This window comes from Chiloscyllium plagiosum, unplaced genomic scaffold (assembly GCF_037043375.1).
Source record: "Chiloscyllium plagiosum isolate Xiang-an unplaced genomic scaffold, Cpla_swu_hap1 HiC_scaffold_43, whole genome shotgun sequence".
Taxonomy (NCBI): domain Eukaryota; kingdom Metazoa; phylum Chordata; class Chondrichthyes; order Orectolobiformes; family Hemiscylliidae; genus Chiloscyllium; species Chiloscyllium plagiosum.
The window spans coordinates 31,515,449-31,803,806 of NW_028270181.1; the positions used below are offsets into that span (position 1 = coordinate 31,515,449).

A 288,358-nucleotide genomic window follows, 5' to 3' on the forward strand; every position below is an offset into this window, starting at 1 on the left:
TGGGGACACCTTCCACCTGGGGATGGCCATGCCTTTCACCAGGGGACGGGGACACATTTCATCTGAGGACGGGGGCACCTTTCACCTGGGGGGCGGGGACACCTTTTACCTGCGGACGGGGACACCTTTCACCTGGGGATAGGGACACATTCCACCTGGGGATGGGGGCACCTTTCACCTGGGGGCTGGGACACCTTTCACCTGGAGCTGGGACTATCACCTGGGGATGGGGACACCTTCCACCTGGGGATGGCCATGCCTTTCACCAGGGGACGGGGACACATTTCATCTGAGGACGGGGCACCTTTCACCTGGGGACGGGGACACATTTCACTTAGAGATGGGGGCACCTTTCACCTGGGGCTGGGACACCTTTCACCTGGGGATGCGACACCTTTCACCTGGGGCTGCGGGCACCTTGCACCTGGTGCTGGGACACCTTTCACCTGGGGATGGAGCCACCTTTCACCTGGGGCTGGGACACCTTTCACCTGGGGATGGGGACACATTTCACCTGGGGATAGGACACAATTCACCTTGGGATGGGCGACACCTTTCAGCTGGGGATGGGGGCACCTTTCACCTGGGGGTGGGTCACCTTTCACCTGGGGACAGGAACACCTTTCACCTGGGGATGGGGACACCTTTCACCTGGGGACGGGAATACCTTTCACCTGGGGACAGGGACACTTTTTACCTGGGGATGGGGGCACCTTTCACCTGGGGGCGGGGACACCTTTCATCTGGGAGTGGCAACACCTTTCACCTGGGGATGGGGACACCTTTCATCTGGGAGTGGCAACACCTTTCACCTGGGGATGGGACACTTTTCACCTGGGTGCGGGGACACCTTTCATCTGGGAGTGGCGACGCGTTTCACTTGGGAATGCGGACACATTTCACTTGGGGATGGGGGCACCTTTCACCTGGGGATGGGGACACCTTTCACCTGGAGATGGGGGACACCTTTCACCTGGGGATGGGGACACTTTTACCTGGGGACGGGGACACCTTTCACCTGGGGGCATGGACATCGTTCACCTGTGTCTGGGACACCTTTCACCTGGGGACGGGGGCACCTTTCACCTGGGGGCATGGACATCGTTCACCTGTGTCTGGGACACCTTTCACCTGGGGGACGGAACACGTTTCACCTGGGGGACGGGGACACATTTCACTTGGAGATGGGGCACCTTTCACCTGGGGATGGGGACAACTTTCACCTGGGGCTGGGCCACCATACACCAGGGGGGGCGGGGACACCTTTCACCTGGGGACATGGACACCGTTCACCTGTGTCTGGGACACCTTTCACCTGGGGGAGGGGACACCTTTCACCTGGGGACGGGGGCACCTTTCACCTGGGGGCATGGACATCGTTCACCTGTGTCTGGGACACCTTTCACCTGGGGGAGGGGACACCTTTCACCTGGGGACGGGGGCACCTTTCACCTGGGGGCATGGACATCGTTCACCTGTGTCTGGGACACCTTTCACCTGGGGGACAGAACACGTTTCACCTGGGGGACGGGGACACATTTCACTTGGAGATGGGGCACCTTTCACCTGGGGATGGGGACAACTTACACCTGGGGATGGGACACTTTTCACCTGGGGATGGGGGCACTTTTCACCTGGGGCTGGGACACCTGGTCCCCCGGGGATTGGGGCACCTATCACCTGGGGATGGGGGCACACATCACCTGGCGACAGGGACAACTCTCACCTGGGGATGAAGGCACTTTTCACCTGGGAGGCAGAGACATGTTTCACCTGGGGATGGGGACACCTTTCACCTGGGGATGGGACACCTATCACCTTGGGATGGGGGCACCTTTCACCTGGGGCTGGGACACCTTTCACCTGGCGACAGGGACACCTATCACATGGGGATGGGGACACAATTCACCTGGGGGTCGGGGACACATTTCATCTGAGGACAGGAGCACCATTCACCTGGGGACGGGGGACACATTTCACTTGGAGACGGGGGCACCTTTCACCTGGGGATGGGGACAACTTTCACCTGGCGATGGGAGGCACCTTTCACCTGGGGATGGGACACCTTTCACCTGGGGATGGAGCCATCTTTCACCTGGGGCTGCGGATACCTTTCACCTGGGGCTGGGACACCTTTCACCTGGGGATGGAGCCACATTTCACCTGGGGATTGGGACACCTATCACCTTGGGATGGGGGCACCTTTCACCTGGGGGCAGCGACAATTTTCTTCTGGGGATGGGACACAATTCATCTGGGGGTCGGGGACACCTTTGACCTGGGGACGGGGGCACCTTTCATCTGGGGATGGGGGCACCTGTCACCTGGGGACGGGGAAACATTTCACCTGGGGATGGGGACACCTGTCACCTGGGGTTGGGACACCTTTCACCTGGGACGGGGACACCTTTCACCTGGGGATGGGGCCACCTTTCACCTGGGGGCGAGGACACCTTTCACCTGGAGCTGGGACTATCACCTGGCGACGGGGACACGTATCACCTGGAGATGGGGACACAATTCACCTGGGGGTCGGGGACACCTTTCACCTGGGGACGGGACACGTTTCACCTGGAGTCGGGGACACCTTTCTCCTGGGGATGGGGACACCTGTCCCCTGGGGATTGGGGCACCTATCACCTGGGGATGGGGGCACACATCACCTGGGGACAGGGACACCTTTCACCTGGGAGGCAGGGACATGTTTCACCTGGGGATGGGGGCACTATTCACTTGGGGCTGGGACACCTTTCACCTGGGTCTGGGACACCTTTCTCCTGGGGGAGGGGACACCTTTCACGTGGGATGGGGACACCTATCCCCTGGGGCTGGGACACCTTTCATCTGGGGCACCTTTCACCTGGGGATGGGGGCACATTTCACCTGGAGGCAGGGAAACCTTTCACCTGGGGCGGGACACCTTTCACCTGGGGATTAGGACAACTTTCAACTGGGGTTGGGAGCATCTTTCACCTGGGGATGGGCGCACCTTTCACCTGGGGGCATGGACACCATTCACCTGTGTCTGGGACACCTTTCACCTGGGGGAGTGGACACCTTTCACCTGGGGACGGGGGCACCTTTCACCTGGGGGCATGGACATCGTTCACCTGTGTCTGGGACACCTTTCACCTGGGGGACGGAACACGTTTCACCTGGGGGACGGGGACACATTTCACTTGGAGATGGGGCACCTTTCACCTGGGGATGGGGACAACTTTCACCTGGGGATGGGACACTTTTCACCTGGGGTTTGGGGCACTTTTCACCTGGGGCTGGGACACTTGGTCCCCTGGGGATTGGGGCACCTATCACCTGGGGATGGGGGCACACATCACCTGGCGACAGGAACAACTCTCACCTGGGGATGAAGGCACTTTTCACCTGGGAGGCGGAGACACGTTTCACCTGGGGATGGGGACACCTTTCACCTGGGGCTGGGACACCTTTCACCTGGGTCTGGGACACCTTTCACCTGGGTCTGGGACACCTTTCTCCTGGGGGAGGGGACACCTTTCACCTGGGGCTGGGGACACCTATCTCCTGGGGCTGGGACACCTTTCACCTGGGGCCAGGGAAACCTCTCACCTGAGGTCGAGGGCACCTATCACCTGGGGGCGGGGACACCTTCCACCTGGGGTTGGGACACCTTTCACCTGGGGACGGCGACACCTTTCACTTGGGGATGGGGCCACCTTTCACCTGGGAATGGGGACACCTTTCACCTGGAGCTGGGACTATCACCTGGCGACGGGGACACGTATCACCTGGAGATGGGGACACAATTCACCTGGGGGTCGGGGACACCTTTTACCTGGGGATGGAGCCACCTTTCACCTGGGGCTGCGGATACCTTTCACCTGGGGCTGGGACACCTTTCACCTGGGGGCGAGGACACCTTTCACCTGGGGATGGAGCCACCTTTCACCTGGGGATGGGACACCTATCACCTTGGGATGGGGACATCTTTCACCTGGCGACGGGGACACCTATCACATGGGGATGGGGACACAATTCACCTGGGGATCGGGGACACATTTCATCTGAGGACTGGAGCACCTTTCACCTGGGGACGGGGACACATTTCACTTGGAGACGGGGGCACCTTTCACCTGGGGATGGGGACAACTTTCACCTGGGGATGGAGCCACCTTTCACCTGGGGCTGGGACACCTTTCACCTGGGGCTGCAGGCACCTTTCACCTGGGACTGGGACACCTTTCACCTGGGGCTGCGGGCACCTATCATTTGGGGGCGAGGACACCTTTCACCTGGGGATGGAGCCACCTTTCCCCTGGGGATAGGACACAATTCACCTTGGGATGGGCGAAACCTTTCACCTGGGGACGGGGGCACCTTTCACCTGGGGATGGGGACAACTTTCACCTGGGGATGGGACACTTTTCACCTGGGGATGGGGGCACTTTTCACCTGGGGCTGGGACACCTGGTCCCCTGGGGATTGGGGCACCTATCACCTGGGGATTGGGGCACACATCACCTGGCGACAGGGACAACTCTCACCTGGGGATGAAGGCACTTTTCACCTGGGAGGCGGAGACACGTTTCACCTGGGGATGGGGACACCTTTCACCTGGGGCTGGGACACCTTTCACCTGGGTCTGGGACACCTTTCTCCTGGGGGAGGGGACACCTTTCACCTGGGGCTGGGGACACCTATCTCCTGGGGCTGGGACACCTTTCACCTGGGGCCAGGGAAACCTCTCACCTGAGGTCGAGGGCACCTATCACCTGGGGGCGGGGACACCTTCCACCTGGGGTTGGGACACCTTTCACCTGGGGACGGCGACACCTTTCACTTGGGGATGGGGCCACCTTTCACCTGGGAATGGGGACACTTTCACCTGGAGCTGGGACTATCACCTGGCGACGGGGACACGTATCACCTGGAGATGGGGACACAATTCACCTGGGGGTCGGGGACACCTTTCACCTGGGGATGGAGCCACCTTTCACCTGGGGCTGCGGATACCTTTCACCTGGGGCTGGGACACCTTTCACCTGGGGGCGAGGACACCTTTCACCTGGGGATGGAGCCACCTTTCACCTGGGGATGGGACACCTATCACCTTGGGATGGGGACACCTTTCACCTGGGGCTGGGACACCTTTCACCTGGCGACGGGGACACCTATCACATGGGGATGGGGACACAATTCACCTGGGGGTCGGGGACACATTTCATCTGAGGACAGGAGCACCATTCACCTGGGGACGGGCACACATTTCACTTGGAGACGGGGGCACCTTTCACCTGGGGATGGGGACAACTTTCACCTGGGGATGGAGCCACCTTTCACCTGGGGCTGGGACACCTTTCACCTGGGGCTGCAGGCACCTTTCACCTGGGACTGGGACACCTTTCACCTGGGGCTGCGGGCACCTATCATTTGGGGGCGAGGACACCTTTCACCTGGGGATGGAGCCACCTTTCACCTGGGGATAGGACACAATTCACCTTGGGATGGGCGAAACCTTTCACCTGGGGACGGGGGCACCTTTCACCTGGGGATGGGTCACCTTTCACCTGGGGACGGGGTCACATTTCACCTGGGGATGGGGACAACGTTCACCTGGGGCTGGGACACCTTTCATCTGGGGCTGGGACACCTTTCACCTGGGGATGGGATACCTTTCACCTGGGGGCGAGGACACCTTTCACCTGGAGCTGGGACTATCACCTGGCGACGGTGACACCCATCACATGGGGATGGGGACACAATTCACCTGGGGGTCGTGGACACCATTCACCTGGGGACAGGACACCTTTCACCTGGGGATGGGAACACCTTCCACCTGGGGATGGAGCCACCTTTCACCTGGGGCTGCGGATACCTTTCACCTGGGGCTGGGACACCTTTCACCTGGGGGCGAGGACACCTTTCACCTGGGGCTGGGACACCTTTCACCTGGGGGCGAGGACACCTTTCACCTGGGAATGGAGCCACCTTTCACCTGGGGATGGGACACCTATCACCTTGGGATGGGGGCACCTTTCACCTGGGGCTGGGACACCTTTCACCTGGGGGCTGCGGATACCTTTCACCTGGGGCTGGGACACCTTTCACCTGGGGGCGAGGACACCTTTCACCTGGGAATGGAGCCACCTTTCACCTGGGGATGGGACACCTATCACCTTGGGATGGGGGCACCTTTCACCTGGGGCTGGGACACCTTTCACCTGGCGACGGGGACACCTATCACATGGGGATGGGGACACAATTCACCTGGGGGTCGGGGACACATTTCATCTGAGGACAGGAGCACCTTTCACCTGGGGACGGGCACACATTTCACTTGGAGACGGAGGCACCTTTCACCTGGGGATGGGGACACAATTCACCTGGGGGTCGGGGACACATTTCATCTGAGGACAGGATGGGAGGCACCTTTCACCTGGGGATGGGACACCTTTCACCTGGGGATGGAGCCACCTTTCACCTGGGGCTGGGACACCTATCACCTTGGGATGGGGGCACCTTTCACCTGGGGGCACCTTTCACCTGGGGGCATGGACATCGTTCACCTGTGTCTGGGACACCTTTCACCTGGGAGACGCAACACGTTTCACCTGGGGGACCGGGACACATTTCACTTGGAGATGGGGCACCTTTCACCTGGGGATGGGGACAACTTTCACCTGGGGCTGGGACACCTTTCATCTGGGGCTGGGACACCTTTCGCCTGGGGATGGGACACCTTTCACCTGGGGGCGAGGACACCTTTCACCTGGAGCTGGGACTATCACCTGGCGACGGTGACACCCATCACATGGGGATGGGGACACAATTCACCTGGGGGTCGTGGACACCATTCACCTGGGGACAGGACACCTTTCACCTGGGGATGGGAACACCTTCCACCTGGGGATGGAGCCACCTTTCACCTGGGGCTGCGGATACCTTTCACCTGGGGCTGGGACACCTTTCACCTGGGGGCGAGGACACCTTTCACCTGGGAATGGAGCCACCTTTCACCTGGGGATGGGACACCTATCACCTTGGGATGGGGGCACCTTTCACCTGGGGCTGGGACACCTTTCACCTGGCGACGGGGACACCTATCACATGGGGATGGGGACACAATTCACCTGGGGGTCGGGGACACATTTCATCTGAGGACAGGAGCACCTTTCACCTGGGGACGGGCACACATTTCACTTGGAGACGGAGGCACCTTTCACCTGGGGATGGGGACACAATTCACCTGGGGGTCGGGGACACATTTCATCTGAGGACAGGATGGGAGGCACCTTTCACCTGGGGATGGGACACCTTTCACCTGGGGATGGAGCCACCTTTCACCTGGGGCTGGGACACCTATCACCTTGGGATGGGGGCACCTTTCACCTGGGGGCACCTTTCACCTGGGGGCATGGACATCGTTCACCTGTGTCTGGGACACCTTTCACCTGGGAGACGCAACACGTTTCACCTGGGGGACCGGGACACATTTCACTTGGAGATGGGGCACCTTTCACCTGGGGATGGGGACAACTTACACCTGGGGATGGGACACTTTTCACCTGGGGATGGAGGCACTTTTCACCTGGGGCTGGGACACCTGGTCCCCTGGGGATTGGGGCACCTATCACCTGGGGATGGGGGCACACATCACCTGGCGACAGGGACAACTCTCACCTGGGGGTGAAGGCACTTTACACCTGGGAGGCGGGGACACGTTTCACCTGCGGATGGGGACACCTTTCACCTGGGGCTAGGACACCTTTCAACTGGGTCTGGGACACCTTTCTCCTGGGGGAGGGGACACCTTTCACCTGGGGCTGGGGACACCTTTCTCCTGGGGGAGGGGCACCTATCTCCTGGGGCTGGGACACCTTTCACCTGGGGCCAGAGAAACCTCTCACCTGAGGTCGAGGGCACCTATCACCTGGGGGCGGGGACACCTTCCACCTGGGGTTGGGACACCTTTCACCTGGGGACGGCGACACCTTTCACCTGGGGACGGGGCCACCTTTCACCTGGGGACGGGGACACCTATACCTGAGGATGGGAGCAACTTTCACCTGGGGGCTGTGACACCTTTCACCTGGAGCTGGGACTATCACCTGGGGATGGGGACACCTTTCACCTGGGGATGGGGACACCTTTCACCTGAGGATGGGAGCAACTTTCACCTGGGGGCTGTGACACCTTTCACCTGGAGCTGGGACTATCACCTGGGGATGGGGACACCTTCCTCCTGGGGATGGCTGTGCCTTTCACAGGTGGACGGGGACACATTTCATCGGGGTACGGGACACCTTTCACCTGGGGACGGGGGCACCTTTCAACTGGGGATGGGGGCACCTTTCACCTGGGGACGGGGACACCTTTCACCTGGGGGTGTGACAACTTTCACCTGGGACTGGGACACCTATCACCTGGGGATGGGGACACAATTCATCAGGGGCTCGGGGACACCTTTCACCTGGGGATGGAGCCACCTTTCACCTGGGGATGGGACACCTATCACCTTGGGATGGGGGCACCTTCCACCTGGGGATGGGAACACCTTTCACCTGGGGGAGTTGACACCTTTCACCTGGGCGGTCGACACCTTTCACCTGGGGATAGGACACATTTCACCTGGGAATGGGGGCACCTTTCACCTGGTGGTGGGGACACCTTCCACCTGGGAATGGGGACACATTTCACCTGGGGACAGGAACACATTGCATCTGGGGATGGGACACCTTTCACCTGGGGATGGGGACATCTTTCACCTGGGTCTGGGACACCTTATCCCCTGGGGGAGGGGACGCCTTTCACCTGGGGCTGGGACACCTTTCACCTGGGGATGGGGACACATTTCACCTGGGGATGGGACACCTTTCACCTGGTGCTGGACACCTTTCACCTGGGGATGGGGTCTTCTTTCACCTGGGTCTGGGACACCTTATTCCCTGGGGGAGGGAACACCTTTCACCTGGGGCTGGGACACCTTTCACCTGGGGCTGGGACACCTTTCATCTGGGGCACCTTTCACCTGGGGATGGGGACACATTTCACCTGAAGGCAGGGACACCTTTCACCTGGGGCGGGACACCTTCCACCTGGGAATGGGGACACATTTCACCTGGGGACAGGAACACATTGCATCTGGGGATGGGACAACTTTCACCTGGTGCTGGACACCTTTCACCTGGGGATGGGGACATCTTTCACCTGGGTCTGGGACACCTTATCCCCTGGGGGAGGGGACGCCTTTCACCTGGGGCTGAGACACCTTTCACCTGGGGATGGGAACACATTTCACCTGGGGATGGGGACACATTTCACCTGGGGATGGGGACACATTTCACCTGGTGCTGGACACCTTTCACCTGGGTCTGGGACACCTTATCCCCTGGGGGATGGAACACCTTTCACCTGGGGCTGAGACACCTTTCACCTGGGGATGGGAACACATTTCACCTGGGGATGGGGACACATTTCACCTGGGGATGGGGACACATTTCACCTGGGGCTGGGACACCTTTCACCTGGGGCTGGGACACCTTTCACTTGAAGGCAGGGACACCTTTCACCTGGGGCGGGACACCTTTCAGCTGGGGATTGGGACAACTTTCAGCTGGGGTTGGGAGCATCTTTCACCTGGGGATGGGGACACCTTTCACCTGGGGCTGGGCCACCATTCACCAAGGGGGGCGGGGACACCTTTCACCTGGGGGCATGGACACCGTTCACCTGTGTCTGGGACACCTTTCACCTGGGGGAGGAGATACCTTTCACCTGGGGACGGGGGCACCTTTCACCTGGGGGCATGGACATTGTTCACCTGTGTCTGGGACACCTTTCACCTGGGGGACGGAACACGTTTCACCTGGGGGACGGGGACACATTTCACTTGGAGATGGGGCACCTTTCACCTGGGGATGGGAGCAACTTTCACCTGGGGGCTGTGACACCTTTCACCTGGAGCTGGGACTATCACCTGGGGATGGGGACACCTTCCTCCTGGGGATGGCTGTGCCTTTCACAGGTGGACGGGGACACATTTCATCGGGGTACGGGACACCTTTCACCTGGGGACGGGGGCACCTTTCAACTGGGGATGGGGGCACCTTTCACCTGGGGACGGGGACACCTTTCACCTGTGGGTGTGACAACTTTCACCTGGGACTGGGACACCTATCACCTGGGGATGGGGACACAATTCATCAGGGGCTCGGGGACACCTTTCACCTGGGGATGGAGCCACCTTTCACCTGGGGATGGGACACCTATCACCTTGGGATGGGGGCACCTTCCACCTGGGGATGGGAACACCTTTCACCTGGGGGAGTTGACACCTTTCACCTGGGCGGTCGACACCTTTCACCTGGGGATAGGACACATTTCACCTGGGAATGGGGGCACCTTTCACCTGGTGGTGGGGACACCTTCCACCTGGGAATGGGGACATATTTCACCTGGGGACAGGAACACATTGCATCTGGGGATGGGACACCTTTCACCTGGGGATGGGGACATCTTTCACCTGGGTCTGGGACACCTTATCCCCTGGGGGAGGGGACGCCTTTCACCTGGGGCTGGGACACCTTTCACCTGGGGATGGGGACACAATTCATCAGGGGCTCGGGGACACCTTTCACCTGGGGATGGCGCCACCTTTCACCTGGGGCGAGGACACCTTTCACCTGGGGATGGAGCCACCTTTCACCTGGGGATGGGACACCTATCACCTTGGGATGGGGGCACCTTTCACCTGGGGGCAGCGACAATTTTCTCCTGGGGATGGGACACAATTCACCTGGGGGTCGGGGACACCTTTGACCTGGGGACGGGGGCACCTGTCACCTGGGGACGGGGAAACATTTCACCTGGGGATGGGGACAACTTTCACCTGGGGCTGGGACACCTGTCACCTGGTGCTGTGACACCTTTCACCTGGGGACGGGGACACCTTTCACCTGGGGATGGGACTATCACCTGGCGATGGGGACACGTATCACCTGGAGATGGGGACACAATTCACCTGGGGGTCGGGGACACCTTTCACCTGGGGATGGCCATGCCTTTCACCGGGGGACAGGGACATATTTCATCGGGGGACGGGGGCACTTTTCACCTGGAGGCGGGGACACCTTTCTCCTGGGGATGGGGACACCTGTCCCCTGGGGATTGGGGCACCTATCACCTGGGGATGGGGGCACACATCACCTGGGGACAGGGACACCTTTCACCTGGGAGGCAGGGACATGTTTCACCTGGGGATGAGGGCACTATTCACTTGGGGCTGGGACACCTTTCACCTGGGTCTGGGAACCTTTCTCCTGGGGGAGGGGACACCATTCACGTGGGATGGGGACACCTATCTCCTGGGGCTGGGACACCTTTCATCTGGGGCACCTTTCACCTGGGGATGGGGGCACATTTCACCTGGAGGCAGGGACACCTTTCACCTGGGGACGGGGACACATTTCACTTGGAGACAGGGACACCTTTCACCTGGGGATGGGGACACAATTCACCTGGGGGTCGGGGACACATTTCATCTGAGGACAGGAGCACCTTTTACCTGGGGACGGGGACACATTTCACTTGGAGACGGGGGCACCTTTCACCTGGGGATGGGGACAACTTTCACCTGGGGATGGGACACCTTTCACCTGAGGATGGAGCCACCTTTCACCTGGGGCTGCGGATACCTTTCACCTGGGGCTGGGACACCTTTCACCTGGGGGCGAGAACACCTTTCACCTGGGGATGGAGCCACCTTTCACCTGGGGACGGGGACACCTTTCACCTGAGGATATGGGCAACTTTCACCTTGGGACGGGACAACTTTCACCTGGGGATGGTACACATCTCACCTGGGAATGGGGGCACCTTTCACCTGGGGATGGGACTATCACCTGGCGACGGGGACACGTATCACCTGGAGATGGGGACACAATTCACCAGGGGGTCGGGGACACCTTTCACCTGGGGATGGCCATGCCTTTCACCTGGGGACAGGGACATATTTCATCGGGGGACGGGGGCACTTTTCACCTGGAGGCAGGGACACCTTTCTCCTGGGGATGGGGACACCTGTCCCCTGGGGATTGGGGCACCTATCACCTGGGGATGGGGGCACACATCACCTGGGGATGGGGGCACACATCACCTGGGGACAGGGACACCTTTCACCTGGGAGGCAGGGACATGTTTCACCTGGGGATGGGGACACTATTCACTTGGGGCTGGGACACCTTTCACCTGGGTCTGGGACACCTTTCTCCTGGGGCAGGGGACACCTTTCACGTGGGATGGGGACACCTATCTCCTGGGGCTGGGTCACATTTCATCTGGGGCACCTTTCACCTGGGGATGGGGGCACATTTCACCTGGAGGCAGGGACACCTTTCACCTGGGGCGGGACACCTTTCACCTGGGGACGGGGACACATTTCACTTGGAGACGGGGGCACCTTTCACCTGGGGATGGTACACATTTCACCTGGGAATGGGGGCACCTTTCACCTGGGGATGGGACTATCACCTGGCGACGGGGACACGTATCACCTGGAGATGGGGACACAATTCACCTGGGGGTCGGGGACACCTTTCACCTGGGGATTGGGACAACTTTCAACTGGGGTTGGGAGCATCTTTCACCTGGGGATGGGCGCACCTTTCACCTGGGGCTGGGCCACCATTCACCAGGGGGGCGGGGACACCTTTCACCTGGGGGCATCGACACCGTTCACCTGTGTCTGGGACACCTTTCACCTGGGGGAGGGGACACCTTTCACCTGGGGACGGGGGCACCTTTCACCTGGGGGCATGGACATCGTTCACCTGTGTCTGGGATACTTTTCACCTGGGGGAGGGGACACACCTTTCACCTGGGGACGGGGGCACCTTTCACCTGGGGGCATGGACATCGTTCACCTGTGTCTGGGACACCTTTCACCTGGGGGACGGGGACACATTTCACTTGGAGATGGGGCACCTTTCACCTGGGGATGGGGACAACTTTCACCTGGGGATGGGACACTTTTCACCTGGGGATGGGGGCACTTTTCACCTGGGGCTGGGACACCTGGTCCCCTGGGGATTGGGGCACCTATCACCTGGGGATGGGGGCACACATCACCTGGCGACAGGGACAACTCTCACCTGGGGATGAAGGCACTTTTCACCTGGGAGGCGGGGACACGTTTCACCTGGGGATGGGGACACCTTTCACCTGGGGCTGGGACACCTTTCACCTGGGTCTGGGACACCTTTCTCCTGGGGGAGGGGACACCTTTCACCTGGGGCTGGGGACACCTTTCTCCTGGGGGAGGGGCACCTATCTCCTGGGGCTGGGACACCTTTCACCTGGGGCCAGGGAAACCTCTCACCTGAGGTCGAGGGCACCTATCACCTGGGGGCGGGGACACCTTTCACCTGGGGATGGCGACACCTTTCACTTGGGGATGGGGCCACCTTTCACCTGGGGATGTGGGCACCTTTCACCTGGGGACGGGGACACCTTTCACCTGGGGACGGGGCCACCTTTCACCTGGGGACGGGGACACCTTTCACCCGAGCGGCCAGTGTAAAATTCCATCTGGGCTGGGGTGAACACGGACGGGATCCCACCGCACACCTGAGCATCCTCCAACTGGTGCTCTACGTCGGGTCCGAGCACCGCCGTTTTAAGGCGTTGGATGGCGGTGGCCACGTACCAGATGTCTACCACTGCCCTGCTCGCTATGTCCTGCGGCAGCATCCAGCCCAGGCCCCCGGCACCCAGCACGTCCCCGACCCTGGTCACCCTCGCCGCCACAGCCTTCCCCTCCGAAAGCGACTCGAACCCGCGAGTACGGAAGTACGGATTCCTGAGCAACGGCTCCCTGATGACAGCCGCTACTCCAGCCAGAGGGTAGGCGCGACGCGATTCGACCATGTTCCAGACAGTGATCGGGTCCTGGTAAAAGACAGGCAGCGTCTTGAGGGAGACCTCCAAGCCATCACTGTCGATTTTTATTTTAAAAATAAAGGTGAATTCAAACAATCCAGCAAGAGCAGTCATTTTAAATTAGATTACTTACAGTGTGGAAACAGGCCCTTCAGCCCAACAAGTCCACACCGACCTGCTGAAGCGCAACCCACCAGACCCATTCCCCTACATTTACCCCTTCACCTAACACTGCGGGCAATTTAGCATGGCCAATTCACCTAACCTGCACAGTTTTGGAGTGTGGGAGGAAACCAGAGCACCCGGAGGAAACCCACGCAGTCATGGGGAGAATGTGCAAACTGTGTGCAGTTCTGGTCGCCTCATTTTAGGAAAGCTGTGGAAGCTTTGGAGAGGGTGCAGAGAAGATTCACCAGGATGTTGCCTGGAATGGAGAATAGGTCGTACGAGGATAGGTTGAGAGTGCTAGGCCTTTTCTCATTGGAACGGCGAAGGATGAGGGATGACTTGATAGAGGTTTATAAGATGATCAGGGGAATAGATAGAGTAGACAGTCAGAGACTTTTTGCCCAGGTACAACAGAGTGTTACAAGGGGACATAAATTTAAGGTGAAGGTTGGAAGGTATAGGGGGGATGTCAGGGGTAGGTTCTTTACCCAGAGAGTGGTGGGGAATGCGGTGCCTGTGGGAGTGGCAGAGTCAGAATCATTGGTGACCTTTAAGCGGCAATTGGATAGGTACATGGATAGGTGCTTAAGCTAGGACAAATGTTCGGCACAACATCATGGGCCGAAGGGCCTGTTCTGCGCTGTATTGTTCTATGTCTATCTATGTCCACACAGAGAGTCGCCTGAGGCGGGAATCAAAGCCAGGACCCTGGTGCTGTGAGGCTGCAGTGCTAACCAACGAGCCACCATGCCACCCCAAAGACCAATGCCTCCCCAAAGACGTATTTTATCCTGTATCAGAAAGGTGTGCAGCTTGTTTAGTAAACAGAGTCTGGCTGGTCAAGGCATTGCTATGGAGAATGCACCAGTTTGATGGTGACGAACAGTAGATAGCCAAGCTTGTTCAATGCTTTCTTTTCTCAGAGCCAGCTCTCACAGTGAACAGAATCCCTGTCACTCCTGGGTTTTTTTCCTCCTGTTTATTTTTTTCTGTTTTTTCTTTTTTTCTTTTACCCCCCACAGTACCGCCTAACTGCGGTAGTGCTTATTTTTAAGCTTGTTTAATTGTTTTTTGTGTGCAGGTGGGAGACACAGTGAGAGACAAAAGGTGTACGAATCTTTATTCAATTTCCACCACCAGGAAGATAGGAAAACACCCGCGTGGCCAGTGACAAGCACTGCCCTTCACAAAAGGGCCACACTCCTTTTTTTTTTCTCTTACCCCCACACTACCTCCTAACTGCGGTAGTGCTTATTTTTAGCTTGTTTAATGTTAAACCAGGCAGGTTGACTCTGATTGGTGAGGAAACATGGTGAGGACAGTGCAGGAGAGAGAGAGAGACAGAGAGACAGAGAACATGCACAGTTACTGCCTTTGGTTTGAATTCATGTGTCGCTGGACATCGGAGTGCATCTGGGAAAATTAACAAACAGTGAATTTCACAACTAATCTTGGAGGAACCGGTTTGGGTGAAATACACACCACAGAACCAGATAAGTTAATTGTTGTTTTAAGTCTGTCCAAGAGAAAGGCTGTATTAGTGAGTACAGGGGGTTCTTTCTTGATTATATGTTTTTGGAGATAAATCTCTTGATTAAAGCCATAGCTCTTAATTTAACCTGGTGCAGTGTTTTGTAGAGGAATAAGACGGTGTTATTTTCTGGGTCTGTAGATTGTGAAGGAGCAAAAATGGCCTTTGCAGTGATATGTACTTCTTGTCAGAGTATAAGAGAGTTTAAGGGTTACTGCGGATTATATCTGCCATAAGTGCTGTTGGATCCGAATCTTATCAGATCGAGTGGAACGGTTGGAGAGACAGATAGAAGTGATGAGGAATTTGCAACATCAACAGTATATGATGGATGGCAATTATAGGAAGGGGGGAAGTCTCAGATACAGTCACATAGATGGGTTAACTCCAGGAAGGGTAAGAGAGGTCGGTAGCTAGTGCAGGAGTCTTTTGTGGATATACCCATTTCAAACAGGTATGCTGTTTTGGAAAATGTAGGGGGTGATGGATTCTCAGGGGAACATAGCACGAACAGCCAAGTTTCTGGTATTGAGACTGGCTCTAATGCAACGAGGGGTACGTCGGCTGCCAAGAGATCAATTGTGTTAGGGGATTCTGTAGTCAGAGGTACAGACAGATGTTTCTGTGGCCAGCAGAGAAAAAGCAGAATGGTGTGTTGTTTCCCTGGTGCCAGGATCAAGGATATCTGAGAGGGTGCAGAATGTTCTCACGGGGGAGAGGAGCCAGCATGAGGTCATTGTCCACATTGGAACCAACAATATAGGAAGGGAAAAGGTTGAGATTCTAAAGGGAGATTACAGAGAGTTAGGCAGAAATTTAAAAAGGAGGTCCTCAAGGGTAGTAATATCTGGATTACTCCCAGTGCTACGAGCTAGTGAGGGCAGGAATAGGAGGATAGAGCAGATGAGTGCATGGCTGAGGAGCTGGTGTATGGGAGAAGGATTCACATTTTTGGATCATTGGAATCTCTCTTAGGGTAGAAGTGACCTGTACAAGAAGGATGGATTGCACCTAAATTGGAAGGGGACTAATATACTGGCAGGGAAATTTGCTCGAACTGCTGGGAGGATTTAAACTAGTAAGGTGGGGGGGCGAGGGTGGGACCCAGGGAGATAGTGAGGAAAGAGATCAATCTGAGACTGGTACAGCTGAGAACAGAAGAGAGTCAAACAGTCAGGGCAGGCAGGGACAAGGTAGGACTAATAAATTAAACTGCATTTATTTCAATGCAAGGGGCCTAACAGGGAAGGCAGATGAACTCAGGGCATGGTTAGGAACATGGGACTGGGATATCATAGCAATTACGGAAACATGGCTCAGGGATGGGCAGGATTGGCAGCTTAATGTTCCAGGATACAAATGCTACAGGAAGGATAGAAAGGGAGGGAGGAGAGGAGGGGGAGTGGCATTTTTAATAAGGGATAGCATTACAGCTGTGCTGAGGGAGGATATTCCCGAAATACATCCAGGTAAGTTATTTGGGTGGAACTGAGAAATAAGAAAGGGATGATCACCTTATTGGGATTGTATTATAGATCCCCTAATAGTCAGAGGGAAATTGAGAAACAAACTTGTAAGGAGATCTCAGCTATCTGTAAGAATAGTAGGGTAGTTATGGTCGGGGATTTTAACTTTCCAAACATCGACTGGGACTGCCATAGTGTTAAAGGTTTAGATGGAGAGGAATTTCTTAAGTGCGTACAAGACAATTTTCTGATTCAGTATGTGGGTGTACCTACTAGAGAAGGTGCAAAACTTGACCTACTCTTGGGAAATAAGGCAGGGCAGGTGACTGAGGTGTCAGTGGGGGAGCACTTTGGGGCCAGCGACCATAATTCTATTCGTTTTAAAATCGTGATGGAAAAGGATAGACCAGATCTAAAAGTTGAAGTTCTAAATTGGAGAAAGGCCAATTTTGACGGTATTACGCAAGAACTTTCGAAAGCTGATTGGAGGCAGGCGGCTGGGAAATGGAAAGCCTTCAGAAATGAGATAACAAGAATCCAGAGAAAGTATATTCCTGTCAGGGTGAAAGGGAAGGCTGGTAGATATAGGGAATGCTGGATGACTAAAGAAATTGAGGGTTTGGTTAAGAAAAAGAAGGAAACATATGTCTGGTATAGACGGATAGATCGAGTGAATCCTGAGAAGAGTATAAAGGAAGTAGGAGTATACTTAAGAGGGAAATCAGGAGGGCAAAACGGGGACATGAGATAGCTTTGGCAAATAGAATTAAGGAGAATCCAAAGGATTTTTACAAATATATTAAGGACAAAAGGGTAACTAGGGAGAGAATAGGGCCCCTCAAAGATCAGCAAGGCAGCCTTTGTGTGGAGCCACAGAATATGGGGGAGATACTAAATGAATATTTTGCATCAATATTTACAGTGGAAAAGGATATGGAAGATACAGACTGTAGGGAAATAGATGGTGACATCTTGCAAAATGTCCAGATTACAGAGGAGGAAGTGCTGGATGTCTTGAAATGGGTAAAGGTGGATAAATCCCCAGGACCTGATCAGGTGTACCCGAGAACTCCGTGGGAAGCCAGAGAAGTGATTGCTGGGCCTCTTGCTGAGATATTTGTATCATCGATAGTCATAGGAGAGGTGCCGAAAGACTGGAGGTTGCAAACGTGGGCGGTAAAGACAAGCCAGGGAACTATAGACCGGTGAGCCTGGCTCAGTGGTGGGCAAGTTGTTGGAGGGAATCCTGAGGGACAGGATGTACATGTATTTGGAAAGGCAAGGACTGATTAGGGACACCACCCACGCCCTCCACCTCCTCCATGATTTTCGCTTCCCTGGTCCCCAATGCCTTATCTTCACCATGGACACCCAGTCCCTATACACCTCCATCCCCCATCATGAAGGCCTTCAAGCCCTCCACTTCTTCCTCTCCCACCACCCCAACCAGTACCCTTCCACTGACACCCTCCTCCGACTGACTGAACTGGTCCTCATCTGAACAACTTCTCCTTCCAATCCTCCCACTTCCTCCAAACCAAAGGAGTAGCCATGGGCACCCGCATGGTCCCCAGCTATGCCTGCCTCTTTGTCGGATATGTGGAACAGTCCATCTTCCGCAGCTACACTGGCACCACACCCCACCTTTTCCTCCGCTACATCGATGACTGTATCGGCGCTACCTCATGCTCCCACGAGGAGGTTGAACAGTTCATCCACTTTACTAACACCTTCCACCCCAACCTCAAATTCACCTGGACCATCTCAGACTCCTCCCTCCCCTTCCTAGACCTCTCCATTTCTGTTTCGGGCGACTGACTCAACACAGACATTTACTACAAACCGACCGACTCCCACAGCTACCTAGATTACACCTCCTCCCACCCTGCCCCCTGTAAAAACACCATCCCGTATTCCTAATACCTTCGCCTCCGCCGCATCTGCTCCCAGGAGGACCAATACCAATACCGAACAACCCAGATGGCCTCCTCCTTCAAAGACCGCAATTTCCCCTCTGACATGGTCGACGATGCTCTCGACTGCATCTCCTCCACTTCCCGCTCCTCCGCCCCTCCAATCGCCACCAGGACAGAACCCCATTGGTCCTCACCTTCCACCCCACCAACCTCCAGATATATCGTATCATCCACCGTCATTTCCGCCACCTCCAAACAGACCCCACCACCAGGGATATATTTCCCTCCCCTCCCCTATCAGCATTCCGGAGAGACCACTCTCTCCGCGACTCCCTCATCAGGTCCACACCTCCCACCAACCTAACCTCCACTCCCGGCACCTTCCCCTGCAACTGTAAGAAGTGCAAAACTTGCGCCCACACCTCCCCCCTCACCTCTCTCCAAGGCCCCAAGGGATCCTTCCATATCCATCTCAAATTCACCTGCACCTCCACACACATCATTTACTGCATCCGCTGCACCCGATGTGGTCTCCTCTACATTGGGAGACAGGCCGCCTACTTGCGGAATGTTTCAGGGAACACCTCTGGGACACCCGCACCAACCAACCCAACTGCCCCGTGGCTGAACACTTTAACTCCCCCTCCCACTCCGCCAAGGACATGCAGGTCCTTGGCCTCCTCCATCACCAGACCCTGACCACACGACACCTGGAGGAAGAGCGCCTCATCTTCCGCCTAGGAACCTCCAACCACACGGGCTGAATGTAGATTTCTCCAGCTTCCTCATTTCCCCTCCCCCCCACCTTATCTCAGTCCCAATCCCTGGAATCAGCACCGCCTTCTTGACCCGCAATCTTCTTCCCGACCTCTCCGCCCCTACCTTCTCTCCGGCCTATCACCCTCACTCTCACCTCCTTCCACCTATCATATTCCCAGCGCCCCTCCCCCAAATTCCCTCCCCCCTACCCTTTATCTCAGCCCGCTTGGCACACCAGCTTCATTCCTGAAGAAGGGCTTATGCCCAAAACGTCGATTCTCCTGCTCCTCGGATGCTGCCTGGCCTGCTGTGTTTTTCCAGCATTTTGGGAAAGCAAATCTTAGCAGGACTTTTACACTTAATGGTAAGGTCCTAGGGAGTGATGCTGAACAAAGAGACCTTAGACTGCAGGTTCATAGCTCCTTGAAAGTGGAGTTGCAGGTAGATAGGATAGTGAAGAAGGTGTTTGGTTTGCTTTCCTTTATTGGTCAGAGTATTGAGTACAGGAGTTGGGAGGTCATGTTGCGGCTGTACAGGACATTGGTTAGGCCACTGTTGGAATATTGCATGCAATTCTGGTCTCTTTCCTATCGGAAAGATGTTGCGAAACTTGAAAGGGTTCAGAAAAGATTTACAAGGATGTTGCCAGCGTTGGAGGATTTGAGCGAGAGGGAGAGACTGAACAGGCTGGGGCTGTTTTCCCTGCAGTGTCGGAGGCTGAGGGGTGACCTTATAGAGGTTTACAAAATTATGAGGGGCATGGATAGGATAAATAGACAAAGTCTTTTCCTTGGGGTTGGGGAGTCTAGAACTAGAGGATATAGGTTTAGGGTGAGAGGGGAAAGATATAAAAGAGACCTAAGGAGCAACTTTTTCACGCAGAGGGTGGTACGTGTATGGAATGAGCTGCCAGAGGAAGTGGTGGAGGCTGGTACAATTGCAACATTTAAGAGGCATTTGGATGGGTATATGAATAGGAAGGGTTTGGAGGGAAATGGGCCGAGTGCTGGCAGGTGGGACTAGATTGGGTTGGGATATCTGGTCGGCGTGGACGGGTTGGTCCGAAGGGTCTGTTTCCATGCTGTACATCTCTATGACTCTATTAGATCAAAGGACCAAAGCTTTAACAAAGAAGCACATTTTATGCAATGTTATAAAGGAAGCAAGCAAACTAGAGAGATTGAGAGGTGTAGGGAGAGGTTTTAGGGTCCAGGCTGCTGAAGGCACAGCCACCAATGGTGGACAATTAAAATTTTGAATGCATAAAATGAGAGGAGTGCAGATATCTCAGGCGACTGGAATTGGAGCAGATTGAAGAAGTAGAAGGGGTAATGGCACGGAGGGATTTAACACCAAGAATAGCAATTTTAAAATGAGATATTACTTGACAGAAAACCAATATAGGCCAGTAAGGATTGGATTATGGGTAAGGGACTTAGTGTGAGTTATGGCAAGAGGCATTTGAGGTTTAAATGCCCAAATTTATGGGGAGTAGAATATGGGACGCTATGGTGAAGCATGGTGAAATAGTCAAGTTTGCAAGAAACAAAGGCCTGGATGAAGGTTTCAGCAGCAGAAGAACTGAGAAAGAGGCAAAGTCAGGCCACATTACAGAGGTGGAAATAGATTTTCAGAGGTGAATATTATTTTGCATTTACTTTTACATTTACAATTGCTTTTATCTAATATCTTTGACATTCTTAGAACATCCCAATGTGCTTTATAGACATTGAAGTAGCAAAAACAGCTTGTATTTATACAGCAATTTTAATGTAATAAAATTTCCAAAGCACTGCAAAATGCAGACAAATTAAACCTTGACTCAGCTAGGTCAGATTGTCAAAAAGTCTGACGGCATGTCTTAGAGGAGGAGAAAGAAACAGGAGGCAAAAGAGGTTTAGGGAGGGAATTTCAGAATGTGAAACAGAGGCGATTGAAGATACAACCACCAGTGATTGAAATGAGTAAACTGGTCAAGTCCCAGAGGGCTACATGGCTGAACTTGCATTGGAGATAAACTGATTTGTGCTGAGTTTAACCAGACCGCAGGCAAGGCAAAGATTGGACCTCAGCTGGGGATGCAGGAATTGAACCCATGCTGTCAACAATTTTCTACATCACTAATCAGCGATCCAACCAACTGAGCTAAGTGATCTCCAAAAGGATGCCCAGGAGGTATGATTTACATGAGCGGGCAGATATTGTGGTTGGTTGTGGATCTGGAAAAGAATACAGCAATGGGGAGGGAGTGAGATAATGAACAATGGTGAGAAATTAGAATTTAAATTTTGAGCTGTAGACATTATTGCAGTGGGAGGAACATGGCAGTCATGGCTCCAATCATGCCCATAGAATCTGTTCTACTAATACTGGATTGAGAGATAAATATTAGCCTGACATTTACTGCTCCTCTTCAAATAGTCACATGGATAATTTTATATCTAGCCAAAGAAATCCCACACCACCTACCAAACCCCATTGCCAGAATGCAGCATTGCTTCACTGGAGAGTGAATTAAAAAACAAGTAAATAAATACATTTTAAACAAAATGAACCAACACAGGCCTTTGTATCCAATTCAACAAATTACCTTGCCATTTGGTTATGCAATTGCTATCTGTAAATTCTGGAAGGAAGCAGGGATTTTTGTTTTGTCAAACTAAACTAGAGGGAAGTGTCAGGTCATCAGGTCAAGACAGGAATAGTATAAACAATGCTAGCATATTTTCTCAAGAATTCTTACTGAAATTTGCTTGCGCAATAGCTGTAATACATTGCTGATCATCTTTCCCATTAACCATTTCCTATTGCTGCATTTACATTTTATAATTTCAATGAATGAAAACGATAAACATGTCAATGAAGGTTTCTGAACAATTTCTGTCAGGAGGAGAAGGTTGCCTTTACCAAGATAGGTGAGAGGAAGTAGAGAGTCTGCCTTGAAATATAAACAGGTGGGTGGTAAAAGTTTGGCAGATGGAATATATTGTGGAGAAATGAGAATTTGCCCTTTTAGGTAGAAATAAGTAAAAATTATTATTTAAACGGAGAGAAATTGCAGAATCTATAAGTACAGAGGGATCTGAAAGGGTTCCAGGAGTCACAAAAACTTTGCATGTACATCAAATAATTTGGAAGGTAAGTGGTAAGTTATTCCTAGAGAACTGGACTACTACATGAGGGCACGGAGATCTGGTGAGGTCACATTTGGTGTAGTCTCTGTACTGAAAAAAAGATGTAATTATAGTCAAAGCCGTTCAGAGAAAGTTCAATTGACTCTTTTCTGAGATGAAGAGATTATCTTGTGAAGAAAGGATGAACAAATTTGACCTATAGCTATTGGCTATTACCTTTACCCATAGGTTGACTGTGGATGTAATGGCTGCCTGCAGAGAGAGAGTGAATCTGGAGCGTCATGCCTAGCGAGGTATCAAAAATGCCTAAGAAGATGCACTACAAACTGGCTTTTAATCGCTTGGGAACATTTCAGATTGTGAACATGATGGTAAAAGTAAGACAGCAATCTTAGGTGAGAGACCTATTTGGATTTTTCCCTTTTCAAGAATGCACAGGGTCAAGGATTAAAATTGAGTATGAAACTAGGCCTGTGTGTGTTAGCTAGGCAAAAGTGAAGACAGCAGATGCTGGAAACCAGAGTTTAGATCAGAGTGGTGCTGGAAAAGCACAGCAGGTCAGGCAGCATCCGAGGAGCAGGAAAATTGATGGTTTGGGCAAAAGCCCTTCATCAGGTCGTCCACCACTCTGATCCAAACTGTGTGTGTTAGCTGCCTGGTGCCCGCGTGTGAGCACTAGTATGCTGCAAGGTGCATAGCTCTGAGAACAGCCATTTAAACACACGTGCAATAAAGGTAAAGAAAGAAAAACTCTTCACTCTGAGTGTTACCAGTCAGGCAGTGCTGAAAGGAATCAGGATAAAAGAATTTTAATCAGCTTACACAGCCAAGTATCTCAAATTGATTGTTCAACTGCTCATATCAATATAACCGGTAATAAGCAAAGTGACAGCTGCACCATTTAACTATCTGCTCTCACAGACAATTCAGAAATGAATTTGTATATATTTTCTAACTTTCATCTTGTGTTTTGTAATTAATAACGTTTTTCTTTGCTAATTCAAGAAAGTTTGCTTTTATTGGCTCCTTTCAAATCATAAGTTAAGTTGGGTCTCAGAGAAAGGTATGTGCAAGGGAAAATTAGAATATATTAGATTACTTACAGTGTGGAAACAGGCCCTTCGGCCCAACAAGTCCACACCAACCCGCCGAAGCGCAACCCACCCATTCCCCTACATTTACCCCTTTACCTAACACTACGGGCAATTTAGCATGGCCAATTTACCTGACCTGCACATTTTTTGGACTGTGGGAGGAAACCGGAGCACCCGAAGGAAACCCTCACTGACACGGGGAGAACGTGCAAACTCCACACAGTCAGTCACCTGAGTCGGGAATTGAACCCGGGTCTCTGGCGCTGTGAGGCAGCAGTGCTAACCACTGTGCCACCGTGCCGCCCACTGAGGTCCTTTTCAAATTAACCTTGTTGCAACTAACCATGGAATCAGGTGAACAGCCAAGGGGAGCCAGTTCACCCCTCCCCTTTGTCATCTCACACTCACTGCTCATTCTCGAGAGGGCCCTTTTAACAATAGTTAAAGTACCTCTGTCCCTTTTTGCATCAAATGCCCAATTCAATCAGCCTTTCTCCCACCCAGCTGGAGTTGTACCCTGACTGTGCTCCTTACAAACATTGGGCTTGTTGATGCCAGGTGTTTTGATTCAAGTAAAGCAGTTTTTTTTTGTCCTGTGTCCCAACTCCACCGAACCTTCTTAGCTGTGGGATTCTATAGAAATTCACACTCTAATGACAAATTGGGCAAGAGCTCCGAGGGGTAGCTCACAAATCTAACAAATCGTTACAATGTTTTAATATCTGTTGGTTGCTGTATCTCGCTGCAATCCCCTGCCTTGTCATGATTCAAGTGAAGTCCTTTTGTTCTCAGTACATATTCCATGTACCTGACTCAAGTCAGAGTCATAGAGATGTACAGCATGGAAACAGACTCTTTGGTCCAACCCATTCATGCCGACCAGATATTCCAACCCAATCTAGTTCCACCTGCCAGCACCCAGCCCATATCCCTCCAAACCCTTCCTAAGTCATCCTCAATAATCTCATTTTCCTCTTGTTCCATTCTTTTTCTCTTATCATGCTTTCTCTTTTGCTGTTCTGTGATGACTGCCTTTTTTACTTTCACTTGCTATCATTGGTTACTGTCTCCTCAAAGAATGATTTATTCATCTTCTTGCCTTTCTTTCCATTTATTAGGATTTCCACAGTTGGCTTGGCTGCGAGCTCCTCTGTCTTGCCTTTCAGGTTGTATTTTCAGGCAATTCTGGAACATCCTCAGCAGATGTTGAGTTGTCTCACACTCTCATCTACTTTGAGATACTAGTCACCAGAAGATATTCAAGATTCCTAAAAACATTATTGGAATCTTCAAGGATCTGCTGAGCACTCTATGTCTTAGTATGAAATACTGTACATGGCACATTCAGAGCTTCCAATCCAATCTTTAGACTTCATTGTGTGGAGATGAATGGATTTTGCGAAATGTCTACTATCCAATTGCATTGGGCTCTTAGGTTCATTTGTCTTTTTGGGATATGTACTGTTCCATCATATGGCCTCAATCTTACTTTTAGGTATTCATTATTTGGTAACAGTTGTGCAAAACTATGATTTTGCAAGATCACCACATTCACGTGCTGCTTTCCTTCTTTTAGCACCATTGCGAGTCACAAACCATTTATCACCTTTAATCCTGACAATGACACTGACAACCTGTTATACATTATTACGTGATTTATCAGAATAATCAATTGGCATCTCTCCAGCAGCCTCCGTTATGTGCCAGCGAAACACTGATGTGCAAAGTGGTTTGAGCAGTTTGAGCACTGATTTTCTCTCATTGGACATGTTTCTTTATTTTGCTTTTTTTATTTATAACTACATCCTGCTTTCTGGCTTTGTCTTGTTTGCTGGCTCTACTACAATTTTTTTTTCTAATATGCTGTTCTCATTTGGCTTAGAATCTCTCTCAGCATAATGCAAAACTTCATCCATTCGCCATTCGGTGATAAGCAATAATCTCAGAGCTTCTGCACATTGATAGTTTGTTTAAAAGTACATTTTTCTTTTCTCAGTAGACATACTCTCATGATAGGGTCTGTAATTTTTAAGACAATATCATCTGATAAGATCATGTTTCAGTTTTACAAATTAATAGGATTCAGTGACATGTGTTCCTCAGATCACAGGTTAATCATTATTTTCCCTCTTTCTGAGCTCCTGTGTTGAACATGTACTGTTCACAAATAACATTAGTATGGGGTTCAAAGTATGTCTTCAAAACCTTCATAACCTTTACTGTTTGGTGTCCTACTCAGTGAGATTTAGTGGCAATACATTTTGCAGTACGCTATCCCCAGTATTGATAGCAGGATAACAATGCTTATTTGCTTAGTCTATTTATTCAGTTCTATAGCTACTTCATTGTTTTTCCACAGAGATTGGAATAAGAATGCAATTCTGTTTCATAACTCCATTAATCTCAATCTTTGAATGGAGTGGAAAAGTTACAGTCCTGACTGCCTTAGCACTTCAAAGATGCAGACCACAGTTTTAATTATTCTTGTAGCTGGCACTTTAACAGCTCTAAAAAAAAATCTTCCAACCTCAACTTCACACTTTCCTCACTATGTTTCATTTAATTTGTTCTCATGGCAGTTGTTGTCTGAGCCTGTCAGTTCACAACAATGTAAGAATTGCTGCTCATGAAGAATGTTTGTGTCGTAATGATTTGGAGATGCCGATGTTGGACTGGGATGTACAAAGTTTAAAATCACACAACACCAGGTTATAGTCCAACAGACTCAACAGACAATCGAGGTATTTTTCAATGTACAATTTCAGTTACATCACACTGTAAACTTTTGCTATAAATTCTGTGCCTGACACTTGTGTCCTCCACAACCACCTGATGAAGGAGCGGCGCTCCGAAAGCTAGTGTGCTTCCAATTAAACCTGTTGGACTACAACCTGGTGAAATGTTTATGTAAACAGCTTTTTAAAATGTAGAAAACTGCAGGATCAGTTTAGTTTAGTGAGGTAGAGGAAACCCACTTTCTGGTCTAAATAGAGGAATCCCTTGCAGTTAACAAGATATTGTTTATTTCATGTTAGCAACTCGTTACAGTTTACAATGATACAATAGATCTGGTTCCAGAGAGTTTGAAGAGGACCAAATGTTGGTTGAGGAGTCTTGAACCAGGGAGCATCAACTAAAAACTGAAGCCAGAACTTTCAGGCTTGGAATTAGGAACTATTTCTGCAAGCAAAGTCTGTGTGCGAAAATTTTGAAAACCTCTTCCCCAATAATGACTGATGTTTTTGAGACTAAGTTTGGTAGATTTCTGTAATGCAAAGTAATGGGGCAAAGATACATAAATGCAGTTGGGCCACAGATCATTGATGATCTCATTCAATGGCAGCTCAAGTTTGTGGAGCGAGACAATCTAATTTTGTTCTTAAGTTCCTCTGTTCAAATGTTTGCCAACTTTTTGCTCCTTAACCGAAGTGAAAGATTAGATTAGATTAATTACAGTGTGGAAACAAGCCCTTCGGCCTGACAAGTCCACACCGACCCGCCGAAGCGCAACCCACCCAGACCCATTCCCCTACATTTACCTCTTCACCTAACACTATGGGCAATTTAGCATGGTCAATTCACCTAACCTGCACATCTTTGTGACTGTGGGAGGAAACCGGAGCACCTGGAGGAAACCCACACAGTCACGGGGAGAATGTGCAAACTCCACACAGAGAGGCAGGAATTGAAACCCGGGTCTCTGGCGCTGTGAGGCAGCAGTGCTGACTACTGTGCCACCATGCCGCCCATATCTTTACAAGCCTGAAAAATGTGCCTGAAACAGCATAAAAATTATCTCAACTGGAATCTCAATTATTCATTCTCCTGAATTTTACTTCAGTTTCAAATCAACTTATAAAGGTCAATTTTCCTGGGGGCTATGTTGTGGCATGGGGAACTCACCATATTGTGCTTTACCAGGAACATGACTGTTGACTTTAAAGACTTGTGTCTTTAATAGTTCAATGTTTCTGTGCAAAAACCAATCAAGAGTCAGCCAAAGAGCTTGTAATTTAGGAATTTGGAGGAAAAGAATCTTCATTGTGGGAAAACTGGAGTGTGTCTGCACAGTTGTTTCTGTTAGTAGGTTTATACTGAAGGTGCTAAGTAGCAGCTGATCTAACATATTGTGCAATAAGGGACTGTTTGTTTAAAGTCAAGCCATTTTAGTGATGATGATTGAGCAATTGTTTTAGGAAGTTGATAAAGGAATGACGTCCTGTTTACCTGCCATGGAATAAAACTCCCACAATTGCAGCTTTTGTAACTCCAAAAGGAGTGTCTGAGGGTTTCAGTTACAGGATATGTATAGATTGTAGAAAAAAATGACCTCATCAAGAACTGCGGACCTGCTTAGAAAAACAAACACAATGTAATAACTTCTTTTTATTGAAACACCAATATTCATTTTTATCGGGACTCTTCTTCTCTGTGTAATGTCTGCAGCCTCTGTACTTTCTCTCTCTGATATTGCAACCTCCCCCCAGTTGAAACTGCAAATATAGTTCCTCTTGCCCCACCAGTTGGCAGTAGATAGTATGCTCAAGGGCCTTACTGAAGCACAAAATCCCTTCCAGACAAAAAAGCACCATGCCTTGATAATGCAAACCACACCTCCAAAATCCCAGCACTTCCAGTAATTCTGCAACAGCAATTAAATGGATAAACAGCACCTCACCTGGAGGGTAGGCAGCAAAGTTTTTAAAATGTCCGAGCTGGGGGAATCCCTCACCCAGCTGAACACAGGTTAGCTTAGGACACTTAGGACACAGAATTTACAGGAGTAGTCCAAGTTGGCAGCTCAGGTGCCAAATCAGCAATAATTGGGCTGACACGGGTCACAATTTGCCTCCTCCCATGTCAGCAAGGTGTGCCAACATGATGACTCTCCACAGCACGGCGATTCACACAGAGGGCATCAGCAACAGGTACTCCATCCTTCTTTACCCACAGTAGGTAAACCAGTGCTGCAAACCTGGGGTTTGCACCCCTAAAGCTTCATGTATATAGCATAACTTTCAGGCTTCTTGAAATGAGGCTTAGCAAAGAGAATTCAGAGGAAACAAAATTAAGATAATAATGATAATAAAGATAATAATTTTCTTCCCGTGTCTGCATGGGTTTCCTCCGGGTGCTCCGGTTTCCTCCCATAATCCACAGGTGTGCAGGTTAGGTAAGTTGGCCATGTTAAATTGCCCGTAGTGTTAGGCGAAGGGGTAAATGTAGGGGAATGGGTCTGGGTGGGTTGTGCTTTTGTGGGTCGGTGTTGACTTGTTGGGCCGAAGGGCCTGTTTCCACACTGTAAGTAATCTAAAATGAATCTAAACAAGTTACATTAGTGACATGGACAAAAGAGAAATGTGATTTAATTTTTTGCTATAAGCAAAGGTGATTTCTAATTATTTGTTCTTACTTATTTTTTTCTTTTGTTCCCTTTGGGAATAGATTGTGTTGTGTTACCATCACCCCCACTCCCCCATAATCAACACTCACCACTCTTTGTTTGTGAATCCAGTTCTTAAATGACCTGCAATAAAATCTCTTTAGGTTAAAACAAAAGTATGATTTATTCATGCATTCCAAAACTAGGACATAATTGTTGAAACACATATACATACAAATACAAACATACAAAGAAGAAAATACAGAAAAAAATTAAAAAAGAGGTTGCAACTCGGAATAGATTAAAAATCAAAAGTTATGAATGTTACTTCATGTGAAGCAGAGTCCAGTAAGTCAGTGTCCAGTGAATGTTTCTTGCAGTTGTCTGATCTGATCTGGCAGACTACCTGAACTCAGGTACAAGTGGATGCTGTTGGAGACTTTTGAAAGCTGGGAATTAGTTCACTTTGCAGAGCAATGGGACTTGGAATTTAATCCTGATAAGTACGAGGTGATGCATCTTGGATGGTCTAATAAAGGAAGGATATACAGAATGAATGGTAGGATCCTAGGGAGTAGTCATAGAGTCATTCAACATGGAAACAGAGCCTTCGGTCCAACCAGTCCATGCCAAACTGAACTAATCCTATCTGTCTGGCCCATATCCCTCCAAACCTTTCCTGTTCATGTACTTATCCAAATGTCTTTTACACATTGTAAACTGAGGAACAAAGGAACCTTGGTGTTCAAGTCCATAGATCCCTAAAGGTGCGAGCACAGGTAAAGCTCCTGTCGTAAAGAAGGCATATGGGATACTTGCTGAAAGGGGATCTGATTGAGATAAAAGATAAATAGGAAAGACATAGGCAGAATAAATCATGAGAATTTCTTCTCCATGGCAGAGATGTCTCAGACCAGAAGGTGCAAGTTTAAGGTGAGGGGTAAGTGGTTTAGAGAGGATCTGAGGAAAAATAATGTCACTATTGAATGTGCTATCTGAGAGGATGATGGATGCAGATACCCTTGCAACATTTAAAAAGCATCTGGATGAGCATTAAAAATGCCAAGGCATTGTAGGATTGTTTTCTTCCGAAGAGGTGGTTGAGGGGTGGTCTTAATTGAGATAAATAATGAGTGGCTTCAACATAGTGGACAAGGAAGACCTGTTTCTCCTGGTGGAGAGGTTAATGGTCAAAGGCACAGATTTAAGTTGAATGGTAAAAGAATTAGACACAACATGAAGAGTAACAGTCACTCAGAGAGTGGTGGGTGTCAGTAATTTGTGGCCCAGTTTAGTGGGTTGAGGTGGAAACCTTGATATCGGTTACAAGAAACTGGATCTGCAAGTGCACAGCTATGTGTCCCATAGCTGTGCAGTGTGAACTGCACAGCTATGGGCCACACACACACCCCACACAGTCACACCCATGCTCTCACACTCTCACAGGCATATACACCATCACACTCATGCATATACTCTGTCAAGCATACATACATACACCCACACTCTCTCTCTCTCTCTCCCTCCCTCACATGCATGCACACACCCATCTAAGTCTATGGGATGAATTTGCATTTGCAGAATTATATTTGCAGATACATCCTATTTTGTTCAAAAAGCACACAGTCTGTAGGCAATCAATCCATTTGACATTTTATAAATTCCTACTTTGGAAATAGAACCAGTCTGACTCAAGATTGGGATACAGACAGACTCTAACCTCACACCTTTAATGCATTGTCTGAGCTGAGATGTCACCTTTTTTTTATAAAACCTTAAGTTATCTCGGGAATGTGACTTGAAAGAAGTTCTAGGGTTTACATATTAATAAATTGAAACCTGCAACCCGTTCTAAAAGATGAAAGACTTAACAGCAATCTAGGTTTGTTCAATATATCGCATGACACTATGATCTTCTGCTATAAATTCTGTGTTTGATGATCCTGCTACACTAGCTACCCGACGAAGGAACAGCGCTCTGAAAGCTAGTACTTCCAAATAAACTGTTGGACTATAACCTGGTGTTGTATGACTTTTAACTTTGTGCACCCCAGTCCAACACTGGCATCTCCACAGTACTTTGGAAAGTACTGTTTAAGGAGCCTCGATGAATTTCTAAATTGTTGATGGTACACACTGCAACTGAATGTCGGTGGTGAAGGGAGTAGATGTCTGTGGATGTGGTGCCAGTCAAGCAGGATGTTTTATCCCAGGTAATGTCAAGTTTCTTGACTGTTGTTAGGATTGCACTCATCCAGACAAGTGGATTCCATTATACTACTGACTAGTGCCTTGTAAACAAGCAATGTGGAGAATGGTAGTGCATTACACAATAGTGAATTCCTAGTCTCTGGCTGCTTTCTCAATTGCAAAATATGCTTTATTCATAACAAAGTTGTCTATAAGTACATACAAACAAAGGGCTCTCAAATGTTCTGTATAGTCTCTGCAGAGCAAGAAAAGAAACACAATTGGAGTTTACATTCCACAGAGTTACTGTGCATTTTTCCCTCATGCAGGAAAAATATCTACATAAATTTGGAGGCACTCTCGGGTCTAAGAATGTGTATACTCTTGGGTCTTGGCAAAAATTCCTTAGATGGTGGTCTTTCCTCACTGTATATTGGTGACAATTGCTCTAAGCTTTAATTCATCCCTCAGCACATAATCCTGGACCTTGGAATGTGCAAGTCTGCAACACTTGGCCGTTGTCAACTCTTTGCACTGAAAGCCCAACAAGGTTTGGGCAGACCAAAAAGCATCTTTCCTCGGTTTGCATCCCAGGGAACAGCCTGTAGAACACAGTCCCATGTCACGAATCTGCTTGCAACAGACCCCACAAAAATCCCTGCATTACTCCCAGACCTTCTTTTCAAAGGTACATTTCAGCAAGAGATGTCTGGCAGTCTCTTCACTCCCATAGCTACTTTGGAAATAGAACCAGTCTGACTCAAGATTGGAATATTGGTGTTGAGTGATTTTAACTTTTTCCAAACTCATGACCGCTTCAAAGAACAACAGTAGGAGATACATGGGAATGCATCACCTGCAAGTTCACTTCCAAGCGACTTGCCATCGTGATTTGGAAATGTACAGCCATTCCTTTGGTGTCACTAAGTCAAAATCCTGGAACTTCCTTCCTAAAATGACTGTGGGTCTGCTTGCAGCACATGGACTGTAGCAGTTTAAGAAAGCAACTCACCACCATCACCTTCTCAAGTGCAATTGGGGACAGGCAATAAACGGTGGTTCAGCTAACAACTCGCACATTCCATGGTCTAATTAAAAATAATTCAGTAGCATTACCTTTGCCACTCCCTGGGGTAGAGAGTTTCAAGTACTCATGACCCTTGGAGTGAGAAACATCTCTAACGTCTGCCTTTCTACTATTTATAATTGGAATCACAAGGGGGTAATAGCTTAGGATCTACTGTGTGGTCAGGTTCAGTCATGCCAATATTCACTGTTCCAGTGTTTACATCGTTTCTTTATCAGAAAACTGAAACCCTCAGAACAATTAGGAAGTATTTATATGTGCACTTTACAACACTATGGGCTAAGTGCTGAAAATTGTAATTGGAATAGTTAGGTGTTTTTTTTCTGATTGACACATTACTCGAAGGGCCTTTCACTGAGCTATAGACTATATGAGTCTGTGAAACCCTCAATCCAAAGGATCAGTCCAGTGAACCTTTCTGCATTTCCAAAGGCCCTTACCCTCCCATTGGCCCCGCCCCCGTCTCACTAGCTCCGCCCCCAGCAGGTAGCACCGCCCCAAGTGCTGATTGCCACGCCCCCGGTGATATGGCCCCGCCCCGGTGACGCGGCCCCGCCGCCAGTAATATCATGGCCCCGCCCACAGCGATATGGCCCTGCCCATGGCCTGCTTTCCCCGCCCCAATACTGTTGGCCCCGCCCTTGGGCTTTAATGGTCCCGCCCGTTGGTTGAATCTCATTGTCCCGCCCCTGGCGCTGATCGCCTGGCCCACAACCGGCCGTTGGTCCACCCCCGGGCTGGTTAAACCCAACCTTACCCCTGAGGGTCATGGCCTCGTCTATTGACGCTTCCGTTGCACGTAAAACCTGGCGCTGCAGACCTCGCCCATTGTCGCGTGGACCCGTCCCTCACGCAATTGGCCGCGCCCACCGAGTCATTTGAGCCCGCCCACGGTGCCGCGTGACCCCGCCCCCTGAAGCTCGTGGCTCCGCCCCGGCGCGCTCACCCCGCCCTCTCCCAACGCTGCGGCGTGCTCCGTGGAGCCGCCGATGACGTGGCGCTGCCGGAACGGCGGGCTGGTGGCGCGCGCCCCCTGAGGCCGAGCAGTGCGAGGCGGGGCCGGAGCCTGTGAGTGCGGTGAGCACCCGGCGACAGCGGCGCTCGGAGCCAGAGCCCACACGACATGGCCCCCTGCAAACTCCTACTGTTGGCCTGTGTCGGCCTCACCATCGGCATCCTGAGGGCCCGAGCCGACGAACACGATCATACGGTAAGCGGTGAGGGGGAGGGTGAGGAAAATACCGGCGGGCGGGCGTCCCAGAGCCGAGGGTGAGGGCCCGTGTCTCCCATCTGGGTGCGGGCCCTGATTAGGCGGGTTCCGGTGTTGGTGGCGGCCGAGGGCCCGGATCGTGTACCGCAGCAGCGGCGGCCGGCCTCGACCAGGCCCCGGCCTGGAGTTAATGCCTGGGCCCGTGTTGATGGATTCCCCTTCCCGGCGCTGACCTTGCACCGGCTGCCTCTCGCTCCCCAGCCGGACTTGGCCTGCGGCCTGGGCCTCGCGTGTGACAACGGGCCGGGGATCTATGTTGTGTAGTTGTGGCAAGAGTCTGAACGCTTTGAGATTGTGCTTTAACAGTGAGGCAGTAATGTTACTGATAACAACAACCTTTTAATTTCCTTGCTCCGGCTTCCAGTATTAATCTGTGTTGTAAAGTGTGAAATAATTGACTTTTGGGTGTGCTTGGTTGACTGTTATCGCTATTTCTGTTAGTAGTTCAGACAGATGGAGCCTTATTCCTGATTCTCTGAACTGTACATAAGGACAGGATGGAATTGTGTTCACATTGGTTGTGACAGCTGCAAGTAACCAAACACATTTATTTTTATTAGTTGTTCTTGTGCTTATCGTGATAGCATTTGAAATAACTTTATGAACATGCTTTCTCTTTGTAAGAAAATCCAGTCTAAGCATTCATGGCCAGGCTTGACAGGTCCCAAGGTATGAGCAAGTAGGAGATGAAAGTTATAATCTGATTTGTAATGAAAAGGTTCTGAAATACAGCAATGATCTTCCAAGTATTACAGATCATGAAATTCCATGTTTAATGCAGATTTCAGTCCTTGTGGGTTATAAGAGGGAGATTAACCCCTGCTCTGAGTCTTTGTTCCTATCCATTACCTCCTGTTGAGATATTTGGGAGGATAAAGTTCTATGAATCTTTGTGTTTCTTTCAAGTTGAATATGTTATTAATAGTTGTTTGCCTCAATTCCGTTGCAAAAAAATTCTGCAAAGTCTGAGAACCGTTGCTTAATTGCAATCTTAAACAGAAAAAAAAATTAGAGATAGCACAGGACCTGATTGATAGATGATGAATAGTGAGCAGTGAATTTATCAACCTGATCTCAAGTAAAGAAGCAATGAACAGAGACTGTCCTGCCATTGAAATATATGGTTATACTCTCCACATTCAATATAAATCACTATTCCAAATTGATCACTATCCAGTAATAGCAGTCTGTAAAACTTCCAGTAAATTAAGTTTTGATGTACAAGATAAATCTTTTGCACTCAATGCCTTATTCTGTTTTTGAAATCGCAGGATGTGAAATTCTGACAGCAACATGAACAATTTTGTGTACTTTGTCCTCGTACTAAATGACATTAACAAACGTCTGTTTTGGCACTCACTGTTGCCTTTCAGCTCTGCCAGGTCAAGTTACTGCAGAGTACTGCTCCCTTCCATTTCATCCCAACTTCAAAGTATCACTTTGCTTCATTGCAATATTCTTTCATATCTAAGCCGATCCTGTGGCCAAGTGCGATTGCTGATTTAGTACTGAGGTGTAAGTTTGTCCTGTAGAACAATATCCTCAGGAAATTGGATAGGTGTTTTCCCAAATGCGTTTTAATTAGAAACCTTTCAACTAGAAAACAGCAAACTTGCTTTCTATCCATTTGGGCTGAGCTTCAAACTCGATAATACACCTGATGGTGCAAAATTGGAATCAGGTTCATCCTTCTGTAACCATTGCAGTCTAATACCTGAGCCAGACAGGTTCACTGTATTCCAGAACACTGAGCAGCAAGTCATTGGAACTTGAGGTAAAGAGACTTATTGTGTTGTGGTCTTGGGATTCTTTCAATATTAAAGAGAGCACTATCATGTTGTATTATATTTTAAGTTAGTGGCAGTGATAGTTCAAGTTGTTGTGCCTTGAACATGTAATGGGTAGATTACAAGTAAAATATAATGCTAAAATCTACGTTGAATCAAGAGAGAAAAGGGTATTTCACAGTTGTGCTGCCAAATGTTCATCGGATGTCTGGTTTTATTTGGAAGTTGTACTTTTATCTGCAATCTTTTATAAAATGCTTCTGGGAAGATTACACACTCTCAGCAGTAACTAATTATAGTTGTCCAGTCCCACTATATTATTGTTTTTATTATGTGTGAAATAATTCCACTGTGTACTAATCATGGAATATTTCGGTTTATATTACTACTTTATTTATTTCTTGGTTTTTGTACCAGAGCTCAGAAATGTTTGGTAATATATAAAATAGCAAGTTAGATCTGGAGCTAGAACTGAGCTGGTGCTAATGAACTACCAGAGTTGTTTATCAGTGGTAATTGATAATGCATCCAGAACCTTGAAATGTCTGTTTACTTGTCATTCCTGTTCTATTTACATTGAAGGTATTCGATAAACTGTTACATTTTGTCTTGCAAATTATATGTTTAGAAGCAATTTATTTTAAACAACCAGGCACTGTTTAGTAGGGGTGCTGTGCTGGTGATAAGATATTTTGATAACCTAAAAAGCAGAGCAGTAATCTTTGTAATAGCTGTATGGTGTATTGTAGAATTATCTTGTAATCAAGGTAAATAGTGTCAAATTCAGCACAAATAAATGGATGGAATGTGAAAAAGAGGGAGTTCTTTTGAGCTAGTATGTACATAGTTTAGGACATTAGGCTGAGGAAATGTGCTTAAAAGACCAGGTAAATCAGAATTGCTTTTAGGTGATGTTAAGCTTAAACTTGAGCTGTGTAAGGTTATTAAAGTTGGGCAAGAGAGTTTCATAATTTGCGGTCCTTGACTGAAAAAATCACAGTAGTTGCTTTTAATTTGCATTATAGTCTGGATGGATTTCATTTTTTGGAGATTGGTGAAAATAAAATGTGTGACCTGAGTATGAGACTGCTTGGAATGCAGCTGTTTTAAGTGAACCTTAATTTCAAGAAGAGATTCTGAGGGGTAGCGTGGTGGCTCAGTGTTTAGCACCCCTGGCTCACAGCTCCAGGGAGCTGGGTTCGATTCGCCTCAGGCAACTGTCTATGTGGAGTCTGCACATTCTATCTGTGTCTGCGTGGCTTTCCTCCCACAATTCAAAGATGACCAGGTTACGTGAATTGCCCATTGTGTTCAGGAATGTATCAGTTAGATGTATTAGTCAGGGGTAAATGTAGTCAGGGGAATGAGTCTGGGTGGGCTACTCTTTGGAGGGTCAGTGTGGAGTTATTAGGCCAAATGGCCTGTTTCCACACTGTAGGGATACTATGAATATCTTCCAGAAGCCTCAAAAGTCTGACGATAAAGAAAGAAAGCAAAACTCAATTTCAAGAAAAAGATTACTGTGTCCCAAATGTTCAAACATTTGTCAGTTTTATGCCGGTATATACAACACTATCGTTTTGAACACAAGATGTCCTGCAAATAAGTACTTGCGAGTTGGTCTCTACTGTGTCAACTCTGAGTAGATCAAGCAGCATCTCTTGAAAACATAGAAGTAAATGTTTCAGATATAACTCATGAGTAGAAGATATTACAATGAAGAGCTTCTAGGAAAAACTAGAGCAAGGGAAGAGAATTGTGTAGACCATTGCTTTTTCAAAAAATGTACAATGGGGGTAGGAATCATGGTATAAGAAATTTTGTTTTTTCAGATTTCAAGTAGCTGTGCTATTTATGATGGAGATGAATATTGGTTTGAAGAGTATCCTGCTTTTAGTAGGGCTGTGAAATTTTTAAAATCAATTTGCACCAGTGGAACAGCAGATAGTCTTTGGTTGAACATTGTCTTCAGTAAAACACTTCTAACAACTCCCTGAGTACTCTTGCAGTTTCAGTTTGAATTATGCAGAGGAGGGAAGAAATGAGCAAAATCAGATTTGATTTCCAAATAATCTAATGATCTACTCAGCACAGCAGTTGCTTTTAATTTGCATTATAGTCTGGATGGATTTCATTTTTTGGAGATTGGTGAAAATAAAATGTGTGACCTGAGTATGAGACTGCTTGGAATGCAGCTGTTTTAAGGAGAGGTGGAATGCAACCTGTTTATAGAACAAATAATTTCTAAAAGTTGAACAAGAGTGTATCTTGGAGCAGAATATTTAAACTCGTCCATAGGAAGCAACTGAACAATTTGTCCTTTTAATTTTATTCACTCTATTTTTTTCCTGCTTAAAATGTTGTGGGACTGGAGGTTTAGATGGGCTTGTTTTGACTGTGTGACATTGGTGAATTTAAAAAGTCAATCCACAGCCTTAATTCTGTTAATATGCAAATTTAAGGTGGTAATTCATTGAGCATTGACTTTAAGTTCATTGATCCTGACATTGAGTATGGGATATTTTTCGAGCCCCCACCTCCAGTGAGTTGTTTAATTGTCCACCACCATTGATGACAGGAAGAAGAGTTATACCCAAAACATGGACAACTTCACCTCCTGATACTGCCTGGCTTACTTTGCTCTTCCAACCTCAAGGATGTGACAGGACAGCAGGACCTAATATGATGCATTGTTTGTGAGATCACTTAGCCATGCCTGTTGCAAGCTGCTTCTGTTTTGCATGCAAGCAGTCTTGTGTTCTAGCTTTACAAAGTAGTTGCCTTGTTTTTAGATACACCTGACGCTGCGCTCTTCATTGAACTAGAGTTCAACACCTGGCTTGATGATCATGGTAGATTGTGGAGATATGCAAGCCATGAGATTATAAAATGTGGTTCTACTGCTGTTGATGGATGTCCCCTCCCTTCCATTCCTCTCATTGACCCTTCTTGCCACCAACCAGGTTCATTGCTACCATCGACCGACCAAGTCATACCCTCTACCTGTGTTGACCTATCCCCACTTCACCAGTCTGCACCCCACTCTATCTGTGGCTCCCCTTACACCTGATCCTAGTCCTGAAGAAGGTTTATATTTGAAACGTTGACTTCTCTACCTCCTGGTGCAGCCTGACTTGCTATGTTCTTCCAGCTTCCTGCTTGTCGGGTCTACTGCTGCTGATGGCATGCAATGCCTCATAGATATGGTGTTTTATGTTGCTAGATCTATTCAAAATCTGTCCTATTTAACATTGTGTTAGTGCCACACTGCACAATGCAGGATATGCATAATATATTATCTCTGCATTCTGACCAAACTGTCATGGACAGGTGCATCAGTGATAGAATACTGGGGCCAAGGTCAAATGTTTGCTCTCTTGTTGGGTGGAGGATCATAGACTAGGTGATACTCAGTAGGATGTTTTCTTGCCTATATTTGACCTGATGCTATGAGACTTTGTGGGGTTCTGAGTTAATGTTGAGTATCATCCTCCTAAACTATAAACAACTGAGCGAACACCTCTAGGGCAGGTGAAGACCAGGAATTGTGGTGTTTAGGACATTGAGATATGATTCAGTGAGTGTGACTGTCAGGCTGTTGCTTGACTAATCTGTGGGACAACTCCCAATTTTTATGCAAGCTCTCAGATGTTAGTAAGGACGACTTTGCAGGATCAACAGGGCCGAGATCAATGCGGTGGTCTGTCTGATTTTCATTCCTTTCTTTAGACTTTGCAGCAGTTTTGGCAACTCAGTGAATGGCGAGGGCAGTTAAGAGTCAGCCACATTACTAGATCTGGAATCAAAAGTAGGCCAGTTAAGGTAAAAATGGTAGATTTCCTACCCTTAGAAATTAGTGAACCAGATGGGTTTTAAATCACTCAGCAGTGTTTACATGATAATTTCATAATCAGAAGTGTTAGAATTTGACTCATATCCTCAACATTAGCCTCGGTTTCTGGACTATCCTCACCACCTCCACGCAAGTTGTGGGGATTGTCTGAAAGAATTCAGTTTAATGAGCTGAAGGCTCAAGTTAGTTCCAATGCTCTGGTTTGCTCCCAACAGCATTGTTTTTTTTTCAGATAGATGCTCAAGTTCATTTTTAAAGTTATGAATGGATTTATTTCTGCTCTTTTAGACAGTGCATTTCATATCACATCAGTTCATTGTAAAATTGTTACTCCTAATTTTCATACTTGTTCTTCTGTTACAGACCAATGTGCCCTTTGTGCTATTGATATAAATCTCCTAACTTTCAACAGTATTGAACGCCCCATTTAAGTCTCTCTTCTGCTATATTGAGAGCAAATCCAGCTTCTCTGTTCATTTGGGTAGCTAAACTTCCTCATGACTGATACCACTAAGGCAATGAACCTTCTCAAATGAATGGCGTCCAGAATTGTACACTTTACTCTGAAGCATAAGCAGTGATGTACAGAAATTTACAAGACTAGTTTACATTTGCAAAGCACCTTATACTCCTAAGATGTCCCAAGGTACATTATCAAACAAAATTTGAGGCTGAGCCATTTGGGATATAAAAGCACGTGACTAACGTCTTGAATAAAGGTGTAATTCTGTTTGTACAATGCATCTTACAAGGAGGAGAGTGAGAGAGAGGCAGCAAGATGCAATATTTTCTTGCCTTTGTGTTTGCTGCCTGAGGATTCTGTTTGCTGTTTCAGCAGCCTCACTAGCTTATCCCGCTGCTGTCAAACCTGTGTATGTGAGCCTCCAGCTCTCATTTAAAATTGTACCATTTAGTTTTGAAAGGCAAACCTTTCTGTAGGCACTTTGGATACAGTGAGGCCTAACACAGCTGGAGCCACTAAAACACTTCATAGTTAAAACATGTTACTGAAATACAAAACTATGATAAATGGGTCAAAATGTATTTTTCAAAATCTATTTCTTGCAGTTTAATCAACTTTGTATAGACCTTAACAATGCAGGGTTTCACGGGGCAAATGGTCATTGATTTCAAATCATCAAGTAGAACTGAAGCTCTGTGATCAGAGCACCCAAGAAACTTGAGAGCAAATTCAAACTCCTGTGTGAATAACGATTAATTCATGGTATTAGTTAATCAGTATAGGGGATTGTTAAAGCAGCACCTGACCTGTGCAGTTTGTGACATGGATCTGCTCTGCTGGCATGCTTTTCCCCAATATTGACATCTGCTTGTGATCTGATGACAATTTCTCATTTTAAATCGAGAGGGAAATGAGCAATTTTCCTTTGTTATGACATAGGACTGATAGCCGTGGTACAAGTGCCAAAGAATGAAAGTCAAGAGTTTAGTTAATCTGAATTGGGAACTTGAGTAGGCCATTCAGCCTCTTGAGACTGTTCCACTATTCAGTAAATTGTTAACTGATCTGATCACTTCACATTTCTGTCTACCCCAATGGACATTCTGTCTTACTCATCAAGAATTTATCTATCTATTCCTTAAAAATATTCGTAGACTCTGCTTTCAGAGCCTTTCAAGGAAGAAAGTTCCAAAGTCCTTCAATTCTTTGTGAGAAAATACTTAGTCTAATCTCTTGATTTGAATAGGTATAATTTATTGTTAAACGGTGTAAAGTTTGTTTATTTTTCTGTATTTTTGATTATGTGGTAAAATTGCATGAACTGGTTTAGAAGCCAAGGATTGTTGAAAGATTTTTAAAAAACAGGTTTCCTGATATTCATTGTAAGTGCTGTTTACACAATTGCTTGTTTAAGCAGTGAGAGAAGGTCGAGTTGCAGATTAGCTGGAGCCAAGAGGTGTGTACAAATCAAAGTTTGGCTGACAACGAGTAGCTGATTGGTCTGTGGGCTAGAGACCAGTCATCAAGACAAACTGTAATTGGTTCCCAGGTAGCTGAATAGCTTATGGTGTGAATGTTCGGAAATTATTTGAACTCTGGAAGAGGAAGGAAGCTGTTATTGCTCTGCAATAAAAAGCATCTCAAGCCTGAAGACAGCCTGTTTGTTTCCCCTCATCGGTTGTTGTAACCTTTCAATTAATATATCAGAGAGTTTTATAAGTGTGAACCAGTCATCCTGTGCTTCCTGCAAACAAATGAAAATAATGGAAGCAGGAAGATTGAGAAGAAGATTTCTGGTTGACAAAAGGACAAACTCTGTGGACAGGCACCATGTAAATGCTTTCCCGGCATTTTACTCTGCCCATAACGGCAATTTCTTCAGTCTGTGTGTGTGTTTCGAGGTGGAATTAAGTGAGACTGGGGGGGGGGGTTAGATTTTTAACTGATACAGTTATATGTTGGTGATTTATAAATTGTTTTACCTTCAGATAGAATCTAGTTCTTTGAAATATGTAGTAACTCTGTAAACGGAGACTTTGCCTTCACTTTTATTCATGTTCTTCTTGCCAGAGTGCTTTGCCATACATTTACACAGTTATTTTCCTTCTGTTGAAACTATCCCATTAGAATAATGAAATTTCTCCATTAGCACTTCTCTAATCCTGTAATTTCGTGCAGATTTACTCTTCTGTCTCTTTCCCACTATGGTGGCTATCACCCAGAAGTGAAATGGTTCATCTATTTTAACCAATAGATTCTGTCTTGGTATGCCAGAGTATGTGATCCCTACCAGTGCTGTAACAGCTCCTTCTACAGAAAGTGCCAAGTCTCCCATCTTTTACTTCTTTCCTTCCTTGCCTTTCCTGAATACTTTGTCAGGAAAGTCCGTTCACAATCATCTCCTCCTAATTTGAGCCAGGGCTTCATTTGTGTTGCTACATCTCCATTCCAGTGTGTCTGCACTGTAGCAACTTATTACCATGTTGAATGTGCTTAAGCAGATTGAATCCAAACCTTAGTTAGCTTTGCATTTTTTCCCTAATACACAAACATTGGCCCTCAACAATGTATAAAGCTCCACTGTAATACTGACTCGCTGAAATTATGCCTATTTTGTGCGTGATGCCATTGCTGTCCAGTGCCAGCTTCATACAGACCAACAGCATGTGCACCTTAATGACATATTTGTGAACAACATTTTACAACTTCAATGGACAGATGCCTCCAGAACAGGAAGCAGACAATTTAAAAATTGGTTTGAGGTACTCTATATAGTGTGACATGGTGTCTGATTGTTACCTGGAATAAGTTAAAAATCATACAACACCAGATAATAGTCCAACAGGTTTATTTGGAAGCACCAGCTTTCGGAGCGCTGTTTCTTCGTGTGGTTGTGAAGCAGGACCATAACACACAGATTTGTTAAATGCATCATTTTGCTTGCATGACACTGTTTTACGGTCCTGCTTCACAACCACCTGATGAAGAAATAGTGCTCTGAAAGCTAGTGTTTCCAAATAAACCTGTTGGACTAAACCTGGCGTTGTGTGATTTTTACTTTGTTCCTCCCCCGCCCCTGTCCAACACCGGCTCTTTCACATCATGGTTACCTGGAACAGACAGTGACTCTGGACACTTACACCATGAGTATCGTTATCATGAGTAAGCAGTGGTTCTGCACAGTTATGCAGTGAATGACCCTAACAGGAGCAAGTTGCCGTCTGATTCAAAATATATCGCTGTTTCTTCAGTGTTGTTTAGTCAAAATTCTTGAATACCTTTCCCAACGACATTATGGGTTTACTTAGATCACATGGAATGCAGCAGTTCAGAAAGGTTGCTCTTCACCAGTACAACAGCGATTCTTAATTCGAGAACTCCCACGTTGAGGGATAGATACGAACGTACAAATAAGGGGGCTGAAGGGTACTGAACTGTGTCATAATGTCCTATGTTCTAAGGAACAAGAGTTAGGCAACCACTCTACGAGCCCTATGAGTCTGCTTTGCCATTCATAAGATCACAGCTGATTTGATTTTAACTTCAGTTCTACATTCCTGCATATGCCTAATATTCTTTCATTCCCTTGGTAGTCAAGAATCTATCTACTTCTGCTGTAGATATATTTAAAAATTCTCCATCTGTTGCCTTTTGAGGAAGGGATTTTCAAAGACTCTTAACTCTTAAAATTAAATGATTCCCCACCCCACTTGTTTTTAAGCTGTGACCCCCTAGTTCTACGTCATCCCACAAAAGGACCCATGCTTTCAATATCCAGGAGAAAGTGAGGACTGCAGATGCTGGAGATCAGAGCTGAAAATGTGTTGCTGGAAAAGCGCAGCAGGTCAGGCAGCATCCAAGGAGCAGGAGAATCAACGTTTCAGGCATGAACCCGTCTTCAGGAATGAGAAAAGTGTGCCAAGCAGGCTAAGATAAAATGTAGGGAGGAGGGACTTGGGGGAGGGGCGTTGGAAATGCGATAGGTGGAAGGAGGTTAAGATGAGGGTGATTAAGTTGAGGGTGATAGGCCGGAGTGGGGCTGGGGGCGGAAAGGTCAGGAAGAACATTGCAGGTTAGGAAGGTGGTGCTGAGTTCGAGGGTTGGGACTGAGACAAGGTGGGGGTAGGGGAAATGAGGAAACTAGAGAAATCTGAGTCCATCCCTTGTGGTTGGAGGGTTCCTAGGTGGAAGATGAGGCGCTCTTCCTCCAGCCGTCGTGTTGCTATGGTCTGGCGATGGAGCAGTCCAAGGACCTGCATGTTCTTGGTGGAGTGGGAGGGGGAGTTGATGTGTTGAGCCACGGGGTGGTTGGGTTGGTTGGTCCGGATATCCCAGAGGTGTTCTCTGAAACATTCCGCAAGTAGGCAGCCTGTCTCCCCAATATAGAGGAGGCCACATCGGGAGCAGCGCATGCAGTAAATGATGTGTGTGGAGGTGCAGGTGAAGTTGTGGCGGATATGGAAGGATCCCTTGGGTCCTTGGAGGGAAGTAAGGGGGGAGAGGTGTGGGTGCATGTTTTGCATTTCTTGCGGTTACAGGGGAAGGTGCCAGGAGTGGAGGTTAGGTAGGTGTGGACCTGATGAGGGAGTCACGGAGGGAGTGGTCTTTTCGGAACGCTGATTGGGGAGGGGAATATATCCCTGGTGGTTGGGTCCGTTTGGATGTGGCGGAAATGACGACGTATATGGATACATCTGATATGATGTATATGGAGGTTGGTGGGGTGGGAGGTGAGGACCAGTGGGGTTCTGTCCTGGTGGTGATTGGAGGGGCAGGGCTCAAGGGCAGAGGAGCGGGAAGTGGAGGAGATGCGGTGGAGAACATCGTTGACCACGTCTGGGGGGAAATTGCGGTCTTTGTAGAAGGAGGCCATCTGGGTTGTTCGGATTGGAACTGGTCCTCCTGTGAGCAGATGCGGCGGAGACGAAGGAATATGGGATGGCGTTTTTACAGGGGGCAGGGTGGGAGGAGGTGTAGTCGAGGTAGCTGTGGGAGTCGGTCAGTTTATAGTAAATGTCCGTGTTGATTCGGTCGCTCGAGATGGAAATGGAGAGGTCTAGGAAGGGTAGGGAGGAGTCTGAGACGGTCCAGGTAAATTTGAGGTCGGGGTGGAAGGTGTTAGTCAACATCCACCCAATCAAGTTTCCTCGTGATCTTAAATATTTCAATTAATTCACCCTCTGACTGCTAAACTCCAGAGGATAGAGGCTGTCTAATCTTTCCTCCTAAGTCAATCCGCTCATTCCAACTATTAGTCTAGTAAACCTTGTCTGAACTGCCTCCGATGCATTAACATCCTTCTGTAAATATAGTCACCATTACCGTGCACAGTACTCCAGTTGTGGTCTGACTAATGCCTTCTATAACTGAAACATGGCCTCCCTATTCTGGTATTCAGTTTCCCCTTGCAATAAAGCATAACATCCTATTAGCTTTCCTGGTTATTTGCATTCTTGCTATGTAACATGTTAAAACCATCAGGGTTTTATGTTTCAATTAAGTAGTCTCTCTCTTTCCTGAACTCACTATTCAAATTTTCACCATAAGATAAATCACCCATTCCAGGTATTTTTGTGAATCACTGAAATGCTTTCATTGCACTTACATCCTTCCTTAAATAAGGGCACTAATGTTGTACACATACCTCAGATGAGGTCTCACCAGTACCCTGTGGAGGTGAAACATGACCTTACTAATTTTGTATTCAGTTCCCCTTGTAATTAACAGTATATTCTACTAGGTTACCTCATTAGTTGTTGTACATGCATACCAACCTTTTGCAACCTTTCCATGAGGATATATTTGAACCTCCAATCTCTGCATATTTCGCAATTTAGATGGTGCACTTTTTTTACTTTTTCTACTAAAGTGGTCAGTTTCATATTTTCTGACATTATATTCCATCTGGATGCTTTCCTGCTCAACCTATGTAAATACCTTTTTAGCTTCTTTATCTCTTCTTCACAAATAACTTTCCCATTTAGAGTCAGAGTTATATGGTCCCTCAGCACAAAAAAGGCCCTTGGACCCATCAAATTGCACGAACGATATCCACCACTAAAGGTGCACTAATTCCAATTTTCTGCACTTATACCATATCATTGAATGTTATGATATTTCAAGTGCTCATCCAGATATTTTTTAAAAGGTTGTAGTAGTAATAGACATTTTTTGTTACATGTATTTATGCAGTTACAGTAAAATGTATAGAAGCTGCCATAATTCACTGCCACTTTGGTTACATACATTATAACAAAAATTTAGGGCCAATTACATTATTTTGTTCTATACATGGCTCTTCATTTCCTAAGTAGTTACTGGGATGCTGCCACACTCTGCAGCAGCCAAGCCATTGCTTGAGGATGCAACAGCAAGGAGAAGCACACTGAAGCAGCCCTGCTGACCAGACCTGGAATATCACTGCTGCCAACGCCACCTCATCACCACCAATACTCCAGCTGCTGCAACAGCCAGGTGACTGACCCCCAGTCTGGTGGACCAGGCCCCATTTCAGCTTCCAAGAATCGATTGACTATACAAGTTAACTCCTGATGACTAAGAGATCACTCACTCTGCACCAGTTACAGGCACCACCACAATGTCGTCATACATTTGTAAAGTTTCCAGTCTCCACTACCTTTCCAGGCAGTGCATTCCAGATTCCCACCAAAATCTGAGTGAAAAGTTTTTTTTTTCTCAAATCCCCTCTGAATCTCCTGTCCCTTACCCTAAAATTACAACCCCTCTGTGATTGACCCCTGTCCTAATAACCTTCTACACTTCAATCGTTTCCTCCTTCAGCCTTTTCTGCTCTAAAGAAGACGATCCAAGTCTGTCTCTTATATCTCAATTGCTCCATCCCGGCAACTTTCTGATGAGCCTTCTCTGTATATCTCTCGAGTGCTACATCGTTCCTGTAGTGGGGTGTCCAGACTGCACACAGTACTCCAGCTGTGGCCTAACCAACGCTCTGTACAATGACATTACCTCCTTGCTGTTATACTCTATGCCATAACTGATGAAAGAAAGTGTCCCATTTGCCGCCTTAACTATCCTATTCACATGTATAGGGGTAATTATTCACAGACTTCAGGGATCTGTGAATAATTACCCCAAGATCCCTCTGTTCCTCTGAGCAATCCAGTGACCTGCCATTTATTAAATACTCCCTCATCTTGTGTTTCTTCCCAAGTGTGTCACCTTCCACTTAACAGCGTTATATACCATATGCCACTGCTCTGCCCATCTGACCAACCCATCTATATATTCCTATAATCTACAACCATCGTCTTCACTAATAACCATCCTACCATCCTTGGTGTCATGTGCAAACTTGCTTAACATTCCCTCTACATTTTCATCTGTATCATTTATATACAGGTTGTTCTACTGTAAAATGTGTTTTGTTAATGCAAATTTGCTGTAATGTGATTGACAAATTGTGGACACTGTTTCTAAAGCACAAACCTTTTTAAAATGTGTTGTTTTGGCTGTAAAACTCAAACTTTTAAAATGTGTGTTGGCTGTCAAGCAGTTCCATCACCAACTTTAAGCGCTGTTTCTAAAGTGTGATTTTTCTATAATGTGGGTTTGCAAAGAATGCAACCATGCATTACAGAACAAACGGTAAGTCCCAGTACTCATTCTTGTGGTACGCTACTGGACACTGGTCTCCAGTCACTTAAACAACCTTCTAATACTACCCTTTACGTCCTATTACTAAGCCAGCTTCTGCTCCCTCTTGCCAAGTTTTCCTGAACTCTGTTTGCTTTCAGCTTCTTGATCAGTGTCCTATGTGGTACCTTGTCAAAAGCTTTGCTAAAATCTATATAAACAACATCAACTGAAATTCCCCAAGCAACACACTTGATCAGATTTTTGAAAAATTCTAACAAATTTGTTCGGTATGACCTCCCTCTGCCAAAGCCATGCTGACTATCCCTAATTAACCCATGTTTCGCAAGTAGATATTAATTCTGTCCTTAAGAATTTTCTCCAGTAGTTTCCTTACTGCTGACGTGAGACTGACCAGTCTATAATTTCCTGGTTCATCTCTACCACCTTTGTTGAAAACTAGAACCACATTAGACATCTTCCAGTCCTCTGGCGGCACCCGCCCCCTCTCCCCCCCCCCACCCATGGGCAGAGAGGAGAGAAAAATTTGTGTTAATGCCCCTGCAATTTCCTGCTTCACCTTCCATAGCACCCTGGGATACAATTTGTCCAGGCTAGGGGATTTGTCCATTTTTAAGCCTGTAATAACATCTGGTGCCTCCCCACTTCCTATGTCAAAATGTGCAAGTTCTTCACAGTGCCTTTTCCTGAATGCCATACTTCAGTTTTCACTCTGGAAAAGGAGAACCGAAGAGAAATATTCATTTAACATCCTTCCGATATCCTGCGGTTCACACACCGATTGCCTCTTGGTCCCAAATGGGCACTATCCTTTCACTGGTTAACCTCTTCCCTTTAATATAAAGTATCTTAGGATTCTCCCTAAGTTTGTTCACAAGTCCTTTTTCATGCCCCCTTTTTTTGTTCTTCTAATTGCTTTCTTAAGTTCCTTCTTACACTTCCTATTTTCTTGTTGGGCTGCAACTGAATTGCTCCCTTTGAACTCACTGAAAGCATTTTTGTTCTTCCCAGCCAGTCCGGTATTGTCTAGAAGTCTAAGGTTCTCTGAGTTTATTGCTCCAATATTTTACCATAAAGGGTTCATGTTGGACTTGTATTTGTCCTGTGCCAATGACAGATTCAACAACCATGCATTCAGTCCCTTCATCAAAGATACTTATTTTTGGAGGCCTGCACGCTACCCCTAAAAATGACTTCTTGCCTTTAGTAACTATCCTTCATACCCAAATTGATTTACGCCTTGATTTCCTGAATTTGTCATCCTCTCTACTGTGCAAATACAATAATTAATTATCAGAACTACCCTTCAATCTTTTTCTACCTCAGTCTTTCCCAAATGTTATATCAATGTGTCATCCTGCAGCTATGTCTTTGTAATGGCTATATGACCCGATATGTATTTCTATTTTTGTTATTAGTTTATCTGTTCAGAATGCTTCATACGTTCAGACGCAGAGGCTTTAATTTTGTTCTTCAATAGACAATAGGTGCAGGAGTAGGCCATTCTGCCCTTCGAGTCTGCACCACCATTCAATATGATCATGGCTGATCATCCTTAATCAGTATCCTGTTCCAGCCTTATCTCCTTAACCCTTGATTCCACAATCCTTGAGAGCTCTATCCAACTCTTTCTTAAATGAATCCAGAGACTGGGCCTCCACTGCCCTCTGGGGCAGAGCATTCCACACAGCCACCACTCCCTGGGGGAAGAAGTTTCTCCTCATCTCTGTCCTTAAAAACCCCGTATTTTTAAGCTGTGTCCTCTGGTTCGGCACTCACCCATCAGCGGAAACATGTTTCCTGCCTCCAGAGTGTTCAATCCTTTAATAATCTTACATGTCTCAATCAGATCCCCTCTCAGTCTTCTAAACTCAAGGGTATACAAGCCCAGTCGCTCCAGTCTTTCAGTGTAAGGTAATCCCGCCATTCACGAGGAATTGACCTCGTGAACCGACGTTGCACTCCCTCAATAGCCAGAATGTCTTTCCTCAAATTTGGAGATCATAACTGCACACACTACTCCAGCTGTGGTCTCACTAGGGCCCTGTACAGCTGCAGAAGAACCTCTGCTTCTATACTCAATCCCTCTTGTTATGAAGGCCAGCATGCTATTAGCCTTCTTCACTACCTGCTGTACCTGCATGCTTACCTTCATTGACTGGTGTACAAGAACACCCAGATCTCTTTGTACTGCCCCTTTACCTAAATTGATTCCATTTAGGTAGTAATCTGCCTTCCTGTTCTTGCCACCAAAGTGGATAACCATACATTTATCCACATTAAACTGCATCTGCCATGCATCTAACCACTCACCTAACTTGTCCAGGTCACCCTGTAATCTTCTAACATCCTCATCACATTTCACCCTGCCACCCAGCTTAGTATCATCAGCAAATTTGCTAATGTTATTACTAATTATTATTATAATTCCTTCCGGTCATGGCATTATTATTTCCCAATTTAAACACTTCTGTTTTGCCCTTTCTGTACTTTTTGATTTGCCCCATCTTCCCAAACATAATCACTTGGCCCCATTATTTAGTTTAAAACACTCTCTAGTTCCCTGGTTCTGCAGTTTGCAAGAGCACCTGTCCCAGCCTTGTTCAGATGTAGACTATCTCAACAGCATAGATTCCACTTTGTCTATTTCTACTGCCCTACAAACTGGAACCCACTTCTGCACCAGCCTTTGTGTCACTCATTAACTTCACTGATCTTATTTGCCCTCTGCCGACTTTCGTGTGGCTAAGGGAATAATTCAAATCTATTACCCTTTGAGCTCTGCTTTATTTGATACTTTATTTCTCATACTGATTGTGAAGTACCTTTCTTCCTTGTGTTGTCTAAATTGACCTCCCTCGCTGCCTATGTTCCTCTTAGCCTTGAACGTGCTTCACAAATCTTGGTATGAGGCAAGCAGTACAACCTTCTGAATTCTTGCTCTTCTCTGCAGGGAACAGCATCAATCCCCTGCAGATTACTATCTTCCTCTAATACCACTGCATTCCTTTTTGCAAAACTCACTTAAGTGGGTTCCTGTGCTCATCAGTGCCATAGTTGGGTATCTCAACCACCCAGCAGTCCCCCTCACGCACCCAACAAACCAAAAGAATGCCAAACCTGTTGAACAATTGCTGAGGTGCTCCCATCTCCTGCTTTCTGGGTCCCAATAACTGCCTCAACTGCACCCACAGTTCTTTAGCCCTGACCACTGATCAGATCAGAAAATACTAAGTAGTGTGACCACCTCCAGTAAGAAAACATGCAGAGACACAATATTCAGAATTAACATGGTAAATATGGATAATATGCTGTGATTGTACACTCCCACACTACACATCAAAAAGCTAATGAACTCAGGACGGATTTCACACATTTCTCAGTAAATCCCCCCTAGCTGTTAATAACAGTGGGTTATCAATCTCATGAAATTTCATAAGGAACTGCAGTTCTTCATTTTTGCTGATACTGTCTTTAAACTCACTCTTAAAAACCATTCTATATGAGTTAATTGGATGAATGCTCCTGTTCCTGTATGCTCCCCTTGATCACAGTCCAGTACTTCTACACAAACACAACTCCACCTTTTTGCTAGATCTGTCGCTGGGTCTTCTGAGTTCCACTTTGGCTCAGTTGTATGAGGCAACTACTGCTTGTGGCATTTTAAATGCCACTTTCTTAGCTGCACTGTCATGTTAATTCAAGTTGGTTTAAAAGCCCCACATGGCATTCCCTATTATGGAGGCAGCAACTTTCCCACTTCTTAGCTCCCCAGGATGACTTCTGAGTTCTCACTCAAATTCATTAGCTGTCTACTGAACTCGTAGGACTTACTTCTGAGTTCATTCTAGCAGCATAGTGCCATATATGGCATATACTACCCCTAGTTCTCTCTTTCTCCAGCTGCCTGTGTCCCCTAAACTGTCCCCAATTACCTATTGAAGAACTTACAATAGTCCTTACAATAGTCACAGGGCAGAATTAAGAACTGACTGTGCTCTGAATGTTGCATTCTCCGAAAATGCATGCTTCTCTGATACAATTGGATACACAAGAAATGGATTTTATCACACGTTCCCACCAATTCCTGCACAGTTGAACCTTAGAAATACAGTCTGTTCAGCTATAATGTCGTAGTTGTGTCCTCATGCGACTTTGTGTTGTAGAAGATTGCACAATAGAAATAATGGGAACAACGGGAATTAAACACCTCGAGTGGACTTAAGGTAACTGGGAATGAAATCATGTAATAGCTCACGAGTTCACATTTTTTAAAAAAATTGTTCACCAATTCACCAATCGCGTTACGCCCAAATCATGTTGATGAAATGCGAGTTAAAGGGGAATGCCCTGTATATAGGGGGCCTGGCAGTAGAGATATTTATTGACCATCTGGAGGCAGAGTTCATTGAATGTGTTAGGGACTGTTTCTTGGAGCAGTGTGTTATGGAACAAACTATGGTGCAGGCTACTCTGGATTTGGTATTGTGTAATGGGAAACTTTGAAACATAAACAAAAGGATACTAACCATTAATAAAAAGAAATAAGATATATTATGAAAGAAAACTAACAAAATTCATGGTGGAGTTTTCACACAGTTTTCATGGTGGAGGACAACAGTACCATTCCTATTGGAACAGGCAAGTCAGAGGTCGAACTTAGAACGAGCAACATTGATAGGGATAAAATACTCAGCAAGATATTAGGATTGAGGGCAGACATGTCCTCAATAGAGGAATAGAACATAAAGGTAAGGAAGTATTGTTGCAACTATACAAGGAATTGGTATATTGTACACAGTTTTGGTCCCCTTATTTGAGGAAAGATGGAATAGCATTGGAGGCAGTTCAGAGGAGATTCACTAGATTGATCCTAGAGATAAGGGGTTTGTTGTTTGAAGAGAGATTGAACAGTTTAGGCCTATACTCTCTGGACTTTGAAAGAATGAGGGGAGATCAAATTGAGGTATTTAAGATGATATTCAGTATGGCTAAAATATACGTGGAGCAGATCCTCTTGTGAGGCATTCTCGGTTATATCTTTAGGATGAGGGGTAGCAAATTTAAAACGGTTGAGGAAGCTACTTCTCCCAAAGGGTTGTGAATCCGTGGAATTTGCTACCCCAAAGTGCGATGGATACTGGAACAGTGAGTAGTAAATTTAAAGAAGAATGAGACAGATTTTTAATTGGTAATAGGTTGAAGGGTTATGGGGAGAGGGCAGGAAAATGGGAATGAAGAGCATATCAGCCATGAAGGAATGGTGGAGCAGACTCAATGGGCTGAATGGCCTAATTCTGCACCTGTGCCTTATTAACTTACCTAGACACCATTTTAGGTCATCAAAGTTGATTTTGCAGGACTTCTGCCTGAATCTTTGTAGAGGTCAGAAACATTTGTAAGTCAGTTCACTTGTTAAACTTGGACCTACAGGTATTGTTGAAATTTCCCCAGCATTCTTATCTGTGACTCTTGCATAAATTCTCACCCTGAACATTGGCAAGGCAAAGGACCTCCAACCTGGCCTGGTGTGGAGTGAAACCCCAATCATCAAGGTCCCCAGCGTGCCCTTATCAAACATTGACTGTTTCTAGTACCTTGGGAGTGTTCTGTCGGCAAAACCAGATATTCATGAAGAGGTCCAGCCCCCCCCCCCCCCCGCGAGCACAGCTTTTGGTTGCCTGAGGAAAAGGTTGTTTGAGGACAACAACATCAGATTCGTCACCAAGATCATGGTCTACAGAGCTGAGCTTGTTCCCGCCTTCCTATACGGCTCTGAGATGTGGGCTGTCTCCAGCAGACAGCTCAGGCGCTGGAGCAGTACCATCAACACTGGGGCGGCATGGTGGCTCAGTAGTTAGAAGCATGAAGGACCCAATTCAATTCCACCCTCTGGCAACTGTCTGAGTGGAGTCTGCGTGGATTTCCTCCGGGTGCTCCAGTTTTCTCCCACAATCCAAAGGTGCGCAGTTGGCCATGCTAAATTGCTCAGTGTTCAGGGATGTATAGGTTGGGTGCATTAGTCATGGGAAATAGTAGAGGAATGGGTCTGGGTGGGATCCTGTCTGGAGGGTTGGTGTGGACTTGTTGGGCCAACTGGCCTGTTTCCACATTGTAGGGATTCCATGATTATAATGCTGCCTGCACAACGTCTTGCAAATTCGTTGGGAAGAAAAATGCAATACCAGCAGGCCAACATCTCAGCATTGAGGTACTGACCACCTTTGAGCAACTACGATGAGCTGGATCATGTCGTCCACATGACCAACACAAGACTCCCCAAGCAGGTGCTCTACTCACAGCTTTGAAATGGCAGACGAGGCCTAGGTGAACAGAGGAAGGACTTTAGTGATACACGACGCCTCACTAGTGAATTGCAGCATTCCCACGGACACCTAGGAATCACTGACCATAGACTGTCCAAAGTGGAGGAGGAGCACGCAGTAAAGCTGCAAACTCCTTGATGCTTGCCGTTAGGAAAAAACTAAGGACCGGTGAAAACAACAAAAGGAGAGTGCTGCCATGCCAATGTCTCAGCCATTCTTTCCCACGGCTGCCACCTGCCCAGATGTAACAGAGCCTGCGGAAGCTGCATCAGACTATCCAGCCACCTTACGGACCCATCCTGAGTGTGGAAGAGAGTCATCCTCCTCTGCAAAAGACTGCCACTGACGATGAAGTCTCACTGCAATGCAGGAGTTTGGGAACGACAACTGACATCACTGCATAACCAACTGCATAGCTCAGAGATGATCAAGTGCACTAATCAAGCAACTTACTGGTTGCTCATGAGCAGTGTCCCCTTTTAAAATGTAAGCGGAATTGCTAAACTTGAAGGAAAGTGGAATGCAACAGCCAGTGCTGGAAGGAGACACATTAGAGAGAGCATGGTTGACAACTGCCCTGTACAATTGGACTTTTGCTAACTTAGAGGATAGTTAAAATCTTGCCGATACAGTTTGTTGAAGGTTGACATGATCAGTTGATCAATAACAAGTGGGAGCGGAATAGGCATTCAGCTCATCGAGTCTGCACTACCATTTAATGAGATCATAATTGATCTGATACTCAACTGCACTTTCCTGCCTTTTCCCCATAAACTTCAATTCCCTTACTGATGAAAATCAGTCTCTGTCTTCACGGTCTCTTGAGAGAGATGGGTTCTTAGCTATGGGAAATGCTCAATATCATCCAGAGCAGATCGGCTGAGTTTTCTATAACAAACAGAGAATGCTGGAGAAACTAGCCAGCATCTGTGGAGAAAGGAACAAAGTCTGATACACTGCTTCTTCAGAATGAGTTTTCTAATGCAAGAGTGAAGAGATCAAATCTGGTGCAGAGTGAACAACACTGCAATCACTGCAAACTGGCTCAAGGGGGAGTATTGAAAAAGCTGGCAGTGAAAATAAAGGGATTTTTTTTATCAGCACTAATGGATACTGAACAAACTTGGTCCAAGTGTCTATATTACTCAAGTTGCCGACTAAACAACAGTCATCAACACAATTACATTGCAATCTTAAGGTTTTATAAAATCTAAACTTGACCCTTCTCAACCTGTTAGAATAGGAGTATCAGATTAGTCCTATGCTACTTTTGCATTGTGGGGCAATTAAAGATTAAAGAATGAATACAGCAGTATAGGTGGACTATCTGGCCCATTAAGTTTGTATAGGCACTCTACAACAGCAAATCATCTAATCACAAGTCCTGCCTGTAGATCTTGTTATTTTCATGTACTTGTCTAATTATCTATTATTGGGGGCGGCACGGTGGTTCAGTGGTTAGCACTGCTGCCTCACAGTACCAGGGACCCAAGTTCAATTCCAGCCTCGGGCGACTGCCTGTGTGGAGTTTGCACATTCTCCCCGTGTCTGCGTGGGTTTCCTCCTGGTGCTCCGGTTTCCTCCCACAGTCCAAAGATGTGCAGGTCAGGTGAATTGGTCATGGTAAATTTCCCCATAGTGTTAGGTGCATTAGTCAGAGGGAAAGGGGTCTGGGTGGGTTACTCTTCGGAGGGTCGGTGTGGACGTGTTGGGCCGAAGGGCCTGTTTCCACACTGTAGGTAATCTAATCTAATCTTCTGAAAAGCATGAATCTGTCTTCACCATTCTCTAAAGCTCTAGATTCTGAACAGGTGGTGCACAAAAGTTTTGTTATGTCGTCACACATTCTTTTGTTCACCTTAAATCAGTGTCTTCTGGTTTATGTCTCTTAGCAATTTTAATCTCTTTTTACTGTGTTCTGATCCCCTCATGATTTTCAACACTTTTGTCAAATTTCCTTTTTGACCAGGTCAGCGAGAATAGCCCCAACTTGTCCATTCAGTTGGTGTAATTGAAGTCTGCCTTCCTGGCAACTTGCTCATTGATCTTTTCAACACCTTCTCTGCAATGCTTTGAGATATGTCTAGTACTTTGGTCAAAACTGGATATACTTCTGCAGTTCAGGCTGAACCAGAATTTTATAAGTGGTCAATATAATTTTCTTTCTTTTGCAGTCTTCTAACTGCTTTCTTTATGCCTCATACAGCCATTTCTACATCTCCTTTAGAGTTGTGTTCTTTTATTTTGCATAACCTTTGTGTTTTTCCTATCAAACTGTATTGCTTTGTAGTTTCCTGTATTAAATTTCATCTGCCGCTTCTCCACACCCTCTTGAAGTCTCCACCAGCCTCTCATTTCACTGTACTCCGAAGTTTTCTATCACCCACAGATTTTGAAATCTTTACATTCCAGTTTAGATCGTAATCTAGGTTAAGAAAGAGTAATCCAAATACTTGTTTCCCTGGGCATCCTTCTACACCTTTCTCCAGTGTGAAAAACAATTGTTTGCCGTTACTCTGTAGCCTGTCACTCTATCAACTTTCTATCAACTTTCTATCAGAGCTGCCACTGTTCCTGATATTTTGTGGATTTCAACTTTACTGACACACCTGTTGTTTGGCATTGTATCAAATGCGTTTTGGGAGTCCATAATCCACCTCTTTTACTGTATTTCTCTTGAACTTGTCTCATTCAAAACATATCAAATTTTATGAAAAAAAATTGGTTTGCGATGAATATAAAAAGTGCCTCTGCAATTTCCATGCCTACTTCCCTTAGCATCCTCAGGTGCATCTGATATGGTCATGGTGACCTATTAATATATAATTCAGCCAGCCTTCATAATGCCTCCTTTTTGTTAATTTTTAACTTATTTAGTGGCTCACTTATCTTTCTCATTGCAACTTTAGTCGCATCATTGTCAGAATAGACAACATTTAGTACCTCTGCCTCTCTGTGGAACCTTTCTTGTGGATCCTTCATTGCCCTAACTCCTCCTCTTAACAAGCATTTACTGCTTGTATCCCTCTGGTTCCATTTTATGTTAACAGCCAGTTTTGTCTCCCTTTTTTGGTTCCCTTTGTATTTTTACACTTCTCCGATCTTTTTAGTTGGATTCTCATTTGTGTTATCAACCAGACATTTGTTATGAATCCTTTTTTACTTTGGAACAGAATCCCTGTAGTGCAGATAGAAATCATGTGGTCCATTTGAGTCTGCATCCCATCTTCTCTTCTCCACCTTCTTTCTCTCCCCCCCCCCCCGCCCCCGACAAATCCCTGTAACCCTGCATTTACCATGACTTATCCACCTAGCCTGCACATCTCTGGAACAGTCCATCTTCCGCAGCTACACTGGCACCACACCCTACCTTTTCCTCCACTACATTGATGACTGTATCGGCGCTACCTCGTGTTCCCACGAGGAGGTTGAACAGTTCATCCATTTTACTAACACCTTCCACCCCGACCTCAAATTTACCTGGACCGTCTCAGACTCCTCCCTCCCCTTCCAAGACCTCTCCATCTCTATCTCGAATGACCGACTCAACACTGACGTATACTATAAACCGACTGACTCCCACAGCTATCTAGATTACACCTCTTCCCACCCTGCCCCTTGTAAAAACGCCATCCCATATTCCCAATTCCTTCGCCTTCGCCGCATCTGCTCCCAGGAGGACCAATACCAATACCGAACAACCCAGATGGCCTCCTCCTTTAAAGACCGCAATTTCCTCTCAGACGTGGTTGACGATGCTCTCCACTGCATCTCCTCCACTTCCCGCTCCTCCGCCCCTCTAATCGCCACCAGGACATATCCCCACTAGTCCTCACCTACCACCCACCAACCTCCAGATACATCGGATCATCCTTCGTCATTTCCGCCACCTCCAAACGGACCCCACCACCAAGGATATATTTCCCTCCCCACCCCTATCAGCGTTCCGGAAAGACCACTCCCTCCGCAACTCCCTTGTCAGATCCGCACCCCCCACCAACCCAACCTCCACTCCCAGCACCTTCCCCTGCAACCGCAAAAAATGCAAAACTTGCGCCCACACCTCCCCCCTCACTTCCCTCCAAGGCCCCAAGGGATCCTTCAATATCCGTCAGTAATTCACCTGCACCTCCACACACATCATTTACTGCATCCGCTGCACCCGATGTGGCCTCCTATACATTGGGGAGACAGGCCACCTACTTGCGGAACGTTTCAGAGAACACCTCTGGGACACCTGGACCAACCAACCCAACCGCCCCGTGGCTGAACACTTTAACTCCCCCTCCCACTCCGCCAAGGACATGCAGGTCCTTTGTCTCCTCCATCGCCAGACCATGGCAACACGATGCCTGGAGGAAGAGCGACTCATCTTCCGCCTAGGAACCCTCCAGCCACGGGATGAATGCGCATTCTTCCAGCTTCCTCATTTTCCCCTCCCCCCACCTTTTCTCAGTTCCAGCCCTCAGACTTAGCACCGCCTTCTTGACCTGCAATCTTCTTCCTGACCTCTCCGCCCCCACCCCCTCTCCTGCCTATCACCCTCACCTTAACCTCCTTCCACCTATCGCATTCCCAACGCCCCTCCCCCAAGTCCCTCCTCCCTACCTTTTATCTTAGCCTGCTTGGCACACCCCCCCCTCATTCCTGAAGAAGGGCTTATGCCCGAAACATCGATTCTCCTTCTCCTTGGATGCTGCCTGACCTGCTGCGCTTTTCCAGCAACACATTTTAAGCTCTGATCTCCAGCATCTGCAGTCCTCACTTTCTCCTAAAAAAAAGCACCTGGATGAAACACACACAAACACTGGGAGAATATGCAAATTCCACAATCTTCAATCCAATTTATTTTTCATTAACTGCTTCTATACTAATACAAACTTCTTTTAGTTTTCATTCGTTGTGTCACATATTTGGGAAATTTTCTGTACCTTCATCTGTGATTCCACGCCAGAGACAGAACAGTGATATAGTTCAAAGTTAGAATAGTGTGTGACATGGAGGGGAATGAATTAGAATAATTGGGACATAACATATTGGTTAGTTATCTATCTGACCAGTATTCCTAGTGTTTTTGCATACATGCACAAGAGGTAGGCAACTTGGAGCATTGTAGGAAGTTTGAACGCAAGGATTAAGTACCCAGTAAACTAGAAAAGAAATTACCCTTTCCAATATTCTGGAATTATATTTTTGCAACAGGTTAACATCACCAGAAGCCTAGTCTCTAGAGGCGTATACCAAGCCACCTAAAAATTAGTGTATGTGTACTACCCGCCAAACTGATTAGCAGTTGAAGATTTAGAATCCAGGTGTATAGGGAAAAAATACTTGCATAACTAAACAGGTTTGTCAGAAGTAAAGAAGCAGCATAATGGATAATGCGATATAGAGCCCAACTTATAGCACAAATGTAGATGGGAACTTCCTATGGCACTTCATTCTACATATAAACCACCCTCTGTGTGGAAAAAGCTGCACCTCGGATGCCTTTTAAAATGATAGCACTGACAAGGTGACAATATCCACAACTGAAGCAGACTTGGGACAAGTTCGGTTAAGATATCTGGTTGGAATGGACAAGTTGGATTAAAGGGTCTGTTTCCATGCTGTACATGTCTATGACTCCATGACTCATGGTCCAGCGGCAGCCTGGCGTAGTAGTGGAGCCAGGGACTCTTGAGTTCAGTGGCATCACCAAAGTGGACCAAGCGGTGAAGAGATGGTGGGTGCAGTGGATGCCTCCCCTGAGGTTAGGTGCTGGCATGGACTGGGTCAGAGAGAGTCAAACTGTGAACTTTTCATATGTTTATTTTTCTAATTTATTCCTATGGTCTCTAATGCTGGACTATTTCTTTCTTTATTTATTTATATTTCTAATTTTTGTTTGTTTCTTATGCATTTGATTTTAAGATGTGATCTTCTGCCCATAGTGTTCAGGGATGTGTAGGTTAGGTGCATTAGTCAGGGGTAAATATCAGGTAGGGTAGGGGAATGGGTCTGGGTGGGTTACTCATTGGAGGGTTGCTGTGGACTTGTTGGGCAGAAGGGCCTGTTTCCACACTGTAGGGATTCTATGAGGCCTTGCTGAAGTCCATTTAGACAACATCTATCACTCTCCCCTCATCTATTTTCTTGCTCATATCCCAAAAAAACTTGATTAAGTTTGAGAGATGCAATTTCCCAAGAAGTTGTTGCTTCTCCAAATCCATGTAGATCTGTCTCTCCGATTCCCTCTGATAATTTACCCACCGCTGATGTCAGACTCACTGGTCTTCCGCATATGATTCGTACTTTTGAGAATAAAATGAAACCAGACTGAAAACTGCAAAATGTACACATGTGCGACCTGAAATAAATAATGCTGTTTGTTATTCAGTGATTCTGTCTCAGTCTGAAATTGTTACTAGGTCCAGATGAAGATTTGCTATATGCAGCTCAAACCCCTTTGTTTTCAGGGACTCAAAACAATGGAACTTAAATTCTTCTCTGCTAAGTCTCTCCCTTTATAAATTTTAGCCTTTCAAACAACAGACATGTCTGATCACTTTGCAGCTTTGAAGAAAGTGCTGAGAATTGGGCAATAAAAATCTTAATTCTTGTAATCAAATAGTTTTGTTCCATATTTAATTGAAATTTACTACTTAAAATTAAAATTTTATGCAGGCTTAAGCATGGATATACAAAGTGGTGAGCAGTTTTATTTTACTCATTCGCAGGATGAGGGTGTTGCTGGATGACCAGCATTTATTGCCCATACCAGAGGGCAGTTAAGAATCAACCACATTGCTGTGGGTCTGGAGTCACATATAGGCCAGACCAGATAAGGACAGCAGTTTCCTTCCCTAAAAGACATGAGTGAACCAATTGGGTTCTTCCAACAATCGACGATGGATTCCTGGTCATCACAGACTCTTGATTCAAGATATTTATTGAATTCAAATTCCACCATCTATCGTGACAGGATTCGAACCCTGGTCTCCAGAACATTCTCTGGGTTAAGAGTTCAGTGATTAAGCCACTCAGCCATTGCCTCCCTGTTTAAGTTAATAAATTAAGGAAACTAATTTAAGCTGGTTTTCTGCACATAGAGCTGAGCTAACTCGGCAAATCAACCCAGACAGGGTATTTGTGGTGCTGTGGGTAGTGTCCTACTTTTGAGCCCGGGGGCTCAGGTTCAAGTCCCACTTGCTCCAGGGATCTGTCATAACATCTCTGAACTGGTTGATTAGAAAATACCTATAAACTCAGTGCCCCACTGCAACTAAATGCGATAGAGTTGGGCAAGCAAGGGGAAAAAGGTGCTCCAACAGCAAGAAATGCTGGAGATCACAGCAGGTCTGACAGCATCCATGGAGAAAGAGCAAGATGACATTTCAGGTCGAGTTGACTCTTCATCAAAGTTGAAGTGAAGTCTGGAGGAGACAGCAATTAGGCTGTAGTTTGGTAGGTGAGGTTGGAGGTGGTGTGGAGGTCGTGTGTGTGGGGTGCTGGTGCAGAAAAGATATTGATAGTTCTGATTAAGTGATCAGAATGTGAGAATAGCAGAACAATAATGTCTCCTGTCAGACTTGAAAGGACAGTAACTGGGATGGGGAAGGGAGGACATGGTAACAAGCTAAGAGAAACAAAAGAAATACACGGTAGTTCACAATTAAATGGTGTTGAACTTGATATCAAGTCCAGAAGGCTATGAAGTGTCTATCCTGAAGATGATTCACTTGAACACTGCAACATGCCAAGAACAGACACGTGGGTATACAAGCAGGACACTGTGTTAAAATGACTTGTCTGTCACCCTGCAATGACCACAGTACATTGCTAAAAAGGAAACTTTTGAGGACGGAAGAATCAAGATCTGCCAATTAGTGTATTATACAATAACCTGCACATCCACCAATATCATTTATTGTATCCGTTGCTCCCGATGCGGTCTCCTCTACATCGGGGGGACTGGACGCCTCCTAGCAGAGCGCTTTAGGGAACATCTCCGGGACACCCCACCGCCTCGTGGCCCAACATTTCAACTCCCCCTCCCACTCTGCCGAGCACATGGAGGTCCTGGGCCTCCTTCACCGCCGCTCCCTCACCACCAGGCGCCTGGAGGAAGAACGCCTCATCTTCCACCTTGGAACACTTCAACCCCATGGCATCAATGTGGACTTCAACAGTTTCCTCATTTCCCCTTCCCCACCTCACCCTAGTTCCAAACTACCAGCTCAGCACTGTCCCCATGACTTGTACTACCTGCCTATCTTCTTTTCCACCTATCCACTCCACCCTCCTCCCTGACCTATCACCTTCATCCCCTCCCCCACTTACCTATTGCACTCTATGCTACTTTCTCCCCACCCCCACCCTCCTCTAGCTTATCTCTCCACGCTTAAGGCTCTCTGCCTTTATTCCTGATGAAGGGCTTTTGCCCGAAACGTCGATTTTACTGCTCCTCGGATGCTGCCTGAAGTGCTGTGCTCTTCCAGCACCACTAATCCAGAATACTATACAATACTGCCAAGTCTATTATGAGGACAAATTAAAATAAGTCAAGAAATGAAAATATGGAGTCTGTGGAAAGCTAACATGCAACTTAACCAGTCTTCTAAACTTCAAAGCATTGCAAGGGTTAAATCAGTGATCCAGCATTTTTTTGTTCAGCAAACACTGGTAATAGATCAGATTAGATTCCCTACAGTGTGGAAACAGGCCCTTCAGCCCAACAAGTCCACACTGACTCTCTGAAGAGTAACCCACCCCCTTCTGACTAATGCACCTAACAACTATGGACAATGTAGCATGGCCATTTCACCTGATCTGCACGTCTTTGGAATGTGCGTGGAAACCGGAGCACCCGGAGAAAACCCACGCAGACACTGGGAGAATGTACAAACTCCACACACAGTCGCACAAGGCTGGAATAGAACCTGGGACCCTGGTGCTGTGAGGCAGCAGTGCTAACCACTCAGCCACCAGTTAGACTTAGAATCGCTACAGTGTGGAAACAGGCCCATCAGCCCAATATGTCCACACCAACCCTCCGAGCAATAACCCACCTAGACCCAGTCCTCTACCCTATATTTGCCCTTGACTACTTCACCTAACCTACACTTCCCTGAACATTATGGACAATTTAGCTAGGCCAATTCACCTAACCTCATCTTTGGATTGTGGGACGAAACCAGAACACCCGGAGGAAACCCACTCAGACACGGAGAATGTACAAATGCCACGCAGAAAATTGCTTGAGGCTGGAACGAACCTGGGTTCCTGGCGCTGAAAGGTAGCAGGGCTAACCACTGAGCCACCGTGCCGCCCGATATTCTGTCTCAAGCATAGGTCTTTTTTCTAGGATGGAGGAGTCTAAAACTAGATTTCTTAGATTTAAGGTGAAAGGGAAAAGATTTTAAAAGCATCTGAGCAGTAACTTTTTCGCAGAGAAGATGGTGCATGTTGGAACAAGCTGCCAGAGGAAGAGGTGGAGATAGGTACAATTACAAAATTTAAAAGACATCTGGATGGATGTATCAACAGAAAGGGTTTAGAGGCATATGTTCCAAATGCTGACAAATGGGACTAGATCAGTATTAGACGTCTGGTCAGTGTGGACGAGTTGGACCAAAGTTTTTGTTTGAGCTGTATGACTTTGAGAATGTAATGTATTTACCAAGAGTCAATCACATTTCAGTAATCATGATTTGGAGATGCCGGTGTTGGACTGGGGTGTACAAAGTTAAAAATCACACAACACCAGGTTATAGTCCAACAGGTTTAATTGGAAGCACTAGCTTTCGGAACGATGCTCCTTCATCAGGTGATTGTGGAGGGCTCGATTGTAACACAGAATTTATAGCAAAAATTTGCAGTGTGATGTAACTGAAATTATACATTGAAAAATTGATTGTCTGTTAAGCCTTTCATCTGTTAGAATACAGTGATGTTTCACTTCTTTTATGTGTAAATCACAAAACCCTTTTTTTTAAGTTGCATTCTCGGGTTAGCTGTTAACAATGGTGATAGCTAGACAATGTGATGAAGGTGTTAGCCCCCTGTGTTCTCTGTCCATGACCTGATGTTTAGATTGGTTCTAATCTAATTTCAGTTACATCACACTGCAAATTTTTGCTATAAATTCTGTGTTACGATCGAGCCCTCCACAATCACCTGATGAAGGAGCGTTGCTCCGAAAGCTAGTGTGCTTCCAATTAAACCTGTTGGACTATAACCTGGTGTTGTGATTTTCAACATTTCAGTAACTTTGCTATATTAAAGTATTGGATGAATCCCTGGTCACAATTCAGCTTCACTTGGAATGTGCTTCTGTAAATAATCTCTGATCAAGTGGTAAACAAAGTTCACATAGGTAATCTTAATGAAGTATATAAGATCCTGAAGAGACTTGAAAGGGCGGATGCTCTGAGGATGGGAAGTTAGAATTAAGGTAGGGGCATAGTTAAAATAAGGGCATTCCCATCAAAGATATTTGTGCCACATAGTGAGATATTAGGGAAAAAGGCTAATGTTTGGTAACAGGCTTGATTTAAGGAATACTGTCAAGGAGGAAAGCGATATGGAAAAGCAAATAGACCTAGCACTTGCACCAGAAGTCTGAAGAGATTTATTAAAATGTCTAAAAGATTTGCCCCAAGCAACTGAAGTATGACCAGCAATGACTTAATCGAAACTAAGAATGTAGTATTAGAAAAGTGCAGGTAGCTGAGGGTTTGGGATCTACAGTAGAGTGAGGAGATAGGATGGAACAATGCCATAGGTAACTTTGGAAATTGAAGCATAACTCAACCAGAAACCAGTGTAGGTTAGCAAATGTGGGGGTGATAGATGAACAAGACTTGGTGTGAGTCAGGACATGGGTGTGTGTGTTAAAATATGAAAGTATGTTGAAGTGGTTGAAAAGCAATAAACCCACGGGAGGTGAGGAGTTTCCGCAACAGTCCTTTGAGTATAAAAGTTGGGGAAAAGTCAAGGTATGATGCTGGAAAAGCACAGCAAGTCAGGCAGCATCCGAGGAGGAGGAGAGTTGATGTTTCAGGCAAAAGCCCTTCAGGAATGTGAAAGGCTGAGAGATAAATGGGGGGAGTGGGGCTGGGGGCACAGGTGGATGCAGGTGGGAGGTAATTGTGATAGATCCGTGGGGAGAATGGAGCGGATAGGTGGGAACGAAGATGGACAGGTCAAGAGGGCAGTGCAGAGTTGGAGAGTTAGATCTGGGATGAGTTGAGGAGAGGGGAGACTTGGAAACTGGTGAAAGTTGATGTTGATGCCGTGTGTTTGGAGGGCCCCAAGGCGGATGATGAGGCATTCTTCCTCCAATTGGCGGGTGAGTTTGGTTTGGTGGTGGAGGTGGCCCAGGACTTGCATGTCCTTGGGGGAGTGGGAAAGGGGAGTTGCAGTGGTTGGTCACAGGGCAGTGGGCTTTAGTGTGTGTGTCACTCAGAGAGACACAGTATCTTTTTACCTCCTTCTTCTTTATTCTGGGCCCTGGACAGAGAGAACAATTGCCATGTGCAGAGAGACATGAGTTCACAGTCTTCTCTGAAATAGCAGTTTCTTAATGAGTTTATAGTCATTTTATGGAGAGATGCATCCAGATAAAGCAACATTTCATATTGATTGGGTGACCGTTACAATCAGCGAGTATCAATAGTATAGATTAAATTATCTGGTGTTACACAATGAATGTACTTAACCTTAACTGGCTTCACATAATGAATACTTTTCACCTTGTTAAACTGACCTGACATACTGAGTGCTTTTCCACATTGTTAACTGCAAGTTCTTATCTGATCTGTGTCATGCTCAGCTGAACCTCTTTTTTCACAAAACTCAAACTTAACTTTTTCCCTACCTGCACATACCCGATATTCATTCTCATTCCCTCCTTTTATCATTACCAGATTTCATAAGACTCTGACAGTCAGTATTTAAGTAAGTTATTGATACATAGCATATGATGATTATAACAAAAATTAATAGACCGTTACAGTAATTAGAGTTTGAAGAATCCTCTGATGTGGAAAAGAGATCACCAGTAAAGTTCTTAAATTCACATGCCTTAGTGACCACACCATTCCCTCCATGTTGAGTGGAAACAAGCCAGTTCTCCGAAATCTCCTTCAGTAAAGTCCAACCTGAAACCACAATCCAGTCTGTCCTTGCACACCACTCCACGGAGAAATCTGATTTCTTTGATAAGGGCTTCACAAAACTGATGAGACTTCCATCCTTCCGGAGATGCTTTAGATGGACACATCTGAGTGTGCAGTGCAGCAGTTGCAGCTGCAGCAGCAGGCCAGGCAAACTCAGCATTCTTTGCTGCTTCTGCTCCCAATCTGTGTTAAATGTACCAAAGCCAAGTGGCTGTTGTGATGTTGGCTTGATCAGTGAACCTTCATATCCCTCAAATGATTGAAAGAGAAGGTAAAACTTACGTAGTTTAATGTCCATAGGAAGGCCACTGACAAAAGGTGTACCGACCTCCTCTTCACTGTTGTTAGCTTGTTCACTTTTTGTGCTCATGACTGGGGAGTTGATTGAATCTGTTGGATTAGGTTGTGGAGGGGCGGGTAGTGGTCCGAAGGCGTGCTTTACCTGTGAATGGAGAAACTCCAGAGACAATGTTGGCTGCTGAAAGTATCTTTGCATTTCCTCTCTCATTCCTTCCTTGCCAAGGTGGTTTACAATATGAAGACAGTCACACATTTAACTACACTATTTCAATATTCTCAGTTGTCTTGAAATCTATTATTGTGTTCACTATTTATGACATTATGGATTGTACAAAACTTGATAAACGTCTAAATTGTACTGCCTAAACAATTCACTCAAATTATAAACAACAATCAATGGTCCTAAAATCAAATCCTCAGGGGACCCCATTCAGGTTATTCAAAAATCATTTTTCTTTAACAAATTCATCCTTGGCTAATGTGAAAGCTGTCAGGAAAATTATTTCAGAAGTCTGGAACAAAGAAAACAACCAAAATGTTTCGTGTGCTCTCGCCATTTATGAGGCAGTTTCAGTTCAGATTTACATCTCAAATATTCGTGGGAAACAAATGCAGAATATATTAAAATATGTTCTCCAAATAAAGAAGTTGGAATTACAGTGGCAACTTTGGTAGAGATCAGTATTCTTTGAGTTTTCAATATGAAGGTCTTAACAATAATTAACAGAACTGAAACAGCTCAGTCTCAAGTTCTAATATTCTTTAAAATCTGAACAAAACATTAAAATTAAAATGCACTCTTTTTATGAGCACCCTGCATTTAAAATACCGCAGCAAAGAATTTTTAATACCATACTCTCATCTGGCTAAAGCACGACCATAGACCCAAGTTTTCTTTAAACTGGCATTGTAGAATTTCAAACAAATCAGGGGCTCAAGGCACTCAATCAATTTGCTTTGAAGGTTACAAGTTTCATAATTTTAAAAAGGACATAATGTTGTACAATTTCAATGTAAAAACAAAGTCTGCCCTATTACATTGCCCACAAAACACATTGAATTGAAATCCTGATTCAAACAAGGCAAAACAGTTACTTAAAGGGATTTGCTGATCCAATATTTTAACAAACCAAAATATTTAACATTAAACACTCAGAGCATGGGCATAATTTACATTGAAACTGCCTTTTCTGACCCAAGTATTAGTACAACCTTAATTTCAGCATTTCTCTTTTTTTGTATCTTCTCGATGAAATGACACTTCTAAAAAGAGAGCGGCCTCGCAGCAGACCACATGGCGCCGCAGTCTATGACACTCAGTCAAGCCACAATACAAATACCCGGACAAAGCTTCCCCGGCAGTCAATGCACTTTATTGTCTGGATCTGAGCAGACCGGGTCCACTTTCTCTTCCTTTTCCCAGTGATGTCATGTTGTCCTAAATGTACTTCTAAGGAGAGGTGTGAGGGATAAAGAAGATAAGTTTAAGAAGCATCAAATTTTGTTTTGATATTTTTCTTTGAAGTTCCTGGTTTCTGACTTTTTCAGCCTCTTTTCATTTGGGGGACTTTAACTCACTTTTTTCAGGGGTCTTTAACCTCCAAATTCCCAGTAACTTATGGTTCAGAAAGCAAACTCATTGGCATGCAAGTGCATAGGTTACCTCAGAGATCCTGTCATCAGAGTCCTAGGGGACGAGGGGTCGACTGAGTGGTAAGTTAAGCTCAAGGTAACTCTTGCACCCATCTATCTCTCACAACCGGCACTCAGGCGATCACTTATTCAGTCCACATGGAAGCTCCATGAATGTTGGAATCCCACTTCTGCCACCAAATGTCACGTCCTTTTACTCCTGAGGTTCTTACACACTTGATGCAACTGCAGCACACCAACTTTTGTGAACAAGCAACCAAAGTTATTAAACACAGTATAGTACAGGCTTTCTGGAGGAACCTTTAACACACACCTCGCAGAGCTTACGGGGTCATGGCAAAAAGCTCTTTCTGAACAAAGGAAACAGTTAATGTTTATTAAAGCTTGTACAAGCAGGGTGACACTCTTTTCCCCTTGCAGGCATGTGAGGTTGAGTCAAAGTGAGGCACTTAAAAAGAAAGCACATCCCCTTTTTACAGGTCAGTTGGCCTACAGATGCTCTGGCCGCTCCCCCACACTCGCATGCCAGTCAAGACAACCCCTGTCACTCAGTCACATGTTACCCCAGATACAGTGGCAGAATAAAGATGAAGGAGGTAAAGCTAGATTGTATTTCTGAGCGTTTTGCTTCGACTGAGGCGGGAACGAAAAGTCTGCTTCCATGCTTTATGACTCTGACTGTATAAATTGAGGCAGGGATTGAGTTCTCATCTGTTGCCAGTATTATAATCCTAGCTTGTGCTATTACTGGACAGGTCGAATCCCGGACTGAAATCTGGTTTGATAGATTATAATTTTTTGTTTTGGTTTTAATGGCATGATCTCTCACTGAAACAATAAACATGCAATGTTGCAATTTTGATTTTCACTGTAAAACAAGTTTATTTCACAAAATAAAACAGATTCAACCCAAACTACATGTATACATAACAAAAGTATTTCTGAACAGTACCGAAAAGCACCATTGTACCTTTGTCGAATGCCTCAATATGTTTAATTTCACTGTGTCTACAACTCCCACTTTGGAAAGTTTAATTGCCTATCTCTGGAGCTCTCCTATGCCTGCCTTTAAACGTTCTTTGTTTCAGATAACCTCTTCAGAGTTTTATTCAGTCATAGTCCTTGACTGCAGTATTATTAAACTTCATGCTCGAAGGTAGTCTTTTTTTCACTATCTTTTCCCTTTTCATGATCACTGTTATACACATCCATTTTCATTCAAGAACTTACGTGGAGCTGCCTCCAGCTGAAACTGTAAAAAGCCGTTAATTTCAAGTTGTGGGTGTTTTTCCTGATCTGTAAAAGAATTACTCCAATAATTTCCAAAAGAAATTCTGATCCGTTCTTTCCGTTGGCTGTCATAAGTTATCCTACTGTAGATAAAAACCCATTTGTTCTGAAATCTACCTCTCTATTGGGTCATTGTAAAAGAAATTATAATGGCTGTAGAAATACTTACGAGTCAACTATTAAACCTTTCAGATGCAGAAAAATCCATGTGCCACTAATTCAAAATTCAAACGTAATAAATTATGTTAATGTATGTAAATACATAGATTTGATGGACTTGATGAGCTAGACAACTTCTTTTGCAGCAGAGCTGAAGAAAATTGCTTTATTGGAGTAAGTTTCTGTTCATCTCGTATTGGAAGGATGTTGTGAAACTTGAAAGGGTTCAGAACAGATTTACAAGGATGTTGCCAGGCTGAATTAAAGGAACAGCATAAGAAGGGAGAGAACCATTAATTATGTGAAATACCGTGGGAACGAGAAGATGATGTTGGATGGTTAGTCATTTGAGAATAGGGTCAAGAGAACAGAATGAGACTTTGAAATCTAAAAGGATATGAGGGGAGATGGGAAAAAACTACAGAAAGATGCAAGTTCTAGGTTTAGCTGGGAGGAACCTTTGGAGGGACATTTTGCCTGATGGGCTAGGGTGAGGGAAGGGAGTGATAGTGGCAGCTGATTTAATCCTAATAAAATTGAGAGCTGGGGGTTAAAAATAGTGTGGATATGATGGGAACACATTTTAGGATAGTTTTATTTTATTTGTTTACAGATCATGAGGGGTCATGTGATACGCAGAATTTTTTATCCATTTCCAATTGCTCCTTGAGAAGATGGGCTCCTGCTTTGAATTGCCGCAGTCCATAGCAGTGTTGGAACACTCATGGTGCCATTAGCATGGCAAATCCAAGATTTTGACAGTGAACAAATGGCAATATAGTTCACGCAGAATGGTGTGTGACTTGAATGTGAACTTGCAGGCGATGGTGTTCCTGTGCATCCACTGCCATTGCCCTTTTAGATGATATAGAATGACAGTTTGGAATGTACAGTCAAAGGAGCCTTGGTGAGTTGTTGCAGTCCACCTTGTAGATGATATACATGACTGCCCTTGTGCATCAGTGGTCGAAGCAGTAAATTTTGAAGAATAGGCTGGGCGCATTGTCGGCATGACCGACATGAGACTCCCCAAGCAGGTGCTGTGCACTAGCTTCAAAACAGCAAGTCCTAGGTAGACAGAGGAAGCACATCAGTGAATTAAGGCCTCACTGACAAAATGTAGCACAGACGTCTGGGAATTGTTGACCCAAGACTGTCCAAAATGGAGGAGGAACACCTGGGAAGGCAGTGAACGCTTTGTGACTTGCTGTGGGTTGGTGGGGGAGAAAGCAGAAGCCAGACAAAAACAAAAAAAGAGCTCACAGCCACACCAGTGCCCCATCCATGTCTTCCCGTGACCACCTTCTACCCTGCAAATGCTGTATCGGTCTGTGCAGCCACCTACAGACTCACCCCGAGAGTGAGAGAGAGTCATCCTCATCTGCAAGGGACCACCAATGATGATGAGTATTTTATCACCGTTCTGGTTTGCTGGACAGGCACTGGGGAGTCAGGAGGTGAGTTACTTGTTGCAGAGTAATTGAAACATGCATCGTGTGACTCTGGGCTAATCGCATTAGCAATGAGACTGTGACAGATGTATTCCTGAAATGAGTACAAGATTTGTTTTGTTTAAGATCTGTAAGCTGAGGAACCACCTGGGGAACAAACTATCTCAGATTTGGTGTTGCTCAATGAGAAGGGGTTAATTAATAATTTTGTTGTGTTGAATCCTTTAGGGAAGAGTGACCATCACCAATCAGAACTTTTCATTGATTGGATGGTTTATTTTAATATATAATGAATGAGGCAACAAAAGACTTTCAGAGATTTCCAAAGTTTTTTAAAATAAATCTATAGTTTAGCACAAACACCAGTGTGTCTTGCACGCAAAAAGCAGGAAAAATCCAACCCAGCCAGTTACCACTCCATCAGTCTACTCTTGATCTTCAGTAAAGTGATGGAAGGAGTTACCAGCAGTGCTATCAAGCAACACCTGCTCAGCAATAATCTGCTCAGTAATGCCCAGTTTGTGTTCTGCCAGGGCTACTCAGCTCCTGACCTCATTACAGCCTTGGTTCAAACATGGACAAAAGAGTTGAATACGAAAAGTGAGGTGAGAATGACAGCCCTTTACACCATGGCCACATTCAACCAAACGTGGCATCAAGGAGCCCTAGTAAAACTGGAATCAATGGGAATCACTGGACAAACTATTGACTGGGTGGAGCCATACCTGGCACATAGGAAGATGGTTGTAGTTTGTAGAGGCAGTCACCTCAGCTATAAGACATCTCTGCAGGAGCTTCTCCAGGTAGTATCCTAGGCCCAACCATCTTCACCGGCTTCATCAATGACCTTTCCTTCATCATAAGGTCAAAAGTAGGGATATTCGCTGATCATCGCTTAATATTCAGCACCATTTACGACTCAGATACTAAGCAGTGCATTTTCAAATGCAACAAGATCAGGACAATATTCAGGCTTTGGTGACATTCATCGTGCACAAATGCCAGGCAATGACTATTTCCAGTAGGAGATAATCTCTATTGTGTTAGCACCCCCAAATATTTAAGGGTGTTGTCATTTATATTTGCAAATTTTGAGAAGTTATGTAGCTCAGGTTGAGGTTCTGGATGTAAGTTTGCTCACTGAGCTGGAAGGTTCATTTTCAGATGTTTTGTCACCATACTAGGTAACACCAGGGAGCCTCTGGATGAAGCACTGGTGGCATGGCCTGCTTTCTTATTTGTGTTTAGGTTTCCTTAGGTTGGTGATGTCATTTCCTGTGGTGGCATCATTTCCTATGGTGATGTCATTTCCTGTTTCCTCAGGGGATGATAAATGGGATCCAAGTCAATGTGTTTGTTGATAGTTTGGTTGGAATACCATCCTTCTAGGAATTCTTGTACGTGTCTGTTTGGCTTGTCCTAAGATGGATGTCTGGTCCCAGTTGAAGTAGTGTCCTTCCTCATCTGGATGTGGAGATTACATGAGGATCAGTAGTCGGCACAACATCGTGGGCTGAAGGGCCTGTTCTGTGCTGTATTGTTCTATGTTCTATGTCTATATTCTATGCTAGTGAGAGTGGGTCATGTCTTTTTGTGGCTAGTTGATCATGTATATGAACATTCATATGTTGTTTATATGACTGGTCTAGTTCAGTTAAAATTTCCAGATTGTACTTGGGCGATCAATTGAAATTAGGATCTTTCCTGAGAAATGGCAGTGCTTGAGGGAAGGCCTGTAGATGTTATACACATGGACTTCAGTAAGACGTTTGATAACGTCCCCATGGTAGGCTGATGGAGAAAGTGAAGTCACATGGGGTCCAAGGTATACTAGCTAGATGGATAGAGAATTAGCTGGTCAGCAGGAGACAGTAAGTAGTAGTGGAAGGGAGTTTCTCAAAATGGAGAACTGTGACCAGTGGTGTTCCATAGGGATCTGTGTTGGGACCAATGTTGATTTTGATGTACGTAAATGATCTGGAGGATTAATATTATTTTAATTAGAAAGACTGAGGTTGAGGGGGACCCCTGATAGGGGTCTACCAAATTATGACGTATAGACAAGATGGATAGCAAGAAACCTTTTCCCCCAGAGTTGGGGACTCGATTGCTTGGGGTCACTAGTTTAGGGTGAGAGGTGGAAAGTTTAGGGGAGATATGCATGGAAAGGTGGTGGATGCCTGGAATGCGTTGCCAACAGAGGTGGTAGAGGGAAGCATGATATCGTCACTTAAGATGTATAGAACATAGAACATAGAAGAATACAGCGCAGTACAGGCCCTTGGGCCCTCGATGTTGCGCCGATCCAAGCCCACCTAAACTACACTAACCCACTATCCTCCATATACCTATCCAATGCCCTCTTAAATGCCCATAAAGAGGGAGAGTCCACCACTGTTACTGGCAGGGCATTCCATGAACTAACGACTCGCTGAGTGAGTCTAGACAGATACATAAATGGGCAGGGAGCAGAGGGTGCAGATCCTTAGAAAATATCCGACAAGAATGAAGGACCTGTTCCTGTGCTATAATTGTTTTTGATGGAACAATGAGATGCTCAGAGCAAAGAAATGACAACTGGTGGTTGGATAAAAATATGACTGACTTCAGGGCAGGCGGATTGGTAAGGCTTGGTAATGTACTTGTTGATATTTTGGTCAGGCTTTCAACAAAGTCCCTCATGGTAGGCTCATCCAGAAGATTAAGATGCATAGGATCCATGGTGACTTAGCTGCATGAATTCAGAATTGGCTTGCCCATGCAAGACAGAGGGTAGTGCTGGAAGGTTGTTTTTCAGGCTGGAGGTCCGTCACTAGTGGCATTCCACAGGGATCTGTACTTGGACTTCTGCTGTTTGTGACGTATATAACTAACTGACTTGGGTGAAAATGTAGATAAGTGGGTTAGTAAGTTTGCAGACGGTACTGTGTGGACTTTGCACGTTCTCCCTGTGTCTGAGTTTCCACTGGGTACTCCGGTTTCCTCCCACAGTCCAAAGATGTGCAGGTTAGGTGAATTGGCCATGCTAAACTGCCCATAGTGTTCAGGGATGTGTAGGTTAGGGGTGATATAGAATTATAGTTAGGGGGATGGGTCTGGGTGTGCGAATGTGTATTGGGTATGAGCAGGTAGGGAAAGAGTTAAGTTCTGAGTTTTATGAAACAAGAGGTTCAGTTGAGCATGACTCACATCAGGTAAGAACTTGTAGTTGACAGTGGGGTGCTGGAGGCAAAGGTAATGGGTTAACAAGGTGGAAAAGCATTAATTACGTTGAACTATTTAACCATATTGGAAACATTCAGTATGAATATTGCCTTATCTGGATGCTCTTCCCTGTAAAATGACGATATAATTCTTTAAGAAACTGCTGTTTGAGAGAGAAGACAGAGAACTCATATTTTGTGCACATGGGCAATCGTTCTCTTTCTGTACAGGGCCTGGAATAAAGATGGAGTAGGTAAAACTATCCTGAGTTGAAGCAAAATGCTCAGAGACAGAGGGGTGAAACGGGACAACAGGTCGGTGTGGATTTGTTGGACCACATGGCCTGTTTCCACACTGTAGGGATACACAGCTTGGTGGAGTTGTGATTTGTGTAGAAGGTGTTCAAAGGATACAACGGAATGTAGACCAGTTGCAGATATGGGCGGAGAAATGGCGGTTTAACCCAGGTAAGTGTGAGATGCAGCACCTAGGGAGAGCAAATGTTAGGGAAAAGTATACAGTCAATGGCAGGACTCTGCACATCAATGCTGTTCAGAGCAATCTTGGGGTTCAAGTCTTAGCTTTCTGAAAGTGGCCACAGAAGTAGATGGGGTGACAAAGAAGGTGTATGACATGCTTGCCCTTATTCGTCAGCAAATTGAATAAGAATCAGAAGCCATGTTGCAGCTTTATAAGACTTTGGTTAGGTCACATCTAGAGTATTGCATTCAGTTCTTGTTGCCGTGTTGCAAGAAGAATATGGAGGCTTTGGAGAGGGCGCAGAAAAGGTTTACCACGATACTGCCTCAACGAGAGCAAAGAGGAGAAGCTCAACAAAACGAGGTTTGTTTTCTCTGGAGCGGCGGGGCTGAGGGGAGACTCGATAGCATTCTGTAAAATTGTGAAATACATAGATATGCTCAGAATCTTTTCCCAGAGTTAAAACGTTCAAAACTAGTGGGCATGCATGTAAGGTGAGAGAGGGGAAATGATCAAAGGAGATGTGAGGGGGAAATCTTTTTACACAGAGGAATGTGCTGCCAGGGGTAGTGGCGAAGGCAGATACAATAGAGATATTTAAGAGACTTTTAGGTAAGTACATGAATGTGCAAGGAACAGGGGGATGTGGACCAAGGCAGGCGAAGGGATTTAATTTGATGTCACATTCGACGCCACGTCATGGGCTGAAGGACCCGTTCCTGTGCTCTACAGTTCTATTTTCTGTATATTTTGACATTAGAAGCTGTTTGATATATTTGTGTAAATATTGGAAAGTTGTATTCTGAGATGATAGTAATTGAATCGAATGGGAGATCGTAAAGTTTTGCTTCTGAATTAATACTCTATACCAGTGATTCTCACCCTTTTCTTTGGCCGCTGTCCCAAGGAGCTCTTCTCTGGTTCCATGGCCCTTCTTTCAAACAGGGATACAACGTGCACAGATAGACAGAAAATCATTTACTATTAAACACCAAGAAAATTTGTATGTTCTGACACACTGGACAAAACTTAAAAAAGACTGTGTGAAATTAAACATCTATCAGGCCAAATGCGATTCTTGAACTTGCTCATGCAGTTCAAACACACAGGCAAAGATGGGTTTTGCGGGGATGTGATGAAACTATACAATAAGTATTCCACTGAATGCTGCAGACGTTTTTTTTTGCCAAGGAACTCGTGGATAGAATTATTTCTGAAAATAGTAAAAATACTAATGAGGCACTTCTTGCAAGGAAAATAATGAACAAATGAACTCTGATTTTTACAAAAAAGGCCTATCAAGCCTCACTGATCTTCGGATAATGAAGTATGGCGATAATAGATGCGAGAACACTTGATTGAACATGTTGACCCGGTGCAGTCTGATTCGCAACTGACTCTGAAGTGAGGGTGTGGCACGAGCATAAGCAATTAACTTACCAGGTGCACCGAATTCAAACTGTGTTGGAAAGATATTACAAATTGGAGGGAACTATTGACTCCAATGAAGGTTGTTGCTTAGGTGTTTTGTCAGTTCAGTTACTATGGCCCCCATCAGCCCTTGGGACTCCCCTTCTCTCAGTTTTCAGTCTGTGGCCCCTTTCAAATGTGCCAGGACCCCTAAGGGGGCCATATTTTGCAAATGCCATCCCTAAAGGACCTTCCTTTGAAAGTGGTTAGTTTACCTTCCACCACTGGATGGCACTTTTATGAGGAATTTTATTTTTCAAAATTTCCTGCAGTGTTTACTCAAAATGTCCACTGAGTAATTTAATATTTGTTGAATTGTACAATCTATTTGTTTAATTAGTCTACAGTACAGCTGAACAGTTGGTAAGTGTAATCTTCTGATTTTATTTCTTTCAGTATGCAGATAAAGAGGAAGTAGTCTTATGGATGAACACTGTTGGACCCTACCATAATCGACAAGAAACATACAAGTACTTTTCCCTACCTTTTTGTGCAGGGAAAAAAAAGACTATTAACCATTACCATGAAACATTAGGAGAAGCTCTACAAGGAGTAGAGCTGGAATTCAGTGGTCTTGATATTAAATTTAAAGGTAAAACTATGAACTCGCTCCTCTTTAACATCATGTATGCTGGTAAGATACTAGCTATATTGTTTATGACACGAAGAGTGTGTGATTATGTACTTAATCATGATACTGGAATGTTCTGGGTGAGGCTGAAACCTGCGGAGGATTCATGAATAAGTTGTAGTTCTGTATCTCACCTTGCCAAATGGGTGGAGGAAATACCAGTAATAGAAGGCCTCATAACTGATGGAATTCTGAGTACAGTCACACCAATCAGGAGGAGGAATGGTTGACAATTTGTGTTTTCAGGGTACAGGCCTGTGACCAGGAACCCATTATCAGCTAAGTCTTTCACATTATTAATTCACTGACCTTTTACACGTCTCTTAGCATAGTAAGCATCTCTTTTAAACCTCTCAGTTGCATCACTATGTCTGTAGCTTTTCTGGTGTGGAGGATTCAGCATTCTCAAATGTTTGTGAAGAATTGTCTTGGTGTAAAAATCTTCCTCCACTCTCCTAACCTTCTACTTCAACTTTACATCTACTTTCCCTAGTTATTCACCCCTCTACTAATGGAAAAAAGTGCCTTCCTATCCAACCTGTCCATGCTCCTCAATCTTATGCACTTTTATCAGGTCCCTCTCAGCCTTTGCTGCTCCAAGGGAAACATCCTCAGATTATCTAACAGTTCCGTGGATCTCAAAACCTCCAGCTCAGACATCATCCTGATAAATGTCCTCTGTACTCCCTCCAGTGTAATCACCTTCTTCTATAATGTGGTGACCAGATTTGCTCTCACTCCTCTGGTTGTGGCCCAACCAGAGTTTTTCAGTTTCAGCATAAAATCCCTACTCTTGTATTCTGTGTCTTAGCTAATAAAGGCAAATATTCCAGCTGCCTTAACCATCTTATCTACTTGCCCTGCTATTGTCAGGGATCTGTGGATATGCACCCTCAGGTCCCCTCCTGATCCTCAGTACTTGCCAAGGTTATAGCAGTAGTGTAAGCCTTTCTCTTGTTAGTTGTCCCAAGACCATTATTTCACACTTCTTAAGTTGAATTCCATTTGCTGCTCTTCAGCCCTGCTGACCAATCCATTGATATCTTTCTATAGCTATCCTTTTTAATATTTAATATTAATTTTTATTTATTTGCAAACTTCTTGACTGTGTCCCCGCATTTAAATCTGAATCATGAATATGCACCACAAACAGGAAGGGGCCTAGCCCAAAGTCCTGTGGAATGCCACTGGAAACTAACTACCTGTCAGAGAATTGTTCCTCTGCCATCGCCCTGTTTACTGCCCGTCAGCCAATTTTAGATCCGTCATGAATATTTTGTGACTTTTTTTTCTTACAGCTCTAATTTTTGCTCACATTCTTTGACCTTGTATTTGCTATTGCTTTGTGTTTGATATTGATTCCAGCCGTGATTGCATTCATTCAGTAATTCCTCCTTAGCGTTCCAGGGTAGTGTACTTGACTTGTAATCCACTTATTGAAAAGATTCCACTTTGACCTGCAAATTTACATCGTAATAGTTTCTTCCACCCTGCATCTGTTGCTTTATCAGTTCAAAATAACCACCTGAACATTGATTCCAAATGTCATAAAGAAACAGGATTTATGTGGTGTATTTAATTGCCTTCAAGATGATGCAAAACACTTTACACTGCTGCAGTATTTTTGAAATGTAGTCATGATAGTAATGCAGGGACCAACTGAAGCAGGAAGTTAAGGATTTAAATAATTTGTTTTTAATCCTATTGATTGTGGAATAAATATTTACCAGAATGCTGGAGATATCCCTCTGTTCACACTGAAAATAATGCAATGAGATCCTTCTATCCACCTGAGAGAGCAGGTGTGGCTTCAGCATTCACTCAAAAGACTATGCGGGATTTCTAAGTACCGAAATGGAGTCTAATCCTAAACATTTTGAGATTAATTCTCCGGAGTGCTACTTGAAAGCTAAACCATCATTTTTTTTTTCAGAAACAGGTTATTTTAAGGGGTAAGTGTGCAAATTGAGTGTGTGGAGTGAATGAGTTGCTAATGAGTATAGAATGGAAGACTCTTAATTCTTGGCAGGTAAGCTGTTGTTTCCATTTGTGGAACAGTGGGAGTGTCACTAAACTAGTAATCTAGAGACCAGGCCACTACTATGGGGACAGAAGTTCAAATCCCACCATGGCAGCTGCTAAAATTTAATTTCAATCAATTAATTTGGAATATAAAGGGATGGTAGGGTGAAGGAACTTTGGATGACAAGAGGTGTGTAACATCTAGTCAAGATTAAGAAGGAAGCTTGCTTAAGGTTGAGGATGTAAGGACCAGACAGGGCTCTAGAGGGTAGCAAGAAAGGACCTAAAGAATGGACTGAGGAGTGCTAGAAGGGGGCACAAAAAGCCTTGGCAGGTAGGATTAAGGAAAACCCCCAAGGTCTTCTAAACTTATGTGAGGAACAACTGGATTGCCAGAGTGAGGGTAGGGCCAATCGGGGATAGTGGAGGGAACTTGTGCCTGAAGTCGGAGGAGGTGGGGAGGTCCTTAATGAATACTTTACTTAGTATTCACTAGTGAGAGGGACCTTATCATTTGTGAGGACAGCGTGAAAAAGGCTGATATGCTTGAGCAGGTTGATGTTGAGGATGTGCTGCAAAGTTTGAAAAAGGTGAGGATAGATAAGTCCCCTGGGCCAGACGGGATATACCCTAGGTTACGACAGGAAGCAAGGGAAGAGATTGCTGCGGCTTTGGCAATGATCTTGGCATCATCACCGTCTACTGGAGTAGTATCAGATGATTGGAGGGTGGCAAATGTTCTTCCCTTGTTCAGGAAAGGGAATAGGAATTACAGACCAGTCAGTCTTACATCGGTGGTGTGCAAAGTATTGAAGAGGATTCTGAGAGACAGGATTTATGATTATTAGGAAAAGCATTGTTTGATTAGAGATAGTCAACATGGCTTTGTGAGGGCAGGTCATGCCACACAAGCCTCATTGAATTCTTTGAGGATGTGACAGAATACATTGAAAGTAGACCAGTGGATGTGGTATACATGGATTTTAGCAAGGTATTTGATAAGGTTCCCCATGTTAGGCTCATTCAGAAATTAAGAGCTGAAAATGTGTTGCTGGAAAAGCGCAGCATCCAAGGAGCAGGAGAATCGATGTTTCGGGCATGAGCCCTTCTTCAGGAACGGCTCTGATCTCCAGCATCTGCAGTCCTTATTCAGAAATTAAGGAGGCATGGGCCACAAGGAAATTTGGGTGTCTGGATACAGAATTGGCTGGCCCATAAAAGACACAGGGTGGTACTAGATGGAAAGTATTCAGTCTGGAGCTCAGTGCCCAGTGCTGTTCTGCAGAGATCTCTTCGGGACCTCTGCTCTTTGTGACTTTTATAAATGACTTGGATGAGGAAGTGGAAGGGTGGGTTAGTAAGTTTGACAATGACACGAAGATTGGAATTGTGGATAGTGTGGAGGGTTGTTGGAGATTGCAAGGGGATATTGAAAGGATGCAGAGCTGGGCTGAGAAGTGGCAAATGGATTTCATTTTGGAAGATTGAATTTGAATGCAGGTTACAGGGTTAAAAGTAGGATTTGGGCAGTGTGGAGGAACAGAGAGATATTTGGGTTCACATCCATAGATCCTTCAAAGTTGCCAACCAAGTTGACAGAGTTGTTAAGAAGGCATATGGTGTGTTGGCTTTCATTAGCAGGAGGATTGAGTTTAAGAGCCGTAAGGTTATGCTGCCATTCTATAGAGTCCTGGTTAGACCACACTTGGAATATTGTGTTCAGTTCTAGTCACCTCATTACAGGAAAGATGTGGGAGCTTTAGAGAGAGTACAGAGGAGATTTACCAAGATGCTGTTTGGACTGGAGGGCATGTCTTGTGAAGAAAGGTTGAGGGAGCTAGGGCTTTTCTCATTGGAGTGAATAAGAATGAGAGGTGATTAGATAGAGCTGTACAAGATGATGAGAGACATAGATAAAGTGGATAGTCAGACTTTTTCCCAGTGCAGAAATGGCTATCACGAGGGCGGATAATTTTAAGGTGACTGGAGGAAGTTTTTGCGGAGATGTCAGAGCTGCTGGCAGTGCATTCCATGCACCGCCCACTCTGTGTAGAGTCAGATACATTTAGGACGTTTACGACTCTTAGATAGGCATGTGGATGATCATGAAATGAAGGGTATTTAGGTTAGTTTGATCTTAGAGTAGGATAAAAGGTCAGCACAACATCGAGGGCCGAAGGGCCTGTATTGAGCTGTACTGCTTTATGTTCTATAATGGTAATCTTAATACTGGTGACCAAGGAATTCGTTACCAAGTCTGGCCGACATGTGATTCCAGACGCACAGCAATTTAGGTGTCTCTTAACTGCACTTTGAAATGTCCCTGTCAAATCATTCAGTTCAAGGACAACTAAGGATGAGCAACAAATCCTGACTTTTCCTGAAATGCCCATACACTATGAAGGCATAAAGAAAAATTGTTGCGTCTTCCTAGTTACCTAGATAGATGGTAGAGCTGTGTCATCTTGAACTGCTGTAATTATTATAATGGTTCTGAGGTGATAGATGAATGATAATGAGGTACATTCGTGGGACCTCCCCATACTAGCTGATCTGTGAAGGAGGACTGAAAAAGTTTTCAAATGTAAAATGGAGTGTCTAGCAATAGATTATGGTGAAAGTACATTTGGAATACCAAACTGTGAAACTGGAAGAGGAAGGCAGAGATCCCCAAATTCAAATTAATGGCAAATTTTAAGGGGTATTGGCAATTTTTTCATACCAAGCTAAATTGAATAGATGCAGTTCTAAATTCATGATTTTTCAAAGCAAACTGCCAGTTTAGCATTACTTTCATGCAGTATATTTACAAACCTACTGGCATTATGCATTAAACTCTGATCAAATTTGTAGAAGAATCTTCATCTTGGTGCTGCCAAACTGCCCCTTGACATACTGCTGAAGTCCCTACTGTCACTATCCTTGATCAGTGCAGAGAGGCCATTGATATATGCACATTGCTGTTTGAATCGGATTTAAGATTAATCAGATCAGCACTTTAACTGGAGAGTAGATAAGTGGCTTTCAAAAGAGGAAAGGCAATGGTGGTCTTCAGGCAGTATTTGGGAGTGTAGACGTTGATAGTTTTCGTGAGCTGAATCATCGGTTGCTGAAGGAATGAACTTGGAAGATTCTAGCAAAAAATCTGCCGATTCTCACATACTGGAATGGTGGCAGAAGGCTGGAGGGTTGCATATTCAACCATTGCTCTAAAAGGGGAGAAGGATAAACGTCATAATTACAGATCAGTCAGTTTAACATAAGACGGTAAAAAGTTTAGAAACATTCCAAGCGAGCATTAACAAATTGCTAGGATTCCATTTCCTTTGGCTGCTAGTTGCTGAGACTGAATCCAGTAGTATGTAACCTTGATTTTCCTGATCAGTGTTGCTCAGGGCTTAAAACCATGTCCATACAAACACTAAAGCACCCTACTCCGTCCCAAAACATTCTTCTTCTCTGTTTTTTTTGTGATTGCTGCAAATCTAATCCAGTGTGCAACTACCCCTACAATCAATCCTGAATGAGTGCTAAAAGGCTGTTGCCCTTACACTGCAATTCCTTTCTAAGATCTTCTGGCTTTTATCCTATCCTAACTTTGAAGACTACCCTTAAATTCCATCATCTTGAAAATCTTATGGCAATCTTTCTTCGTATTCAATATTCCTGCCCAAGTCCAAGCAACCCTAGTTGTTGAACAACATTGGTGTCATCACTGAAAGCATTTGTATTTTTGTTCTGCTGTCGATGTTTATTTTGGAGCATAGAGTTTTATAAATGAAGGTTTTCATCTAAGATGGATGTGAAATTCAGGTGCCAGAAGTGAAAAAAACTGATCAATTGCAACCAGTTCTTGATCTTTAGCATCAAAATATTGCAGTGCTGGCAATCTGAAATAAAAGAAATAAATGCTGGAACAAATCAGATCATGCAGCATCTATTGAGGGAGAAACAGTTAATGTTCATTTATGTGACCTTCCAAGTTCTGAGGAAAGAGATCATGGTCTCAGAATGAGAGGTCAGGCTTTTAGGATTATGATAAGTTTGATTCTATTTCGTGATCAATAAAACTTGTATTTGGAACCATGGAGAAACCTGTTATATCCAGAATGTTTAAACTTACGAAAATGAAGCACTGCTATTATAAAGATAGCAGAGATAAAAACAAATAAAGTGCGACAAGTACATAAAATCATCCAATTTAATATTTATATCCTGGTGTAATTGTGGTAGTATTTAATATTGCATTGTTTTCTATCTAGAGGATGTTATGCAGAGTACTTACTGTGAAATTGATCTGGACAAGCCAAAACGGGATGCTTTTGTTTATGCCATCAAGAACCACTATTGGTACCAGATGTACATTGATGATTTACCAATTTGGGGTAAGTGCTTATTGGAGTTGAGTTTAATAAATGATGTTCACAAGGCAAGCTAAAGATTGATTGATTTATTTTTCAGTTTTCCTCCCCCATTGTTCATGACTTACCTTCGACTTCAATCCCACCTTCTATATTCATTTAATCTTGTATTTCTGGTTTGTTGTTCTTAACCCATCAATTACTGGAAAGAGACTGTGTTAAATTTTGTCCCATCCTTGTAGAATTTTTAACACTTCCATAGCATTAACTCTATTTTCTACATTATTCATGTGAAATAAATAACCCATCTTTCAAGCCTATATTTTCTCATACTGGGGAGCTCTTGTGGATCCACATTGTATTCTCTCAAATCTTTCTCTATAATATGGAATATGATCTCTAACTGAGGTGAGGTCATCTATAGATTTGAGTCTCATTTTTCATACCCTGAATGATTTAAACCTAGAACTCAATTTTTTAATATAAATTTTATAATGTATTTAATATTCAATTAAACTGGGCCTCATAACCTGTTTTTCCACAGGATGACAGTTTTAATCAAAATGGATTACATTGTAACTAATGGTATTGTTTTTCATTCCTCACACTTGAGTTCATCCCCCTATTCTAGTGATAATCCATTGGAGATTCCTTTGATTTTTATTAAAAAAAATTATAGCAAGCAGCGTATTAACCATACTCTACCGTTCCCTGTTTGCAAAGCTCTGAATATAATGTCTAATATTACATGATACTAAAATGGATAGCACTTAAGAAACAATTCTGATTGTGCAATCCTCAACAAACATCCACAATGTTCAGTAACAATTGTCACTCCTCCAATGTTGAAACATTCCATGTTCAAATGCAACTCAACCTCAACAATAACCAGGTTTGAGCTGAAAAGTGGTAAGTAATGTTCATGTCACATGAATACTGGGCAATGACCGTGTTCAGTAAGATGCAATATAAACACAGCTCCTTGGGTAACCACTGACCAGAGATGCAATTGGATTTGCCATATAAACATAGGGCTACAAGAGCAGGTCAGAGGCTAGGAATATGTGGCGAATAACTTACCACCTGAGTCTCCAAGGAATATTGCAACAATGAACTCATCTCCTGACTCACCAAAGCCTATGGGCTATCAATAAGGTACAAATCAGAAGTGTGATGGAATGCTCCCCACTTGCTGGGTGAGTGCGGCTCCAAAAACACTCAAGAAGCTTAACACCATCTAGGACAAAGCAACTTGTACTATATCTATAAGTATTCAATCCCTCCATCACTGACAATCAGGATCAGCAGTGCGTATCATCTACAAAATGTGCTGCAGAAATTCAGCAACTTACCTTAGCATCTTCCAAACCCACTTCCATCTAGAAGGACAATGGCAGCAGATACATAGGGACATCTCCACTTGCAAGTTTCCCTCTAGGCAACTCACCAGCCTGGTTTAGAAGTATATCGCTGTTCCTTCACTGGCTGGGTCAAAATCCTGGAGCTCCTTCCCCCATGGCATTGTCTACCTATGATTCTACTCAGAGCACATGGGCTGCAGCAGTCCAAGAAAACCGCTCACCACCACCTTCTCAAGGGCGACTTGTCCCATGAATGAATAAAAGTACTACTAATGACACTACAGTGTGGCTCACTGATGTTTGCTCAAAGCAACTTTATATATATTCGCAAGCAGAAAGAACATGTTCATGCATTGTGCCTAAGAAAAAGGAAAACTATTCTTTGGTGCGTTCCACATGGCAAATCTTGACTCATCAGATTTGATTTCGAGCAAAGGTTTGTGGGTAAGCTGTGATGTAATTAATGATGTAACATTTAAAAGGCATCTGGATGGGTGTTTGAATAGGAAGAATTTCGAGGAATGTGAATCCAAATGCTGGCAAATGGGACGAGGTCCAATTGAGCTGTCCTTTTGGTGCGGACAAGTTGGACTGAAAGGTCTGTTTCCATGCTGTATGACTCTATGATGCATTGATGCATTTTCCATAGTAACATCTCTGCCAATCAGAGTCCACTTGTCAACCAATCAATACCCTTCCTCTGATTGTAAATTGTTGTTCCATTTGAGAAGTGGATAGTGAAGAAGGCATTTGGTATGCTTTCCTTTATTGGTCAGAGTATTGAGTACGGAGTTGGGAGGTCATGTGACTGTACAAGACATTGGTTAGGCCTCTGTTGGAATATTGCATGCAATTCTGGTCTCCTTCCTACTGGAAAGATGTTGTGGAACTTGAAAGGGTTCCGAAAAGATTTACAAGGATGTTGAAAGGGTTGGAGGATTTGAGCTATAGTTGAATAGGCTAGGGCTATTTTCCTTGGAGCATCGGAGGCTGAGGGGTGACCTTAGAGGTTTATAAAATCATGGGGGGCGGGGGGGCGCATGGATATGGTAAATAGACAAGATCCTTGCCCTGGAGTGGGGGAGTCCAGAACTAGAGGGCATAGGTTTAGGGTGAGAGGAGAAAGATATAAAAGAGACCTAAGGGGCAGCTTTTTCCACACAGCCGCTGGTACGTGTATGGAATGAGCTGCCAGGGGAAGTGGTGGAGGCTAGTAGAAATGCAACATTTAAGAGGCATTTGGATGGGTATATGAATAGGAAGGGTTTGGAGGGATATGGGCCAGGTGCTGGCAGGTGGGACTAGATTGGGTTGGGATATTTGGTCGACATGGACGAGTTGGGCTGAAGATTCTGTTTCAGTGCTGTACATCTCTATGACTCTGTCTCTGATATTCTTGGGAGCGTGTCTTAGTGAAGACGGTGAAAAGGTTTGACAATGTCACCTTTTTCTCGTAATACCTAACGATAACTTACCTTGTCAACCAATTTTGACTCTATCCACTCAGCCTATATCCAGTAAATTACTCAATGAACACAGTGACTATAGATTTGAACATTGATGGACAGCATTTCCAACTATTCTGAAACTTTATCCCTGACACTTCACACCAGTTCTTAATTGTTGGCTCCCCTCTTTATAAATTCTCTATTTTGTAACTTTATCCAATAATCTCCATATTTGTCAAAGATTTTTCTAAAGTCCAGGTATACTTCATCCTCTGCTTTCACCCCATTTATCGTGTTCATGTTACCTCTTCAAGGAATTGTGTAACATTCATGGAGCGTGTATGTATGGTATTTCAATTAATTAAGTAGATTGTGCGAGTTGACCCAGGATATGATGAATGACAGTCAACTGAGAGAATGATTCACTCTCATTGGGAAAGGTAGTCTGTTGACTGTGCCTTTGCGGTTGTGTGGTAATTTCACATGCTGCCTCCTGACACATTATTAATTATCAGAAATCTCAAATATTCGGACCATAGCGTCTCATCTTTCTCAACATTTCAGTGATTGAAGGACAATAATTTTGTGAACGCCATTTTGCACAAAATAAAGAATGTAATTAATTGATTTATGTTACTGATGTCAGCTTTATCTTTCCTTGATTAAGACATTTTTTGTTGTGAACATAACATTAATTAGAAATGTTAACATTGGAGTGCAGAAGAATCATGGGATAAGTGTACACAAATGCACCATTCTTCTGCAATCTATTAAAGTGTTGCTGCAGTTAGGTTCACCCATGTGCATTTTTAGACAATGAGTATTGCCGAGCTTTTAATTCATAGTTAAGTGCAGCCTGATGTTCACTTATCATCCACTTTTACTGCTGGCTAGCAAGTAGGGGTGGAACTTTGGCTGAATTTTGTTTGCTTTTTCTAACCATTGCCCATTGTAATGATGCCATTTCTGGTTATCCAACTGCTGTTTGCACTCAGATCAGTTACTGCAACATACGCTGCTGGACTTTGTATTTACTGGTCTGAAGATTTACTGTTGTTATTGGAGGTCCCCTTACTCATTTGATATTATGAATTATTTACACTTTAGAAAGCACTATTAGGCGTTCAAGAAATTTCAAATTCTCCAAAGAAGAAAGTGCTTGTTTTCTAACTTATATAATACTATTTTTTTTGTTGCATGCAGGGATCGTAGGGGAAGCCGATGAAAATGGAGAGGATCATTTCCTCTGGACTTACAAAAAACTTGAGATTGGCTACAATGGCAATCGAATCGTGGATGTGAACTTGACCAGTGAGGGAAAGGTCAAGCTGGTACCAAACACAAAAATCGCAATGTCATATTCTGTAAGTATTGTTTATTGTAAGAAAATTATTTTCACAATTTCAGCTAGAAAATGCTGAGAATACAATGAACTCGGAAAGCATGTTAACACTTCAGGTGGAAATCATTGGTTAACTCTGATCATTCATGTTATGTTTTTTTGACTGTGGATTTCCAGAATGCAATTTCTCTTTTTTGTTTTTTCAGAGTGAAATAAAACACACACAATGCTTTATTTTGTAATTTATGATTTTTACAGAAGTTAATCACGGTACTCTGAAATAAAAACAGGCGGCTAAATCATTCAAAGAATATGCCAGCATTGTCTTGTGTATGAGTTATCTACTACTATCCCATTTTATCACTGCTTTTAATCATTTTAATAACTCTCTTATTCCATTAACATCTTAATCTCCCTTAACCTTTATTGTTATTGCTTCAATCATAGTCAAATCTGAGAAATTCACATTCTAAGGACTTTTTTAAAAATCATCTTAAAGGCATTGGGTAGTTGTAGTGTTCTTATAAACTCTCAGATGAAAGCCATCTGGTTCTGAGAATTTGTCAGTGTTTAGAACTGGTATTTTATGTTCTACTGTTGATATGCTTGCATTAATTTTGCTAGTTCTCTTTCACTGGTTTATTATTAATTTCCTTGATGACAACATGCTGCTTTCCTCTTCCCCAAATGTAAGTGCTAATGTTATTACTTTACATGTATGTCACCTCGTTTTCATTTGATTAGGTTCCCTACAGCATAGAAACAGGCCCTTCGGCCCAACAAATCCACACTGACCCTCCGAAGACCAACTCGCCCTCCCCACCCTGTATTTATCCCTGACTAATGCGCCTGCTAATGCACCCTGACTAATGCACACTATGAACAATTTAGCATGGCCAATCTAACCTGCACAGGTTTGGATTGTGGGAGGAAATGCAGACATGGGGAGAATGTGCAACCTCCACACAGACAGTTGCCTGAGGTGGGAATCGAACCTGGGACCCTGGCACTGTGAGGCAGCAGTGCTAACCGCTGAGCCACCGTGCCACTCTATAATTTGTAAGATCATCATTCACAGTTTTAAACTGTCCACATTGATCTTAATAAATTTGTCCCTGCAAACTGATGTTCACAACTCTTTTAGAGCACAAAATACATGTAGTCAGTAGGCAAATTGGCTCCCAAAAAGTACCAAAATGCCCAGAGTAAGCTACAATGTGTGCACATGGGAAGATAAGTCACCTTCTTAAAGGAAGAGTAGGCGGAATGTGTGGGGAGGTTCTCCTCCATCACAGGCTGGTTCTCTTCTGTGCTTGCTGATAAATTGTTCTTGCCAAAACAGTGACAGTGAGGTAATCACCAGGGAACTGGAGTCATCTTCTGGTCCCAAAGTCTTGTATTTACTCCCCAGATCTCTGCATGCCTCTACCACTGTTTCCTTCTTCAAGATGAATTTTAACACACATTATTGGGCCAGTATTTATTGCCCATCCCTAGTTGCCCCTGAGGAGACGGTGATGTGCTACTACCTTGAATTGCTGCAGTCAATTTTGTGCAGGTACACCATTCGGGAAGGAGTTCCAGGATTTTGATCCAACAACAGTGTATTTCCATGCCTAAATAGTGAGTGCAAAGGTGGGAGAGCTTGCCTTTGTTCTTCTAGATGGTAGTGGCCTTAGGTTTGGATGGTGCTGTCCAAGGTAACTTGTTGACTTTCTGTAGTGCATCTTACGAATGTCATTCACTGCTACTGAGCGTTGTAGTTGAGGGTGTTAATGTTTGAGGGTATTACGCCAATCAAGTGGCAGCTGCTTTGTCCCTGGTGTTGTCAATCTGAAGTGTTTCTTGGAGTTGCTGTCTTCGAGAAAACTGGGGAGTATCCTATCACATTCTTGGCATGCGCTTTTAGGTGGTGGACTAGCTTTGGGAATTAAGGTGAGGAGTTGCTGCAGAATTCAGAGCTTCTGACATGCTCCTGTTGCTATGGTTTTTATAAGGCTAGTCCAGTTGAGTTTCTAGTCTGTGGTAACCCCCAGGATGTTGACAGTTGGGAATTCAGTGGTATTGCTGTTGAATGTCAAGGCACGATGGTTAGATTGTCTCTTAATGGAGATGGTCATTGCTTTGCATATGTGTGGCCTGATGCATCTTGTCACTTCTCAGCCCAAATGTGCACATTGTCTAGGTCTTGCTGAATTGGACATATTTCAGCATCTGTGCAATTAGCAATTGTGCTGAACATTTGCATTGGTTTCAGTAATCATCCTACCTGGTCATAGAGTCATAGAGATGTACAGCATGGAAACAGACCATTTGGCCCGACTCGTCCATGTTGACCAGATATCCCAACCTAATCTTGTCCCATTTGCCAGCACTTGGCCCATATCCCTCTAAACCCTTCCTATTTATATATCTATCCAGGTGCCTTATAAATATTGTAATTGTACCAGCCTCCACCACTTCCTCTGGCAGCTCTTTGCATACACGTACCACCCTCTGTGTGAAAAGGTTGCCCCTGAAGTCCTTTTTATATCTTTCCCCTCTCACCCTAAACCTATGCCCTCTAGTTTTTCCCCCACTCCAGGGAAAAGACTTTGTCTATTTATCCTATCTATGCCACTCATGATTTTATAAACCTCTATAAGGTAACCACTCAGCTTCCAACGCTCCAGGGAAAACAGCCCCAGCCTATTCAGCCTCTCCCCATAGCTCCCCAGCTTATTCAGCCTCTCCCCATCCTCCTACCCTGGCAACATCCTTGTAAATCTTTTCTGAACCCTTTCAAGTTTCACAACATCCTTCCGATAGGAAGGAGACCAGAATTTTCCTGTAAAGCCACAACATGACCTCCCAACTCCTATACTCAATACTCTGACCAATAAAGGAATGCAGACCAATGCTGCCTTCACTATCCTACCAACCTGCACCTCTACATTCAAGGAGCTATGAACCTGCAGTCCAAGGTGTCTCCGTTCAGCAACAACACCCCCTAGGACCTTACCATTAAGTATATAAGTCCTGCTGAGACTTCCTTTTCCAAAATGCAGCACCCAACATTTATCTAAATTAAACTCCATTTGCCAGTCCTCAGCCCATTGGCCCATCTGATCAAGATCCCGTTGTACTCTGAGCTAGCCTTCACTGTCCACTATACCTCCAATTTTGGTGTGATTAGATTAGACTAGAGTCCCTACAGTGTGGAAACAGGCCCTTCAGCCTAACCAGTCCACACCGACCCTCTGAAGAGTAACCCACCCAGATCCATTTCCCTCTGGCTAATGCACCTAACACTATGGGTAATTTAGCATGGCCAATTCACCTGCACATCTTTGGACTGTGGGAGGAAACCGGAGCACCCAGAGGAAACCCATGCAGACACGGGGAGAATGTGCAAACTCCACACAGACAATCGCCCGAGGCTGGAATCGAACCTGGGACCCTGGTGCTGTGAGGCAGCAGTGCTAACCACTGAGCCACCGTGCTGCCCCATTATCTGCAAACTTACTAACTATATCTCCTATGTTCATATCCAAATCATTTATATAAATGACGAAAAGTAGTGGACCCAGCACAGATACTTGTGGCACTCCACTAGTCACAGGCCTCTAGCCTGAAAGGCAACCCTCCACACCACCTTCTGTCTTCTTACCTTTGAGCCAGTTCTTTATCCAAATGGCTAGCTCTCCCTGGATTCCATGAGATCTAACCTTGCTAATCAGTCTACCTTGGGGAACCTTGTTAAACACCTTACTGAAGTCCATATAGGTCACATCTACCGCTCTGACCTCATGATTCCTCTTTGTTACTTCTGGCATTGTTTTGATAGGAAGGTCATTGATGAGCAGTTGAAAATGATTGATTGGATCTTGTTCTACAGCTTCACCAGGTTAATGCCAAGGTTGCTGCTCCTGCACTCTTCAATGAAGCATAGTTGATCCTGTGACTTGATGGTGATGGTAATGTTAGTGTGAGTGTTATGCTGTGCCATGAGATTGCAGATTGTTTTAGAGTACAATGCTGCTACTGATTTAGATTAGATTAGATTCCGTATAGTATGGAAACAGGCCCTTTAGTCCAACAACTCCACACTGACCCTCTGAAGAGTAACCCACCCAGACCCATTTCCCTCTTACTTATGTACCTAACACTATGGGCAATTTAGTTTGGTCAATTCTCCTGACCTGCACAGCTTTGGACTGTGGGAGGAAACCGGAGCACCCGGAGAAAACCCATGCAGACACTACCCCGAGGTTGGAATCGAACCTGGGTCCCTGGCGCTGTGAGTTAGCACTGCTAGCCACCGTGCTGCCCCGATGGCCCACATTGCCTAGTGGATGTCCAGTATTAAGTTGCTAGAACTGTTTTGAAGTCTAATCCATTCAGCATAGTGATAGTACCACAAAATACGTATGAAAGTATCCTTCATGTGACTTTGTCCCCATAAGGACTGTGTGGCAGTCACCCTTACTGGTACAGATGCGATTGGGAGAATGCAGATTGTAGAGGATGAGGGAAAGTATATTTTTCTCTCAGCACCTCCCGTAAACCCAGTCTAGCGGCTGTGTCCTTTAGTATTAGACCAGCTTGATCATTAGTGCTGCCGTTAAGCCACTATTGCTGATAGACATTGAAATGCACCATCCAGTGTGTATCTGCAATAGTGTTGCCTGCTCGTGCATTCTTCGTTTGTTGTTCTATCCATTCATCAGCTGAGGGGGCAAGTGGAAGCATGATAATCAGCAGGTATTTCATTGCCCATGTTTGACCTGATGCCATGAGAATTGATGGAGTCTGGAATCAATGTTGAGACTCTCAGAGACTGAATGTATACCACCCTGCTGCCACTCTGCTTGGTCTGTCCTACTGATTGGACAGGAAATAGTTAACTTTTTATGTTAGTTCCACTGAGTGGAACTAGAGTGGGTGTCATGAAGCAAACTATTACAGGAATTTTAGAGAATGATTTCCTCATGCGTTTTCACTGACATTTTATACTTCAATGGCACTAATTTATGTGAACTTAATGTGTTTGGCCACTGAATAAATTACCTTTACTCAAGAGGATTGCAGTTCAGAATCACCGAATCATGCAGTATAGAAAAGGTCCTTTGCCCCTCGAGTCTACTGCCAAAAGTACACTAAATCTATATTGTCCAACTTTCCAGCATGAGGTCTGTAGCTTTGAATGTTGTGACAGTTCAGGTGCTTTTTTAAAGGTTGTGAGGTTACCTATCTCATCGGCCCTTCCAGGCAGAGCATTCCAAACCACCACCGCTTCTGGGTGAAAAACAAATTCCTCAAATCTCCTTTAAACCATCTGCCTTTCACTTTAAACGTTTGCCCCCTTGTTATTGACCCATCAACCCAAGTAGGGGGGCTACTACTTTATATCCACCCTGTCCATGCCACTCATAATCATATGCACCTCTATCAGGTTGCCCCTCAACCTTCTCTGCTCTGGAGAAGACAAGCCAAGCTTATCCAGTCTTTCTTCATAACTAAGATGCTTTGTCCCAGGCAATGTCATGGTGATTCTCCTCTGTACCCATTCAAGTGCAATCAGATTGTTCTTATGTGGTAACCAGAACTGTGCACATTACCCAACCAAAGACCTGTATAGCTCCAAAATAACCTGTGTTTTTATGATCTACATCTCAGTAGATAAAGGCTCGTGTCCATATGCCACTTTAATTACCATGTTAACCTACTCTGCCACCTTCAGGGATCTGTGGACATGCACCCCAGGATCCTCCCATTTTGAAATCTTGAAACAATTATGGCTAAGTAACAAGGCTGTGTTTGGTGGTGACGGTGATGTGTTGCTCACTGGAACTCCCCACAAACTCGAGTTGCTGGTTTACCCATTATTAGATGATTGTGTTGCTCTGATTGAAAGATTTGGATTTCAAGAGTTGCATGGACAGCTGTAAAGATTAAGAAGGTTGTATACTTTGCCCCAATAACCCTAAATGTTCTAATCGATTTTTGGCTAAAATTCCTAGCTGCATTCAATCTAAATCTGCCAATTAACCAAGCGAGCATGTCATTCGAGGGGAAAAATGTCATGAAGTTATCTTTTGACAATGCAGCAGCATTTAAAATGTTATAAAACTATTCCATTTAAGATTTATATGTACATGCAATTTTAGTTAATCCATATTGTAAAACCTCATGACCAGATAAATCAAATTATACAGTCATGCTCAAACAAAGCTTTTCTCCTTTCTCATAATATTTCTGCCAATTGAACCTTGTGTGCCACAGTGTATTGTTTGCAAGTCAATTGCTCTTTTCTGTTTTCCTTAATTTATCTTTTCTGCTTTTTAGATGAAATGGAAGAAATCAGATGTGAAGTTTGAGGATCGCTTTGATAAATATCTTGACCCATCCTTCTTCCAGCACAGAGTATGTTGCATTTTTAAAATTACTATATTCTAACTTTCTATGGATTATAATTTGAATCTGATGATATGACATATGTTGTGCTGTATCATGCTTTTAACCAATTGAATGACTAGACTGTTAAGAGTTGTCGTCGATTTTCTGCACATGGCCTTAGTATAAGTCTTAATGATCATTCGTCTTTCACAGCATTGTTTGCAATGAGCTCGAGGCTGTGGTTGAAGGACTTTTACTGTGGCATAGCACTCTTCACGTCCCCAGAGCATCGCAAATTACTTGGCAGGCAATGATTTTTTTTTCATAGTGTTGGAAATACAACAATTTTTGTATTTTTACACAGCAAGTTTCCACCAACAGCAATGTAAAAGTTAGCAATTGTCAACTTGTGGCACTTGAGGGATAAAAATTGGGCTGGACACTCATCTACCCTTTTACAAAGTAGTGCAAGGGATCTTTTAGGTTCATCCGAGGAAGTAGACAGTGCCTCAGCTTAGTCACTCATTTTTGAGACAGCATCTTGAACGGGTGCATCCTGCCTGTACGGCAGTGGAATGCCCGTTTCGATTTCTTTTTTTGAACAAATCTAAGACACAAGACTCAGCAACAGTGTGACTGAGGTGAGAGTGCTGCTAACTGTGAACCACAGCTGACACAATTATGCAGTGTGGGATCAGTGGATAATAGCTTGGTTGACAGAATTCATTCTGCTGGGACATTATAATGCAGGCAATAATATAATGCTGTTCACAACTTTGAATGTACTTTTACTCTTCTGTGGGGTTTCTTGCAGTTAATTGAAGAGATATGTTTGGCAGCGAAAGATTGAATCACTAAACAGATACTTAATAAAAAATAAAACGTATTTTGAGTGTTGACATATGTTAGAAGCACTATAAGCATATTGTGGGCCTTCTTTTTTTCCCCATCTAATACCCAGGAAGCTATAAACAGTGAGAGACTGGAAAAAATTGCATTACAAAATAAAATTGGTACATTAGTTCTCAGTTAACATTTATTGTCCAGCATAAACTTTATTACATATTAAGTATCTTTTATTTCCTCTGATACTTGGTAAACATTTGTCCAGTTGCCACAGCGCACTATGAATCATGTCATTGGTTCATATTTATTTAGATAAAGTAAACTTATTTAATAGCTAGGTTAGCTCAAATTTCTGGTATTAATTGTAAATCAGCAAAATACTGTGTAACAATTTTTGTTAGTCTTCTAATGTCTTTGTTAATGTTTCCATTTTCCTCTCCTGAAGCTGTTGATTTCCAGCCAGATTGACTGAAGGTTGGTTGTCCTCATCTCTTGTGTGTCCAGTGTTTGGGTATTGCCATAGTTTTTAATAATGATAGTTGATACTGCTGTGCCTACCCCAGAATAATCTATGTCCAGGAGCACATTTTATAGGTGCCACAGATGATTTTACTTTGCTGAGTTGAACTTCACACAGGCTAAAAGTTTAATTTGGAATCTTTGGTCAATTATTTAGCCTGGTAGCTCCAAGCCACTGCAACGAGTGATTCTATAAATGTTTACCTTATTGAACAGTGTTTTGAGTTGTAAAATTCACCTTTGCAAATTAACTCTTCTATGGAGTTCCTCTGTTAGTTGAAGAGTACATTGAAGCTGGGAGTAAAAGACTTGAATCACTAAAGCATTTAGATTCTATCAGTTTTGAAAAGTGAAATTAACATTACAAGTTCTTAAGATGTCACCTTTCTTGTGCTGACAGATTCACTGGTTTTCTATCTTCAATTCTTTCATGATGGTCATTTTCCTGGTTGGATTGGTCTCCATGATTTTAATGCGCACGTTACGAAAGGATTACGCTAGGTATAGTAAGGAAGAAGAAATGGATGACATGGTAAGGACTTTCAATGATGGTCATTTTGACGATTATCTTTCACACTGATGATTGATCTGATCTCTTAGGAAATGGGAATAGCTTGAGGCTTGAAAGAATTGTGAAGCTGTTCTGCCTTGTATTGTTCTGATAACTATTCCTTTAGATAGCACATGATAACCAAATTTTAAAAAGTATCTGCATGGTTTCTGCCTGTGTGGTTTCATGTTATGAGGTTTGTCCTCATAAGCGATCTGCATTTTGCTGGTCACTGGGAGTCTTTACATCTTGGAAAATCAAATGTTATGCCTCATGATGATGATTTAGTAACTTTTCAAATGGACTGGGAGTTACTCCTTTCTGCAAGCTCTTTTTGAAATGAATAATCCAAATCTTCCCAGTTGGACTGAAAATATTTGTGTGCCCTCGCTGTTCATACTGAGAGCAGAAGATGTTATTTGAACAACAATTTATCATAAATCCACAAACTTTCATTTTGTACTTGAAAAATAGTGCATATTTTATTTTGCCAAAGCACTTGTTTGTTGTTTTTTAAAACAATCAGTAGTTTAATACTAATGTTTAGTTGTGATGTTGTAATAACTGAAGAGATGCTACAGCATAAATTTGACTGTAGTTTCTGTAGGTTTCATGTGGTACTGATCATTTTACTCAGTAAGGTTAATTAAAAGCCTTTCAAAGGCATGATTACCTAGAAGAGCCCACAAATCAATAGAGAAGAATAACGAAAAGACTAAAATTATTAAGGAAGCCAAAAATAGGTTATGTCAAAAGCATTTTTAGCTTTGAATAGGTGTGCACACTAGTCATAGAGATGTATAGCATGGAAACAGACACTTCGGTCCAACCCATCCATGCTGACCAGATATCCCAACCCAATCTAGTCCCACCCGCTAGCACCCGGCCCATATCCCTCCAAGCCCTTCCTATTCATATACCCATCCAAATGCCTCTTGAATGTTGCAATTGTACCAGCCTCCACCACTTCCTCTGATAGCTCATTCCATACACGTACCACCCTTTGTGTGAAAAGTTTGCCCGTTAGGCCTCCAGGGAAAACAGCCCCAGCCTGTTCAGCCTCTCTCTCTATAGCTCAAATCCTCCAACCCTGGCAACATCCTTTGTAAATCTTTTCAAGTTTCACAACATCTTTCCGATAGGAAGGAGACCAGAATTGCACGCAATATTCCAACAGTGGCCTAACCAATGTCCTGTACAGCCACAACATGACCTTCCAACTCCTGTACTCAATACTCTGACCAGTAAATGTAGTGGACTTGTTATTGAACTGGAAATCCAGGGATCTTGATGAATAAATATTGACATGATAGGAACTGAATTTAAATGCATTCGCTACTTTTATTTTTGCTTGGATATCGGTATTGCTGGCAAGACAAGTATTTGTTATCCATCCTTAATTGCCTTTGAGCTGAGTGATTTACTCGACCATATCAGAGGGTGTTTGAGTCCTCCACATTGCTGAGAGTCTGATCAACTGAGTTAAAGGACATTAATGAATCAGATGGGTCTCTACGACAATCAGTGCTGGTTCTATGGGCACCATGACTGAATGTGGTTTCCAATTGCAGTTTTTTTTCTGAATGTAAGTTCAATTCTTTACCAATTCATTGAATCCCAACAGTGTGGATGTCGGCCGTTCGACCCATCAAATTCACACTGACCCTCTAAAGAACGTGCCATCCAGACCCTGTCCCTGTAACCCTGCATTTCCCATGGGTAATCCACCTAGCCTGTATATCCCAGGGGACTATGGACAATTTATCAGTGCTAATCCACCTAACCTGAACATCCTTGTTGAACCCAAATGTTTGAGTAGGATTCTGAAGTACTCTAAAACAATGAGATTATTACCTGGTTATGTTTCCTGTTTTCAAAATTCTGGAATTCAACAGCTGGTTTTGTGAGAGTGGCTGTGATATTTCTACATTAGTGAATCAGATAGGTTTTACAATAATGTTCCTTAGGTTAGGAAATTTGCATTCTTATCCTTGTGTGATCTATCTGCTATTGCAGGCTGTGGACTTGAACTATCCTCTGAAGTACAGTAGTCTAATAAGCCTCCAGTTATGTCAAAGAACTACAGAAAAGCCTGATATGAATAAAACTATAATGACCCTCTTGTATTTGATCCCAGTACACCCAACCCAACAACACTGTGTAGTTCCCCTGATTAAGATCAGTAGACTTGTCATCCCAGAGGGTAGTTGAATAGCAATCTGATATTGTCATGGTCTCAGGATCGCACCTTTCCTGCCAGTGTCCCACACTCTTCCACTCACCATTAATGCATATGCCTTGTTCATTGGAAACTGAAGCATGAGGGTTGACAGCGCAATGATAGTCAGAAGCGAATAAAGCCTTAGTTACACAGCATGGAAACCAATTCTTAGGTCCAATTATCCGCACCAATCTCGACTGATCTAGACTCATTTGTTAGCATTTCACCAATATCCCTCTAAACCCTTCCTATTCGTGTACCTGTCCAGATGCTGCCTTTATTGTTGTTATGTACCAGGCCAGACCCCCTCAAAACATTTCAACAAAGTAGCGCAGATCCTAACTTTGTTTTATGCAGGTGTTACACATATTCTGGTGGATGGAGCTGGTCAAGCCACTTGTTTTTAAACAAAACAGTTTATTTACTGGATTACCAAATGAAACACACAGAGAACAGAATACAGAATAACTTAACCTATCCAGAAACTCAACAGATTATGCAGACTTAATGATGCTCTTCTAAATACTTGCAACAATCCCCATAAACACCACTTGGTGCTAAAGGTAAAATTAAACACATGGTCTTACAGGAGAGATGTCAGAGAGAGAGGAGGGTCAGCACTGACCTGTTTCTTTGGGTCCAGCAGCTTTAAGACTGCCTGACTGCTTTCAGTGAGTAGCCAGAATGCCAAAAGCCAAACCAAATCAGAGAAAAGCTGAGTTGGGAGAACTGGCCACTCCCCGTTCATTGTGCAAGTGAGTTTTTAAAACTTTAAAGCCTGGGGCAGTATCTCTTAGCTACAATCAAATTTGCCCTAAAACCCTTCAAACAGACTGTGTCTTTTATGACCTCTCTGAAAAAAAATGCCAAGGATGCCTTATTAAAGTAGCAGTATCATCACAATATGTTCTAATTATACCTGCCTCCACCTCTGGGCAACTTGTTCCATACGCACACACCATCTTCTGTGTGAAAAAGTTGCCCCTCAGGTTCCTTTTAAATCTTTCCTCTCTCACCATAAACCTCTGCCTTCCAGTTTTAGACTCCTGTACCCTGGGTAAAAGACCTTGACTATCATGCCCCTCCTGATTGCATAAACCTCTTTTAGATCATTCTTAGTCTCTGGCACTTCAGAGAAACAAGTCCCACCCTATTCAGCCCCTTTCTATAGCTCAGTCCCTCCATTCCTAGCAATATCCTTGTAAAGCTTTTCTGAATCCTTTCATGTTTCATAGAAACCATAGAATACTTACACTGTGGAAGCAAGTCCTTTGGCCTGTTGAGTCCACATCAATCCTCAGAAGAGCATCCCACCTCCCTCCCTCGTCCCTGTAACCCTGCATTTCTCATGGCTAGTCCACCCATCCCTGGATGCTATGGGCAATTGAGCATGGCCAGTCCACCTAAGCTGCACAGCTTTGGACTGTGGGAGGAAACTCACGCAGACACAGGGAGAATTGTGCAAACTCGACGCAGGTGGTCGCCCAAGCGTAGAATTAGATAGAGGTCCCGGGCACTGAGAAGCAGCGGTATTAATCACTGAGTCAACGTGCTGCCCTCGTCTTTCTTATAGCAGGGAGACCAGAATTGTGGACGTTTCCTTCTCTGGGTTAATTTGGATAACTTTCTACTTCACTGCACGCATCCACTCTTCACTACTACCCAACCCACTGCACTCCTAAACAGCCTGCCAGAGAGAGAGAGAGAGCGCGTGTTCTGAGGAATTCCCAACAGTGCTGTGGTTGTGGGTATGTTCGCCGAACTAGGAAGTTTAGATTAGATTAGATTACAGTGTGGAAACAAGTCCACACCGACCCGCCGAAGCGAAACCCACCCATACCCCTACATTTACCCCTTACCTAACACTACAGGCAATTTAGTATGGCCAATTCACCTGACCCTGCACATCTTTGGATGGTGGGAGGAAACCGGAGCACCCGGAGGAAACCCACGCAGACACGGGGAGAACGTGCAAACTCCACACAGTCAGTCGCCTGAGGCGGGAATTGAACCCGGGTCTCTGGCGCTGTGAGGCAGCAGTGCTAACCACTGTGCCACCGTGCCGCCCACGGTTGACTTGCAAACGTTTCGTCCCTTGTCTCGGTAACATCTTCAGTGCTTTCGGGCCTCCTATGAAGTGCTGTTGGACTGTCTCTTCTGGAATTTATTTGTATCCATTCCTGCTGCTTCCGTTTGTCGGTTCCAGTAGTTCGTTGTACTGGCCAGTAAATTGGGTCTAGGTCTATGTGTTTGATTGATGAGTGCCATGCTTCTAAAATTCTCTGTCTGTACTCTGTTTAGCTTGTTCTATTATTGTTGTGATGTCCCATTCGAATTTATGGTCCTTGTCACCTGTTTGTATAGCTACTAGGGACAGCTGGTCATGGTGTTTAGTCACTAGTTGGTGTTCGTGGATGCAGATGGCTAGTTCTATGCCAGTTTGTCTTATGTGGTGTCATGCAGTCTCTGCATGGAATCTTGTAAATTAGATTAGTCTTGTACATGATGGGTATAGGGTCTTTTGTTTTGGTGAGCTGTTGTCTGAGCATGGCTGTTGGTTTATGTGCTGTCATGAATCCGAGTAGTTGAAGTCTAGCTGTTAGGTCTGAGACATTTTTGATATCAGGTAGTGTGGCTAGTGTGTTGGGTCGTGGCAGGTCCTTGTCGCGTTGTTTGTCTGCTCATACCTGCAGATGAAGTTGTGGGAGTATCCACAACCCACATACCCACAATCACTGTAACCAGCACTCGAGCTGCAAATCTTTATGCAAACTTTGAGTTCTAACATAGACATCAGATCTCATATATCACATCGAGCATAAGCAAGGAAATCTGCTTGCCACCTACCTCTTCTTTCTTAGTTAATAACTGAGCACTCTTGCATGTGAACACTGGCTAGAAGTAGTACTGAGAATAGCAAGAGCAAGAATGTTGGGATGCTTCAATGCAGATCATCAAGGGTAGTTTAGTAGCACTTTGTGACCATGCTGGCCAGGTCCTAAATTTGGCATATCTACCAAATTGAGCCTGTTACAGGTTGGTGAGAAAACTGATGTGTGGGGAAAACCCACTTAGTTTTGCCTTTAACAGTTTACCTATAGTAGAAGCATCTTGTCTATCACAGTACCAGTGAGAGTGACCACCAATCAATAGTTATGAAGATGTAGTCTCATCTTTGGCAAACTGCTCAGCTACATCACATGAACAAAATTAGAGGTAAATCCAAATCAACCCATGTCCCAAAATCTGATGCTGATCTTGGAAAGAGAGCTTAATGAAATGGGTCAATGGGCTAAAAAATGGCATTGGAGTTCAAACTAGATAAATGCGAGGTATTGCATTTTAGTACAACAAACGAGTAAGGATTATACAACTAAGGGTACAGTGTTGGGTAGTGTTATAGAACAGAGGAACCTAAGGGTTCAGGTACATAATTCTTTGAATTTTGCATCACATATAAGCAGGGTAGTTAAAAAGATGTTTGGCACGCTTGCTCAGTCCCTTGAGTGTCGGAATTGGGAAGTTATGTTGAGGTGGTACAAGATATTGGTGAGGCCACTTCTGGAATACTGTATCCAGTTATAGGAAGGATATTGTTTAGCTGGAGAGGATTCAGAAGAGAGTTACCAGGATGTTGCCAGATATAGAAGGTCTGAGTTATAATGGAAGGCTGGAGAAGCTGGGATTTTTTTTCACTGGAGTGTAGGAGGTTGGGATGCAACCTTACAGCCATTTATAAAATAATGAGGGATATGGATAGAGTTGGTGGCAGTTATATTTCCACGAGGATGGGGGTATTTCAAGACTAGGGGACACAATTTTAAGGTGAGGTGAGAAAGATTTAAAAACATAAAGGTAATTTCTTTTAACACTGAGTGGTTCATGTAAGGAGTGAACTTCCTGAGGAAGTGGTGGATTTGGGTGAGGATGTGAATATGGAAGGTTTGGAGGGATACAGGTCAGGAGCTGGCAGATAGGACTTGTTTAATTTGGGATTGTTCCCATACTACATGACTGAGTGCTTGACTCCAGACCTTAAAGCCTGCCTACCAGCTACAGAGTCTGGTGGAATATCTCCATTTAGATGGGTATATGTCACTCCAAAAGCAGCATTCAAATGCCATCTGGGACAACGCATTCTACCTGATTATAACCTCATCCATCACATTCAGTGCACTGATTACCATCTATAAGATGCATGAGACAGACTCGGCAAGATGGCAGCGATTCTGTAGAACAGCTATTGACAGTTCTGCCTAACGGCCAAGGCATACTGGTGTTTTTTGCCATCCCTAGCCAACTTATGTGGTGGAATTATTAGTTTAAAACGTTACAGAACACATATTTGTTAATATTTGGGAATGGGAAGGATGCCAAAGAGAAAAGGAGCGAGCAAACAGCAGCAGGGAGGACACTCCCCTGAGCACCCACCACACCAGAGACTGCAGCAACCCCCGGGGACCTGATAGACTCAGGAATTGGCTGCGGCGATGGAGAGACATACCTTGAAAGTTGGGGCTGCGATTGAGGAGATACATGGGGAGATTCGTGCCCAGGTCCAACCTATTGCATCCATGCTGCAGAAGCATGAGCAGGAGGTCCAGGGCCTCGGGGAGAGGCTGGAGGAGGTTGAGGGTCGAACTAAGGCCTCGGAAACTGCGATGGAGTCATCATCCAGTCAGATCCAGGTTTTGGAGCGAGAGGTGCGGGCCTTGCGAGCCCATATCGATGACCTTGAAAAACGAGGTCGGAGGATAAATCTCCGAATTGCCGAGCTCCCTGAAGATGAGCAGCCAGTCAGCTTCTTTGGAAGCTGGCTGCTGAAGATTTGGGCTTTCATAAGCTGCAGATTGAAAGGGCTTATCGGGTTACACTGCACAGGTCAGGCCCAGTGCAGCGCCCCGCTTGGTCCTAGTGCACTTCCACTCATATAAGGACAAGCAAAACGTCATAGAAGCTTCCAGATCCCTCGGGAAAAGATCCGCAGGCACTGCTGTACAAGGGGTCAAAAATCATGTTTTTCCAGGATTTCTCAGCAACTGTAATTTGAAAGGGGAAGTCCTTCGATGAAGTTAAAAAGAGGCTGAGGAACCTGGGCATCCAGTACTCCATGAGATACCCTGCAGTGCTTCGTTTCTGCCACGAGGACTCAGTTTATACATTGACTAAGCGGATAAAGCTAAAACCTTTGTGGACGCTTTAAAATAGATGGATTGGCTTGAAGAATATGATTAATGCTTGTTCTTTTTTCTATCTTTCCCCATGTTTTCTTTTTTTTTAATAACTGGATTTTCTGATGGGAAATGTTGTGGATGTCCTTTCTTGTCTTTCCCCCTTTTGTTTGTTCTGTTTCTCTTTTAGTCACAAGTAGGGGTGACATGAAGCCAGGGATGGGTGGAGTGCTCATCCTGACTTTGTCTTTTTTCTGTTGATTTAAGGATCGTCGTCTTGTTTTTTTTTCTGGCCTAAGGCTAGTGCACAGTCTGGGTTTGAAGGAGCTGTGAAGGAGGGAATTGGTAGGGTGAGTGCCCCCTATGGGCAGGGGGAAGAGTCTTCCATTCAAGGTTTTATAGTTTTTTTTTGGTAGTAATAGTTGTTTATAGTTATGATAGAGTAGTTTTTGTATATATAGTTCTTCGACTCTGAGTCTTTATTTACTTATGCTCGGCGCTTTGTAAGCCGGGTTCTCCCTCTGAGGTGTTCAAGAGTCTCTGAAAGGGGATATGGCTAGTGTCTTATTAGTGCACCTGCAACATTAAGGGAAGTCATTCACCTGTTAAAAAGAAAAAAGTGCTTTCTAGCCTTGAGGGAAAGGGTTGAAATTGCTTTGTTGCAGGAAACCCATCTTGATGGGGAACAGCTGAAATTACAACAGAAGGGTTATAACAGAGTATTCTTTTCATCCTTTATTACTAAAAGTAGGGGAGTGGCGATACTTATCCAGAAAAATCTTCCGTTCACATTAGAGCAGATGAAAGATGAGCAGGGACGGTTTGTGATACTTAAAGCCTTGATATATGGGGAGGAATATGGAATTTTAAATGTCTACGTCCTCCGGCTCATCCCTTCAAATTTTTGATTAGTGCTTTCTCTAAGTTGAGTGCGTTTAGGGGGGATTATAGGGGGATTTTAATTGTCTTTTGGATCTGACAGTAGACAGGATGCCTTGCGGGTTCCCAACTATTTCTTTGCAGGCCAAGCAGGTGGTTGGCTTATGCGAGGAGTTGGGGCTGGTGGATATTTGGAGATGTCTTCACACTACTGTCAGGGACTTCACCTTTTTTTCAAACCCACATAAATGTCACATGAGGATTGACCTCTTTCTGGCTCCCTCAGCCCTTCTGGATTTGATTATGGGTTGTAAAATTAGGAATTAAGCTGTCACTGATCACTTGGCAGTATATTTGGAGGTTAAGGCCAAGAGTGAAGGGCTAGGTCCAAACGCCAGTGCCGCAAACCCTTTTCTCCTTAAGGATTCCAAATTTGTGGAATAAGTTTTGAAGGAGTTTCAGGAATTCTTGACTATCAACTCAGGCACGGCAAGTAGTCCGTCTAGGCTATGGGAGATTGCTGAGACCTTTGCTAGGGGATTAGCTATTTCCTATTCGGCTAGCCGGAAACGACAGAAGGGGAAACAGCAGCATCTACTTGAGACGCGGTTGAAAGCTGCTGAGGCGGTACATTTTACGCGGCCTTCGGTGACTAAGCTACAACGGATCACAGCCCTCTGGGCTGCCTTGAATTCAATACTGACACAAAATACAAAGAAAGAATTTGCTTTTGCTAGACAAAGGCTTTTCGAATATGGGGATAGGCCAGGGAAATATTTAGCGTATCTGACTAGGAAAAAGCATGCTCCCCAATCCATTACTGCAATCAAAAACAGCGCCGGGGTCCTTACATATGATGCTAAAAAGATTAATGAGGCTTTTCAGAGCTTTTAGTCTGAATTGTATCGGTCTGAAGGTTGCAAGGACAAGAGAGCTAAAATGGTGACTTTTTTAAGAACTTGGACCTCCAGGGGAACAGGCCTCTCTCCTTCATGCCCCTTTGGCAGTTCAGGAAATACAGGAGGCAGCTGGGCAACTTCAGAGTGGGAAAACGCCTGGCCCTAATGGTCTTCTGGGTGAGTTTTATAAAGAGTTTATAGAGATTCTGTCAGGGCTGATGTTGGAGATGTACAATCACTCCTATATGCGTGAGTGCCTCCCACCATCTTTGAGAGAAGCTAATATTTCCTTAATTCTTAAGAAGGGGAAGGTTCCTGAGGATTGTGCCTCATACAGGCCCATCTTTCTACTAAATTCAGATTTCAAGATTCTGTCCAAGATCCTGGTGCTGAGATTGGAAAGTGTGTTGCCCCATATTATTAAAGAGGACCAGACAGGCTTTATAAGGGGCTGTAGGTCCTCTAATAATATTAGAAGGTTGCTGAATATGGTCCAAGTTTGTCAGCAATGATCGATTCAGGGGTTGGTGATTTCCTTAGATGCAGGGAAAGCATTTGACCGGGTGGAATGGCCATATCTTTTTTATGTCTTAGAACAGTTTGGGATGGGTGGAGGTTTTATATTGCCGCCCTCTGGTCATCACCAGCTAGGTGAAGTGTGGGAATTTTAGGATTGGGGTAGTCTACAAGGCTGCCCCCTCTCACCTTTGTTGTTTGTGTTGGTGATAGAGCTGCTGGCAGAGGCCATTCATCAGAACATCCACATAACCGCTCTGGCAGTGGGATCGAGGGCACACAAGATTACACTGTATGCGGATGATGTCCTTCTGTTTTTATCGAACCCGATGACCTCCATCCCCCATTTGATACAATGTATCAATTCATTTGGTGCTATTTCAGGATATAAGATTAACTTTGCAAAATGGGAGTCTATGCCTTTGGGGAACCTTCAGGATGTGCCAGAAGTTGAAGGTGGCCCTGAGTTCCCTTTTAAGTGGTCACGGGCAGGGTTCTGATACCTAGGCATTTTTATTACCCCCAAGTTTGATCTGTTGTTTCAGGCTAACTTTGCCCACTTGCTCGACAATATTCGGCGAGATCTCCAGAGATGGGAGGCTCTTCCAGTTTCATGGCTGGGCTGTATATCTCTCATTAAGATGAATTTTCTTCCTCGTTTGCTTTATCCCATGCGTATGCTCTCTATAATGTTTCCAGGTCAACGCTGCGGAAGCTTATGGGGTGGTTTGGTTCCTTTGTCTGGCATCGTGGGTGGCCCCTCATCAAACTTACTAAATTGCAGTTGCCTCATGGAGGGGGAGGAGTTGATTTCCCAGACATCAGGAGGTATCAGTTGAGTTCCCTGATGTCCTTTGTCTGCGATTGGGTAGGTAACAATCCAAACTCAATATGGCTGGATATCGAGGCCTTCCAGGCAAAGTGCCCTCTTATTAACCTGTTATTCATGGGTAAGATGAGGACAGTTATGGACCACTGCCGGAACCCCATTGTCATTAGTTTGGTCAAGGCATGGAGGGCAATGCGTCAGAGTGAGGGTTGTTTATCCAAGACTTCACCACTTACACCTATAGTTGGCATGCCAGGGTTCCGACCAGGGATGATGGACTCAGGGTTCAAACTATGGGCAGCAAGAGGAGTTTCTAGTTTGGGAGACTTGTTTGAGGGGGAGGTAATGATGTCTTTTGAGCAACTGAGCCGCAAATACGGGTTTGCAGAGATCTTTTCCGATTTTTTCAGGTTAGGGAATTCATCCAGAAGAAGAGAGGTTGTTGCTATGTTCCACAAGCATCCTTTCGGTTAGTACCCTCTATCGCCTGCTGGGTGGCAGGGCCTGGCAGGATATTAACCGGTTATGTGAGGTCTGTGAGCAAGAGCTAGGAGTGGAGATCTCTTCTGAAACATGGGAGAATACTCGAAAGATCTCAATCTGTAATAGGACATGCGCTACGCAGTTAAAAGTTCTGCACAGGGCTCATCTGGCACCAAACCATCTGGCGAAGTTTAAAAAAGGGGGCATCTTCAGTCTGCCCCAAATGTAAATAAGTGTAGGTACTCTTACCCATTGCTTCTGGACATGCCACAGGCTCAGTGTTTATTGGAGCGCTGTGGCGGGAGAGATAGGGAGGGTATTAAGAACTGAAGTCAAAGTAGACCCGATATCTCTCCTCTTGGGTCTATCAAATTTACTATCTTCAGATGGGCATGGGAAGAAACTATTTAATATTTTTGTATGCTGTGCATGGAAGAATATTCTGATGAATCAGGTGTCTGAGAACCCGCTGGGTTTGCTGGGCTGGCAGAAATTAATTATGGAGCACATTCCCTTGGACATTTTTTACAAACATGGTGCACCACACAACAGGCTATTTTTATAAGACATGGCAGCCCTACTTGAGTTATTTGGATATAGATTTGTCAGTTATCTTAACTATGGCATTTGTTTAACCAGGATGGTTAGATTTGTCAAGCCCTGGGCCCTGGAGGGGATCTCCTGAGTTAATACAGGTATATATACAATGCTCCCATTCCTTTGTTTGGGAGCTTTGCGCCGAGCATAGCGGTTTTGTATTTTGTGGATTTTTTTGCTTTGGTGTTGCTTTGCACAGTGTTGGGGTTTGTTTGGTATCATAGGGTAGGTTAAGTAGACAGTAGTTATATTGTAACTTGTTTTTTTTTATTATACTGACATTTGTTATTGTATTTTCAATAATTTTATATGTTTGTAAAGTTAAAAAATTTGCTAATAAATATATTTACAAAAAAAATGCATGAGATAAATTGTCAATTTTTTTCACAATACACTTGGAGCCCACAAACTGTACTGCCCAAAAGGCCATGCACAGCAGGTGCAGAGAAATATTAGCCATGTTTCCCTCTGGTCCACATACATTTGAACAAGAAAGTACATTACTGTGCTTCATAATGTTGCTGGGTCAAATTTTTAGAACTCACTCCACAACAGCATTTTAGGTGTACCATATGGACTGCAGTAGTTCACTGTCTTCTCAAGAACTTTTAAAGAACCTGGTAATAAATGCCTGCATCCCAAGAACATTTTTTTATCTTTCAGAATGATTTTGCATTGTGTTGTCAGCATAGAGCTGCTTGAGGCCTTCAGCCATAGTACATGCCAGCCAATGCTTGCCGAATAGATATTGAACTTTGATGTCTAATAGTTAATGACAAAAAAAACGCAGATGTTGAAATCCAAGGTAGGCAGGGGGAACAACACAGCAAGCCAGGCAGCATTAGCAGGTGCAGAAGTTTCTGATTTAACCTTTCTTCAGGACTGGAGGTAGATATAGGGGGAGCTGCAGATAAAGGGGATGGCAGGGGCAGGATGATGAAATGGGGATAGATGCAGACAGGCAGAGGGAAGATGAATCTGGTATGTGTCTGGGAGGAGTGGTAGGGAGGGGGAGGAGCTGGGGAGGGAATTGGGGGATGGGAGGGGAGGTTATTTGAAATTGGAGAACTCAGTGTTGAGCCCTCCGGGCTGTAGGCTGCCCAGGTGGAAGATGAGGTGGTGTCTAACTTTACTGCACCACCTGCACCTGGAAGGACTGTTTGGGGCACTGAATGGAGGTGAGGGGGATGGTACACAGTTAGGTGAGACAGGTTCACCTGCCTCTCTTCCAACCTAGTTTCCTGTACCAGGTGCTCCCATTGTAGTCTTCTCTACATTGGGGAGACCAAATGTAAACTTAGGGAACGGTTTGCTGAGCATCTCAGACGAACCCACAGGGGTTGACTGGACTTCCCAGTCACCGCCCATTGTAATTCCACTTTTCACTCCCTTTCTGACATGACCATCCTTGGCCTCCTCCATTGCCACAATGAACGAAATTGCGAATTGGATGAACAACACCTCATCTGCCGCCTGGGCAGGCACAACCCGGAAGCCTCAACATTGAGTTCTCCAATTTCAGATAACCTCCCTTCCCATCTCCTGACTCCCTTCACAGACCCTGTCCCTCCCTTTCTCTCCTTCCATCCACCTACTGGATTCCTTCCTCTCACTGACCAAACAGGTCACCTATCCCTGTCTCTTCTTCCCTGCCCCCAACCCCTACACCCATCTCCAGTTTTGAAGAAGGGTTACACTCAAAATGTTGACTTCTCCACCATTTGGTGCTGCCTGGCTCAGTGTTTAGATTAGATTAGAATACTTAGATTAGAAAACAGGCCCTTCGGCCCAACAAGTCCACACCGACCCGCCGAAGTGCACCCACCCAGACCCATTCCCCTACAATTACCCCTGTACCTAATACTACGGGCAATTTAGCATGGCCAATTCACCTAACCTGCACGTTTTGGACTGTGGAGGAAACTGGAGACACGGGGAGAATGTGCAAACTCCACAGTCAGCCGCCTGAGGTGGGAATTGAACCCGGGTCTCTTGTGTTCTTCCACGTGTTCTTCCAGCTTTCTGCCTGTCTTAGAGTTAATGGCTGCCAAACCCATCTCCAGATGTGCAGTTGCACATCATGCCAACATAACACTAAATTCTAAACTGGTTGTAAGATCTGGGGAAATGTAGCAATGATTATAATCCATCTGTAAATCTGTTTTGCACTTCTAGTGAAGGTTAAATAGCTAGATGTGCGTAATGTTAAAATGATAACTCTGGTTGTTTTTGATTGGCTAACTTGCACTTGGCATTTTCTTTGGAGTGAATGAGGATATCATACAGTTGCTGTTTATTGTATGTTTTATTTTGTCCTTTTCTTACTTCAGCTGAGAATCTAGTGCCTGGGAGATGCTACTGTGGTTTTTTTTGGATTAGTATAAAATTCAAATACTCTTAAGCACTTACTTAAATTGCAGCATTTATGGTATCCCAGTTTCGCACTTCGAATTATTACTATCTTGAAGATCAAAATGTTCTTATTGTGGCTGGTCAAATCCTATTTACTGCTGCAGTATTTAGATGTAATCTATATCAAAGAAAAGGCTTTATGGTTTACATCAAAAAGGCCATTTAAGCTGTAGTACTATAGGAGGGACAAACACAAACAAGTCATACTGTAAGTCTTTACAAAGTAATCTTGAAAATGGCTCACACCGCTCTCCAGTTTTGATATTGGATCTTTAATGTTTCTCATAATACTTTTACTTTTGCCCAGCTTATTGAGATAGAGATCTAATCCATTGTGAAATTATATTTTATAGGACAGAGACCTGGGAGATGAGTATGGCTGGAAACAAGTTCATGGTGATGTATTCAGACCATCTAGCCATCCGCTAATATTTTCATCACTGATAGGATCTGGTTGCCAGATATTCTTTGTGTCCTTCATTGTTATTGTTGTGGCAATGGTTGAAGACCTATACACAGAGTAAGTATGTATCTCATTTGTTGTTTTAATTATTAGTATTTTTGAAAGTGTGTAGCGTTTCCTCCGATATGAAAAATGTGGCAGCTCGGAGGGGATAAGTTCATTTTTTAAGATGCTGAGTGGCTTTATCGCTTTCTTCTTCTGGCTGAGTAGGTGATTATATTGTCTTGTGTGATACATTACCTCTCCGGTAAGGACTTCTAAGCAATGAACTTTCCCAGGCTACTGTTTTAGGACCCATTCTAAGTTGGTGTGGGAAAATGAGCTTTTGCTCCTCACTGACCCATCGTACAAACAAATTGTAAGCAAAAGTTGGCCATTTAGCTCTGTGAGCCGCCTCCACCAGGATCATGGCTGGTCTGTTTTTGTTTTGAGTTCCACGTTCTTACCTATTCTCAATAACTTTTGATTGCCTGCCTCACGAGAATCTATCTAGAGCTACCTTAAAAAATTAAATGATCTCAGTGATACTGTCTTCTGTGATAGAGTTCCAAAGTTCGACAACATTAGGGAAAAAAAATCTCTTCATCTCTGTCCTAAAGGGGCAAACCCTAATTTTTAAAATGTCTCTTAGTTCTGCACTCACAAGATGCAACATTCTTTCCATGTCTACTTTATCAAGACCCTTCAGGGTTTTGTATACTTCAATGTGAAATCACCGTTTACTCTTCTAAACTCCAGTGAAAAAGTGACAATCTATTCGACCTTACTTCGTAAGGCAGCTGCTCATTTGGAGTATCAATTGCATAAATGACATTACCTCTGAACTGCCTCAAATGCACATACATCTTCCTTCACAGCATATTTGAGATGTAGACTCACCAGTGCCATGCAAGACTGAAATATAGCGTCCTTAATTTTATGTTCAATTTCATCCCCCACTCAGAGAATGTACATACATTTGAGCACAACAGTAACAAACCCAATGTGCAAAGATGAGCAGACTGAAAATTTAAATAACCATAGCCTGAAGAAATTTTGTATAGTTTTCTGCATGCCCCTTGATTCAGTTTTAAGCTGCTATGTTCTTTTGTGTTAGCAGAAATCTGATACTTTCACCCATTTGTCTTTGAATTGAAATGACCTCTGCACCTCACTTTCTGCGCAAGTAGTATTACTGCCAAAAGCAACCTTCTTCAGTGGGCATTAAATGACTTAACCTTCATTGAATCCTCCACTGTTGACATCTCTGGATTTGCCATTAACCAGAAACTAAACTGGACTAACAATATAAATACTGTGGCTACGAGAGAAGGTGAAAAACTGGAAACTGCGTCAAATACTTCACCACCTGACTTCCTAAATGCTACCTACCTTACACAAGTAGGGAGTCTGATTCTCCACTTGCATGGATGACCACAACTCCAGCAACACTCAAGCTTAATTGTTCATCACAAAGCAGTTCACTTGATTGGCACTGATCCCTCATCTTTGTTTACTACTTCCATTTTTGACACAGCAGTGTGTGCCATTTATAAATTACACTGCTACAACTCACCAAGCTTCCTTCAACAGCACCTTCCAAACCAATTATCTGGGTCAAAGTCATGTGGGAATGCCATCAGCGCTTGAAAACTTTCCACTGAGCCTCATTTGGGCATTTTTCACTACCTTTATTTCCGATTCAAAGTATTGGGGTTCTCTCACAGTACTAAAGGTCTGCCTACGCAAGATGGGCTGCAGCATTTCAAAAAGGAAATTCACAACTATCACTTTCCCTGGGGCAATTAAGGATGGACCACTAGCAATGTATGACTTTTTTTTATATAAAACTTCAGATTAAATAAAAGGATTTAGGGCTGATGTGAGGAAGTTCTTTACTTCAGAAAAGGTTTTCAAGGATGTTGCCAGGGTTGGATAATTTGAGCGATAGGGAAAGGCTGAATAGGCTGGGACTGTTTTCCCTGGAGCGTCAAAAGCTGAGGGGTGACCTCATAGAGGCTTTTAAAATCATGAGCGGAATGGATAGGATGAATAGATAGTTATTTCCCTGGGGTGGGGGAGTCCAGAACTAGAGGGCACAGTTTAGGGTGAGAGGGGAAAGATATGAAAGAGAGCTAAGGGGCAATGTTTTCACACAGAGGGTAGTGTGTGTATGGAATGAACTGCCAGAGGAAGTGGTGGAGGCTGGTACAATTGCAACATTTAAAAAGTATCTGGATGGGTATATGAATAGGAAGGGTTTAGAGGGATATGGGCCAAGTGCTGGCAAATGGGATTAGATTGGGTTGGGATATCTGGTCGGCATGGACGAGTTGGACGGAAGGGTCTGTTTCCATGCTGTACACATCTCTGACTCTGTGACATAAGCACTTTGGATAGACTGTTAGAGTAAAATCCATTGTTATTTAAGAGAGCATTGAAAGCTATCTTCAAAAGGGATGTAGACAAAAGATAGGGAATTATAGACCAGTTAGCTTAACGTCTGCAGTGGGGCAAATGCTCGAGTCTGGTATCAAAGAAGAAATAGCAAGGCATCGAGATAGAAATTGTGTCATTGGGCAGATGCAGAATGGTTTCGTGAAGGACAGGTCATGCTTAAGTAATCTTTTAGAATTTTATGAAGACATTACGAACACAGCGTACAACGAGTACTCAGTAGATATCGTGTATCTAGATTTCCAAAAGGCATTCGACAAGGTGCTGCACAAAAGGATGCTGCATAAGATAAAGATAGAAGGCATTAGGGGCAATGTATTAGCATGGATAGAGGATTAGTTAACCAACCAGAAGCAAAGAGTGAGAATAAATGAGTGTTATTCTGGTTGGCAATCAGTGACTAGTGGTGTACCTCGGGGACTAGTATTGGGAATGCAATTATTCACAATTTAGATGGATGATTTGGAGTTGGGGACCACATGTCGTATCTTGAAGTTTGTGGATGGCACTCTGATGAGTGGTAGAGCAAAGTGTGCAGAGGACTGTGAAACTTTTCAAAGAGACGTAGTTTGTGAGTGGGCAAATGTCTGGCAGGTGGAGTACGATGTTGATAAATGTGAAGTCATCTATTTTGGTAGGAATAACAGTAAGAAGGACTATTACTTGAATGTTAAGAAGTTGCAGCATGCTGTGCAGAGGAAACTGGATGTCCTTGTGCATGAATCACAGAAGGTTGGTCTGCAGATGTAACAGGTAATTAAGAAGGCAAATGGAATTTTGTCCTTCGTTGCTAAAGGGAGTGAGTTTAAAAGCAGAGAGGTTATGTTGCAACTATATAGGGTGTTGGTGAGGCCACACCTGGAGTGCTGCATGCAGTTTTGGTCTCCTTAACTTGAGAAGGGATGTACTGTCACTAGAAGGGGTGCAGAGGAGATTCACTAGGTTGATTCCGGAGTTGAGGGGGTTGGCTTATGAAGAAAGACTGAGTAGACTGGGATTATATTCATTGGAATTTAGAAGAATGAGGGGGAATCTTACAGGAACATATAAAATGATGAAGGGAATAGAAAAGATAAAAGCAGAGAGGATGTTTCCACTGGTGGGTGAAACTAGGACAAGAGGGCACAGCCTCAAAATTAAGGGTAGCGGATTTAGGACTGCATTGAGAAGGAACTTCTTCACCCAGAGGGTTGTGAATCTGTTGATTTCCCTGCCCAGTGAAATGGTTGAAGCTTCCTCAGTTAATGTTTTGAAAGCTAAGTTAACTTTTTGAAGAGTAAAGGAATTAAGCGTTCCAGTAAGAGGGCGGGTAAGTGGAACTGAGACCACAAAATGACCAGCCATGAGCTTATTGAATGGCGGAGCAGGGCTCAAAGTGCCAGATGGCCTGCTCTTGCTTCTAGTTATGTTCATGAATCAATGAGGGAACAGGCTATTCTGAATTTGGATTTGTTTAATGAGGTGGGATCAGTTAATGATCTCGTTGTAACTGAGCGATGTTTAAGGAGATACTCAATTGCTCCCAACTAAAATGTATTTCAGAAAAGAAGAAAAAATGAGGGGCTAAACAAGAAGGCTAAAGATAATATAAAGACAAAAGTTAAGGCATACCATATTGCAAAGGGTGATTGGCAACACTTTAAAATTCAACAAATGTTACTAAAAAGCGTAATAAAGAGCACAAGTAAATTATGAAGCAAAACAAATGCAAAATACAGAGCAAAAGCTCCTACAAATATGTAAAGGGAACAGAGTAGCTAAAAGTGAATGTTGGTCCCTTTGAGGATGAGACTACGGAATTAATAGTGCGGTACTCACAAAATCAATATTTTTCTTTTACTTTTTGTGGAGGACTATCGTAATAGTAACAGGTAATGCAGAGGTGAGAGAAAGGGAGGAATCATCATCACTAGGGCAAAAAGTACTGAGCATGCTTTTGAGATTGAAGGCAGACTATTTCTCAGGGCTTGATGGACTATATCCTAGGATCTTAAAAGAAGTGACAGCAGAGATTGTGGATCCATTGGTTTTACTATATGAAATTAGCCTGAATGTGAGAGGTTCCAGTGAATTGAAAGATTAAAGTTCACAACATTTTGAGAGAAGTAATTTCTCCTCACATCTGTTTTAAAACTGCCACCCCTTATCCTAAAACTATGATCTCTTGTTCTACACTGCCCCATAACAGGAAACATCTGCTTTACTTCTATTTCATCAACCTCCGTGGCCATCGTATAAACCTCCAATTAGATCTCCTCTCTTCTTCTAAACTCGTGGCAAGTATCGGTCTAAACTGCTCAACCTCGCTTCATAAGACAAATCCGCTCAAGTCTGGAATAAACCTCCTGAATCTCCTCCAGTTCAAGTCCATCTCTGTTCAAGCAAGGGGACCAAAATTGTATACAATACTCCAGGTGCTGTCTCACTAATGCCTTGTGGAGTTGCAGCAACACTTAACTGCTTTTACCTTTAGCAATAAATACCAAAATTCTAATCTTTCCAATCATTGGAACCTCTCACATCCAGGCTATTTCCATATATTACAACCACTATACAAGGCATTAGTGAGACTGCACCTGGAGTGTTATGAACAACTTTGCTCCCTTTGCTTGAGGAGAGGTGTAGTTGCGCGACGTTGAGCAGTTTAGGCCGATACTTGCTAAGAGTTTAGAAGAAGAGAGGAGATCTAATTGAGGTTTATACAATGGCCAAAGAGGTTGACGAAATAGAAGTAGAGAGGATGTTTCCTGTTATGGAGAAAGTGAGGTCTGCAGATGCTGGAGATCAGAGCTGGAAATGTGTTGCTGGAAAAGCGCAGCAGGTCAGGCAGCATCCAGGGAACAGGACAATCGACTTTTCGGGCATAAGCCTGAAGAAGGGCTTATGCCCGAAACGTCGATTCTCCTGTTCCCTGGATGCTGCCTGGCTTGCTGCGCTTTTCCAGCAACACATTTCCAGCTGTTTCCTGTTATGAGGCAGTTTAGAACAAGAGATCATAGTTTTAGGATAAGGGGTGGCAGTTTTTAAACAAATGTGAGGAGAAATTACTTCTCTCCAAATGTTGAGCCCATGATGGTTTCTGGGACATTGAGTAGATTTAAAGAGATTATAGATTTTTAAATTGGTGACTGGTTGAAGGGTTAATGAGAGTGAGCAAGAAAATGGAATTGAGGCCAAGTGAGATTTACCGTGATGGTATTAACTGATGGAGCAGGTTCGAGTGTCTGAATTGTCTGCTCTGTTGTTACACACTGTCAGCTTTCACAATTTTGCCTCTGACTTTTTTGTGCAAACTTCCACACTCTACCTCCCACCTCACTTTTGTGTGGACATGAAGGCTGGTGAGATGTAATTTCACTTTCCTGGTGTCAAGCTGCATTTTTAACAAGTTTCTCAGGAACAATATTAGAGGTTATTTGTTCTCCAATATTGCTACTGGTATCCTCCAACAGAGGGCAACATTAGCACATATGAATACAACTGAACCTTGTATTCCGATCAATCTTCAGGTTGTATCAAATAGCATCAGTCCTCTGGCTTGGAGAACTAAAATTTTGGCCAGGATTACTGTCCTTGATTACTATCTACTATCTGCATAAGCGCACACTTTCAAACAAGCACATTAGGTGAGAATGTGATCCGGCTTAGTTGTAATAGCACGTGTACCTCACCAACCTGCAACACTCATTCTAAGCCTTTTCAGGTGAGAAATATTTTCTTGAGTGAGGTGTTCCTAGTATCATCAGAAAGATATGGAGAAACTAAATTTTTAAAAAATTTCAACTGTGGAAGTAACTGAGACACAGTTTTCAGACTGTCTTTAAGGTTGCACTTAAGGCCACCTGCTTAACATGTTCCATAGGGATCTGTGCTGGGACCGTTGCTGTTTGATCCAAGTCGTTTATATATATGACAAAGTGCAGATGGGTGGATTAGTAAATTTGCAGACGATACAATAATTGTTAGAGTTGTGGACAGTCTGGAAGGTTGTTAAAGGATACAGTGGGATATAGATCAGTTGCAGATACGGCCAGAGAACTGGCAGATGGAGTTTAATCTGGGTATGTTGAGGTGCTGCACTTTGGGAGATCAAGCATTTGTTACAGACCCGGTCAGATCCCTCAAAACATTTCAAGAAGGTAGCCCAGACCCTAACTTTACTGGTTGTTTTAAGCAGGTGTAAAGTGGATATTCCAGGACAGAATCAGCTGGTCAAGCTACTTTTTTTTAAAAAAAACAGAATTTATTTACAGGATTACTGAATGAAACACAAAACAGAAATCCAGAATGCCAAATAATTTATCCTATCCGAAAACCCAGCAGACTATCTAAATTTAATGATGCTGTTCCAACTACTTGCAACAATCCCCATAAACACCCTTTGGCATAAAAGGTAAAACAAACACAAGTTCTTACAGGAAAGAAGTCAGAGAGAGTACCAGCTTGGACCTGCTTCTGTGGATCTAGCAGCATTTCTACACACAACAGGTAACCCCTGCTATCTGAAAGTAAAGCGTTCCTATGAAACCTTTCGTAAGCCAAAATAGTGTACAGCGAAGAAGCAATTACCATTAATTTATATGGGAAAACATTTTGAGCGTTCCCAGATCCAAAAACTAACCTACCAAATAACACAAACATACGTTAAAAGCAGGAATGGTATGATAAATACACAGACTATATAAAGTAGAAATAATGTATGTACAATGCTGTTTCACTGACCAGAATCGGGAAGACAGCGAGCACTCTGAAGGCTAAGAAGTGGTGGTGATGGTATGTTAAGCTGAGTTGTTGTTGGTGAGACATACAGGAGACTGGGATGTTGGAGAGCGAGGAAGAGGGTCATCTATATTAACAATTCTGGAAAAGGAGCTTGGCAGCGCCACTCTCACTGCTCAGGGTGCGCGCTGCCTCTATAATGGTTCGCTGCAAAACAAATGCTGAACACCGTTTTCACTTCTTGTCTTTCTTCGTAAAAGCGAAAATACTCTTTAGATTTCTTTTGGTTAGCGAAACCAAGGACTAATGTGGGTCTTTCGTAAAAGCGAAATGGCATAAAGCAAACTTGCGAAAAGCGGGGGAATACCTGTACTGCTAAAAAGCAAAGCCAAACAAGAGAAAAGCTGAGCTGGGAGAACAGGCCACACCCCTTTTGTTGTGCATGTGTTTTTTATAAACTTGAAAGCCTTCTGCCTGAGGCAGGCTTTGTTAGGTATTATCAACTTGGCCCTAAAACCCTCCACCTCCAGACCTTTCAGAGTCTGCGTCGTTTACGACCTCTCAAAAAAAGAAGCCAAGGACTGCATAACCTTGTTAAAGGAGCAACTTTGTCACACATTAAGGAAAACATACAGTTAATAGCAGAACCCTGAACAGCATTGAAGTGCAAACGAATCTTGGGTTCAAGTCCATACCCCCCTGAAAGTGGCCACAAAAGTAGACAGGGTAATAAAGAAGACATATGTCAAGCTTGCCGTAATTGTTCAGGGAATTGAGTACAGGAGTCAGGATGTCATGTTGCAGCTTTATAAGATTTTGGTTAGGCTATACTTAGAGTATTTAATTCAGTTCTGAATGAAAGGTGTTGAGGCTTTGGGGAGGGCAGAAGAGTTGCTGCCTGGATTAGAGGCTATGAGCTATAATGAGAGGCTAGAAAAACTCGTGTTGTTTTCTCTAGAGTGGCAGAGGCTGAGGGGAGACTTGAAAGAAGTCTGTAAAATTAAGGTGCATGGATAGGGTTTATGGTAAGAATCTTTTTTCCAGAGTTGGAATGTCCAAAACTAGGGACATGCATTTAAGGTGAGAAGGGCAAATGTGAGATATGAGGAGATGTGTACCCAGAGAGAGATAGAAGTCTGGAATGCACTGACAGGGGTGGTGGTGGTGGCAGATACGATAGGAGTGTTTAAGCGACTTTTAGATAAGTACATGAATAAGCAAGGAATAGAGAGATATAGACCAAGGGCAAGCAAAAGGGATTAGTTTAATTTTGTGTGATGTTTGGTACAACATAAAGCATTACAGCGCAATATAGGCCTTTCAGCCCTCTGTTGAGCTGGCCTGTGCAACCAATCTGAAGACTATTTATCCTACACTGTTCCATTCTTATCCATATGTTTATCCAATGACCATTTAAATGCCCTTAAAGTTGGTGAGTCTACTACTGTTGCAGGCAGTGCATTCCACGCCCCTTCTACTCTCTGCATAAATAAACTACCTCTGACATCTGTCCGATGTCTGTCAGCCCTCAATTTATAGCTATGCCCCCTCATGCTAATCATCAACATCAGAGGAGAAAGGCTCTCACTGTCCACCCTATCAAACCCTCTGATTATCTTATGTGTCAATTAACGTTCTTCTCTCTAATGGAAACAGCCTCAAGTCCCCTGGCCTTTCCTCATAAGACCTTCCCTCCATACCAGGCAACATCCTGGTGGCACGGTGGCTCAGTGGTTAGCACTGCTGCCTCATAGCACCAGGGTCCCAGGTTCAATTCCAGCCTCGGGCGACTGTCTGTGTGGAGTTTGCACATTCTTCCCATGTCTGCGTGGGTTTCCTCTGGGTGCTCCGGTTGCCTCCCACAGTCCAAAGATGTGCAGGTTAGGTGAATTGGCCACCAAAGGGCCTGTTTCCACACTGTAGGGAATCTAATCTAAATTTCCTCTGAACCCTTTCCAAAGCTTCCACATCCTTCCTATAATGTGGTGATCAGAACTGTACGAAATACTCTTAGTGCAGCTGGACCAGAGTTGTATACAGCTGCTGCATGGCCACATTGCTCCAAAATTCTACCAGTAGAAGCTAACACACTGTATGCTGCCTTAACAACCCTATCAACCTGGGTGGCAACTTTCAGGGATCTATGTACATGGACACCAAGATCTCTGTTCATCTACACTAGCAAGAATCGTACCATTAGCCAGTACTCTCTATTCCTGTTCATCCTTCCAAAGTGAATCACCTCTCACTTTTCCACATTAAACTCCATTTCCACCTGTCAGCCCAGCTCTGCAGCTTATCTATGACCCTCTGTAACCCACAACATCCTTCAGCACTATCCACAACTCCACCAACCTTAGTGTCATCCACAAATTTACTAACCCATCCTTCTACGCCCTCATCAAAGTCATATATAAAAATTTCAAACTGCAGTGGCCCCAAAACAGATCCTTGTGGTACACCATTAGTAACTGAATTCCAGGATGAACATTTCCCATCAACGACCATCCTCTGTCTTCTTTCAGCTAGCCAATTTCTGATCCAAACCACTAAATCACCCTCAATCCCATGCCTCAGTATTTTATGCAATAGCCCACCGTGGGGAACCTTATCAAACGCTTTACTGGAATCCATATACACCACATCAACCGCTTTACCCTCATCCACCTGTTTGGTTCTTAAAGAACTAATAAGGTTTGTGTCATCATTGATACACTTAGCAGCAAGTCATGGCATTTTAATATTTGCTAAAGCCATGACCTCACATCTTATGTGATTTGTGTTGCCTACTTTGTCACAAACTAATGTTTCTGTTAGGAATTCAGATTTGCTGAGTTTAATCACAAAGATTTCCTATGGTATACTGTTTAAAGTAAGTTGGACTACTTGTTTCTGTAGAACTGGACTATTTTGGCTTCAAGCAAGAGAGAAATTCTCAGTTTCTGTATTGAGTGTCTATGAACTACCTATGAAAGTGCTATTGAATTTTTAGGCATGACCTTCTTTCTGTTTTCCTCTTTTTCCAGGAGAGGATCTATGCTAAGTACGGCCATATTTGTGTTTGCGGCGACATCTCCACTAAATGGTTACTTTGGAGGGAGCCTCTATGCACGACAAGGAGGTATTTTGTGCATTTCATTGTGTATTTTGTACTTTGATTTCTTGCGGTAGGGTTCAGTGTAATAGCTGATTTGTCATGTTCTGGGTGTTTTGCCAGTGTGCAGAATTGATCTATGAAACTGACTGCTGAATGTCACAGTGCTCTATGACCTTGGGGAACGGCATGAAATGGTGATGTGATGTGTGAGAAGGGAATATAGCAAAGGGAGACAGATGACCATTGATCAGCTGGCAGGGTTTATTGGAAAGCAGCAGAAGATTAACCTTTCTGTTCAGTATCTTTAGGGTGCACAGGCCAACCACAGTGATGTAGTCAGCTGCATTTGTATGCATTCCAATATTAAACTAAAGGAATTAACTAGAATAAATAATTCATCTATAATACATACAGTAAAGCAGAAATATGTGACAGTTGACAGATTGCTTCTCAATGTCAGCCACAGTCAAACTAATCTTACTGGGCTGTGGAAATCAGTGTTTCCTTCCAAGTTGGTTTCTTGTCCCAGTCCTGCTGAGTGCATTAGGAAAAGCTTCAACTTTGTGTTGCTTTTTAGCTGGGTTTAAGTGTCTTCTGAACCCTCCTGACCCTCATCAGGTCCTTCCTTGAATTAGCAACCAGAACTGGATGCAATTCTTTAGCTTAATGAATGTCCAACAGAACTTCCCTGCTTTTGTATTCAGGTCCTCAATTGGCATCATCCTCACTGTTTGTCACACCTCCAACTTTGATATCATCAGAATGTTTTGAAATTTTTCTCTAATTCAATGGCTAAATCCGTTTTATTCAAACCTGGTGATTTACAGAGTGCCAGGAGGGAGCGTTAATGCTGAAGAGAGAGAGATTAGTAAATGCATGAAGAATTGAGTGAAATAGCTGGGTGTAACAGTGACAGAAAATAAATATTTAGGTACATAAATATTCCATAGCTTGTTGAAATAACTGAGTGAAGTTATTAGGAATTAGGAAGATTAGGAATTCTTGATAGTCAACATTCTACGTTGACCCCTCTAGAACATAGTTAAGAGTCGCACAATACCAAGTTATAGCTCAACAGGTTTGTTTGGAAGCACTAGCTTTCCGAGTGCTCCTCTTTTATCAGATGGTTGTGGAGTATAAGATCATAAGACACAGAATTTGTAACAAAAGATTAGTGTCATACAGTGATTACAGTGAACAAACCTGGATTGTTAAGCCTTTCATTTTTTAGAATGCAGGTTTCAGCTCATTAATATGTAAATCTCAGAACGTCTTTTAAGTCACCTTCTCGTGATAACTTAAGGTTAGCAATTTTTGAGAAGATTTGTAGCTCAGGTTGTTAAGTATGTAAATTAGCTTGCTGAGCATACTTATACCTTAAGGCTTTATAACAAAAGGTGACTTCTCAGCTCAGACACTGCATTAAAGGTCTGAGGTCAGAGTCTGTCTGTACCCAATCTTGAGTCAGACTGGTTCTATTTCCAAAGTGGAATTTACTAAATATTACATGTATTGACAGCCTGCGAATTGAGTTGAGAGTATGGTGTTGGAAAAGCACAGCAGGACAGGCATCATCCGAGGAGTAGGAGAATCTAAGTTTTAGGCATAAGCTCTTCAATAGGAATCCTCCTCACTTTGTCCTGTCTGCAGATTGAGCATTTTTTGAGCAAATATAATTCTGCAGATACAAATTTGCCCCATAGACTTGAAAGTGTGTGTGTATGCACATGAGAGAGAGAGTGTGAAAGCTTGGTAAAGTGTGTGTGTGGTCCCCATGAGGGTGGCCTCAACCAGGATCTTGTGTTCATGTCACAACAACAGGTGACCCCATTACGCTATACACGCTGTCACGCACGCGCACACATTCACACACGCGCGCACACACCCTACATATGTGCACACGTACGCAGACTCTCTCTCATACACACACCCCACACTTTCACTTATGCAGACACCCTCTCACAGGCCTATACTCCACCACACCCTCTCCCACACTTTACCAAGCGTTCACACAAGCAAACACACACACACACTCATGCACTCACGTGCGCACATTCACGTGCTGTCTCTTGTGTGCGCTCTCGCTCTCTCTCTCTCTCGCGCTCTCGCTCTCGCTCTCGCTCTCGCTCTCGCTCTCGCTCTCGCTCTCGCTCTCGCTCTCTCTCTTTCTCTGTCTGTCTGTCTCTCACATACCCACAAACACATACAGGTCTATGGGAAGAATTTGTATTTGCAGAACGTTCTATTTTTGCTCAAAAAACACTCAATCTGTTGGCAGTCAATCCATGTAATATTTTGTAAATTCCACTTTGGAAATAGAACCAGTCTGACTCAAGATTGGAATGCAGACAGATTCTGACCTCGCACCTTTCATGCATCGTCTGAGCTGAGATGTCACCCTTTGTTATAATACCTTAAGTCATCTCGGGAAGGTGGGATTTACATATTAATGAACTGAAACCTGCATTCGAAAAGATGAAAGGAGGCTTACATAAGGTTGAGGAAACAGGATTCAGACAGAGCAGTGGAGGGATACAGGATAGCCAGAAGGGACCTGAAGAAAGGGATTAGGAGAGCTAAGAGAGGGCATGAAAAATCGTTGGCGGATAGGATCAAGGATAACCCCAAGGCATTTCATGCGTATGTGAGAAACCTGAGAATGACGAGAACGAGGGTAGGTCCGATCAAGGACAGTAGTGGGAGACTGTGTATTGAGTCGGAAGAGATAGGAGAGGTCTTGAACAAGTACAGGATTTACCCGACTTTTACAAGTGGAGTTCCGCAGGGATCAGTTCTGGGTCCTCTGCTGTTTGTAATTTTTATTAATGACTTAGATGAGGGAGTCGAAGGGTGGGTCAGTAAATTTGCAGATGATACGAAGATAGGTGGAGTTGTGGACAGTGAGGAGGGCTGTTGTCGGCTGCAGAGGGACTTAGATATGATGCAGAGCTGGGCTGAGGAGTGGCAGATGGAGTTCAACCCTGCCAAGTGTGAGGTTGTCCATTTTGGAAGAACAAATAAGAATGCGGAATACAGGGTTAATGGTAGGGTTCTTAGTCAGGTGGAGGAACAGAGGGATCTTGGGGTCTATGTACATAGATCTTTGAAGGTTGCCACTCAGGTGGATAGAGTTTGTAAGAAGGCCTATGGAGTATTATCGTTCATTAGCAGAGGGATTGAATTCAAGAGTCGTGAAGTGATGTTGCAGCTGTACAGGACTTTGGTTAGGCCACAGTTGGAGTACTGTGTGCAGTTCTGGTCGCCTCACTTTAGGAAAGATGTGGAAGCTTTGGAGAGGGTGCAGAGAAGATTTACCAGGATGTTGCCTGGAATGGAGAGGAAGTCATACGAGGATAGGTTGAGAGTTCTCCGCCTTTTCTCGTTGGAACGGCGAAGGATGAGGGGTGACTTGATAGAGGTTTATAAGATGATCAGAGGAATAGATAGAGTAGACAGTCAGAAACTTTTTCCCCGGGTACAACAGAGTGTTACAAGGGGACATAAATTTAAGGTGAAGGGTGGAAGGTATAGGGGAGATGTCAGGGGTGGATTCTTTACCCAGAGAGTGGTGGGGGCATGGAATGCGCTGCCCGTGGGAGTGGTAGAGTCGGAATCATTGGCGACCTTTAAGCGGCATTTGGATAGGTACATGGATGGGTACTTAATCTAGGTTAGAAGTTTGGCACAACATCGTGGGCCGAAGGGCCTGTTCTGTGCTGTATTGTTCTATGTTCTATGTTCTATGAAAGACTTCTATCACTGTAACCTTTTGCTATAATTTCTGTGTCTTGTGATCTTGGACTCCACAACCACCTGACGAAGGAGCGGCGCTCCGAAAGCTAGTGCTTCCAAATAAACCTGTTGGACTATAATATGGAGCTGTGATTCTTAACTTTGTACACCCCAGTCCAATACTGGCTCATCCACATCATGGCCTGTAGAACATGACTCATGAGATAAACAGAGCTAAACAATTGTGAGCAAAAGATTAGTATGTGAATTAAGCAATGTATCTGGTTTTGGTTAATAGCACCATCAAGATATATTTGCATTTTGATACCAATGAGGAAATATATTTGATCTTGTTGACTGGAAGATTGGTCTCAGGGTCAAGCCAATCAAATGTAAGACAATTCCAGAGAGTATCTCTCACAGTGATCAGCAAATGGATGGATTGTTGGGGATCTCAGATTAAAACTCTGGAACCATTCATGAAGCTGTTGAATGCATTAATTGAATTGGAAAGTTTTTATTTGTTGCATGAGTCGGGGAGGCCTCAGGCTGCAGCTGTCTTGTGGATTTTTACTCTTAGGATAGCTTTGATTTTCTTCTTGGTTTTGGTGCAATATACATGTTTAGAGAAGCTGATGATAAGCACAATTCCATTCTTGGAGTCCTGAATTAAGAATAAATTCTTGGAATAGGTTAATCCATAGTTAATTAAAAACAGGAAAATTTTGAGATGGCCAAATGGATATTTTTAAGATTGAAAAGAATTAACATAATTAAGCCAAGCAAACTTATAAAAGCAAAGGTTGAAGAGCCAAGAGAATAAGTTTAACTCTCAAGGAACTAGGGACTAATCTATAATGCTGTTGTGGAATGGAGAGGAGTTATGGATTAAATCTCATAGGAAAACAATCAAAAGGGACAGCATAAACGGGTTAAAGAGAGAATTTGTGGTGAAAAAGGAAGCTTGTTCACTAAACAGCAAGGAGAAAGTGAGGACTGCAGATGCTGGAGATCAGAGCTGAAAATGTGTGGCTGCAAAAGTGCAGCAGGTCAGGCAGCATCCAAGGAGCAGGAGAATCGACGTTTCAGGCATGAGCCCTTCTTCAGGAATGAAGCCCTTCCTGAAGAAGGGCTCGTGCCTGAAACGTCAATTCTCCTGCTCCTTGGATGCTGCCTGACCTGCTGCGCTTTTCCACTAAACAACAAGGCTGGGTCTGTTCATCCAAATGGCTTTTTACTGTTGCTAATTTTGTTAGCACCATATGGTATTCCATTATAAAGTGTAATGATCACTGTGGTAAGATAATCTGTGGACAACTGGATTTTGGTAGTATGGGACCTGCTTACATTTTACTGCATGCAGCAGCTGAACTGGTGTTTGTGGTGTTAGTCGAACACTGAAATATTCTGGGTATTTTAAAAATTAATACCGATGACTCATCTTCTCTGGAGGAAAAAAATAATAAAGTTTTAAAGCAAACATCCATCTGCCCAACTTGTTTGGATAACTTACTGGAAGTTTTTCGTAGCTTATTTTAAAATTTACCATTATAATTATGCTGTGGAATTTCATCTACTCTTTGATTTACCTAGCAAAGCTCCCTGGCTGTTCATCACCTTAATTGACCTTCTATGGAAGGTCCCTAAAATAAAACAAAGAATTGCAGATGCCGGGAATCTGAAATGAACAAAACGGAACTTAGTTCAGAAACTCAGCAGGTCAGGCAGTATCTGTGAAGAGAAATCACTTAACATTTCGAATATTAGAAGAAGGGTTCCTGGACTAGACATGCTGGCTCTATTTTCTCTCCACAGATGCTGTCAGACCTGCCGAGATTCTCCAATTTGTTTTTGTATCATGAGAAGTCATTCTGATTGAAAAGCTCAGTCATAAACAAAGGTTGTAGTTGAACTGAATATTGTAAAAATTGATTTTCTAGTTGCTGTTGTGAATCAGAGCTAAAACATCTGTAACCGTATTTTTAAGTCCTCCCTCGCGTTTTGTACTTGCGATAAGCATATTAAAGACAGAAGAACCCTCATGGAGCTTCAACAATGCTCACTCATCCACCACACAGTGCAAATAACACCCTCCCAATCAACACTTGGTCTTTTTATCCATGATGTAAAAATATTGTGTCATTGTTTCATAGGAATTCCTTTGTGATGGTTAGTATTTTCGATTGCATGTAAATGTCTAGGAGCTACTGCAATACTGCTTTGGGGCAGCCACAAACATAAAGGAAAATTAGTGAAGAATAGGTAGAAATAAATTTAACAGATTACACGTTACAGGGGTAGAGGAGGAGATTAGGTCTGGGTGGAATGCTGTTTGGTGGGTTGGTGTGGACTTGTTGGGCTGAATGTTTCCACACTGTGAAAAATCTATTTTTAAAAAATTGAGTGCCTTCTAAACTCCCTGAAATTCTTTCCACTGACTTGCCAGGCAAGGTAATGAAGACCAGAATGTCAGTTTAGGATGCAGTTAGAAATTCAGGATGTTAAGAGATGAGCTTCGTGAGCTTGAATCTCTGATTTTGACTTATACTTGAGTTTGAAACTAGACCAGAAAATGATTGGCCATTCAACTGCAGAAGATTTTGCATGACATTCTGTCCAATACTATCCGAGAGATTTCCCTGGCTAACTTAGCAGTTCCATGAATTATGGTTGGCTTTTTTTCTTTTCATTCCTGAATCAAATTGCAACTCATCTGTCGCCTTAGCTGAGATGCAGAGTGATCTGGTTAGTTCGCGCAAGTGTGAGAATCTTGAAGGTAATTGAATCACACATTTGCTATGTTTTCACATCCTCCCAATAATAGGCTTCTATTACTGCTGGAAAACTGAGGAATGGAAACTGCCCTTTGGTTCCCTTCCATTGCTATTTAAACAGCACCACTTGTTTCACACTGTCTTAAATAGAGTTTATGTAACCTCTAGGAATAGCTGACCCCCGGCGTACTTTTATGTGAGGAATGCCAAGCACTCATGAAGTTTCTATTTGGCTCCTATTTGGTCTGCAGTGTTGCTTATGCTTGCATGATCCTGTCACTTCCATTGCTCCTTTGCTGCTTTTGTTATTTACAGTTACGCTACCATCTCAAATTCGGCACCACAATTTTTTGTGATACACAGAAATAAAGTAAATAAATATTGAGCCTTGTCTTCAATATCCTGTCTCCTCCCATCATCAGTTTCTAAGGAACTGATTTTTGACTGGGTATTGTCAGGATCATGATCTACTTTCCCAAGCTTCACACCATCTCTAAGTATTATAACGCTTCTCCCTGCACCCAAGTCCAGATCATTTACAAGAGTTACAGGACCAAAGCTAATGCTTTGGGAGCACCACAACAAACCAGCTTACTGCCAAAAACGTCCACATAACATCAACCCTTTGCTTCCTGTCAGAGTATCAATTATGCATTCAAATTACCACATTGTCCTCAATTAAATGGGCTTCCGTCTTAAACTGCCTTTGCAACACTTCATTGAATGCCTTCTAAAAGTTATGAAAGACAATATTTACTTCAATACGTTGATCACCCTTTTCTGTCACCTTGTTTGAGAGGCAACCTTATAGAAGTTAATAAAATAATGAGTTTAGATTAGATTCCCTACAGTGAGGAAACAGGCCCTTTGGCCCAATCAGTCCACACCGACCCTCCGAAGAGTAACCACCCAGACCCATTTCCCTCTGACTAGTACACCTAACACTTTGGGCAGTTTAGCATGGCCAATTCACCTGACCTGCACATCTTTGGATTGTGGGAGGAAACTGGAGCACCTGGAGGAAACCCACACAGACACTGGGAGAATGTGCAAACTCCACCCAGACAGTCAACCGAGACTGGAATCGAACCTGGGACCCTGGTGCTGTGAGGCAACAGTGCTAACCACTGAGCCCCTATGGATAGTTATCTTTTCCCTAGTATGGCGGAATTTCAAGACTATGGGACACATTTTTAAGGTGAGAGGAGAAAGGTTTAAAAAAGATATAAGGGGTGATGTGGGTACAATTACAACATTTAAAAGACATTTGGATAAGTACAAAAATAGGAGAGGTTTTGAGGGATATGGGCTGTGACCAAGTAGGTGGGAGTATGTTCGGCTTGGACTGGTTCAATGCTTTATGACTGTCATTAAAGTTAGATTGGTGCAGTTTGCCTTTAACAAGTCCGAGAAATGGAATAAAAATGAACAAGAGTAGGCCCATTTGGCTCTTCAAGCCTTCGGGGCCTTTGATATGATCATGGCTGATCAGCTCCCTCGGTACCTATTCCCGCTGTCTTCCCTTTGATCCCTGCAAACTATATCTAATTAATTCTTGAAAACATTATGTTTTGTTTGGAATTGCTTTCTGTGACAAAGAATTCCACATGCCCACCAGTCATTAAATGAATACATTTCTCCTTGTTTCAGTCCTCAGTGGCCTAGTTTGTATCCTTAGACTGTGACTCCTTGCTCTGGACTCCCTGTCAGTTTTCTCTCTCGTTTTTTCTGCATGTTTCTTTAAATATGGAATTTAACTTGGACTTTCAGAAAGCTTTTGATAAAGTTCCACGTAAGAGTTGAGTATGTAAAATTAAAGCATGTAGGATTAAGGTAGTGTCCTGGCATGGTTAGAGGCCTGGTTGGCATGCAGGAAACAAAAAAACAATTTTTCCAATTCTCTTCCCGCATAGCAACTCCACTAGTTACATCCTCTCAAAGTTCCAGTAGATTTGGAAAGTATGATTTCCCACGCAAAATCCATGCTGACTATGTCTGATCTTGTCACTGTTTTCCAAATACTCTGCTATTAAATCTTTTATAATGACCTCCAACATTTTCCCCACGACCAATTCTAGCTAACCCCAGTTCTAGTGGGGTTATATTAGCTATCTTCCACTCCATAGGAAATGTTCCAGAGTCCATAGAATCTTGAAAGATGACCACTATTTCCAGAGCACTTATATACTCCAGGATGTAAATTATCAGGCACTGATATTTTTCAGCATTTGATCACACCATTTTCTCCAATGCCACTTTCCTACTAATAATATTCTCCAATTCACCAGCTCGTTAGGTCCTGTGTTCCCCAACATTTTTGGGGCAATATTTGAACTATTATTGTGAAGACAGACCAAAATCTGTATTTAATTGGGCTGCTATTTCTTTGTTCCTCATTATAAGCTGCCCCACTCCTCACTGTAATATTTGTCTTCACTATTCTTTTTGTCTTCACATATCTATCGAAGCATTTACCATGAGTTTGCATGCCTCCCCACAAGCATATTCTCGTACTCTATATTTCTGTCAGAATCAATCCCTTTGTCCCCTTTACTGAAATCTAAACAGCTTCATATCATCAGCTCTGCTTTTTAAGCCAGATTGTATTAATGTTTATTTGTTTACTTACTTACCTGTTTGTGCTGTTAATTTATCCACACGGACTTGTGTAAATGTTCTGCACATTAAGACACCTGGCCTTAAGATTTGTCTTTTTCACGTTTTTAATCCCATTTGTATTATTTTGTGCTATAATCCTGTTTGATTCTTGACCTTGAATCACTTTTCTCATTTCCCATTCTGTCTTTTGTTTTTGCCCTTATTTCCTTCAATTCTGTCTCCCTGCATAAGTTCCCACCCCCCTGCCAGCTAGACTCTCTCAAGCCCATGCCAGCTGCTCTCTTTTATTAACACATGTCTTTCTTAAATGACAATAGATTCTAGTAACATCCCCACCATCAATGTTACACTGCCGGTTCTGTAATTTCCTGGTTTCTCCTCACTTCATGTAGAGCAGAGTGAGTGCAGTGTACTAAATTTAAAGAATTGCGAGCACGTTATTGTTTACCTGGACCCCTGAATAAAGTTACGTAGTCACAGACAAAAGGGGTGAGGCAGTGGACCTGAGTATGACCAAAACAAGGAATGTTCCAAGTATCTCTCAAAAAAAACACACACGGGACCTGTGCAGGTTTCCATGACAACGTCCTGCATTGGGACAAGTAAATTGAGACAAAGGAGAAATTGTTCCATGTGAGAACCAGTTCAAGTGGTGTGGGGTGGAGTGTGACTGGGTTTCCGGTCAAAAGAGAAATGATAGCATTGGAGCCTTCCCGCTCGAGAATAGATGTGCCGAGAAAATTCGTCAATTTCAATTAGGAAACAGTTTAGTGACCGATTGGTATTGAAAGAGTCACAAGGGGGTGGGTAGAGACTAGACAAGGTGCGAAAAAATTAGTTCTGAGTGATACAAGTTAGAGTACACAGAACAGGTTGAAACAGTGGCCTCATGGAGCTGTCCTGTTTGAGGATCCAATAAAGGAGGCAGAAATCAGTAGATTTGTGGACTGTGCTTAGAGGTGCTTGCCAGTGGCAATCTTTGAAACAAAGGCTTGATGTTCACTGGTGGTTATGTTCAAGGTGTAGGTATCCAGGAGTTGGTGGTGTTCTACCTCGGCCAGGCAGAGGTCAATTTGCCACGCACGCACAGCAACACATTTTGGTGTCAGGTTTGGGGAACTTGAGAGAATGAAACATTTGCTGCACATCGGGAGGAATATAATTTATTAACTGGAAAGTCATTTGAGTTTCCTTGGCCTGTGAAAGATGTTATGTAAATGCAGTTCCTTGCTTTCTCTGTGAATAGGTGAAGTTGTTTGAAATGAGCTTTAATTTTGCTTTCTACTTTTTATTTATAAACAGGCAGAAGGTGGATAAAGCAGATGTTCATTGGAGCATTCTTGATCCCAGCCATGGTGTGCGGAACTGCATTCTTCATAAATTTCATTGCAATGTATTATCATGCTTCACGAGCTATTCCTTTTGGAACAATGGTAAGCATGTTAGGTAGTCTTCACAAAAATGAGTGTAAATACACAAAGTAGTTTATCTTATCCACCCATAGATGGCTGTTCCCGACACCAAAGATTTACTGACTTGTAGTAGATTTGACTGGCATTCGATACATTTGATATTCTTTCAGTATTGAATGATGTTATATGCAGGCTTCTTCCTTACCATTAGGCTGAGTTTAGTCTTGAACTAATTTCAGCTTGCTCACTGGTATTTTGTGTATCTCTTAAATAATTTTAAAGCTAAAGTATCAAGACTTTGCTCTCAGTATTCACTCTCAGTAGTATTCTCTACCATTAAGGGTTATCCCTGTAATCCGAAATAGACCATTTGGTCCAACTCATCCATGCTGACCAGATATCCTAACCTAATCTAGTCCCATTTGTCAGCACTTGGCCCATATCCCTCTAAGATTAGAGTGGTGCTGGAAAGCACAGCAGGTCAAGCAGCATCCGAGGAGCAGGAAAATTGATGTTTCGGGCAGGAGCCCTTCATCAAGAATGGCTCCTGCCTGAAAGGCTGATTTTCCTGCTCCTTGGATGCTGCCTGACCTGCTGTGCTTTTCCAGCACCATTCTAATCTTGAGTCTGATCTCCAGCATCTGCAGTCCTCACTTTCGCCATATCCCTCTAAACCCTGCCTATTCATATACCTATCCACATGCCTTTTAAATGCTGCAATTGTACCAGCCTCCACCACTTCCTCTGGCAGCTCATTCCATGCAAGTACCACCCTCTGTGTGAAAATGTTGCCCCCTTAAGTCCCTTTTCTATCTTTCCCCTCTCACCGGAAACCTATGCCCTCTAGTTCTGGACTCCCCAACTCCAGGCAAAAGATCTTGTCTATTTATCCTATCCATGCTACTCATGAATTTATAAACCTTTATAAGGTCACCCCTCAGCCTCTGACGCTCCAGGGAAACAGCCCTAGCCTATTCAGCCTCTCCCTCTAGCTCAAATTCTCCAACTCTGGCAACATCCTTGTAAATCTTTTCTGAACCCTTTCAAATTTCACAACATCCTTCCTATAGCAGGGAGACCTGAATTGCACACAATATTTCAAAACCGGCCTAACCAATGTTCTGTACAGCAGCAACATGACCTCCCAACCCCTATACTCAATGCTCTGAGCAATAAATGAAAGCACACCAAGTGCTACCTTCACTATCCTATCTATCTGCAACTCTCCTTTTAAGGATCTATGAACCTGCACTCCAAGGTCTCTCTGTTCAGCAACACTTCCTTAGACCTTACCATTAAGTGTATAAGTCCTGCTCTGATTTGCTGTTCCATAATGCAGCACTTTGCTGACTCAGTTTCTAAAACTGAATGGAGCACTCAATGTGACTTGAGCAATGTAAAGTTTCAGTTCAGCAAGATAGCCTTCATTTTATCTGATTTTTATGATAAAAGTGATATATTCCTTTACCTTTAATAATGGATGTTCAACTTCAATTGTCGTCTGGTATCATTCTCAGATTGTCCAGCCTCTCTCTAACTAGATCAGTGGCACATGAATTAATGCTTCTAATACTTTCTCCTAGCATTCAGCATCTCATGCATATTGAAATTCATCAAATGCAGCTTGGCTTTTTTTTAAATATAAAATCCCTACAGTGTGGACACAAGCCACCTGGCCCAACAGGTCCAAACTGACCCTCCGAAGAGCATCACACACCCCCTCCCTGCATCTCCCATGACCAGTGCACCCCACCTACACATCCCTGAACACTATGGGTAATTTAGCATTGCCAGTCCACCAAATTTGCACATCTTTGGATTGTGGGAAGAAACCTGAGCATCTGGAGGAAACCCATGCAGACACGAGCACCTGCAGGTGGTCACCCCAGGATGGAATCAAACCTGGGTCACTGGTGCTGTGAGGCAGCAGTGCTAACCACTGAACCAATAATTCAGGGTATTGTCTACCAGGACTATTTGTTTGAATCTGAAGCTTTTTATCAGGAGGGAGGTCCAGCCATTCTTGGGGTGTTCTCCTCAGCAAATCACCCCAAGGTAATAACATTCCCTGAGGAGAAAGTGAGGTCTGCAGATGCTGGAGATCAGAGCTGAAAATGTGTTGCTGGAAAAGCGCAGCAGGTCAGGCAGCATCCAGGGAACAGGAGAATCGACGTTTCGGGCATAAGCCCTTCTTCAGGAATGGCTGAAGAAGGGCTTATGCCCGAAACGTCGATTCTCCTGTTCCCTGAATGCTGCCTGACCTGCTGCGCTTTTCCAGCAACACATTTTCAGCTCTAATAACATTCCCTTGCTGGTGGGCAGCATGGTGGCTCAGCCTTAATCTCTGGATGACTAGATTAGTGACATAACTAATATGTCATCACCTGCCTTTCTAAGTGCATCAAAAGGAATAAATTGGGCTTATATTGGGCCTTTCAGAATATCCCAAAGTACTTCATAGCTGAGAAATTACTTGGGAAGTGTGATTGCCTGTATTTTAGACATGCAAAGCAGCTGAGGTCACAAAACAAGGAGATGAATGGCCAGTGTGAAAGATGCTGTTGGTTGAGAGAAAAAATGTTGATCAGGATATCACATGCTTTCATTGCTTTTCAGTGAAGCATTTTGCGTCTTCTACTGCAGTCAGTTTGGTTTAGTGTCCCTTGGAATATATCACCTCCATTGCTGCGCTGAAGTGTCAGGTTAAGTTATATCCTCCTGGAATGGGGCCTGAACTGTCATATAAGAATGCTGCCTGTAAGCCAGACCAGCATTTATGAGTTACCACCCGACACCTGGAGGAAGAACACCTCAGATCCCATACAATTATATGGACTAAATGTGGATTTCAACAGCTTCCTCATTTCCCCACCCCCCACATTATCCCAATCCCAAGGCTCCAACTCGGCACGGCCCTCCTGACCTGTCCGTCACCTTTCCCATCCATCTATTTCACTCCCCCCTCTGACATATCACCTTCTCCCTCACCTTCATCCACCTATTGCTTTCTCAGCTACCTTCCCCTCCACCTCCCTCTCATTTATCTCTCAGCCCTCAGTCCACAAGCCTCATTCTGATGAAGGGGTATGCCCTAAACATTGACTCACCTCCTCGGATGCTGCCTGACCTGCTGTGCTTTTCCAGCAACACACGCTCGACAACATTCATGATAGGCTTCCCATCAGAAAGGACCATTTCTTACTGAAACCAATTTGACTGCCATTTATTAGTCTACTTAAACACTGGGTAATTTTTAATTTGTTCCTTGTGATCAATTTTATTGGTAGTCTAATACGGTTGCAATATTCTAGTTTGCTGGGTTGCCATTTTGAAACACTGGTTACCGTTTTGCCTTTTCCCAAGTCACTGCACATATGTATTGGAAGCAGAAGAAGGTCATTTGCCCCCTCAATAAACTCCAGTACATATAGATTAGATTAGATTAGAGTGTGGAAACAGGCCCTTCGGCCCAACAAGTCCACACCGACCCGCCGAAGCGAAACCCACCCATACCCCTACATTTACCCCTTACCTAACACTACGGGCAATTTAGTATGGCCAATTCACCTAACCTGCACATCTTTGGACTGTGGGAGGAAACCGGAGCACCCGGAGGAAACCCACGCAGACACGGGGAGAACGTGCAAACTCCACACAGTCAGTCGCCTGAGTCGGGAATTGAACCCGGGTCTCTGGCGCTGCGAGGCAGCAGTGCTAGCCACTGTGCCACTGTGCCACCGTGCCGCCCACTATGGACTCAAACTTTCCTGATAAGGTAACCCCTCATCTCAGGAACAATCCTCTGAACCTTTGTTTTGGTCTTCTTACCAGTTCAATAGATGTGGTCATCTCAATGTGGTCTCGTTAATGCCGTGCAGCAGTGGAAAAATATCTCTGCTTTTATCTTTATTGCCAAAAGAATGGAGTATAACATTAGGGAAGTGTTATTGCAACTGTACAAGGTACTAGTGAGACTGCATCTGGAGTATGCGTGCAGTTTTGGTCCCCTTACTTGAGGAAGGATTTAATTGTATTGGAGGTAGTTCAAAGGAAGTTCATGAGATTAATTCCAGAGATGAGAGGCTTGACTTGTGAAGAGAGTTTGAACAAAGTAAATGTAGAGAGGATGTTATCCACTTGTGGGGCAATTTACAATGACAAGTTTTAGGCCGAGGGATGGTCGATTTTAAAAAAGTGATGAGGAAGAATTACTCTCTCAAACTGTCATGAATCTGTAGTATGGTGGATGCCTGGACACTGAGTATATTTGAGGAGGAGATGGACAGATTTTTATTTTAGTAATGGGTTAAAGGGTTATTGGGAGTGGGCAAGAAATTGTAGTTGAGGCCGCGCTGAATTTGGCTGTGACTGTATAGAAAGGTAGAAGAAGCTTGAAGGGCTGAATGGCTTACTCCTGCTCCTACTTATTATGTTCAATTCCCCTTGCAATAAACAGCAACGTTTCACTTTTCCTAATCACTGGCTGTGTCCGCCTGCTGCCTTTTTGTGACTCTTTGACCAAGACTCGGAGGTTGAGTTCTGCAGCCTTTTTTCTATTTATTTAATAAGCTGTTTTTCTGTTTTTCCTGTCAAGTTGATCATGTACTTAGTCTCTAGGTCCAGCTAATTGTAAAGATTATGAATACACTGTGGTTGAAGCCCCAGCACTGATGCCTCTGGACTTTGCTGGCTGCATCTTGCCAAATTGCCAATGACCTATTTATGCATACTTTTGCTTATTATTTACCCAATTATTTGTTACCACCCCCACCACCCTCATGGTTCCCTCAATGCCTTCCATTGTACAATATCCATAATTGTGACTAAAGGTATGAACAGTCTAGGCTGATTCATACCTCAAACACTATTGTCATTTATTCTTTGCTTCAAAATCCTCTTAATAATCCAAAACCATCCTCACATTCAGTTGGATGGTTTTAGTTTTGAGCTGGTGAAATCATAATCTCATTGCGCCCAACATAAGTAAAAGGGTGTAGATGGTAACAGGAGTTAGGTTACAATGGAGAAGTGTGAGGACATGCAAGAGTATCAAAAACCGAAACAAAGCATTGATTTATCAGTTTCAGAAGATGGAGATCTTTAAAGGCTTGAGGAATTTAGGGAGTAGTGGTCTAGTGTTTGGAGATTCTAAGTAAAAAATGAACTGAAGTTTTGTGCATCAGGATATAACTGGTGTGCCAAGAACTAGTAGACTTGATTTGTCTTGGGGTTCTCTTTGAGCGCATTGCATCCCTGCCATGTTCCAGACAATGAGACTCCGTTAATAGCACTCGTCTGAATCAAAAGGTTGTGTTATCAAGTCCCATTTCAAGACTTCAGCAAAACAATCTCGGCTCATACTTCAGTGTAATTCTGAGGGCTGTTGCACTGTCAGAGGTGCCATCATTCAAGTACAACATTAAACCAAGGTCTTGTTTGTCCTTTTGGGTAGAAATGGTTTGATGCTTCTCGGCATTAGTTTAAGAAGTGCAGGTGAGTTAACTCGAGGGGTCCTCTTGTGGCACCGTGGTAGTGTCCCCAACCCTGGACTAGGAGGCCTGGGTTTACATTGATTAGGAAAAAAGGATTTTTTTTTTTTAAAACACTGTTCTGAGATGTTATCACACACCTCTGGTGCAGGTGGGATTTGAATCTGGGTGTCTCAGTCCAGGGGTTAGGGACGTTACTACTGCACCCCAAGAGGGCCCACTGAACAAGTTGATTTTATTTTGAATCCACACAGACCCCTTCATCTGTGTAGCCCCTTTGTTCAGTTGGTTGCAGTTTATTAGTAACAGCATTTCGCTAATCTTTTAGATATTTTCTAATCAACCTGCCCAGAGACATTATTACACACCATTGGAACAGGTGGGACTCAGGTTTCTTGGTTCAGCGTTCGGGATGCTAACTCTCTACCACAAGAGCCCTCTCAACATATTGATTTGAAAAAAGGTTAAAAGAAACAAGTATTCTGGCCAATTTTTGGATTGTAAGAGCTAACTTTGTACAAATTGGTGATATTTCCTACATCTTAATAGTGATTGCATATAAAAAATAGTTTTTTGACTTGGCATGAATCGGGCATGTCGTACAGCAGGGGAAAGGTTCTTGGCCCAACGAGTCGGCACCTACGTAACTGCTACTAAAAGTGTAATCCCAGCTTCCTGCACTTGTCCCATATCCTTGAATGTTATGACATTTGAAATGCTCATCCAAATTTTTTTTTTAAAGATTGTGAGGTTTCTAGGCAGTGCATTCCAGATCCCCTCCACCCTTTGAGTGAGCAAGTTTGTTTTCCCCTGAATCCCATCTGAATCCCTTGTCCCTTACTGTAAAAACATGTCCTCATGATTGACCCCTCAACCAAGAGGAGCACCAGCTATCTATTCACCCTGTCCATACCCTCATAATGTTAATCATGTCCTCCCACACCCCTGCCGTCTCTGCTCTAAAATAAACATTCCAAGCCTATCTAGTCTGTCCTTATAGCTCAATCTTTCCACCCAGGCTGCATTCAGGTGAACCTCTTCTGTACTTATTCTAGTGCTATCATAACCTTCCTGTAATGAGGTGACCAGAACTGCACACATTACTCCGGTTGAGGCATGACCAGCGTTCTGTACAGTTCCAACATTACCTCTTTTTTATACTGTATGTTACAACTGATTAAAGCAAGTATCCCACATACCACCTTAACCATTCTATTCAGACACTCGGCTGACTTCAGGGATCTGTGAATAATTTTCGCACGTCCCTCTGTTACCCAGTGTCCTGCCATTCATTAAATACTCCCAACGTCTTGTCTTTTCCTCCAAAGTGCGTTAGCTCAAACTTAACGGTGGTAAATACCATCTGCCATTGGTCTGCCCGTCTGACCAACACAGCTATGTCTTCCTGTAACCTACAACCATTTTCTTCACTATTAATCACTCCAGCAATCAATCTCTCTTCCCCTTCGTTCTGTTCCCCACCCACCACCCATTTCATTGTTACATGTACGTTTATAAAAGGCAATTAACGTCCCAGTACTGATCCTTGTGGTACATTGCTGGATGCCAACCTCCAATCACCGAAACAGCCTTCTACCCACTACCCTTTGTCCTATTACTAAGCCAGTTTCCAATCCATCTCACCAAGTTTCCCTGAATTCCATGTGCTTAAACCTTCTCAATCAGTCTTCAGTGTGAGACCTTGTCAAAAGCTTTGCTTAAATCCATACAAACTATATCAACTGAATTTCCATCATCCACACACTTGATCACATTTTCAAGAAATTCTAACAAATGTCAAAGGAAGATCATGTTGAACACAAAACCATGCCTTTCCAAGTCAGTATTAATTTGCTCCTTCAGAACTTTCTCCAGTAGTTTCCCTACCAGTGACGTGAGACTCAACGGTAACTTCCTGGTTCGTCTCTACCATCTCTCTTAAAAGGTGGAACTACATTAGCTATACTCCACTCTCTGGCACTTCCCCTATAAACAGAGAGGAATTAAAAATTTGTGTCACAGCCTCTGCAAATTCCCACAGCAGTCTGGGATGCAGTTCATCAGGCCAGGAGATTTCAGTTTTTAAGCCCTTTTTGTTTTATTTGATGATCATAAAAGATGTGACAGAAAAGCAAGTTTTGCTTTTGCTTGGTGTCATTGAGTCAGAGTTATACAGCAAGGAAACAGCCTCTTTGTTTCAAATCGTCCATGCCGAACATATTCCAAAACTGATCCAGAACAATAGTCATATAGAACAGAAAACAGACCCTTCGGTTCAACTCATCCATGCCGATCAGATATCCTAAATTAATCAAGGACAAAGCAACCTGTTTGATTGGCACCACATCTAGAAATACTATTCCCTCCACCACTGGTGTTCAGTAGCAGCAGTGTGTACTATCTACAAGATGCACTGCAGAAATTCAGCAAAGATCTTTAGACAATACCTTCGAAAGCCATGACCACTTCCATCTAGAAGAACAAGGACAGCAGGTACTTGGGAAGTTCCCCTCCAAGCCATGCACCACCCTGATTTCGATATATACCGCCGTTCCTTTACAGTCGTTGGTCAAACTCCTGGAATTTTCTCCCTACCAGCATTGTTGGTCAACCCACAGCAATGAATTGCATCAATTCAAAAAGGCAGCTCACCACCATCACCACCTCAAGGGCAAACAGGAATTGGCTATCAATGCTGGCCAGCCAGCGACGCTCAAGTCCCACAAATACATTTTTAAAACTCCAGTCCCATTAGCCAGCATTTGGCTCATTTCTTTCTGGCACTGCTGCCTCACAGCACCAGGGTCCCAGGTTCGATTCCAGCCTCGGGCGACTGTCTGTGTGGAGTTTGCACATTCTCCCCGTGTCTGCGTAGTGTTAGGTGCATTAGTCGGAGCGAAATGGGTCTGGGTGGGTTACTCTTCAGACAGTCGGTGTGGACCAGTAGGGCCGAAGGGCTTGTTTCCACACTGTAGGGAATCTAATCTAATCATAATGTTCAGTCTTCACTCCAGAGAGAACAGCCCCAGCCAATTCAGCATCTCCTTATAACCCAAACCCTCCAATGCTGGCAACACTCCTGTAAATTTTTTCTGAACTCTTTCAAGTTTAACAACTTCTCTCCTATTGTAGGGAGACCAGAATTGAACACAGTATTCTAAAAATGATCTCATCAGTGTCTTGTACAGCTGCAACGTGACATCCCAACTCCTACACTCAATGCACTGACCAATGAAGAAGGCAAGCGTGCCAAGCACCACTTTCATCACCCTGTCTACCTGTGACTCCACTTTCAAGGAACTATGCACCTGGATCCTCGGTCTCTTTGTTCGGCAGCACTCCCCAGGTCCCGACCATTAACTGTATAAGTCCTACACTGGTTTGCCTTAGCAAAATGCAACACTTCACAGTTATCCAAATTAAACTTTGTTGGCCATTCCTTAGCCCATTGACCCATCTGATCTGTTGTACTTTGAGATAGTCACCTTCACTGTCCACTTGACCACCAATTTTGGTATCAAACTTACTATCCATACTTCCTATATTCATATCCAAATCAATGCCATAAATGACAAAACGCAATGGACCCAGCAACGATCCTTGCAGCACACCACTGGTCACAGGCTTCCTGTTAGAAAAACAACCCTCTACCACCTTCCTCTGTCTTCTATCTTCATGCCAATTTTGTGTCTAATTGGCAGCTTTCTGATTGCATGTAATCTAACCTTGCTAACCTGTCTATCATGCAGAACCTTGTTGAATACTTTGCTGAAATCCATATAGACAGCTTCTACCACTCTTCCTTCATCAATTTTCTTTGTCATCTGCTCAAAAAACTCGGTCAAGTTAATGAGTCATGATTTCGCATCCCAAAGCCAAGTTGACTATCCCTAATCAGCCCTTGCCTTTCTAAATACTGGAATCATTTCCCTCAGAATCCCCGTCAACAACCTACCCACCAGTGACATCCGGCTCACTGGTCTGTTGTTGCCTGACTTTCCTTTACCACCTTTCTGAAATAATTAGCCATCCTCCAGTCTTCTAGCATCTCATTGTTGACTGTCAATGATGCTTCCAAAGCGCTCAATCTCCTCCCAACTGTACTCCTCTGAATTGAGAACTGAATACTGGGCCCACCGATTAAGATAAATATGAGATAACCACATCGATACATAAACAACAGAGAAAAAGTGCCAGTATAAAGTTCCCCTTGCTGCCTTAAGAACCTGTGCTGTGTTCTTGAGTGCTGCTTATGAATGCCAATGCCTCAAACTGCCTCTGGATGGCGCATGTACACTGTCTTTCTAATGGTGGACAGAGGATCTCAAGTTGGATAAATGAATTAACCAGGGATATCTAATTGAAAATTCCTTTTTCTTTTCCGTTCACTGTTTAGGCTCAGTGAAATGGATGTAGGTTATTGCATTTTGTCAGGATGGCCATGTCATTCCAATCTAGAATGCACTTGTGTTATTTTAAATGGTTTTATTAATCTAAATATACCTGGGCAGCTCCTGTTGAATTGTATGTGAATAAGCAGTGATGTTTCAAGCTTGTTTTGTGAGCTGGGGAGAAGAATAATAAAGGACAAAAACCTGAGGCCAGAGATTTTTAAAAATAGCAATTGGTTCAACTTTTCCTTACTTTAAAATACAAGAATGACAGACTCGTGGCCAACATTGCTGTCTATAGCAAGAGATCACTTGTTTTCAAGAGCTGCTCAGTGATCAGGAATAGACATTGCAGATCAGTTGTATGCTTTGTGATGGCAGGATTTTCTAGCTATGTTCATATCTTAATACGTCTGTTTTTCCATTTGAATTTTCCCATCTTACTGGATCCAGTGTGTCCATTAATCATTCCTATGTTGTACAAGTAAATTCAGAATAATCTCCATTTTTATGGATTGAGCTCACTTTTTATAAAGACTGTGCAGCACTGGCAGTTACATGTATATGATCGCAGTGGGTGCTGTTCACACTGATGTGAGTTTATATTGATTTGGATTTACAAATTATCAAAATGTTTCCAATGTACAATATAAGCAAAGTTTGAAGTCAAGTTGAGTTGATTTTTTGAATGTACCTTTTCTTCTCAAAGGTTGCTGTGTGCTGCATCTGCTTTTTTGTCATCCTTCCACTGAACTTGGTGGGCACTATTCTTGGTCGGAACATGTCGGGACAGCCCAACTTTCCTTGTCGTGTTAATGCAGTACCACGCCCAATTCCAGAAAAGAAGTGGTAAGTACACAGGACAACATTAAATATTGCGATATGGATGATTTGTTCTTCAAAAGTTAAATATGTAAATTGCTTTTTACATGTTTCAGATCTGTTAAAACTTCAGTTTTGCATGTGTGCAGCTAAACGTTATGGAGGAGGTCTGAACAGGTTGCAGTTTCATTTGTTTTGTTGAAATGACATTGGACACCTTGAATTTTTTTTTATTCTTGCATGGGGAATGGAATCACTGGTGCGGTCAACCTTTGTTGCCCATCCCTAATCGCCCTTGAACTGAATGACTTGTTGGATCATTAGAGAGGGTAGTTCAGATTCAACCACATTGCTGAAGACTTGGAGGCACATGTAGGCCAGGCAAGGTAAGGTGGTAGATTGTGTTCCATAAAGGACATTAGTGAACCAGGCAGGTCTTTACAACAATCGACAACGGTTACATGATCACCATTAGACTAGCTTTAAGTTTCAGATTTTAATTTCAAATTTTAACCATCTGCTACGGAAGGATTTGAGCTCTGACCGCAGAATATTAAAACAAAGTGCTGCAGAAACTGGGTCTGACAACATGGGTGGAGAGAGAAACAAAGTTCAAGTTTCAACCTCCATAAAACTCTTCAGTATTGCCCAGATTATTAGCCTAGCACTCTGGGTTGCTAGTACAGTGACATAACCTCTATGCCACTGCTTCTTCTCCTTCATGACATCAGCTGTACTGTTAAGAATCAACCTTATCTATACTGTGGAATGTAGTCAGGTTGTCTTTGGGACCAGTCTAGGGCACATAGTACTGAGTACATGAGCAGATGTTCAAACTATTGATGAACAGTAAACAGACGAACAAGTATCAAACAGAATACAACACTTGAGAATTACTTAGGGCAGATGGCTAAAAGTCTGTTTAAAGAGGCAGGTTTTAAGAAATATTTTGGAAGAGAAAGAGAGAGAGATGTTTCTGAAGAAAATTTTAGAGCTTATGATTGAGGCAGGTGGGGGTGCAATTGCTAGTCTTGGAGGAGTTAGAATCATTAGAGTCAGGGAAGGGATAACAAAGGCTAGAATTGGCCAGGTGCAATCATCTCTGAAGGTCGGAGGGCTGGAGATCCGAGATGGTGATGGTGGAAGTCAGAAAGATTTGAAAATGGGGATGGGAATCTTTAAATGATTGTTTTAATCAGGACCCAGTATGGGTCACTGATAGGTAAACAGCAGATGGAGTATGTTAGGACATTAGCAGCTGAGTTTGGGGGAGTTCAAGACTATGGATGTTAGGAGGCAGTCTTCGTGATGGAGAAGATAACAAAAGCTCCACAGTGTGTCAGTACAGAGGAACCTCGATTATCCAAGCGAGATGGATGGGAACTATTTCAATCAGATGATTGATTATTCAGTTAATCGATTCAGTGCCTCACCTCTGGGGCTCTGAGTTTTTTTTGAAGTTTCCTTTTCCCTCATTCTGCCCGCCTTGCTCCCCCTCTCTGTCTCAGGGTTTGTTTCTGAGCAGACACACACAGGTGCAAGGAACCTGCAGTATTGCTGAAGCCCTCCTGCACCCCCCCCCCCCCCCCCCCATACACACACATCAGTAGAAAGGGGTTGACACAGCGAGCACTCGTTAAGTCTGCTCCCCGTTCGGAAGACTAGGCATCAACACATTGTGCATGAGCCCCCACCCCACCCCACCCCCCAAAGCCTGCTCTTGTCCGACTCCCCTAACCCTGCTCCCACCCCCACCCCACCCCCCAACCCCCCACCTTGCCCCTGTCCGAGCCCCACCCCTGTCCGACCTCCCCAAAAGCCGGCCCATCCGACATCCCCTCCGACTCTCTCCCCCCCCCCCTACGTGTGAAGGTGTACTGGTTGCTTGTTTTCAAAAGCTGGGTATAGAACATAGCAGCAAGCAATTCTTATTACGACTTCATTAAAAAAATGGTTAAGGCTGCTGTCAGAATACTACATGTAGTTCTGTTCGCCATGCTATTGGAAGGATGTGATTGCGCTGGAGAGGGTGCAAAGATGATTCACCAGGATGTTACCTGTAATGGAAAGTCTGTAATGAGGAGAGTCTGGATAGGCTGGATTTGTTTTGCTTAGAGCAGAGGAGACTGAGGTGTGTGATCTGATTGAGGTATGCAAAAGATATGAGAAACTTGGATAAGGTAGACCATGAGAATCTTTTCCCCAAGGCAGACATGTCTAACACTAGAGGCTACAAGTTTAAAGTGAGGAGTAACTAAGGAACATTTTTCATTCAGACGGTGGTAGAAATGTGGAAAACATTGCCTGAGAGGCTGTTGGAAGCATATATTCTTGCAACATTTAAGCATCTGGGTGAACACTTAAGATGCAAGGGCATCGTAGGCAGTTGTCCAGAAGCAGGTAAATTGGATTAGTGTAGCTTGGTGTTTGTTGGTTAGTAAAGATTTGATTTGATTTATTATTTTCACATGTACAGTGAAAAGTTTGCTAACCAGACAAATCATACCTTACATACGTTCATCAGGGTGATGTAACACTACACACAGTATTATGTTCTAACTACAGAGAGGATGCAGAGAAAGATCAACTATAATGTTGATCAGTTCATAAACCTGATAACAGCAGGAAGAAGCTGTTCTTGAAGCCGTTTGAATCTGCTGCCTGTTTTTAACATTTTGTATCTTCTACGTGATGGAAAAGGGTGAAAGTGAATATAACCGGAGTGGGAGGGAGCTTTGATTATATTGGCAGCTTTCCCGAGGCAGTGGTAAGTGTCAATGGAGTCAATGGAAAGAAGGCTGGTTTTTGCAATGGACTGGGCTGTGTTCACTTCTCTGTATTTTCTTGCAGTGTTGGGCAGAACAGTCGTCATACCAAGCTGTGATGCACCCAGATAGGATGCTTCCTGTGGTGCACCTGTAAAAATTGTCAAGAGTCATTGTGGACATACTGAATTTCTTTAGCTTTCTGAGGAAGTAGAGGCATTGGTGTCCTTTATTGACTGTAGTATTGACGTGGATGGACCAGAGTACATGGGTGATATTTATCCCTTGAACTTGAAGCTCTCTACCATCTCCACCTCAGCATCATTGGTACAGTCAGTTCTGCTATAATGTGGTAGTTCTGTTCTCTTGCAATCCAATGTTATTAGAAAATCGTGTGGTAGCAGCACCATTGAAACTAATGGGGCTAGAATCGCATTATAACCAATGCATGCTTTTAAACTTTGCGCTTTGGAAACCGTGTCCCCATCCAATTCGTCAATCATGTTATAGTGAATTTATGTTAACGAATCGCGTGTTATAGCAGAACGACCTATACAGACAGGGGCGTATCTTCCACTCTGCTTCCTGAAGTCGATGATCAAGCTCCTTCATTTTGCTGGCATTGAAGGAGAGATTGGTGTCTCTACACCATGCCACTAAGCTGTCTATCTCTTTTCTGTATTCTGTCTCTTTGAGATCCAACCCACTACAGTGGTGTCATCAGCAAATTTGTAAATAGAGTTCGAGTTGAATTTGGCCACACAGTATATAAGGAGTGCAGTAAGGGGCTTTGTATGCAGCCCTGCAGGGCACCGGTATTGAGGATTATTGTGGGCGTGGTGTTGTCACCTATCCTTGCTGATTTTGATCTGCAGGTAAGGAAGTTGAGGATCCAGTTGCAGAGGGGAGCAGAATCCTAGGTTTGCTTAGAATTATGGTGTTGACGTCCCAGCTAAAGTCAATAAATGGGAGTCTGGCATTGTCCAGTTGTGCCAGGGATGGCGTCTGCCATTGAACTTTTGCACCAGTAAGTGAATTGTAGTGGATTGAGGCAGTCTGGGGGCTAGAGTTGATGTGAGGCACTTCATAATGATGGATGTCAGAGCCACCAGGAGATAGTCATTAAGACACATTGCCTGATTTTTCTGTGTCACAGTATGATAGTGGTCGTCTTGAAGCAGGTAGGAACCTCCTATAGTAAGGAGAGGTTAAAGATGTTGGCAAATGATCCTGCCAGCTGGTCTGTGCAGGATCTGGGTGTACAGCGGTGACTGCCCCTTACTACACTCCTTATATACTCTCTCTGGCCAAATTCAACTCAAACTCTCAAGAAGGCCGATCTGACGGCTGTGGCTGTGACTGTGGGTACAGGTCCAAGGCTATTGGGGCAGGTGACATCATTTCACTAACCTGTTCAAAATGAGCATAAAGTAAATTGAGCCCATCAGGGAAGGATGCGTTGTTGTCAGCAACTCTACTTCACTTTGCCTTGTAGTCCATAATATGGTGTATGTCTTGCCGCAGTCAGTGTGTGTTTGTGTAGTTAGTCTAGGACCCTGATTTAGTCTGGTATTGTCTCTGAGTTCTTGATGGCTTTGTGAAGACAACTTGGGTTGAAGGACCTGTATCTATGCTGTGACTCTGACATGTCTCCAGGGAAAATCCGTGGCAGTTTTTAGTAGCTGCTGGAGACAGTGTCCTAGTCTTCCAAATATTTAGTTGCAAGACACAACTGCTTATTCAGTTCTGGATGCCAGGCGAGTAACATGACAAACCAAAGGCACTGAAGTAGTCGAGATAGATAGTGATGGGATAGAGTTGTTTTGTCAGCGTATATGTAGAATCTGGCATGTTATTGGCTAATGTGACCAAAGATTCTGTAGGTGAGCAATAGAGCATTATGGGTAGAGGATGCCAGAGCTCATCGTGTAATAGCTGTTAGATAAACCATTGCATGTAATTGTCTGGCTCTGATTAAAAAGACAGGAATGGAGCAGGCTTGGTAGCCAAGCTGGTGAATGGATGATGTCAGTGTCAAAATGGATGACGAAGGATGGTTTATCATGATCAGTCACAAAAGTATATCGGGCACATGTATTTTGTGACTTCGAGCATCATTGCAGTGCTGTGACAGCACAGTAACTTTTTTGAAGGTACGTAACCCAAGTATTTTCATTGTCTTGTTGATTGAAGCTATATGATAAAATAAGGCCCTTGAGGAATATAAAAGGAGAAAAGAACTTAAATAAAAATTAGGAAGGCCAGAAGGACCATAATATGTCCTTGGCAAGTAGAATTAAGGTGAATACATATAATAAGAACAAGAGACTAGCTGAGAAAGGGCAGGTCCGCTCAAGGACAAAGGAGAGAACTTGTATGGAGCAAGTGGTTGAGATCCTTAATGGGTACTGTGTATCAGTATTCACCCAAGGAGAAGGATGTTAATGATGGTAAGATTTAAGGTATGCTGATATTTTGGGTCATGTCAATATTAAGAAGGAAGAGATCTTGCGTGTCTTGAAAACATTAAAATAGATAAATCCCCAGGGTCTGATGGAAGCAAGGGAGGAAATTGCTGGGGCCATGACAGAGATCTTTGTAGCTTCTTTAGCTACAGCCGAGGTCCCAGAGACTGAAGCATAACCAATGTTCTTCCTTTACGAAGAGCAACAAAGATATTGCAGGAAATTATAGACAAGTGATAGGGAAATCATTGGAGAATGTTCTTAGGGACAGGATTTACTCATTTGGAGAAGAACAAATTTATTAGGGATAGTCCGCGTGGCTTAATGCAAGGGAGAGCTAGTCTCTCAAATTTAGTTGTGTTTTGTGAGGAAGATGCTGAACAAAGTGACCTTAGATTGAAATTCATAGTTCCTTGAAAGTGGATTTGCAGATAGTTATGATAGTGAAGAAGGTGTTTGGTATGCTTTGCATTATTGGTCAGAGCATTGAGTATAAGAGTTGTGAGGTCATGTTGCAGTTGTATAGGACATTGGTTAGGCCAGTTTTGGAATATTGTGTGCAATTCTGGTCTCCCTGCTTTAGGATGTTGTGAAAGCTGAAAGAATTCAGAGAAGATTTACAAGGATGATGCCAGGGTTGGAGGGCTTGAGCTATAGGGAGAGGCTGAATAGGCTGAGGCTATTTACTCTGGAACATCAGAGCCTGAGGGGTGACCTTATAAAGGTTAATAAAATCACGAGGGGCATGGATAGGGTAAATAGACAAGGTTTTTCCTTGGGGTGGGTGAGTCCAGAGCTAGAGAGCATAGGTTTATTGTGAGAGTGGAAAGATTTAAAAGGGGCCTAAGGGGCAACCTTTTCACGAAGAGGGTGGTGCATACATGGAATGAGTTGCCAGAGGGAGTGGTGGAGGATGATACAATTACAACATTTAAAAGGCATCTGGATGGGTATGTGAATAGGAAGGGTTTAGAGGCATATGGGCCAAGTTCTGGCAAAAATCAGACTAGATTAATGTAGGATATCTGGTCGGCATGGATGAGTTGGACCAAAGAGTCTGTTTCTGTGCTGTACATTTCCATGACTCTGTAATTGAGGCGGTAGGGCAGTGGATGTTGTCTACGTGGACTTTAGTAAAGTATTTGAGAATGGGAGTTGAGATGTTATGTTAAGGACGTACAGGACATTGATGAGACCTCTTCTGGAGTACTGTGTGCAATTCTGATTGCCCAGCTCGAGGAAGAATGTTAGGAAATTGGAGAGGGTTCAGAAAAGATTTATGAGGGTGTTGTTGGGAATGGAGGGCTTGTGTTGTCAGGAGATGCTGGATAGACTTCTTTCACTGGAGCGTAGGAGGTTGATAGGTGACCTTATAAAGGTTTATAAAATCATGAGTGGCATAGATAAGGTGAACAGTAAGGGTCTTTTCCCTAGGGTGGGGGAGTTCAAAACTTGTTTTATTTTCATGGTGAGAAGGGAACATTTTAAAAAGGACATGAAGAGGAACCTTTTTTAAAACACTGTGATTCATGTGTGGAATGAACTGCCCGAAGCAGTGGTAGTTGCAGGTACAGTTACAACATTTAAAAGACATGAGGATAAGTGCGTGAATAGGAAAGGTTTAGAGGGATACGGGCCAAATGCAGGCAAGTGGGACTAATTTAGTTCGGGAATGTGGTTAGTCTGGACGAAGGGTCTGTTTCCATGCTATATGACTCTATGTAACAAGGTCCGTCTTGGTAGGCTGATCGAGAAGATTAAACTTCATGCCATCCATAGTAAATTGACAAATTGGATACAAAACTGGCTTGGTCATAGAAGACAGAGTGTAATTGTGGGAGGGTGTTTTTCTGACTGGACTCTGTAGCCAGTGAAGATCTGCAAGGCTTGGTGCTGCGACATCTGTTGTTTTATAATATATAAATGAATTGGATGAACATGAGTGATCTGATTAAGTCTGCAGACAACACAAAAATTGGTGGAGTTATGGATTTGTCAAAGGATACAGCAGGATATAGATCAGTTGAAAAGTTGGGCAGAGAAATGGCAAATGGCAGACTAGTGTAAGGTAATTCAAAGTTTGTGAGAAGATTTGTAGCTCGGGTGCTCATTGTTGTCGTTCTGTGCGCCAAGCTGGGAATTTGTCCAACGGAACGAGGACATGCCGCAACCCAAAGGACGAGCCACACTGCCATATATCAAGAGCATTTCCGAACTGACAGCCAGACTACTGCGACCACTAGGACTCATAACAGCACACAAACCAACAGCCACTCTCAGACAACTCACCAGAATGAAGGACCTGATACCCAGCATGAGCAAAACCAATGTAGTGTACAAAATCCCATGCAAGGACTGCACAAAACACTACATAGGACAAACAGGAAGACAGCTAACTATCCGCATCCATGAACACCATCTAGCGACGAAATGACACGACCAGCTATCCTTAGTAGCCACACACACAGATGACAAGCAACATGAATTCAACTGGGACAACACTGCTATTATAGGACAAGCCAAACAGAGAACAGCCAGGGAATTCCTAGAGGCATGGCACTCATCCACAGATTCAATCAATATGCACATCGACCTGGACCCAATATACCGGCCACTGCAACGGACAGCTGGAACTGACAACCGGAAGCGGCAGATTCAAACCACTATAAATGCCGGAGGAAAGATCACAGAAGTGCTTCACAGGAGGCTCCCAAGCACTGAGGATGTCACCTAGACACGGGATGAAACGTCTGCAACACAAATTCCCAGTTCGGCAAACAGAACCACAACAGTGTAAGGTCAAATTTTAGGAGGTCAAATACAAGAGAAAAGTGTACAGTACATGGCAGGACCTTTAGAAGCATTGATAAACAGCAATCTTGGGGTGCAAGTCCTGAAAGTTGGTAAAGAAGGCATATGGCATACTTCATCAGTTGAGGCATTGAATATAAAAGTTGGCGAGTCATGTTGCAGCTATATATAATTTCAGTTAAGTCACGTTTGGAATATAATATGCAGTTTTGATCACTATAGGAAGAATGTAGAGGCTTTGGAGAGGATGCAGAACAGATTTACCAGGATTTTGCCTGGATTGGAGAATATTAGCTGTAAGGAGAAATTGACAAACTTGGGGTTTTTTTGCTAGAGGCTGAGGGGGTGGGCTGATAGAAGTAGACAAAATCGAGTGTCATTGATAGTCGGAGTTTCTTCCTAAGGTAGAAATACCAACTAGTGGGGACATAGGCTTAAGATAAGATGGGGAAAATTTAAAGGAGATGTGCAAGTCAAGTTTTTTTTTATACAGGGGGTGGTAGATGGCTGGAACACATTGCTAGGGGAGGTAGTAGAAGCAAAGACAATGAAAGTGGCACTTAGAGGGCGAGACTAAACACACATGAACAGTGTGCAGGCAGGATTAATTTGGAATGGCATCAGACATGGTGGGCAAGAGGGTCTGTTCCTATGCTATATTGTTCCATGTTCTATGATTGATTGTGCACGAAGCTAGCAACACTAATTTGTGTTGCAATATTACGTATCTAAGAGTAGAAAGTCATGTTTGCAGCACGGGGAGGTCCCAGAGGACTGGAGAATTGCTAATGTTGTCACCTTGTTTAAAAAAAGTAGAAGAGATAATCCAGGTAATTACAGACCTGTGAGCCTGACATCAGTGGTAGGGAAGCTGTTGGCGAAGATATTGAGGAATAGGGTATATACCCATTTGGAAGAAAATGGGCTTATCAGTGAGAGGCAGCATGATTTGTGCAGGGAAGGTCATGTTTTACAAACCTAATCGAATTCTTTGACTGATGAGGGAAAGGATGTAGATGCCATATACATGTACTTCATTAAGACATTTGATAAGATTCCCCATGGAAGGTTGATGGAGAAGATAAAGTCGCATGGGATCCATGGTGTTCTGGCTAGATGGATAGTGAACTGGCTGGGCAAAAGGAGACGGAGAGTAGTAGTGGAAGGGAGCGTCTCAAAATGGAGACCTGTGATCAGTGGTGTCCCACAGGGATCCGTGCTGGGACCACTGTTGTTTGTGATATACAGAAATGATCTGGAGGAAGGTGTAGGTTACCTTGTTAGCAAGTTTGCAGGTGACACTATGATTGGTGGAGTAGCAGATAATGAAGGGAACTGTCAGAGAATACATCAGAGTATAGATAGATTGGAGAGTTGGGCAGAGAAATGGCAGATGGGGTTTTACCCGGACGGATGCGAGGTGATGCAGTTTGGAAGATGCAATTCAAGAGCAAACTGTACAGTAAATTGAAAAGTCCTGTGGAAAATTGAGGTACAGAGAGATCTGGGTGTTCAGGTTCGTTGTTCCCTGAAGGTGGCAACACAGGTCAGTAGAGGTGGTCAAGAAGGCATACAACATGCTTTCCTTCATCGCACAGGGTTTTGAGTACAAGAGTCGGCTGGTAATGTTACAGTTGTACAGGACTTTGGTTCAGCCACATTTGGAATGCCACGTACCGTTCTGGTCACCACATTACCAAAAGGATGTGGATGCTTTGGAGAGGGTGCAGAGGAGGTTCACCAGCATGTTGCTTGGTTTGGAGGGTGAGCTATGAGGAGAGGTTGAATAGATTAGGATTATTTTCATTGGAAAGATGGGGGTTGAGGGGGGACCTGATTGAGGGCTACAAAATGGTGAGAGGTGTAGACAGGATGGATAGCAAGAAACGTTTTCCTACAGCAGAGGATTCAATTACAAGGGGTGATGAGGGGAAGAGTTTAGGAGAGATATACATGGAAAGTTCTTCACGCAGAGGGTGGTAGGTGCCTGGAATGCGTTTCCAGTGGAGGTGGTCGGGGCAGGAACGATAGCATCATTTGGTTTAGATAGAGGATATGGATTGGCGCAGGCTTGGAGGGCCGAAGAGCCTGTTCCTGTGCTGTAATTTTCTTCTTTGAAAATGATCAGTTGTGCAAATTTCATTGACTTTTTCCTGTTGGGGCTGTGTAGACATGAGTCACACTTCATTGCTTAGCATAAGTTGTTATATTATGTATTTAAAAAAAGGAATACACAGTTGGACCGTCAACATGTGTACCTGGAACGTGTCAACCAAAGATCCCACCCCAAAGACTTGAGCAAGTAAAATAGACTGACACTTCCATTGGCGTATTAAAGGAAGTGCATTAACTGTCTGTAACACCTTACAAAGGAAATACTAAATAGAGTATCAGTCATTGTATCATATGGATGTAAAAAGTTTAATAGCACTATTAAGACCTATGTTCCAGGTGATATTTATCCATCAAAAAGCATGGTTTCCAGAATCACAGAACTGTTAAAGTACGGAAGGAGGCCATTTGACCCTTCATGTCTGCAGACGTTCTCCAACTGAGGGGGAAAAAAAAGCACCATTTCCCTGTCACTTCTTCCCTCTACATTCTTCTCTTCCTTTGATATCCTTCTCAGATAATCCAATTCCCCTTAAATACCTGATTGAAACTGCCTTCATATACATCTGCTGCACCCCCTTTTGGAATTGTAACTTTCAGTTGCCTCTCTTTGTTCTCCCTACCAAATCACTTCATACTTTGCATTTCATTTCGTCTGCCACTTGTATGCCCATTTCACCACCTTGCCCAATGCCTTTTTGAAGTTCACAAATGCAAGTTTTGAAATTGTGATCATTTTGCTATGGTGTATTTCTGTAGCAGATTATTTGGTTGTTTAAAAAGTGCTGTTTGTGGGAATTTACTGTAGAGAAATAAATTGAAGTAGACACTGTCTCATGCAGATTGCCATTCTGCCCTTTTTTTAAAATCTAAGACAGGAGCTCTACATTTCTAAACAGATTTGCCTTGGTGCAGAGCCATATTTCCATTCTGACCGTTTCTTTGTAGTGCAGAATTGTCAAAGGCAAACTGTACCCTCTTTTCACAGCTTTCAGGTGCCCTATTTTGAAATTTAAAGATCCTAGCACCAGCTTTGACAGCTGAAGTAAGATGGTAAGTGCATAACTAAGTGTGATGTTAGGGCATTGGAAGAATAGTTTGCCAGATTGGTAATGGGATAGGGTGCCAGCTGGTGATGGAACAGGATGCCAGGTTACCAGGATGTCAGATGGGATAAGGGTAGGGTGTAAGGTGGCAATGTACGTTTAGGCCAGGTTGAGTGGGTGGGAGAATTCTGGCCCAGAGCAGTGGATGGAAAGGGTAGATGTCAGATCTGGCGGCAGATTTGGGTCTGGCAGTTGTGGTGTAGGATGTTTGATCAGGGTCTGGGGGCCCTAAGGGAATTGGAGCTGGTGTAGTTGAGGATGTGAGAGATAAGGTGCCAGTTTAATAGTTACTTGGGTATTTAGTAGTCTAACTTTTCCTGAGTAACTATTTTCCTTAATTATATTGACAACATCCAACAACTCCAATTTGAACTGAGATTTTCTAATGATTCCAGGTGTAGAGCAATTGCCCAGCAGAAAATTCAATTTCCTGGGCATTTAGAGGGTCTTCACAGGGTTCCCATGCTTATGTCTGATCAACATTGGCATTATGACTTTCTGACTAGCAGAAAATATGAGCCAAAATACTTGGTAAGTTGAAGCGGGTTGGAATGTCCTGAAGTTGTGAAAGATATTTATTAAATACTAGTCCTTCTGTTTTTAGGAAGGGATAGTTATTGTTTGAATTTACACCCATATAAAGTTGAATAATTGTACTACATCCTTGTGATGTGGTCAGGGCTGCATTTATTGTTTATTGTGGTTTTACTACTGACTTGTCAGGCCACTTCAGAGGATGTTGAGAGGCAATTTATCAAATTCAGATTCACAATTTGCCATGACTTGAACTTATGACCCCTGTCTTGCTTGTTCAGAAACTGAAGTAGCATACCCTTTAAAATAAGAGAGGTAGAAAACCAGAAGAAAGAAGCCAAGAGTTCTGAATATGAACTGTCACAACATCGTTCGATGTTAACAATTTAGGATTATTTTATATGAACGGATTTTGAGAAAGATGAATTGCTGCGTGACTGAGAAATTATCTCAAGCAGAGAAAATGCGAGATTTAGCCGGCTCCAAAAAGGGAGTGAAAAATAAATGGCCGCAGGCCTCTTGTTTTAGGAACTTTAACCATTTCCGATCTGATTGATTCTTCTCTACCACCAACCCACCCCCATCCTCACCACCAATGTTTCAGCCTGACTTATTCATCAGCTCCATTCTGTAGAAGATATGATAATATAATTGCAGCTGTCACATAAATTGATTTCATAAATTTAATTTTGCTTATAGTCCTCACGAGCGTTTAACAGGGTACTTAAACTTGTAATTTAACCTTTTTAATAGACTTGACTTAATGATGAATGAATTGTAGAATACTATGTTTATTCAGCTTTACTTCAGTGCTCTCATGAGGGTCAAGAGAAAATTCAGTTTTCTTCATTGGCGTGAAAAAGAGTCCTTCCTCTGTTGGTAAAAATGTGTAGAAGTTGTGAACATTCTAACCTTGTGCCAAAGTATCTGGAACACAGCCAAAAGAGAGAGTTTCTCCATAGTAGGAATTTCTTCTGGAAAATACCAGAACAACAAATGCATGGACAAATAAATGGTTAGGAAAGGTTTAGAAAGATATAAGTGAAGTAGGGGGAAATGGGGTGACAGTTTTGGTCAGCATGGACCAATTCAGACTGAAGGGCCTGTCTCCATGCTATAGGATTCTGTGACTCTTATACCAATTGCACTTCTGACATCATACATTAAATTGACTATTACTAATTTTTGTCTTGTATTATAGGTTCATGGAGCCAGCTGTTATTGTTTGCCTGGGTGGAATCCTGCCTTTTGGATCCATTTTTATTGAAATGTAAGTTTCTTTATACTTTGGAATACTCATGGTCCTTCAGTGCTCGCACATTGTGTTGTCACTTCAATGCTGAATTCATAACTTACATTGATGCTGCATGATATATTGAATGTTATATTCATATGAAATATTGGCATCAATGGTTAAAATGGCGTCAGGATGAAAAATGGAGACAGTTGACATTTTTGAAATGCTAAATTTATAATACTAAATGAATGTTAACTAACTTTGAATAGTTGCTTGGATCAAAATTTTTAGAAGAAAAATCCATTTTGTTGGCTACAATAAAATAAATATGGCAGATGCTAGAAATTCTTAGAGTTTTATTGGGACTTCATATATTGCTGCAAATAGCGAGTTTTGAGAAAGTTTGTAGCTCAGGTTGAGGTTCTGGATGTAGGTTTGCTTGCTGATCTGGAAGGTTTGTTTTCAGACGTTTTATCACCATACTAAGTAACATAATCAGTGAGCCTTTGGATAAAGCACAGGTGGCATGGCCCACTTTCTATTTATGTGTTTAGGTTTCCTTAGGTTGGTGATGTCATTTCCCGTGAAGTCATTTCCAGTTCTTTTTCTCAGGGGTTGGTAAGTGAGATCCAAGTCAATGTGTTTGTCAATAGAGTTCCGCTTGGAATGCCATGCTTCTAGAAATTCTCGTCTGCATCTGTTTGGCTTGTGCTAGGACGGATGTGTTATCCCAGTCGAAGTGGTGACTGAAATGTCTGAAAACAAACCTTCCAGCAAATATACTAGAAGGCAATATTGCACTGCAATCTGTACATTTCACTTAATTCATTGTCACATAGGATTGTCATACCTACACTGACAGTTTTAACAATCTAGTAACCACCTGCATTTACAGATCCAAGTTCTTGTCCAGAAATAACTTTTTGTCCAGATTTAAATTCACTTGTTACCATTGAAGTGGAAATTTCATTCAGCCACCTTTTGTTGAGACAATTAAAATTTTTAATTCACAGCGCATTAGGGAAATTTAACATGGAAGCATTTGTAAAATTGTAAACTCAACATATTGTTTCATTATTTGAAGATGTGTTGTCAGATTACAACTTGTTTTATATCCTTTCTGTTTAAACTTGTGTTCAATCAAGGTTCAGCCTTGGGGCAAAAAGTCCAAGCCAAATCTAGTTCTTGATGTAGTTTAACTGTAGTAATTCCCATTCTACCTTTAATGAAATTGAGTGCCTACATCTCGAAACTATCCCTACCTTATGCCTGAACTTGTGCTTCAGTGATCAAAGAAAGGGCACAGCAAGATCCTGCCTGGATGTGAAATAAATACAATTGGAGACATTTTGCTTTGTGAAAAGAGAGTTTTAATAAATTGTTTTCGGTTTGCTTTCTGTCCTGAAGTTGCTGACTCTTCCTGGGATTTAGTTCTGAGACTACTAGTCAGTGGGAATTAGAGAAACAAATATGCAGGGAGATTGGGGAGACTTGCAGGAGCAATAGGATTGTCACAGTAGGGGATTTTAATTTTCTTTCCACCAGTTAGTGAAGGTAAGACTAGAAGGATATGACAGATGAATGCGTGGCTGAAGAATTGGTGCTGGGGGCAGGGATTCAGATTCTTAGTTTGTTGGGATCTTTTCTGGGGTAGAGGTGACCTGTTCAAGAGGGACAGGTTGCACCTGAACTGGAGAGGGACCAATATCCTGACTAGTAGATTTGCTACTGCTACAAGGGAGGGTTCAAACTGGATTGGCAAGGGGGTGGAATCCTCAATAGCAAGGAGACAAGTGCAAAGCTGGAAGGAGATACATACAGTAATCAGAAACCGCAAGTTCAAGAGAGAGAGGTCAGGCTGCAACACGACAGGGAGGGAGGAATGCCTGTTGGATTAAATTACATCTATTTCAATACAAGAGGGCTGACAGGTAAGGCCAATGAAGTCAAGATGTGGACAGGTGCGTGGGTCTGTGATATTATAGCCATTACTAAAACATGGCTAAGGGAGGGACAGGGCTGGCAGCTTAATGTGCCAGGGTACAGGTGCTTTAGGCAGGAAGTGGAGGAAGAGGGGAGAGGGAGTTTCATTTTTGATTGGGGGGAGTGTCACAGCAGTCGTCAGAGATTAAATAACTGAGGAATCATCCAGTGAGATTTTGTGGGTGGAGCTAAGAAATAAGGGGATGATCAGGCCCCCAAGTAGTCATGGGGAATTAAAGGAACAAATACAAAGGGACATTGGAGAGACTTCAGGAGCAATAGAGTGGTCATTGAGGATATTAATTTTCCAAACATAGACTGGGACTGCCAATGTGTTAAGGACTTAGATGGGGTGGATTTAAGTGCGTTCAGGAAAGTTTCTTCAAGCAGTATATAGAGGACCCTACTTGGGAAGAGGCAAAACTCTTGGGGAAATAGGGTAGGACAAGTGACTGAGGTGACAGTGGGGGAGCACTTTGGGACCAGTGACCATACTTCTATTAATTTTAAAGTAGTTATGGAGCGGGACAAAACTGGTCCATAGATTCAAGTTCTAAATTGGGGCAAGGTGAATTTTGATGAGTTAGACAGGAGCTTGCAGGGCTTGATTGGAGTAGTTTGTTGCAGGCAAACGGGTCTCTGGCAAGTGGGAGGTCTTTAAAAGTGAGATAGCTAGAGTTCAAGATCTGTGTGTTCCACTGAACGTGAAGGGCAAATTTGGCAGGAGTAGGAAACCCTGGATGACCAGACAAAATGAGGCGTAGCTCAGGTTCAGACAGATGGAATCAAGGGAATTCCTGGAGGTGTATAGGGAATACAGCAGTTTACTGAAGAAGAAAATCAGGAGGGTGAGAAGGGAGCATGAGATAGCTTTGGCTGAGAAGATTTAGGGTGAATCCAAAGAGATTCTTTAAGTATATTAAAGGAAAAAGAATAACTATACCAAAGTGGACATGTATGTGTGAAACTGCAGGAGGTGGTCATGGTCCTTGACAAATATTTCTCCTCTATCTACTGTGGCGAAAGCCATGAAGACTTGGGAACTTGGGGAAGTTAGTGGCAATATCTTGGGAACAGTTTATATCACAGTAAAGGAGGTTTGAACATATTAGAATGTATGAAGGTGGATAAATCTCCTGGGTCCTGACCCGATATCCAAGAACAATGCAAGAGGCTCGAGAAGAAATTGCAGAGGCCCTGCCTGACACATTTTCATCATTGTTAGCCACAGTTAAGGTCTCTGAAGACTGAAGGGTAGCAAGAGGATTTCATTAGGTGTAGTCCGCATGGCTTTGTGAGTGGGAGATCCTGCCTCACAGATTTATTAGAGGACAAGGTTCCCCATGAGAGACTGGTTAGCAAGGTTAGATCTCGTGGAATTATAGGGAGAACTAGCCATTTGGATACAGAACTGGCTCGAAAGTAGAAGACAGAGGGAGGTGGTGGAGGGTTGTTTTTCAGTCTGGAGGCCTGTGACCGGTGGAGTACCACAAGGATCAATGCTGGGTCCACTACTTTTTGTTATTTATATAAATGATTTGGATGTGAGCATAAGAGGCATAGTTAGTAAGTTTGCAGATGACACCAAAATTGGAGGTGTAGTGGACAGCAAAGAAGGTTACCTCAGAGTACAATGGGATTTTGATCAGATGGGCCAATGGGCTGAGGGGTGGCAGATGGAGTTTAATTTAAATAAATGCAAGGTGCTGCATTTTGGAAAAACAAATCAGAGCAGGACTTATACACTTAATGGTAAGGTCCTAAGGAGTATTGCTGAATGCAGGATCGTAGCTCCTTGAAAGCAGAGTCGCAGGTAGATAGGATAGTGAAGGCATTTGGTATGCTTTCGTTTATTAGTCAGAGTATTGAGTATTGGAGTTGGGAGGTCATGTGGCTGTACAGGACATTGGTTGGGCCACTTTTGGAATATTGTGTGCAAGTTTGGTCTCCTTTCAATCGGAAGGATGTTGTGAAACTTGAAAGCGTTCAGAAAAGATTTACAAGGATGTTGCAGGGGTTGGAGGATTTGAGCTATAGGAAGGGGCTAAATAGGCTGGCGCTGTTTTCCCCTGAGCTTCGGAGGCTGAGGTGTGACCTAATAGAGATTTATAAAATCATGAGGGGCATGGATGGGGTAAATAGACAAAGTCTTTTCCCTGGGGTGGGGGAGTCTACAACTAGAGGGCACAGGTTTAGAGTGAGAGGGGAAAGATATAAAAGAGATCTAAAGGGCAACTTTTTCACACAGAGGATGGTGCATGTATGGAATGAGCTGCCAGAGGAAGTGGTGGAGGCTGGTACAATTGCAACATTTAAAAGGTCTCTGAATGGGCATATGAACAAGAAGGGTTTGGAGGGATATGGGCTGGGTGCTGGCAAATGGGACTAGATTAGGTTTGCCTATCTGGTTGGCATGGCGAGTCACAGATAGGTAGAGCAGTGACAAAGCCTTTTGGCACACTGGCCTTCATCAGTCAGGGTACTGAGTATAGAAGTTGGGAAGTTATGTTGCAGTTGTGCAGGACTTTGGGGCAGTACTTGGGAGTTTTGTGTTCAATTTTGATCACCTTATTTTAGGAAGGTTGTTATTAAACTGGAAAGAGTGCAGAAGAAATTTACAAGGATGTTGCCAGGACACAACGGCATGAGTTATAGGGAGAGAGGTTGGACAAGCTAGAATTTTTTTCCTTCGAGCGTAGGAGACTGAGGGGGATCTCATAGGGGAATCTCATAGAAGTGTATAAGATCATGAGAGGCATGGATAGGGTGAATGCACTCAGTCTTTTTCCCAGGGTTGGGGAATCGAGGACTAGAGGGCATCAGTTTAAGGTTAGCGGGTAAAGAATAAATGGGAACCTGAGGGGCAACTTGTTTACACAGAGGGTGGTATGTATATGGAATGGGCTGCCAGTGGAAATGGTTGAGGCAGGTACATTAACAATATTTAAAAGGCATTTGGACAAATACATGGATAGGAAAGGTTTAGTAGGATATGGGCCATGTGCAGGGAAATGGGGTTAGCAGAGTTGGGCCTTTTGGCCCAAAGGGCCTGTCCCAGTGCTGTAGGACTCTGTGACTACTGTTTCCTCATCAAAGTGCCCATTTTTGGTGTTAGCCAGTTATTTAACTTCTGTAGGCATCACACCTAGCTCCAATCCCGTTTCACAAAAATCACAGAATAAAAAGCAGCAATAAGACCGTAGTGAAATAGTTTCTTTCCTCCTGAGGCCAATTAGAACATCAGTAGCTGTTCTGACAGATGTGTGGGCATGTGTTGGCAAATCTTCTGTTTCTGTCCTATTTTTCATTGTGTTTTCTCCTTGCAAGTTAATGCAGTGGCTCGAAATGCACCTTGTGCTCTTGATTTCTAAGTTGATCCATCTCCTCTGATCATTATTGGGAATACTGTTGGATGCACCATTCTATCAATATGCATTTTTGAAACTTCGGAAAGTTTGAAAATGTGCTTGAGACAGTTTTTGCTTGGATAACCTGATGTAGGGTAACAAAACCAGTGTTACTTGACTCTTGTATTGAAATAGCAGGATGCAGCATTTTCACTTGTACTTCAGTTGAAACATAACAGTCAATGTGGAAAATCGATAATTAGATATTTTGTTCTGTAACAATTTGAACCAGAGGAGGGAGGAGCAGTTTCAACATGCAGTTTTCACTCATCCAGTGTTGTCATTGTTTTAAACTACGTGACTCAAGATTTTGTTTTACTTATACAGTGGGCTAGGAGGATACTGACAAGGTTAGTATTTATTGTCTACCTTATGCCTTCTGACTCGTCCTGTAGATGGTGGACAGGCATCGGTGAGTCACTAGACGCATATTGCCCAGCTTCTGACCTATTCTAGCTGTTGCCTTCATAGGTCTGGTCTGGTACAGTTTACTTTTTGGACAATGCTGCTCCCCAGGAAGATGGTGAATTTAGCAGTGCTGATGCTGAGTTGGTTTACCTCTGCTTTGTTGGAGATGGCCATTGTCTTGCACTTGTGAGCTGCAAATGTTTCTTATCTCAATGCTGTTTAAGTCTTGCTGCATTGGAGCACAGGTAGCTTTGGTATGAGGCATTACAAATGGGCTTGAACATTGCAGTGATCAATGGATGTTTCCACTGAGGATAAAATGTCATTTGCTGTAGAAACTGGAGATGATTGGACCAAGTACACATCACAGAGGAATTCTGGGGCTAATGTACTTGATGTCCAACAGCCACAACAACTTCCTATGTGTTAGAAATGATTCTATTGTTATGATCCTAGCTGACTTTTCTACTGGAAAAGTCAGATGCCAGATTGAAATTTGCTTAATGGATCATATTTTTGTTCAAGTCTTCATTCACTGAAACGTAAGCAGATTTTATTTGACGATTTATGTTATCATAACAATAATAACAATAAGAGTGTTATACAAAATAAGCCAAGATATAGAACATAGAACAGTACAGCACAGAACAGGCCCTTAAGCGCACGATGTTGTGCTGACCACTGATCCTCATGTATGCACCCTCAAATTTCTGTGACCTTATGTATGTCGAGGAGTCTCTTAAATGTCCCCAATGACCCTGCCTCCACAACTGCTGCTGGCAACGCATTCCATGCTCTCACAACTCTGTGTAAAGAACCCGCCTCTGACATCCCCTCTATACTTTCCTCCAACCAGCTTAAAACTATGACCCCTCGTGTTAGTCATTTCTATCTCAATATAAAAGTTTGTTTTGTTGTGTGTTTTAAGATCTCTCGAAACCTCATCTATTTCCCAACATGATCGCCTTACAGCATTTCAAATCCAGAGAAATTATGTCTATGTCAAGTCTTTAGGCTTGATGTAACGGGGCAACTGGGAAGAAGCAGTTAAATGTAAAGTCTGCTTATGTGAATATTCATAAAACGGAAAGCTTAGACTTTCTTGGTTTCTTCATTCTGTATTAATTTCTAACCAAACACCCCGGTCTGATTTAGAAGTTTCACAAGTTGTCAGTTGCACCAAGGTCACTTAGCTTTCAATTAACTGCTCTATACTTTCTCGGAGAGAAACCACATTTGCTTCTGCCCCAGTCAGGTGTCTCCAAAATTGCCGTAAATGCTCTCAATCTTTGGGTTTTTAAGTTAAAATTGTTCATTGACTATCCTAAACCTAAATCAAGGTAATACATTGTGTTTACTACCTCTGTCATAAACCAGACAGTATCAACAATCATTCATTAACACTCTTGGGGAGTTGAAGTCACCTACTCTCTGACACATGCTGTATTGGATCACTGTTCCAGCAAGGATGGTCTAACACTTCACAAAAGTAACCAACACTAGTTTGAAATGCAGACTCTAAAAATGGTAATAGAAATACACAAATCGTATGCCTTTCATCACACTATCCTGTGGAGCATTTTCCACTAATCCCATTGACTTTAACCTTACTCTGGCTCCTCGTGCTTGGCCAAAGGCTCTTTTGTTGAGGGCAGTCATTCACCTGAACATTCTTTTCCATGTTTGGACCAAGACTGTAATGAAGTGTGTAGCTAAGTAGTTCTGACATAGACAGATAACTTCTCTGGATTTGAAATGCTGTAAGGCGATCATGTTGAGAAATAGATGAGGTTTTGAGAGATCTTAAAACACACAGCAAACAAACTTTTATATTGAGATAGCTTGGCTTATTTTGTATAATACTCTTATTGTCATTATTGTTATGATAACATAAATCGTCAACTAAAATCTGCTTATGTTTCAGTGAATGAAGACTTGAACAAAAATATGATCCGTTAAGCAAATTTCAATCTGGCATCTGACTTTTCAACTAGAAAAGTCAGCTAGGATCCTAATAATAGAATCATTTCTAACACATGGGTGGGCAAGAATTTGTGTGTATTTCATTTGTAGTGAATAAAATTGACTGATGATTGGCATCTTAGGAGGCAGAAATGGATTATCTATTCTGTGCTTCTGGTTGAAAATGGTTAGAAATAGTTCAGTGTTGTCTTTTATATTCATGTGCATCTCTATCATCATTGTTCATGGAGCAGCACCCTCTGGTTGATTAATTGTCCACTCATCCACAAATGGGTTTGACAGGACTCTGGAGCTTGGGTCTCATCCTTCAGGAGGCCATGTGAACCTGTACTGCCATTCGGTGAGATGAATGTGGCGCAACTCTAAATGCCTGTCTTTGGCCCTTAAAGTTCTGTTAAACAAAAGTATTATCTCACATGTTTGTGGGATCAGTTCATTCTGTTTACTGCGTGCTGCTTCTGCTGTTAGCACACACATGTGCTGTGTGGCAGCATCACCATGGTGGCACCGCATTTTTAGATATGTCTGGTGGTGTTTGGGACTGTTTTTCTACACTCATTGAACAGGGTTTGATCTATATAGATTAGATTACTTACAGTGTGGAAACAGGCCCTTCGGCCCAACAAGTCCACACCGACCCGCCGAAGCGTAACCCACCCATACCCCTACATTTACCCCTTTACCTAACACTACGGGCTCTCGACTTGCTAGTGATGGTACAGTGAGAATAATCCCAACTGCTAAGTTCAAGATTACGATGAATAAAATTCTGCAGCTGGTAGCCCACAACAATTCTTGGAGTCCAGTTTTGTGCAATTAGATCCGTCCTAAAATGACCAAATTAGCACAATGGTGATGTCATGCAACATAGAAGAGGGCATTCTGTGTCAAGGTGAACATGTCCAAACAGACTCTGAGATTGCCACTCCTACCAATTATGATCATGGACATATGCATCTGTAACAGACTTATGAAGTTGAGGTTAACTAAGTTTTTCTCTTTCTTTACTCTCCCCACCACCTGTCACAAGATCAGTCTGGCAACTATGCTTTTAGACTGCCAGGAGCCATTCTGGTGCTAACCGTTGCAGTCCCCAGTCTGTGTCCTTACTCTTGGTATTCCACATGTAGTACTGATTCATTAACTGAGCATTGGATGATAGATGGCAATCAATCTCATTCATTGTTGACTTGATATCATGAGGCTTCCTGGAAATGCTGAGGGGCCACTGCCTCCTTAATGTACATTCATGACTGATTGCTGTCATCTCTCTTAGGATAGGCGATATACCCAAATATGTTGGATAAATCTGCAATGTTATCTAAATGTTATGGGCGGCACGGTGGCACAGTGGTTAGCACTGCTGCCTCACAGCGTCAGAGACCCAGGTTCAATTCAAACGTGGAGTTTGCACGTTCTCCCCGTGTCTGCGTGGGTTTCCTCCTGGTGCTCCGGTTTCCTCCCACAGTCCAAAAATGTGCAGGCCAGGTGAATTGGCCATGCTAAATTGCCCGTAGTGTTAGCTAAGGGGTAAATGTAGGGATATGGGTGGGTTGCGCTTCGGCGGGGCGGTGTGGACTTGTTGGGCCGAAGGGCCTGTTTCCACACTGTAAGTAATCCAATCTAAAAGGCTTGATTCTGAAAGTAGATTATTGAGCTGATGCTTTACTAGTAGAATAGAATCGCTATAGTGTGGAAGCAGTCCATTCAGCCTATCGAGTCCACACCAACCATCTGAAGAACATCGCAAGCAGAGCACCCCCCCCCCCGCCCAACCCCATACCCATAATGCTGCATTTCACATGGCTAACTTAATTAACCTATGCATCCATTGACACTATAGGCAATTTAGCATGGCCAGTCCTGCTAGCCCACACATTTGTGGACTGTGGGAGGAAACTGGAGCACCCAGAGGAAATCCATGCAGACACGGGCCGGATATGCAAACTCCACACAGACAGTTGCCCGAGGCTGGAATCTAGCTATGGTCCCTGGCACTGAGAGGCAGCAGTGCTAACCACAGAGGCACTGTGCCATCCTAAATCTCTGTGACCACAACCTGGTTCTGAAGAAGGGTCACCAGAGTTGGAATGTTTAATTTTTTTTGTTTATCCACAGATCCTGCCAGACCTCCTGAGTTTCTCCAGCAATTTCTGCATTTGTTTCAGATTTGTAGTTCTTTGTTTTAAGCCTGTGCAACTGGATCAGCCTGAACTAGAGTGTTGCATCCAGTTTTGAATGCCATACTTTAGGAAGGTTGGAAAGACAGCAAGAGAATGCGGAAAAGGTTTGTGGGAATGGTTCCAGAGATTCAGTTATGCAGAAATATTGTATAAGTTGAGGTTGCTCTGTTTGGAGGCAGAATTGAGAGAGATTTGATTAAATTATTCAAAATTGACTGGTCTGGACATTTTAGATTAGGAGAAAGCTGCACAAATTTAAGGTAAGTTGACAAAAGGAGCAATGGTAAAAAGAAAACATTTTTTTTCCACAGAGGTTAGAATGGTTAAAATCTGGAGTGCACTGCTTTGCAGTGTGGAGGAGATGGGTCAATTGAAGCTTTTAAAAGGGAGCTGCATAATAATCTGCAAAGAAAGTGTTTGCAGAGCTATGGGGAAGATGCACAGGAATGGCACTAGGTGAATTCTACTTCAGTCAGCACAGATACAACAAGCCAAATAACCACATCAGGTCCTGTAACCAACCTGTGAACCTCAAAGAACATGTAAATTTGATTGGGCTAGGTGTAAGTTTGTAAAGTCCACACCTGTGTAGTCCAGTGCTCAGTCCAATTTTAGACTTTTTCATAAACATGTAATACAAATAAATGGCTTGCTAGGCAATTTCCGAGAATTCTAGGTCATCCTCGTTGCTTGGGATCTGGAGTCACTTATAGGCTAGGCTAGATTAAGATGGCAGGTCTATTTCCCCCAAAGAAAACACATATTGAGTATTTTACAACTTTGCAGTAGTTTTGTGGTGCCAGTTAATGGTAGATCTTTATTCCAGAGGTGAGAGTTGATGCAGATCAGGCAATAGCAAGCAGTAGGCCAGCTAGTGGGAAGGATTTTACTGGAAAGGAACCAAGGGATCAGTTCAAGTGTGTTTGCTTTAATGCAAGGAGTATCAGGAATAAAAGTGATGAACTTAGAGCATGGATAAGTACCTGGTGCTATGATGTGGCCATAACAGAGACATGGGGCAGGAATGGTTGCTGGATGTTCCAGGGTTTAGAGCATTTAAGAAGAATAGGGAAGGGGGAAAAGAGGAGGGGGTGTAGCAGCACTAATCAGAGAGGGTATAACAGGTACAGAAGCTTCCATTGTTGAGGAAGATCTGCCTACCGAGTCAGTATGGGTGGAAATTAGGAACAGCAAGGGAGCAGTCACCTCGTTTGTGGTTTACTACAGGCCCCCCAATAGCAGCAGGGAGATGGAAGAAAGCATAGGTCGGCAGATTTTGGAAAAGTGTGGACGTAGTAGGGTTGTTGTAATGGGTGACTTTAACTTTCCCAATATTGATTGGAACCTCCTTCGAGCAGAAGATTTGAATTGAGCTGTTTTAGTAAGGTGTGTTCAGGAGGGTTTCCTAGCTCAGTACGTTGACAGGCTGACTAGGGGAGAGGCCATTCTAGACTTGGTGCTCAGAAACAAGCCAGGGCAGGTATCAGATCTTGTGGTGGGAGAGCATTTTGGTGATAGTGACCACACTGCCTCACATTCTACATAGCTATGGAGAAGGGGACGCTTAGGCAAAATGGGAGGAGATTTAATTGGGGGAGAGTAAACTATGATGCGATTAGACATGAGTTAGGAAGCATGGACTGGGAGCAATTCTTCCATGGTGAAGACACTATAGACATGTGGAGACTGTTTAAGGAATAGTTGTTACGAGTGATGAATAAATATGTCCCTCTGAGACAGGCAAGGAGGAGCAAGATAAAGGAACCTTGGGTGACGAGGGCGATGGAGCTTCTTGTCAAAAGGAAGAAGGTTGCTTACATAAGGTGGAGGAAGCTAAGGTCAAGCTCAGCTCTAGAGGATTACAGGCAGACTAGGAAGGAGCCCAAAAATGGTCTGAGGAGAGCCAGGAGGGGGCATGAGAAAGGCTTGGGAGAACGGATTAGGGAGAACACAAAGGCATTTCACACTTATGTGAGGAATAAGAGAATGGTCAAAGAAAGAGTAGGGCCGATCAGGGATAGCATAGGGAACTTGTGTGTGGAGTCTGAGGAGGTAGGGGAAGCCCTAAATGAGTTTTTTGCTTCTATCTTTACGAAAGAAACGAACTTCAAAACCTTTGAAGAGCAGGTGTGCATGCTGGAATGGATAGAGGTAGAGGAAGCTGATGTGCTGAAAATTTTGTCAAACATTAAGATTGACAAGTCGCCAGGGCCGGACCAGATTTGTGCTCGGCTGCTTAGGGAAACGAGAAATGCAATTGCTTCGCCACTTGCGAAGATCTTTGCATCCTCGCTCTCCACTGGAGTCATACCTGAGAACTGGCGAGAGGCAAATGTAATTCCTCTCTTCAAGACAGGAAATAGGGAAATCCCCGGCAATTACAGACCAGTAAGTCTCACGTCTGTTGTCTGCAAGGTGTTAGAAAGGATTCTGAGGGATAGGATTTATGACCATCTGGAAGAGCATGGCTTGATTGAATGCAGTCAACACGGCTTTGTGAGGGACAGGTCATGCCTCACAAACCTTATCGAGTTCTTTGAGGATGTAAATAAAAAAGTTGATGAGGGTCGAGCTGTGCATGTGGTGTATATGGACTTCAGCAAGGCATTTGATAAGGTTCCCCATGGTAGGCTCATTCAGAAGGTCAGGAGGAATGAGATACAGGGGAACTTAGCTGTCTGGATACAGAATTGGCTGCCCAACAGAAGACAGCGAGTGGTAGTAGAATGAAAAATATTCTGCCTGGAAGTCAGTGGTGAGTGGTGTTCCACAGGGCTCTGTCCTTGGGCCTGTACTGTTTGTAATTTTTATTAATGACTTGGATGAGGGGATTGAAGGATGGGTCAGCAAGTTTGCAGACAACACAAAGGTTGTTGACATTATAGAGGGCTGTTGTAGGCTGCAGCGGGACATTGGCAGGATGCAGAGATGGGCTGAGAGGTGGCAGATGGAGTTCAAACTGGATAAATACAAAGTGATGCATTTTGGAAGGTCGAATTTCAACGCTGAGTACAGGATTAAGGATAGGATTCTTGGCAGTGTGGAGGAACAGTGGGATCTTTGTGTGCCGGTACATAGATCCCTTAAAATGGCCACCCAAGTAGACAGGGTTGTTAAGAAAGCATATGGTGTTTTGGCTTTCATTAACAGGGGGATTGAGTTTAAGAGTCGTGAGATCTTGTTGCAGCTCTATAAAACTTTGGTTAGACCGCACTTGGAATACTGCGTCCAGTTCTGGTCGCCCTATAATAGGAAAGATGTGGATGCTTTGGAGAGGGTTCAGATTAGATTAGATTAGATTACATTACAGCGTGGAAACAGACCCTTCGGCCCAACAAGTCCACACCGACCCGCCGAAGTGCAACCCACCCATACCCCTACATTTACCCCTTACCTAACACTATGGGCAATTTAGCATGGCCAATTCACCTGACCTGCACATCTTTGGACTGTGGGAGGAAACCGGAGCACCCGGAGAAAACCCACGCAGACACGGGGAGAACGTGCAAACTCCACACAGTCAGTCGCCTGAGGCGGGAATTGAACCCGGGTCTCAGGCGCTGTGAGGCAGCAGTGCTAACCACTGTGCCACCGTGCCACCCACAAAGGAGGAGGTTTACCAGGATGCTGCCTGGACTGGAGGGCTTATCTTATGAAGAGAGGTTGACTGAGCTCGGACTTTTTTCATTGGAGAAAAGGAGGAGGAGAGGGGACCTAATTGAGCTTTACAAGATAATGAGAGGCATAGATAGAGTCGATAGACGGAGACTATTTCCCAGGGCAGAAATGGCTAACATGAGGGGTCATAGTTTTAAGCTGGTTGGAGGAAAGTATAGAGGGGATGTCAGAGGCGGGTTCTTTACACAGAGTTGTGAGAACATGGAATGCATTGCCAAGCAGCAGTTGTGGAAGCAAGGTTATTGGGGACATTTAAGAGACTGCTGGACATATGGTCACAGAAATGTGAGGGTGCATACATGAGGATCAATGGTCGGCATAACATCATGGGCTGAAGTGCCTGTTCTGTGCTGTACTGTTCTATGTTCTATTTATTTGAATTACTGAATTTAAATCTTGCAGCTCCCTTGGTGGGATCTGCATAAATTTATTTTGTAAAATAAAATGTCTGCAGACAATTCAGAGTAAATGTAAATTCAACAGAGAGCCTCACTAGGCATGTTGAGGTATTTTGTCAAGAGTTTCTAGCACCTTAAAGGAGAAAAAAGACAGTTAGAGATATATTTGAAAACGTCTGCTGCAGCAGACGAGGACATATCCATCTCGTGCTCCAGAATGAGATGAGTGTGGATGTCTGAGGGTTTTGGGACTGGCAGAGGGTAGAGGTGAAAAGAGACAAGATCATGAAAGGAGTTGAAAACGAAGAGATGAGCATTTCAAAAGCAAGGTATCACTTCACTTTGGGTCCAGACTGTCAACCCAAACTTCTAGTTGACTAACATTAAATAAAATTCTGGAAGTGTTCAAATGGTGTAACAGCATGCATGATGGAAGAAACATAATTACCATTTCCATTTGATAAGCTTTGTTAGGACTGGAATTACTCTGCATTCCTGGCCCTTTAACACAGCCACTAAGCTACTAAGCCCATGGTCGTTAATGCAGGCGTATCAGTGGCAATTGTTGTAGGTAGTTTGAGGTGATTGCTCAATAAATGTTTCAATATTAAAGAGTGTTAGTTTAAATATTTTTGTGACACGTTTTGGTGCTAGTTACTGAATTAATTGCAGCAGTGCATGAATCAACGTCCTGTCTCCCTTTGTGTAAAGTAGAAAACCAGGTGTATCAGTTAATGTGTATTATGGTGTGAGAGAACAGATTTGTGTACAATAATTGTGCGATATTATATTACCTCTGGGCCTAATCATTTGATCAAATTAAGCAGATTATTTGGAAAATAAATTTATTTTGGGTAATTTTCTCTTTTTTTAGGTACTTCATCTTCACTTCATTTTGGGCCTACAAGATTTATTATGTTTATGGCTTTATGATGCTAGTCCTGGTTATTCTCTGCATCGTGACAGTCTGTGTGACCATTGTCTGCACTTATTTTCTGCTCAATGCTGAAGATTATAGGTGGTAAGTTGAAGTGCTCCTATCCATCTGTTTAAACCTTGGCAGTAGTTAATCCGACCTGAGTCTGAAATTTATAATAGAGTCATAGTTTGCAACAACTAGAAACTCGGTCCAACTAATCCATGCCGACTAGATATCCTAAACTGATCTAGTCCCATTTGCCAACATTTGGCCCATATTTCTTTCATCCATTCCTCTTCATGTATCCATCTGTGTGTCTTTTAAATGTCTTAATTGTACCTGCCTTCTCCACTTCCTCTGGCCGCTCATTCCATATGTGCACTACTCTCTGCATAAAAAAAGTTGCCCCTTGGGCCATTTTAAATCTTCCCCCTCTCATCTTAAACCTGTGCCATCTAGTTTTGGAATCCCTTACCCTGGCCAAAAGGCCTTGGCTATTCACCCTTTCCATGCCTTTCATGATTTTATAAACCTCTAAGGTCAACTCTCATCCTCTGAAGCTCCAGGGAAGAAAGGCCCAACCTATTCAGCCTCTCCCTATAGTTCCAATCCACCAATCCCAGCAACATCCTTATAAATCTTTTCTGATCCCTTTCAAGTTTCACAACAATGTTTCTATAGCAGGGAGACCAGAATGAGCGAATACTGCCACTGTCGTAAGCCATGTTCATAAAGCAATCTGATTCTATCTCATTTTCTGATATATACACTTTTGCAGATGATCTGTAATGTTTTTGTTCAAGTGGCAGTTTATGTAGAAACCTAATCACATTTTATCAGTCTTCGAGAGCTTTGTAGTTGCCCCCACCCCCCCAACCTCGCCTTCCTCATAAAGTGCCACATGCTCACTGCTGTGGACTCCTGGCCTTGCACACAAAATACCCATTTCCTGACATGGTTATTTTGACCTTTAATAATACAAATTTATTTTTAACTTTTTTTTGTGCTAAGTATCCTGCTCAGAGTTTAAACCTCAGATTAAAATCATCATTTAAACATAATGACTGAAAGAGCTGACATTGTACTAGTTACATGTAAAACTGACATTTTGTGTGATAAACATCGTAGGATTCTTTGACATTCATTGCAAAAGCATCAACCTTGAACCATTCACCTCCTTCCCACAGCCTATTGCAATAAAGAGCCCCGTACAGAGCGGGGTCAGACCTTTGCCATGTGACTCTGCTTTTTGAATTAGATGCAGCTTTTCATTCAGGACAAAAAAAATCTATCGCACAAAGATCTGTTTCTAAGACAAGACAGGCATAGCTATCAGAATTTGGACTGGGTTTTACATTATAAAATAATGGCTGGTTTAAAACAATTGTGGCACTGTTCTTTTCTCAAACTAAGCTCCACAGATGAGTGCATTTTCTACCTAAAACTGGTATTGTCCTTGAAGTTTGTCTAGTTTATAGAATGTTTTCATTCTCAATTGCATGCTGGCCATCATTCTTGCTTAATGAGTCATTTTTAAACAATAAACTTGTTGCTATTGCAGGCAGTGGACAAGCTTCCTTTCTGCAGCATCCACTGCAGTCTACGTTTACATGTACTCCTTCTACTACTATTTCTTCAAAACAAAGTAAGCAGTTATATTTTATTTTTCATATTAAAGCAACTGTTCCAAAACAAAGTTGTTCATGTTGTCTGGTATTTTGGAGATTTTAAAGTAAAGTTGGAGCAAATTGGCTTTGGAGTATCTTAAAAAATTTAATCTAGTTTGTTATTTTATTCACCTCTGAACTCTTTTTAAATATATGTCTGATTTTGTCAGAGTAGCACTGTACATTGAATTGACAGCAGTGTTATTATTTGCAGTCTTCAAGGTAAGTAAGATGATCTGCTGTGTTTCACAAACACATTAGAAAGCAAGCTCTAATGTGAAGTCACATAGGAGATAGGAAAACGCTTGGCCAAAGAGGTTGATTGATGCACGTGGCTTAAAGGAGGGGAAAAAAAGAGGGGTCAGAGGCAGTTCCAGAGCTTAAGGTCCAGGCAGCTTATAGGAAAGCTTAGCAGTGGTGGAGCAATTCAGAACAGGCATATGCGAGGAGTCAAAATTAGAGAAATGTTGATACTTTGTGATTTTTGAGAAGATTTGTGGTTCAGGTTGCAAGTTTGCTCACTGAGCTGGTAGGTTTGTTCTCAGACATTTTGCCATCATGCTAGATAACATCAGTGAATCTCCATTGAAGTGCTGGTGTTCTGTACTGCTTTCTGTTTGTATCTTGGTCTGTTAAGGTGGGTGATATCATTTCCGGTTCTTTTTCTCAGAGGTTGGATCCAACCCAGGCTTTGGGTCTGCCATGTAGATGACACCTTTGTCATCATGAAATGGAACAAATTAGAGGAAACCGATAATATCATTAACAACATCCTTACTGGCATAAATTTCTCAAAAGAGGAAGAGAACAACACCAGACTCTCCTTCCTAGATGTCACAGTGGAACAAACAGTCAATGGACAACTGCAGACCAGGGTCAACAGGAAAGCAACACTGACAGACCAGATACTCAACCACAGGAGCAATCATCCCAACACCCACAAACTGAGCTGCATCAAGACATGATTTAACTGGGCCACAACACACTGCAGCACCCAGGAACTACGACAATCAGAAGCAAAATACCTGTACAGTATATTCAAGAGCAGTGGATACCCGATAAACGCAGTCTGCCGATTCTGAAACAACAAACCCAAACAAGAAGACACAATATGCCCAGAAACTGTAGCCACACTAGAGATGGCTACCAGACTATTCTGACCCTTTGGCATCATGATAGCCCACAAACCTACCAATACACTGAAACAGCTACTGATGAACCTAAAGGACGCTGTACCAACAACCAGCAAAACGAATGTCATTTACAAAATACTCTGCAAGGACTGCAACAAACACTAGATCGGACAGACAGATAAGCAGGATACATGAGCACGAACTAGCCACCAAAAGACATGACACCAGCTATCACTAGTGCACTTACACACAGATGAAGGAGGACACCGTTTCAACTGGGACAGCACATCTAAACAGAGACACACACGGGGATTTCTAGAGGCCTGGCATTCAATAAACTCCATCAATAAACATTATCAGTTTGGACCCCATTAACCCCAATTGGACCCCAATCTCTGAGAAAAAGAAGCAGAAGTGATATCACCCACCTTAACAGACAAGACACATAAGTAGAAAGCGGGACAGCACACTAGTGTCTCACCGGAGGCTCACTGGTGATATTACCAAGCATGGAGAAAAACGTCTGAGAACAAACCGACCAGCTCAACCTGAAGTGTTGTGGAGCCAGAGAAGATTTCGGGGATAGGAAAGGAGCAGACTATGAAGAGTTTGAGAACAAGGTTAAGAATTTTAAAATGGAAGTGTTTTAATCAGGTTAACAGCTGAGCAGTCAGTGAGGACAAGGCTGATGAGTGAATAAAGCTTGAGTTAGGAGCAAAGGCAGCCGAGCTCTGGCTGATGTCAAGTTTAGAGTGGTGGAATGTGGGAGGCCGGTTCGGACTACATTGGGGTCATCAAGTCACCTTTGATCAGTCCACAGGATGAATTCTGTTGGAGATAATAAACTCTTGCAACTATAGAAAAAAGTTTCCTCTGAATGTCAGAGTTGAAAAGGTTTACTTTTCATTTAATGTTGCTCCCTGATTACTCGCGAGCATTATATGACATATTTCTCACCTGTAATAATTTCCAAATTTCGACTGTCCTTTAAGTGTTTCCTCATTCGTTCATGGGACATCTCTATGACTCTAAGTGCGAATCATTGGCTGGGCAAGCATTTGTAGCCCATCTCCAGTTACCTTGGAGAAGGTGGTGGTGCTTTATTGCACAGTTGCTTTCCTTTGGGTGTATGTGCATCCATAGTTGTTAGGAAGGGAGTTGACATGAAGGGACGACAACATAGTTCTAAATCAGGCTGGTGTATGGCTTGAGGATTTGTAGGTGGTGATCTTCCTTGTCTGTTGCCCTTGTCCTTCGAGCTGGTAGATGTTGCAGGTATGGAAGGTGCTGTCAAAAGACCCTGGGTGAATTGCAGTGCATCTTGCAGACAGCACACACTGTTGCCACTGCATTGGTGAAAGGAGTGAAAGTTGAATGTGGTGAACAAGTTGCCAATCAAGTGAGCTACTTTGTCTTTGATCATGTTGAACTTTGAGTGTGTTTGGAACTACACTCATCTGTGCAAGTGGAACATACTTCATCGCACTCCTGACTTGTGCTTCGTAGATGTGCAGGGTTTGTGGAGAGAGATAAGGTAAATTACTCACCACAATTCTTCGCCTTTGATTAGTCTTGTAGCCATAGTGTTGGTGTGCTTGTCCAGTTTGTGGTCAGTGGTAACCCCTGGATGCTTGTGGAGGGAAATCCAGTGAAGATAATGCCACTGAATATCGTGAAATGTAAATTGTAAAATTATCTTTTATTGCTGACAGTCATTACTTGGCAATTGGGGGGAGAGGTGCATGATTTCCAATGCAATTGAGCAATGTTGTAGTTTTCAGCACAGAGGGGTAATACCTGTATGTAGTGAAGTCTGAAAAATTATGACTAAACCAACTTGGAATTTTTCATTCATGTCTTTATTTCTAAGCCAAGGTATATAATCAACTCCTGTAGATTTGAATGTCTTAATTCCCATTACCTTTGCCTCTATTGCTTAAATTCAATAACATCAGTTTCAGGTTCCCTTCCATGGCAAGTGCTTTATCCTCTTTCACTGTGAAAATCTATTGTCAAAATGCACTGTTGATGCTATATCAGTGTCTGCATTTTTACATGCTCAATGTACTTAGTAAAATGTCTAACCCAATTATATTCACAAGTACCAAAGTTTGAAATGTAGCATTTATGCTTCATATTACCAATGATGCCACATCACCAATTTCTTCGAATTTCTCTCAACTGTATTCCTGTATGCATTGAGCTGTCCACAGATGTTTGAACAGTACCTGCATCAAGTCAATACTGAAACCCGTTGTGTCCCTGCGACATCTTCATTTCAAAATTTTAATGTTTTTGAACAAAAGCCATTACATTTGTATTTTGTTTTGGTATAATGATATACTTGTTTGCCTTTCATATAAAGGATATTTTGAATATGTAAGAATAAAAATGCAGAATTTTGTAGGAGAGTTGACATTTACGTGGTAACATCGAGACATACAATTTTGTGTGTTACATATTGAATTTGTGCTACTTGATATTTTATTTTCCCCCCACAACAGGATGTATGGACTGTTTCAAACAGCATTCTATTTTGGATACATGGCAGTATTCAGCACTGCACTTGGGATCATGTGTGGTAAGTATAGTGGAAATATGCAAACCAAGGATAAATTCAAATGCTAAGAAGTTATTGTTGATAAATCCAGAATGGGTTTTACATGGGTTTCATTAAGGTGTGTTCAGGAGGGTTTCCTAACTCAGTACGTTGGCAGGCCGACAAGGGGAGAGGCCATTTTGGATTTGGTGCTCGGCAATGAACCGGGGCAGGTGTCAGATCTTGTGGTGGGAAAGCATTTTGGTGATAGTGACCACAACTGCCTCACATTCTACATATATATGGAGATGGAGAGAAGCAGGCACAATGGGAGGATATTAATTAGGGAAAATGAAACTATGATGCTTTCAGGCGTGACTTGGGAAGCATGGACTGGGAACAATTGTTCCGTGGAAAGCGCACTGTAGACATGTGGAGACTGTTTAAGGAACAGTTGTTGCAAGTGATGCATAAATGTGTTCCTCTGAGACAGGCAAGAATAAAGGAACCTTGGATGACAAGAGCGGAGGAGCTTCTCGTCAAAAGAAAGAAGGCAGCTTACGTAAGGTGGAGGAAGCAAGGGTCTTGCTCAGCTGTAGAGGATTACAGGCAAGTGAGGAAGGAGCTCAAAAATGGTCTGAGGAGAGCCAGGAGGGGGCACAAGAAAGGCTTGGCAGGAAAGATTTGGGAGAATCCAAAGGCATCTTACATGTACGTGAGGAATAAGAGAATGATCAAAGAAAGAATAGGGCAGATCAGGGATAGCATAGGGAACTTGTGTATAGAGTCTGAGGAGGTAGGGGGAGCCCTAAATGAGTTTTTTGCTTCTGTCTTTACTAAAGAAAAGGACCTTGTAGTGGAACGGATAGAGATTGAGGAAGCTGATATGCTGAAAATTTTGACAAACATTAAGATTGACAAGTCGCCAGGGCCGGACCAGATTTGTCCTTGGCTGCTTTGGGAAACGAGAAATGTGATTGCTTCGCCACTTGCGAAGATCTTTGCATCCTCGCTCTCCACCGGAGTCGTACCTGAGGACTGGAGGGAGGAAGATGTAATTCCTTTCTCCAAGAAAGGAAATAGGGAAATCCCAGGCAATTACAGATGAGTCAGTCTCACGTCTGTCGTCTGCAAAGTGTTGGAAGGGATTCTGAGGGATAGGATTTATGACCATCTGGAAGAGCATGGCTTGACTAAATGCAGTCAGCATAGCTTTGTGAGGGGCAGGTCACGCCTCACAAATCTTATTGAGTTCTTTGAGGGTATTACTAGACAAGTTGATGAAGGTCGAGCAGTGGATGTGGTGGACATGGACTTCAGTAAGGCATTTGATAAGGTACCCCATGGTAGGCTCGTTCAGAAGGTCAGGAGAAATGGGATACAGGGAAACTTAGCTGTCTGGATACGGAATTGGCTGGTCGACAGAAGACAGCGAATGGTAGTGGAAGGAAAGTATTCTGCCTGGAAGTGAGTGGTGGTCCACAGGGCTCTGTCCTTGGGCCTCTACTGTTTGTAATTTTTATTAATGACTTGGATGAGGAGATTGAAGGATGGGTCAGCAAGTTTGCATATGACACAAAGGTTGGAGGAGTCGTTGACAATATAGAGGGCTGTTGTAGGCTGCAGCGTGACATTGACAGGATGCAGAGATGGGCTGAGAGGTGGCAGATGGAGTTCAACCTGGATAAATGCAAAGTGATGCATTTTGGAAGATCGAACTTGAAAGTTGAGTACAGGATTAAAGACAGGATTCTTGGCAGTGTGGAGGAACAGCGGGATCTTGGTGTGCAGGTACATAGATCCCTTAAAATTGCCACCCAGGTGGTCAGGGTTGTTAAGAAAGCATATGGTGTTTTGGCTTTCATTAACAGAGGGGTTGAATTTAAGAGTCGTGAGATCTTGTTGCAGCTCTATAAAACTTTGGTTAGACCGCACTTGGAATACTGTGTCCAGTTCTGGTCGCCCTATTATAGGAAAGATGTGGATGCTTTGGAGAGGGTTCAGAGGAGGTTTACCAGGATGCTGCCTGGAAAGGAGGGCTTATCTTACAAAGACAGGTTGACTGAGCTCGGACTTTTTTCATTGGAGAAAAGAAGGAAGAGCGGGGACCTAATTGAGGTGTACAAGATAATGAGAGGCATGGATAGCCAGAGACTTTTTTCCAGGGCAGAAACACGAGGGGTCATAGTTTTAATCTGTTTGGTGGAAAGTATAGAGGGGATATTAGAGGCGGGTTCTTTACGCTGAGAGTTGTGAGAGCATGGAATGCGTTGCCAGCAGCAGTTGTGGAAGCGAGGTAATTGGGGATAGTTAAGAGACTGCTTAAATTTGCAGGTTCGTTTACCTTACATGAGGATCAATGGTCAGCACATCAATGGTCAGCTGAAGGGCCTGTTCTGTGCTGTACTGTTCTATGTTCTAAAGCATTTGACAAGGTTCCACATGACAGACTGGTCCAAAAAGCAAAAACCTTTGGGATACAGGGTAATGTGTCACTTTGGATCCAAAGTTGGTTTAGTAACAGGAAATAAAGGGTAATGGTCAATGGCTGCCCTTGCGAATGGAAAGCTGTTTCAAGTGGTGTTCCGCAGGCGTTGATATTGGGACCCGTGCTGTTTGTTTTATACGTTAACGATTTGGACCAGAACATGAGGGGCACAATTGGGAAATGTGCAGATGACACAAAAAATGGCCATGCAGTGGATAGTATAGAAGATAGTGCAAGCTCCAAAATGATATAGATGAGTTGAGCGAATGGGTAGGGAGTTCATTCCTGTCAGCTGGCAGATGGAGTTCAACTCATCAGAGTGTGAGGTAACGCACTTAGGGAGCTCAAACAGTAAAAGGGAATGCACAGTAACAGGAATATACTGAGAAAGGTAGATGAACTGAAAGATATTGGTATGCAAGTGCAAAGGTAGAAATACAGGTAGGATTAAGTAGGCATACAGAATGCTTTTCTTCATCAAAAGAGGTATAGAAGACAAAAGTAATGATGAAACTGAGGCCACACTGGAGTATAGTGTGCAGTTCTGGTCGCCACATTTCAGGAAGAATGTAATTGCTCCGGGGAGAGTGTAGGGAAGATTGTTTCCATGGCTAGAGAATTGTACCTACAAGGGGAGACTGGGGAATTTCAGTTTTCCTTGGAACAAAAAAGGCTAAGGAGTGACATCATTGAGGTATGTAAAATTGTGAGGGGGAGTGTTGCAGTCGACAGGTGGAACCTGTTTCTCTTGGCAGAGACTTCAAAAAACAGGGATCATAGATTCAACTAAATGGCAGAAGGATTAGAGAGGATGTGAAGAAAAATATTTCTACGCAGAGGGTGGTGATACCTGAATTAATAGTGGAGGCAGAGACCTTAACCTCTTTAAAATTACCTGGATCTGTACCTTAAGTGCTATAGGCTGCATGGCTATAGACTGTGTGCAAGAAGATAGGATTGGAAAGGGCATCTGGGTGTCTTTGGATCAGCACTAAACAGCTGTCTTATCCCAGTAATTACTCTTGTGAACCTTGGTTATGCTGGCTTCCAATGGTAGGGAGACAAAAATGGACGCAATATACTCTGGATGTGGCCTCACCAAAGTCCAGCACAATTGCAGCTGGGCCTCTTTACTCTTGTGTTCCAAACCATTTTCAGCAAAGGTCAATGTATCATTTCCTTTCCTGTTTACTTGTTATACTTGCATGTTAACACTGTGTTCTATGTTTGGAGACACCATCAATTATTCACCATTTTAAAAATGATTGTACTTTTGCAGAAATTACCTCAGCTTCATCTGCAGCTTTCTTATTAGTGCAATTAACCTGTCTATACCTCTCTGCAGATACATTTTTGTTTCTTTCTCATCTTGCTTACCTATCTAAATTTACTCAGTTCATTCTTCCATGACATTAATATAGTTTGTAAATGGCTGAGACCCACACACTGTTCCTTGCACAACCCCACTAGTAAGTGTGCCAACCTGGAAATGACCCATTTATTCTTTAGCTGTTTTCTGTCCCTTATCTAGTTCTCTGTCCATGCTGCCTTCAAATGGTGTGAGTCAGTTTCTGCAATGATCTATCATATTAGGTGCGATTGAACAGTCAAACTCTGCATAATCACCCGATTTTCTAAATTTCTAAGACTTAATTTTATTTCAGTATTTTTTCAAAGACTGATGCCAGGTTAACTGGTCATATATGTTCCTGTTTTCTCTCTTCCTCCCTTCTTGAAATAGTGTATTTGGTACCTTCAAATCCACTGGGACCATTCCAAAATTCAATACATTTTGGAAGATCACAACCAATGCGTTGACTATCTCTGCAGACACCCCTTGTAGGCCCTTAAGATGTAAACCATTGGGTCATGGGATTAGTTGACTTTTGGTCCTATTAGTTTTTCCAGTGCTTTTGCTTTACTGAATTTTGTTGTTTAAAGTTCCTTGCTTAAATTAGACTTTTTGACCCCTTTTTCTTGTCAGTTTACTCTGTCCTTTGGCTTCTAAAAACACTACCACTCTCAGACCACCTATTCTTGTACTCTTGGCAACAGTTAAACTACTTTTAATCGAATGCTAACCCCAATGACTATAGTTTGACACACATGGATCACTTTCCATGTGGAGTTTTTAATTTCTCAGTGGAATGTATATGTTATGAGACCTTTTTTTTCTAAATTTTGTCGTTACTTGTTTATTGTCCTTCTATTTTCAGGTTTTTTTTCCCAATCTACTAGTTTAAACTACTTTGGCAGGGGGGTGGGAACCAGAGCGTCTGATCAGAGGAGAGGGTAGTTGTTGAACAGGCAGAAATAGAATGAGCATCTGTCAGGAAGGATACACAGTTGATAGGGCAAAGAGATGGGTTAAAGTGTGTATTTTTCAATGTAAGGAGTGTCAGGAATAAGACTGATGCACTTAGAGCATGGATCAGTACTTGGAACTACAATGTTGTGGCCATAACAGACATGGATTTCACAGGGGCAGGAATGGTTGTTGGATGTCGCAGGGTTTAGATCTTTGAAAAAGAACAAGGAGGGGAGTAGCATCAATAGAGCGTGCTTCACAGCTGTAACAAAGAAGGCTGTTGAGGGTTTGTTTACTGAGTCAGTATGGGTGGAAGACAGTAACAGGAAAGGAGAGTCACAGATCCCTCCACTAGCAGCAGAGAGATGGAAGAACAGATTGGACAGTAGATCTTGTTCTAGTTGCCTAGTTATAGGAAGGATGTAGATGTTTTAGAGAGGGTACAGAAAAGAATTACCAGGATGCTGCCTAGATTGGAGGGCTTGTCTAATGAAGAGCAGTTGAGTGAGCTCAGGCTTTTCACACTGAATAGTAGAAGGAAGAGTGGGGACTTGATAGATGTGTCCAAGGTCATGAGAGGCATTGATACAGTAGATACCCAGAGACTTTTTCCCCAGGGCAGAAATGACTGTCACAAAGGGTCATAACTTTAAGGTGATTGGAGGAAGGTTTAGGGGAGATGTCAGAGATAGGTTCTTTATGCAGAGAGTGAAATGAACTGCCAGTGGTAATAGTAGAATCAGAAACGTTAGGGACTTTTAAGCTACTGCTGGACAAGCGCGTAGATGGCAGTAAATTGAGGGGTGTGGAGGTGAGGTTGATCTTAGATTCAGATAAATGCTCGGCACAACATCATGGGCCAAAGGGCCTGAACTGTGCTGTACTGTTCTACGCTCTAACTTAACTAACTCTGCCCACGTACCAATGTACTGATCTTTGTTAAGTCTGGTGCAGAATTATCACGGTATTACAAGAACACATTTTAGTGAGCTGAAGAATTACAGCATAAAACAAAGGGGCAGAAGTAGGCCATTCAGCCCAACAAATCTGCTCCACCATTCTGGAATCCGATAATTCGCAACTCCTATTTCCTGTCTTTACTCCCCTCATATCCCTGACTGATTAAAATCAGTCTTGAACATACTTAATCACGCAGTCCCAACAGTCCTCTGCAGTAAACTATTCTACGGATTCGCTATCCTCTCAGGGAAGGGATTGCTCCTCATCTGTCATAAATATATGACTCTTCACTCTGTCCTAGATTCTCCCACAAGAGGAAGCAACTTTTCTCTATCCTGTTAATTTCCCCAAGAATCTTAAATAAAAATCAGAAGATGGTGGAAATCAGAAACAAAAGCAAATTGCTGGAAAAGCTCAACAGGTCTGGCAGCATCTGTAGAGAGAAATCAGAGTTAACGTTTTGGGTCCAGTGACCCTTCCTCAAAACGCAGTTCTGGATGGGAATACCACCACCTGCAAATTTACTTCCAAGTCACTTATCATCCTGACTTGGAAATGACTTGCTGTTCCTTCACTGTGACTGGGTCAAAATCCTTATCCCTCTCCAGCAGCTTTGAGAGTCTACCTACACCACATGGACTGCTAGAGTTCAAGAATGCAGCTTGTCAAGGGCAAGTAGGGGTGAGCAATAAATGCTGACAAAACCAGCAATGTCGCATCCTACTAGGGAATTAAAAAAAGACCATACGCTTAAGAGAATCCCTCCATACCTAGTATATGTGTGGTGAATTTTGTGATACTTCGCTGATTATTTGGTAGCACTGATCCCTGAAAGCACATAACCAAAATATGAAGCAAAAACACAAATTGCTAGAAAAGCTGAACAGGTTTGGCAGCATCTGTGGACAGACGTCAGAGTTAATGTTTCAGGTTTTTAACCAAAATATGATGCTGAGCACATTGCTGTTTATGGGATCTTGCTGTACTTACAATGACCAGAGGTATACCTCCAACACTACAACAGGAAGTGCGCAACAAAAGTGGCTGTAAAGCAGGTTTGCTCATATTGAGGTTTAAAGTTGCAAATCAGCCTTTCTTTCTATGAACAGAAAAGTCTGTCACTTCATAAAAGCTACTTATAAAATGTTTGGTGTGTCACTAGCAGCATTCACTATCTACCTCCTGCTGCTACATTATGACAGGTCAAATTTTAAGAGATTAGAACAGAACTGAGCCGTCATAAGCATTTTAATTCTGCCATCATTTTACAGATTATCGGATGATCTAAATTGGGAAAGGATAGAGATGTGTACAGCATGGAAACAGACCCTTCGGTCCAACTTATCCACGCCAACCAGATATCCCAACCCAATCTAGTCCCACCAGCTAACACTTGGTCCATATCCCTCTAAACTCTTTCTATTCATATATGTAGAATAAAGACAAGTGCCAGGCCTGTTGAACTTTTCCAGAAATTTGTTTTTGTTTCTGTTTTCCAGCAACGTTTGGTTTTTATTTAAGATTCTTGGGGAAATTAACAAAATAGATAGGGAAAAGTTGTTTCCTCTTGTGGGAGAATCTAGGGACAGAGTCATATATTTATGACAGATGAGGAGTAATCCCTTCCCTTAGAGGATAGTGAATCTGTGGAATAGTTTACTTCCGATCCAGATGCCTTTTAAATTTGTAATTGTACCAGCCTCCACCACTTCCTCTGGAAGCTCATTCCATATACACACTATCCTTTGTGTGAAAAAGTTGCCCCTTGGGTTCCCCACTTAAATTTTTCCCGTCTCACCCTAAACCTATGCCCTCTAGTTTTGGACTCTCCCACCCCAGGGAAAAGGCCTGAGGTTGGGGGGATCCAGAGCTGGAGGGCAGCGATAGTGTAAATTACAAGTTGCAATTCAAATATATTTAATCCTGGCCTTGATTTGTTCAGTCAAAAACTTCTTTTTCTTCTCAATGATTCAAAAGTCTCTGCGATTTGTATAGTACACCATATGATTGTTGTTGACAGCAATACAGGATTTTACCAAATTGAGCTATTCATAAGGGGGAAAATAAAGGGTCGAGATGAATGGGTTAAAATTAGTTTTTCTATGTGAATTAAATAGTCAAATGAGAGGATGGTCTCTTACCTGTTTTTCATCAGATCAGACTATCCAAGAAATAATATATTTCAGCTAAAATGCATCTCAGTAAAGAGGAAAGATTCTGATAGAGGTATAAGCCAGCCATTGCTAACCAAGGAGATTAAAGTGTGTATTAATTTGAAAGAAAATGCATAAGAGGATATAAAAATTAATGGTAGCCCAGAACACTGGGATAAATTCACAATCCAGCAAAACTGACTAAAAGATAATAATGAGAAAATACGCATGATGGTAAACTAGTGAGGAATATAAAAACTGACAATAAGAGCTTCTTGAAATGTATAAGATGGAGAGAGCGGTCAAAATGAACATAGGTCTTGAGAATGAATTTGGGGTGAGAGTTATGAGGAACAAGAAAACGTCAGAGCAGTTAAAACATATGTTTTGCATCGATTCTTATGGTGGAGGATACTTCAAGCATCCCATTAATGCTGAAGAATACAGAGGAGAAATTGAGTACCATCATAGAAGTAGTGTTAGACAAACTGATGGAACTGAAGACAGGCTGGTCCTCTGGCTCTAAAGGCTTCCATCCCAGGATCATGAAAGAGGTAACGGCAGGGATAATGGATGCATTGGTTGTAATTTCTAAATATCCTTGGATTCTGGAGAAGTACCACAGGTTTGGAAGGCTGCCAGTGTCACTCCCTATACAAAAATGGAGGGAGGCATAAAGACAGTAACTGTATGCTGATTAACCTAACATCTATTGTTGGACAAAAGTTGGAATCAATTATTTAAGAAAGTAATAGCACATTTAGAAAATCATAATTTAATCAAGCAGGGTCAACATGGTTTCATGAAAGGGAGATGGTGTCTGACCTATTTATTAGAATATTCCGAGATATCTCAACCACAGTGGATAGAAGGGAAGAGGTACATGCATTGTGTTTGGACTTCCAGAAGGTGTTCAACAAGGTGCCTCATAAAAGATTAAGTTGAGATAAGAGCATATATATATATTATATTGACATGGATAGAGAATGAGCTAATGAGCAGGAAATAGCAAAGGGGAATAATGGGTTGTTTCAGTGTGGCAACCTGTAACCAGTGAGTTCCACTGGGATCAGTACTGGGATCACATCTGTTCACTATATATATTAACAACTTGGAGCAAGGAAGCAAATATACTGTCAATAAATATACCGATCACAGAAAAATAGGTGTAAAGTCAAGTTACAAGAGGGTCTGTTTGCATGCTTACCTTTCTATGACTCTGACTCTATATTGATAGGTCAAGTAAATGGGCAAAAAGTTAGCACATGGAATACATGTGGGAAAATGTGAAGTTGGTCATTTTGGAAAGGATAATAAAAGAACAGTTTCATTTAAGTTGAGAAAAAAACCTGCAGCAAACCAAAACACGCAGATTTGCTGGTAACCAAGATGAAGATTGCGCACTCAATGTTTCTGATGTACCTAAGCTTTTAATAAATAGGAGCAGAGTGAACTATTCAGTCCCACACCTCTGTTTCGTCATTCATTAAGGCTGTTCTACCTTAACAACACCTTCCTGCGTGATGTCCCTTTTTGTTTAGTTTCTGAAAATCTGTCTGCCTCTCATTTGAATATACTCAACAACTGACCACCTGCAGTTCTCGAGACATGGGAATCCCAAAGAATCTCAATTGTAAATGTAACCCCTCGTTCTGAGGCTGTGATCCCAAATTATGGAATTGTATGCAGTATTCCAGAAGTGGACACACCAAGGCCCTGTACAGCATCTGTAAGTCATCTTTCCCGTAGTACCCTAATCTACTTCTATTATCGGATAATATGCCATTATCTTCCTCCTTGATTGCTCTACCAGCATATTAACTTTGAGATTCCTGTGCAAGGACACACGTCTCTTTGAATTTCTCCGTCAGTATTTTAAACAAAAGAAATCTGCTCTTCACAGTGGATCACTTCACACTTTATTCCATTTATCATGATCTTGCCCATTCATTTAAGCCTGCCTACATATCTTTGCAGCCTCTTTGTGTCCTTGCCACCCACTTTCACACTGACTTAGCTTCATCAGCATTACACTTGATTCTCCCCCCTCATTGATAGATTATAAATAGCTGGGACCCAAGCAGCAATTCTTGCATTTTCCTGTTAGTTGCAGTCTGGCAATGTGATTCTCTGTTTTGTCCATTAACCTAATCTGTGGTATGAATTTACAAAGAATTATTGATATCATAAGTGATTGGAAAAAATGCAAATGGATTTGAAAGTAAGCAAATTAAAAGTAATCCATGTGGGACCTAAAATGTATAGAGTACTTGATCAATAGCTAAAAACAGTGGAGGAGCAAAGAGGCTTTGGAGTTCAGGTACATTAAATGTTACAGACGGGAACAGAAATGCATCAAAAATAATGGAATGCTGGCCTTCATATCTATGAACACGACATAACAGAAAGAGAGATGCTTCAGCTGTAATAACATTACTCAAACCATGAGTTGTCTGAGCAGTTTTAGGCACCACACTTTAGGTGACAGAGATTGACGTTGGAGGAATACAGTATAAGTTTACCTGTATTAAATAACTTGAGTATTTACATAAATTAGCTTTATATTCCTTGGAAGGTAGAAGGTTGAGGGATGCTTTCAGGATATTAAGGAGTGCAGCTGATTGAGGAGGCTTGGTTGAGAGTTCGTAATCCCAAAAAAAGCCAAATGTTTTAGCAGTGTAATTAGGAAATTCTAATTATGAAGACTTTTTCAAATTTTAGAATTCTCCTCTGCAAATAATGATTGATATTAGATCAATCTGAGAGAGGTTTTCATGAACCAATCAAAGGTAGTAAGAGATAGAGAATAAAGTTGCAGATCCTCATGATGCTGCATATTGGAACCTCCCTGAGACTAATTGGCCTATTGCTCCTCTTTGTTCCTACTATATTACCCCTAACTTCATGAACTCCAATCTAGTATAAATAATCCCTTGCATGGGACCATACCCAGTATGCTCTACATGTGACTCCAGACCCACAGTTTTTGCTGTGACTCCTTGCTTAACTCTTAACTATCCTCTGGGCAATTAGGGATGGTCAATAAATGCTGTTGAGCCAGTGATGTTGTCATGCTATGAAATATGTTTTACAACTTTATAAGCAATGCAATTATTTGAGCTGCAGTGTTAAACCAAGAACACTTCAATGTAGAATATTCAGCATGAATAATATTGTCATCTCATAAATGATCTCGTTGTAAATCAAACTAGCCAATTTACATGACCCTTCAAATGAAGAACTTACCAAAGAATTTCATTGTTTACAGCCTTTACTTTAACACTAATCCAAACCAATGCAAATTACACATGAATGAACAGGGTAATGATGCTTCAAATAAATGTAAATCGTCAATATACAAAGATACATCGTGCCACCAGATCACTCCCTGAACACATGTCCCATGGTGCAGCTAGTTTGTTCCTCAATTTGTTATTTTCTTAATTCATGCAGTTCAAGGGTCCAATGGACAACAGTTTTCACTGAGTTGATTGGGTGCAATAATCATCACTTCTACAAACACACTGCTCCTCTAGCTGTGACAATCCTGATTATATAACTTCCCAGATTTCCTTTTGAACTGAACAACTATTAACACCCTGGTTCAAAGTTTTGGCCTATTCTGAGAAAACATTCACCTCTCTATGATCGGAGTTCTTTTAGAGTTCACGAGATGTTAGATTTTTATTAGCCTGCTTGCACGGTATCTCTTGGAGCACCTGCCTTCTTTTCTTCCCAACCAGAAAGCTAGCTGCCTCCGGCAAATGATTTGCTCCTTCCTGCAAGAGATCTCCTCTTTCCCCCCCCCCCCCCCCCCCACTCCATTTGTCTGTTTGTTTTCGCTGTGTATGTACCAGTATGCTGATCACCTTCGTCCTTCAGCTCCTCTGTGTCCCTACCAGCCCCGCAGCTTTTAATTTCCTTCATTTTGGTCGTGCTTTCCAGTCAAGCTGCATGGAGCAGTATTCCTATCTTTCCACAAATTAATTTGGTTTGACTTATTTATTGTCACATGTATTTTGTTACAAAGTGAGAAGTGTTTCATAGTGTTGTCACTGTCCAATTCCTCCTTAAAACACCAAAATAAACCAAAAGATAGATTCCTGAAGAAGGGCTTATGCCCGAAACATCGATTCTCCTGTTCCCTGGATGCTGGCTGACCTGCTGCGCTTTTCCAGCAACACACTTCCAGCAAAAGATAGAACACTAAGGCAGAAAAAGAAAGAAATAGTGTTCAACTTTACAGTCCTTGTTCAGTGCCCCACCATTCTCACTGTGCCACTGCTGCTGGGGTGAGAGTCTCCCTACTCTTCAGTGCTATCTCACCTCCACCGGCATCCTTGCTGGATCTTGTATATGGAGCTGGCACTGATGCTGGGTACTGCACTGGCCCAAGCGTGACTGCCGCTGCCATGAGTCTGTGCTGGGCGCAGGCGGCACCAGGAACTGAAAGTCGCAACAGGCATGAACCAGCAGTAGGACCACCTCGTCAATGCAGAAGCGCTGGGGTCACCTTGGAGTCCACACTGGACTCACTCGCTGCTGCTGATGATAGTCCCTTTGCAAATTCTTGGATCCTAATTTACTTATGACAAGATGGTAAGCCAGCATTCTTAATTCTGCAAGAAATGAACAGTCAGTGACTTGAAAATTCTTGGCAAGTTTCAAGAATGACCTGTGATCTTCAACATTATCAGTTGTCCATTTAGCCTGCACTTTCAACTCAATTGTTTTTGTTATAATTAATGAATGATTTTAGACACCAAAATAGAAACTGAAAGTTGCAGTGTCGGTATGAAACAAATGGTGCCATTATATTTTCAGCTGAAAATAACACGTGAGCATTTGATCAGCTTATTGGCAAATATTAATGGAGTAGGCAGTCACTTAACAAAGTTAAATAAACCATGCTGCAACCAGTCTTTGTCCAGTGCCCTATTCAATCTCTTATTTTTAAAATAGTTGCTGTGGGATTCCATTGACAAATCTAGTGCCTTGTGTAAATGAGTGTTTTTGCATTGTAAAATGTATACTTGAGTAGGGAGTGTGGGCATATATTTGATATTGGCAGCATCAGGCATGAATGTGTTCCCTCCACCCATCATTGCCCTTGTGCCTGGATCTTATTCAGGTGGGTAAGCATCAGAAATGGGCAACATTGGCTGTTCTTTCTCCTCCAATCCAGCAGATTGCAAACTTAGCATGTCTGCTGTGCTGCTTCCACAAGGCATACAAAGGTTAATTTTTCATCAGATGTTGTATAAAAATATGTACTCATCCTGCAAAACAATGTTCTTTATTTCCAGGTGCTGTTGGTTATATGGGAACAAGTGCCTTTGTCCGAAAGATCTACACCAATGTGAAAATTGACTAATGGAAGGCCAGACTCCCAGGGAGCTGAGGATCACTTACTGCTTTTTGTTCATTCAGCTGGAACTTGCACAGTTTAAACTGCAAGGAGACATTGGGTTAACACTGGGTAAAGTGTGGGTTCCATTCATGGAAGCTTAAAGCAACATTTGTTTCCTTTGATCCTGAGCTCGTATTGACTGCTTTAACCAACTGTTCAGCAAAACGCTTGGATTATATGCAGTAAGCATTACTACAATACAGTGCTAATCTTCCCACATAAAACATAGCTTATTAATGAAGAATAGACTAGCTCTCTTCAATGAAGAGGACAAACAGTTTATTTAAAATCATTTGTTCTATTGAGGAGGGAAAAATCTGACTAGTTTAAAGTTATTCAAGCCTCCATTCTGAGATAGTTACCTTTCAAGTGGATCAGAGAGGTGGCTATTGAAAAGCTGACCATTCTGGTTTTTGTGACCGTTACCCAAACCCCGCTATGTTTTTGTACTTTATCAATGGGAGCTTATTGCATTTATTTTAATTTGTAAATCTGATACAGTTTATATACTATCTTCAGTAATAGGATGCACATCAGTCATGATTATAATTGGACCAACTCAATATTTGTATCTAAAAGCCAAGTCTGTGATGTGTTATAAATTAGTTCTCCGCTTCAGTCCATCCAAAGAGTGAAGACTAAGGACAGAGATGATCATCTGCACTGAAATTCACAGTAGTTAGCATATAAAACAAACTGGGAGTATGCATTTTGAAAGGCTGGTGATCTGTTAATGGTTTTTATTAGAAAGATCTAAGTGAAATATTTTAATTGGGCGTATAAACTGATTTTTCTTTGTTTTGTTTTCCTTCTCTCCGAGTTAGTCTTGCAGCTTAGTCTTGTTTTATGTTGCGGTGGGAATGAAGGCTTTACTTAAGATAATATGAAAGGGGGTAATAAATGTATATAACCTTATAATGTAACTTTAGGCGTAGAACCCAAATTTATTTGGATGTACAGATTTATTACATAGTACTTTTTCTGATAACAAATTAATTTGGTGTATAAATGTGTGACAATTTTTTGGGTGGCTTTTTACATCTTGCCTGCCATTGCATGAAAATGGTATCTCCATTATACGTGTGGACGTTACTCTGACTTCTTTAGTATTTTTCCAATTCTGTCTCCGAAGGCTCAACAAAATTGTAATTTAGGACCTAAAATTTTGTTAATCCGACCTGAGCACTCAACACGTGCATCATCTGGAGCGTTACTGCTTGAAGGAATGTTCAGGAATAATGAAAACAATAAAAACTTTTCAGACATAAGATTTGCTGTCCTCCTTAAAGTGAAATGGTTGCTCACAGAATACAAACTGATACCATGAAAAATAGATCTTTGGTATTACAAATCTCACCCATAAAGAGAGTTGCTGGAAAACATGGTGGTGTTTGACAGGATTGAGGCCTTATTATAACACAACGGAAGGAAGAACCAGTGAAGCTGAAAAGTAAAGTGGTAAACTTGCCATAGTCCCAGAGGGACTTTGCATTCATTAATTCATTAGCGATAATTGGTGGTGAGTTTAATTTGAGGGTCACCACACATCAGGCAAGGTTGAAAAGGCAGGGCTTCCATTGGTGATTTCAGTTGCTATGGGAATTAAACCTCTTAGAATCTGTTAGAAATTCTTTGAGGAAGTAACTTGCAAGTTAGAAAAAGGAGAGCCAGTGGATGCGATTTATTTGGATTTCCAGAAGGCCATTGATAAGGTGCCACATCGGAGGCTGCTAAATAAGATAAGCCCATTGTGTTAGGGGCAAGATACTGGCATGGATAGAGGATTGGCTGACTGGCAGAAAATAGCGAATGGGGATAGAGTCATAGAGATGTACAGCACAGAAACGGCCCCTTCGGTCCAATCCATCCATGCCGACCAGATATCCCAACCCAATCTAGTCCCACCTGCCAGCACCTGGCTCCTATCCCTCCAAACCCTTCCTATTCATATACCCATCCAAATACCTTTTAAATGTTGCAATTTACCAGCCTCCACCACTTCCTCTAGCAGCTCATTCCATACACTTACCACCTTCTGCGTGAAAAAGTTGCCCCTTCGGTCCCTTTTCTATCTTTCCCCTCTCACCCTATCCCTATACCATCTAGTTCTGGACTCCCCAACCCCAGGAAAAAGACTGTCTATTTATCCTATCCATGCCTTACATAATTTTGTAAACCTCTATAAGGTCACCCCTCGGCCTCCGATGCTCCAGGGAAAACAGCCCCAGCCTGTTTCAGCCTCTCCCTGTAGATCAGTTCCTCCAACCCTTGTAAATATTTTCTGAACCCTTTCAAGTTTCACAACATCTTTCCAATAGGAAGGAGACCAGAATTGCATGCAATATTCCAACAGTGGCCTAACCAATGTCCTGTACAGCCGCAACATGACCTCCCAACTCCTGTACTCAATACTCTGACCAATAAAGGAAAGCATACCAAACGTCGTCTTCACGATCCTATCCATCTGCAATTCCACTTTCAAGAAACTACGAACCTGCACTCCAAGGTCTCTGTTCAGCAATATTCTCTAGGACCTTACCATTAAGTGCTGCTAAGTATAAGCCCTGCTAAGATTTGCCTTCCTAAAGTGCAGCACCTCAAATTTACCTGAATTAAACTCCATCTGCCACTTCTCAGCCCATTGGCCCATCTGATCAAGATCCTGTTGTATTCTGAGGTAACCTTTTTCGCTGTCCACTACGCCTCCAATTTTGGTGTCATCAGCAAACTTACTAACTATATACTTCTTAGATTAGATTACTTTACAGTGTGGAAACAGGCCCTTCGGCCCAATAAGTCCACACCAACCCGCCAAAGCGCAAACCACCCATACCCCTACATTTACCCCTTACCTAACACTACGGACAATTTAGCATGGTCAATTCACCTAACCTGCACATCTTTGGACTGTGGGAGGAAACCGGAGCACCCAGAGAAAACCCACGCAGACACGGGGAGAATGTGCAAACTCCACACAGATAGTTGCCTGAGTATTTGCCACAGTTTTACCTGTACTCTGTCCCTTCATTTGGAACTTCCTGATCCCATCAAGAGACCTTATTGGCCCTAAACAAGTGAAGTTTCCAAATCTTGGAACCCTAACCTAATCCTTCGCTGAAGTAATTGGTAAGTATGATTAGATTAGGTTCCCTACAGTATGGAAACAGGCCCTTCAAGTCCACATCGACCCTCCGAAGAGTAATCCACCCAGATCCATTCCCCTACATTTACCCCTGACTAATGCACCAAACTATGGACAATTTAGCATGGACGATTTACCTGACTTGTACATCTTTGGATTATGGGAGAAACCCACACAGACTCCAAGAATGTGCAAACTCCACACAGATAGTTGCCCGAGGGAGGATTCAAACCTGGCCTCTAGAACTGAGAGGCAGCAGTGCTAACCACTGTGCCACCCTATGATGTATAGCTCAGGTTCACAGTATTGGAAAGGTGATGGATGTTTCGACTGATGGGAAGTAATTTAGTGATAACATTTAACTAGAAAGTGAGCTCTTGTATAAAGTTCTGGATTGCTAGTCTAGTAACACCACCTCTATGCCTCTCCATTCCACATTTAAACAGTTGATTTTGACAGTTAAATTGTCCAAATTATGGTACTGAGCTGTTTTATGATCTCAATGTGGAAGACCAATGTAAGCCATGAAAGTAAGGGTCCATGTGTTTAATGGTTAGCCAGAAAGTCTTGAGCGGGGTCATGCTCAAAACAACCATGCACTATCAGTGCATTGTGCTGTACTGGGGCCAATGGTACCAAGTAGAAAGCCAGAGGTGTCATTGTCCAGAGGAAGACTTGGATTGCTCAACTATCCAGCATATTAAGATTCAGTGAACTCATTATTGTCAACTCATTATTGTCAGATCATTGGAGAGACCAGGAGGGATATTAAAATAAATTGTGAGTTACCTAAAGATTGGGTTCAGTTGGATCAAACATTAAAAGAATAGATGTGTGAGGGTTAGTCTGGGTGACACAACTGATAGCTCATCAAAAATAATGAAACATTTCAAAATGCTTCACTAGATCAGTGTAAAGCAAGGAATGATGTTATATCACAAAAGGAATAATTAAGAGAGAACATTTAAGCATATTTGAGCAGGAGTGTAAGGTGGAGAGATGGCAGGAGGGAATTTTAGAGCTGTGCCACAAATGGTGGAGCAATTAAAGACCAGTGGGAGAAGTATGCAGGAACCTGAGGGTTCCAGGGCTGCAGGAGACTGTAGATTTAGGAAGGGTAGAGGCGGTAAAGAAGTTTGAAAATCAGGGTGAGAATTATAAAATTATGGATTTTATAGCATAGGCTCTTAGTTAAGCAGTGAACATTGGGAGGATTAGGGAACTGGACTTCATGTAAATTGGCACACCCGTGGTAGAATTTTGGATGGCCATCAAGTTTATGGAAAGCAGAATGTGGGTGACCAGCCAAGGGTGTGTTTAGATTAGATTTCCTACAGTGTGGAAACCAGCCCTTCGGCCCAACTAATCCACACCAACCCTCTGAAGGGTAACACACCCAGACTTTTTGTGTCTGGATTGTGTCACCCACACTCCTACCTAACTCTACAGATAATTTAGCATGACCAATTCACCTAATCTTTGGGAGGAAACTGGAGTACCTGGAGGAAACCCACGCAGACACTGGGAGAATGTGCAAACTCCACACACACCGTGCCCAAGGCTGGAATCGAACCCAGATCCCTAGCACTATGAGGTAGCAGTGCTAACCACTGAGCCACCATGCCACCGTGAGGTGCAACATTAGAATAGTTGAGTCCAATAATAAGCCACCAAAGATCTTTGCACCTTCCAAATCCACAAACACTTGGATCGAGAAGGATAAGCAGCAGATACATGGAAACACCATCACCTGCAAGTTCCCCTTGGAGACACTCACTGTCCTGACTTGGAAACATATCTCTATTCCTTCACTGTCACTGGGTCAAAGTCCTGGAATTCCCTCCCTAAAGGCACTGTGGGTCAACTTACAGCAATTCAAGAAGGCAGCTCACCACCACCTTAAGGGCAACTAGTGATGGATAATAAATGCTGGCCATCAGTGCCCACATCTCTCAAATGAATACAGAAAGGGTGGCAATGGACTTGGACGGTTCTGGAAGCTGAGATGGGTTCAGTCAGGTGAAATAATGATGTACATTGATGCAATGAACTTTTCTTTTGTCCATTTTATACAGTGTAATCATAGAATCCCTACAATGTGGAAGCAGATCATTCAACCCATCAAGTCCACACTGATGAGAGATGAGTTTATTAGAATTATGCTGTTGAAGGTGGAACTGTCATCAATAAGTAGGAGCCTGGCAAAGGCATCTTTTTATCCAGATATTCCAGGGATGAGTGTAAGACCAGGGAGATGTTATTTATCATGGACTTGTTGCACCAGTAGGGGAATTGCAAAGGATCAAGGCAGTTTAGTAGGCTGGAGTTGATGTGAGCCATGACTAACCTCTCAAAGCACTCCATAATTATGGCGGTCAGAGCTAGTAAGTGGTACTCATTGAGGCACGCTGCGTGACCTTTCTTTGGTATTAGGATGATGGTGGTCTTCTTGAAGCAGATGGGGACTTCAGATCATAGTATGAAGTGTTTGAACATGTCCATGAGTACTCCAGCCAGCTGGACCTTGCAGGATCTGAGTGCACGGCTGGGGACACCACTGGAGCCAGTCGCTTTCCATAGGTTCACTGTCATGCAGGCTGATTTAACGTCCCAGGATCTGTATAAAGTAAGGATTCAGGATGAATCCTGAATCTCCTGGAAGCCAGTAGGTGTAGCTAAGCATTTGAGCTAGGGCTCGGGCAAACACCCTGGGAGCCCTGGATGAAGGAGCACAGAGGAAGCCTGTGGACCACGAATAGTTTAATGTAGCAGGAAATGGCACTGACAGAAGCTGACAAACAGTATTTCCTTGGTGCAGTTAAGCAAGATTAGAGCTCAGAGAAACCCAAGTGCAGCACTAGCCTGTGAAAAATCTGAAGTTGTTTGTGAATATTCTGTAGAATTCAGGGGAGTATAATCCCAACAATGCAAAGGTGAACCACTGGAATAAATAAGGTCATTGAGAGAGTATCTGACAGAGTAGCTCTTGAGGGAGATTGAAAACCAGATTCTCAAAAGTGAACAATTGGAATAGGAGATTCGGTGACCCACAATCTAACTAATGTCTTCCTGAGAGAAAGTGAGGGCTGCAGATGCTGGAGATCAGAGCTGAAAATGTGTTGCTGGAAAAGCGCAGCAGGTCAGGCAGCATCCAAGGAAGATGCCCGAAACGTCGATTCTCCTGTTCCTTGGATGCTGCCTGATCTGCTGTGCTTTTCCAACAACACATTTTCAGCGCTAATGTCTTCCTGTGTTGGGAACTCGATAGGATCTGTTTTCACCACATTTCTCCCCGATTAGATAGAGGGGAGACAACAGGCTAGTGTTATTACTGCTGGACTGTTAATCCAGAGACCCAGGTAATGTTCTGGGAGATGGCAGATGGTGGAATTTAAATTCAACAAAAATCTGGAATTATCGGAACTATAGGAAAGATGTTGTGAAACTTGACAGGGTTCAGAAAATATTTACAAGGATGTTGCCAGGTTGGAGGATTTGAGCTATAGGGAGAGGCTGTACAGACGGGGGCTGTTTTCCCTGGAGTGTCGGAGGCTGAGGGGTGATCTTATAGAGGTTTATAAAATCATGAGGGGCATGGATAGGATAAATAGACAAAGTCTCTTCCCTAGCGTGGGGGAGTCCAGAACCAGAGGGCATAGGTTTAGGGTGAGCGGGGAAAGATATAAAAGAGACCTAAGGGGCACCTTGTAAGTCAGAGGGTGGTTTGTGTAGAATGAGCTGCCAGAAGAAGTGGTGGAGGCTGGTACAATTGCAACATGTGAAAAGCATCTGGATGGGTATATGAATAGGAAGGAATATGGTTCATGCGCTGGCAGGTGGGACTAGATTGGGTTTGGGATATCTGGTTGGCATGGACAGGTTGGACCAAAGGGTGTGTTTCCGTGCTGTACATCTTTATGACTCTAAGAGTCTAACGATGATCATTGAATCTATTGTTGGAAAACCACATCTGGTTCACATTTGTCCTTTACGAAAGGAAACTGTCATCCTTGCCTACATGTGACTCCAGACTCACAGCAATGTGTACTGCCCTCTGGCAATTAGGATGGGCAGTAAATGCTGGCCCAGCCAGTGATGCCTTCATTCCATGAATGAATGAAAATAAGAATGGAGCCAGATGAGAGCAGTCCCACACAGTTGAAAGAAAGAGCAACATTGGAGGTGATCACTGCCTCAAACATTGCAGTAGACAGGTGGATCAGGGCAAGGGAGAGTTTACCTGTGCCTCAGTCACGTGGCATAAAATGTTAAAGGAAGGAAGTGGTGAGAGGACAGCAAGATTGAATTGAGGGATATGCATAAACTTGAGAAGCGAAATTAGGTTTCACGGGAGCAGAAGTATTTAACCTACCCAGTGCATTGCAGCTGTTCTCCATTACAATGTGGGTGCTTCCCTCAACGTCATTATTTAGCCTCATCATTCCTAAATAAATGATATTCTATACCCCTGTTTGAGCCTTTAACTTCGCAGTGAATCTCTGCTGTATCTTTCCCACTGCACTTGTTCCTTTCTCTAACAACCTGTATGCCTCTGAGTGTTTTTGATCTGTACGCCCCTACTTACTCTGATCTGCCTGTCCTGCTCGTAAACAAAGTTTTTCACTGTACTTCAGTACATGTGACAATAAATAAATCAATCAATCAGTCAGTATGCCTAAATCTGTACCAAACATGCAGTTACAACATTTAAAAGACATTAGGAGTGACAGATGGAGTTTGATTGAGATAAATGTGAGGTGCTGCAGTTTGGAAAGCAAATTAGGACACTTCATGGTAAAGTCTTGGGGAGTGTTGCTGAACAAATACACTTTGGAGTGCAGGTTCATAGTGCCTTAAAAGTGGAGTTGCAGGTAGATAAGATAGTGAAGAAGGCATTTGATACGCTTTCCTTTATTGGTCAGAGCATTGAGTTGAGAAGTCATGTTGTGTCTGTACAGGACATTGGTTAGGCCACTTCTGGATTATTGCATGCAATTCTGGTCTCCCTCCTATTGAAAGCTTGAAAGGGTTCAGAAAAGATTTACAAGGATGTTGCCAGGGTTGGAAGGTATGAGCTATAGAGAGAGGCTGAATAGGTTGGGGCTATTTTCCCGTAGCATCGCAGGCTGAAGGGTGACCTTATAGAGGTTTATAAAATCAGGAGGGGCTTGGATAGGATAAATAGACAAAGTCTTTTCCCTGGGGTGGGAGAGCCCAGAACAAGAAGACATAGGTTTCAGGTGAGTGGGGAAAATTTAAAAGGAATCTTAGGGGCAATGTTTTCACGCAGAGGGTGGTGTGTGTATGGACTGAGCTGCCAGAGGAAGTAGTGGAGGCTGGTGCAATTACAACATGAATAGGAAGGATTTAGCCAAGGATATGGGCCAAGTGCTGGCAAATGGGACTAGATTAGGTTAGGATATCTGGTCAACATGAATGAGTTGAATGGAAGGGTCTGTATCTGTGCTGTACATCTTTATGACTCTATTTGGATAAGTACATGAATTTGAAAGGTTTGGAAGGATATGGGCCATATGCAGGCAAGTGGGACTAGTTTGGTTGGGGGACAAGGTCAGCATAGACTAGTTAGACCGAAAGGTCTGTTTCTATACCATATGACTCTGATTCAAGCACACCATCTGTAGAAGTTTAACATGACCTCCTTCCATTTAATATTTAGTGCTTTGTGACTGAAACCCATCATTTTCTTTGTCATTTTAAATGAATGTAACCTGCAGCTGAAGTTGCTTATTAATGCGTAATTTAAAAATTCTCAGCTTTTCTGATTGAGACACTAAGATTGAAACATCTGTTTTGTGTTTGTGTATTAAACTGACAGCTGCAAATCTAACAAATAATGCAGAGGTCCTGCCCTGAAATTCCTGAAGATTTGTACCGGAATAATTCGGTGTAAATGGTTGTCATGTTTTTTTAGCACAATAAATATTACCTCCACACACAATAAAATCCCCTGTATACTAATGTCCTTGTTTTAAAACTAATCACTACAAAGTAAGGTAGCAGGAACAAAACTTTGTGTTAAAAACATGGTTTCTTAAAATAGCTAACCTGCTGTGCGTAACCTGTCAATGATTTGTTGTTCTGTGGTCCTGACTGCCTTGTGGGTTTTGCAGCTGATATCCCAGCTCTCCGTCCAACTCTCTCACTGACCGTCTCACCAACCAGGAACTGATCCTGCCCAACTCACCCTTCCCACCAACCTTTCCACATTCCCCTCCAAGATGTCAATTCACCCACCACCAGCTCAGATTCTCCTTGCTTTCTGTCTCTCCTTCAGATCAGCAGTATCAAGCTCTCTCCTTGAAAACAAATTCCACTCCTTGCAAACTATTGTCCCATCTACATCTTTGTTTTTTTTTCCCCAAAGTCCTTGAATGTATTATTGTCACCCAAATCTCTGCCTATTTTACGTAAATTTCGTCAGGTTTCCACCCCATCACAGATCTCCAAAGGTTTCTTACCGAACTCACAAATTGCATCTCCTGTGATTGTAACAAAGATAAACTTGGTCACCTCCTCCTGCTCAAACTGTCTGCAGCTTCTAACACTACTCATCACACCATCATTCTCCTGTAGATCTCTAGTGTTGTCCAGATGGTTCCATTTCTACACTGATAATAGCTTCTCTTCTTGCACTGTATGTCTGGTGACTCCTAGGATCTAACCTTGCAACCAGCCCTCAGAAACATCACCTGAAACTTGATGTTTGTTTTCAATTCAACACTGACCTTTCCCAGCTCATCCTCACCACCATCCTCTCAAGGACTCCAATGTCCCTATATTATCAGACTGTTCATTTGACATCCAATACTGGATAAGGAGAACTGTCCTTTTATGAAAGGTTGAGAAAACTCTACTCCCTCATCTCCCTGGCAACTATCATGTGGAACCAGTCTTTTGTCACAACTCTCTGGGCTCTGAAAATCAAACCCACTGTTTCCAAAATGATCACAAATGTCAACATTTGATTAAACCACCAAATTGCACTAATCTACCTCACTGTCTGAAAGAATATGTACACCAGATTTTTCATTTAACAAGAAAATAACCATTTATTATAATCAAATTGATTTTAACCAACGGTAAAACGAAATATAAATTGCTAACTCACAACTCTATAATTTAAATTGTTCCCCCTTTTGAAATTTTCATACACATGCAGGTACAGATAGATGCACAAAAAAACGTGGAGAACTAACAAGAAAAATGTCAGTGAAACACAGTTTTGGCACAAGTACAAATCACAGACGGTGATGAGTTGTCTTCTTTAAGTTCCTTTAGACTCATTTTGACTCTGGTGGGAAATTGTGGATACATTGATTCTCGATCTTTCATGCATTGGTGCCCTGCAAGGCTGTGTACCCACTCCCGTATTGTAGTCCTTATATAATCATGACTGTGTGGCCAAAATTCAGCTCTCATTCCATTTACAAATCTGCTGATGACATCACAGTATTGGGTTGGATCGCAGACAACGATGAGACAGAGGAAAGAAAAGAGAGAGAGAGACAGCTTAGTGGCACGATGTAACTACAACATCTCTCCCACAATGTCCATAAGACCATAAGGCATAGGAGTGGAAGTAAGGCCATTCGGCCCATCGAGTCCACTCCGCCATTCAATCATGGCTGATGGGCATTTCAACTCCACTGACCCGCATCCTCCCCGTAGCCCTTAATTCCTTGTGACATCAAGAATTTATCAATCTCTGCCTTGAAGACATTTAGCGTCCCGGCCTCCACTGCACTCTGCGGCAATGAATTCCACAGGCCCACTACTCTCTGGCTGAAGAAATGTCTCTGCATTTCTGTTCTGAATTTACCCCCTCTAATTTGAAGGCTGTGTCCACGGGTCCTACTCTCCTCGCCTAACGGAAACAATTTCCTGGCGTCCATCCTTCAACAAAATGTCAACGAAATGAAGGAGCTGGTCATCAACTTCAGAAAGCAGAGTGGTGGCTCCACCCCTCTCTGTGTCATTGGTGGAGGTGGTCGAGAGCTTCAAGTTCCTTGGAGTAAATATCACCAGTGTGTCCTTGGCCATCCATGTCGACCTACAGTCAAGGAAGCACACCAAAACCTCTACTTCCTCAGAAGGCTAAGGAAATTCAGCATCTCCACAACGACTCTTCCCAACTTTTATAGATGCACCATAGAAAGCAACCTATCAGAATGCATCACAGCTTGGTATGGCAACTGTTATGCTCAAGACTGCAACAAATTACAGAGAATTATGAACACAGCCCAGGCCATCACAAAGAACAGCCTCTTTTCCAGTGACTCCGTCTACACTCCCCATTGCCTCTGGAAAACAGCCAACATAATCAAAGACCCTCCCACCCCAGTTACACTCTCTTCTAAAATCTTCCATCAGGCAAAAGTTTAAAAACACCAAGCACTGTTATCAGATTCATGAATAGACCTCTCATATTAGAGTTGATCTTTCTCTGTAGCTGCCTTCCAATCTGATGTACTTATGTAAGGTACGATTCGTCTGGACAGCACACAAAACAATACTTTTCACTGTATCTTGGTACATGTGACAATAACAAATCAAATCAAAAAAGATGTACCCTTTCAGTGTCTCTGAAGGTGTTTGTTTTTAATCACGTTTTTTTCTTTCAACAAGGACATGTACAGAGAGAGAACAGTTCACAGGGAAATATTGATGTGGAGGTGCTGGTGTTCGCCTGGGGTGGACAAAGTTAACAATCATACACCAGATTATAATCCAATAGGTTTATTTGGAAGTACAATGGTAATTGAGAACAGCTATCAGGAGATTTTCTGATCATTCTCCACACCAGAGGGGGAGAAAGAGTATATTTTCCTTCACAGGCTGAATAATTGTCCCATATTATCCAAACAAAGCAGAAGGAACCAATTGCAAAGTTATTACAATGGTGAACATTCTTGAACACACACACGCACAGACACACACAATTGTTCTGATCGAAAAACCAACAAAAGGACTGGCTCTAGGCAAAGCTACCCTGAACACAGAGCCAAGGTGTCTGGTAATGTCCTACAGTGCTTCAATAAAGACAATGTCTTAGATACAAGTCACAATGAACTTCGGTAACTCATTTTAAAAACTGCAACATTCCATCTTCCACATTTTCCTTGGTTTAAAGCAGTTACTATGTTTTAGAATAAAAGTGGTCTTTATACTTTTTGCCAATTTGGTATCTAATTTAACTCCAAGATGAACTACCAACCATTAAATTCTGCCGTTACTCGGACCAACTATTCCATTTCCGCAATAGAACCCAGTCCTCACCGCTTTCTCAACTGTCCTGTTGCTGAAATTACCGTCCCATCCTTCACTCAAAGATTCCTGGCTGGTCTGCCACATTCTGTTCTATAAACCTGAAGCCATCAAGCCTCCTGTTGTCTGTGTCACACTTACAGTCCTAACCCCTTGTGCTTGCTGATCTACATCGGCTTCCAGTTAAATAATGCTTTGATTTTAAAATTTTCGTCCTCAATTTCAATGAGAGGAGACGGTGAGGATGGTACCTAGGCTGGAGAGATGGGGATGGTACAAACTGGTTCTGCTATTGAAATGGAGGAGTTTATAATACCAGCACAGTTTTCTGAGTAGGTCATACTAGTTGACACCAGCAGTTTTTAGATTGGTTTTCACAAGCACAGAGTCTATGTCTAGGAAGGGATTTTAAGCTCCCGACTGGATGTTGGCCTAGTCTGAGCTCAGAACGTTGTGGGAGTGGGATTCCTGGCTCCTCACTGAGGCCTTGTTAAGCTGAGCCCATCCCAATTCAGACCTTGGGCCTGAGACTTGTAAATATATGGCTTCGTCCACACGGCATTCAGAAGCCTTTGATGATGAATCTGTTTCGCGCGCAAAAGGAGGTCACGTGGTGCTCTGTTTCGCGGGCAGAAGGAGGTCACATAGGGTTAGACATCCGGGAATGCGAGGGGGGCGGAGAGTGGAGTCAGATCAACAGCCAATCAGAAGACAATCCCACCTCAGTGATTGCATGACGTTCTGTACTACATAAAAGACTGGGTCGGGGACAGGAATGCGTCAGACTTCGTGAACTGACACACTGTGCTGTTTGTCAGAGACGGGAAGACCTAGACCCAGAGCTCTGTATACTTTATCCACTCACTGCTAAAATAAACTAAGAGTTTGAGACTGAATATCTTCTCCTATTGCTTCATTGAAAGAACACGCAGGACTCGGCTCACACATAGAGGAAAGTAAACTGGTGGATTGAGCCGAAGTCCAACAGACTACAGACTGCACAGCGTGAACCGCAATTATTACAGCTGAGAAGGAAGCTATTTGGCTCAATTACCCAGACCAGCCTCATTATCTAATGCAATCTCCTGCCTTTTCTGCATATCCCTGAGCACTTTAAATATCCAAAAAAAAATCCAATGCCTTTGAATCTTCACAATTGAAATTTGCTGCTGTTTCCTACTGAAAGAAGTGGTTACTTTAACCAATCATTCAATCCAGCATCCTGAAAGCCAGCAATGTATCTCCATATGAGTCAAACACATAAATCTGATCGTGGTTTACAATAATCTATATCTAAATTTAAATACTGAATGGTAATTGGATTAACCACTTTATTTTCAGTTTGATTTTGTGGTATTGAGTTCTTGCATTTTTGAGATTTCTGGTTGTTTGAATAACTAATTTGCAAAAGAAAATGGAAATAGCAAAGCAAGTGAAAATTGTGTTGTTTGTTGTAAAATGTAGTTCTGTTGCTTCCTATTTTGTTCATTGTGTTTCCACTGTTGAAGTCAAATTAATGACTGAGTGGCTTTCATGTTTATTAAATACCCTACAGCATGGAAACAAGCCCTTCGGCCCAACAGGTCCACTCTAACCCTCCGAAGAGTGACCCATCCAGACCCATTTCCCTCCCCTATATTTACCCCTGACTAGTGCACCTAACACTTTGGACAACTTAGCATGGCCAATTCACCTGGTCTGCATATCTTTGGATTGTGGGAGGAAACCCATGCAGACACAGGGAGAATGTGCAAACTCCACACAGATAGTCACCCGAGATGGGAATTGAACCTGGGCCCCTGGTGCTGTGAGGTAGTAATACTAACCACTCAGCCACCATGCCATCCTCAAAGCCATTACATACAAAATGCGGAAAGCCTTTTTTACTTTGTCATGGCAATACATGAAAAGGAGAAATTTGTTGGGCAATGGGGAAAAGAAGAGTGTTTGCAAAAGTTCATATCAAAGAATATCTCTTCACGCAGAGCTGAGTGACAGTATCTGTTAAATAAAATGGGCCTGAGGAGAAAGATTTGCTTTAAACCAAGGAGCAACAATAAATATGTAAATAATTGTTCAAGGGGGATACTATTGTGGCACAGTGAGAACTTGCAGAGTATCTGCTGCCCTTGTCCTTCTAGATGGAAGTGATTGTGGGTTTGGAAGGTGCTGTCTTAGGATCTTCGGTGAATTTCCCAGCGCTCCTTGTAGATGGTACCCACTACCACTATAGAGAGACAGTGATGGAGAGTGTGGATGTTTGTGGATGTGCCAATCCAGTGGGCTGCCGAGTCCAGGATGGTGCTTAAATTCTTGAGTGTTGTTAGAGCTGCATCTACCCAGGTGAAAGGGAGGATCTACCATCACATTCCTGACTTGGGCCTTGTAGATGGTGGACAGGCTTTGAGGAGTCATAAGGTGAGTCACTTGCTGCAGGACTCCTAGCCTCTGGCCTGCTTTTGTGTTTATATAAATGGTCCAGTACAGTGTCTGGTCAGTGCCAACCCCACAATTTTGATAACGGGAGATTCAATGATGGGAATGCTGATGAATGTCATGTTATGGTACTGAGCTGAAGTGATATGGGGAAATGTGTTCCAGCAGTGAGTGATTCAGGTCTGGAATGCACTATCTGAGAGCATGGTGATGGAAAGGAATGAGACTATTACATGAATGTACAAATTAGGAGTTAGAGTAGACAGGTCAGTTCCTTTAGCCTGTTCCACCATTTTAATATGACCACGGTTAGTTTCACCCCCTCGCTTGTCAAGAATCAACATCTGCCTTAAAAATATTCAACGACTCTGCCTCCACCAAGTATTGAAGAAGAGACTGTCAAAGACATTTCTCCTTTCATTTTTGATCTTTGGTCTTTGAACTTAAATGACCAGATGTTTGTGTTGACACGATGACCTCTAGTTCCAGATCTTCCCTGAAGAAGAAAAATCCTTTACACACGTGCGTTGTGAAGATCTCTCAGGATCTTATAGGTTATTCTCATTTTTCTCAACTCTGGTGGATACAAACTCGGGCAGAAGTGGGTACTACAGGTGCTGGAGTAAATCAAGATGACAGTGGTGCTGGAAAAGCACAGCAGGGTCAAGATTAGAGAATGAAGGGCTGATGAAGGGCTTTTGCCTGAAATGTCGATTCTCCTGCTCCCCAGATGCTGCCTGGCCTGCTGTGCTTTTCCAGCACCACTCTAATCTGGATATAAGCCCCGCCTTTCCAACCTCATAAATCAATCATACATCTCAGGTATAGCCTAGTAAACCTCTCAAGCACAGTTACAGCTCTCCTCAAATAAATTGATCTATACAGTACACAATACTCCACATGTGGTCTAATCAATGTCCCGTTTAACTGAAGCAGAACGGAACCACTTGTATGCCCTTCCCTAATGACAAAAAGCGAAACATCTTACGTAAGATCATGGTGGAGTAGGGCTTCCCAATCCAAGGCTCATCTGCTCCATTTTCTTTTCTTTCATTTATTATCATTTTTCCCTCCCTTCTCATTTGTTTTTCTCTTCTATTTTATTTTACTTACCTCTTGGTGAAGAGCTCAGTTGCAGGAATGGCATTGGCATTCGCATTGGCAAGTGGACCTAACAGCGTAGATTCCCGTTGGCCCAGCAGCATGGAGTCCAGTGGGCCCAGCGGGTTCACTCGAGTGGTCCAGGGAGCTTTCACTCCAATGGGCCCAGCAGTGTTCACTCAAGTGGGCACAGCAGCATAGACTCCAGTGGGCCCAGCAGCTTTCAGTCCAGTGGGCCCAGCAGTGTTCACTCCAATGGACCCAGCAGCTTTCACTCCAACGGGGTCCAGCAGTGTTCACTCCAGTGGGCACAGCAGCATAGACTCCAGTGGGCCCAGCAGTGTTCACTCCAGTGGGCCCAGCAGCTTTCAGTCCAGTGGGCCCAGCAGCATTCACTGCAATGGACGCAGCAGTGTTCACTCCAGTGGGCCCAGCAGTGTTCACTCCAATGGGCCCAGCAGCTTTCACTCCAGATGTCCCAGCAGTGTTCACTCCAGTGGGCCCAGCAGCTTTCACTCCAATGGGCCCAGCAGCTTTCACTCCAATGGACCCAACAGTGTTCACTCCAATGGGCCCAGCAGCTTTCACTCAAATGGACCCAGCAGTGTTCACTCCAATGGGCCCAGCAGCATTCACTCCAATGGGCCCAGCAGATTTCACTCCAATGGACCAAGCACTGTTCACTCCAGTGGGCCCAGCAGTGTTCACTCCAGTGGGCCCAGCAGCATTCACTCCAATGGGCCCAGCAGCTTTCACTCCAATGGGCCCAACAGTGTTCATTCCAATGGGCCCAGCAGTATACACTCCTGTGGGCCCAGCAGCATTCACTCTAATGGGCCCAGCAGTGTTCACTTAAATGGGCCCAGCAGCTGTCACTCCATTGGGCCCAGCATTGTTTACTCCAATGGGCCCAGCAGCTCTGACTCCAATGGGCCCATCAGCTTTCACTCCAGTGGACCCAGCAGCATTCACTACAATGGACCCAGCAGCATAGACTCCAGTAGACCCTGCAGCATCCACTCCAGTGCGCCCAACAGTGTTCACTCCTGTGGGCCCAGCAGCAATCACTCCATTGGACCCAGCTGTATTCACTCCAATGGGCCCAACAGCGTTCACTGCAATGGACCCAGCAGCTTTCACTCCAGTGGTCCCAGGAGCTTTCACTCCAATGGGCCCAGCAGTGTTCACTCCAATGGGCCCAGCAGCTTTCACTCCAATAGGTCCAGCAGTGTTCACTCCAATGGGCCCAGCAGCTTTCACTCCAACGGGTCCAGCAGTGTTCACTCCAATGAACCCAGCAGCTTTCACTCCAATGGGTCCAGCAGTGTTCACTCCAATGGGTCCAGCAGCATTCACTCCAATGGACCCAGCAGTGTTCCCTCAAGTGGTCACAGCAGTGTTCACTCCAATGGACCCAGCAGTGTTCCCTCAAGTGGTCACAGCAGTGTTCACTCCAGTGGGCCCAGCAACTTTCACTCCAGTTGTCCCAGCAGAGTTCACTCCAGTGGGCCCAGCGGTTTTCACTCCAATGGACCCAACAGTGTTCACTCCAATAGGCCAAGCAGCTTTCACTCAAATGGACCCAGCAGTGTTCACTCCAATGGGCCCAGCAGCATTCACTCCAATGGGCTCAGCAGATTTCACTCCAATGGACCCAGCAGTGTTTACTCCAGTGGGCCCAGCAGTGTTCACTCCAGTGGTCCCAGCAGCATTCACTCCCAGGGGCCCAGCACCTTTCGCTCCAATGGGCCAAACAGTGCTTATTCCAATGGGCCCAGCAGTATACACTCCTGTGGGCCCAGCAGCATTCACTCCAATGGGCCCAGCAGTGTTCACTCCAATGGGCCCAGCAGCTTTTACTCCAACGGACCCAACAGTGCTCATTCCAATGGGCCCAGCAGTGTTCACTCCAATGGACCGAGATGCTTTCACTCCAGTGGGCCCAGCAGTGTTCTCTCCAGTGGGCCCAGCAGCTTTCACTCCAATGGGCCCAGGGTTTTACTCCAGTGGGCTCAGCAGCATTCACTCCAGTGGGCTCAGCAGCATTCACTCCAGTGGGCCCAGCAGCTTTCACTCCAGTGGGCTCAGCAGCGTTCACTCCAGTGGGCTCAGCAGCATTCATTCCAGTTGTCCCAGCAGCATTCACTCCAGTTGTCCCAGCAGCATTCACTCCAATGGGCCCAGCAGCTTTCACTCCAATGGGCCCAGCAGCATATACTGCAGTGGGCCCAGCTGTGTTCACTCCAGTGGGTCCAGCAGCATTCACTTCAATGGGCCCAGCAGCTTTCACTCCAATGGGCCCAACAGCGTTCACTCCAATGGGCCCAGTAGCTTTCACTCCATTGCGCCCAGCAGCTATCACTCCAGTGGTCCCAGCAGCATTCACTCCAATGGCCCCAGCAGCTTTCACTCCAATGGGTCCAGCAGTGTTCACTCCAATGGCCCCAGCAGTATTCACTCCAATGGGCCCAGCAGCTTTCACTCCAACGGGTCCAGCAGTGTTCACTCCAATAGGCTCAGCAGCTTTCACTCCAATGGCCCCAGCAGTGTTCACTCCAATGGCCCCAGCAGCTTTCACTCCAATGGGTCCAGCAGTGTTCACTCCAATGGGCCCAGCAGCTTTCACTCCCACGGGTCCAGCAGTGTTCACTCCAATGGGCCCAACAGCTTTCACACCAATGGACCCAGCAGTGTTCACTCCAGTGGGCCCAGCAGTGTTTACTCCAGTAGGCCCAGCAGCAGTGTTCACTCCAGTGGGCCCAGCAGTGTTCATTATATTCGGCCCAGCAGCTTTCACTCCAGTGTGCCCAGCAGGGTTCACTCCAATAGGCCCAGCAGCATTCACTCCAATGGGCCTAGCAGCTTTCACTCCAATGGGCCCAGCAGCTTTCACTCCAACGGGTCCAGCAGTGTTCACTTCAGTGGGCACAGCAGCTTTCACTCCAGTGGGCCCAGCAGCGTTCACTCCAATGGGTCCAGCAGCTTTCATTCCAATGGGTCCAGCAGCTTTCACTCCAATGGGCCCAGCAGCTTTCACTCCAATGGGCCCAGCAGTGTTCACTCCAATGGACCCAACACTGTTCAGTCCAATGGGCCCAGCAGATTTCACTCCAGTTGTCCCAGCAGTGTACACTCCAGTGGGCCCAGCTGTATTCACTCCAATGGGCCCTGCTGCTTTCACTCCAATGGGTCTAGCAGTATTCTCTCCAATGGGCCCAGCAGTGTTCATCCAATGGGTCCAGCAGTGTTCACTCCACTTGGCCCAGAAGCTTTCACTCCAGTGGGCCAAGCAGCTTTCACTGCAATGGGCCCAGCAGAGTTCACTCCAATGGGCCCAGCAGCTTTCACTCCAATGGGCCCAGCAGCTTTCACTCCAATGGGTCCAGCTGTGTTCACTCCAACGGGTCCAGCAGCTTTCACTCCAATGGGCCCAGCAGCTTTCACTCCAACGGGTCCAGCAGTGTTCATTTCAGTGGGCACAGCAGCTTTCACTCCAGTGGGCCCAGCAGCTTTCACTCCAATGGGTCCAGCAGCTTTCATTCCAATGGATCCAGCAGCTTTCACTCCAATGGGCCCAGCAGCTTTCACTCCAATGGGCCCAGCAGTGTTGACTCCAATGGACCCAACACTGTTCAGTCCAATGGGCCCAGCAGCTTTCACTCCAATGGGTCTAGCAGTATTCTCTCCAATGGGCCCAGCAGTGTTCATCCAATGGGTCCAGCAGTGTTCACTCCACTTGGCCCAGAAGCTTTCACTCCAGTGGGCCCAGCAGCTTTCACTCCAATGGGCCCAGCAGTGTTCACTCCAATTGGCCCAGAAGCTTTCACTCCAGTGGGCCAAGCAGCTTTCACTGCAATGGGCCCAGCAGAGTTCACTCCAATGGACCCAGCAGCTTTCACTCCAACGGGTCCAGCTGCTTTCACTCCAATGGGCCCAGCAGTGTTCATCCTTTGGGCCCAGCAGCTTTCACTCCAATGGGCCCAACAGCGTTCACTCCAGTGGGCCCAGCAGCTTTCACTCCAGTGGGTCAAGCAGTGTTCACTCCAGTGGGCCCAGCAGTGTTCGCTCCAGTGGGTCAAGCAGAGTTCACTCCAATAGACCCAGCAGCTTTCACTCCAATGGACCCAGCAGTGTTCACTCCAACGGGTCCAGCAGTGTTCATTTCAGTGGGCACAGCAGCTTTCACTCCAGTGGGCCCAGCAGCTTTCACTCCAATGGGTCCAGCAGCTTTCATTCCAATGGATCCAGCAGCTTTCACTCCAATGGGCCCAGCAGCTTTCACTCCAATGGGCCCAGCAGTGTTGACTCCAATGGACCCAACACTGTTCAGTCCAATGGGCCCAGCAGCTTTCACTCCAATGGGTCTAGCAGTATTCTCTCCAATGGGCCCAGCAGTGTTCATCCAATGGGTCCAGCAGTGTTCACTCCACTTGGCCCAGAAGCTTTCACTCCAGTGGGCCCAGCAGCTTTCACTCCAATGGGCCCAGCAGTGTTCACTCCAATTGGCCCAGAAGCTTTCACTCCAGTGGGCCAAGCAGCTTTCACTGCAATGGGCCCAGCAGAGTTCACTCCAAAGGACCCAGCAGCTTTCACTCCAACGGGTCCAGCTGCTTTCACTCCAATGGGCCCAGCAGTGTTCATCCTTTGGGCCCAGCAGCTTTCACTCCAATGGGCCCAACAGCGTTCACTCCAGTGGGCCCAGCAGCTTTCACTCCAGTGGGTCAAGCAGTGTTCACTCCAGTGGGCCCAGCAGTGTTCGCTCCAGTGGGTCAAGCAGAGTTCACTCCAATAGACCCAGCAGCTTTCACTCCAATGGACCCAGCAGTGTTCACTCCAGTGGGCCCAGCAGTGTTCACTCCAGTGCTCCCAGCAGCATTCACTCCAATGGGCCCAGCAGCTTTCACTCCAATGGGCCCAACAGTGCTCATTCCAATGGGCCCAGCAGTGTTCACTCCAATGGGCCCAGCAGCTTTTACTCCAATAGACCCAACAGTGTTCACTCTAGTGGGCCCAGCAGTGTTCACTCCAATGGGCCCAGCAGCTCTGACCCCAATGGGCCCATCAGCTTTCACTCCAGTGGACACAGCAGCATTCACTACAATGGACCCAGCAGCGTTCACTCCAATCGACCCAGCAATATTCACTCCAGTGAGCCCAGCATTGTTTACTCCAGTGGACCCAGATGCTTTCACTCCAGTGGGCCCAGCAGTGTTCTCTCCAGTGGGCCCAGCAGCTTTCACTCCAGTGGGCCCAGCTGGTTTCAGTCCAGTGGGCTCAGCAGCATTCACTCCAGGGGGTTCAGCAGCATTCACTCCAGTTGTCCCCGCAGCATTCACTCCAATGGGCCCAGCAGCTTTCACTCCAATGGGCCCAACAGCGTTCACTCCATTGGGCCGAGCAGCATATACACCAGTGGGCCCAGCTGTGTTCACTCCAGTTGTCCCAGCAGTGTTTACTCCAATGGGCCCAGAAGCTTTCACTCCAACGGGTCCAGCAGTGTTCACTCTAGTGGGCCCAGCAGTGTTCACTCCAACGGGTCCAGCAGCTTGCACTCCAATGGGCCCAGCAGCTTTCACTCCAGTGGGCCCAGCTGGTTTCACTCCAATGAGCCCAGCAGCATTCACTCCAGTGGGCCCAGCAGCATAGACTCCAGTGGGCTCAGCAGCTTTCACTCCAGTGGGCCTAGCAGCATTCACTCCAATGGGCCCAGCAGCTTTCACTCCAACGGGTCCAGCAGTGTTCACTCCAGTGGGCCCAGCAGCTTTGACTCCAATGGGCCCAGCAGCTTTCACTCCAGTGGTCCCAGCAGCTTTCACTCCAATGTCCCCAGCAGCATTCATTCCAATGGCACCCAGCAGTGATCACTCCAATGGGCCCAACAGTGTTCACTCCAATGGGTCCAGCAGCTTTCACTCCAGTGGGCCCAGCAGCTTTCGCTCCAATGAACCCAGCAGTGTTCACTCCAGTGGGCCCAGCAGCATTCATTCCAATGGCACCCAGCAGTGTTCACTCCAGTGGGCCCAACAGTGTTCACCTAAGTGGGCCGAGCAGCATTCACTCCAATGGCACCCAGCAGTGTTCACTCCATGTGGGCCCAACAGTGTTCACTTCAGTTTGCCCAGCAGCATTCACTCCAATGGACCCAGCAGTGTTCATCCAAAGGGCCCAGCTGCTTTAACTCCAATGGGCCCAACAGTGTTCACTCCAGTGGCCCCCAGCAGCTTTCACTCCAGTGGGCCCAACAGCGTTCACTCCAGTGGGCCCAGCTGTGTTCACTCCATTGGGCCCAGCAGCTTTCACTCCAATGGGCCCAGCAGCATTCACTCCAGTGGGCCCAGCAGTGTTCACTCCAGTGGTCCCAGTAGCTTTCACTTCAATGTACCCAGCAGCTTTCACTCCAATGGGCCCATCAGTTTTCACTCAAGTGGGCCCTGCAGCCTAGTCTCCAGCGGGTCCAACAGCTTTCACTCCGGTGGACCCAGCAGCATTTACTCCAATGGGCCCAGCAGCTTTCACTCCAGTGGGCCCAGCAGTTTTCAATCCAGTGGGCCCAGCTGTGTTCACTCCATTGGGCCAGCAGTGTTCACTCCTGTGGGCCCAGCTGCTTTCACTCCAGTGGACCCTGCAGCATTCACTCCAGTGGGCCAGCAGTGTTCACTCAAGTGGGCCCAGCAGCATTCATTCCAGTGGGCCTAGCAGTGTTCACTCTAGTGGGCCCTGCAAGTTTTCACTCCCGTGGACCCAGGAGCATTCACTCCAATATACCCAGCAGCTTTCACTCCAATGGACCCAGCAGTGTTCACTCCAATGGGCCCAACAGTGTTCACTTCAGTTTGCCCAGCAGCATTCACTCCAATGGACCCAGCAGTGTTCATCCAAAGGGCCCAGCAGCTTTCACTCCAGTGGGCCCAACAGCGTTCACTCCAGTGGGCCCAGCTGTGTTCACTCCATTGGGCCCTGCAGCTTTCACTCCAATGGGCCCAGCAGCTTTCACTCCAGTGGGCCCAGCACCTTTCACTCCAATGGACCCAGCAGTGTTCACTCCAATGGACCCAGCAGTGTTCTCTCCAGTGGGCCCAGCAGTGTTCACTCCAATGGGCCCAGCAGCTTTCACTCCAATGGCACCCAGCAGTGTTCACTCCAGTGGGCCCAACAGTGTTGGAGACTATGCTGCAGGGCCGACTTGAGTGAAAACTGATGGGCCCATTGGAGTGAAAGCTGCTGGGTACATTGAAGTGAAAGCTACTGGGACCACTGGAGTGAACACTGCTGGGCCCACTGGAGTGAAAGCTGCTGGGCCCATTGGAGTGAAAGCTGCAGGGCCCAATGGAGTGAACACAGCTGGGCCCACTGGAGTGAACGCTGTTGGGCCCACTGGAGTGAAAGCTGATGGGGCCACTGGAGTGAACACTGTTGGGCCCATTGGAGTTAAAGTGTTCACTCCAGTGGGCCCAGCAGCTTTCACTCCAATGGGCCCAGCAGTGCTCACTCCAATGGGCCCAGCAGTGTTCACTCAATGTGCCCAGCAGCATTCACTCCAATGGAACCAGCAGTGTTCACTCCAGTGGGCTCAGCAGCATTCACTCCAATGGGCCCAGCAGTGTTCACTCCAATGGTCCCAGAAGCTTTCACTCCAGTGGGCCCAGCAGTGTTCACTCCAAGGTGCCCAGCAGCATTCACTCCAATGGCACCCAGCAGTGTTCACTCCAGTGGGCCCAACAGTGTTCACTCCAATGAGCCCATCAGTTTTCACTCCCATGGCCGCAACAATGACCATTCCAATGGGCCCGGCAGTGTTCACTCCAATGGGCCTAGCAGCATTCACTCCAATGGCACTCAGCAGTGTTCACTCCAGTGGGCCCAACAGTGTTCACTCCAATGGGCCCATCAGCTTTCACTCCAATGGACCCAACAATGACCATTCCAATAGGCCCGGCAGTGTTCATTCCAATGGTCCCAGAAACATTCACTCCACTGGGCCCAGCAGTGTTCACTCCAATGGGCCTAGCAGCTTTCACTCCAATGGACCCAGCAGAGTTCACTCCAATGGGCCCAGCAGCTTTCACTCCAATGCACCCAACAATGATCATTCCAATGTGCCCCACAATGTTCGCTCCAGTGGGCCCAGCAGTGTTCACTCCAATGGGCCCAGCAGCTTTCACTCCAATGGATCCAACAGTGTTCACTCCAATGTGCCAAGCAGCGTTCACTCCAGTGGGCCCAGCAGCATTCAATCCAACGGACACAGCAGTGTTCACTCCAATGGTCCCAGCAGTGTTCACTCCAATGGGCCCAGCGGTGTTTACTGCAGTGAACCCAGCAATGTTCAATCCAATGGGCCCATCAGCTTTCACTCCAGTGGGCTCAGCAGTGTTCACTCCAATGTGCCCAGCAGTGTTCACTCCAGTGGTTCCAGCAGTGTTCGCTCCAGTGGGCCCAGCAGTGTTCACTCCAATGGGACCAGCAGTGTTCTCTCCAATGGGCACGGCAGTGTTCACTCCAGTGTGCCCAGCAGTGTTCCTTCCAGTGGGCCCAGCAGTGTCCACTCCAATGGGCCCAACAGTGTTCACTACAGTGGGCCCAGCAGTGTTCACTCCAATGGGCCCAGCAGTGTTCACTCCAATGTGCCCAGCAGCATTCATTCCAATGGACCCAGCAGTGTTCACTCCAATGGGCCAAGATGCTTTCACTCCAGTGGGCCCAGCAGCGTATACGCCAGTGGGCCCAGCAATGTTCAGTCCAGTGGGCCCAGCAGCATTCATTCCAATGGGCCCAGCAGCTTTCACTCCAATGGGCCCAGCAGTGTTCACTCCAATGGGCCGAGCAGCTTTCACTCCAGTGGGCCCAGCAGCATTCACTCCAATGGGCCCAGCAGCTTTCACTCCAATGGACCCAACAGTGTTCATTCCAATATGCCCAGCAGTGTTCACTCCAATGGGCCCAGCAGATTTCACTCCAATGGACCCAGCAGTGTTCACTCCAATGGACACAACAGTGTTCATTCCAATGGGCCCAGCAGTGTTCACTCCAATGAGCTAAGAAGCTTTCACTCCAGTGGGCCCAGCAGCATAGACTCCAGTGGGCCCAACAGTGTTCACCCCCGTGGGCCCAGCAGCATTCACTCTAGTGGGCCAGCAGTGTTCACTCGAGTTGTCCCAGCAGTGTTCACTCCAGTGTGCCCAGCTGCATAGATTCCAGTGGGCTCAGCAGCTTTCACCCCAATGGACCCAACAGTGTTCATTCCAATGGACCCAGCAGTGTTCACTCCAATGGGACCAGCAGTGTTCTCTCCAATGGCACTGGGCCCTCCAGTGGGCCCAGCAGCATAGACTCCAGTCGGCCAACAGTGTTCGGTCCAGTGGGCCCAGCAGCTTTCACTCCAGTGGGCCCAACAGCATTCACTCCAGTGGGTCTAGCAATGTTCACGCAAGTGGGCCCAGCAGTATTCACTCCAGTGGGCCCAGCAGCTTTCACTCCAGTGGTCCCAGCAGCTTTCACTCCAATGTGTCCAGCATTGTACACCCCAGGGGGCCCAGCAGTGTTCACTCCAATGGGCCCAGCAGCTTTCGCTCCAATGGCACCCAGCAATGTTCACTCCAGTCGGCCCAGCAGCATTCACTCCAATGGGGCCATCAGCTTTCACTCCAATGGACCCAACAATGATCATTCCAATGGGCCCGGCAGTGTTCGCTCCAGTGGGCCCAGCAGTGATCACTCCAATGGTCCCAGAAACATTCACTCCACTGGGCCCAGCAGTGTTCACTCCAATGTGCCCAGCAGCTTTCACTCCAATGGACCCAGCAGAGTTCTCTCCAATGGGCCCAGCAGCTTTCACTCCAATGCACCCAACAATGATCATTCCAATGTGCCCCACAGTGTTCGCTCCAGTGGGCCCAGCAGTGTTCACTCCAATGGGCCCAGCAGCTTTCACTCCAATGGATCCAACAGTGTTCACTCCAATGTGCCCAGCAGCGTTCACTCCAGTGGGCCCAGCAGCATTCAATCCAACAGACACAGCAGTGTTCACTCCAATGGGCCGAAAAGTGTTCACTCCAGTGGGCCCAGCAGTGTTCACTCCAATGGGCCCAGCGGTGTTTACTGCAGTGAACCCAGCAGTTGTTCACTCCAATGGGCCCATCAGCTTTCACTCCAGTGAACCCAGCAGTGTTCACTCCAATGGGCCCATCAGCTTTCACTCCAGTGGGCCCAGCAGCATTCAATCCAACGGACACAGCAGTGTTCACTCCAATGGGCCCAGCAGTGTTCACTCCAGTGGTTCCGGCAGTGTTCGCTCCAGTGGGCCCAGCAGTGTTCTCTCCAATGGCACGGCAGTGTTCATTCCCGTGTGCCCAGCAGTGTTCCTTCCAGTGGGCCCAGCAGTGTTCACTTAAATGGGCCCAACAGTGTTCACTACAGTGGGCCCAGCAGTGTTCACTCCAATGGGCCCAGCAGTGTTCACTCCAATGTGCCCAGCAGCATTCATTCCAATGGACCCAGCAGTGTTCACTCCAATGGGCCAAGATGCTTTCACTCCAGTGGGCCCAGCAGCATATACGCCAGTGGGCCCAGCAATGTTCAGTCCAGTGGGCCCAGCAGCATTCATTCCAATGGGCCCAGCAGCATTCACTCCAATGGGCCCAGCAGTGTTCACTCCAATGGGCCGAGCAGCTTTCACTCCAGTGGGCCCAGCAGCATTCACTCCAATGGGCCCAGCAGCTTTCACTCCAATGGACCTAGCAGCTTTCACTCCAATGGACCCAATAGTGTTCATTCCAAGGGGCCCAGCAGTGTTCACTCCAATGAGCCAAGAAGCTTTCACTCCAGTGGGCCCAGCAGCATAGACTCCAGTGGGCCCAACAGTGTTCACTCCCGTGGGCCCAGCAGCATTCTCTCCAGTGGGACAGCAGTGTTCACTCGAGTTGTCCCAGCAGTGTTCACTCCAGTGGGCCCAGCTGCATAGACTCCAGTGTGCTCAGCAGCTTTCACCCCAATGGACCCAACAGTGTTCATTCCAATGGACCCAGCAGTGTTCACTCCAATGGACACAACAGTGTTCATTCCAATGGGCCCAGCAGTGTTCACTCCAATGAGCTAAGAAGCTTTCACTCCAGTGGGCCCAGCAGCATAGACTCCCGTGGGCCCAACAGTGTTCACTCCAGTGGGCCCAGCAGCATTCACTCCAGTGGGCCAGCAGTGTTCACTCGAGTTGTCCCAGCAGTGTTCACTCCAGTGTGCCCAGCTGCATAGACTCCAGTGGGCTCAGCAGCTTTCACCCCAATGGACCCAACAGTGTTCATTCCAATGGACCCAGCAGTGTTCACTCCAATGATCCAAAGCATTCCCTCCAGTGGGCCCAGCAGCATAGACTCCAGTCGGCCAACAGTGTTCGGTCCAGTGGGCCCAGCAGCTTTCACTCCAGTGGGCCCAACAGCATTCACTCCAGTGGGTCTAGCAATGTTCACGCAAGTGGGCCCGGCAGTATTCACTCCAGTGGGCCCAGCAGCTTTCACTCCAGTGGTCCCAGCAGCTTTCACTCCAATGTGTCCAGCATTGTTCACCCCAGTGGGCCCAGCAGTGTTCACTGCAATGGGCCCAGCAGCTTTCACTCCAACGGGTCCAGCAGTGTTCACTCCAGTGGGCCCAGAAGTGTTCACTGCAATGGGCCCAACAGCTTTCACTCCAACAGGTCCAGCAGTGTTCACTCCGGTGGGCAAAGCAGTGTTCACTTCAATGTGCCCAGCAGTGTTCACTCCAATGGGACCAGCAGTGTTCACTCCAGTCGGCCCAGCTGTATTCAATCCAATGGGCCCAACAGCTTTCACTCCAATGGGACCAGCAGCGTTCACTCCAGTGGACCCAGCAGTGTTTGCTCCAATGGACCCAGCAGCTTTCACTCCAATGGGTCCAGCAGTGTTCACTTCAATGGGCCCAGCAGATTTCACTCCAACGGGCCCAACAGCGTTCACTCCAGTGGTCCCAGCAGCTTTCACTGCAGTGGGCCCAGCAGCATAGACTCCAGTGGGCTCAGCATCATTCACTCCAGTGGGCCCAGCAGCGTTCCCTGCAGTTGTCCCAGCAGTGTTCACTCCAGTGGTTCAAGCAGTGTTCGCTCCAGTGGGCCCAACAGTGTTTACTCCAATGGGCCCAGCAGCGCACACTCCATCTGGTCCAGCAGTGTTCACTCCAATGGGCCCAGCAGTGTTCACTCCAATGGGCCCCGCAGCTTTAACTCCAATGGGTCCAGCAGTGTTCACTCCATCTGCTCCAGCAGTGTTCTCTTCAATGGGCCCAACAGTGTTTACTCCAATGGGCCCAGCAGCGTTCACTCCAACTGGTCTAGCAGTGTTCTCTTCAATGGGCCCAGCAGTGTTCACTCCAATGGGCCCAGAGGCTTTCACTCTAACAGGTCCAGCAGTGTTCACTCCAGTGTGCCCAGCACTGTCACCCCAATGGGCCCAGCAGCTTTCACTCCAGTGGGCCCAGCAGTGTTCACTCCAGTGGGCCCAGCAGTTTTCACTCCAATGGGCCCAGCAGCTTTCACTCCAATGGGTCCAGCAGTGTTCACTTCAATGGCCAAGCAGTGTTCACTCCAATGGGCCCAGCAGGCTTCACTCCAAAGGGTGCAGCAGTGTTCACTCCAGTCGGCCCAGCTGTGTTCAATCCAATGGGCCCAACAGCTTTCACTCCAATGGGACCAGCAGTGTTCACTCCAGTGGGCCCAGCAGTGTTTGCTCCAATTGACCCATCAGCTTTCACTCCAATAGGTCCAGCAGTGTTCACTTCAATGGGCCCAGCAGGTTTCACTCCAACGGGGCCAGCAGTGATCACTCCAGTGGGCCCAGCAGTGTTCACTCCAGTGCGCCCAGCAGGTTTCACTCCAATGGGTCCAGCAGAGTTCAATTCAATTGGCCCACCAGTATTCAGTCCAATGGGCCCAGCAGCTTTCACTCCAACGGGTCCAGCAGTGTTCACTCCAATGGGCCCAGCAGCTTTCACTCCAGTGGGCCCAGCAGTGTTCACTCCAATGGGCCCAGCAGCTTTCGCTCCAATGGACCCAACACTGTTCATTCCAATGGACCCAGTAGTGTTCACTCCAATGTGCCCAGCAGCATTCACTCTCATGGGCCCAGCAGTGTTCACTCCAATGGTCCCAGAAGCTTTCACTCCAGTGGGCCCAGCAGTGTTCACTCCAAGGTGCCCAGCAGCATTCAATCCAATGGCAAACCGCAGTGTTCACTCCAGTGGGCCCAACAATGTTCACTCCAGTGTGCCCAGCAGCATTCACTACAATGGGCCCATCAGCTTTCAGTCCAATGTACCCAACACTGTTCATTCCAATGGACCCAGTAGTGTTCACTCCAATGTGCCCAGCAGCATTCACTCCCATGGGCCCAGCAGTGTTCACTCCAATGGTCCCAGAAGCTTTCACTCCAGTGGGCCCAGCAGTGTTCACTCCCATGGGCTCAGCAGCTTTCACTCCAGTGGGCCCAGCAGCATTCACTCCAGTGGACCCAACAATGTTCACTCCAATGGGCCCAGCAGCTTTCACTCCAGTTGTCCCAGTAGCGTTCACTGCAATGGGCCCAGCAGTGTTCAGTCCAGTGGGCCCAGCAGTGTTTGCTCCAGTGGGCCCAGCAGTGTTCACTCCAATGGGCCCAGCAGCTTTCACTCCAATGGACCCAGCAGCTTTCACTCCAATGGGTCCAGCAGTGTTCACTTCCATGGGCCCAACAGTGTTCACTGCAATGGGCCCAGCAGGTTTCACTCCAACGGGTCCAGCAGTGTTCACTCCAGTGGGCCCAGCAGTGTTCACTCCAAGGTGCCCAGCAGCATTCACTCCAATGGCACCCAGCAGTGTTCACTCCAGTGGGCCCAGCAGCATTCACTCCAATGGGCCCAGCAGCCTTCACTCCAATGGACCCAACACTGTTCATTCCAATGGACCCAGTAGTGTTCACTCCAATGTGCCCAGCAGCATTCACTCCCATGGGCCCAGCAGTGTTCACTCCAATGGTCCCAGAAGCTTTCACTCCAGTGGGCCCAGCAGTGTTCACTCCAAGGTGCCCAGCAGCATTCACTCCAATGGCACACCGCAGTGTTCACTCCAGTGGGCCCAACAGTGTTCACTCCAGTGGGCCCAGCAGCATTCACTCCAATGGGCCCAGCAGCTTTCACTCCAATGGACCCAACACTGTTCATTCCAATGGACCCAGCCTGACCTGCTGCGCTTTTCCAGCAACACATTTTCAGCATTCGTGAAGAAGGGCTTATGCCCGAAACGTCGATTCTCCTGTTCCCTGGATGCTGCCTGACCTGCTGCGCTTTTCCAGCAACACATTTCCAGCTCTGATCTCCAGCATCTGCAGACCTCACTTTCTCCGCCAGCAGTGTTCACTCCAATGGTCCCAGAAGCTTTCACTGCAGTGGGCCCAGCAGTGTTCACTCCAAGGTGCCCAGCAGCATTCACTCCAATGGCACACCGCAGTGTTCACTCCAGTGGGCCCAGCAGTGTTCACTCCAAGGTGCCCAGCAGCATTCACTCCAATGGCACCCAGCAGTGTTCACTCCAGTGGGCCCAGCAGCATTCACTCCAATGGGCCCAGCAGCCTTCACTCCAATGGACCCAACAGTGTTCATTCCAATGGACCCAGTAGTGTTCACTCCAATGTGCCCAGCAGCATTCACTCCCATGGGCCCAGCAGTGTTCACTCCAATGGTCCCAGAAGCTTTCACTCCAGTGGGCCCAGCAGTGTTCACTCCCAGGTGCCCAGCAGCATTCACTCCAATGGCACACCGCAGTGTTCACTCCAGTGGGCCCAACAGTGTTCACTCCAGTGGGCCCAGCAGCATTCACTCCAATGGGCCCAGCAGCTTTCACTCCAATGGACCCAACACTGTTCATTCCAATGGACCCAGTAGTGTTCACTCCAATGTGCCCAGCAGCATTCACTCCCATGGGCCCAGCAGTGTTCACTCCAATGGTCCCAGAAGCTTTCACTCCAGTGGGCCCAGCAGTGTTCACTCCAAGGTGCCCAGCAGCATTCACTCCAATGGCACACAGCAGTGTTCACTCCAGTGGGCCCAACAGTGTTCACTCCAGTGGGCCCAGCAGCATTCACTCCAATGGGCCCGACAGTTTTCACTCCAATGGGCCTAGCAGCTTTCACTCCAATGGCACCCAGCAATGATCACTCCAATGGGCCCTGCAGCTTTCACTCCAATGCACCCAACAATGATCATTCCAATGTGCCCCACAGTGTTCGCTCCAGTTGGTCCAGCAGTGTTCACTCCAATGTGCCCAGCAGCTTTCACTCCAATGGACCCAGCACTGTTCACTCCAATGGGCCAAGTTCCTTTCACTCCAGTGGACCCAGCAACATAGACTCCAATGGGCCAGGCAGTGTTCAGTCCAGTGGGCCCAGCAGTGTTCACTCCCGTGGGCTCAGCAGCTTTCACTCCAGTGTGCCCAGCAGCATTCACTCCAGCGGGTCCAGCAGTGTTCACTCCAGTGGACCCAGCAGAGTTCACTGCAATGGGTCCAGCAGCTTTCACTGCAATGGGCCCAGCAGCTTTCACTCCAACGGGTCCAGCAGTGTTCACTCCAGTGAGCCCAGAAGTGTTCACTGCAATGGGCCCAACAGCTTTCACTCCAATGGGACCAGCAGTGTTCACTCCAGTGAGCCCAGCAGTGTTTGCTCCAATGGACCCAGCAGCTTTCACTCCAATGGGTCCAGCAGTGTTCACTTTAATGGGCCCAGCAGGTTTCACTCCAACGGGCCCAACAGCGTTCACTCCAGTGGTCCCAGCAGCTTTCACTCCAGTGGGCCCAGCAGCGTTCACTGCAGTTGTTCCAGCAGTGTTCGCTCCAGTGGTTCAAGCAGTGTTCGCTCCAGTGGGCCCAACAGTGTTTACTCCAATGGGCCCAGCAGCGTTCACTCCATCTGGTCCAGCAGTGTTCACTCCAATGGGCCCAGCAGTGTTCACTCCAATGGGCCCCACAGCTTTAACTCCAATGGGTCCAGCAGTGTTCACTCCATCTGCTCCAGCAGTGTTCTCTTCAATGGGCCCAACAGTGTTTACTCCAATGGGCCCAGCAGCGTTCACTCCATCTGGTCCAGCAGTGTTCTCTTCAATGGGCCCAGCAGTGTTCACTCCAATGGGCCCAGAGGCTTTCACTCTAACAGGTCCAGCAGTGTTCACTCCAGTGTGCCCAGCACTATCACCCCAATGGGCCCAGAAGCTTTCACTCCAGTGGGCCCAGCAGTGTTCACTCCAGTGGGCCCAGCAGTTTTCACTCCAATGGGCCCAGCAGCTTTCACTCCAATGGGTCCAGCAGTGTTCACTTCAATGGCCAAGCAGTGTTCACTCCAATGGGCCCAGCAGGCTTCACTCCAAAGGGTGCAGCAGTGTTCACTCCAGTCGGCCCAGCTGTGTTCAATCCAATGGGCCCAACAGCTTTCACTCCAATGGGACCAGCAGTGTTCACTCCAGTGGGCCCAGCAGTGTTTGCTCCAATTGACCCATCAGCTTTCACTCCAATAGGTCCAGCAGTGTTCACTTCAATGGGCCCAGCAGGTTTCACTCCAACGGGGCCAGCAGTGATCACTCCAGTGGGCCCAGCAGTGTTCACTCCAGTGCGCCCAGCAGGTTTCACTCCAATGGGTCCAGCAGAGTTCAATTCAATTGGCCCACCAGTATTCAGTCCAATGGGCCCAGCAGCTTTCACTCCAACGGGTCCAGCAGTGTTCACTCCAATGGGCCCAGCAGCTTTCACTCCAGTGGGCCCAGCAGTGTTCACTCCAAGGTGCCCAGCAGCATTCACTCCAATGGCACCCAGCAGTTTTCACTCCAGTGGGCCCAACAGTGTTCACTCCAGTGGGCCCAGCAGCTTTCACTCCAATGGGCCCAGCAGTGTTCACTGCTGGAAATGTGTTGCTGGAAAAGCGTAGCAGGTCAGGCAGCAGCTGAAAATGTGTTGCTGGAAAAGCGCAGCAGGTCAGGCAGCAGCTGAAAATGTGTTGCTGGAAAAGCGCAGCAAGTCCTGTTAGTGTTCTCTTCAATGGGCCCAGCAGTGTTCACTCCAATGGGCCCAGAGGCTTTCACTCTAACAGGTCCAGCAGTGTTCACTCCAGTGTGCCCAGCACTATCACCCCAATGGGCCCAGAAGCTTTCACTCCAGTGGGCCCAGCAGTGTTCACTCCAGTGGGCCCAGCAGTTTTCACTCCAATGGGCCCAGCAGCTTTCACTCCAATGTGTCCAGCAGCATTCACTCCAATAGACCCAGCAGTGTTCACTCCAATGGGCCAAGATGCTTTCACTCCAGTGGACCCAGCAGTATAGACGCCAGTGGGCCGAGCATGTTCAGTCCAGTGGGCCCAGCAGCATTCATTCCAATGGGCCCAGCAGCTTTCACTCCAATAGGCCCAGCAGTGTTCACCCCAGTGGGCCCAGCAGTGTTCACTCCCGTGGGCTCAGCAGCTTTCACTCCAGTGGGCCCAGCAGCGTTCACTCCAGTGGACCCAACAGTGTTCACTCCAATGGGCCCAGCAGCTTTCACTCCAGTTGTCCCAGTAGCATTCACTCCAGTGGGCCCAGCAATGTTTGCTCCAGTGGGCCCAGCAGTGTTCACTCCATGGGCCCAGCAGCTTTCACTCCAATGGACCCAGCAGCTTTCACTCCAATGGGTCCAGCAGTGTTCACTTCAATGGGACCAACAGTGTTCACTGCAATGGGCCCAGAAGGTTTCACTCCAAAGTATCCAGCAGTGTTCACTCCAGTGGGCCCAGCAGTGTTCACTCCAAGGTGCCCAGCAGCATTCACTCCAATGGCACCCAGCAGTGTTCACTCCAGTGGGCCCAGCAGCATTCACTCCAATGGGCCCAGCAGCCTTCACTCCAATGGACCCAACAGTGTTCATTCCAATGGACCCAGTAGTGTTCACTCCAAGGTGCCCAGCAGCATTCACTCCAATGGCACCCAGCAGTGTTCACTCCAGTGGGCCCAGCAGTGTTCACTCCAAGGTGCCCAGCAGCATTCACTCCAATGGCACCCAGCAGTGTTCACTCCAGTGGGCCCAGCAGCATTCACTCCAATGGGCCCAGCAGCCTTCACTCCAATGGACCCAACACTGTTCATTCCAATGGACCCAGTAGTGTTCACTCCAATGTGCCCAGCAGCATTCACTCCAATGGACCCAACACTGTTCATTCCAATGGACCCAGTAGTGTTCACTCCAATGTGCCCAGCAGCATTCACTCCAATGTCACACCGCAGTGTTCACTCCAGTGGGCCCAACAGTGTTCACTCCAGTGGGCCGAGCAGTGGTCACTCCAAGGTGCCCAGCAGCATTCACTCCAATGGCACCCAGCAGTGTTCACTCCAGTGGGCCCAGCAGCATTCACTCCAATGGGCCCAGCAGCCTTCACTCCAATGGACCCAACACTGTTCATTCCAATGGACCCAGTAGTGTTCACTCCAATGGGCACAGCAGCTTTCGCTCCAATGGCACCCAGCAATGTTCACTCCAGTCGGCCCAGCAGCATTCACTCCAATGGGGCCATCAGCTTTCACTCCAATGGACCCAACAATGATCATTCCAATGGGCCCGGCAGTGTTCACTCCAGTGGGCCCAACAGTGTTCACTCCAGTGGGCCCAGCAGCATTCACTCCAATGGGCCCAGCAGCTTTCACTCCAATGGACCCAGCAGCTTTCACTCCAATGGGTCCAGCAGTGTTCACTTCCATGGGCCCAACAGTGTTCACTGCAATGGGCCCAGCAGGTTTCACTCCAACGGGTCCAGCAGTGTTCACTCCAGTGGGCCCAGCAGTGTTCACTCCAAGGTGCCCAGCAGCATTCACTCCAATGGCACCCAGCAGTGTTCACTCCAGTGGGCCCAGCAGCATTCACTCCAATGGGCCCAGCAGCCTTCACTCCAATGGACCCAACACTGTTCATTCCAATGGACCCAGTAGTGTTCACTCCAATGGGCCCAGCAGCTTTCGCTCCAATGGCACCCAGCAATGTTCACTCCAGTCGGCCCAGCAGCATTCACTCCAATGGGGCCATCAGCTTTCACTCCAATGGACCCAACAATGATCATTCCAATGGGCCCGGCAGTGTTCGCTCCAGTGGGCCCAGCAGTGATCACTCCAATGGTCCCAGAAACATTCACTCCACTGGGCCCAGCAGTGTTCACTCCAATGTGCCCAGCAGCTTTCACTCCAATGGACCCAGCAGAGTTCACTCCAATGGGCCCAGCAGCTTTCACTCCAATGCACCCAACAATGATCATTCCAATGTGCCCCACAGTGTTCGCTCCAGTGGGCCCAGCAGTGTTCACTCCAATGGGCCCAGCAGCTTTCACTCCAATGGATCCAACAGTGTTCACTCCAATGTGCCCAGCAGCGTTCATTCCAGTGGGCCCAGCAGCATTCAATCCAACCGACACAGCAGTGTTCACTCCAATGGGCCGAAAAGTGTTCACTCCAGTGGGCCCAGCAGTGTTCACTCCAATGGGCCCAGCGGTGTTTACTGCAGTGAACCCAGCAGTGTTCACTCCAATGGGCCCATCAGCTTTCACTCCAGTGAACCCAGCAGTGTTCACTCCAATGGGCCCATCAGCTTTCACTCCAGTGGGCCCAGCAGCATTCAATCCAACGGACACAGCAGTGTTCACTCCAATGGGCCCAGCAGTGTTCACTCCAGTGGTTCCGGCAGTGTTCGCTCCAGTGGGCCCAGCAGTGTTCACTCCAATGCGACCAGCAATGTTCTCTCCAATGGCACGGCAGTGTTCACTCCCGTGTGCCCAGCAGTGTTCCTTCCAGTGGGCCCAGCAGTGTTCACTTAAATGGGCCCAACAGTGTTCACTACAGTGGGCCCAGCAGTGTTCACTCCAATGGGCCCAGCAGTGTTCACTCCAATGTGCCCAGCAGCATTCATTCCAATGGACCCAGCAGTGTTCACTCCAATGGGCCAAGATGCTTTCACTCCAGTGGGCCCAGCAGCATATACGCCAGTGGGCCCAGCAATGTTCAGTCCAGTGGGCCCAGCAGCATTCATTCCAATGGGCCCAGCAGCATTCACTGCAATGGGCCCAGAAGTGTTCACTCCAATGGGCCGAGCAGCTTTCACTCCAGTGGGCCCAGCAGCATTCACTCCAATGGGCCCAGCAGCTTTCACTCCAATGGACCTAGCAGCTTTCACTCCAATGGACCCAACAGTGTTCATTCCAATGGGCCCAGCAGTGTTCACTCCAATGAGCCAAGAAGCTTTCACTCCAGTGGGCCCAGCAGCATAGACTCCAGTGGGCCCAACAGTGTTCACTCCCGTGGGCCCAGCAGCATTCTCTCCAGTGGGACAGCAGTGTTCACTCGAGTTGTCCCAGCAGTGTTCACTCCAGTGGGCCCAGCTGCATAGACTCCAGTGTGCTCAGCAGCTTTCACCCCAATGGACCCAACAGTGTTCATTCCAATGGACCCAGCAGTGTTCACTCCAATGGACACAACAGTGTTCATTCCAATGGGCCCAGCAGTGTTCACTCCAATGAGCTAAGAAGCTTTCACTCCAGTGGGCCCAGCAGCATAGACTCCAGTCGGCCAACAGTGTTCGGTCCAGTGGGCCCAGCAGCTTTCACTCCAGTGGGCCCAACAGCATTCACTCCAGTGGGTCTAGCAATGTTCACGCAAGTGGGCCCGGCAGTATTCACTCCAGTGGGCCCAGCAGCTTTCACTCCAATGTGTCCAGCATTGTTCACCCCAGTGGGCCCAGCAGTGTTCACTGCAATGGGCCCAGCAGCTTTCACTCCAACGGGTCCAGCAGTGTTCACTCCAGTGAGCCCAGAAGTGTTCACTGCAATGGGCCCAACAGCTTTCACTCCAACGGGTCCAGCAGTGTTCACTCCGGTGGGCAAAGCAGTGTTCACTTCAATGTGCCCAGCAGTGTTCACTCCAATGGGACCAGCAGTGTTCACTCCAGTCGGCCCAGCTGTGTTCAATCCAATGGGCCCAACAGCTTTCACTCCAATGGGACCAGCAGCGTTCACTCCAGTGGGCCCAGCAGTGTTTGCTCCAATGGACCCAGCAGCTTTCACTCCAATGGGTCCAGCAGTGTTCACTTCAATGGGCCCAGCAGATTTCACTCCAACGGGCCCAACAGCGTTCACTCCAGTGGTCCCAGCAGCTTTCACTGCAGTGGGCCCAGCAGCATAGACTCCAGTGGGCTCAGCATCATTCACTCCAGTGGGCCCAGCAGCGTTCCCTGCAGTTGTCCCAGCAGTGTTCACTCCAATGGGTCCAGCAGTGTTCACTCCATCTGCTCCAGCAGTGTTCTCTTCAATGGGCCCAACAGTGTTTACTCCAATGGGCCCAGCAGCGTTCACTCCATCTGGTCCAGCAGTGTTCTCTTCAATGGGCCCAGCAGTGTTCACTCCAATGGGCCCAGAGGCTTTCACTCTAACAGGTCCAGCAGTGTTCACTCCAGTGTGCCCAGCACTGTCACCCCAATGGTCCCAGAAGCTTTCACTCCAGTGGGCCCAGCAGTGTTCACTCCAGTGGGCCCAGCAGTTTTCACTCCAATGGGCCCAGCAGCTTTCACTCCAATGGGTCCAGCAGTGTTCACTTCAATGGCCAAGCAGTGTTCACTCCAATGGGCCCAGCAGGCTTCACTCCAAAGGGTGCAGCAGTGTTCACTCCAGTCGGCCCAGCTGTGTTCATTCCAATGGGCCCAACAGCTTTCACTCCAATGGGACCAGCAGTGTTCACTCCAGTGGGCCCAGCAGTGTTTGCTCCAATTGACCCATCAACTTTCACTCCAATAGGTCCAGCAGCGTTCACTTCAATGGGCCCAGCAGGTTTCACTCCAACGGGGCCAGCAGTGATCACTCCAGTGGGCCCAGCAGTGTTCACTCCAGTGCGCCCAGCAGGTTTCACTCCAATGGGTCCAGCAGAGTTCAATTCAATTGGCCCACCAGTATTCAGTCCAATGGGCCCAGCAGCTTTCACTCCAATGGGTCCAGCAGTGTTCACTCCAATGGGCCCAGCAGCTTTCACTCCAGTGGGCCCAGCAGTGTTCACTCCAATGGGCCCAGCAGCTTTCGCTCCAATGGACCCAACACTGTTCATTCCAATGGACCCAGTAGTGTTCACTGCAATGTGCCCAGCAGCATTCACTCTCATGGGCCCAGCAGTGTTCACTCCAATGGTCCCAGAAGCTTTCACTCCAGTGGGCCCAGCAGTGTTCACTCCAAGGTGCCCAGCAGCATTCACTCCAATGGCAAACCGCAGTGTTCACTCCAGTGGGCCCAACAATGTTCACTCCAATGTGCCCAGCAGCATTCACTCCCATGGGCCCAGCAGTGTTCACTCCAATGGCCCCAGAAGCTTTCACTCCAGTGGGCCCAGCAGTGTTCACTCCAAGGTGCCCAGCAGCATTCACTCCAATGGCACACAGCAGTGTTCACTCCAGTGGGCCCAACAGTGTTCACTCCAGTGGGCCCAGCAGCATTCACTCCAATGGGCCCGACAGTTTTCACTCCAATGGGCCTAGCAGCTTTCACTCCAATGGGCCCTGCAGCTTTCACTCCAATGCACCCAACAATGATCATTCCAATGTGCCCCACAGTGTTCGCTCCAGTTGGTCCAGCAGTGTTCACTCCAATGTGCCCAGCAGCTTTCACTCCAATGGACCCAGCACTGTTCACTCCAATGGGCCAAGTTCCTTTCACTCCAGTGGACCCAGCAACATAGACTCCAATGGGCCAGGCAGTGTTCAGTCCAGTGGGCCCAGCAGTGTTCACTCCAGTGGGCCCAGCAGTGTTCACTCCCGTGGGCTCAGCAGCTTTCACTCCAGTGTGCCCAGCAGCATTCACTCCAGCGGGTCCAGCAGTGTTCACTCCAGTGGTCCCAGCAGAGTTCACTGCAATGGGTCCAGCAGCTTTCACTGCAATGGGCCCAGCAGCTTTCACTCCAACGGGTCCAGCAGTGTTCACTCCAGTGGGCCCAGAAGTGTTCACTGCAATGGGCCCAACAGCTTTCACTCCAATGGGACCAGCAGTGTTCACTCCAGTGGGCCCAGCAGTGTTTGCTCCAATGGACCCAGCAGCTTTCACTCCAATGGGTCCAGCAGTGTTCACTTTAATGGGCCCAGCAGGTTTCACTCCAACGGGCCCAACAGCGTTCACTCCAGTGGTCCCAGCAGCTTTCACACCAGTGGGCCCAGCAGCATAGACTCCAGTGGGCTCAGCATCATTCACTCCAGTGGGCCCAGCAGCGTTCACTGCAGTTGTTCCAGCAGTGTTCGCTCCAGTGGTTCAAGCAGTGTTCGCTCCAGTGGGCCCAACAGTGTTTACTCCAATGGGCCCAGCAGCGTTCACTCCATCTGGTCCAGCAGTGTTCACTCCAATGGGCCCAGCAGTGTTCACTCCAATGGGCCCGCAGCTTTAACTCCAATGGGTCCAGCAGTGTTCACTCCATCTGCTCCAGCAGTGTTCTCTTCAATGGGCCCAACAGTGTTTACTCCAATGGGCCCAGCAGCGTTCACTCCATCTGGTCCAGCAGTGTTCTCTTCAATGGGCCCAGCAGTGTTCACTCCAATGGGCCCAGAGGCTTTCACTCTAACAGGTCCAGCAGTGTTCACTCCAGTGTGCCCAGCACTGTCACCCCAATGGGCCCAGAAGCTTTCACTCCAGTGGGCCCAGCAGTGTTCACTTCAGTGGGCCCAGCAGTTTTCACTCCAATGGGCCCAGCAGCTTTCACTCCAATGGGTCCAGCAGTGTTCACTTCAATGACCAAGCAGTGTTCACTCCAATGGGCCCAGCAGGCTTCACTCCAAAGGGTGCAGCAGTGTTCACTCCAGTCGGCCCAGCTGTGTTCAATCCAATGGGCCCAACAGCTTTCACTCCAATGGGACCAGCAGTGTTCACTCCAGTGGGCCCAGCAGTGTTTGCTCCAATTGACCCATCAGCTTTCACTCCAATAGGTCCAGCAGTGTTCACTTCAATGGGCCCAGCAGGTTTCACTCCAACGGGGCCAGCAGTGATCACTCCAGTGGGCCCAGCAGTGTTCACTCCAGTGCGCCCAGCAGGTTTCACTCCAATGGGTCCAGCAGAGTTCAATTCAATTGGCCCACCAGTATTCAGTCCAATGGGCCCAGCAGCTTTCACTCCAGTGGGCCCAGCAGTGTTCACTCCAAGGTGCCCAGCAGCATTCACTCCAATGGCACCCAGCAGTGTTCACTCCAGTGGGCCCAACAGTGTTCACTCCAGTGGGCCCAGCAGCTTTCACTCCAATGGGCCCAGCAGTGTTCACTGCTGGAAATGTGTTGCTGGAAAAGCGCAGCAAGTCCTGCTGCGCTTTTCCAGCAACACATTTTCAGCTGCTGCCTGACCTGCTGTGCTTTTCCAGCAACACATTTTCAGCTGCTGCCTGACCTGCTGCGCTTTTCCAGCAACACATTTTCAGCATTCGTGAAGAAGGGCTTATGCCCGAAACATCGATTCTCCTGTTCCCTGGATGCTGCCTGACCTGCTGCGCTTTTCCAGCAACACATTTCCAGCTCTGATCTCCAGCATCTGCAGACCTCACTTTCTCCTCCAGCAGGGTTCACTCCAATGGTCCCAGCCGCTTTCACTCCAATGGGTCCTGCAGTGTTCACTCCAATGTGTCCAGCAGCATTCACTCCAATAGACCCAGCAGTGTTCACTCCAATGGACCAAGATGCTTTCACTCCAGTGGACCCAGCAGTATAGACGCCAGTGGGCCGAGCAATGTTCAGTCCAGTGGGCCCAGCAGCATTCATTCCAATGGGCCCAGCAGCTTTCACTCCAATAGGCCCAGCAGTGTTCACCCCAGTGGGCCCAGCAGTGTTCACTCCCGTGGGCTCAGCAGCTTTCACTCCAGTGGGCCCAGCAGCATTCACTCCAGTGGACCCAACAGTGTTCACTCCAATGGGCCCAGCAGCTTTCACTCCAGTTGTCCCAGTAGCATTCACTCCAGTGGGCCCAGCAATGTTTGCTCCAGTGGGCCCAGCAGTGTTCACTCCAATGGGCCCAGCAGCTTTCACTCCAATGGACCCAGCAGCTTTCACTCCAATGGGTCCAGCAGTGTTCACTTCAATGGGCCCAACAGTGTTCACTGCAATGGGCCCAGCAGGTTTCACTCCAAAGTATCCAGCAGTGTTCACTCCAGTGGGCCCAGCAGTGTTCACTCCAAGGTGCCCAGCAGCATTCACTCCAATGGCACCCAGCAGTGTTCACTCCAGTGGGCCCAGCAGCATTCACTCCAATGGGCCCAGCAGCCTTCACTCCAATGGACCCAACAGTGTTCATTCCAATGGACCCAGTAGTGTTCACTCCAATGTGCCCAGCAGCATTCACTCCAATGGACCCAACACTGTTCATTCCAATGGACCCAGTAGTGTTCACTCCAATGTGCCCAGCAGCATTCACTCCAATGGCACACCGCAGTGTTCACTCCAGTGGGCCCAACAGTGTTCACTCCAGTGGGCCGAGCAGTGGTCACTCCAAGGTGCCCAGCAGCATTCACTCCAATGGCACACCGCAGTGTTCACTCCAGTGGGCCCAACAGTGTTCACTCCAGTGGGCCCAGCAGCATTCACTCCAATGGGCCCAGCAGCTTTCACTCCAATGGACCCAGCAGCTTTCACTCCAATGGGTCCAGCAGTGTTCACTTCCATGGGCCCAACAGTGTTCACTGCAATGGGCCCAGCAGGTTTCACTCCAACGGGTCCAGCAGTGTTCACTCCAGTGGGCCCAGCAGTGTTCACTCCAAGGTGCCCAGCAGCATTCACTCCAATGGCACCCAGCAGTGTTCACTCCAGTGGGCCCAGCAGCATTCACTCCAATGGGCCCAGCAGCCTTCACTCCAATGGACCCAACACTGTTCATTCCAATGGACCCAGTAGTGTTCACTCCAATGTGCCCAGCAGCATTCACTCCCATGGGCCCAGCAGTGTTCACTCCAATGGTCCCAGAAGCTTTCACTCCAGTGGGCCCAGCAGTGTTCACTCCAAGGTGCCCAGCAGCATTCACTCCAATGGCACACCGCAGTGTTCACTCCAGTGGGCCCAACAGTGTTCACTCCAGTGGGCCCAGCAGCATTCACTCCAATGGGCCCAACAGCTTTCACTCCAATGGACCCAACACTGTTCATTCCAATGGACCCAGTAGTGTTCACTCCAATGTGCACAGCAGCATTCACTCCCATGGGCCCAGCAGTGTTCACTCCAATGGTCCCAGAAGCTTTCACTCCAGTGGGCCCAGCAGTGTTCACTCCAAGGTGCCCAGCAGCATTCACTCCAATGGCACACAGCAGTGTTCACTCCAGTGGGCCCAACAGTGTTCACTCCAGTGGGCCCAGCAGCATTCACTCCAATGTGCCCGGCAGTTTTCACTCCAATGGGCCTAGCAGCTTTCACTCCAATGGCACCCAGCAATGTTCACTCCAATGGGCCCTGCAGCTTTCACTTCAATGGACCCAGCACTGTTCACTCCAATGGGCCAAGTTCCTTTCACTCCAGTGGACCCAGCAACATAGACCCCAGTGGGCCGAGCAGTGTTCAGTCCAGTGGGCCCAGCAGTGTTCACTCCAGTGGACCCAGCAGTGTTCACTTCAATGGGCCCAACAGTGTTCACTCCAATGGGCCCAGCAGGTTTCACTCCAAAGGGTCCAGCAGTGTTCACTCCAGTGGACCGAGCAGTGTTCACTCTAATGCGCCCAGCAGGTTTCACTCCAATGGGTCCAGCAGAGTTCAATTCAATTGGCCCACTAGTATTCAGTCCAATGGGCCCAGCAGCTTTCACCATAACGGGTCCAGCAGTGTTCACTCCAATGGTCCCAGAAGCTTTCACTCCACTGGGCCCAGCAGTGTTCACTCCAAGGTGCCCAGCAGCATTCAATCCAATGGGCCTAGCAGCTTTCACTCCTGTGGACCCAGCAGCTTAGACCCCAGTGGGCCGATCAGTGTTCAGTCCAGTGGGCCCAGCAGCATTCATTCCAATGGGCCCAACAGCGTTCACTCCAGTGTGCCCAGCAGTGTTCACTCCAGTGGGCCCAGCAGTGTTCACTCCCGTGGGCTCAGCAGCTTTCACTCCAGTGGGCCCAGCAGCATTCACTCCAGTGGACCCAAAAGTGTTCACTTCAATGGGCCCAGCAGCTTTCACTCCAGTTGTCCCAGTAGCGTTCACTCCAATGGGCCCAGCAGTGTTCACTCCAGTGAACCCAGCAGTGTTCACTCCAGTAGGCCCAGCAGCTTTCACTCCAATGTGTCCAGCATTGTTCACTCCAGTGGGCCCAGCAGTGTTCACTCCAGTGGTTCCAGCAGTGTTCACTCCAGTGGGCCCAGCAGTGCTCACTGCAATGGGCCCAGCAGCTTTCACTCCAATGGGCCCAGCAGTGTTCACTCCAGTGGACCCAGCAGTGTTCACTTCAATGGACCCAACAGTGTTCACTCCAATGGGCCCAGCAGGTTTCACTCCAAAGGGTCCAGCAGTGTTCACTCCAATGGGACCAGCAGTGTTCACTCCAATGCGCCCAGCAGGTTTCACTCCAATGGGTCCAGCAGAGTTCAATTCAATTGGCCCACCAGTATTCAGTCCAATGGGCCCAGCAGCTTTCACCATAACGGGTCCAGCAGTGTTCACTCCAATGGGCCCAGCAGCTTTCACTCCAGTGGGCCCAGCAGTGTTCACTCCAGTGGGCTCAGCAGCTTTCACTCCAGTGGGCCCAGCAGCATAGACACCAGTCGGCCCAACAGTGTTCACTCCCGTGGGCCCAGCAGCATTCACTTCAGTGGGCCAGCAGTGTTCACTCCAGTTGTCCCAGCAGTGTTCACTCCAGTGGGCCCAGCAGCATAGACTCCAGTGGGCCCAGCAGCTTTCACCCCAATGGACCCAACAGTAATCATTCCAATAGACCCAGCTGTGTTCACTCCAATGATCCAAGAAGCATTCCCTCCAGTGGGCCCAGCAGCATAGACTCCAGTCGGCCAACAGTGTTCACTCCAGTGGACCCAGAAGCTTTCACCCCAGTGGCCTAAAAGCATTCACTCCAGTTGGCCCCGCAGTGTTCACTCAAGTGCGCCCAGCAGCATTCACTCCAGTGGGACCAGCAGCTTTCACTCCAATGGTCCCAGCAGCTTTCACTCCAATGTGTCTAGCATTGTTCACTCCAGTAGGCCCAGCAGTGTTCACTCCAATGGGTCCAGCAGTGTTCACTCCAGTAGGCCCAGCAATGTTCACTCCAATGGGCCCAGCAGCTTTCACTCCAATGGGCTCAGCAGTGTTCACTCCAGTGGTCCCAGCAGTGTTCGCTCGAGTTGGTCCAACAGCTTTCACTCCAATGGCACCCAGCAGTGTTCACACCAGTGGGCCCAGCAGCATTCAATCCAATGGGCCTAGCAGCTTTCACTCCTGTGGACCCAGCAGCTTAGACCCCAGTGGGCCGATCAGTGTTCAGTCCAGTGGGCCCAGCAGCATTCATTCCAATGGGCCCAACAGCGTTCACTCCAGTGTGCCCAGCAGTGTTCACTCCAGTGGGCCCAGCAGTGTTCACTCCCGTGGGCTCAGCAGCTTTCACTCCAGTGGGCCCAGCAGCATTCACTCCAGTGGACCCAAAAGTGTTCACTTCAATGGGCCCAGCAGCTTTCACTCCAGTTGTCCCAGTAGCGTTCACTCCAATGGGCCCAGCAGTGTTCACTCCAGTGAACCCAGCAGTGTTCACTCCAGTAGGCCCAGCAGCTTTCACTCCAATGTGTCCAGCATTGTTCACTCCAGTGGGCCCAGCAGTGTTCACTCCAGTGGTTCCAGCAGTGTTCACTCCAGTGGGCCCAGCAGTGCTCACTGCAATGGGCCCAGCAGCTTTCACTCCAATGGGCCCAGCAGTGTTCACTCCAGTGGACCCAGCAGTGTTCACTTCAATGGACCCAACAGTGTTCACTCCAATGGGCCCAGCAGGTTTCACTCCAAAGGGTCCAGCAGTGTTCACTCCAATGGGACCAGCAGTGTTCACTCCAATGCGCCCAGCAGGTTTCACTCCAATGGGTCCAGCAGAGTTCAATTCAATTGGCCCACCAGTATTCAGTCCAATGGGCCCAGCAGCTTTCACCATAACGGGTCCAGCAGTGTTCACTCCAATGGGCCCAGCAGCTTTCACTCCAGTGGGCCCAGCAGTGTTCACTCCAATGGTCCCAGAAGCTTTCACTCCAGTGGGCCCAGCAGTGTTCACTCCAAGGTGCCCAGCAGCATTCATTCCAATGGCACCCAACAGTGTTCACTCCAATGGGCCCAGCAGCTTTCACTCCAGTTGTGCCAGTAGCGTTCACTCCAATGGGCCCAGCAGTGTTCACTCCAGTGGGCCCAGCAGTGTTTGCTCCAGTGGGCCCAGCAGTGTTCACTCCAATGGGCCCAGCAGCTTTCACTCCAATGGGTCCAGCAGTGTTCACTCCAATGGACTCAACAGCTGTCACTCCAATGGGTCCAGCAGTGTTCACTTCAATGGGCCCAGCAGCATTCACTCCAATGGGCCCAGCAGGTTTCACTCCAACGGGTCCAGCAGTGTTCACTCCAGTGGGCCCAGCAGTGTTCACTCCAAGGTGCCCAGCAGTGTTCACTCCAATGGCACCCAGCAGTGTTCACTCCAGTGGGCCTAGCAGCATTCACTCCAATGGGCCCAGCAGCTTTCACTCCAATGGACCCAACACTGTTCATTCCAATGGACCCAGCAGCATTCATTCCAATGGGCCCAACAGCATTGACTCCAGTGGGCCCAGCAGCATTCACTCCAATGGCACCCAGCAGTGTTCATTCCTGTGGGCCAAACAATGTTCACTCCAGTGTGCTCAGCAGCATTCACTCCAATGGACTCAGCAGCTTTCACTCCAATAGACCCAACACTGCTCATTCCAATGGGCCCAGCAGTGTTCACTCCAATGTGCCCAGCAGCATTCACTCCAATGGAACCAACAGTGTTTACTCCAATGGGCCAAGATGCTTTCACTCCAGTGGGCCCAGCAGCATAGACTCCAGTGGGCCCAACAATGTTCAGTCCAGTGGGCCCAGCAGCATTCATTCCAATGGGCCCAGCAGCTTTCACTCCAATGGGCCCAGCAGTGTTCACTCCAGTGGGCTCAGCAGCTTTCACTCCAGTGGGCCCAGCAGCATAGACACCAGTCGGCCCAACAGTGTTCACTCCCGTGGGCCCAGCAGCATTCACTTCAGTGGGCCAGCAGTGTTCACTCCAGTTGTCCCAGCAGTGTTCACTCCAGTGGGCCCAGCAGCATAGACTCCAGTGGGCCCAGCAGCTTTCACCCCAATGGACCCAACAGTAATCATTCCAATAGACCCAGCTGTGTTCACTCCAATGATCCAAGAAGCATTCCCTCCAGTGGGCCCAGCAGCATAGACTCCAGTCGGCCAACAGTGTTCACTCCAGTGGACCCAGAAGCTTTCACCCCAGTGGCCTAAAAGCATTCACTCCAGTTGGCCCCGCAGTGTTCACTCAAGTGCGCCCAGCAGCATTCACTCCAGTGGGACCAGCAGCTTTCACTCCAATGGTCCCAGCAGCTTTCACTCCAATGTGTCTAGCATTGTTCACTCCAGTAGGCCCAGCAGTGTTCACTCCAATGGGTCCAGCAGTGTTCACTCCAGTAGGCCCAGCAATGTTCACTCCAATGGGCCCAGCAGCTTTCACTCCAATGGGCTCAGCAGTGTTCACTCCAGTGGTCCCAGCAGTGTTCGCTCGAGTTGGTCCAACAGCTTTCACTCCAATGGCACCCAGCAGTGTTCACACCAGTGGGCCCAGCAGCATTCAATCCAATGGGCCTAGCAGCTTTCACTCCTGTGGACCCAGCAGCTTAGACCCCAGTGGGCCGATCAGTGTTCAGTCCAGTGGGCCCAGCAGCATTCATTCCAATGGGCCCAACAGCGTTCACTCCAGTGTGCCCAGCAGTGTTCACTCCAGTGGGCCCAGCAGTGTTCACTCCCGTGGGCTCAGCAGCTTTCACTCCAGTGGGCCCAGCAGCATTCACTCCAGTGGACCCAAAAGTGTTCACTTCAATGGGCCCAGCAGCTTTCACTCCAGTTGTCCCAGTAGCGTTCACTCCAATGGGCCCAGCAGTGTTCACTCCAGTGAACCCAGCAGTGTTCACTCCAGTAGGCCCAGCAGCTTTCACTCCAATGTGTCCAGCATTGTTCACTCCAGTGGGCCCAGCAGTGTTCACTCCAGTGGTTCCAGCAGTGTTCACTCCAGTGGGCCCAGCAGTGTTCACTGCAATGGGCCCAGCAGCTTTCACTCCAATGGGCCCAGCAGTGTTCACTCCAGTGGACCCAGCAGTGTTCACTTCAATGGACCCAACAGTGTTCACTCCAATGGGCCCAGCAGGTTTCACTCCAAAGGGTCCAGCAGTGTTCACTCCAATGGGACCAGCAGTGTTCACTCCAATGCGCCCAGCAGGTTTCACTCCAATGGGTCCAGCAGAGTTCAATTCAATTGGCCCACCAGTATTCAGTCCAATGGGCCCAGCAGCTTTCACCATAACGGGTCCAGCAGTGTTCACTCCAATGGGCCCAGCAGCTTTCACTCCAGTGGGCCCAGCAGTGTTCACTCCAATGGTCCCAGAAGCTTTCACTCCAGTGGGCCCAGCAGTGTTCACTCCAAGGTGCCCAGCAGCATTCATTCCAATGGCACCCAACAGTGTTCACTCCAATGGGCCCAGCAGCTTTCACTCCAGTTGTGCCAGTAGCGTTCACTCCAATGGGCCCAGCAGTGTTCACTCCAGTGGGCCCAGCAGTGTTTGCTCCAGTGGGCCCAGCAGTGTTCACTCCAATGGGCCCAGCAGCTTTCACTCCAATGGGTCCAGCAGTGTTCACTCCAATGGGCTCAACAGCTGTCACTCCAATGGGTCCAGCAGTGTTCACTTCAATGGGCCCAGCAGCATTCACTCCAATGGGCCCAGCAGGTTTCACTCCAACGGGTCCAGCAGTGTTCACTCCAGTGGGCCCAGCAGTGTTCACTCCAAGGTGCCCAGCAGTGTTCACTCCAATGGCACCCAGCAGTGTTCACTCCAGTGGGCCTAGCAGCATTCACTCCAATGGGCCCAGCAGCTTTCACTCCAATGGACCCAACACTGTTCATTCCAATGGACCCAGCAGCATTCATTCCAATGGGCCCAACAGCATTGACTCCAGTGGGCCCAGCAGCATTCACTCCAATGGCACCCAGCAGTGTTCATTCCTGTGGGCCAAACAATGTTCACTCCAGTGTGCTCAGCAGCATTCACTCCAATGGACTCAGCAGCTTTCACTCCAATAGACCCAACACTGCTCATTCCAATGGGCCCAGCAGTGTTCACTCCAATGTGCCCAGCAGCATTCACTCCAATGGAACCAACAGTGTTTACTCCAATGGGCCAAGATGCTTTCACTCCAGTGGGCCCAGCAGCATAGACTCCAGTGGGCCCAACAATGTTCAGTCCAGTGGGCCCAGCAGCATTCATTCCAATGGGCCCAGCAGCTTTCACTCCAATGGGCCCAGCAGTGTTCACTCCAGTGGGCTCAGCAGCTTTCACTCCAGTGGGCCCAGCAGCATAGACACCAGTCGGCCCAACAGTGTTCACTCCCGTGGGCCCAGCAGCAGTCACTTCAGTGGGCCAGCAGTGTTCACTCCAGTTGTCCCAGCAGTGTTCACTCCAGTGGGCCCAGCAGCATAGACTCCAGTGGGCCCAGCAGCTTTCACCCCAATGGACCCAACAGTAATCATTCCAATAGACCCAGCTGTGTTCACTCCAATGATCCAAGAAGCATTCCCTCCAGTGGGCCCAGCAGCATAGACTCCAGTCGGCCAACAGTGTTCACTCCAGTGGACCCAGAAGCTTTCACCCCAGTGGGCCTAAAAGCATTCACTCCAGTTGGCCCCGCAGTGTTCACTCAAGTGCGCCCAGCAGCATTCACTCCAGTGGGACCAGCAGCTTTCACTCCAATGGTCCCAGCAGCTTTCACTCCAATGTGTCTAGCATTGTTCACTCCAGTAGGCCCAGCAGTGTTCACTCCAATGGGTCCAGCAGTGTTCACTCCAGTGGGCCCAGCAGTGTTCACTCCAATGGGCCCAGCAGCTTTCACTCCAATGGGCTCAGCAGTGTTCACTCCAGTGGTCCCAGCAGTGTTCGCTCGAGTTGGTCCAACAGCTTTCACTCCAATGGCACCCAGCAGTGTTCACACCAGTGGGCCCAGCAGTGTTCACTCAAATGGGCCTAGCAGCTTTCACTCCAGTGGGCCCAGCCGCATAGACTCCAGTGGGCTCAGCATCATTCACTCCAGTGGGCCCAGCAGCTTTCACTGCAGTTGTCCCGGCAATGTTCGCTCCAGTGGTTCAAGCAGTGTTCACTCCAGTGGGCCCAGCAGTGTTCACTCCAATGGGCCCAGAAGCTTTAACTCCAATGGGTCCAGCAGTGTTCACTTCAATGGGCCCAGCAGCTTTCACTCCAACAGATCCAGCAGTGTTCACTCCAGAGGGCCCAGCAGCTTTCACTCCAATGGACCCAGCAGTGTTCACTCCAGTGGGCCCAGCAGCATTCACTCCAATGGCACCCAGCAGTGTTCACTCCAATGGCACCCAGCGGTGTTCACTCCAGTGGGCCCAACAGTGTTCACTCCAGTGGCCCCAGCAGCATTCACTCCAATGGGCCCAGCAGCCTTCACTCCAGTGGGCCCAGCAGCATTCACTCCAATGGCACCCAGCAGTGTTCACTCCAGTGGGCCCAGGAGCATTAACTCCAATGGACCTAACAGTGTTCATCCAATGGGCCCAGCAGCTTTCATCCCAATGGGCCCAACAGCATTCACTCCAGTGGTCCCAGAAGCTTTCAATCCAGTGGTCCCAACAACTTTCACTTCCGTGGGTCCAGCAGTGTTCAATCCAATTGTCCCAGCAGTGCCTCGCTCCAGTGGATCAAGCAGTGTTCATTCCAGTGGGCCCAGCAGTGTTCACTCCAATGGGCCCAGCAGTGTTTACTCCAATGGGCCCAGCAGCTTTCACTCCAACTGGACCAGCAGTATTCACTCCTGTGGGCCCAGCAGTGTTCACTCCAATGGGCCCAGCAGCTTTCACTCAATGCGTCCAGCAGTTTTCACTTCAATGGGCCCAGCAGTGTTCTCTCCATTGATACCAGCAGTTTTCACTTCAATGGGCCCAGCAGTGTTCTCTCCATTGATACCAGCAGCTTTCACTCCAATGGGCCCAGCAGCTTTCACTCCAGTGGGCCCAGCTGGTTTCACTCCAATGGGCCCAGCAGCATTCACACCAGTGGGCCCCCGCAGTCTACACTCCAATGGGCCCTGCAGCTTTCACTTCAATGGGCCCAGCAGTGTTCTCTCCATTGGTACGAGCAGCTGTCAGTCCAACAGGTCCAGCAGTGTTCACTCCAGTGGGCCCAGCAGTGTTCACTCCAATGGGCCCAGCAGATTTCACTCCAACGGGTCCAGCAGTGTTCACTCCGGTGGGCAAAGCAGTGTTCACTTCATTGGGCCCAGCAGTGTTCACTCCAATGGGCCCAGCAGCTTTCACTCCAGTGGGCCCAGCTGGTATCACTCCAATGGGCGCAGCAGCTTTCACTCCAGTGGGCCCAGCTGGTTTCACTCCAATGGGCCCAGCAGCAGAGACTCCAGTGGGCTCAGCAGCATTCACTCCAACGGGCCCAGCAGCTTTCACCCCAATGGGCCCAACAGCGTTCACTCCAATGGGCCCAGCAGCATATACTCCAGTGGGCCCAGCTGTGGTCACTCCAGTGGGCTCAGCTGCATTCACTCCAGTGGGCCTTGCAGCTTTCACTCCAATGGGCCCTACAACGTTCACTCCAGTGGGCACAGCAGCTTTCAGTCCAGTGGGCCGAGCAACTTTCACTCCAGTGGCCCCAGCATTGTTCACTCCAATGGGTCCAGCAGTGTTCAGTCCAGTGGGACCAGCAGCATAGACTCCAGTGGAACCAGCAGCTTTCAGTCCAGTGGACCCAACAGCTTTCACTCCAGTGGGCCCAGCAACATTCACTACAATGGACCCAGCAGCTTTCACTCCAATGTGTCCAGCAGCTTCACTCCAATGGACGCAGCAGTGTTCACTCTAATGGGCCCAGCAGCGTTCACTCCATTTGTCCCAGCAGTGTTCACTCCAGTGGGCCCAGCAGCTTTCACTCCAATGGACCCAACAGTGTTCATCCAATGGGCCCAGCAGCTTTCATCCCAATGGGCCCAACAGCATTCACTCCAGTGGTCCCAGCAGCTTTCAATTCAGTGGGCCCAACAGCTTTCATTTCCGTGGGTCCAGCAGTGTTCAATCCAATTGTCCCAGCAGTGCCTCGCTCCAGTGGGTCAAGCAGTATTCATTCCAGTGGGCCCAGCAGTGTTCACTCCAATGGGCCCAGCAGTATTTACTCCAATGGGCCCAGCAGCTTTCACTCCAACTGGTCCAGCAGTGTTCACTCCAGTGGGCCCAGCAGTGTTCACTCCAATGGGCCCAGCAGTGTTCACTTCAATGGGCCCAGCAGTGTTATTTCCATTGATACCAGCAGCTTTCACTCCAACTGGTCCAGCAGTGTTCACTCCAGTGGGCCCAGCAGTGTTCACTCCAATGGGTCCAGCAGTGTTCACTTCAATGGGTCCAGCAGTGTTCTCTCCATTGATACCAGCAGCTGTCAGTCCAACAGGTTCAGCAGTGTTCACTCCGGTGGGCAAGGCAGTGTTCACTTCAATGGGCCCAGCAGTGTTCACTCCAATGGGCCCAGCAGCTTTCACTCCAATGGGCCCGGCAGCTTTCAATCCAGTGGGCCCAGCTGGTTTCACTCCAATGGGACCAGCAGCATTCACTCCAGTCGGCGCAGCAGCAGAGACTCCGGTGGGCTCAGCAGCATTCACTCCAACGGGCCCAGCAGCTTTCACTCCAATGGGCCCAACAGCGTTCACTCCAATGGGCACAGCAGCATATACTCCAGTGGGCCCAGCTGTGTTCACTCCAGTGGGCCTTGCAGCTTTCACTCCAATGGGCCCTACAGCGTTCACTCCAGTGGACACAGCAGCTTTCAGTCCAGTGGGCGCAGCAACTTTCACTCCAGTGGTCCTAGCAGCTTTCACTCCAATGGGTCCAGCAGAGTTCAGTCCAGTGGGACTAGCAGCATAGACTCCAGTGGGCCCAGCAGCTTTCAGTCCAGTGAACCCAACAGCTTTCACTCCAGTGGGCCCAGAAGCATTCACTCCAATGGACGCAGCAGTGTTCACTCCAGTGGGCCCAGCAACATTCACTCCAATGGACCCAGCAGCTTTCACTCCAATGTGTCCAGCAGCTTCACTCCAATGGACGCAGCAGTGTTCACTCTAATGGGCCCAGCATTGTTCACTCCATTTGTCCCAGCAGTGTTCACTCCAGTGGGCCCAGCAGCTTTCACTCCAATGACCCAACAGTGTTCACTCCAGTGGGCCCAGCAGCTTTCACTCCAATGACCCAACAGTGTTCACTCCAATGTGTCCAGCATTGTTCACTCCAGTGGGCCCAGCAGTGTTCACTCCAATGGGTCCAGCAGTGTTCACTTCAATTGGCCCACAAGTGTTCAGTCCAATGGGCCCAGCAGCTTTCACTCCAATGGGTCCAGCAGTGTTCACTCCAGTGGTTCCAGCAGTGTTCACTCCAGTGGGCCCAGCAGTGTTCACTGCAATGGGCCCAGCAGCTTTCACTCCAATGGGCCCAGCAGTGTTCACTCCAGTGGGCCCAGCAGTGTTCACTCCAATGCGCCCAGCAGGTTTCACTCCAATGGGTCCAGCAGAGTTCAATTCAATTGGCCCACCAGTATTCAGTCCAATGGGCCCAGCAGCTTTCACCATAACGGGTCCAGCAGTGTTCACTCCAATGGGCCCAGAAGCTTTCACTCCAGTGGGCCCAGCAGTGTTCACTCCAAGGTGCCCAGCAGCATTCATTCCAATGGCACCCAGCAGTGTTCACTCCAGTGGGCCCAACAGTGTTCACTCCAGTGGGCCCAGCAGCTTTCACTCCAATGGGTCCAGCAGTGTTCACTCCAATGTGTCCAGCAGCATTCACTCCAATGGACCCAGCAGTGTTCACTCCAATGGGCCAAGATGCTTTAACTCCAGTGGACCCAGAAGTATAGAAGCCAGTGGGCCGAGCAATGTTCAGTCCAATGGGCCCAGCAGCATTCATTCCAATGGGCCCAGCAGCTTTCACTCCATTGGCCCAGCAGTGTTCACTCCAGTAGGCCCAGCAGTGTTCACTTCCGTGGGCTCAGCAGCTTTCACTCCAGTGGGCCCAGCAGCATCACTCCAGTGGGCCCAACAGTGTTCATTCCAGTGGACCCCGCAGCTTTCACTCCGATGGGCCCAGCAGTGTTCACTCCAATGGTCCCAGCAGCTTTCACTCCAATGGGTCCAGCAGTGTTCACTCCAATGTGTCCAGCAGCATTCACTCCAATGGACCCAGCAGTGTTCACTCCAATGGGCCAAGATGCTTTCACTCCAGTGGACCCAGCAGCATAGAAGCCAGTGGGCCGAGCAATGTTCAGTCCAGTGGGCCCAGCAGCATTCATTCCAATGGGCCCAGCAGCTTTCACTCCAATAGGCCCAGCAGTGTTCACTCCAGTAGGCCCAGCAGTGTTCACTTCCGTGGGCTCAGCAGCTTTCACTCCAGTGAGCCCAGCAGCATTCACTCCAGTGGGCCCAACAGTGTTCACTCCAGTGGGCCCAGCAGCTTTCACTCCAGTTGTCCCAGTAGCGTTCACTCCAATGGGCCCAGCAGTGTTCACTCCAATGGGCCCAGCAGTGTTTGCTCCAGTGGGCCCAGCAGTGTTCACTTCAATGGGCCCAGCAGCATTCACTCCAATGGGCCCAGCAGGTTTCACTCCAACGGGTCCAGCAGTGTTCACTCCAGTGGGCCCAGCAGTGTTCACTCCAAGGTGCCCAGCAGTGTTCACTCCAATGGCACCCAGCAGTGTTCACTCCAGTGGGCCCAGCAGCATTCACTCCAATGGGCCCAGCAGCTTTCACTCCAATGGACCCAACACTGTTCATTCCAATGGACCCAGTAGTGTTCACTCCAATGTGCCCAGCAGCATTCACTCCCATGGGCCCAGCAGTGTTCGCTCCAATGGTCCCAGAAGCTTTCACTCCAGTGGGCCCAGCAGTGTTCACTCCAAGGTGCCCAGCAGCATTCACTCCAATGGCACACCGCAGTGTTCACTCCAGTGGGCCCAACAGTGTTCACTCCAGTGGCCCCAGCAGCATACACTCTAATGGGCCCATCAGCTTTCACTCCAATGTGCCTAGCAGCTTTCACTCCAATGGCACCCAGCAATGATCATTCCAATGTGCCCCACAGTGTTCGCTCCAGTGGGCCCAGCAGTGTTCACTCCAATGGGCCCAGCAGCTTTCACTCCAATGGATCCAATAGTGTTCATTCCAATGTGCCCAGCAGCTTTCACTCCAGTGGGCCCAGCGCTGTTCACTCCAATGGACCCAGCACTGTTCACTCCAATGGGCCAAGATCCTTTCACTCCAGTGGACTCAGCAGCATAGACTCCAGTGGGCCGAGCAGTGTTCAGTTCAGTGGGCCCAGCAGCATTCATTCCAATGGGCCCAGCAGCTTTCACTCCAATGGACCCAACACTGTTCATTCCAATGGACCCAGTAGTGTTCACTCCAATGTGCCCAGCAGCATTCACTCCCATGGGCCAGCAGTGTTCACTCCAATGGTCCCAGAAGCTTTCACTCCAGTGGGCCCAGCAGTGTTCACTCCAATGGACCCAACACTGTTGATTCCAATGGACCCAGTAGTGTTCACTCCAATGTGCCCAGCAGCATTCACTCCCATGGGCCAGCAGTGTTCACTCCAATGGTCCCAGAAGCTTTCACTCCAATGGGCCCAGCAGCATTCACTCCAATGGCACACAGCAGTGTTTACTCCAGTGGGCCCAACAGTGTTCACTCCAGTGGGCCCAGCAGCATTCACTCCAATGGGCCCATCAGCTTTCACTCCAATGTGCCTAGCAGCTTTCACTCCAATGGCACCCAGCAATGATTATTCCAATGTGCCCCACAGTGTTCGCTCCAGTGGGCCCAGCAGTGTTCACTCCAATGGGCCCAGCAGCTTTCACTCCAATGGATTTAATAGTGTTCACTCCAATGGGCCCAGCAGCTTTCACTCCAATGGCTCCAGCAGTGTTCACTCCAATGGTTCCAGCAGTGTTCACTCCAATGGGCCCAGTAGTGTTCACTGCAATGGGCCGAGCAGCTTTCACTCCAATGGGCCCAGCAGTGTTCACTCCAGTGGACCCAGCAGTGTTCACTTCAATGGGCCCAACAGTGTACACTCCAATGGGCCCAGCAGGTTTCACTCCAAAGGGTCCAGCAGTGTTCACTCCAGTGGGCCCAACAGTGTTCACTCCAGTGGGCCCAGCAGCATACACTCTAATGGGCAGATCAGCTTTCACTCCAATGTGCCTAGCAGCTTTCACTCCAATGGCACCCAGCAATGATCATTCCAATGTGCCCCACAGTGTTCGCTCCAGTGGGCCCAGCAGTGTTCACTCCAATGGGCCCAGCAGCTTTCACTCCAATGGATCCAATAGTGTTCATTCCAATGTGCCCAGCAGCTTTCACTCCAGTGGGCCCAGCGCTGTTCACTCCAATGGACCCAGCACTGTTCACTCCAATGGGCCAAGATCCTTTCACTCCAGTGGACTCAGCAGCATAGACTCCAGTGGGCCGAGCAGTGTTCAGTTCAGTGGGCCCAGCAGCATTCATTCCAATGGGCCCAGCAGCTTTCACTCCAATGGACCCAACACTGTTCATTCCAATGGACCCAGTAGTGTTCACTCCAATGTGCCCAGCAGCATTCACTCCCATGGGCCAGCAGTGTTCACTCCAATGGTCCCAGAAGCTTTCACTCCAGTGGGCCCAGCAGTGTTCACTCCAATGGACCCAACACTGTTGAATCCAATGGACCCAGTAGTGTTCACTCCAATGTGCCCAGCAGCATTCACTCCCATGGGCCAGCAGTGTTCACTCCAATGGTCCCAGAAGCTTTCACTCCAATGGGCCCAGCAGCATTCACTCCAATGGCACACAGCAGTGTTTACTCCAGTGGGCCCAACAGTGTTCACTCCAGTGGGCCCAGCAGCATTCACTCCAATGGGCCCATCAGCTTTCACTCCAATGTGCCTAGCAGCTTTCACTCCAATGGCACCCAGCAATGATTATTCCAATGTGCCCCACAGTGTTCGCTCCAGTGGGCCCAGCAGTGTTCACTCCAATGGGCCCAGCAGCTTTCACTCCAATGGCTCCAGCAGTGTTCACTCCAATGGTTCCAGCAGTGTTCACTCCAATGGGCCCAGTAGTGTTCACTGCAATGGGCCGAGCAGCTTTCACTCCAATGGGCCCAGCAGTGTTCACTCCAGTGGACCCAGCAGTGTTCACTTCAATGGGCCCAACAGTGTACACTCCAATGGGCCCAGCAGGTTTCACTCCAAAGGGTCCAGCAGTGTTCACTCCAGTAGGCCCAGCAGTGTTCACTCCAATGCGCCCAGCAGGTTTCACTCCAATGGGTCCAGCAGAGTTCAATTCAATTGGCCCACCAGTATTCAGTCCAATGGGCCCAGCAGCTTTCACCATAACGGGTCCAGCAGTGTTCACTCCAATGGGCCCAGCAGCTTTCACTCCAGTGGGCCCAGCAGTGTTCACTCCAATGGTCCCAGAAGCTTTCACTCCAGTGGGCCCAGCAGTGTTCACTCCAAGGTGCCCAGCAGCATTCATTCCAATGGCACCCAGCAGTGTTCACTCCAGTGGGCCCAACAGTGTTCACTCCAGTGGGCCCAGCAGCTTTCACTCCAATGGGCCCAGCAGTGTTCACTCCAATGATCCCAGCAGCTTTCACTCCAATGTGTCCAGCAGTGTTCACTCCAATGTGTCCAGCATCTTTCACTCCAATAGATCCAATAGTGTTCACTCCAATGTGCCCAGCAGCTTTCACTCCAATGGGTCCAGCAGTGTTCACTCCAGTGGTTCCAGCATTGTTCACTCCAGTGGGTCCAGCAGTGTTCACTGCAATGGGCCCAGCAGCTTTCACTCCAATGGGCCCAGCAGTGTTCACTCCAGTGGACCCAGCAGTGTTCACTTCAATGTGCCCAACAGTGTTCACTCCAATGGGCCCAGCAGGTATCACTCCAAAGGGTCCAGCAGTGTTCACTCCAGTGGGCCCAGCAGTGTTCACTCCAATGCGCCCAGCAGGTTTTACTCCAATGGGTCCAGCAGAGTTCACTTCAATTGGCCCACCAGTATTCAGTCCAATGGGCCCAGCAGCTTTCACCATAACGGGTCCAGCAGTGTTCACTCCAATGGGCCCAGCAGCTTTCACTCCAGTGGGCCCAGCAGTGTTCACTCCAATGGTCCCAGAAGCTTTCACTCCAGTGGGCCCAGCAGGGTTCACTCCAAAGTGCCCAGCAGTATTCATTCCAATGGCACCCAGCAGTGTTCACTCCAGTGGGCCCAACAGTGTTCACTCCAGTGGGCCCAGCAGTGTTGACTCCAGTGGGCCCAGCAGTGTTTGCTCCAGTGGGCCCAGCATTGTTTACTCCAACGGGTCCAGCAGTGTTCACTCCAGTGGGCCCAGCAGTGTTCACTCCAAGGTGCCCAGCAGTGTTCACTCCAATGGCACCCAGCAGTGTTCACTCCAGTGGGCCCAGCAGCATTCACTCCAATGGGCCCAGCAGCTTTCACTCCAATGGACCCAACACTGTTCATTCCAATGGACCCAGTAGTGTTCACTCCAATGTGCCCAGCAGCATTCACTCCCATGGGCCCAGCAGTGTTCACTCCAATGGTCCCAGAAGCTTTCACTCCAGTGGGCCCAGCAGTGTTCACTCCAAGGTGCCCAGCAGCATTCACTCCAATGGCACACAGCAGTGTTTACTCCAGTGGGCCCAACAGTGTTCACTCCAGTGGGCCCAGCAGCATTCACTCCAATGGACCCATCAGCTTTCACTCCAATGTGCCTAGCAGCTTTCACTCCAATGGCACCCAGCAATGATCATTCCAATGTGCCCCACAGTGTTCGCTCCAGTGGGCCCAGCAGTGTTCACTCCAATGGGCCCAGCAGCTTTCACTCCAATGGATTCAATAGTGTTCACTCCAATGTGCCCAGCAGCTTTCACTCCAATGGGTCCAGCAGTGTTCATTCCAGTGGGCCCAGCAGTGTTCACTGCAATGGGCCCAGCAGCTTTCACTCCAATGGGCCCAGCAGTGTTCACTCCAGTGGACCCAGCAGTGTTAACTTCAATGGGCCCAACAGTGTTCACTCCAATGGGCCCAACAGTGTTCACTCCAGTGGGCCCAACAGTGTTCACTCCAGTAGGCCCAGCAGCTTTCACTCCAATGGGCCCAGCAGTGTTCACTCCAATGTGCCCAGCAGATTTCACTCCAATGGGTCCAGCAGTGTTCACTCCAGTGGTTCCAGCAGCGTTCACTCCAGTGGATCCAATCGTGTTCACTCCAATGTGCCCAGCTGCTTTCACTCCAATGGGTCCAGCAGTGTTCACCCCAGTGGTTCCAGCAGTGTTCACTCCAGTGGGCCCAGCAGTGCTCACTGCAATGGGCCCAGCAGCTTTCACTCCAATGGGCCCAGCAGTGTTCACTCCAGTGGACCCAGCAGTGTTCACTTCAATGGGCCCAACAGTGTTCACTCCAATGGGCCCAGCAGGTTTCCCTCCAAAGGGTCCAGCAGTGTTCACTCCAGTGGGCCCAGCAGTGTTCACTCCAATGCGCCCAGCAGGTTTTACTCCAATGGGTCCAGCAGAGTTCAATTCAATTGGCCCACCAGTATTCAGTCCAATGGGCCCAGCAGCTTTCACCATAACGGGTCCAGCAGTGTTCACTCCAATGGGCCCAGCAGCTTTCACTCCAGTGGGCCCAGCAGTGTTCACTCCAATGGTCCCAGAAGCTTTCACTCCAGTGGGCCCAGCAGTGTTCACTCCAAAGTGCCCAGCAGTATTCATTCCAATGGCATCCAGCAGTGTTCACTCCAGTGGGCCCAGCAGTGTTCACTCCAATGTGTCCAGCAGCATTCACTCCAATGGACCCAGCAGTGTTCACTCCAATGGGCCAAGATGCTTTCACTCCAGTGGACCCAGCAGCATAGAAGCCAGTGGGCCGAGCAATGTTCAGTCCAGTGGGCCCAGCAGCATTCATTCCAATGGGCCCAGCAGCTTTCACTCCAATAGGCCCAGCAGTGTTCACTCCAGTAGGCCCAGCTGTATTCACTTCCGTGGGCTCAGCAGCTTTCACTCCAGTGGGCCCAGCAGCATTCACTCCAGTGGGCCCAACAGTGTTCACTCCAATGGGCCCAGCAGCTTTCACTCCAGTTGTCCCAGTAGCGTTCACTCCAATGGGCCCAGCAGTGTTCACTCCAGTGGGCCCAGCAGTGTTTGCTCCAGTGGGCCCAGCAGTGTTCACTCCAATGGGCCCAGCAGCTTTCACTCCAATGGGTCCAGCAGTGTTCACTCCAATGGACCCAGCAGCTTTCACTCCAATGGGTCCAGCAGTGTTCACTTCAATGGGCCCAGCAGCATTCACTCCAATGGGCCCAGCAGGTTTCACTCCAAGGTGCCCAGCACTGTTCACTCCAATGGCACCCAGCAGTGTTCACTCCAGTGGGCCCAGCAGCCTTCCCTCCTCTGGGCCCAGCAGCTTTCACTCCAATGGACCCAACTCTGTTCATTCCAATGGACCCAGTAGTGTTCACTCCAATGTGCCCAGCAGCATTCACTCCCATGGGCCCAGCAGCTTTCACTCCAATGGACCCAACACTGTTCATTCCAATGGACCCAGTAGTGTTCACTCCAATGTGCCCAGCAGCATTCACTCCAATGGGCCCAGCAGCTTTCACTCCAATGGACCCAACACTGTTCATTCCAATGGACCCAGTAGTGTTCACTCCAATGTGCCCAGCAGCATTCACTCCCATGGGCCCAGCAGTGTTCACTCCAATGTTCCCAGAAGCTTTCACTCCAGTGGGCCCAGCAGTGTTCACTCCAAGGTGCCCAGCAGCATTCACTCCAATGGCACACAGCAGTGTTTCCTCCAGTGGGCCCAACAGTGTTCACTCCAGTGGGCCCAGCAGCATTCACTCCAATGGGCCCATCAGCTTTCACTCCAATGGCACCCAGCAATGATCATTCCAATGTGCCCCACAGTGTTCGCTCCAGTGGGCCCAGCAGTGTTCACTCCAATGGGCCCAGCAGCTTTCACTCCAATGGATTCAATAGTGTTCACTACAATGTGCCCAGCAGCTTTCACTCCAATGGGTCCAGCAGTGTTCACTGCAATGGGCCCAGTAGCTTTTACTCCAATGGGCCCAGCAGTGTTTATTCCAGTGGACCCAGCAGGTTTCACTCCAATGGGCCCAGCAGTGTTCACTCCAATGTGCCCAGCAGCTTTCACTCCAATGGGTCCAGCAGTGTTCACTCCAGTGGTTCCAGCAGCGTTCACTCCAGTGGATCCAATCGTGTTCACTCCAATGTGCCCAGCTGCTTTCACTCCAATGGGTCCAGCAGTGTTCACCCCAGTGGTTCCAGCAGTGTTCACTCCAGTGGGCCCAGCAGTGTTCACTTCAATGGGTCCAACAGTGTTCACTCCAATGGACCCAGCAGGTTTCACTCCAAAGGGTCCAGCAGTGTTCACTCCAGTGGGCCCAGCAGTGTTCATTCCAATGCGCCCAGCAGGTTTCACTCCAATGGGTCCAGCAGAGTTCAATTCAATTGGCCCACCAGTATTCAGTCCAATGGGCCCAGCAGCTTTCACCATAACGGGTCCAGCAGTGTTCACTCCAATGGGCCCAGCAGCTTTCACTCCAGTGGGCCCAGCAGTGTTCACTCCAATGGTCCCAGAAGCTTTCACTCCAGTGGGCCCAGCAGTGTTCACTCCAGTGGTTCCAGCAGTGTTCACTCCAGTGGGCCCAGCAGTGTTCACTTCAATGGGTCCAGCAGTGTTCTCTCCATTGATACCAGCAGCTGTCAGTCCAACAGGTTCAGCCGTGTTCACTCCGGTGGGCAAGGCAGTGTTCACTTCAATGGGCCCAGCAGTGTTCACTCCAATGGGCCCAGCAGCTTTCACTCCAATGGGCCCAGCAGCTTTCAATCCAGTGGGCCCAGCTGGTTTCACTCCAATGGGACCAGCAGCATTCACTCCAGTCGGCGCAGCAGCAGAGACTCCGGTGGGCTCAGCAGCATTCACTCCAACGGGCCCAGCAGCTTTCACTCCAATGGGCCCAACAGCGTTCACTCCAATGGGCACAGCAGCATATACTCCAGTGGGCCCAGCTGTGTTCACTCCAGTGGGCCTTGCAGCTTTCACTCCAATGGGCCCTACAGCGTTCACTCCAGTGGACACAGCAGCTTTCAGTCCAGTGGGCGCAGCAACTTTCACTCCAGTGGTCCCAGCAGCTTTCACTCCAATGGGTCCAGCAGAGTTCAGTCCAGTGGGACTAGCAGCATAGACTCCAGTGGGCCCAGCAGCTTTCAGTCCAGTGAACCCAACAGCTTTCACTCCAGTGGGCCCAGAAGCATTCACTCCAATGGACGCAGCAGTGTTCACTCCAGTGGGCCCAGCAACATTCACTCCAATGGACCCAGCAGCTTTCACTCCAATGTACGCAGCAGTGTTCACTCTAATGGGCCCAGCATTGTTCACTCCATTTGTCCCAGCAGTGTACACTCCAGTGGGCCCAGCAGTGTTCACTCCAGTGGGCCCAGCAGCTTTCACTCCAATGACCCAACAGTGTTCACTCCAGTGGGCCCAGCAGCTTTCACTCCAATGACCCAACAGTGTTCACTCCAATGTGTCCAGCATTGTTCACTCCAGTGGGCCCAGCAGTGTTCACTCCAATGGGTCCAGCAGTGTTCACTTCAATTGGCCCACAAGTGGTCAGCCCAATGGGCCCAGCAGCTTTCACTCCAATGGGTCCAGCAGTGTTCACTCCAGTGGTTCCAGCAGTGTTCACTCCAGTGGGCCCAGCAGTGTTCACTGCAATGGGCCCAGCAGCTTTCACTCCAATGGGCCCAGCAGTGTTCACTCCAGTGGACCCAGCAGTGTTCACTTCAATGGGCCCAACAGTGTTCACTCCAATGGGCCCAGCAGGTTTCACTCCAAAGGGTCCAGCAGTGTTCAATCCAGTGGGCCCAGCAGTGTTCACTCCAATGCGCCCAGCAGGTTTCACTCCAATGGGTCCAGCAGAGTTCAATTCAATTGGCCCACCAGTATTCAGTCCAATGGGCCCAGCAGCTTTCACCATAACGGGTCCAGCAGTGTTCACTCCAATGGGCCCAGAAGCTTTCACTCCAGTGGGCCCAGCAGTGTTCACTCCAAGGTGCCCAGCAGCATTCATTCCAATGGCACCCAGCAGTGTTCACTCCAGTGGGCCCAACAGTGTTCACTCCAGTGGGCCCAGCAGCTTTCACTCCAATGGGTCCAGCAGTGTTCACTCCAATGTGTCCAGCAGCATTCACTCCAATGGACCCAGCAGTGTTCACTCCAATGGGCCAAGATGCTTTAACTCCAGTGGACCCAGAAGTATAGAAGCCAGTGGGCCGAGCAATGTTCAGTCCAGTGGGCCCAGCAGCATTCATTCCAATGGGCCCAGCAGCTTTCACTCCATTGGCCCAGCAGTGTTCACTCCAGTAGGCCCAGCAGTGTTCACTTCCGTGGGCTCAGCAGCTTTCACTCCAGTGGGCCCAGCAGCATTCACTCCAGTGGGCCCAACAGTGTTCACTCCAGTGGACCCCGCAGCTTTCACTCCAATGGGCCCAGCAGTGTTCACTCCAATGGTCCCAGCAGCTTTCACTCCAATGGGTCCAGCAGTGTTCACTCCAATGTGTCCAGCAGCATTCACTCCAATGGACCCAGCAGTGTTCACTCCAATGGGCCAAGATGCTTTCACTCCAGTGGACCCAGCAGCATAGAAGCCAGTGGGCCGAGCAATGTTCAGTCCAGTGGGCCCAGCAGCATTCATGCCAATGGGCCCAGCAGCTTTCACTCCAATAGGCCCAGCAGTGTTCACTCCAGTAGGCCCAGCAGTGTTCACTTCCGTGGGCTCAGCAGCTTTCACTCCAGTGGGCCCAGCAGCATTCACTCCAGTGGGCCCAACAGTGTTCACTCCAGTGGGCCCAGCAGCTTTCACTCCAGTTGTCCCAGTAGCGTTCACTCCAATGGGCCCAGCAATGTTCACTCCAATGGGCCCAGCAGTGTTTGCTCCAGTGGGCCCAGCAGTGTTCACTTCAATGGGCCCAGCAGCATTCACTCCAATGGGCCCAGCAGGTTTCACTCCAACGGGTCCAGCAGTGTTCACTCCAGTGGGCCCAGCAGTGTTCACTCCAAGGTGCCCAGCAGTGTTCACTCCAATGGCACCCAGCAGTGTTCACTCCAGTGGGCCCAGCAGCATTCACTCCAATGGGCCCAGCAGCTTTCACTCCAATGGACCCAACACTGTTCATTCCAATGGACCCAGTAGTGTTCACTCCAATGTGCCCAGCAGCATTCACTCCAATGGACCCAGCAGTGTTCACTCCAATGGTCCCAGAAGCTTTCACTCCAGTGGGCCCAGCAGTGTTCACTCCAAGGTGCCCAGCAGCATTCACTCCAATGGCACACCGCAGTGTTCACTCCAGTGGGCCCAACAGTGTTCACTCCAGTGGGCCCAGCAGCATACACTCTAATGGGCCCATCAGCTTTCACTCCAATGTGCCCAGCAGTGTTCACTCCAGTGGACCCAGCAGTGTTCACTTCAATGGGCCCAACAGTGTTCACTCCAATGGGCCCAGCAGGTTTCACTCCAAAGGGTCCAGCAGTGTTCAATTCAGTAGGCCCAGCAGTGTTCACTCCAATGCGCCCAGCAGGTTTCTCTCCAATGGGTCCAGCAGAGTTCAATTCAATTGGCCCACCAGTATTCGGTCCAATGGGCCCAGCAGCTTTCACCATAACGGGTCCAGCAGTGTTCACTCCAATGGGTCCAGAAGCTTTCACTCCAGTGGGCCCAGCAGTGTTCACTCCAAGGTGCCCAGCAGCATTCATTCCAATGGCACCCAGCAGTGTTCACTCCAGTGGGCCCAACAGTGTTCACTCCAGTGGGCCCAGCAGCTTTCACTCCAATGGGTCCAGCAGTGTTCACTCCAATGTGTCCAGCAGCATTCACTCCAATGGACCCAGCAGTGTTCACTCCAATGGGCCAAGATGCTTTAACTCCAGTGGATCCAGAAGTATAGAATCCAGTGGGCCGAGCAATGTTCAGTCCAGTGGGCCCAGCAGCATTCATTCCAATGGGCCCAGCAGCTTTCACTCCATTGGCCCAGCAGTGTTCACTCCAGTAGGCCCAGCAGTGTTCACTTCCGTGGGCTCAGCAGCTTTCACTCCAGTGGGCCCAGCAGCATTCACTCCAGTGGGCCCAACAGTGTTCACTCCAGTGGACGCCGCAGCTTTCACTCCAATGGGCCCAGCAGTGTTCACTCCAATGGTCCCAGCAGCTTTCACTCCAATGGGTCCAGCAGTGTTCACTCCAATGTGTCCAGCAGCATTCACTCCAATGGACCCAGCAGTGTTCACTCCAATGGGCCAAGATGCTTTCACTCCAGTGGACCCAGCAGCATAGAAGCCAGTGGGCCGAGCAATGTTCAGTCCAGTGGGCCCAGCAGCATTCATTCCAATGGGCCCAGCAGCTTTCACTCCAATAGGCTCAGCAGCTTTCACTCCAGTGGGCCCAGCAGCATTCACTCCAGTGGGCCCAACAGTGTTCACTCCAGTGGGCCCAGCAGCTTTCACTCCAGTTGTCCCAGTAGCGTTCACTCCAATGGGCCCAGCAGTGTTCACTTCAATGTGCCCAGCAGCATTCACTCCCATGGGCCCAGCAGTGTTCGCTCCAATGGTCCCAGAAGCTTTCACTCCAGTGGGCCCAGCAGTGTTCACTCCAAGGTGCCCAGCAGCATTCACTCCAATGGCACACCGCAGTGTTCACTCCAGTGGGCCCAACAGTGTTCACTCCAGTGGGCCCAGCAGCATACACTCTAATGGGCCCATCAGCTTTCACTCCAATGTGCCCAGCAGTGTTCACTCCAGTGGACCCAGCAGTGTTCACTTCAATGGGCCCAACAGTGTTCACTCCAATGGGCCCAGCAGGTTTCACTCCAAAGGGTCCAGCAGTGTTCAATCCAGTGGGCCCAGCAGTGTTCACTCCAATGCGCCCAGCAGGTTTCACTCCAATGGGTCCAGCAGAGTTCAATTCAATTGGCCCACCAGTATTCGGTCCAATGGGCCCAGCAGCTTTCACCATAACGGGTCCAGCAGTGTTCACTCCAATGGGTCCAGAAGCTTTCACTCCAGTGGGCCCAGCAGTGTTCACTCCAAGGTGCCCAGCAGCATTCATTCCAATGGCACCCAGCAGTGTTCACTCCAGTGGGCCCAACAGTGTTCACTCCAGTGGGCCCAGCAGCTTTCACTCCAATGGGTCCAGCAGTGTTCACTCCAATGTGTCCAGCAGCATTCACTCCAATGGACCCAGCAGTGTTCACTCCAATGGGCCAAGATGCTTTAACTCCAGTGGATCCAGAAGTATAGAATCCAGTGGGCCGAGCAATGTTCAGTCCAGTGGGCCCAGCAGCATTCATTCCAATGGGCCCAGCAGCTTTCACTCCATTGGCCCAGCAGTGTTCACTCCAGTAGGCCCAGCAGTGTTCACTTCCGTGGGCTCAGCAGCTTTCACTCCAGTGGGCCCAGCAGCATTCACTCCAGTGGGCCCAACAGTGTTCACTCCAGTGGACGCCGCAGCTTTCACTCCAATGGGCCCAGCAGTGTTCACTCCAATGGTCCCAGCAGCTTTCACTCCAATGGGTCCAGCAGTGTTCACTCCAATGTGTCCAGCAGCATTCACTCCAATGGACCCAGCAGTGTTCACTCCAATGGGCCAAGATGCTTTCACTCCAGTGGACCCAGCAGCATAGAAGCCAGTGGGCCGAGCAATGTTCAGTCCAGTGGGCCCAGCAGCATTCATTCCAATGGGCCCAGCAGCTTTCACTCCAATAGGCTCAGCAGCTTTCACTCCAGTGGGCCCAGCAGCATTCACTCCAGTGGGCCCAACAGTGTTCACTCCAGTGGGCCCAGCAGCTTTCACTCCAGTTGTCCCAGTAGCGTTCACTCCAATGGGCCCAGCAGTGTTCACTTCAATGGGCCCAGCAGCATTCACTCCAATGGGCCCAGCAGGTTTCACTCCAACGGGTCCAGCAGTGTTCACTCCAGTGGGCCCAGCAGTGTTCACTCCAAGGTGCCCAGCAGTGTTCACTCCAATGGCACCCAGCAGTGTTCACTCCAGTGGGCCCAGCAGCATTCACTCCAATGGGCCCAGCAGCTTTCACTCCAATGGACCCAACACTGTTCATTCCAATGGACCCAGTAGTGTTCACTCCAATGTGCCCAGCAGCATTCACTCCCATGGGCCCAGCAGTGTTCGCTCCAATGGTCCCAGAAGCTTTCACTCCAGTGGGCCCAGCAGTGTTCACTCCAAGGTGCCCAGCAGCATTCACTCCAATGGCACACCGCAGTGTTCACTCCAGTGGGCCCAACAGTGTTCACTCCAGCGGGCCCAGCAGCATACACTCTAATGGGCAGATCAGCTTTCACTCCAATGTGCCTAGCAGCTTTCACTCCAATGGCACCCAGCAATGATCATTCCAATGTGCCCCACAGTGTTCGCTCCAGTGGGCCCAGCAGTGTTCACTCCAATGGGCCCAGCAGCTTTCACTCCAATGGATCCAATAGTGTTCACTCCAATGTGCCCAGCAGCTTTCACTCCAGTGGGCCCAGCGCTGTTCACTCCAATGGACCCAGCACTGTTCACTCCAATGGGCCAAGATCCTTTCACTCCAGTGGACCCAGCAGCATAGACTCCAGTGGGCCGAGCAGTGTTCAGTTCAGTGGGCCCAGCAGCATTCATTCCAATGGGCCCAGCAGCTTTCACTCCAATGGACCCAACACTGTTCATTCCAATGGACACAGTAGTGTTCACTCCAATGTGCCCAGCAGCATTCACTCCCATGGGCCAGCAGTGTTCACTCCAATGGTCCCAGAAGCTTTCACTCCAGTGGGCCCAGCAGTGTTCACTCCAATGGACCCAACACTGTTCATTCCAATGAACCCAGTAGTGTTCACTCCAATGTGCCCAGCAGCATTCACTCCCATGGGCCAGCAGTGTTCACTCCAATGGTCCCAGAAGCTTTCACTCCAATGGGCCCAGCAGCATTCACTCCAATGGCACACAGCAGTGTTTACTCCAGTGGGCCCAACAGTGTTCACTCCAGTGGGCCCAGCAGCATTCACTCCAATGGGCCCATCAGCTTTCACTCCAATGTGCCTAGCAGCTTTCACTCCAATGGCACCCAGCAATGATTATTCCAATGTGCCCCACAGTGTTCGCTCCAGTGGGCCCAGCAGTGTTCACTCCAATGGGCCCAGCAGCTTTCACTCCAATGGATTCAATAGTGTTCACTCCAATGTGCCCAGCAGCTTTCACTCCAATGGCTCCAGCAGTGTTCACTCCAATGGTTCCAGCAGTGTTCACTCCAGTGGGCCCAGTAGTGTTCACTGCAATGGGCCGAGCAGCTTTCACTCCAATGGGCCCAGCAGTGTTCACTCCAGTGGACCCAGCAGTGTTCACTTCAATGGGCCCAACAGTGTACACTCCAATGGGCCCAGCAGGTTTCACTCCAAAGGGTCCAGCAGTGTTCACTCCAGTAGGCCCAGCAGTGTTCACTCCAATGCGCCCAGCAGGTTTCACTCCAATGGGTCCAGCAGAGTTCAATTCAATTGGCCCACCAGTATTCAGTCCAATGGGCCAAGCAGCTTTCACCATAACGGGTCCAGCAGTGTTCACTCCAATGGGCCCAGCAGCTTTCACTCCAGTGGGCCCAGCAGTGTTCACTCCAATGGTCCCAGAAGCTTTCACTCCAGTGGGCCCAGCAGTGTTCACTCCAAGGTGCCCAGCAGCATTCATTCCAATGGCACCCAGCAGTGTTCACTCCAGTGGGCCCAACAGTGTTCACTCCAGTGGGCCCAGCAGCTTTCACTCCAATGGGCCCAGCAGTGTTCACTCCAATGATCCCAGCAGCTTTCACTCCAATGTGTCCAGCAGTGTTCACTCCAATGTGTCCAGCAGCTTTCACTCCAATGGATCCAATAGTGTTCACTCCAATGTGCCCAGCAGCTTTCACTCCAATGGGTCCAGCAGTGTTCACTCCAGTGGTTCCAGTAGTGTTCACTCCAATGTGCCCAGCAGCATTCACTCCCATGGGCCAGCAGTGTTCACTCCAATGGTCCCAGAAGCTTTCACTCCAGTGCGCCTAGCAGTGTTCACTCCAATGGACCCAACACTGTTCATTCCAATGGACCCAGTAGTGTTCACTCCAATGTGCCCAGCAGCATTCACTCCCATGGGCCAGCAGTGTTCACTCCAATGGTCCCAGAAGCTTTCACTCCAATGGGCCCAGCAGCATTCACTCCAATGGCACACAGCAGTGTTTACTCCAGTGGGCCCAACAGTGTTCACTCCAGTGGGCCCAGCAGCATTCACTCCAATGGGCCCATCAGCTTTCACTCCAATGTGCCTAGCAGCTTTCACTCCAATGGCACCCAGCAATGATTATTCCAATGTGCCCCACAGTGTTCGCTCCAGTGGGCCCAGCAGTGTTCACTCCAATGGGCCCAGCAGCTTTCACTCCAATGGATTCAATAGTGTTCACTCCAATGTGCCCAGCAGCTTTCACTCCAATGGCTCCAGCAGTGTTCACTCCAATGGTTCCAGCAGTGTTCACTCCAGTGGGCCCAGTAGTGTTCACTGCAATGGGCCGAGCAGCTTTCACTCCAATGGGCCCAGCAGTGTTCACTCCAGTGGACCCAGCAGTGTTCACTTCAATGGGCCCAACAGTGTACACTCCAATGGGCCCAGCAGGTTTCACTCCAAAGGGTCCAGCAGTGTTCACTCCAGTAGGCCCAGCAGTGTTCACTCCAATGCGCCCAGCAGGTTTCACTCCAATGGGTCCAGCAGAGTTCAATTCAATTGGCCCACCAGTATTCAGTCCAATGGGCCCAGCAGCTTTCACCATAACAGGTCCAGCAGTGTTCACTCCAATGGGCCCAGCAGCTTTCACTCCAGTGGGCCCAGCAGTGTTCACTCCAATGGTCCCAGAAGCTTTCACTCCAGTGGGCCCAGCAGTGTTCACTCCAGTGGTTCCAGCAGTGTTCACTCCAGTGGGCCCAGCAGTGTTCACTGCAATGGGCCCAGCAGCTTTTACTCCAATGGGCCCAGCAGTGTTCATTCCAGTGGACCCAGCAGTGTTCACTTCAATGGGCCCAGCAGTGTTCACTCCAATGCGCCCAGCAGGTTTCACTCCAATGGGTCCAGCAGAGTTCAATTCAATTGGCCCACCAATATTCAGTCCAATGGGCCCAGCAGCTTTCACCATAACGGATCCAGCAGTGTTCACTCCAATGGGCCCTGCAGCTTTCACTCCAGTGGGCCCAGCAGTGTTCACTCCAATGATCCCAGAAGCTTTCACTCCAGTGGGCCCAGCAGTGTTCACTCCAAGGTGCCCAGCAGCATTCATTCCAATGGCACCCAGCAGTGTTCACTCCAGTGGGCCCAACAGTGTTCACTCCAGTGGGCCCAGCAGCTTTCACTGCAATGGGCCCAGCAGTGTTCACTCCAATGGTCCCAGCAGCTTTCACTCCAATGGGTCCAGCAGTGTTCACTCCAATGTGTCCAGCAGCATTCACTCCAATGGACCCAGCAGTGTTCACTCCAATGGGCCAAGATGCTTTCACTCCAGTGGACCCAGCAGCATAGAAGCCAGTGGGCCGAGCAATGTTCAGTCCAGTGGGCCCAGCAGCATTCATTCCAATGGGCCCAGCAGCTTTCACTCCAATAGGCCCAGCAATGTTCACTCCAGTAGGCCCAGCAGTGTTCACTTCCGTGGGCTCAGCAGCTTTCACTCCAGTGGGCCCAGCAGCATTCACTCCAGTGGGCCCAACAGTGTTCACTCCAATGGGCCCAGCAGCTTTCACTCCAGTTGTCCCAGTAGCGTTCACTCCAATGGGCCCAGCAGTATTCACTCCAGTGGGCCCAGCAGTGTTTGCTCCAGTGGGCCCAGCAGTGTTCACTCCAATGTGCCCAGCAGCTTTCACTCCAATGGGTCCAGCAGTGTTCACTCTAATGGACCCAGCAGCTTTCACTCCAATGGGTCCAGCAGTGTTCACTTCAATGGGCCCAGCAGCATTCACTCCAATGGGCCCAGCAGGTTTCACTCCAACGGGTCCAGCAGTGTTCACTCCAGTGGCCCAGCAGTGTTCACTCCAAGGTGCCCAGCAGTGTTCACTCCAATGGCACCCAGCAGTGTTCACTCCAGTGGGCCCAGCAGCATTCACTCCAATGGGCCCAGCAGCTTTCACTCCAATGGACCCAACACTGTTCATTCCAATGGACCCAGTAGTGTTCACTCCAATGTGCCCAGCAGCATTCACTCCCATGGGCCCAGCAGTGTTCACTCCAATGGTCCCAGAAGCTTTCACTCCAGTGGGCCCAGCAGTGTTCACTCCAAGGTGCCCAGCAGCATTCACTCCAATGGCACACCGCAGTGTTCACTCCAGTGGGCCCAACAGTGTTCACTCCAGTGGGCCCAGCAGCATACACTCCAATGGGCCCATCAGCTTTCACTCCAATGTGCCTAGCAGCTTTCACTCCAATGGCACCCAGCAATGATCATTCCAATGTGCCCCACAGTGTTCGCTCCAGTGGGCCCAGCAGTGTTCACTCCAATGGGCCCAGCAGCTTTCACTCCAATGGATCTAATAGTGTTCACTCCAATGTGCCCAGCAGCTTTCACTCCAGTGGGCCCAGCACTGTTCACTCCAATGGACCCAGCACTGTTCACTCCAATGGGCCAAGATCCTTTCACTCCAGTGGACCCAGCAGCATAGGCTCCAGTGGGCCGAGCAGTGTTCAGTCCATTGGGCCAAGCAGCATTCATTCCAATGGGCCCAACAGCGTTCACTCCAGTGGGCCCTGCAGTGTTCACTCCACGGGCCCCAGCAGTGTTCACTCCAGTGGGCACAGCAGCTTTCACTCCAGTGGGCCCAGCAGCATTCACTCCAGTGGACCCAACAGTGTTCACTTCAATAGGCCCAGCAGCTTTCACTCCAGTTGTCCCAGTAGCGTTCACTCCAATGGGCCCAGCAGTGTTCACTCCAGTGAACCCAGCAGTGTTCACTCCAATGGGCCCAGCAGCATTCACTCCAATGGACCCAGCAGTGTTCACTCCAGTGGGCCCAGCAGCATTCACTCCAATGGCACCCAGCAGTGTTCATTCCAGTGGGCCCAACAATGTTCACTCCAGTGTGCCCAGCAGTATTCACTCCAATGGACTCAGCAGCTTTCACTCCAATAGACCCAACACTGCTCATTCCAATGGGCCCAGCAGTGTTCACTCCAATGTGCCCAGCAGCATTCACTCCAATGGAACCAGCAGTGTTCAATCTAATGGGCCAAGATGCTTTCACTCCAGTGGGCCCAGCAGCATAGACTCCAGTGGGCCCAACAATGTTCAGTCCAGTGGGCCCAGCAGCATTCATTCCAATGGGCCCAGCAGCTTTCACTCCAATGGGCCCAGCAGTGTTCACTCCAGTGGGCTCAGCAGTGTTCACTCCAGTGGGCTCAGCAGCTTTCACTCCAGTGGGCCCAGCAGCATAGACACCAGTCGGCCCAACAGTGTTCACTCCCGTGGGCCCAGCAGCATTCACTCCAGTGGGCCAGCAGTGTTCACTCCAGTTGTCCCAGCAGTGTTCACTCCAGTGGGCCCAGCAGCATAGACTCCAGTGGGCCCAGCAGCTTTCACCCCAATGGACCCAACAGTGATCATTCCAATAGACCCAGCTGTGTTCACTCCAATGATCCAAGAAGCATTCCCTCCAGTGGGCCCAGCAGCATAGACTCCAGTCGGCCAACAGTGTTCACTCCAGTGGGCCCAGAAGCTTTCACTCCAGTGGGCCTAAAAGCATTCACTCCAGTTGGCCCCGCAGTGTTCACTCCAGTGGGCCCACCAGAATTCACTCCAGTGGGTCAAGCAAAGTTCACTCAAGTGGGCCCATCAGCATTCACTCCAGTGGGCCCAGCAGCTTTCACTCCAGTGGGCCCAGCAGTGTTCACTCCAATGGTCCCAGAAGCTTTCACTCCAGTGGGCCCAGCAGTGTTCACTCCAAGGTGCCCAGCAGCATTCATTCCAATGGCACCCAGCAGTGTTCACTCCAGTGGGCCCAACAGTGTTCACTCCAGTGGGCCCAGCAGCTTTCACTCCAATGGGCCCAGCAGTGTTCACTCCAATGATCCCAGCAGCTTTCACTCCAATGTGTCCAGCAGTGTTCACTCCAATGTGTCCAGCAGCTTTCACTCCAATGGATCCAATAGTGTTCACTCCAATGTGCCCAGCAGCTTTCACTCCAATGGGTCCAGCAGTGTTCACTCCAGTGGTTCCAGTAGTGTTCACTCCAATGTGCCCAGCAGCATTCACTCCCATGGGCCAGCAGTGTTCACTCCAATGGTCCCAGAAGCTTTCACTCCAGTGCGCCCAGCAGTGTTCACTCCAATGGACCCAACACTGTTCATTCCAATGGACCCAGTAGTGTTCACTCCAATGTGCCCAGCAGCATTCACTCCCATGGGCCAGCAGTGTTCACTCCAATGGTCCCAGAAGCTTTCACTCCAATGGGCCCAGCAGCATTCACTCCAATGGCACACAGCAGTGTTTACTCCAGTGGGCCCAACAGTGTTCACTCCAGTGGGCCCAGCAGCATTCACTCCAATGGGCCCATCAGCTTTCACTCCAATGTGCCTAGCAGCTTTCACTCCAATGGCACCCAGCAATGATTATTCCAATGTGCCCCACAGTGTTCGCTCCAGTGGGCCCAGCAGTGTTCACTCCAATGGGCCCAGCAGCTTTCACTCCAATGGATTCAATAGTGTTCACTCCAATGTGCCCAGCAGCTTTCACTCCAATGGCTCCAGCAGTGTTCACTCCAATGGTTCCAGCAGTGTTCACTCCAGTGGGCCCAGTAGTGTTCACTGCAATGGGCCGAGCAGCTTTCACTCCAATGGGCCCAGCAGTGTTCACTCCAGTGGACCCAGCAGTGTTCACTTCAATGGGCCCAACAGTGTACACTCCAATGGGCCCAGCAGGTTTCACTCCAAAGGGTCTAGCAGTGTTCACTCCAGTAGGCCCAGCAGTGTTCACTCCAATGCGCCCAGCAGGTTTCACTCCAATGGGTCCAGCAGAGTTCAATTCAATTGGCCCACCAGTATTCAGTCCAATGGGCCCAGCAGCTTTCACCATAACAGGTCCAGCAGTGTTCACTCCAATGGGCCCAGCAGCTTTCACTCCAGTGGGCCCAGCAGTGTTCACTCCAATGGTCCCAGAAGCTTTCACTCCAGTGGGCCCAGCAGTGTTCACTCCAGTGGTTCCAGCAGTGTTCACTCCAGTGGGCCCAGCAGTGTTCACTGCAATGGGCCCAGCAGCTTTTACTCCAATGGGCCCAGCAGTGTTCATTCCAGTGGACCCAGCAGTGTTCACTTCAATGGGCCCAGCAGTGTTCACTCCAATGCGCCCAGCAGGTTTCACTCCAATGGGTCCAGCAGAGTTCAATTCAATTGGCCCACCAATATTCAGTCCAATGGGCCCAGCAGCTTTCACCATAACGGATCCAGCAGTGTTCACTCCAATGGGCCCTGCAGCTTTCACTCCAGTGGGCCCAGCAGTGTTCACTCCAATGATCCCAGAAGCTTTCACTCCAGTGGGCCCAGCAGTGTTCACTCCAAGGTGCCCAGCAGCATTCATTCCAATGGCACCCAGCAGTGTTCACTCCAGTGGGCCCAACAGTGTTCACTCCAGTGGGCCCAGCAGCTTTCACTGCAATGGGCCCAGCAGTGTTCACTCCAATGGTCCCAGCAGCTTTCACTCCAATGGGTCCAGCAGTGTTCACTCCAATGTGTCCAGCAGCATTCACTCCAATGGACCCAGCAGTGTTCACTCCAATGGGCCAAGATGCTTTCACTCCAGTGGACCCAGCAGCATAGAAGCCAGTGGGCCGAGCAATGTTCAGTCCAGTGGGCCCAGCAGCATTCATTCCAATGGGCCCAGCAGCTTTCACTCCAATAGGCCCAGCAATGTTCACTCCAGTAGGCCCAGCAGTGTTCACTTCCGTGGGCTCAGCAGCTTTCACTCCAGTGGGCCCAGCAGCATTCACTCCAGTGGGCCCAACAGTGTTCACTCCAATGGGCCCAGCAGCTTTCACTCCAGTTGTCCCAGTAGCGTTCACTCCAGTGGGCCCAGCAGTGTTCACTCCAATGTGCCCAGCAGCTTTCACTCCAATGGGTCCAGCAGTGTTCACTCCAATGGACCCAGCAGCTTTCACTCCAATGGGTCCAGCAGTGTTCACTTCAATGGGCCCAGCAGCATTCACTCCAATGGGCCCAGCAGGTTTCACTCCAACGGGTCCAGCAGTGTTCACTCCAGTGGCCCAGCAGTGTTCACTCCAAGGTGCCCAGCAGTGTTCACTCCAATGGCACCCAGCAGTGTTCACTCCAGTGGGCCCAGCAGCATTCACTCCAATGGGCCCAGCAGCTTTCACTCCAATGGACCCAACACTGTTCATTCCAATGGACCCAGTAGTGTTCACTCCAATGTGCCCAGCAGCATTCACTCCCATGGGCCCAGCAGTGTTCACTCCAATGGTCCCAGAAGCTTTCACTCCAGTGGGCCCAGCAGTGTTCACTCCAAGGTGCCCAGCAGCATTCACTCCAATGGCACACCGCAGTGTTCACTCCAGTGGGCCCAACAGTGTTCACTCCAGTGGGCCCAGCAGCATTCACTCCAATGGCACCCAGCAGTGTTCACTCCAGTGGGCCCAGGAGCATTAACTCCAATGGACCTGACAGTGTTCATCCAATGGGCCCAGCAGCTTTCATCCCAATGGGCCCAACAGCATTCACTCCTGTGGTCCCAGCAGCTTTCAATCCAGTGGGCCCAACAGCTTTCACTTCCGTGGGTCCAGCAGTGTTCAATCCAATTGTCCCAGCAGTGCCTCGCTCCAGTGGATCAAGCAGTGTTCATTCCAGTGGGCCCAGCAGTGTTCACTCCAATGGGCCCAGCAGCATAGACTCCAATGGAGTCAGCAGCATTCACTCCAGTGTGCCAAGCAGCTTTCACTCCAGTGGGTCCAGCAGGGTTCACTCCAGTTGTCCCTGCCGTGTTCGCTCCAGTGGGTCCAGCAGTGATCCCTCCAGTGGGCCCAGCAGTGTTCACTCCAGTGGGCCCAGCAGTGTTCACTCCAATGTGCCCAGCAGCATTCACTCCAATGGGCCCAGCAGTGTTCATCCAATGGGCCCAGCAACTTTCACTCCAATGGGCCCATCAGCTTTCACTCCAATGGACCCAACAATGATCATTCCAATGGGCCCGGCAGTTTTCAGTCCAATGTGCCTAGCAGCTTTCACTCCAATGGCACCCAGCAATGATCATTCCAATGTGCCCCACAGTGATCGCTCCAGTGGGCCCAGCAGTGTTCACTCCAATGGGCCCAGCAGCTTTCACTCCAATGGATCCAATAGTGTTCACTCCAATGTGCCCAGCAGCTTTCACTCCAGTGGGCCCAGCACTGTTCACTCCAATGGACCCAGCACTGTTCACTCCAATGGGCCAAGATCCTTTCACTCCAGTGGACCCAGCAGCATAGACTCCAGTGGGCCGAGCAGTGTTCTGTTCAGTGGGCTCAGCAGCATTCATTCCAATGGGCCCAACAGCATTGACTCCAGTGGGCCCAGCAGCATTCACTCCAATGGCACCCAGCAGTGTTCATTCCTGTGGGCCCAACAATGTTCACTCCAGTGTGCTCAGCAGCATTCACTCCAATGGACTCAGCAGCTTTCACTCCAATAGACCCAACACTGCTCATTCCAATGGGCCCAGCAGTGTTCACTCCAATGTGCCCAGCAGCATTCACTCCAATGGAACCAACAGTGTTTACTCCAATGGGCCAAGATGCTTTCACTCCAGTGGGCCCAGCAGCATAGACTCCAGTGGGCCCAACAATGTTCAGTCCAGTGGGCCCAGCAGCATTCATTCCAATGGGCCCAGCAGCTTTCACTCCAATGGGCCCAGCAGTGTTCACTCCAGTGGGCTTAGCAGCTTTCACTCCAGTGGGCCCAGCAGCATAGACACCAGTCGGCCCAACAGTGTTCACTCCCGTGGGCCCAGCAGCATTCACTCCAGTGGGCCAGCAGTGTTCACTCCAGTTGTCCCAGCAGTGTTCACTCCAGTGGGCCCAGCAGCATAGACTCCAGTGGGCCCAGCAGCTTTCACCCCAATGGACCCAACAGTAATCATTCCAATAGACCCAGCTGTGTTCACTCCAATGATCCAAGAAGCATTCCCTCCAGTGGGCCCAGCAGCATAGACTCCAGTCGGCCAACAGTGTTCACTCCAGTGGACCCAGAAGCTTTCACCCCAGTGGGCCTAAAAGCATTCACTCCAGTTGGCCCCGCAGTGTTCACTCAAGTGCGCCCAGCAGCATTCACTCCAGTGGGACCAGCAGCTTTCACTCCAATGGTCCCAGCAGCTTTCACTCCAATGTGTCTAGCATTGTTCACTCCAGTAGGCCCAGCAGTGTTCACTCCAATGGGTCCAGCAGTGTTCACTCCAGTGGGCCCAGCAGTGTTCACTCCAATGGGCCCAGCAGCTTTCACTCCAATGGGCTCAGCAGTGTTCACTCCAGTGGTCCCAGCAGTGTTCGCTCGAGTTGGCCCAACAGCTTTCACTCCAATGGCACCCAGCAGTGTTCACACCAGTGGGCCCAGCAGTGTTCACTCAAATGGGCCCAGCAGCTTTCACTCCAAAGGGCCCGACAGCGTTCACTCCAGTGGTCCCAGCAGCTTTCACTCCAGTGGGCCCAGCCGCATAGACTCCAGTGGGCTCAGCATCATTCACTCCAGTGGGCCCAGCAGCTTTCACTGCAGTTGTCCCGGCAATGTTCGCTCCAGTGGTTCAAGCAGTGTTCACTCCAGTGGGCCCAGCAGTGTTCACTCCAATGGGCCCAGAAGCTTTAACTCCAATGGGTCCAGCAGTGTTCACTTCAATGGGCCCAGCAGCTTTCACTCCAACAGATCCAGCAGTGTTCACTCCAGAGGGCCCAGCAGCTTTCACTCCAATGGACCCAGCAGTGTTCACTCCAGTGGGCCCAGCAGCATTCACTCCAATGGCACCCAGCAGTGTTCACTCCAGTGGGCCCAACAGTGTTCACTCCAGTGGCCCCAGCAGCATTCACTCCAATGGGCCCAGCAGCCTTCACTCCAGTGGGCCCAGCAGCATTCACTCCAATGGCACCCAGCAGTGTTCACTCCAGTGGGCCCAGGAGCATTAACTCCAATGGACCTAACAGTGTTCATCCAATGGGCCCAGCAGCTTTCATCCCAATGGGCCCAACAGCATTCACTCCAATGGGCCCAGCAGCTTTCATCCCAATGGGCCCAACAGCATTCACTCCAGTGGTCCCAGCAGCTTTCAATCCAGTGGTCCCAACAGCTTTCACTTCCGTGGGTCCAGCAGTGTTCAATCCAATTGTCCCAGCAGTGCCTCGCTCCAGTGGATCAAGCAGTGTTCATTCCAGTGGGCCCAGCAGTGTTCACTCCAATGGGCCCAGCAGTGTTTACTCCAATGGGCCCAGCAGCTTTCACTCCAATGGGCCCAGCAGCTTTCACTCAATGCGTCCAGCAGTTTTCACTTCAATGGGCCCAGCAGTGTTCTCTCCATTGATACCAGCAGTTTTCACTTCAATGGGCCCAGCAGTGTTCTCTCCATTGATACCAGCAGCTTTCACTCCAATGGGCCCAGCAGCTTTCACTCCAGTGGGCCCAGCTGGTTTCACTCCAATGGGCCCAGCAGCATTCACACCAGTGGGCCCCCGCAGTCTACACTCCAATGGGCCCTGCAGCTTTCACTTCAATGGGCCCAGCAGTGTTCTCTCCATTGATACGAGCAGCTGTGAGTCCAACAGGTCCAGCAGTGTTCACTCCAGTGGGCCCAGCAGTGTTCACTCCAATGGGCCCAGCAGCTTTCACTCCAACAGGTCCAGCAGTGTTCACTCCGGTGGGCAAAGCAGTGTTCACTTCAATGGGCCCAGCAGTGTTCACTCCAATGGGCCCAGCAGCTTTCACTCCAGTGGGCCCAGCTGGTATCACTCCAATGGGCCCAGCAGCATTCACTCCAGTGGGCCCTGCAGCAGAGACTCCAGTGGGCTCAGCAGCATTCACTCCAACGGGCCCAGCAGCTTTCACCCCAATGGGCCCAACAGCGTTCACTCCAATGGGCCCAGCAGCATATACTCCAGTGGGCCCAGCTGTGTTCACTCCAGTAGGCCCAGCTGTGGTCACTCCAGTGGGCTCAGCTGCATTCACTCCAGTGGGCCTTGCAGCTTTCACTCCAATGTGCCCTACAACGTTCACTCCAGTGGGCACAGCAGCTTTCAGTCCAATGGGCCGAGCAACTTTCACTCCAGTGGCCCCAGCATTGTTCACTCCAATGGGTCCAGCAGTGTTCAGTCCAGTGGGACCAGCAGCATAGACTCCAGTGGAACCAGCAGCTTTCAGTCCAGTGGACCCAACAGCTTTCACTCCAGTGGGCCCAGCAACATTCACTACAATGGACCCAGCAGCTTTCACTCCAATGTGTCCAGCAGCTTCACTCCAATGGACGCAGCAGTGTTCACTCTAATGGGCCCAGCAGCGTTCACTCCATTTGTCCCAGCAGTGTTCACTCCAGTGGGCCCAGCAGCTTTCACTCCAATGGACCCAACAGTGTTCATCCAATGGGCCCAGCAGCTTTCATCCCAATGGGCCCAACAGCATTCACTCCAGTGGTCCCAGCAGCTTTCAATTCAGTGGGCCCAACAGCTTTCATTTCCGTGGGTCCAGCAGTGTTCAATCCAATTGTCCCAGCAGTGCCTCGCTCCAGTGGGTCAAGCAGTATTCATTCCAGTGGGCCCAGCAGTGTTCACTCCAATGGGCCCAGCAGTGTTTACTCCAATGGGCCCAGCAGCTTTCACTCCAACTGGTCCAGCAGTGTTCACTCCAGTGGGCCCAGCAGTGTTCACTCCAATGGGCCCAGCAGTGTTCACTTCAATGGGCCCAGCAGTGTTATTTCCATTGATACCAGCAGCTTTCACTCCAACTGGTCCAGCAGTGTTCACTCCAGTGGGCCCAGCAGTGTTCACTCCAATGGGTCCAGCAGTGTTCACTTCAATGGGTCCAGCAGTGTTCTCTCCATTGATACCAGCAGCTGTCAGTCCAACAGGTTCAGCAGTGTTCACTCCGGTGGGCAAGGCAGTGTTCACTTCAATGGGCCCAGCAGTGTTCACTCCAATGGGCCCAGCAGCTTTCACTCCAATGGGCCCAGCAGCTTTCAATCCAGTGGGCCCAGCTGGTTTCACTCCAATGGGACCAGCAGCATTCACTCCAGTCGGCGCAGCAGCAGAGACTCCGGTGGGCTCAGCAGCATTCACTCCAACGGGCCCAGCAGCTTTCACTCCAATGGGCCCAACAGCGTTCACTCCAATGGGCACAGCAGCATATACTCCAGTGGGCCCAGCTGTGTTCACTCCAGTGGGCCTTGCAGCTTTCACTCCAATGGGCCCTACAGCGTTCACTCCAGTGGACACAGCAGCTTTCAGTCCAGTGGGCGCAGCAACTTTCACTCCAGTGGTCCCAGCAGCTTTCACTCCAATGGGTCCAGCAGAGTTCAGTCCAGTGGGACTAGCAGCATAGACTCCAGTGGGCCCAGCAGCTTTCAGTCCAGTGAACCCAACAGCTTTCACTCCAGTGGGCCCAGAAGCATTCACTCCAATGGACGCAGCAGTGTTCACTCCAGTGGGCCCAGCAACATTCACTCCAATGGACCCAGCAGCTTTCACTCCAATGTGTCCAGCAGCTTCACTCCAATGGACGCAGCAGTGTTCACTCTAATGGGCCCAGCATTGTTCACTCCATTTGTCCCAGCAGTGTTCACTCCAGTGGGCCCAGCAGTGTTCACTCCAGTGGGCCCAGCAGCTTTCACTCCAATGACCCAACAGTGTTCACTCCAGTGGGCCCAGCAGCTTTCACTCCAATGACCCAACAGTGTTCACTCCAATGTGTCCAGCATTGTTCACTCCAGTGGGCCTAGCAGTGTTCAGTCCAATGGGTCCAGCAGCTTTCACTCCAATGGGTCCAGCAGTGTTCACTCCAGTGGTTCCACTCCAGTGGTTCCAGCAGTGTTCACTCCAGTGGGCCCAGCAGTGTTCACTGCAATGGGCCCAGCAGCTTTCACTCCAATGGGCCCAGCAGTGTTCACTCCAGTGGACCCAGCAGTGTTCACTTCAATGGGCCCAACAGTGTTCACTCCAATGGGCCCAGCAGGTTTCACTCCAAAGGGTCCAGCAGTGTTCAATCCAGTGGGCCCAGCAGTGTTCACTCCAATGCGCCCAGCAGGTTTCACTCCAATGGGTCCAGCAGAGTTCAATTCAATTGGCCCACCAGTACGGGTCCAGCAGTGTTCACTCCAATGGGCCCAGAAGCTTTCACTCCAGTGGGCCCAGCAGTGTTCACTCCAAGGTGCCCAGCAGCATTCATACCAATGGCACCCAGCAGTGTTCACTACAGTGGGCCCAACAGATGTTCACTCCAGTGGGCCCAGCAGCTTTCACTCCAATGGGCCCAGCAGTGTTCACTCCAATGGTCCCAGCAGCTTTCACTCCAATGGGTCCAGCAGTGTTCACTCCAATGTGTCCAGCAGCATTCACTCCAATGGACCCAGCAGTGTTCACTCCAATGGGCCAAGATGCTTTCACTCCAGTGGACCCAGCAGCATAGAAGCCAGTGGGCCGAGCAATGTTCAGTCCAGTGGGCCCAGTAGCATTCATTCCAATGGGCCCAGCAGCTTTCACTCCAATAGGCCCAGCAGTGTTCACTCCAGTAGGCCCAGCAGTGTTCACTTCCGTGGGCTCAGCAGCTTTCACTCCAGTGGGCCCAGCAGCATTCACTCCAGTGGGCCCAACAGTGTTCACTCCAGTGGGCCCAGCAGCGTTCACTCCAGTTGTCCCAGTAGCATTCACTCCAATGGGCCCAGCAGTGTTCACTCCAATGGGCCCAGCAGTGTTTGCTCCAGTGGGCCCAGCAGTGTTCACTTCAATGGGCCCAGCAGCATTCACTCCAATGGGCCCAGCAGGTTTCACTCCAACGGGTCCAGCAGTGTTCACTCCAGTGGGCCCAGCAGTGTTCACTCCAAGGTGCCCAGCAGTGTTCACTCCAATGGCACCCAGCAGTGTTCACTCCAGTGGGCCCAGCAGCTTTCACTCCAATGGACCCAACACTGTTCATTCCAATGGACCCAGTAGTGTTCACTACAATGTGCCCAGCAGCATTCACTCCCATGGGCCCAGCAGTGTTCGGTCCAATGGTCCCAGAAGCTTTCACTCCATTGGGCCCAGCAGTGTTCACTCCAAGGTGCCCAGCAGCATTCACTCTAATGGGCCCATCAGCTTTCACTCCAATGTGCCTAGCAGCTTTCACTCCAATGGCACCCAGCAATGATCCTTCCAATGTGCCCCACAGTGTTCGCTCCAGTGGGCCCAGCAGTGTTCACTCCAATGGGCCCAGCAGCTTTCACTCCAATGGATCCAATAGTGTTCACTCCAATGTGCCCAGCAGCTTTCACTCCAGTGGGCCCAGCGCTGTTCACTCCAATGGACCCAGCACTGTTCACTCCAATGGGCCAAGATCCTTTCACTCCAGTGGACCCAGCAGCATAGACTCCAGTGGGCCGAGCAGTGTTCAGTCCAGTGGGCCCAGCAGCATTCATTCCAATGGGCCCAGCAGCTTTCACTCCAATGGACCCAACACTGTTCATTCCAATGGACCCAGTAGTGTTCACTCCAATGTGCCCAGCAGCATTCACTCCCATGGGCCAGCAGTGTTCACTCCAATGGTCCCAGAAGCTTTCACTCTAGTGGGCCCAGCAGTGTTCACTACAATGGACCCAACACTGTTCATTCCAATGGACCCAGTAGTGTTCACTCCAATGTGCCCAGCAGCATTCACTCCCATGGGCCAGCAGCATTCACTCCAATGGCACACAGCAGTGTTTACTCCAGTGGGCCCAACAGTGTTCACTCCAGTGGGCCCAGCAGCATTCACTCCAATGGGCCAATCAGCTTTCCCTCCAATGTGCCTAGCAGCTTTCACTCCAATGGCACCCAGCAATGATCATTCCAATGTGCCCCACAGTGTTCGCTCCAGTGGGCCCAGCAGTGTTCACTCCAATGGGCCCAGCAGCTTTCACTCCAATGGATTCAATAGTGTTCACTCCAATGTGCCCAGCAGCTTTCACTCCAATGGCTCCAGCAGTGTTCACTCCAATGGTTCCAGCAGTGTTCACTCCAGTGGGCCCAGTAGTGTTCACTGCAATGGGCCGAGCAGTTTTCACTCCAATGGGCCCAGCAGTGTTCACTCCAGTGGACCCAGCAGTGTTCACTTCAATGGGCCCAACAGTGTACACTCCAATGGGCCCAGCAGGTTTCACTCCAAAGGGTCCAGCAGTGTTCACTCCAGTAGGCCCAGCAGTGTTCACTCCAATGCGCCCAGCAGGTTTCACTCCAATGGGTCCAGCAGAGTTCAATTCAATTGGCCCACCAGTATTCAGTCCAATGGGCCCAGCAGCTTTCACCATAACGGGTCCAGCAGTGTTCACTCCAATGGGCCCAGCAGCTTTCACTCCAGTGGGCCCAGCAGTGTTCACTCCAATGGTCCCAGAAGCTTTCACTCCAGTGGGCCCAGCAGTGTTCACTCCAAGGTGCCCAGCAGCATTCATTCCAATGGCACCCAGCAGTGTTCACTCCAGTGGGCCCAACAGTGTTCACTCCAGTGGGCCCAGCAGCTTTCACTCCAATGGGCCCAGCAGTGTTCACTCCAATGATCCCAGCAGCTTTCACTCCAATGTGTCCAGCAGTGTTCACTCCAATGTGTCCAGCAGCTTTCACTCCAATGGATCCAATAGTGTTCACTCCAATGTGCCCAGCAGCTTTCACTCCAATGGGTCCAGCAGTGTTCACTCCAGTGGTTCCAGCAGTGTTCACTCCAGTGGGTCCAGCAGTGTTCACTGCAATGGGCCCAGCAGCTTTCACTCCAATGGGCCCAGAAGTGTTCACTCCAGTGGACCCAGCAGTGTTCACTTCAATGTGCCCAACAGTGTACACTCCAATGGGCCCAGCAGGTTTCACTCCAAAGGGTCCAGCAGTGTTCACTCCAGTGGGCCCAGCAGTGTTCACTCCAATGCGCCCAGCAGGTTTTACTCCAATGGGTCCAGCAGAGTTCACTTCAATTGGCCCACCAGTATTCAGTCCAATGGGCCCAGCAGCTTTCACCACAACGGGTCCAGCAGTGTTCACTCCAATGGGCCCAGCAGCTTTCACTCCAGTGGGCCCAGCAGTGTTCACTCCAATTGTCCCAGAAGCTTTCACTCCAGTGGGCCCAGCAGTGTTCACTCCAAAGTGCCCAGCAGTATTCATTCCAATGGCACCCAGCAGTGTTCACTCCAGTGGGCCCAACAGTGTTCACTCCAGTGGGCCCAGCAGTGTTCACTCCACTGGGCCCAGCAGTGTTTGCTCCAGTGGGCCCAGCATTGTTTACTCCAACGGGTCCAGCAGTGTTCACTCCAGTGGGCCCAGCAGTGTTCATTCCAAGGTGCCCAGCAGTGTTCACTCCAATGGCACCCAGCAGTGTTCACTCCAGTGGGCCCAGCAGCATTCACTCCAATGGGCCCAGCAGCTTTCACTCCAATGGACCCAACACTGTTCATTCCAATGGACCCAGTAGTGTTCACTCCAATGTGCCCAGCAGCATTCACTCCCATGGGCCCAGCAGTGTTCACTCCAATGGTCCCAGAAGCGTTCACTCCAGTGGGCCCAGCAGTGTTCACTCCAAGGTGCCCAGCAGCATTCACTCCAATGGCACACAGCAGTGTTTACTCCAGTGGGCCCAACAGTGTTCACTCCAGTGGGCCCAGTAGCATTCACTCCAATGGGCCCATCAGCTTTCACTCCAATGTGCCTAGCAGCTTTCACTCCAATGGCACCCAGCAATGATCATTCCAATGTGCCCCACAGTGTTCGCTCCAGTGGGCCCAGCAGTGTTCACTCCAATGGGCCCAGCAGCTTTCACTCCAATGGATTCAATAGTGTTCACTCCAATGTGCCCAGCAGCTTTCACTCCAATGGGTCCAGCAGTGTTCATTCCAGTGGGCCCAACAGTGTTCACTCCAATGGGCCCAGCAGGTTTCACTCCAAAGGGTCCAGCAGTGTTCACTCCAGTGGGCCCAGCAGTGTTCACTCCAATGCGCCCAGCAGGTTTCACTCCAATGGGTCCAGCAGAGTTCAATTCATTTGGCCCACCAGTATTCAGTCCAATGGGCCCAGCAGCTTTCACCATAACGGGTCCAGCAGTGTTCACTCCAATGGGCCCAGCAGCTTTCACTCCAGTGGGCCCAGCAGTGTTCACTCCAATCGTCCCAGAAGCTTTCACTCCAGTGGGCCCAGCAGTGTTCACTCCAAGGTGCCCAGCAGCATTCATTCCAATGGCACCCAGCAGTGTTCACTCCAGTGGGCCCAACAGTGTTCACTCCAGTGGGCCCAGCAGCTTTCACTCCAATGGGCCCAGCAGTGTTCACTCCAATGTGCCCAGCAGATTTCACTCCAAAGGGTCCAGCAGTGTTCACTCCAGTGGTTCCAGCAGCGTTCACTCCAGTGGATCCAATCGTGTTCACTCCAATGTGCCCAGCTGCTTTCACTCCAATGGGTCCAGCAGTGTTCACCCCAGTGGTTCCAGCAGTGTTCACTCCAGTGGGCTCAGCAGTGTTCACTCCAGTGGACCCAGCAGTGTTCACTTCAATGGGCCCAACAGCGTTCACTCCAATCGGCCCAGCAGGTTTCACTCCAAAGGGTCCAGCAGTGTTCACTCCAGTGGGCCCAGCAGTGTTCACTGCAATGGGCCGAGCAGCTTTTACTCCAATGGGCCCAGCAGTGTTTATTCCAGTGGACCCAGCAGGTTTCACTCCAATGGGCCCAGCAGTGTTCACTCCAATGTGCCCAGCAGCTTTCACTCCAATGGGTCCAGCAGTGTTCACTCCAGTGGTTCCAGCAGCGTTCACTCCAGTGGATCCAATCGTGTTCACTCCAATGTGCCCAGCTGCTTTCACTCCAATGGGACCAGCAGTGTTCACCCCAGTGGTTCCAGCAGTGTTCACTCCAGTGGGCCCAGCAGTGTTCACTTCAATGGGCCCAACAGTGTTCACTCCAATGGGCCCAGCAGGTTTCACTCCAAAGGGTCCAGCAGTGTTCACTCCAGTGGGCCCAGCAGTGTTCACTCCAATGCGCCCAGCAGGTTTCACTCCAATGGGTCCAGCAGAGTTCAATTCAATTGGCCCACCAGTATTCAATCCAATGGGCCCAGCAGCTTTCACCATAACGGGTCCAGCAGTGCTCACTCCAATGGGCCCAGCAGCTTTCACTCCAGTGGGCCCAGCAGTGTTCACTCCAATGGTCCCAGAAGCTTTCACTCCAGTGGGCCCAGCAGTGTTCACTCCAGTGGTTCCAGCAGTGTTCACTCCAATGCGCCCAGCAGTGTTCACTCCAATGGGTCCTGCAGAGTTCAATTCAATTGGCCCACCAGTATTCAGTCCAATGGGCCCAGCAGCTTTCACCATAACGGGTCCAGCAGTGTTCACTCCAATGGGCCCATCAGCTTTCACTCCAGTGGGCCCAGCAGTGTTCACTCCAATGATCCCAGAAGCTTTCACTCCAGTGGGCCCAGCAGTGTTCACTCCAAGGTGCCCAGCAGCATTCATTCCAATGGCACCCAGCAGTGTTCACTCCAGTGGGCCCAACAGTGTTCACTCCAGTGGGCCCAGCAGCTTTCACTGCAATGGGCCCAGCAGTGTTCACTCCAATGGTCCCAGCAGCTTTCACTCCAATGGGTCCAGCAGTGTTCACTCCAATGTGTCCAGCAGCATTCACTCCAATGGACCCAGCAGTGTTCACTCCAATGGGCCAAGATGCTTTCACTCCAGTGGACCCAGCAGCATAGAAGCCAGTGGGCCGAGCAATGTTCAGTCCAGTGGGCCCAGCAGCATTCATTCCAATGGGCCCAGCAGCTTTCACTCCAATAGGCCCAGCAATGTTCACTCCAGTAGGCCCAGCAGTGTTCACTTCCGTGGGCTCAGCAGCTTTCACTCCAGTGGGCCCAGCAGCATTCACTCCAGTGGGCCCAACAGTGTTCACTCCAATGGGCCCAGCAGCTTTCACTCCAGTTGTCCCAGTAGCGTTCACTCCAATGGGCCCAGCAGTATTCACTCCAGTGGGCCCAGCAGTGTTTGCTCCAGTGGGCCCAGCAGTGTTCACTCCAATGTGCCCAGCAGCTTTCACTCCAATGGGTCCAGCAGTGTTCACTCCAATGGACCCAGCAGCTTTCACTCCAATGGGTCCAGCAGTGTTCACTTCAATGGGCCCAGCAGCATTCACTCCAATGGGCCCAGCAGGTTTCACTCCAACGGGTCCAGCAGTGTTCACTCCAGTGGGCCCAGCAGTGTTCACTCCAAAGTGCCCAGCAGTGTTCACTCCAATGGCACCCAGCAGTGTTCACTCCAGTGGGCCCAGCAGCATTCACTCCAATGGGCCCAGCAGCTTTCACTCCAATGGACCCAACACTGTTCATTCCAATGGACCCAGTAGTGTTCACTCCAATGTGCCCAGCAGCATTCACTCCCATGGGCCCAGCAGTGTTCACTCCAATGGTCCCAGAAGCTTTCACTCCAGTGGGCCCAGCAGTGTTCACTCCAAGGTGCCCAGCAGCATTCACTCCAATGGCACACCGCAGTGTTCACTCCAGTGGGCCCAACAGTGTTCACTCCAGTGGGCCCAGCAGCATACACTCCAATGGGCCCATCAGCTTTCACTCCAATGTGCCTAGCAGCTTTCACTCCAATGGCACCCAGCAATGATCATTCCAATGTTCCCCACAGTGTTCGCTCCAGTGGGCCCAGCAGTGTTCACTCCAATGTGCCCAGCAGCTTTCACTCCAATGGATCCAATAGTGTTCACTCCAATGTGCCCAGCAGCTTTCACTCCAGTGGGCCCAGCACTGTTCACTCCAATGGACCCAGCACTGTTCACTCCAATGGGCCAAGATCCTTTCACTCCAGTGGACCCAGCAGCATAGACTCTAGTGGGCCGAGCAGTGTTCAGTCCAGTGGGCCAAGCAGCATTCATTCCAATGGGCCCAACAGCGTTCACTCCAGTGGGCCCTGCAGTGTTCACTCCACGGGGCCCAGCAGTGTTCACTCCCGTGGGCTCAGCAGCTTTCACTCCAGTGGGCCCAGCAGCATTCACTCCAGTGGACCCAACAGTGTTCACTTCAATAGGCCCAGCAGCTTTCACTCCAGTTGTCCCAGTAGCGTTCACTCCAATGGGCCCAGCAGTGTTCACTCCAGTGAACCCAGCAGTGTTCACTCCAATGGGCCCAGCAGCATTCACTCCAATGGACCCAGCAGTGTTCACTCCAGTGGGCCCAGCAGCATTCACTCCAATGGCACCCAGCAGTGTTCATTCCTGTGGGCCCAACAATGTTCACTCCAGTGTGCTCAGCAGCATTCACTCGAATGGACTCAGCAGCTTTCACTCCAATAGACCCAACACTGCTCATTCCAATGGGCCCAGCAGTGTTCACTCCAATGTGCCCAGCAGCATTCACTCCAATGGAACCAGCAGTGTTCAATCTAATGGGCCAAGATGCTTTCACTCCAGTGGGCCCAGCAGCATAGACTCCAGTGGGCCCAACAATGTTCAGTCCAGTGGGCCCAGCAGCATTCATTCCAATGGGCCCAGCAGCTTTCACTCCAATGGGCCCAGCAGTGTTCACTCCAGTGGGCTCAGCAGTGTTCACTCCAGTGGGCTCAGCAGCTTTCACTCCAGTGGGCCCAGCAGCATAGACACCAGTCGGCCCAACAGTGTTCACTCCCGTGGGCCCAGCAGCATTCACTCCAGTGGGCCAGCAGTGTTCACTCCAGTTGTCCCAGCAGTGTTCACTCCAGTGGGCCCAGCAGCATAGACTCCAGTGGGCCCAGCAGCTTTCACCCCAATGGACCCAACAGTGATCATTCCAATAGACCCAGCTGTGTTCACTCCAATGATCCAAGAAGCATTCCCTCCAGTGGGCCCAGCAGCATAGACTCCAGTCGGCCAACAGTGTTCACTCCAGTGGGCCCAGAAGCTTTCACTCCAGTGGGCCTAAAAGCATTCACTCCAGTTGGCCCCGCAGTGTTCACTCCAGTGGGCCCACCAGAATTCACTCCAGTGGGTCAAGCAAAGTTCACTCAAGTGGGCCCATCAGCATTCACTCCAGTGGGCCCAGCAGCTTTCACTCCAATGGTCCCAGCAGCTTTCACTCCAATGTGTCTAGCATTGTTCACTCCAGTAGGCCCAGCAATGTTCACTCCAATGGGTCCAGCAGTGTTCACTTCAATGGGCCCACAAGTGTTCAGTCCAATGGGCCCAGCAGCTTTCACTCCAACGGGTCCAGCAGTGTTCACTCCAGTGGGCCCAGCAGTGTTCACTCCAATGGGCCAAGCAGCTTTCACTCCAATGGGCTCAGCAGTGTTCACTCCAATGGACCCAGCAGTGTTCACTCCAGTGGGCCCAGCAGCATTCACTCCAATGGCACCCAGCAGTGTTCACTCCAGTGGGCCCAACAGTGTTCACTCCAGTGGCCCCAGCAGCATTCACTCCAATGGGCCCTGCAGCTTTCACTCCAGTGGGCCCAGCAGCATTCACTCCAATGGCACCCAGCAGTGTTCACTCCAGTGGGCCCAGGAGCATTAACTCCAATGGACCTGACAGTGTTCATCCAATGGGCCCAGCAGCTTTCATCCCAATGGGCCCAACAGCATTCACTCCAGTGGTCCCAGCAGCTTTCAATCCAGTGGGCCCAACAGCTTTCACTTCCGTGGGTCCAGCAGTGTTCAATCCAATTGTCCCAGCAGTGCCTCGCTCCAGTGGATCAAGCAGTGTTCATTCCAGTGGGCCCAGCAGTGTTTACTCCAATGGGCCCAGCAGCTTTCACTCCAACTGGACCAGCAGTATTCACTCCAGTGGGCCCAGCAGTGTTCACTCCAATGGGCCCAGCAGCTTTCACTCAATGGGTCCAGCAGTTTTCACTTCAATGGGCCCAGCAGCTTTCACTCAATGGGTCCAGCAGTTTTCACTTCAATGGGCCCAGCAGCTTTCACTCAATGGGTCCAGCAGTTTTCACTTCAATGGGCCCAGCAGTGTTCTCTCCATTGATACCAGCAGCTTTCACTCCAATGGGCCCAGTAGCATTCACACCAGTGGGCCCAGCAGTCTTCACTCCAATGGGCCCTGCAGCTTTCACTTCAATGGGCCCAGCAGTGTTCTCTCCATTGATACGAGCAGCTGTCAGTCCAACAGGTCCAGCAATGTTCACTCCAATGGGCCCAGCAGTGTTCACTCCAATGGGCCCAGCAGCTTTCACTCCAACGGGTCCAGCAGTGTTCACTCCGGTGGGCAAAGCAGTGTTCACTTCAATGTGCCCAGCAGTGTTCACTCCAATGGGCCCAGCAGCTTTCACTCCAATGGGTCCAGCAGTGTTCACTCCAATGGGTCCAGCAGTGTTCACTCCAATGGGCCTAGCAGCTTTCACTCCAACGGATCCAGCAGCATAGACTACAGTGGACTCTGCAGCATTCAATGCAATGGGCTCCGCAGTGTTCACTCCAGTGGTCCCAGCAGCTTTCACTCCATTTGGCCCAGCAGTGTTCACTCCAATGGGCCCAGCAGCATTCACTCCAATGGGTCCAGCAGTGTTCACTCCAATGGGCCCAGCAGTGTTCACTCCAATGGGCCCAGCAGCTTTCACTCCAATGGGTCCAGCAGTGGTCACTTCAATGGGCTGTTTTAAAAAATTCTCAAGGTCAAGTTCGTAGGAGAGTAGTCTGACACAGAACAAACGACCAAGAGGCGAGACTGCTAGAATATGGGCATTTTATTCCCCGCAGTGTCGCACAACGGGTCTGGTTTATGCTCACTCTACATGTTACAAAAACTGGGAGCCATCAGTTCTTGTAGAGCGGTTGCCAACAACCCACGCTCGGCGGTTAAACGTAACCCCGGAGCAGACTCACCGAACTGGAGACTTCTCCAGCTTTTTATTCTTTTCCAGATATAAACATTCATGTGAACAGCAGAGCAAGGCTAAAAAACACATTCCATTCTGGTTACATACAGATAAGAAGATTCACACGGGACTAAGCAACACCTCCATTCCGGTTAGATTCACACATGTATTGGTACATAATTTTTAACCGTTTCACCACATTCCACTGCTTGGAATTTTACACCACATTCCACTGCTTGGCCCAATACATGTGTTACATTATGCAATTCGTTTCAGTTAATTTCAGTTCAGTCAATTCAGTGTAGTTCAATTCAGCTCAGTTCAGGTCTGTTCAGTTCAATTCAATTGTGTTCAATTCAGTTCCGTCCATTTCAATTCAATTTAGCTCAGTTCCATTTTGTTCCGTTCAATTTGATTCACTTCAGTTCCACTCAGTTCAGTTCAGTTCAATCCCATTCAATTCTGTTAACTCCGCTTCAGCCTTTTGGACATGCCCACATCCTCCGCTGTACCCCAGGCAAGGGGTTCTTCGGCAGGACTGGGATCCTTTCTCAAACAAACTGCCACGTACATGCCCACATCCATGCCATCCCGGGACGGTCGGGACCTCCACAGTTTGTTCTTCTGGTTTCTTAGTCGTTTTCCAAAACATTGTTCTGTATCAAAATCTCTCCTCAATTGCGATTGACCCTGCTCGACTACGCCAAATGTTTTAAAAAATTCTCAAGGTCAAGTTCGTAGGAGAGTAGTCTGACACAGAACAAACGACCAAGAGGCGAGACTGCTAGAATATGGGCATTTTATTCCCCGCAGTGTCGCACAACGGGTCTGGTTTATGCTCACTCTACATGTTACAAAAACTGGGAGCCATCAGTTCTTGTAGAGCGGTTGCCAACAACCCACGCTCGGCGGTTAAACGTAACCCCGGAGCAGACTCACCGAACTGGAGACTTCTCCAGCTTTTTATTCTTTTCCAGATATAAACATTCATGTGAACAGCAGAGCAAGGCTAAAAAAACACATTCCATTCTGGTTACATACAGATAAGAAGATTCACACGGGACTAAGCAACACCTCCATTCCGGTTAGATTCACACATGTATTGGTACATAATTTTTAACCGTTTCACCACATTCCACTGCTTGGAATTTTACACCACATGGGCCCAGCAGTGTTCACTCCAATGGGCCCAGCAGTTTTCACTCCAATGGGCCCAGCAGCATAGACTCCAATGGAGTCAGCAGCATTCACTCCAGTGTGCCAAGCAGCTTTCACTCCAGTGGGTCCAGCAGGGTTCACTCCAGTTGTCCCAGCCGTGTTCGCTCCAGTGGGTCCAGCAGTGATCCCTCCAGTGGGCCCAGCAGTGTTCACTCCAGTGGGCCCAGCAGTGTTCACTCCAATGTGCCCAGCAGCATTCACTCCAATGGGCCCAGCAGTGTTCATCCAATGGGCCCAGCAACTTTCACTCCAATGGGCCCAACTGCATTCACTCTAGTGGGTCCAGCAGCATAGACTCCAGTGGGCTCAGCAGCTTTCACTCCAGTGGGCCCAGCAGTGTTCATTCCATTCAGCCGAGCAGCTTTTACTCCAGTAGGCCCAGCAGTGTTCACTCCAGTTGTCCCAGCAGTGTTCACTATAGTGGGCCCATCAGCAAAGATTCCAGTGCGCCCAGCAGGTTTCATAGAACATAGAACATAGAACATAGAAGAATACAGCGCAGTACAGGCCCTTTGGCCCTCGATGTTGCGCCGATCCAAGCCTATACTAACCCACTATCCTCCATATACCTATCCAATGCCCACTTAAATGCCCATAAAGAGGGAGAGTCCACCACTGCTACTGGCAGGGCATTCCATGAACTTACGACTCGCTGAGTGAAGAACCTACCCCTAACTTCAGTCCTATATCTACCCCCCCTTAATTTAAAGCTATGCCCCCTTGTAATACCCGACTCCATACGCGGGAAAAGGTTCACACTGTCAACCCTATCTAACCCCCTAATCATCTTGTACACCTCAATCAAGTCACCTCTAAACCTTCTTTTCTCTAGTGAAAACAGCCCCAAGTGTCTCAGTCTTTCCTCATACGATCTTCCTTCCATACCAGGCAACATCCTGGTAAACCTCCTCTGCACCCGTTCCAGTGCCTCCACATCCTTCCTATAGTATGGCGACCAAAACTGCACACAATATTCCAGATGCGGCCGCACCAGAGTCTTATACAACTGCATCATGACCTCAGGACTCCGGAACTCAATTCCTCTACCAATAAAAGCCAGTACGCCATATGCTTTCCTCACCGCACTATTTACCTGGGTGGCAACTTTCAGAGATCTGTGTACATGGACACCAAGATCCCTCTGCTCATCCACACTACCAAGTATCCGACCATTAGCCCGGTACCCCATCTTTTTGTTATTCTTCCCAAAGTGAATCACCTCACACTTAGCTACATTGAATTCCATTTGCCACCTTTCTGCCCAGCTCTGCAGCTTCTCTATATCCTGCTGTAACCTGCCACATCCTTCCTCACTGTCAACAACTCCTCCGACTTTCGTATCATCCGCAAACTTGCTCACCCAACCTTCTAACCCCTCTTCCAGGTCATTTATAAAAATGACAAACAGCAATGGTCCCAAAACAGATCCTTGCGGAACACCGCTAGTGACGGCACTCCATGAAGAAACTTTGCCATCAACTACTACCCTCTGTCTTCTTCCATCCAGCCAATTCCTAATCCAAACCTCCAACTCACCCTCAATGCCATATCTCCGTATTTTCTGCAGTAGCCTACCATGGGGAACCTTATCAAACGCCTTACTAAAATCCATATATACCACATCTACCACTTTCCCCTCATCAACCTCCTTCATCACCTTTTCAAAGAATTCAATAAGGTTTGTGAGGCACGACCTGCCCTTCACAAAACCATGCTGACTATCCTTGATCACATTATTCCTATCCAGATGTGCATAAATCCTATCCCTTACAATTCTCTCTAAGACTTTTCCCACAACAGAAGTGAGACTCACCGGCCTATAGTTACTAGGGTTATCCCTACTCCCCTTTTTGAACAAGGGAACCACATTTGCTATCCTCCAGTCTTCTGGCACTACTCCTGTAGACAAAGAGGACATAAAAATCAAGGCCAATGGCTCTGCAATCTCCTCCCTTGCTTCCCAGAGAATCCTAGGATAAATGCCATCAGGCCCAGGGGACTTATCTATTTTCACCTTTTCCAGGATTTCCAACACCTCTTCTCTACATACCTCAAAGCCATCCATTCTACTTATTTGTGTCTCAGTATTCACATTGACGACAATGCCCTGTTCCTGAGTAAATACTGAAGAAAAGTATTCATTCAGTGTCTCCCCAATCTCTTCCGCCTCCACACGCAACTTCCCACTACTATCCTTGACTGGACCTATTCCTACCCTAGTCATTCTTTTATTCCTAACATACCTATAGAAAGCCTTAGGGTTTTCCCTAATCCTACCGACTAAGGACCTTTCATGTCCCCTCCTTGCTGCTCTTAGCTCTCTCTTCAGGTCCTTCCTGGCTACCCTATAACTCTCAATCGCCCCAATTGAACCTTCACGTCTCATCTTGAGATAGGCCGCCCTCTTCCATTTAACAAGGGATTCCAATTCCTTATTAAACCACGGCTCCCTCGCACGACCCTTTCCTCCCTGCCTGACAGGTACATAATTATCAAGGACACTCAATAGTTGCTCCTTGAACAAGCTCCACATATCATTTACACTCTTGCCTTGGAGTCTACTTTTCCAAGCCACACATCCTAAGTCATGCCTCACCGCATCATAATTTCCCTGACCCCAGCTATAACTCTTGCCCTCTAGTACACACTTATCCCTCTCCATCACGAGAGTAAAAATCACCGAATTATGGTCACTATCCCCAAAGTGCTCACCTACCTCTAATTCTAACACCTGGCCTGGTTCGTTACCCAGAACCAAATCCAGTATGGCCTCACCTCTTGTTGGCCTGTCTACATATTGTGTCAGGAAACTCTCCTGCACACATTGAACAAACACTGACCCATCTAACGAACTTGAGCTATAGCTTTCCCGATCAATATCAGGAAAGTTAAAGTCCCCCATAACAACCACCCTATTACTGTCACTCATCTCCTGAATCACCTTCCCTATCCTTTCTTCAATGATTCTAGGACTATTAGGAGGCCTGTAAAAGACTCCTAACAGGGTGACCTCACCTTTCCTATTCCTAACCTCAGCCCAAACTACCTCAGATGGCAAGTCCTCATCCATCGTCCTTTCCACCACTGTAATACTATCTTTGACAAGCAATGCCACACCTCCCCCTCTTTTACCCCCACCTCTGACCCTACTAAAACATTTAAATCCAGGAACCTGCAACAGCCAATCCTGTCCCTGTTCTAGCCATGTCTCCGTAATAGCCACAACATCGAAGTCCCAGGTACCAACCCACGCTGCAAGTTCACCTACCTTATTTCGTATACTTCTTGCATTGAAGTATACACACTTCAAGCCACTTTCCTGTTTACAGACACCGTCCTTGGAAATTGATGCCATGTTCCTAACCTCCCTACACTCCAGGCCCTGCACCCTGAAGCTACAATCTGGGTTCCCATGCCCCTGCAGAGTTAGTTTAAACCCCCCCCAAGAGCACTAGCAAACCTCCCCCCAAGGATACTGGTGCCCCTTAGGTTCAGGTGTAGACCATCCTGTTTATAGAGGTCCCACCGTCCCCAGAAAGAACCCCAGTTATCCAAAAACCGGAATCCCTCCCTCCTGCACCATCCCTGTAGCCACGCATTTAAGTGTTCTCTTTCCCTATTCCTCGACTCTCTATCACGTGGCACGGGTAACAAACCAGAGACAACAACTCTGTTCGTTCTAACTATGAGCTTCCAACCTAGCTCCCTGAAAGCCTGTCTAACATCCTCGGCACTCCTCCTACCTATGTCGTTGGTGCCAATATGGACCACGACTTCGGGCTGCTCCCCCCCCCCCTCCAGGACCCGGAAAACACGATCAGAGACATCACGTACCCTTGCACCTGGGAGGCAACATACCAAACGTGAGTCTCTCTCGTTCCCACAAAACCGCCTATCTGTGCCCCTAACTATCGAGTCCCCAATTACTACTGCTCTGCTCTTCTTCACCCTTCCCTTCTGAGTAACGGGGACAGGCTCCGTGCCAGAGACCTGAGCCCCGTTACTTACCCCTGGTAAGTCATCCCCCCCACAAGTATCCAAAACGGTATACTTGTTCTTGAGGGGAACGGCCGCAGGGGGTCCCTGCACTGGCTGCTTCCTCCCAGTCCCCCTCACTGTCACCCATCTATCTGTCATCTTTGGAGTTACTACTTCCCTATAACTCTGATCTATGACCCCCTCTGCCTCCCGAATGATCCGAAGTTCATCCAACTCCAGCTCCAGTTCCCTAACACGGTCTTGGAGGAGCTGGAGATGGGTGCACTTCCTGCAAGTGTAATCGGCAGGGACGTCGATGGCATCCCTCACCTCATACATGTTGCAGGAGGAACATTGCACTGCCTTCACTGCCATCCCTCTAAAGCTAACTTTTATTTTAAAAAAAAAATGGACCCAGCAGTGTTCAGTCGCATGGTCCAAGTTGCTTTCACTCCGGTGGGCCCAGCAGCATAGACTCCAGTTGGCCCAACAGTGTTCACTCCAGTGGGCCCAGCAGCTTTCACTCAGTTGTCCCAGCAGCATTTACTCCAATGGATCCAGCAGTGTTCACTCCAGTGGGCCCAGCATCTTTCACTCCAGTGGACCCAGCAGCATAGACTCCAGTGGACTCTGCAGAATTCACTGCAATGGCCTCCGCAGTGTTCACTCCAATGGGCCCAGCAGCTTTCACTCCAATTGGCCCAGCAGTGTTCACTCCAATGGGCCCAGTAGCATTCACTCCAATGGGTCCAGCAGTGTTCACTCCAACGGGCCCAGCAGCTTTCACTCCAACGGGTCCATTGGCGTGTTCTCTCCAGTGGGCCCAGCAGTGTTCGCTCCAATGGGCCCAGCAGCTTTCACTCCAATGGGTCCAGCAGTGTTCACTTCAATGGGCCCAGCAGTGTTCACTCCAATGGGCCCAGCAGCTTTCACTCCAACTGATCCAGCAGTGTTCACTCAAGAGGGCCCGGCAGCTTTCACTCCAATGGCACCCAGCAGCGTTCAGTCCAGTGGGCCCAACAGTGTTCACTCCAGTGGCCCCAGCAGTGTTCACTCCAGTGGGCCCAGCAGCATTCACTCCAATACGTCCAGCAGTGTTCACTACAGCGGGCCCAGCAGCATTCACTCCAATGGGCCCGGCAGCTTTCACTTCAGTGGGCCCAGCTGGTTTCACTCCAATGGGCCCAGCAGCATTCACTCAAGTCGGCCCAGCAGCAGAGACTCCAGTGGGCTCAGCAGCATTCACTCCAACGGGCCCAGCAGCTTCCACTCCAATAGGCCCAACAGCGTTCACTGCAATGGGCCCAGCAGCATATACTCCAATGGGTCCAGCTGGGTTCACTCCAGTAGGCCCAGCTGTGTTCACTCCAGTGGGCCCAGCAGCACTCATTTCAATGGGCCCAGCAGCATTCACTCCAGTGGGCCCAGCAGCATAGACTCCAGTGGGCTCAGCAGCATTCACTCCAGTGGGCCCAGCAGCTTTCACTCCAATGGGCCCAAAAGCGTTCACTCCAGTGGGCACAACAGCTTTCACTCAGTGGGCCCAGCAGCTTTCACTCCCGTGGTCCCAGCAGCTTTCACTCTAATGGGTCCAGCAGTGTTCACTCCAAAGGGCCCAGCAGCTTTTACTCCAATGGGTCCAGCAGTGTTCAGTTTAGTGGGCCCAGCAGCATAGACTCCAGTGGGCCCAGCAGCTTTCAGTCCAGTGGACCCAACAGCTTTCACTCCAGTGGGCCCAGCAGCATTCACTCCAATTTGCCCAGCAGTGTTCACTCCAATGTGCCCAGCAGCATTCACTCCAATGGACACAGCAGTGTTCACTCCAGTGGGCCCAGCAGCATTCACTCCAATGGGCCCAGCAGTTTTCACTCCAATGGACCCAACAGTGTTCATTCCAATGGGCCCAGCAGTGTTCACTTCAATGGGCCAAGCAGCTTTCACTATATTGGACCCAGCAGTGTTCACTCCAGTGGGCACAGTAGTGTTCACTCCAATGGGCCCAGCAGCTTTTACTCCAATGGGCCCATCAGCTTTCACTCCAGTGGGCCCAGCAATGTTCACTTCACTGGGCCCAGCAGCTTTCACTCCAGTCGGCACATCAGCATTCACTCCAGTGGGCCCAGCAGCATAGACCCCAGTGGGCCCAGCAGCATTCACTCCAGTCAGCCCATCAGCATTCACTCCAGTGGGCCCAGCAGCATAGACCCCAGTGGGCCCAGCAGCTTTCACTCCAGTGGACCCAGCAGCATTCACTACAATGGACCCAGCAGTGTTCACTCCAGTGGGCCCAGCAAGCTTTCACTCCAGTGGGCCCAGCAGCATAGACCCCAGTGGACCCTGCAGCATTCATTCCAGTGGGCCCAGCAATGTTCACTTCAATGGCCCAGCAGTGTTCTGCCCTTTGATACCAGCAGCTGTCAGTCCAACAGGTCCAGCAGCGTTCACTCCAGTGGGCACAGCAGTGTTCACCCCAATGGGCCCAGCAGCTTTCACTCCAACAGGTCCAGCAGTGTTCAATCCAATGGGCCGAGCAGTGTTCACTCCAATTGGCCCAGCAGCTTTCACACCAACGGGTCCAGCAGTGTTCACTCCAATGGGCCCAGCAGCGTTCACTCCAATGGGCCCAGCAGCTTTCACTCCAGTGGGCCCAGCTGGTTTCACTCCAATGGGCCCAGCAGCATTCACTCCAGTCGGCCCAGCAGCAGAGACTCCAGTGGGCTCAGCAGCATTCACTCCAACGGGCCCAGCAGCTTCCACTCCAATAGGCCCCACAGCGTTCACTGCAATGGGCCCAGCAGCGTATACTCCAATGGGCCCAGCTGTGTTCACTCCAGTAGGCCCAGCTGTGTTCACTCCAGTGGGCCCAGCAGTGTTCATTCCAATGGGCCCAGCAGCTTTCACTCCAATGGGTCCAGCTGTGTTCACTCCAATGGGCGCAGCAGTGTTGACTCCAATGGGCCCAGCAGCTTTCACTCCAACAGATCCAGCAGTGTTCACTCCAATGGGCCCAGCAGCTTTCACTCCAACAGGCCTAGCATTGTTCAGTCCAGTGGGCCCGGCAGTGTTCACTCCAATGGGCCCAGCAGCCTTCACTCCAAAGAGCCCAACAGCTTTCACTCGAGTGGGCACAACAGTGTTCACTCCAGTGGGCTCAGCAGCTTTCACTCCAATGGACCCAACAGTGTTCACTCCAATGGGCCCAGCAACTTTCACTCCAGTTGTCCCAGCAGTGTTCTCTCCAGTGTGCCCAGCAGTGTTCTCTCCAGTGTGCCCAGCAGCTTTCACTCCAATGGGCCCAGCAGTGTTCACTCCAGTGGGCTCAACAGTGTTCACTCCAGTGGGCCCAGCAGCATTCACTCCAATGGGCCCAGCAGCTTTCACTCCAATGGACCCAACAGTGTTCATTCCAATGGGCCCAGCATTATTCACTTAAATTGGCCCAGCATCTTTCCCTCCAGTGGGCCCAGCAGAGTTCACTCCAGTGGGCACAGCAGTGTTCACTCCAATGGGCCCAGCAGCTTTTACTCCAATAGGCCCATCAGCTTTCACTCCAGTGGGCCCAGCAGTGTTCACTTCAGTGGGCCCAGCAGCTTTCACTCCAGTCGGCACATCAGCATCCACTCCAGTGGGCCCAGCAGCATAGTCCCCAGTGGGCCCAGCAGCATTCACTCCAGTCGGCCCATCAGCATTCACTCCAGTGGGCCCAGCAGCATAGACCCCAGTGGGCCCAGCAGCTTTCACTCCAGTGGACCCAGCAGCATTCACTACAATGGACCCAGCAGTGTTCACTCCAGTGCGCCCAGCAGCTTTCACTCCAGTGGGCCCAGCAGCATAGACCCCAGTGGACCCTGCAGCATTCATTCCAATGGGCCCAGCAGCATTCACTCTAATGGGGCCAGCAGCTTTCACTCCAATGGACCCAGCAGTGTTCACTCCAATGGACCCAACAGTGTTCATTCCAATGGGCCCAGCAGTGTTCACTTCAATGGGCCCAGCAGCTTTCCCTCCAGTGGGCCCAGCAGAGTTCACTCCAGTGGGCACAGCAGTGTTCACTCCAATGGGCCCAGCAGCTTTCACTCCAACACGTCCAGCAGTGTTCACTCTAGTGGGCCCAGCAGTGTTCACTCCAATGGGCCCAGCAGCTTTCACTCCAATGGGTCCAGCAGCTTTCACTCCAACGGGTCCAGCAGTGTTCACTCCAGTGGGCCCAGCAGTGTTCACTGCAATGGGCCCAGCAGCTTTCACTCCAATGGACCCAGCTGTGTTCACTCCAGTGGGCCGAGCAGTGTTTACTCCAGTAGGCCCAGCAGTGTTCATTCCATTCGGCCCAGCAGCTTTCACACCAGTGGGCCCAGAAGTGTTCACTCCAATGGGCCCAGCAGCTTTCACTCCAGTAGGCCCAGCAGTGTTCACTACAATGGACCCAGCAATGTTCACTCCATTGGGACCAGCAGCTTCCACTCCAGTGGGCCCAGCAACATAGACCCCAATGGCCCCTGCAGCATTGATTCCAGTGGGCCCAGCAATGTTCAATCCAGTGGTCCCAGCAGTGCTTGCTCCATGGGCCCAACAACATTCACTCCTGTGGATGCAG

At 47.0% G+C, this 288,358-nt stretch overlaps 1 protein-coding gene across 1 annotated transcript; it reads left to right on the forward strand.

Moving 5' to 3' along the window:
* Positions 1-33,662: 33,662 nt before the first annotated feature.
* Positions 33,663-189,478, forward strand: tm9sf3 (transmembrane 9 superfamily member 3). Its single transcript, XM_043678647.2, has 15 exons — positions 33,663-33,852; positions 76,541-76,736; positions 83,060-83,182; positions 87,171-87,331; positions 93,637-93,714; positions 95,453-95,584; positions 109,963-110,129; positions 120,254-120,348; positions 130,752-130,882; positions 141,451-141,590; positions 154,558-154,626; positions 169,508-169,654; positions 171,114-171,197; positions 174,857-174,933; positions 188,107-189,478. The coding sequence occupies exons 1-15, from the start codon at positions 33,766-33,768 to the stop codon at positions 188,172-188,174; spliced, it is 1,755 nt and encodes a 584-aa protein (XP_043534582.1). The 5' UTR covers positions 33,663-33,765; the 3' UTR covers positions 188,175-189,478.
* The last annotated feature ends 98,880 nt before the right edge of the window (positions 189,479-288,358 follow it).

Bases quoted from the DNA above. Each gene is read 5' to 3' on its own strand.
- tm9sf3 (XM_043678647.2), top strand. From the start codon at position 33,766: ATGGCCCCCTGCAAACTCCTACTGTTGGCCTGTGTCGGCCTCACCATC. The intron at 154,627-169,507 runs GTAAGTTTCTTT...CTCTTTTTTTAG, and splicing joins GGATCCATTTTTATTGAAAT to GTACTTCATCTTCACTTCAT. The intron at 174,934-188,106 runs GTAAGTATAGTG...CTTTATTTCCAG, and splicing joins TGCACTTGGGATCATGTGTG to GTGCTGTTGGTTATATGGGA.